The sequence below is a fragment of the Salmo salar genome, chromosome ssa02 (genome assembly GCF_905237065.1).
Source record: "Salmo salar chromosome ssa02, Ssal_v3.1, whole genome shotgun sequence".
NCBI classification, from domain to species: domain Eukaryota; kingdom Metazoa; phylum Chordata; class Actinopteri; order Salmoniformes; family Salmonidae; genus Salmo; species Salmo salar.
The window spans coordinates 52652960-52941317 of NC_059443.1; the positions used below are offsets into that span (position 1 = coordinate 52652960).

Genomic DNA, 288358 nt, shown 5'->3' on the forward strand with positions numbered 1-288358 from the left:
AGAGCACCAGCTTTCCTGGACGACTGCGTGATCACACTCTCCATAGTGGATGTGAGTAAGACCTTAAGAGGTTAACATTCACAAGGCCAGACGGATTGCCATGACGCGTACATTTTCAACCTCTCCCTGACTGTCTAATACCAAGTAGACCACCATAGTCCCTGTGCCCAAGAACGCCAAGGTAACCTGTCTAAATGACTATCGCCCCATAGCAGTCTCATCTGTAGCCATGAAATGCTTTGAAAGGCTGGTCATGGTCCACACACACCAACACAGTCGTGAAGAGGGCATGACAACACCTCTTCCCCCTCAGGAGGCTGAAAAGATTTGGCATGAGCCCTCAGATCCTCAAAACGTTATACAGCTGCACCATTGAGAACATCTTGACTGGCTGCATAACTGCTTGGCATCCGACCGCAAGGCGCTACAGAGGGTAGCGCGTACAGCCAAGTACATCACTGGGGACGAGCTCCCTGCCATCCAGGACCTCTATATCAGGCAGTGTCAGAAGGCTCTAAAAACTGTCAAAGACTCGAGCCACCCAAAGACTGTTCTCTCTGCTACCGCAAGGCAAGTCTGGAACCAACAGGACCCTGAACAGCTTCTACCTCCAAGCAGCAAGACTGCTAAATAGTCCGGATAATTATTTGGTTAACTATCTGCATTGACCCTTTTTGAACTAACTTTGTCTCATCACATCTGCTGATGCTACTGTTCATCTGTCACTTTATTCCAAGTTCTATGTACATATCTACCTGAATTACCTCGTGCCCCAGTACATATAGCCAAGTTGTTACTCGTGTGTATTTATTATTACTTGTTTTACTATTTTCTTTCTCTTCATTGTTGGGAAGGGCCCATGAGCATTTCACTGTTAGTCTACACCGGTTGTTTACGATCATGTGACAAATAAAATTGACATACACTCACGAAGAAGCCACTCGCATTCTTGTTCTCTGCAGCCTTCATTCTAAATATGACCACATAGTTACACAGCATACCCATGCATCCGTACACGTGAATGTAGCAACTCATTCTTTTGAGGCAAATCATCTGCCTTCTAATTCGGTCTTATTTAGGATCACTGCCGACAACGACGATAATGTCACAAGTATTTATGGCGACCACTTGGTACATCTCAAACACAGAGCACCACCAGGTATTTATAAATCACTTTGCTTTATTTAAAAATCAGCGGTAGGCAGTTATGCTATGAACCAAAAAACAAAAAAAAATACAATAACTGCACTTGGCACTGGATGACTGTTTGGATAAAAAAGAAAATTATACACATTGTGTAAGTGCCTCCAATATACATATGAAAACCAAAAAAGGAAAACCTTAAATACCAGCTTTTATGTGGTCTCCATGTCTACTGACACCCAAATTCTTAATATTACAAATGTTCAACACCCCCAACAAATCCCCACCCCTGACCTCAAAAAGAATGAATCTTCACTGGAGCGGAGACTAGGGAGAGTTCCTACTGGTCTCAGAATGACTGCCTCTCTAAATAGGTTACGGTTCAGTATGCCCTTAACAACTGGTCCTAGGTCTGATGCATTGTTTAGCTCACAATGGTTAAGGATAGGCCTGGGATAGAGATCCTAGACCTGCTGTTGAGGGCAAAATGTAACCCAGACCTTAAAAACCCGAATGACTCGTGTGTCCAACAGCCATGATGAGGACGACACACCCTCACTCTTTACGAAAATACACGGGAGTAATGCACTGCAAAAAAATACAAAGACATGTTATTTGTCCGTCTGACAAAAACGAAAGGCAAAACCTCTTCTCCAAAAGGAAAGCGCATCAGCAAAATGAATGTGAACACAAAATATGACTTCAAAGAAAAGTCTGAGCAGTCCTCATTGGAATTGAATACATGGCAAATATTTAGCCATCAGTGGAATGAAATGCCTTTTTTATCGTGAGGGAAGGCCAACCGTTTCTTTTTGTCATCATCACATCCCCCTTTCGACACAGTGGCAACAGACTACATATGGGATTCAGACAAGTGGGCAGGTGGACCCTGTGAGAAGGAGAAACATGCCCCAAAAACCACCTGCACTCTAATCCACCATCACCCCCTGACCTCCCCCCAACGTTAACACAACCTCCTCAAGAGGAGCAAGAAATCACCTGCTGATTAAGACTGGACAAAAGACAAAAGGCAGGCAGAAGGGTGGATTTAAAAAGGGCAGCTCGCCTTTGATGGAGGCCCCTTGTGTACCCTGTGCCCACAACACAGGAGAATCCGACACCCCCTCTATAAATGAATCCCTAATAATAATTGACTTCATCTTGATGATCATTGGGCTCGTGTTTTGACCAAATAAGTTGGGCAACATGATTGAAACTATTCCCAGGAGACGCGTTGTCAGCACCTCATCCATCTCCTCCCACCTCCCCAACCCCATCCGTCCGTCCCAACATGCCCTTGGAGAGCGTGAGCGAGCGACTCTGGGACAGGGGTGGTAAAAACAGATGATCGCATCGAGAAGAAGTGAGCGGTAGATGGATATCAAGTGGAGGACGTGGCAGAGAAGGAGGGCGGGAGACAAGACCAAGGCTACATCCCAAATGGCACCCTACTCCCTAGATAGTGCACTACCCTATGGGGTCTGGTCAAAAGTAGTGCACTGAGGGAGAGGGTGCCATTTCAGACTTAGCCCAGACATGTGCATCTTGGGGGGGGGTTTATCTGACGGTGACCCCCAGCTTCTCCAGGACACGCATCCCCTTCTCCTGGTACTCCTCCCTCGTCAGCCAGAAGTTGTCCTTGTCCTTCATGATGTCGGCCAGCACGGCCCCGCCCAGGAACACCATGTGCTTGCGCCGAGGGGGGTCCTCGATCCGGATCTTGAATTTCTGCACACAAGCAGGAAAGAAGGAGCCAGAATAGAAGATAAGGAGGAGAAGGGAAAAGTATGAGAAGGGAAAGCAAAAGCATAATAAGAGGGGGAAGAGGAGAAATAGAAGAAATAAGGAAAGGGGCAGAGAGAGAAGAAGAGTGGGAGGAAAAATGTCTCTTAACAACCTTAACTAAAAATAGGTGTGAAGTCGTCTAATAGTTACATTAACTGAACCAGCAGGCCTGGCATTGAAAATGCTGAAATGGATAGTTGCCAAATTGAGCAATCAGTGTGTAAAGGAATGAGTGAGGAACAATGAAACATTATATTTTAATTTAGTTGTGAGCGCATGATTTAAACATGGTCCCATGACAAAGATAGTTTACTCCGTGTTGAAGAAGCACATTGCTTGTGTTGTGTACACTAATTCAATTTAGGGCAACACCGCCTCCTGGTGGCTGATCAAATGACTGCAGTGAGAAAATGGATCGTTAAATGTCTGTTGCCCTAAAAGTCAAACATTGGACAGTAAAACCTGCACTAAAAACATCAACAATAAAATATGACATGTAATTAAAGCATGCTACTTCGAAGATATAAATGGCATTCTGTGTGCGCCCTCACCGAGAGCTTATCCACATCTCCTTTCAGCACGCGCTCCAGGTAGAGCTGCTTGAGCTCACGCTCCAGTCGAGAGGGAAGGCCAGGGTACATGGTGGAGCCCCCTGACAGCACTATGTGTTTGTAGAACTCAGACCTGTGTGGAGAAGGAGAAGACGTTTAGGGACAAGAAGAGACCTGGACGAAGGAAGAGGATGGAGAGAAATAACTTCAGGTGAATAAGAATGGCGACATGGAGAGAGGAAAAGAGAACATTTTGCCACAATGTGTTTGTAAAATTCAGCCCTGAGGAGAGAAGGTGAGGATGTTTACGGAAGAGAAAAAGGGATCTATAGAATATTAGACAAAAAATACAATATGGAGAAACATTTTGATAATCTAGGACTGACCCCATTTAGGCGACTGGTCGATTGTTTGGTCGATAGGCAGTTGGTCAACTGAGATTTCTTTAGTTGAGCAGTAGCAAGAAAACAGTCCAAGACATGCATTACTGAAATTGTATATTACATAAGAACAATGGTGCAACACTAATAAAAATATTATTTTGTAACAAATGCGCTCTCGTTGGATAGTGGTCGCTGTCCGCGGTTGTGAAACATCAGTGCGCTGTTGAATTGGCGCCTTTTCCTAGACCATGTTTCTATGTGCATAATAGCAAAGTTAACCAGCATATTGGTGTTGAGAACAATGTGGCGGAGGCAGCAGCGGAGTTTGGAGACGAGAAAATAATCCTTGCCTTAATTGTCTAAGAAAAGTGAGGAGAGAGGAAACCAACTTAATTTAAGTCTTTAATCAATAGCCTAACTGTTAAAATGTGTCTGGCTTTATACATCATCCATATACAGTACCACTCAAAAGTTAGGACAAAACCTACTCATTCAAGGATTTTTCTTTTTTTAAACTATTTTCTACATTCTAGAATAATAGCGAAGACATCAAAACTATGAAATAACACATGGAATCATGTAGTAACCAAAACAAATAGTCAAAATAAAGAGTAGGTGTGGAATGAATAGGTGTGTCCAAACTTTTGACCGGTAGTGTATATCTACAGAAAGACAGATTCTACTTCTGTTGCCTGTTTGAGTGTTTGTTTAATAGCCTACTGATTCTGTGAGTACCAAGCCTCACGCAACCACATCGATAAACAATCACAAATGTTTTAATCTTTGCTATGCTGTAATAAAGGCTTTACATTTTATTTAGTGTTGTTTACACCTTTCCAAATTGTCAGAAAGTAGTAGATTTAATATAACAACCCTCCTTTTTCCCCTTCTTATTGTTAATTACTATTATGATCATCATTATTATAATAAGTAATGTCGTTATCATAAGTAGGCTTAGTATAGCAGCCTTGTATAACCATCATCGAGCTGTAGGCCAAAGAGCACATCCTGTTTTGTTTTAATACCGTAACTTAAATAGGCCTATATTTATATAGGCTACCGTATCAAGCAATCATTTATTAGTTCATGTCATCACACAGCATACAAGTCATTCATGATTTGAAAAGCAATCAAGCATTTTAGTTAAAATACAATAAAGCGACTATTGAATAATTAGCATAAAGATAAATAGGCCTAAATCGTTCCATTAACGCTATTGTTTAGTCTTTGCTGTAATAAAGGCTTTGCAATTAAAACATTACAACAGCCTGTCTGGTAAACTTATTTTGTGTTGTTTATATTGTTCCAAACGGTTAGAACAATCATTATAATCTAATAGCACCTGTTTGGCACACATAATATGCTCCCAGCACTTCCTCAAATTATTTTTCTTGATCTCCAGTATTTTCCACAACTAGTCAAATTTGTTCCACACATCTGACTTCCCCTTTACCTCCTGAGCAACCAGCAAACATTCCACCGTTTCGAGTTTGGATGCAGAGGACGTGACATTTTGCTGTCACGTTTCAGAGTTTGTTACAATCAATTTATTGATGCGATTATGATATGCTATAGGGCAGGCCTTATTGGTCACGTGCATGAGACGCATACATGTGTCACGTAACGACAGCAAGGTTTGAGGGAATAGGGAATTAAATTAGGGATTTCGGTAACATAACTTCTCAGTCAGAAATGGCTGTAATTATGTTGCAGCTTCAGCAACACGGACAGCACAATACACACTGTTGATGTTCTGTGGTGATCGCGGCAGCAGGGAGGAGAGAATGGGTGCTAGTCACTCGCTGTCTTTTTTTTTTTTTTACTTCTTAGGGATAGCCTCTTTTTTTACAATTTTCACCTAAATGACATACCCAAATCTAACTGCCTGTAGCTCAGGCCCTGAAGCAAGGATATGCATATTCTTGGTACCATTTGAAAGGAAACACTGAAGTTTGTGGAAATGTGAAATGAATGTAGGAGAATATAACAATAGATCTGGTATAAGAAAATACTAAAAGAAAAAAAAAAAAAAAAACGGGTCTTTTTCTACCACCATCTTTGAAATGCAAGAGAAAGGTCATAGTTCTAGCCATCACTGGTTGTAATTCTGATAGTGTCCACAAGATGGCAGTGTATGTGCAAAGTTTCAGATGGATAATTTGAAGAATGACTGACCTACAAGACTTTTAGTGTGAAGTCCCGAGGTACATTTGTGCAAATCGTGAAGGAGACATTTGCATTCATACTCTATTTTTCTGCAAGAATATCGTCAAATCTGTATACTTGGACTTTGATTTAGCTTACCAAGTATTAGTAGCCAGATTATAAGTTCAACATTTGCAAAACAACCAGTTTTCATAACTCTGAATATCCTTAAAATTTTGGTCCAAAATGAAAAGGCATGCTGTCGTACAAAGTTAGTAGCTACATTTTACGACATATACATGGTATCCGGATACTCCCGTAAAGCCCAGCTCATTGGTTTTCTAGCTATGTTTGACCCCGATTGGTGCTTATTTGACAAAGATAGTTGCCCGCGTCCTCGGCATGCCATGAAGGCGTCACTCTCTGACCAAATATGCTGTCCTATAGGATATACTACACCCCTGATGAAATAGTGAAGTTTTGTTACCTTCTAGGATGTATGAGGAATAGATACGAACACAGATTCCGTTCTTTGCACATTGAACGAGTGGAAATACAAAATCGATTGTGCATGCTGTATGAACCTTTTTAGGATTTTATCTAACAAAACTTCATGTTGTCTCTGGGACCCTTTGGATGATACATTCTGAAATCTTGCTCTGATTTAAGTACACATTTCATCTTCAGAGGTGCATTTATCAAACCTATCGTGGTGAAAAAAAGTGTTGTTGTTAGGAGCTCTCAAACAATAGCATGGCATTTTCGCAGTAATAGCTACTGTAAATTGGACAGTGCAGTTATTTTAACAAGAAATTAGGCTTTCAGCCAATGTAAGACACTTATACGTACCGACATTTGTTGTTTCTCTCAAGTCATTGAGTGGATTTAAATGTTAACTAATGAAATGGCAAAGAAGTGAAAGAGGATGGGAAATCACTAGGTCACTAGTAAGTAGGGGGAGTCTGTCATGGAGATACCTGGTGTCGATGTCTGCTGCATTGATGGTGTTGAAGAGGAGCTCTGCCACCCCGACTCCCTCCACGTTGATGAGGTGGGGCTGGAACAGAGCCTCAGGGGCTTCGAACCGCTCCCCTCCCACCTTGATCATCCTGCCGTCGGGGAGCTGGGGACACAGAAAGGGGATCAACATTCACACATCGGAAAGCATTTAATTGACATCAAGACAGGACTGATGGCTTTCTTCTGCTAGAACACCGCTAGGGAAATCTGAAGGCAACGCTAGGCTAGAAATGGACAATAGACAATGTTTGGAACTGGCAACGTTAAGTAAGAGTCTCTCTCCCTCTGGTCAGATGGAGCCGGCTGACATACAGTAGGCCTTTTACAGAGCGTGGCGGAACACTATGTGGGAGGGAGCATAAAGGGCCCATTGACGCTCCAGTCTGGAGTCCAGAGTAGGAAACAGACACCAGGTCAGCACGTGGCGTGGGAGTCTGGGTCGTACAGGAAATGATGTCATGCCCATGGATGGGGAGGGGTCGTTTCTTCAACGATACAGTAGTGCTTTTGTTCCATCCTCTGTCCTCCGCCTCTCCTTCTCTCTCCAGGATTTGGGCAGGGAAACAAGGAGGTGCGCCGCCGCCCACCACACATATGAAAAATTCCATCCACTCCCTCTTTACATCACAGGGACTCGCGGTTCACCGCCAACCCCTACCGGCCATCGAACCCGGGTTGCTCACGGGATTTGGGCACGTGGTTGACTTGACTAAGTAACCTGGGGGCAGAGCTTGGTTCAAGAGCTCCTCCCACACTAAATATGGCTTCTAATGCTCTAAAATTATAACCTGATCATCTGCATGATACATTATGTCCACAAGGGGGCAGTGTTACCATATAGCCAGGCCGAAAAATACAGATGAATCAATAAGAACTGAAAGTGTAGTACTCAACCAGGATGATGACCGTGTGGGACTATGTTACTGACCGTGTAGGACTCAACCAGCACGGTGGTCTCCAGCGCCAGCTTCTGCTCCTGTTCGATGTTGTAGCCCACGTAGCACAGCTTCTCCTTCATCATGCGCACCGTCTCAAAGTCCGCCGAGTGGTTGAAGGCGTAGCCCCTCAGCAACAGCAGCTGGATGATGGATAAAGGTCAGAGGTAAGGTTTGCAGAGATCTCATCGTTGAGAAGGACTGCAAAACTAATTGAAAAAGACTACAATACTTTTTAAAATAGTCACCTTTCCTAATCACAAGTCTTAACATGAAATAATGAACAGGTGTGGTTTACAGTCGACTGCTTTCCACTAGCAAGTCATCAGACATACTCATGAAAGAAATAAGGTTATCCAAGAACCTGTCCAGGAATCAACCACTAGTTAGTTCCCCCTAGGCTCTTGAGTAGATTTCATAGAATTAGGATATATATATATATATGAGCAAGGTGCAATATCCATCATAATGCCTTATTCAGTCTTCTCACATCTACACATGCCTAGGGGCTAGGAGTTGTTTCTGGACAGGACATTCTAAGACAGCCTGAGTCACGCGTGGGGAACGAGGGTGCACCTTGATGAGGTAGCGCGTGATGTCCCGTCCTGCAATGTCCAGGCGTCGGGTCAGGTGGGGCAGGGAGAAGCCTTCGTACACGGGGCAGATGTGGGTGACGCCGTCACCAGAGTCCACCACCACGCCAGTCAGGAGACCTAAAAAAGAAAGACAGCAGTGCCAACAGAATAGGGCCAGTGAGAAAACACCCCCACCGTTTCCAAAGCCCATATCGAGATTATAGACCAAAGCATTTTATTAATTGTTGTTACCTATTTCTTGGTGTCAAGAGTTTTCCGTCAGAATACATTGGTTCAATATTTTAAAAAAAAGCATGGGTCAATGAAAGGCCTATGTCCTACAAATGAAAGTCTAGTATAGAACAAGTAGTATACAGCTACGTATTCAACTACGCGCTACTGCATATTCAACTCTCGTCCTGCTACTGAAAGGGTCACACATTAGCACAGCCTGTGTTTCATCCCTCATTCCACAGCTGTGTTTATTTTTTCCAGAGAAAGACCGATGTTACAAACAGCACATCACAAATGGAAGCACTTTATTTTATGATACTAGGTATTTACTACTGTAGAAAAGGATGTGGTATCAATGGGTAGTTTCTGGTACCATATCAATTGTTTTAATTTGTTTCTCAAAGAAACAAACAAGTAACTCATAGGTTATTATTGTGTAACTACTAACTAATAACAACTTTAAAATATAAAGAAAATATCTGGTACTGTACCAGAAAATAAAGTTTAAGCCCCAAATAATTGTTGCTACCATGGTAGAAACGCAGCAAAAGCTAATTACCGGGTATAATCGTCTACATTCCTCCATGTGTTCTGAAAGGCACTAACTTGCAATTCATTGGAGTGAAATCTCAGGTACCCAGTGCTCTTCACTGGTTTTGGGTGTCCTACCTTCCTTCTAGTTGCCTCATTTTGCTTTAAAAAGAACCTACCTTGAGCATAGAGCGTGAGCACAGCTTGGATGGCTATGTAAACCCCAGAGAACTGGTACGTCTCAAACATCACCTAGGAAAGAGGTAGGGAGGGCGAGAGTATGTCACTGGAATATGTAGTCACTGCAAAAAGTTCACCAGCAACTTAGCATCTTGCTAATACAAATGACCTTTGTTTTTGCATTTTGCACTGCTAGGAAAACCACAACAAATCTAACCTCAACTTCCACTCACAAGGAATAGACCTCCATGTTCATAAACCTGAAGTTGAAATGGGTGAAAAGGGGGATAACGACTTAGCCATGACTGGCCACCCCACAGAGGACAGCCTGACTCAATAACAGTGGCTCTGACAGACTCCCACTGAGGAGCTGTCGCCAGGCAGCAGACCTAGGTTCAAATACCATTTCAAATCTTTCAGATACTTTAGCTGTGGTTGATTGACCTTGCCTGGCACAATGGATTAGTACCAAAAGTGCAACGTCGACCCATGTGAAACTCCAGACAGGCTCAAACTATAAAGTGTTTGAAAGTGTTCAAATACTTGCTGCCTTAGTCACAACGACTGGCAAGTTGCAACTCCAAGACGAACCTCCTTAGCGAGAGCGCTAGTGCCGGCTCAGCACAGAGCATCACTGTTATGACTGATGAATCATTTAAGATCTACAATGGAACCTTATAAAAGGCCTTACAGGAAATCTCCTCCAGCCGTTCCCCGGGTACACTCCAGAATACACACTTTCAAAACTAAAGCATGTTAATGAAATTGTCCTCTGACAACGGATTTAAGTCGCTGGTTAACAAAAATAAAACACTTTTTTTTTTTTATGTATACGTACCTCAATGATCTTCTCACGGTTCTTGGTTGGGTTCATGGGCGGCTCGGTGAGCAGGATCTTGCAGTTGCGCGAGTCGATGTTGAGCTTCTCGGGACCAAAGGTGTAGTCCCACAGGTGCTTCATGTCGTCCCAGTTCCTCACGATGCCGTTCTCCATGGGGTAGTTCACCTCCAGCATGGAGCGCAGCTCGCTCGCCTCGTCCCCCACCATCAGGTCCTAGGAAGGGAGGGGATAAAGATCAGAGTTTCAGACGAGAGCTAAAACCAGGGCGTGACTTTTTAAAAATGAACCCGCCGTTTTGGAGGAATCCCAATAGTGCAGTAGCAACTGAATATTACTGCATAGAAACGATGCAGTGACCTCACACATAGCTCTGGGTACGAAAGTAACAATGTCACAAAAGGACATCCACCATCGTAAAACACTCAATGCCAAACAACTGACAGATAAAAAGAAAAAAAGGACCATTCTTGTCGGAGAGATGCCAAGCGCAGCCATTTCACTGTCCGAGCAGATTGCAGGGACCCATGAAACACACACACACACACACACACTTCTGTTATTCTACCTCAACAGGAGAGGTGGGAGTAAAAAATAAAGAGGACAGAGGAGCCAAGGTCAGAGGTGAATCAGTGCGTGTCCTACGCCCGCCCATCCCCTTATAACGCTGCAATGTTATCAAGAGGAATTGTTCATGTGTAACGCCCTGATAGCAAGACTAGGTGCGACATCTAGGCCAAATCAACAAATCATGGCCAGCGTCCCAAATGACACCCTATTCCCTATGCAGTGCACCACTTTTGATCAGGGCCCGTAGGGTTAAAAGTAGTGCACTATGTAGGGAATAGGGTGCCATTTGGGACTCATCCAGCCATGGTATATATCAGGGGCCAGTGTGTTGGATATGTTGGATTTCCAGAGGACACTCAATGGAGGAAATCATTTTTTTTAAACTCTCAAATACTGTGAGAAACTAAACTCAAAAGGGCTGTTTTCCCCAAACACAGATTAAAGGCTAGTCCTGGGCTAAAGCATGGTCAATTAAGAATCGCCATTGAAATAGCTTCCTTGTCCAGGTTATGTGTCAGGAAAATTGCTCCAACAGGTTCACAGTGGAGGGAATAAGCAAAATGTAATCTAACATCAAGAAATATGCACCATTCTCCAGGCAGTTCTACATGTTCTGAAAAACTTAGAACCATGGTCTGCTCCACAAGTCATTGCAGCCATTTCAGAACTTCCCCAAATCTCCACAAAAAAGAAATATGTGAGGGCTATAAAGTAGTTAGCCTAGCGGTTAAGAGTGTTGGGCCAGTAACCAAAAGGTCGCTGGTTCGAATCCCTGAGGTGTAAAAAAATAAAACCGCAGTTCGGCCCTTGAGCAAGGCAGTTAACCTCACCGATGACGTCGATTAAGGCAGCCCCCACACCTCTTCAATTGTGCAACTGACTAGGTATCCCCTTTCCCCAGATGATAGGTACAATTTTGTATTTTTTTAAATTTTTATTTCACCTTTATTTAACCAGGTAGGCTAGTTGAGAACAAGTTCTCATTTGCAACTGCGACCTGGCCAAGATAAAGCAAAGCAGTTCGACACATACAACAGAGTTACACATGGAATAAACAAACATACAATCAACAATACAGTAGAAAAGTCTATATACAGCATGTGCAAATGAGGTAGGGTAAGGGAGGTAAGGCAATAAATAGGCCATGGTGGTGAAGTAATTACAATATAGCAATTAAACACGAATGGTAGAATGTGCAGAAGATGAATGTGCAAGTAGAGATACTGGGGTGCAAAGGAGCAAGACAAATAAATAAATACACTATTGGGATGAGGTAGATTGTATGGGCTATTTACAGATGGGCTATGTACAGGTGCAGTGATCTGTGAGCTGCTCTGACAGCTGGTGCTTAAAGCTAGTGAGGGAGGTAAGTCTCCAGCTTCAGAGATTTTTGCAGTTCGTTCCAGTCATTGGCAGCAGAGAACTGGAAGGAGAGGCGGCCAAAGGAAGAATTGGCTTTGGGGGTGACTAGTGAGATATACCTGCTGGAGCGTGTGCTACGGGTGGGTGCTGTTATGGTGACCAGTGAGCTGAGATAAGGCGGGGCTTTACCTAGCAGAGACTTGTAGATGACCTGGAGCCAGTGGGTTTGGCGACGATTATGAAGCTAGGGCCAACCAATGAGAGCATACAGGTCGCAGTGGTGGGTGGTATATGGGGCTTTGGTGACAAAACGGATGGCACTTTGATAGACTGCATCCAATTTGTTGAGTAGAGTGTTGGAGGCTATTTTGTAAATGACATCGTCGAAGTCAAGGATCGGTAGGATGGTCAGTTTTACGAGGGTATGTTTGGCAGCATGAGTGAAGGATGCTTTGTTGCGAAATAGGAAGCCGATTCTAGATTTAATTTTGGATTGGAGATGTTTAATGCGAGTCTGGAAGGAGAGTTTACAGTCTAACCAGACACCTAGGTATTTGTAGTTGTCCACATATTCTAAGTCAGAATCGTTCAGAGTGATGCTGGACGGGCGGGCAGGTGCGGGCAACGATCGGTTGAAGAGCATGCATTTAGTTTTACATGCATTTAAGAGCAGTTGGAGGCCACAGAAGGAGAGTTGTATGGCATTGAAGCTCGTCTGGAGGTTAGTTAACAGTGTCCAAAGAAGGGCCAGAGGTATACAGAATGGTGTCGTCTGCGTAGAGGTGGATCAAGGAATCACCAGCAGCAAGAGCGACATCATTGATGTATACAGAGAAGAGAGTCGGCTGCACAGTAATGTCTCTTATCGATGGCGGTTATGATATCGTTTAGGACCTTGAGAGTGGCTGAGGTGCACTCATGACCAGCTCTGAAACCAGATTGCATAGCGGAGAAGGTACGGTGGGATTTGAAATGGTCGGTAATCTGTTTGTTAACTTGGCTTTCAAAGACCTTAGAAAGGCAGAGTAGAATAGATATAGGTCTGTAGAAGTTCGGGTCTAGAGTGTCTCGGCAGCTTCCCAATCTGTGGGAATCTCAGACGATACGAAAGCGGTTGAACATGCTAGTAATAGGGGTTGCAACAATTTTGGCAGATAAGAGAGGGTCCAGATTGCCTAGCCCGGCTGATTTGTAGGGGTCCAGATTTTGCAGCTCTTTCAGAACATCAGCTATCTGGATTTGGGTGAAGGAGAAGTGGGGAGGCTTGGGCGAGTTGCTGTGGGGGGTGGAGGGCTGTTGATCGGAGTAGGGGTAGCCAGATGCAAACCATGGCCAGCCGTAGAAAAATGCTTATTGAAATTCTCAATTATAGTGGATTTATCGGTGACTGAGACAAAACAGCACCCATTTTACAATGTATTCTGTATTACACGCAACACACATTCTAATACCTATTTCAGACAGAATTCCCAGTATGTTACCTGTTAAAAAAAATAATGCAATGTTTATATGACCCCCTTCAAAAACAGGTTATTACCACTTTCTTGAGGAAATACTAAAGAACACATTTTTGTCTAGATATCATAGGGTTTTAAACACTTCTGTGAAGTAAACGAGTGAGGTTACCTTGATCTCAATGTTTCCCACTTTAGCTGTGGAGCGAATGATTGGCCGGCCAACCAACGCAGGGAAAATGTGCTCTGGGAAGTTGGAGCCTGCATAGCCGCACTTCACAAACTAGGTTTAAAGGGAGAGACAGAGGCAGGGTCAGTGACAAACATTTTTTGCAAGTTGGTAAATAACATAGGACATAAATACATTTTCATAGCACACAGAATGACAAAAAATGAATAGAGATTAATAATAAGCCTATAGCCAAATACTAGAAATCAGATCAAAGCATTTAGCACAGACTACATTAAAATAAAACCTTTTAGTCCAATAACTCTGACATAACCTAGCCTGATCGATAATTCAGTACACTTGTCTTGTTCATTAACCAGAAGTTTGAGCCTTCTCTACTTTCTCGGAGTCACATGGTGCTGTTTGAGTTCACCTAGGTACAGATTTAGGATCAGCTTGCCCTCCCCAAATCCTAACCATTAGTGAGGGAAACGCAAAACTGACAAAAGACCAGCACCAGCAACTCCACCCTACTTTGTTTGTGAACACTCTTAGAGGGGTTACAGAGGAAGTTACAGCATTGGTCGTGTTATCATCCCACAATCACTACCTGACCTGCAGCATGCTTAGGAAATTATGTAGAGAACCAACGCAGGGAATTTCATTCAAACCTGTTAGGTTGTACTAGGCGTTTGCTTCAAGGAATAGCCTAACGCGTGAATCAATACAAGCGCTTTTCCATGCATGTTTAAAAATCCATTTGGCTTTCTTTAGGCCTACATAATGATTAAATGACATAATCCTCCTCCTTTCACCCACGTTACATTACATAAATGACCTTCTCATTCTCAACCTTCCGGGAAGAAGAATAAAAGAAGTGTATGACATCACCTCGGAGAGGAAGGGGTAACTAAAAGGCAAGAATTGAAGACAGAAGGTAGGGTACAGTGTACAGCGTGTCCCATTTACACTCCGAGTTATGAATCGCTAGCAGGCTCTTTTATTCGCAGTGTGAACAAAGGCTGTAAGCAGCAGTTTCATTGTGGTTGGTAGCTGGGGAGAGACAAGTCAGCTAACCACTGAATGGAACACGGCCAAAAAAAAGAGAGAGACGAAAGAATAGTCTGGCTAAATACTAAGGTAAAATGGTGGAGATGAAAACAGCGTATATTGTAATTTATTTGTCAATTTCATCCAGATGACTTATGTTCACAAACATATTTTACATGAGAGTTGCAATTGATCTGATAACTCCTTACATGGAAGAATGGTTTCTGACTTCCTCACTGTACAAGAATGAGGCATGCGCATTATCTACCGCTCGAGACAAGTTAAGTTGGTTAACTTTCCTTGTTCAACAGTTGGTAGCAGTACTTTAATTGTGATATTTGTTTGTTGGTGCCTGGTTTAGTAAAACTATATGCGCAAATCCTCATCCAATTACGCAACAATGTGGCAGTGTAAAATACTTGCTACAAGTTCAAAAGAGGTTTCGGTGAGGGCTGGGCTACAGATGCTGGATCATCATTCTTTGTGAACAACACCAAACAATATCTAAAAATGTGGAGTTACTGAATAAAACGCAATAGATCACGTCTTTTCCTTGCCCAATTCGTTGCAATTAACAATGACGCTGGCAAGTTCTTACAGAGAGCGTTCGTTAGTTTGAGTTAACAATCAAATTGAAACAAGGGGTGGAAATGTAGGGTAATGATGTCTGATGAATACCTATTTGATATAGCTAAATGTGGCAGAACACGAGATTTAAGTGATCTCTGGAGCATGCTATAAAACTGCGATTTGTAAATTTGAATGTTAGCTATTGAGCTTGCTGGCCAGCAACCTAACTAGCTCGAGACGATTCGAGTTCGCAATGTCAGCTCGAGCAGCCGGCAGCTGCGATACCAATATTTATGGCTACTCCAACTGATTCACGAATTCTAGTAAACAATCGATACTCTAAACATTCCACCGACCGGTGTGAACCTTGCCACCTCTAATTGACAGATGCACCAACCTCAATGAATGCATAACTAATTGACAAGCTGACAGACCGTGGCTACACAAGCTAGCAATGAAGCGAGCTACTTCCTGTTCCTCCCCATCTCATCTGTCAAATTGCACAGCACAAAAGCCGGAACCCTCATAATTTGACGATAGAAGACGGTCTGTTAGTAAACTTACCCCGGTCCCATTGTCGCAAACCACCACTTTCCTTCCCTGGCTGTCCATTTTCTCTGAATACAGAAACCAACAACCCTCCTTGGCACAACTTTTTTCGGCAAAGCGGAAAACACCACCCCGGCTATAGCAAAGGGCTTTTTCCGGAATGTATGACACATGCCCATATTACACACACACCTATCAGGGTAGAGATAGCTAAGAAATTCAGCCAATTACGTATGGCAACGCCTTTCCATAGACGTTTCTATTCGACAATCCCTGTGATTGACGGTGTTGTGTCAATCAGAATTTCGAAATATCCATAATGCAAGATTTATCAATGCATTTAGGTGGTGGCCTGATGGGCCAACACCGAAAACAGTGAAGTTGATCGATCTACGTCGAGGGAAGAGCATCTGGGTTTTTTTATATGACAATGAAATATTCAAATGATTACTGTAAAATTTGTTGGCAGCTTCAATTCTTGCACATTTTCTCAGAATAAGTATATTTCAACCATAGAAAATTATAGAGGCCTCTAGTGGCCAACTTCATTAGCTGATCCCTCCTGGTGACACTGTTGGAGTCATGTCCAACCGGGTCATGAGGGATCCGAGAATGGCGCTGCAATGGATAGCTGCCGTTTTATGGGCTCTTGACCAATTCTGCTATTTAGTGGGTTTTTTTTCCACTGATCATAATGTTTCCGCCATCGTTTCTTATGACTGAAAAGAGCTTCTGGAAATCAGAACAACAATCACTAACCTCGATTTGGATGAAGATTTCTACTTCAACAGGTCAGAGACGCAGGACATACTGCTCAACCGAACCAGGCACTAATCCCCAAGACTTGTAAAAGAAAAAAACGGAGCAAAAGAGACCAACGGGCAGGCACCCTGACAAAACTCTGTCAGCGAGTACATAAACCACCTCTACCCTCCATTCTATTGGCGAACGTACAATCACTGGAGAACAAACTGGACGAGCTCCGTTCGAGACTAACCTATCAATGGGACATGAAGAACTGTAATATCCTATGTTTCTCGGGGGTCGTGGCAAAACAAGGACAATATACATCTTGCTGGTTTTTCTACGCATCAGCAGGACAGAACGGTAGCGTCTGGTAAGCCCAAGGGGGAGGTGTGTGTCTCTTTGTTAACTACAGCTGGTGTGTAATCTCTTATATTAAAGAGTTAGAATACCTCATGATAAGCTGTAGACCATACTATTTACAAAGAGAGTTTATCCATATTTTTCATGGCTGTCTATTTACCACCACAACCCGATGCTGGCACTAAGACTGCACTGAACGAGCTGTATAGGGCAATAAGCAAACAAGAAAATGCCCATCCAGAGGCGGGCGCCCCTAGTGGCAGATGATTTGAATGCAGGAAAACTGAAATCCGTTTTTACCCAATTTCACCATGTCACCTGTGCAGCTAGAGGCGAAAAAACTCTAGATCACCTTTACTCCACACAGAAATGCATACAAAGCTCTCTCTCGCCCTCCATTTGCCCAATCTGACCATAACTCTATCCTCCTGAAACAGAAAGTACCAGTGACTTGCTCAATATGGAAGGGTTCTGATGAAGCGTATGCTATGGAACAGGACTGTTTTGCTAGCACAGCCTGGAATGTTCTGGAATTCATCCGATGGCATTGAGGAGTTTACCACATCGGTCACCGGCTTCATCAATAAGTGCATCAACCAACGTCATCCCCACAATGACAATACGACGTACATATCCAAACCAGGAGCCATGGATTACAGGCAACATTTGGACTGAGCTAAAGGCTAGAGCTGCTGCTTTCAAGGAGCTGGACACTAATCCGGACGCTTATTTGCATACCGCCTTGACAGATCCACAGATGACGCAATCTCTATTGCACTCCACATTACCCTCTCCGACCTGGACAAGTGGAACACCTATGTGAGAATGCTGTTCATTGACTACAGCTCAGCGTTCAACACCATAGTGCCCTCCAAGCTCATCACTAAGCTAAGGACTCTGGGACTGAACACGTCCCTCTGCAACTGGATCCTGGACTTTCTGAAGGGCCGCCCCCAGGTGGCTAGGATAGTCAACAACACATCCACCGTTCTGACCCTCAACACGGGGACCCCTCAGGGGTTGGTGCTTAGTCCCATCCTGTACTCCACGTTCACCCACGATTGCGTGGCTGCGCACGACTCCAACACCATCATTAAGTTTGCTGACGACACGACGCTAGTGGGCCTGATCACCAATGACGATGATACAGTCTATAGGGAGGAGGTCGGAGACCTGGCAATGTGGTGCCAGACAAAGGAGCTGATCGTGGACCGCAGGAAACAGAGGGCCGAGCACGCCCCCATTCACCGACGGGCTGTAGTGGAGCGGGTCGAGAGCTTCATGTTCCTCTGTGTCCACATCACTAAGGATCTATCATGGTCCACACACCAACACAGTCAAACTTCCTATAGATTTATTTTATTTTTGTCTGTTTTTCCATGTATGAGCAGGCCAAATTCAATGTTTCGTGAAATAATATATATATATATATATATATATATATATATATATATATATATATGGATAAACTCTCTTTGTAAATAGTATGGTCTACAGCTTATCATGAGGTATTCTAACTCTTTAATATAAGAGATTACACACCAGCTGTAGTTAACAAAGAGACACACACCTCCCCCTTGGGCTTACCAGACGCTACCGTTCTGTCCTGCTGATGCGTAGAAAAACCAGCCAGATGTATATTGTCCTTGTTTTGCCACGACCCCCGAGAAACATAGGATATTACAGTTCTTCATGTCCCATTGATAGGTTAGTCTCGAACGGAGCTCGTCCAGTTTGTTCTCCAGTGATTGTACGTTCGCCAATAGAATGGAGGGTAGAGGTGGTTTATGTACTCGCTGACAGAGTTCATAGAATTAGGAGATATATATATATATATATTTTATCCCCCCATCTTAAACTCTAGCTAGTGTGTTAAGAATAACTAAAGACTGAAATAAGATAAATATCGGTTTTCGAGTTCACTTGAAATATGCAGCATGCAATACAAATGGTCTTGTTCATATGAAGAGGTAACTCCGTTGACCATTTAGCCAATTTATTGAAAGCTAACCAAAGTTACAGTTGAGTAGCCTAGCCAGCATAGAGGAAAGGGCGGAGTTGGGACATCCGGCTTTCACTGCTTTATCCGCTTATTGCTCTCGCATAAACATCTCCCAGACACAAAATAGTAGCTAGCAAGAGGTTATTTTTAAATACTGCATTTCGCAATTGGCTAGGTTGCATCAATTACCTTCAATAAAAACACTGCAAAGGTTTTGCCTGCAAACATTCTATGTCTACCTCATGATTTGTTGGGAGAGTTGTCTGTCTGAAGAGGACCCTCCCCTGAACATTATTTTTTTTCATTTTCAAAATTACCAATATAATCTGTCATTAATCCCAGATCTAGTGCTGTTGCTGCCCTAGGTCTATGATTTCCGTGACTAATGGCTAATCAATTCCTCAGATCCATCAATAGCACACATAAGAGAGGAAGTTAAACTGATGTAGCAACCACATAGAAAATGCATGTTAGACAATTCCTTTACAGAATGCACCCAGCCACACAATAGGCTAAATAAAAGTTATAATTCTACCTGGGTGGTAATCTGAAGCTATCCCTGTGTTTACTTTTCCTAGCACTACTGGCTGTGCTTTGAAGCATGGGAATTAAACCATCACTGATGCACTGTACAGATGCTCTTTATCCTTGACCTTAGACCTTACAGCAATCAAGAAGAAACTGGCTGAGCCAATAAGGTACCACCAGCGTGAAGAGCAAAATGCATGGTACAGTACATCAGGTGAGGCTGCCAGGGGAGGACGGCTCATTATAATGGCTGGAACGGAGTGAATGGAATGGCAGCGAACCATGTATTTGATACCATTCCACCAATTCCGCTCCAGCCATTACCACAAGCCCGTCCTCCCCAATTAAGGTTCCACCAACCTCCTGTGCAATACAGCCATCTGTCAGTGAGTTCCCTCAACTGTATATTCCTCTCATGATCCAGTATTGTTTATTTTTATTTCAACTTTATTTAACCAGGTAGGCTAGTTGAGAACAAGTTCTCATTTACAACTGCGACCTGGCCAAGATAAATCAAAGCAGTGCGACACAAACAGCACAGAGTTACACATGGAATAAACAAACGTACAGTCAATAACACAATAGAAAAAGTCTATATACAGTGTGTGCAAATGGTGTGAGGAGGTAAGGCAAGAAATAGGCCATAGTAGCGAAGTAATTACAATTTAGCAAATTAACAATTTGTAAGTCGCTCTGGATAAGAGCGTCTGCTAAATGACTTAAATGTAAATGTAACACTGGAGTGATAGATGTGCAGATGATGATGTGCAAGTAGTAATACTGGTGTGCAAAGGAGCAAAAAAGTAAATAAAAACAATATGGGAATGAGGTAGGTAGTTGGATGGGCTATTTACAGATGGGATGTGTACAGCTGCAACGATCGGTAAGCTGCTCAGATAGCTGATGCTTAAAGTTAGTGAGGGAGATAATAGTCTCCAACTTCAGCGATTTTTGCAATTCGTTCCAGTCATTGGTATATCTCACTGGTCATCCCCAAAGTAGCGCGTGCTACGGGTGGGTGTTGTTATGATGACCAGTGAGCTGAGATAAGGTGGAGCTTTACCTAGCAAAGACTTATAGATGACCTGGAGCCAGTGGGTCTGGTGACGAATATGTAGCGAGGACCAGACGATAAGAGCATACAGGTCGCAGTGGTGGGTGGTATATGGGGCTTTGGTGACAAAACGGATGGCACTTTGATAGACTGCATCCAATTTGCTGAGTAGAGTGTTGGAGGCTATTTTGTAAATGACATCGTGAGGTCGAGGATCGGTAGGATAGTCAGTTTTACGAGGGTATGTTTGGCAGCATGAGTGAAGGAGGCTCTGTTGCGAAATAGGAAGCCGATTCTAGATTTAATTTTGGATTGGAGATGTTTAATGTGAGTCTGGAAGGAGAGTTTACAGTCTAACCAGACACCTAGGTATTTGTAGTTGTCCACATATTCTAAGTCAGAGCCGTTGAGAGTAGTGATGCTAGTCGGGCGGGCGGGTGCGGGCAGCGATCGGTTGAAAAGCATGCATTTAGTTTTACTAGCATTTAAGAGCAGTTGGAGGCCACGGAAGGAGTGTTGTATGGCATTGAAGCTTGTTTGGAGGTTTTTTAACACAGTGTCCAAAGAAGGGCCAGATGTATACAGAATGGTGTCGTCTGCGTAGAGGTGGATCAAGGAATCACCCTCAGCAAAAGCGACATCATTGATATATACAGAGAAAAGAGTTGACCTGAGAATTGAACCCTGTGGTACCCCCATAGAGACTGCCAGAGGTCCGGACAACAGGCCCTCCGATTTGACACACTGAACTCTATCAGAGAAGTAGTTGGTGAACCAGGCGAGACAGTCATTTGAGAAACTAAGGCTGTTGAGTCTGCTAATAAGAATACGGGCCCTGTGTTGGGCTACCTCTCTTCTGCATCCCTTAACAATCGGACAGATGTGTGGACCTCTCTTTATCCCATGATAATGCATGGAGTGGAAATAATGAATAAATAAATGATGAATGATAAATAATGTAGGCCTAATACGATTTGACTACAACTTCCAGTAGCCCCATAGGTTTGGTTGGCATTTCCTGGTCAGGAGTGCAGCCATATTTGATTCGATTATCTCGGCTCCGAGTAGTTAGCCAGTTGCAGTTGTTCTGAAAAAAATTGTTGCTGGATTATATTACACACATTTTCCACGACAAAGGATAGCAATCTTTTAAAGAATAACTGCTTAACGTTACCGTGCTTAGTCAACGATGAATCCCGAATAGTAAGTAACACTGTTGGTTAATGATGACAGCCTGTTTTTTTTATGTTAGCTAACGTTCGCCCGCTACCTGTTAGCTAGTTTAAGATACTTGTTTTGTCTTCTATACAAATATGAAATCGATGACATAAGGTATGTTCTGTATCAAGTCCACTCTAGATATGTTTTATATTGACTATTAATAGGCGTGTTAGGGCCTGTTTTTATCTTCCTAGTTACGTTAAAACGCCAGCTAGCATGAATGCTAGCTAACTACCCATACATAGGCTAGCTAATATCAGCTGGTAGTTAATTCAGCTAGCTACTATCACAGCTGGCTAGTTAGGTAACGTCGTTAGTTACATTAGCTAGTTAAAACGTTAACTACTTTGACTTTTTCAAATTTGAACATGTGTAAAAAGTCAGCTGACCAATTTAACCATAATTGCCCAATAATATAGTTATATCTAGTTAGTTATGTGTTGAATTCTATTCAAGGCTACTTTGATTGTTGTGTGATACAGATGCATTTATTGATTGACTGGCTTTTGTCACTAAATTAGCCAGAACTAGCTACTATGTGACAATTTGTTGCCTTGTTGTTTTTGACTTTCAACAAATAATGAATAGTATATAGTAATATCTCCATGACAAATGGAATTAATTGACATATATTTAACCTGTGACATGTCTACTCTCCTTTCAGTGATTATTTATTCAAGCTGCTTCTGATTGGCGACTCTGGCGTTGGAAAGTCTTGCCTCCTCCTCCGATTTGCAGTAAGTAACTTTCCTCTGTCTAGGTTTGTATTTGCCACGTTGATATTTTGAGAGATAATAGTTTGATGTCCCAGGAACTTTACTGTACTTTGAACACCCATAGGGATTTTCTGTTTTTCTTATTTTCTCTTCAGGACGACACATACACAGAGAGCTATATTAGCACTATTGGAGTGGACTTCAAAATTAGGACCATAGAATTAGATGGAAAGACCATAAAACTTCAGATTGTAAGTACCTATGGCTGACATGACTTGATTGAGTCACAAGAATGGCAGAAGTGGAACATTGTGATTTGTATATGATGATAGGTCTGACTTTGCTCTCATTTGGCCCCCAGTGGGACACAGCTGGACAGGAACGGTTCCGGACAATTACATCCAGTTACTACAGAGGAGCACATGGCATTATTGTAGTGTACGACGTCACAGACCAGGTAAATCCATCCCTCATTTGCTTTTTCAATTTTTTCACTTTCTATTTTTCACTCTCTTTTTATAACAAGTTTACGTAGCAGATAGCCTTGTTCTCAAGCCTGTATAAGTTAAACAAAGTTTCAGTGTATCTGGTTATGCTGTCTATTGTATCGGTTGTTGAGTTATCAACAGTTGTCTCCTCTCCTGTCACACCCCAGGAATCCTTCAATAACGTGAAACAGTGGCTACAGGAGATTGACCGTTACGCCAGTGAAAACGTGAACAAGCTGTTAGTCGGCAACAAATGTGACCTGACGACAAAGAAACTGGTGGACTACACAACGGCCAAGGTAACGCTCTACCTGGTTACAGAATGGGGGAGGAAATTGTTATATTTTTAAGTTTAATCTTCTCTCTCTCCCGTTCTGTGTCCCACTCTTTTCTCGTCTCTTTGCCTCTTTGTGTGTATATGCCTCTCCCCTACTCCCACCTTACTGTTGCCTCTCACTCTCATGTCCCCTGTCTCTTTTTCTCTTCCTCCCTCAGGAATTTGCTGACAATTTAGGGATCCCCTTCTTGGAAGCCAGCGCCAAGAGTGCCACCAACGTGGAGCAGGCCTTCATGACCATGGCAGCTGAGATCAAGAAGAGAATGGGCCCAGGGGCCACAGCCGGAGGTTCGGAGAAGTCCAACGTCAAGATCCAGAGCACGCCAGTCAAGACCTCCTCTGGAGGCTGCTGCTGAGGCCCCTCAGCCACCCCAAACGCCATCCACCCAGACCCCTACCTACCTACCAATCTCAAAAGTTACCATGCTCCACAGGGATAGATAAAGGAGAGAAAGAAAGAGAAACGAGGGTGAGAGTGACAGAGAGGGAAGACTGAGTGGCCTGGATTGTGTGTGCAGTTGCAATACCAGAAATATGTCCCCCCCCACCCCTGACAAGGTCTGCAATAGGATGGTAAGGACACCCACAGAAACACACTAACATAATGTGGGATATTTTTACGTATTACCAAAACATACCTGTACAAAATAAGATGTGGCAACTTATCCAGACATTTTTAAACAAGGTGCAAGGTGATAATTATGAATGAGAGGAATATGAATAAACCTTGCCCAACTCTTTACTCCAGGTCTGCTAGTTAATAATACATTTTTTCTACGATGGTTGTGTTCTCCTTATTTTACTGTGGATATCAGCATGACTTTGGCCTGATCTCCTCAGAAATGATTTAGGATGCACTCCCAATGAAACACATGTTTTAAAGAGCATTATACATGTTGGCAGAACTGATTACTTTAACCACAATGCATCTGGAATGCACTCATCATGACTTAGCACGTCTGCTCACTGTAATCGACCCAAATTATTTAGAGGAAATATCATTCAGTGTCACGTGGTCCATCTTCATAATGTTTCCCCAAATAATGTGCCAGTGCCTTTATGGCAGGATGTATATATGATATGCCTTTGGCACACTGCGTGGTTGGCATGTCCTTCCAGCCCTAGAGACGTTTTGTATGCCCATAATGGTTGTATGCCCAAGCTCTTATCTCTTATTTGGGTTTAGTCTAATGAATTTTGTATAATACTAGCATTAGTTAACATTCCTGTACAGAGAGTAATTGTTCTGCTGACATGCATAATGCCACATGGACACATGCTACATTGAAAGTGTCATTGTTTTTCCTCCGCCAGTGTCTCTCAACCAACAGCACAACAAAGTTTCACCAAAGGCTGAAATAATTCTACCAACTGTATATATTTATACATATATGTAAGAACCGATTAGCTAAACCTGTAGAGAAGCAAGTGCAATATATATGACATCATGAAAAGTAGCTGAACATTTTAATTTCGGCATGTGATTTGTGGCTGAGGACTTGACATTTTTTTGGCACAATGTCTACTATTAAACAATGAAGGAGATCTTTAATAAACATTTGTCTTATTGGAATTATTTCCTGATAGTTACACCTGTTCAGCATGTACATTTCACACTGAAATAGGCTTAGTCTCTGAAATGCGATACATTTTTTTGTTTTGTTTTTGTGCTCTTGTTTCATAAGCTGAACGGTATCATCTTTGGCCCAGCTTCCATTGTCTCCAGTAAAGGGTGCTGTTGTGCTGAACTTGAGACGTCCATACCCTAACCCCTACCATAACCCTTACCTAAACTTCACCTTTAAAATTCGACTTCAATGGGGTGACGTCAGTTGGACAACCCAAGGATCACGTTTAGAGTTTTCTTCTCTTTTACCCAGCTCAACCACCTTTTTTTGTGCACGCCGGGGCCAAAACGCTATTTTTTACTTCTTACTTTTGAGTCTGTCCAGCAACAAGTGTACATTACAGTTAATGGGATTCTCTGGTACTTTTATATACTTTTTAGCCAGTAGTTTTGAAAGTAGCGCTCACAGGCCGAAAGTGTTCCTTTAAGATTGTGTACTACGAAACATATGTGCAGATCTGTGCACCACGTTGTTACTCTCGCTCTGCTGTGTGTTCATGTGTCTCTCGCTAGCTGTCACTCAAATGGTGAGGGGTTGAAGCTCATTGGTTGAATGCGAATGCTAGGGGGCTGGCCCACGTGGGGGAAAATGGTGCAACACAGCTTCCAGAAAAACAAACTAGGGATTTCATGGCTAATTGAGTTAAGACAGTAATCCTGTTCGTAGATGCATAGGGACCCAGTAAGACAACTGAAACACTGAATCTGGTACAGGTCTGTACCAGTGGAGGGCAGCATTAGGTGGCTTAGTTCATCTCTGCAGCTGTACTGTCTGTCTCCCAGTAGTTGGGACTTCTTAATCTGAGTTAAGGGCAATTTCAAATCAATGACTTTGAATGGGCCCTCATTTGAATAGTAATTAGATTACACATCCCCAACAGCTGTGGTGAATTACATTGGCTTTTCCATGGCGTTCTATTATGTTGAACGGTTATCTGAGTTCATGTGACGTTGACGTCCATGACCGTGACAAAGGCATTGTTTTGTGGCTGTGATGGATACCCTTAATCTATACTTTCACACCAACCTTGTCATAGAATTAGTGTCATACCCAAAGTAGAGCACCCACCAGATCATCCCGTGATTGGTACCCATTGTGTGCCCGCTTGATTAACATCTGACCCTCTCATCAGCGTTGCGGTGGCATGGTGCCTGCCGCTGTAAATGTGCCACGGCCGGCCTCTCACACACAGGCCCCAGGCAGAAGAAAGGGCACACTCTTAACTGCTTGGCATGCTCCCTTCCCCCCTCCTCCCCTCTAGCGGACCCCTGTAATTATGTAAAAGGCAGTGTGAAGCCAGCCTCTTGTTTAGCTGTTGAACTGAAGTCTTCTATTTTTCCTAGGCATAACCCCAATTTGCTTTTAAGTGAAAACAAAACCTACATTCAGCCGGTCAGCGTGGACAAAGGGCTAGATGTTTTGCTGTGAGGTTCAGAGGGAGTGAGTGGGAGTTGGGATGGGGAGCAGCAGCAACGGCGCTGAGGGGTTTAGAGTTGATGGCGCAAGAGGGAGGGGGGGTGGGCTGTTTGCCGGCTTTATTTGTTCTTGGTTGCCGGGCAATGGAAGGGGGAAAGCATCTGTGACAGCTGTAGAGGGGCCGCAGCCTTTCCCCCGATCTACAGAAGAAGCCCTGTAGGTAAAATACAGAGAGAGGGAGAGAAGGGGGATGGGGGAGGATAGGGAGGGAGCTAGTTAGCCCATGTGTGAAGTTCACTCAAGACAATACCCACAGCAAAAAGGTGGGAGCTGGATTTGTGGATGCGAGATGGAGAATCAAGCCTCCATTATATCAATCTTGGTTCTATCACTCATGCCTAGACGGCAGGTGTGCACTTGAGACAGGCTTTGGCCATACTTTTTGTAGTGTAACATCATCAAATGGAGTGAGAGGTGTTGTGGACTGTTTGTCATCTTGCCAGTTAGCACTGAACAGCATGCTGCCCTACTGGCCAGACGAGTCCCATTTGTATGCCTGACGCCCTCCTGAACAATGGCTAAGTGTGCAGCAGAGCACAGAGTTGATTCTCTTCGGATGAATCAGAATTAGCAGTAGCCTGAAACGACTGACATATAATACAAGTCTGCATGGACAGCTCAGTGAATTAGACTACTGGTAGTGACTGTTTCTGTCTGTTAAAATTGTAACTAAGAAAGGTGTTTTTTACATTCTATTCTCAAGCGGTTGACTTTTGGTCTTTGCTATGGTACTGTGAGTAAACAGTACAACTACTTGCATTTAGGATTTTTCCTCTAACACTCATTATTTTATAGCTACTCAGCCTCCTTGTATTCACTGTAGACTAAATGTAAGTGGTGCGTGTTTATTTTACAAGGCAGCCTATTTTAAACTTCATTGACAGAATTTTTGGGGGGAGCCAGGGCAAGATGAGCGAGCAAAAGATACTCGGTTTCTAGTCACCGGCTATAGGATTAACAAAAATCCTGTTGACTTGAGTTTTTACATAACCTACATATGTATACACTCCCCTTGAGTATTTACACAGCCCATAAGCGAAGATGACTCATTCCTGACTATTCAAGCGACACTCTGACGTAACCGTACATGTATCTTTTCATGGAGTTTAAAGCTGCTTTGGTTAGAAGCCTATTTCCAGTAAGTGAGTTGCCACAAGGGCATCTTGCAATTTGCAGCAGTGATGAAATGAGTGACTATGACTTGAGCTGCCTATTAGCTTTAGTTACAGTATGTCAGTGCCCGGCCCTCTTGTTCATGCATGTACAATGCGCTCCAGTGAAAGCATTTTGGGGGTGTGATTCATCAAATATGTCAACTATCTCACCATTTAATTTACCTCACAGTGAGTGCTAAATAATCGAATACATGTCTCTCTTTTCCCCCTCAGCATCTACACGCTCATTCCAGCCAGGCCACACTTTAAATTGAAGGCCTCCGTTACACTAGACTTTCTTTTGGCTTTTAATCCTTTCATGCGAGACCTACCCCCTCTCTCTTTTTTAGCTACTCTCAATCAAGCCAATGGCAATACTGTATCATTCTGAAGTAGCTCCGAGTAGTTCCTTGCCAGGCAAGACAAAAAAACAGAAAGAAAAATACAGTGATGGATGGATGCCCGCGGCGGAGGAGCCAACCTTAAAAAAAAAAACTGCAATCGTTCATTTCCTGATCCCAGCCTGACGGCCCTCCCTCAGTGTTCTCTCTCAGAGCAGGAGGAGGAAGAGATGGGTGGGGATGGGGTTTCGGGAGCTAATTGGCAACCTTGGCGGTTCGTTATGGAGGGGGGGTCTGTTTCAAAATAGTGCCCGGGTGCCAGTCGTACGCTTTTCTATGTGGCGGAACCGGCTCCAGAGAGTCTATGTTGTAAGTAAGAGGCCCAAAAGAACTGACCCAGGATCTGCCAAACGTTGACGCAAAACTAAATCTGGAGGATGTATGCAGAAAATAGGAGCCTTAATTGACACCACCTTTTTTCTCTGGCAGTTCCATGAAATATGGGTGTCTTGTTTGTCAGATGTAGCAACTTCTCAACCCTCTTCCGTTCTCTAACCTGTCCTAAAATTGCTTCAAGTTGCTTACAAGAAACATAATTCTCAGAGTAGAGGTCTGTCTCTCGCCATGCCTCTCCACTCTGCTCCAGTACCATCATGGTTGTTGTGATTAGACCACTGCTACTCTATTGGCGTGTCAAAAGGTAGGCATCCCTCAGGGCTGCATCTTTCATTCAGCTTCATTTTGTTTCAATGTGTAATTACGAGTGATGTGTAACGAGATGCTAATTTCCTGCATGGGCTCTGATTGGGGTTGAAGTCATAAGGCAGTTCTCTGTACAGTCTCAGGTCCGTCTGTCTGTGGGTGGACGGTCGGTCGGGTGAAACATGAGAGGGGAGAGAAACCATGATGACCGCAGGAGCCCTGCAGCCCTGTCTCAACTGGTGCCAGGCCCAAAATAGGAGAGCAGCGCTCGTTCCGCTCACAACTGGCAACCCAGGCCCCCCTCTCTTGCCCCTAGTAGGGACAGAAATACCCCTAGCCCGGACTACTGCTGCCCTTCTGTCACGACTGTTTACCAGCTGTGGCATTGCCATCGCTTTCAGGGCCCTAATGGCCATTATCATTTTCTTTATTTAAATTGTACTACATTCACTTGACTTCCCTTAGTTAGTACTCATGTACTGTGTTTCTGGCCTTAACTTTTAACCTTGGCTTTTGTGCTGATTTACACTGAGGTGTTAAACTTAACTTTGAACCAGTCCAAAGTTCATAACGGGTTCCACTGGTCACAGATGGGAATGCCATATCTTCAGCTCCTGCATTAATTTGAAGGGAATCAGCTGCTTGTGTTGGAGAGTCCTCCGGTTTTTATTCTTGCCATCTGGTTGCAATTATGTCACGCTCTGCCTAACTCGAGGATAACCACCACATTATTGAACAGATGCCAGAGAATGGAGTAGTATGGCGCTCACATCATTCTTTCCTAAATGAGCGTCTGCACACACACATACACAGGTGTGCGCATAGCCGCATAACGACCCACGTTTGATAAATCCCTTGATAAAAAATATTATTTCTGCAGATTGCTTATGCTCTATTATGTGACTAAGTGTTTTGGACGTGTGGCCATGGGTTTGTCTTTGAAGCTCTCTGCTGCAGCATAGTTGTAACCTGTTTGACTAGTTGAAATTTGTCTCCAGTTGTCAATGGAGAAGCTGTTGCCAGAGTGACAGGTGGCAATTGGCTAAAAACAATTTTGAGAGTTTCAGAAAAAGTTGCTGGTTAGATTTCTAAGCATTATAATGGCACAAATAACACTTTGACGTAAAAGTAATACACTTTAATGTACATTAGATCTACGTTGTACGAGTGATCATTGTCAAAACATTTAATTTCCCCAGCAAACTAAAAAATTTGCATTACAATATTGCACTGGCTAATACCAAGATGTCTAACGTTGAATAGCTTGGATGCCTTACATAGTTGTGGTTGCTCACTCACAGCAAGACTCCTTGACAAGAGAATGCTCCCAAGAATAAGCTTTGACTATTTCTCTCAATTACATGTTATCATTATTATTCTGCCTGAAAGCTGCCACCACACAAAATGGGTTTTGTTCTATATGCTAGCTTAGGATATTTAGCGCAGCAAATTCCAACATCCATAGATTTTTTTTGTTTTATTTTAGACAATTATGTATGTCTGGTCTGTGCATAGGGGTAGCCTGGGCAGACACTAGTTGGAGCTATGGATCTCCACTATAGTCTGGGCTTAATGTGCCAAGCCGGGAATTCACTCGTGTCCCCTGGCGACCGATTCGTACTAAAAACATTCTCCATTCTGGCTGCAAAGGCTTCGATTTCCTCCTTAACTCGATTTAATGGCTAGAAGGCGTGACATTTTTTCAATGTGCATACTTTCTTCATGAAACACAATTTTCCACAACCATACAAGAGTGGCTAAATGCCAATGTTGCCAACTTAGCGACTTTGTCGCTATATTTAGCGGGTATTCAGGCCCCTCTAGCGCCACTTTTTCAAAAAAGCGACTAGCGACAAATCTAGTGACTTTTTCTGGTGTCATTGAGACTGACGTGAAAGCACGTATCGTTCTTACTCTTCTCAACGAGCAGCGGGTGCTGCCGAGGGCCACACCCCTGTCCCAAAGCACTCACAGGCGGCCCAGTCCTTGTGCAGCAGTCCCTCCCAGCTGCAGTCAGAACAGGAGATGTTCACCCCTCCGTGTCCAGACTGCAAATGAATCGCGCACGCGGGAAGCCCTGGCTGATCCCGCCCTGACTTACATTAAAAAAAATGTTTTTACCTGAATTAGGGCCAGACTAGTTACCATAATTTTCTCACATTGCCATTGACAGTTTTTTCTATTGTCTCTTTTTGGTCCATTTAGATTGTTCATGTAGATTGTATACAAAAAAATGTTAAACGTTATGGTTAAAAATATTCATGTTTTACTGTGACTTGTTGTAGGCTCCTAAGTGGACCATAAGGTTAAAAACCAAAACAAATTAAGAAAAAATAAATAAATAAATCTAAGTGACTCCGCCGGAGTGTCTCTTTTGGGTCACTTTTGCCAGTCCCAAGCCCGGATAAAGGAGGAGGGTTGGAATTGCGACAAAAAAAAACAAGAATCGACAGAAGAAATGTAATTTGTAGTTCTAAACATATTTAGGGTGTTTTTTACTCCCTTTTTGTCTCTCCCACGACATTATTCCTCTCTACTACAGCGTCCATCACAATTACATGCACATGGTCAATTATGCAAATTAGGCCATGACGTCATTTAGCGACTTTTAGGACAGCCAATAGCTACTTTCCTTACTGAGGAGTTTGGCAACACTGCTAAATGCTAGTCCCAGATGTTGCATATCGCATTCAGCTAATCAGGTTGCAGCAATCTGTTTTCTTACACCTACCTAACCTAACTAATGTACCTAGCAAGCTAACGTAGCTAGCTAGCTAGAGGTACCCATAGCTAGCTAGTTTTATAGTTTGGTCATTCATTCCAATAAATTCCCCAAAATATATTTATGGAGTTTTATTGGGTCCTCACTACAAGAATAAGCCAATTTTCAAACGCTAAAATCAGTGTCATCTATATATATTTTTTTTTGAAAGCTAATTTAATAATTTTGTCTGACATGCCGAAAATGCAGTCGTGTGGATTACATTTGACACTTCGCGGCCACTGGAGTGTGACTACAGTTTGCGTTGAATTGTGGTTCATATCAACCTCACAAGTGATCAAAGTACTTCACTTGCTACGTCGAGCTAAATCGATGGCCGAGTGGGCAACGTCGTTAGTGAATTAGACCTGCATCCGGTTTCGACGTGGATTCCCCAAGGGAAAGTGGCTACCCAGATGCCTGAGGAGGTAAAAATATAGTGTTTGGAATGCAGCCCTGGTCTGATAGTTTCGAAATAAAAGTTGTACACACAGAACATAGTTTTAAATTACATGTATTGGATTTCTTGGCATGAACTCGTTTACAGAACATTGTTCACAGTTTTAATACAACATGTTAAACATTTGTGAAGTGAAATTATAAAGTTAAAACGAGATTTAGAGTAGAATACATGTTTTACCACCGATGCAATATGCAATTTAGTTAGGTATGTGGGTGTGGTGGTAAGTGTCATAGTAGTCAGCAGCACGACCCGGTGGGCTTGAGACAGGCAAAGCCAGGAGGAATCATCAGGCCAGGGTGTCCTCAGGCATAGAGAAAGAGAGAAATAGGGTGATTAGTAAGAGCATTCGGATCTAATTTGTTATTTTATCATTATTAATTACACCTTTCAGATTGCACACATGAACATATAATTTAATAAACCTGTAAACGAAACTATCATTACGTTAATTGCATATTGCATCTGTGTACAAAAATACATTCTACTCAATCAAATTGTAACTTTATAATTTCACTTCATAGACGGAATAATGTTCAGTGAACGATTTAATGCCAACAAATCCAATACGTCATTTAAAACTATGTTCAGTTAGCACAACTTTTATTTTGAAACTATCCTTGTTTCTTTTACGCTGCTATGTTAGGGGTGGAAAAAACAGACTGCTTCAACCTGATTGGCTGAATGTGATACGCTACATAGCCACTTTAGCATGGCGGTGGGAAATGGTGTTTCAAAAAGAAAGTACGCATATTTTCCCCGTTTTTGTAGCCTTGACATTGAATCGTGTTAAGGAGGATATCGCAGCCTCTGCAGCCTGGATAGAGAATGTTTTAAGCACAGACCGTTTTCACCGGGGGACACTATAGTGTATTACCGGCTGGGCACATTAAGCCCAGACGATAGTGGAGATCCATAGCGCCCACTAGTGGCTTCCCAAGCTACATGGGGGCGAGGCGTGTGCCACCGTACCAGTCAACACTGTCAGTTCAGAGCGTAATTTCACTTTACGTCATTCCTAGCCAGTGTAGTTGTAGGTCTATCGGCGGAGAAAAAAATAGCTCCGGCAGTGCCTGTCCTGCTGTTCAGTGAACGGTAGTTGTCTGTGACTAGACTCATCGGTCTCCTCGACAGCTCGCCATTGTGTAGAGCTCCACGGCTATTTTGGAGAACCGCGGCGCGGAAATGAAAGTATAGACGGCGAGGAGTTCGATGTCTGGTGTTCCTCGTTGTAGATCCTCTGTTCTTGGCGTCAATTTGACCCCGATGCAGGATTTGAAACCCTTGCTGGAACTACATGTGGTAAGTTTGACTGCGTTGCATTCACCAATGTTAGGATTATTTAAACACGCTTCAACATGGAATAATTATGCTTTGATTTACGTATAAATGAATTATTGGCCGTTATTTACCTGTTTGCCATTCTCTTTTTAAAAAAAAAAAGCATTTTTGTCGCATTTTGTTGCTGTGTCTTGAGTCTGGAGAGAGAAAGCACCTCGGTCTGAGTGGCTTTTTTTTGTTACATTTAGCTACTTGTCTGTTATAGTGTTGCATGTGGAAGGAGGCCCTAATGCTCGAAACGGGAACGTAATATTGTTTTTAAGTCTCCAGTTCAGTGAAGAGCCGACTGAGTACTTTGTGGCAGGTGGCGGTGAGCAGGCTATGGCGCCCCCATCACAGCCATAGGGGCTATCTGTGGCGTATGCCTTTGGAGGTCAAGGGCAGCTGTTGTGACAGCTACAGTAATACGTCAGTGACAGTTCATACAGTGAATTGATCCAACACGCGTTTTGTCATGACAGAGAACCCAAAACCATTCAATTTAGATGTATCAATAAATACAATCGTTGTTAGGTTAGTCACCCATACGATTTCCCGCAGTCTTAGTGCTCCGGTAGTGGGAATGTCTGAATAATGTTTTTCTGACATTTTGAAAGAGCAAGTGACACCCACGCGTGACTTAGTTTCGTTTCAAATGCTAGAGCCATGTCATTACCAACAGTGATCATAGGGCCTTGGCTACAAAACAACTTTTTGGTGGCATGTAGGGAGTGGGAGGAGGGACTTCACACCAATATAACTTTGTTCACTGAAAACGTTGTCGTTCATGTGGGTCCCAGTACAATTGCTACTTTGTAAGTACAGGAGCGTTATGTAACGTTGCATATTTTTATTTTACATTTGAGACTTGCCGGTAGCTTTGTTGTGACTCTTCAGATATTGATTTGGTCATCACATTGTAGTTGTTGTTTGAGTGACTCATTGTCACCTTTTGACAGGAATGTGATGAGCGATAGTTTCTGGAAGCTAAACCAGTAGTTTAGAAAATAGAAGCCATACATGCCTTTTCAAACTGTTTAGGCTAAAAGTTAATGAGTACGCCATACTTACAGACTTGACTGGGGGAATGGGGCCTCTGAATTAATCTGATACAGCCCTCTGGCTTTGTTTTACTGTTTTTTTGTTTTTTTTAAAGCTTTTAACTACTGCTGTGAAGACTTCCAAATAGTTTAGCACTGGTTCAGAGATGTGGGAGGCAAAAAGGGCTAGTTCTGGCTGCTGCCTTGTAGGAACCTAACAGTGCAAAGTGTTATTTGCATTTCGTCTGTAGGGCCGAGTGACAGGGAAATATGGATGTTTTTGTTGTTGTAGAGTTCCGTTGCATGCATTGGAAACGATTGTCGTCTCAGAGGCCTAATGCAACAATTTGATTTAATAATGACAAAGATTTTAACGTGTGCATGAATTGCCCATAAAAACACCAACGAATTGGAGTGAGGCATTAATAAAATATGAAAAAGAATAGTAAGAAATCCACCAAAGGGCTACCAACATGCAACGATCAACCACAAGGAATCTGCACAGATTTGCAAGTAGGCACACAGTCCACACTACTAGACTCAGCATTCCATCTCCGTGACTAAAGTCCACCTTTGCTTCCTTGACTCTGTCTGCTCTGGTTTCCAGTAAACACTATTCGTTCCTCTTTTTCTTTTTCTTCTACTATGCGAGCAGGAGGGCTGAAGTTCACCTAAATATTTCAGCAAATTGGCTCTGAAATCCCCCTCTTGGTGATCAATCAAAATAACTCTCCGTAACTCTGCATCTCTTCCAAACAAGCTTAGGTCTGTCCAAAATGGCACCCTATTCCCTGTATAGTCAGATTATTTTGACCAAGGCCCTAGTCTAAAGTAGTGCACTATATAGAGTGCCGTTTCAGACGCAGTTGGAGTCTCTTCCGAACAAGCCCATTAAATCAGTGCTACAAGAATCCACTTGCCTGCTGGAGAAACCAAGGCAAACAATCCTAATGCCAGGCCAGCCCGGCTTCTGAGTGTGGTTTCTCGCATGACCAGAGCCCAACAGTGAACCTTGTCTTTCAACCTGGCATAAAATTATTATCTTCCAGGAACCTTTTGGGCAAAATTGAGGCCGCGAATGCTTGCATTACAAATATGAATGTTTAACTTCTACTGCAATCTTGAAGGACTTGGAAGTCTGACAGAACTTTTTAAAGAAATAGTGTGGGAAATAGAATGATTAGGCTTGTTGATGAATGAGGGTTGCAATCTCCGGTGCAGGCTGCACTGTGCCATTGAGAAAGGTGCAGGATCTGGAATTGCTCTTCCAGCCTAAGTGTGCACGGCAGAGTTTGTATTAGAAATCGGTGTACAACCGAGACCTTCCGCAAGATGACGATGCCTGCTGAGTATGTAAGGCATGCAGCTGCCTGCTACCACCCCCCCCAAAAAAAGGTAATAATCCAATGACATTTTGACCTTGTCCCAGATGGGGCTCTACAAATCCCTGGCACTTCATGGAAGCACACACTGAAATAACATTACTGAATAATTATCAATAACATGTGGACGGATTCTGGGTCCTATTCACTAGGAAGCAAACGGGGAGGGATTGCTTGAGCTTGTCCAATAAGAAAGTCCTGTTTTAGTAATTTTTTCTCCAGTTAAAGCACGTTGTGCTACGGTGTGCGCTAATGAATACGACCCTGGTGTATCGGAACACAGAGCTCTTGGGAGAACCAAGAAGTTCATGTTGGGACATGAGTTTGAAGTGGTCATGTGCTCAAGGGGTGGACATTGGGACGAGGCAATCTGAGTGTAATCTGAGTGCCATCGCTGTAAGCCTGCTGTGAGTATGGAGTGAAAGAAAGCCTTCTGTGTGGCTGGAATGCTGTTGTAATCAGACACTTTTGTGTTGTTTTTGTTAAAGGAAGGTGTGTTCCTATATTGCTGCTGCTCTTTTTTTCCTCTTCTCTCTCTCAACTCTCCCTTTTACCTTCCTTTCCTCTGTCTTTCTCTTTGTCACCCCTGTCTTTCCCTCTCTGCCAAAATCCCCTATCAGTCTTCTCTATTCTGTCTCTCTCTCTCTCTGCATCTCTCAACCGTCTTCAGACAGTGTCAGCAGATGGCAGCGTCGAAGGGCCCCACGTGTGAAAGGAATAAGTGAACGGAATAGGGGGCGGATGAATCATTTTATTGAGTGGGGGAGGTATGTGGAGGCATAGTATTTGCAGCGAGGGAACTACTACAAAATGTAGCCTAGCTACATCAAAGTAGTGCACTAGTGAATAAGGGGCCATTTTGGATGCACTCCATGTGTGCACTGCGTGCACACACACACACACACACACACACACACACACACACACACACACACACACACCAAGTTGCTCTCTCACCTCCACTTCCATATCCAAGCACCAGCTGCAATAGTGATGGCAGCCTGAGTGGAGAAACATGTTGGTTCTTTCTTTCCTCCCTTGCTTGTCCCTCCTCCCTACCTCATCCATACCTCCTCCCTCTCTCTCCCTGGATTCCCAGCTGACTGTATTCGTCATGGTAACAGGCGAGTGTGGAGCTATCCCCAGCCACGCGCATGCACTTCCCTCACACACGCCCTGGGGGGGTTTGGTGTGTTCAGAGTCCAAGTTGGCGTGTGTGGCTCTAAGCAAAGCTGACACACTAAATCCCTCTCTCTTTCTCACACACAAACCCTCTCTCTTTCTCACACACAAACTCACTCTCTCTCTCACTCACTCACTCACTCACTCACTCACTCACTCACTCACTCACTCACTCACTCACTCACTCACTCACTCACTCACTCACTCACTCACACACACAGCAATGATCTCTACAAGAACCCGGTTTGGAAATGGGATAGTGAATCTCTTTCCCTCTGGCTTTCATCAAGGTAGCACACGTTACACAACGGACTGAAAGGGGCGAGTCTCTCGCAGGCTGTGTGCAGTAGTTTATGTAGCAGGGTAGAGTTACACGTACCAGTGAGACAATGCACTGCAGGAGAGGTGTGCTCTGTGCTCCATCTTAGGTGACAGTTTGGGAGGCATTCTCGTGTGGGCAGTTCCCAAACTAGGTCCCTGATATGAAAATGGGGCCGTGGGAGAACTTCCCAAATCCTGAAAAAAAAAAAAATCAGAATTAAAAAAATATGTGTGTGTGTGTGTGTGTGTGTGTTGTCTTTATCTCGATCATTGTAATGTAGTTTACCTTTAAAAACCTAAATGAAAAAATTATTCAAATCCAAAAGATAAAATTCAACCAGATAGCGTTGCACTTGAATCATTCCATGGTGAATGGCTAGGCACGCCACTCTATGAAACCACACACTACTGCAGACTTTGATATTACCGGCCGCAATTGAAATGGTGAAAAGAGTGTGTGAGGGCTGAGATGACCATGCATTGACTTTTTCTGTTCGCTGTACATGTAGTGGGATGTCATTCATAAGGACATATTGTTCTGTCTCATGATTCCCGAGCATGAAACGTCACAGGGCGTGTTAAGTGTGCTGCGTGGCTATATTGACGAAAAACAGGTTCCATGGGATTGAATGATGGACTTTTGCATAGATGGGGGCGCCATCTATGGAGGGCAGGCCTCTGTACTCTAGTGCCGAGGCCTGCCCTCTGCCGTATAGACGCATTGTATGATACACCGAGAGCAACTGGCGGCAAAAGAGCTGAGCACAGAAATCAGAGATGTACTGCAGCAGGTTGATTATAAAATACATCAAACCACATTCACTGCGCACACGCCTGTTCACTTAACTGTGGCGATATGAGATCAGAGCATGACAACGTTCTATTTCACATTGAGGCTTGGCTATTGAGGGGGAGTGTTGGAAAGATTTTTTTCGCATTGAGAGAGGAACTGTTGTCATTCACAGTGGATGTAAAAGAAAACAGACTTGGTTGACTTTCTGTGTAATGAAATGAGTGTCTCCTTGTCGTAACAGACTTATTTGGGAAACTGAACACAAGCATGCAGGGGAAATACAAAAACATTCTACATATCAGTGGATTCAGAGAGAACTATTATTATTGGAGAGCGAGGGGGAACAAAAAAAATGTGTGGAAACTGTATTTGAACGGTCATCCGTCTCAGAATACCAGCTCGGGAACACGGGGCCTCTTTCTAGAGCTCCGACTGTCTGACCTGAAGATCACTGACGTCATGATTTTGCCTCCATATTTCTCAGAGTTCCCAGTTGTCTTGAAAGCACCATCAGCGCTCTCGACTGGATTAAAATCAAATGTCGGTCCAGGTTGGCTGTGACAGCAGCGATGAGGTGGTGTTGAGAAGATTCATTATGTCAGACAAATGATCAATTGACTGACATGGCCCCAAATAAAAAGTTAACATTGGATATGAATTACAACAACAAACAATTCCCATGGTTGAGGTCCTCAAAATGGGGCCATGGGCCAAAAAAGTTTGGTAACCCCTGGCCTAGTGTGTATGATACAGAGGTACTATCTTTCCCTCGTTGGTTTCTGACCTCATTCTGTTTCTCATCTCAGAAAGACAAGCTGACGATATATAAGGGAGGTGAGTGAATGAGTTGGAATGGATATGAGGACAGAAACTACACCGCGATGATAATTATCTATACATTTTACTCCTTTCCTACATAGTTTGCAATAGGTAGGACAGGGGGCCCAGTTGTGTTGTGCTGTGTGTCTGAAAATGTCTAATGAAATTAGACAATCCCACAGGTGAAGAAGCCGGATGTGGAGGTCCTGGGCTAGCGTGGTTACACGTGATCGTGAAGCCAGTTGGACGTACTGATTATCTTGGCAAAGGAGAAATGGTCACTAACAGGGATGTAAACAAATTTGAGCGAAATAAGCTTTTTTTTGCGTATGGAAAATTTCGGGGATATTTTATTTTCGCTCATGAAACATGGGACCGAGACTTTTTACATGTTGCGTTTTTATATTTTTGTTATGTATGTAAGAGGGAGAGATATCTATCTATCTCTTACATACATACTGAACAAAAATATAAAACGCAACATGTAAAGTCTTGGTCCCATGTTTCATGAGCGGAAATAAAATATCCCTGACCATTTCTCCTTTGCCAAGATAATCTGTGTGTGTGTATATACAGTTGAAGTCGGAAGTTTACATACACTTAGGTTGAAGTCATTAAAAACTAGTTTTTCAACCACTCCACAAATTTCTTGTCAAAGGCCTACCTTCAAACTCAGTGCCTCTTTGCTTGACATCATGGGAAAATCAAAAGAAATCAGCCAAGATTGTACTTTTTGGTGAAATGTCCTCTGGTCTGATGAAACAAAAATAGAACTGTTTGGTCATAATGACCATGGTTATGTTTGGAGGAAAAATGGGGAGGCTTGCAAGCCGAAGAACACCATCCCAACCGTGAAGCACGGGGGTGGCAGCATCATGTTGTGGGGATGCTTTGCTGCAGGAGGGACTGGTGCACTTCACAAAATAGATGGCATCATGAGGGAGGAAAATGATGTGGATATATTGAAGCAACATCTAAAGACATCAGTCAGGAAGTTAAAGCTTGGTCGCAAATGGGTCTTCCAAATGGACAATGACCCCAAGCATACTTCCAAAGTTGTGGCAAAATGGCTTAAGGACAACAAAGGCAAGGTATTGGAGTGGCCATCACAAAGCCCTGACTGCAATCCTATACAAAATTTGTGGGCAGAACTGAAAAAGCGTGTGTGAGCAAGGAGGCCTACAAACCTGACTGTTACACCAGCTCGGTCAGGAGGAATGGGCCAAAATTCACAAAACTTATTGTGGGAAGGTTGTGGAAGGCTACCCGAAACGTTTAAAGGCAATGCTACCAAATATGAATTGAGTGTATGTAAACTTCTCACGCACTGGGAATGTGATGAAAGAAATCAAAGCTGAAATAAATCATTCTCTACTATTATTCAACCAGTAAACTTCCGACTTCAAGTATGTATGTATGTATGTATGTATAGTATGTATGTATGTATGTATGTATGTAAAAAAAAAAAAAAAAAAAAAAAGCCCACGTGACCATTTTGAGCGTAAATCGATAAAACAGCAGGGCCATTTCTGCCTGTTTTCTATGCTGTGTCCGGGCAGGAAGTCAGTTTCCTGTGCTGACACGTCTGTTAGCGCCGTATTCTGATTGAGTCAGGTGGTTCAGTTGGGAACTTGCTTGTGTCCCAAATGGCACCCTATTCCCTATTTATAGTGTAGTACTTTTGACTAGGGCCCATAGAGCTCTGGTCAAAAGTAGTGCACTACATAAGGAATGGGGTGCCATTTGGGACTCTTACCCTTTGTCAGAGCTTGCTGCCACCCACCTAGTCAGCTGACGCCGCCTCACATGCTAGCTGGTCAGCTGACACCAAAACCCCCTCCTGCCCCCCCACCCCATACACTGACGCTGAGCGTGTGTTCGCTGCTTGCTCGTTTCATTTCTTGTCACTGTTTGCGAGGAAGCCCCCCTGCTTCCAGGAAGCTCGTGTTGTAGTTTGAGTGAGAAGTGGATTTTTTCCACTTGTTATATTGCTGATAAAACTATGAACGAGGGCTTTTCCTCTCACAGATGTTTGTTCATTTTAAACACTCATATCACATACACATACAAGTGTAACTGTGATCTCTGACTTCGTTTTGATGTGGTGTGTCTCCCAGCAGTCTCTTTCACACAGCTGTCTCTCACTGACTACTACTCACTCTTTCACATATGAAGTAAAAGCAACCATATATATTTTTCTCCTGACACCTTGTTTCTGGTCTCTCCCACAGATATATGTTGGGTAACGGCGTGAAGCGCAAACTGGATGAGGACGGCCTGGAGGAGGGCAAGGCGCTCCTCACATCAGCGGCCGGCGCAGCAGGCAGCCACTCAAGGGTTAACTACACGCTGCAGCGCCAGACGGTGCTAAACATCTCCTTGATGAAGCTGTATGGGCCGCCGCGGACGCCCGCCACCGAGCCAGCCCTTCAGCGCCGCGTGCTCATCAACAACGTCATCCGCCGCATCCACCACGAGTTCAAAGAGGAAGGCGGTGCGGGGCTGCGCGCACACTTCTTCGCCGTCCCGCCGCCGGCGCCGAACATCACCGAGGACGAGAGCTACCACGAAGCTCCGACATCTGCGTTCGGCGGCGTCCTCTCCCCGCCCCTCTCGCCACTGTCGTCGCTGGACTCTGGTTTGACCCCGGCCTCGCTCCTGGACGATGACCCGCCACTGTTCTTCGCCTTGCCGCCGTCCTCACCCCACCCCTTGGGTCACCACCCTGTCTCGCTGAGACCGTCAGAGCCTGTCTCGCCTCCTGCCAAGGACAGCTTCTCCTCAGCTTTGGAGGAGATCGAGGAGCTGTGCCCCATCGCGGTGACAACCTCTACTACCTCCTCCCTACCTTTGTCTCCTCCACCTTCACCCCAGCCCCCACCCTCTCTACCAGCAGGGATGGACATGAAAGAGGAAGGGAGGACATACAGCCCGAAGGACAAGGAGTCGCTCTTGCTGGACGAAAGCCAGGCTGCAAAAAATGTGTTGGCAGACCCTCCCGGCACCCCCGCAGACATATCGCCCTCCTCCGGGGGCTTCCTCACTGACTTTGCCCTGGACGACATTCTATTCACGGACATCGACACCTCCATGTATGACTTTAACCTCCCCTGCGGCGCCTCTTCAATACCGCCGAACTTGGGGGTGTCCAAAACGACCCCCATGGTCACTGCGGACGACCTGGTCAAGACTCTGTCCAGTTACAGTGGGGGAGGGGCGGGCTCTCCCCCTCTGGCCCAAAACCAGCCCTTCAAAATGGACCTGGCTGAGCTCGACCACATTATGGAAGTCCTGGTGGGGTCTTGACTGACATCGGGGTCGTGTTCAATAGGCACAAAAAGGAAGAAAACTGAATGAAACGGCAAGTCGCTTGTCCAATAAGAAATGCTCATTTACATTTTCCGTTTTGCTACGGTGTGCCCTTAATGAACACAACAAACCGGATAAAAAGTGCCGTAGGCGGCGAAATATTAAACTTATTTTTTCTTTTTTTTCAATGTCCGGAAATTGTAAGAGAGACTTCACCAGAGACGTTTTAACTACACTGTGCATGCGTTGTGCTCGCCTTTCCAAAATGGAAACAAAATGTTGAATATACTGTATGGAATGCATTGATTTGATTGCAATTTGAGTGCCTTTTGTCTGTACTATTACCCTGTTCCTTGATTTCTATTGCTTTTTTTGTCTTTTTTTTTGTCAACACAGCCATACATTTTTTTTTCTCTACTCCAAATGCAAAGATATATCTTTTTGCATACAGCACCATGGGTATACACTGATGCGTCCAAATTGAGGGTACTTTAAAAATATTTTGTATATGGACAGCTTATCAATGTTATTGAATTTTTCATAGGCCTCATTCAAGTTTTTTTGTCTACTATATTTTAATGTATTATTCATAATTTGTTAGTTGAATATCATACTGCTGTGTATGAGCTTTCAACTCTATTTGTAGACGGACTATGTTTCCTTTTCCTGTATGGCATGTTTTGAATTTGCTCAATTGATCTGACTCAAAAGGATATCAAGTGAAATACAAGGGTAACCTTGCAAGGTCTTTTAGTTCAGTTCAAACACAATTGCAGACATCAAGAAATATTTTGAAAATAATTTGAACTAAGTGATTATGAAGTTATTTATTATTATTTTCAGGTGTACACATATTTATTCTAACATGACACTAACATTTGGGTTGTACAGAACATGCAGTCAAATTCTGCCAAGAAATGCTGTGTAATATATTTGACCCTTGTTTTGTTTTTCAGGGAAGTGAATGGCGGTAGTGTGTTGGGCTATGTCTCTGGTGTTTGGCAATCGATCAGTCGGGAAACAGTTAGCCAACAACTTTGTCAGTGATGACTTTATTAATCCAAAGCCTTTAAAACAAAGCATTTCTCATCAGTCAGTGGCAAAAAAATGTATGCTGCTTACTATTCTTTGCATTATTGTTTATTATTCTTATTAAAAAAAAATGGAAGCAAATGTGGTCATTTCCAGTCATCTCGCCGATTTTTAAGTTGACCTGTTTTCAAGAACGGCTGTATTTTAACACTGACCTTGAATCTGTGCCTTGTTCTATGCAATATGTATTAATTGGTCTGAAATATCTGATTTATTTTTATGTATAAATGTGCATACGATTTCAATGCAGTTATACTTTTGTAGATTTATTTTATACAATAAATGAAACGTCAACAATTCTCAGCCTGTTCATATGTCCCATTTGAATTAATACTCACTCTGTAACCCTCAAACTCAACTCTGGACCTCATATCCAGTTCCACTGCTTTTTTTTTCATTGTTCCCCTCTAATTAGGGAGTGACTTAGATCTGGGACACCAGATGTGTGTAATTAATGATCAGGTAGAACAGAACCAGCAGGCTCTGGACCTCGTAAGATAAGAGTTGAATACCTTTGCTCTAAAATGTGCCCATGACTACTAGTGGCCTGTGCTGATATGCCACAGTCTGGCTACCCTCCATTGTCAGGTTATACTATCAAAGGTACTCTGAGGTAATTTCCTGTTTGGAGTTGATAAAGGGCCTGGCTAGTCTGCACTCTTTGGTTCAAGACTTCTGGATGCCATGGGAGAATCTCAATTGCATTTCCTTAGGGTTTTCTCATTTGGGCAAAAGTCTGTCCTCTGTAACCCGGAAACCGATGTGGTGGTGTGGTTCGAGTGTGTGATATCAATGTATCCCACAACAGAAGCGTTATCTGCCACAACCACTTTGAATCAGCTGTTGATTGTCGGAGTAGAAAATCATGCACGTTTAAAAACTATGCTATTGTTTTATCAATAAAATGACACGCGAGTTAAGGACCATCTAATTTCAAACAAGCACATTTCTGTCGACGCTACCTCATTACTTTTGAAAATGTCAAAAGGAGGTGAGAAGACACAGGAATTGAGCAAAGGCCCTTGACTCCTGTCCTTTTCGAAACCCCTTTGAGGAGGTGAGGGGGTTGGACCTGGTTGTTTGTTCTGCTCCTCCACATCAAACCGGATTGAACCGATGTGGGACCCAAGTCGCTTTGACGGACCTTTTTGATTTCTTTAATATACTTGCCATCACCCCAGGTGGTCAGCATTGCCGGTCAAAGTTCAGAAACTAAGCTGCCTGCCTCAAGGTACATACCTAATCACCTGTCTATGCTTACTCTTACTTGCATGTCTTCTGTACACAGGTTATGGACTATTTTGGGCAGTCCTTGGACCCCTAGACATTCCAAGCATTGGATTTTCAGTAGTCTGGCTAACTACGTCTAAAACAAGCTGGCTGGAGTCCTGGCCCCAAGTCCAGTGTGTCGTGTTCTCTTCGTAAGACCACACTGCTACCCATACTTTCCCTTTCAGATCTGTGACCAAGCCCAATGGCTATGAATTAAAACCGTATATGAAAATGGTTTCTCTAGGCCTGGTTTTAAATGAGGCCCACTTAATGGAGAAGAGTTTTAGGGAATTAATAAATATAAAATGCACAAGAGAAGTTTGTATGAATTCATTGTTCATTCATTCCTTGTGGAGAAATAATGAAGCATGAAGGACCACTGAGCACTTTCTCTTAAATTATTTTAATTTCTTGTGTACACTAAAAGTAAATTTACACACTTAAAGTCTGAAAAGAACCCGGACATGCATGTTAACCTTTTCACAGGCTCTTCAAGTCATTCATTTTTTCCATAGGAATTTTCCCCATACATTTTACAGTCCATAGTACACAGTCTAAAGCCACAGTGAACTATGATTACATCCATTTTATCTTTACAATGTGCAAAATCCTCCTGGGAACAGGTTGACAGTGGTATAACAAAAGAAAATTGGTAAATGTCAGCAAAACAAACAAAAAAAACTTCATAAGTGTATAACCAGACACATGGAAGCAGAAATTGGTCCCTTATTCCCTTGTAATGTAGGCTGACCTTCACTCAGACCAGCTATACTGATATAACGATTGAAATTATATGAATGACTATCTGTCAGTGGTTTAAACCATGATTCCCCTCTTTTTACCACCCGTCCACAAAACAGAATAAAGCTCCAAGAATAGAATTCAACACAAAACGCAGTCGTCTGTGACATAGCGCCATTTTCATGGCTGTTGGACTACACCAATGGGAGACATAATAAAAACTGGCTACAGTTAAATCGCTTAACGAATGAGCATACATTAACAGCGCAGTTTTAGCCATGGGTTAAGAATCAAATCTAGGCCTTGTGTAAAAGGACAAAAAAAAAAGGACATTAACACAAGGGGGAAAAAAAACATTCAGCTGGATTTCGCAGGCAGTGTGGTTTCAAGTCACACACACGTGTGTGTGTGTGTGTGTGTGTGTGTGTGTGTATATATATATATATACATACATACACACACACACACTAAGTGTACAAAACATTAGGACTACCTGCTCTTTCCATGACAGACTGACCAGGTGAATACAAGTGAAAGCTATGATCCCTTATTGATGTCACTTGTTAAATCCACTTCCATCAGTGTAGATGAAATGTTAAAGAAGGATTTTTAAGCCTGGAGACAATTGAGACATGGATTGTGTATATGGGTGCCAGTCAACTTGACAACTGTGGGATGCATTGGGCCAGCATCCCTGTGGAACGCTTTCGACACCTTGTAGAGTCCATAACCCGATGAATTGAGGCTGTTCTGAGGGCAAAAGGAGGTGCAACTCAATATTAGGAAAGTGTTCCTAATGGTTTCTACACTCAGTGTATATCCCACTTCACTTTATTCAAGCCTCGCTTTGAAGAGGTTCAACCAGTGTTTCATTTCCTCACAAAGACAAACATTGACACACGCCCACCACAATGAGAAACGTAAAAGCCACCTTCGAAAACCAACACAATTCGTCCCTGATTATGTACACATTGATTCTCCTATCATAAACAAGCGGCCTCTCTCTAGGACCTTGATCTAGAAGTTAAACTGCTTTAATATGTTCTCTTGCTCTGCTATTGACAAAGCTTCGCTTTACAGGCTTAGCCTAGTCCAGGTCTGACTAAACATTCTCCATTCACAAGGACAAGTCGGTAAATGCTTCACTTAATTAAAAAGATTAAAACTGAAAAGAACAAATAAAAAGGGAGAAAATGACAAAAGGATGATGGCATGGAAGCAAAAAAGGATAACTTCATGATATAGTGATAGAATGACAGACAGTGATGAGGAGGAGAAGAGGAGGGCATTGATGGTGTTCGGGCGGATCAGTCGAGTGTGGGGTCAGGGTCAGAGGAGCAGCCCAGGGGGGTCAGCGTGGTGGGGAACATCAGCACCTTGGCCTGCATGAAGGACAGGTCTGGTAGCCCTGCAATCACCTTCAACGTCTCCTCACTTAGGTTCTCCTCTTTCCGGGGCTTTCTGCAGAGTCAGAGAGGAGAGGGACACCATTTTTATTGGAGAACACACACACACACAATGTATCCCAAATAGCACCATATTCCCTTTGTGGTGCATTACTTTTGACCAAGGTGCAAATGGAATAGGAACACATTCCTTCATCCGTCCCCCTTCACTAAATGAATGAGCCACAGTCAGATTCTAATGGTCTTCGCCTCTTTCTCATGTGTCTTTCCTCACCTTCTCAAGACGCATTGGAGAAGGTCAGAGGGGAGAAAAAGGGAACACGAGGAATCAAGGAAAGAGAATTGAGAAAGCCAAGATGTAGCAAGCTCTCTATGGCTGCTACTACAGATGTGTTTGTCTAGCCCTCATATGCATCATGTCTGCATACTTATGCACGCACCCCAGTGGCCTAATGGATAAGGCACTGGCCTCCTATGCCAGGGATTGTGGGTTCGAGTCCCATCTGGGGTGGACTATTTTTAGCGCTCCTGAGTGGCGCAGCGGTCTAAGGCACTGCATCTCAGTACAAGAGGCATCATTACAGTCCCTGGTTCGAATCCAGGCTGTATCACATCCGGCCTTGATTGGGAGTCCCATAGGGCGGCGCACAATAGGCCCAGTGTCGCCCGGGTTTTGGCTGACATTGTAAATAAGAATTTGTTCTTAACTGACTTGCCTAGTTCAATAAAGGGTAAATTAAAAATGAAATTAAAACAAATTAAATGTAAGGGCTTCCGACAGTGACGTTAGAAAATCTGTCTCCATCTAGTAGACCAACTGTTTCAAAGGGTCCCCACTAGATGGTTCAATTAAAGCCATTCCAGCCATGCATGTCTATAAATACCAGGGTTGTGTCTGTTCACCATTTAACTAACTTTTGACTTAAAAGTATTAGCTCTAACTAATGGCAAATATATTAATGTTATCCTCTTTATAGCATCATTGCTTACCCAATTACTGCACACTGATCTGGTACTCCCTGTATATATCTCCATTCTATTCCTTGTGTTACTACTTTCTTTTTTAAACTCTGCATTGTTGGGAATGGCACGTAAGCAAGCATTTCACTGTAAAGTCTACACCAGTTGTATTCGGCGCATGTGACAAATAAAACTTGATTTAATGTTTGGGAGTGAGATGATGGTTGTGTTAGATTTGTATTGTTTTGCTATTCTCATCTCCAAGGGGGTGCAATTGACTCTGGTCACATCCCAAATGGCACCCTATTCCCTTTATAGTGCACTACTTTTGGTGAAAGGTAGTGCACTATAAAGGGAATAGGGTGCCATTTATAATATATGCCATTTAGCAGACGTTTTGATCCAAAGCGACTTAGTCATGCATACAGGCATGTGCTCAGATAGCGGTCTACCTGTGCCTGATCACCTGCCCCCCCTTTTCCCTCCCACTCGCCAATTGCCCTTTTATTTCGTTTTTGAACCCACCGCACCAAGTCGTCAAGTTCGCCACCCCGTTTTAGGACTATAATTTCCTCCTCATATTGTACAAATGTATCTCCATTCACCTAGTCCTAAGCTATTGATGGATTCAAGACAAGGTCATTTTTATTGATCTCTGATGCTCAGTTTAGTAGCCTGTCAATTTAATAATTTGTGCGATATGTAAAAAAGACTGCCACCAGCCATCTAAAATTATGTAGAATTGCATGAAATGTGTTTATAAAAAAGGCACATCATCTCTCAGACCCTAGTCTACTAAAAATGGTCCCCATGTGTGCAACTTCTGTAAGCGCCTCTACTGCTCTATGCCACTACGTAAATACAATGATACGCAGGCAATACTTTATCATAAAAAAGGCTACAAAATATATATAATGCGCTCTGGTACCTCAGAGGTCCCAGGTCACCCCCCGCACTCACTTTTTGTTCCGGCACCTCCTAATTTACAAATTAAGCACTGAACACACAGGTAGTCTAGATTCTAACTAAACACCATATACTAAAATATCCACACAAGCCACTAGCCAGCCAGCCATTTATCATGAGTTAGAAGATTATGAATATTAGGCTATATTATGAAGTTATTAAGAGTATTGAAGTTAAATCACAATGAGTAAAATAATAATTGAGCTACCTAACTAGCAGATTTACACCAGTCATCAACGTTCAGCTGATAGCCCATACTCTTTTCCCTATGTCAATCATGTCTTTAGGAGGCACTGTAAGTAGCTTGCGTAAAAATGTGTGCTACAGAGGCAGTTAGTATGTTATGAATTTCAAGATATGATTTATGAAAGTAGATTTTTTTTTTAAGGGGGGGGGGTTCATTTCAAGCACCTTCCCCCCGAATTTTTTTTGAGGTGCAGAAATAGACCAACCTGGTAGAGGTGCTGGTCTTCTCCATAGTAGACATAAGGCGGGCAAAGGCGTCAGCCACACGGGTCCCAGAGCCACTGGAGTCCAGTTTAGCGGTGGTTAGCTCATACAGCTCCGGGTCCACACCTAACCACACAAACACATTATATTGGATATGTCCCAAATGGCAGCCTATCCCCTATATAGTGCACTACTTTGGTCAAAAGTTGTACACTATATAGGGAATAGGGAGCTACACGGTCTACTATTCCACTCAGTACAAGGGAGGGGGGTGCACTTTATTAAACTTCAGTGTAGCCAATTCCCAAATATTTTGGTAGATATTCTGATTCAGGGTTTGATTCAATTGGTAATATTAACACACAGACAAAATAAAACCTTGATTTAGTGAGGTCAGTATCTTAGCAAAGACCAGAAGAAATCTAAAACAAATAGTAGAAGAGAAAACTGAGTACGGCAGAGGCTCTTTCATAATCATCATTCCTCGCATCATCCTTCAGTCCTCGCCTCTTTCCCAAAACTCATTGGGGAAGATCCAAGCTTCCTCCTCTCTGACCTCCCCCAGTGCATTTTGACAGAGGTAAGAGGACACAAGGAATCGGGGAAAGGCCTTATCCCAAATGGACTCCTAGACCTCTACACCCTGTGTACCTGTGAAGATCCCTGAGGATTCAATCGGTGTAAGCCATATATGATAGTAGGTCAACCTTGCCTTATGATTAGATAGGTGGAATTAACACTGTATTGTTTTTCCCCTATCCAATCCTCTCCGGTCTCTGCATAGGGTGTAGAGGCAAACGGTCAATTTGGGATTCAGACAAGTTTATGAAAAAAGAATCTGGCAGTCAGGGGGTTGGAGTTTCCTGTGCTGACCTGGGATGGAGGTGGAGCTGCTAGGGCCAGAGTCCTCCACGGGCCCAAAGAAATCGAGGTTGAGCAGAGACGAGCCTCCGCTCGCTTGACATTCAACATAGCGGACAGGCAGACCGAGGCGGCAGTGGGTTATAACACAGAGAAGAAGTCAGGAAAGAGACGCACTTAAAAAGACATGCAGCTGAGCTGGTCATTATTATTAGTTACAAAGAAAGCACAGGGGTCGTGTTCAGTAGGCGCGAAAGGTTTGAAAACATTTTGCAACTGAAAAATATGAAACTCCAGGAGTTTCTTAAATTCAGGTAGTCCCCCCGTTTTATTCCATTTGATGCCTAATGAACATGACCCAGGGCAAGCTAACTGACGTAGCTGTGTTAATGAGAAAATGCTGTGAGATTCTATCTAGAGGTTAATGAAAAATCTGCATTGACATTTTGAAGCATGAATGGCCATCATGGCTTTGTAGCATGAACCGTGCAGAACAAATTATTTTGCAATTTACCTAAATGATTTGTTGCTAACAACAAAAGGCATAAGGAGAAGATTTGATGAGATAAATATATTTTATGCATGTGGATATGACAACTGAAATCAGAAATGGTCCAATATGGCAATGAAATACACAAAAACTTGGAGCATGTGGATAAGAATTGGCTGTAATCTTATACTATAGTCTTTAAAACAAAATTCACGTAACTCTGTGTAAAACTATAACATGTAATGACCAATGGTTGATGAAGTAAACATAAAATGATGTTGTCCAATGGAAGTTAATGGAAGACATCAGGCAAAAAGAGGTCTAGGCTGCTTGTGTGTTTGGACAAAACAGATGGAGTGGTGGAAAAAAGGAATAGGCTAGCTCTAGATAGAGCCAATGGGGACAATGGTTCATTATCTCAGCAGGTGGTTTGGGGGAGGGACCTACCGTCCAGGGGGTTAGTAAGGCCACTGCTGCTCCAGTCAAACTGGACGGGCGGGAGCACTTCCTGGTGAGGAGGAACAAACAAGCTCAGAAGAGGGTGGTGACACTCAGTAAAAGTGAACAGCTTTGTCAACAGGTGATTTGCCTATGCAGGTGGTCAGGAAGCCTGCTAATGGTCTGCTTCTACCACAGGAGGTTAGTGGCAACTTAATTAGGGAGGACGGGCTCGAGGAATCAGTGGAACGGTATCAAATACATCAAACACTTGGTACATCAAACACTTGGCCTTCCATTCACTCTGTTCCAGTCATTAATATGAGCCATCCTTCCCTCAGCAGCCTCCACTTGCTTCTACCCTTATAACAACTCAGCAGTCTAAGGTTGAGTTCCTACCAGACTACATTGCGGACCAATGCCATATCTTACAACGCCTGGATAGGTATTTAACAAATCAGCTTACCAATTCATGGGCACGTTTCTCTGCCAAGGCGTTGCTGACGCTTGCCAAATATTACAATGCCTGGATAGGTATTTTATGTATCAGCTAACCAACATCATATGTTATAGCAATCTGTCAGTCGATGACACAGTCGAAGATGTGGCACCCAACCATTGGATGATGCATGTAACGTCCCAGCAGGGGAACGCAACCCATGACAGAGCCATCTGATGCCCGGCTGCACAGTCGATGACGTGGCACGCTACCATTGGTTGATGCAATGCCTGTGCATCTTGTGAGGCAGGAACTCAACCTTAGTATTCTCTAGCCCAGTGGTTCCCAAACTTTTTATAGTCCCGTACCCCTTCAAAACATTCAACCTCCAGCTGCGTACCCCCTCTAGCACCAGGGTCAGCGCACTCTCAAATGTTTTTTTTTGCCATCATTGTAAGCCTGCAACACACACTATATGATACATTTATTAAACATAAGAATGAGTGTTTTTGTGTCACAACCCGGCTTGTGGGAAGTGACAAAGAGCTCTTCTAGAACCAGGGCACAAATAATAATAATCAATAATTTTGCTCTTTATTTAGCCATCTTACATAAAACTTGTTTGTTCATCATAAATGGTGAATAACTCACCACAGGTTAAAAAGAAAGGGTGTGCTTGAAAGGATGCACATAACGCTGCAATGCTGTATTGGAGAGAGTCAGTCTTAAATCATTTTCCACACACAGTCTGTGCCTGTATTTAGAATCCACTCTCACATAGATACGTGGTTGCAAGGGACATCACTGTCTTAACAGCGCGATTTTCCAAGGCCGGATACTCTGAGCGCAGCCCTATCCAGAAATCTGGCAGTGGCTTCTGATTCAATTACATGCAACCGCTTGTTGCAATTTCGATGAAGCTCTCTTGTTCAGATATCGGTAAGTGTACTGGAGGCAGGGCATGAACAGGATAACGAATCCAGTTGTTTGTGTTGTCCGTTTCGGGAAAATACCTGCGTAATTGCGCACTCAGCTCACTCAGGTAAACTATTTCACATTTGACATTGTCCGTAAGCTTGAGTTCATTTGCACACAAACAATCATGGAAGGACCTGTGTGATGTCCTTGTTAATGCAGACAGAAAAGAGCTCCAACTTCTTAATCATAGCCTCAATTATGTCCCGCACATTGAATATAGTTGCGGAAGATCCCTGTAATCCTAGATTCAGATCATTCAGGTGAGAAAAAACATCACCCAGATAGGCCAGTCGTGTGGGAAACTCGTCATCATGCAAGCGGTCAGACAAGTGAAAATTATGGTCAGTAAAGAAAACTTTAAGCTCATCTCTCAATTCAAAAAACATGTCTATACTTTGCCCCTTGATAACCAGCGCACTTCTGTACATTGTAAAAGCGTTACATGGTCGCTGCCCATATCACTGCATAATGTAGAAAATACACAAGTTCAGGGGCCTTGTTTTAACAAAGTTAACCATTTTCACTGTACTGTCCAAAACGTCTTTCAAGCTGTCAGGCATTCCCTTGGCAGCAAGAGCCTCTCGGTGGATGCTGCAGTGTACCCAAGTGGCGTCGGGAGCAACTGCTTGCACGCGCATTACCACTCCACTATGTCTCCCTGTCATGGCTTTTGTGCCATCAGTACAGATACCAACACATCTTGACCACCAAAGTCCATTTGATGTCACAAAGCTGTCCAGTACTTAAAAAATATCCTCTCATATTGTCTTGGTTTGCAGAAGAGGATGTCTTCCTTAATTGACCCCCCATAAACGTAACGGATATATACCAGGAGCTGTGCCAGGCCCATCACGTCTTTTGACACATCCAGCTGTAACGCATATAATTCACTGGCTTGTATGCGAAGCAGTAATTGTTTCAAAACATCCCCTGCCATGTCACTGATGTGTCGTGAAACAGTGTTATTTGAAGGAATTGTCTGTGAAGTTTTTTTGGCCTATTGTCCCAGCCATATCCACGGCAGCAGGAAGAATGAAGTCCTCCACAATAGTATGGGGCTTGCCTGTCCTAGCCACTCGGTAGCACACCATATAAGACGCTTCTAGCCCCTTCTTATTAATGTTATCTGTTGCTTTTATACATGTCTTACTACTCGAAAGTCGTCTTTATTCTCACTCAAAAAAATCCCGTGGCTTATTTTTCAAATTGTCATGTTTAGTTTCTAAATGTCTGTGCAAGAGTGAAGGTTTCTCGTGAGAGAGTAACAGAATGTGATTGGTTGTTAATTATTTGACTAGGCTACCTGTATTTGACATTGTGTTGTTATTTCGCTGAACACTAGATGGTTTAATTTTATTTGTGGCAGTGAAACGAGGCTACTCAGACGGAGAAAAAGAAATAAATAAATCACTCAAATGTATAGCCCCGTTGGAAAATATAAATGTACTGTTTGAAAATGTGAAGAATAAAAAAAAAAAAAAGTTGCACATTTTTATTTGGCGTAGCCCCGACGGCATTGCACGTACCCAAGTTTGGGAATACCTGCCCTAGCATAATAATTTATCCAACTTGTTTGAAAAGCACCTCAGGTTGTACATTAAACCAATTACTGTAGAACACATAAAAACACACACTCTACATTCATTGTATACAGTTGTGACAATTGGCCTTACAGCCAATACAGCAGCGGAGGCTGGTGGGAGGAGCTATAGGAGGACGGGCTCATTGTAAAGGCTGAAATGGAATAAGGGAACAGAGTCAAACATGTGGATCCATATGTTTGACACGGTTCCATTTATGCCATTCCAGTCATTACAATGAGCCCGTTCTCATATAGCTCCTCCCACCAGCCTCCTCTGCAATACAGTATATACCACCAGGGGTCTCCAACCCTGTTCCTGGAGAGCAACCCTCCTCTAGGTTTTCGCTCCAACCCCAGTTGTAACTAACCTGGTTCTGCTGATCAACCAACTAATTATTAGAATCAGGTGTGCTAGATTAGGGTTGAAAAGCTACAGGATGGTAGCTCTCCAGGATCAGGGTTGGAGAGCCCTGGTATATACTCATATGACTACTGATGAGAAGAAATGCATCTAAAAAGGCCTGAAAAATCACAAAACATAAAAGATCTAAATTCCAAACATTGTGCCCCAAAAGGACCATAGTGATTCAATGTAGGAGTCCAACCTGGGCTGTGTCTGGTAGACTAGTGCTTATGATCTCTGCTGGGGCCACTGGAGGTACTTGTTGTGCTATGGACGTGATCATCTCTGCCGCTGATATGGGTTTTACTGGCTCTTTGGTGGGTTCCAGCATGCCCTAGGTAACAGAGAGGCAGGGTTACATCCTAAACGTACTAAATAATGGTATGTGTATAGGGTTGAACAATTCTGGTTAAAACCTGGGAATTTTGGGAAGGTTCCCAGAATGTTGCAACCATACATTTGTAGGACGTGTCAGTAAAAAACATTTTGCAACCAGTTGACAAAAATGTCACCAGAAAATGTTTTATTTTATAATCCCTGAGTTCATTTGTCTCTTGGTCCGTTTCCTCGAGAAGGGCAAAAACAATTGAGGGAGCGAGTGGGTGGTTTGAAGGGGGAGATGAATACATCCTTGCAGCGTATAGTTAACTCACCAGGCTGGCAGCATACATGGGAACTATCACTGGCTGCTTCTTCTGACCTGTGAACAGCTATGGGGAAACACAGAACACATTTCACAATCATTCCTCCTCTCTCTGCTGCAAATAGTCTTACAAACAGCCTTTTTCCATTTGACAGACGAAAAGTCAAAACATTCTCGCAATACATCTGAAATACAATCACAGTTAGTGTTTTTTTTCACAGAGCCATTAATAAAAAAAGACAAGGTCACAGAAAGGGGGAGAATGGCATGTCCCAAATGGCACCCTATGTGCTCTGGTCAAAAGTAGTGCACTATATAGGGAATAGGGTGGCATTTGGGATACAGTCAATGTGATGACTTCTGACTGGCCGCAGAACTCACAATGTTTCTAATGTCGATGCCCAGGGAGCAGAGTAGTGTCTTGTTGCTGTGCGAGCCGCCCCACTGGTGCCGCAGGCCAAATGCCTCGTGGATGTCCAGCAGTTGCCTCCACAACACGTCCCCCCCGGCCCTGTAGCAACGGACACCGATGACAAAGCAGGAACGTTAAAAGAAAATGCGTCACAGTAGTACGCAAATATTCTTGACTGCATAGTATACAGACACAGTAACAGTATATTTCTGTTGTATAAAAAAGAGAGCAAACCAGTCTTTCTGTGTATTGATGAGATTGTGTGTAGTTATGGGATATTAGGGTTGAGACAAAACTAGCATCCCGATACTCGTTAGTATCATGGCAAGGAAACAAAACACGAAGCGGTTTAATTGCTTTAGGAAAACAGCCCTAATGTTGGAAACAAACGTCATTATGTTGTCATCCAGTCACATTTGTTTATTTTCCAAGCCATAGTACACAATATTTTCCATACAATACTGATATCGTCCCACCCCTAATTAAAAAGGGAGGTATTTCTCTCACCCATTGTCTGGCACACCACTCATAATTTCATGCTCTTCCTGCTGTAACCTCGCAGGAGGCTCCAGCAGGGTTTTGAGGGGGACCACCTCCACCCTCACCTGCGGAGCAGGTGCGTCGGGGAAAATTTCCAGAAAAAGCTTCTCCAGCCGACTGCACAGCACCGCCTGGTATAACAAACACATGATAACGACCAACATTGTTGAATAAGACTGGTTCAGTGATATAACAAACACGTAATAACAATCAATATTGTTGAATAAGATACAGGTTGAATAAGTCTTCTGTTACCACGTGTGGCAGCTGGCAGTTAGCCTGCATTGCTGGACAGGGGATGCACAATACAATAGACAGCTCAAATATTAATTTCTGTTTCGATAGACAATAAAGCTGTATTCTATTATGTCCAACAATGACTGACACTGATGTGATTCAATCAACACATTTCAAATCTTTAATAAATTGTAGCGCTTGACTCCAATAGCAAGGACAAGGCATTGTTAAATGGTATGTACTTGAAAAGGTGGAATTCCCTGCCTGGTCACATTCCTAAGGGAGGGCAGGTGTACGGCTCTCTACTACTCTAGTGATAAACGTCATGAGAGCGTCAGAATTTCCCTAAAAGTGTCATTGAGCATACTTTTCCTGGATAGTGCAATACAACAACATTCAATAGGGCACCTTCGATTACTGAAAGAGGGGTTTTTAAAACACCACTACTTTCCTGTCAAGTATGCTACATTTCTGAATGCTACAGAGGTGGTTCAGAAACACACTTGCGTGAGGAGTTCTCTTGCCTTTAGCTCAGAGGCGTAATATGTTATTGTGGTGCGCAGGAGAACCGAGTTCAAACCCTGGGTGGTCAAACTCGCACAGAAAAACTTACAGACTGACTGTCTCTTCTACTGATCTGATGGCTGCTGGATGGACGGGCTGCTACAGGTTCACTCTCCTGCCACTCGTCTTCACCCGTTTCCAAAGGAGCATTGGTGGTTGGCTCCTCTCCAAATGCAGCCCAGGAATCGCCTTCCCCTTGACCCTGTTCAGGCTCATCAAAGGCATTCCAACCAGCATCTGCATCAGGGTCCGCACCAACAGGAGCTGAGCTAAAGTCGGCAAAACTGTTGCTGCCGGGAAAATCCGCAAACTTCCCCCCATCTTCATTCTCAATTTCCTTCCCACCACCAATGTGGCTGTTGGGGGCGTCAAATTCACCAAAGTCTTTGTCGTCGTCCACTAGTTCCTGTGTGGGACGTGCAGGTTGTTCCTCTAGTTGCAACTCTGGCTGGTCAAAGTCAGCAAAGCCCTGTCCGCTAAAAGAGCCCACATCCCCGAAGTCTCCAAAGTCACCAAAGTCTTCACCGTCATCGTCCTCCAGCAGTTGGCTGTGGTCGGCAGGTGTGGCCGTCTCCTCTTGGAGCAGCGGCGAGGGCACAGAGCCCGTTGTGCTGATGTCGCCGTACTCCTCAAGGGCATCCGTGGACAGCGGTCGGCCGAAAGACGTTTCAGTCTCCGTTTCTGTTTCGTTTCCGGACCCAGGCTTCTCGTCTGCTTGCTCGCCATTCCCATCTTCATCGTCTGTATCGGGCAAACCCCTGTTTTCACTGACATCTGCCTTCTCTTCTTCCGCCTCCTCTTCCGACTGCTCCAAATCCACACCGTTCTGGGCAACCGGTTCGTCAACATAAAGTGCCTTGGAGACAGAGTCTTCGCCACAAACCACCTCTTGGGTAGAATCCTCACTAACAATCACCTCAGTAGCAGAGTGCTTGTGTGCAAAGTCCGGCTCTACGTTCCTTTGCTCAGAGTTAGCAGTGTCTCTTTGAAAGCCCCCGTCCCCGTTGCTCAAGCCTTCGTCAGTGTATCGAGCCTCAGCAAGGTGCGATAGAGAATCAGAGCCAGCGATGTCGTTGGATCCAGTTGTAATGGGAGTGTCCCTGACGACGTCCCCTGACCTGATTCCCTGCTCTACATTAGAGTGCTCCTGCTGCCTCTGTTGCTGGCAGGCGTCCTCTGCCAGCCGTTCGTCCCGGTTGTGATTGTCCAAGTTCTCGCTGGTGCGGTTTGTCACCTCGCTGGAGTGTCCTTGAACGTCTGCATTAGAAAAAGCAGAGAAATCCGCAAAGTCGTCCTCAGGGCTGCTGGGAGGGCAGTCATCTATACACTCTGTGGTGGTTCCTTTCTTTTTAGAGCGGATCGAATTCTGCAAAGATGTGATTCCCTTTATTTCAAAAGTAGCAAAGCCGTTGGTCAGAACTTCCGGGACCCCACCATTGCAATCGACAGGCTTGTCTACGTTGTCAGTCTGACCCCTCCCAGATATGTCCAGGGAGGTAGAATGATTATTGGCTCGAGTGTGGTCGGCAAGCTTTTTTAACTCCTCCACATTCACAGTTCTCTCTAAAGGACTATCGTACTGGCAGCCTCCCGGCACAATACCATTTGACTTGGAGTTGGAGCGCTTGACCACGGGACCCCTTCCCACGGGACCTGAACTGAGGTTTGACAACCCAACCACCCCTCCATTGTTGAGGAGTTCAGGTGGTGAAGTGGCAGCCAAGGCTGGGGTCTGGTTGAAGGTCGCTGGGGTGTCAAACTCATTGAAGCTGGTGCTGGTCGGAACTCCAGAGAAGCCCCCAAAGTCCCCAAACTCATCATCCTCTTCCTCAGCTCCGTCCTCCATTGGGGGTGGGGAGGAGGAGTACATGCGGATCACGTCCGGCTCCATGGTCCTAAAGCAGTCACAGTACGCCTTGAGGTTACACCTAGAAGGTAAAGACACTAGTCAGTGTGACCAAACAATGAAGGGCATATAAATGCAAGAAATTACACTATTTCCCTCTTAAAAACACATTTCTGAAGGCTAAAAGGTCAGAATTTACAAAACGACAATGTGTTAGCCTAAAGACCTAGAAGCCGTCTCTGGGGGAGTCTAGGATCTAGGCTGTTTTCTTTGTCTGGTGTGTTGCTTCAGCCTTAAACCCAAATTAAATTACCAAGGCTCTCCAGGCTAAGAGTGGACAGATTGTTTTCAAATTGACAGTAATTAAGTGATAATGGCGAAGTGGTGTTGTGATGTAGAAAAGGCCCGAAAGACAATGTTGAGCACTCATTTCTTATGACCTACCTAAATAGTAGCAAATGAGAACTGAAAATGAGCTACCATTTATTTTATCAGTACAAATATTTGTTGTGTTTATCTAAACTGGCCTAATTACTTCAACCAATGAACTTTGTACCCAATTTGTGTTTGCATTGACCTAAGGGTTGTGTGTGTGTGTGTGTGTGTGTGTGTGTAGTATTTGTATATTGACATAGGCCCGTCAAGATATGTAGAATGCCTCCTTTTGAAATATTAGATTTAGAGCATAGGCCTAGGCGTTTTGTGCCTGATCCATTTCTTTGTCCAGCTGTGATCCATTTCCTTGACAATTTTGAATTCATCACTAAACCAGACATAGGGCATAGAAATATTGATGTTCTTTTTGGATGCTCAAGGCTGAACTTGCACAATGCACTCTTAAGCCTACATTGTGCTTTACTCGCATACAGACTAGAGCGCTGAAAGTACAGTTTTGAGTCAAAACATTCATGCAACATGAATCTGTTTATAATAGAACATTGTTAACTAATTGACACATCAGAAACAGGTGTCCTCCAACCCCATGTCTTGTCCAGCTAGTTATTCATTCACCAAATTAGACTCAACAAGCCTAAAACTGACAGGTGATGACAGACCACTATCTAGAAACCTCTGGGAAAGCAAAACAAAGAGAACACGCAACCCTCCCTATGATAATTTGTTGCCGACTACACACAACCTAGCTATTTCACAAAATTTTAGCCGAGCAAAGACAGGTTAGGTAGCTAGCTAGAAACTGAAAGCAAGTTAGTTGCTAGCCAAATAGCTTACGTTAACCAGATAGTTAACTAGCTAGCTGAATAAATCATTTTCATTATACTAACAGTTAAATTACCATACGTGCCATCCAGGCTTAGGCTAGAACGGAAAACAGGCCATGGCTGGCATACACCGTACTCTCCATCAGCTGGGGAGTGCAGGGGGATAGCTAGCTAGCTGGCTGTTAGCCTAGATACGTAGCCTGTGTAGTTAGCTACCACTAGCCAGCACAAATGGCGTAGCTAGCAAGCTAATATCAACAACCTGGTAGCCTATGCGAATGGATAGCTAACTAGCAATAAGCTAAATTATGAAAATATTTGTTCTACATTGATTCGATATGAGGACAGAAGTGACAAAGTAACTAACTAGCTAGGTAGTTATGACGCTAGCTATCTTGCTAATACACTGACATTTGTAGCTAACGTTAACTGTTAGCTATCTATCTATCAAGTTCTTCTCCCGTCTCTCGCTAGCTTGCTTTAGCTAGTCTCATCGTATCCGGGTTGGTTGGCAGTGTACCAATAAACATTTCGGCATACCTTAAGATCTTGACCATTCATTCCCATGGTTCAGATGAAGTGGACACTTGTCAGACTTAAAACAAGACAGCAAAGTGTTTTCGCTCTGACTGAAAAAACTAGGTTGAGTCAGCCGGTTATGATGATCCTACTTTGGCCCCTTCTCTCTCCGAATATTACCCAGCATGCAACAAGAGCTTTTGGTTTTTCCACTGCTTGGGAAGCAGAGCATACCAGAGTACATGTACAAGCGGAGAATAGTCTGCATCCAAATCCATCTGCACTGGCTGTAGTAATACTGAGTAGTCGTAAATGGTGGAAAAAGAACCCAATTGCCATACTCGAGTAAACGTAAAGATACCTTAATAGAAAGTGACTCAAGTAAATTGGGGGCTTCTTTTAGGTCAGTTAGAAGAGTGAGCCATCACTTGGTCTCCCATTCAAGCAGCTGGTCAACTGAGCAACGAAAAGATACTGTACTGCATACTTCTCTTTAGGTCTATAATAATCCTCAATCATTTTAATTTGAAACAATCCACAATCCAAATTTCCCAAATTAACTGATTAATCTATGACACGTGGCTCTTGATTCAAATATTTTAATTGAAAATGTATAGCCACTGAAAGAGCTTCTCAACATACACAGACATTGTCAAGCATCAAGGCGAGGGAATAGAAAATCACCATTCTACTCTTTAATAATAACCTGTGCCCCTGCAATATAATCTACTGGCATAGTTCATTAATTTATTGTAATATGCCATGATTCAAAAGAAACGTAATTTAATTATTGCAGAACTGAAAGGTCACCGTGTAAACATAATACTCCACATAGTTATTAACTATTTCATAACCATTCAATTATTAATTTCCAATCACACTTAAATATTATATCATAATGAAATATGTGGGATGCATACCAGCAAAGCCACTACACAACACAACACCACACTAAACAATACATTAATTGCACTATAACGGTGACAAACAGTGCCCACAAACTGTTAGGCCCTACATAAAGCTGTCCCAACACATTACCAATGCTACACCTGGCTTTCAGTGGAGCCTTGTCTGGCAGCGAAACAGTTCATTCAGCCTCATTTGCTGCCTTTAAAAAAAAACATACATTGGCTTGCAAAAGTATTCACCCCCCTTGCAATTTTTCCTATTTTGCTGCCATACAACCTAGAATTAAAATACACTGCTCAAAAAAATAAAGGGAACACTAAAATAACACATCCTAGATCTGAATGAATGAAATAATCTTATTAAATACTTTTTTCTTTACATAGTTGAATGTGCTGTCAACAAAATCACACAAAAATAATCAATGGAAATCCAATTTATCAACCCATGGAGGTCTGGATTTGGAGTCACACTCAAAATTAAAGTGGAAAACCACACTACAGGCTGATCCAACTTTGATGTAATGTCCTTAAAACAAGTCAAAATGAGGCTCAGTAGTGTGTGTGGCCTCCACGTGCCTGTATGACCTCCCTACAACGCCTGGGCATGCTCCTGATGAGGTGGCGGATGGTCTCCTGAGGGATCTCCTCCCAGACCTGGACTAAAGCATCCGCCAACTCCTGGACAGTCTGTGGTGCAACGTGGCATTGGTGGATGGAGCGAGACATGATGTCCCATATGTGCTCAATTGGATTCAGGTCTGGGGAACGGGCGGGCCAGTCCATAGCATCAATGCCTTCCTATTGCAGGAAATGCTGACACACTCCAGCCACATGAGGTTTAGCATTGTCTTGCATTAGGAGGAACCCAGGGCCAACCGCACCAGCATATGGTCTCACAAGGGGTCTGAGGATCTCATCTCGGTACCTAATGGCAGTCAGGCTACCTCTGGCGAGCACATGGAGGGCTGTGCGGCCCCCCAAAGAAATGCCACCCCACACCATGACTGACCCACTGCCAAACCGGTCATGCTGGAGGATGTTGCAGGCAGCAGAACGTTCTCCACGGCGTCTCCAGACTCTGTCACGTCTGTCACATGTGCTCAGTGTGAACCTGCTTTCATCTGTGAAGAGCACAGGGCGCAAGTGGCGAATTTGCCAATCTTGGTGTTCTCTGGCAAATGCCAAACGTCCTGCACGGTGTTGGGCTGTAAGCACAACCCCCACCTGTGGACGTCGGGCCCTCATACCACCCTCATAGAGTCTGTTTCTGACCGTTTGAGCAGACACATGCACATTTGTGGCCTGCTAGAGGTCATTTTGCAGGGCTCTGGCAGTGCTCCTCCTGCTCCTCCTTGCACAAAGGGGGAGGTAGCGGTCCTGCTGCTGGGTTGTTGCCCTCCTACGGCCTCCTCCACGTCTCCTGATGTACTGGCCTGTCTCCTGGTAGCACCTCCATGCTCTGGACACTACGCTGACAGACACAGCAAACCTTCTTGCCACAGCTCGCATTGATGTGCCATCCTGGATGAGCTGCACTACCTGAGCCACTTGTGTGGGTTGTAGACTCCGTCTCATGCTACCACTAGAGTGAAAGCACCGCCAGCATTCAAAAGTGACCAAAACATCAGCCAGGAAGCATAGGAACTGAGAAGTGGTCTGTGGTCACCACCTGCAGAACCACTCCTTTATTGGGGGTGTCTTGCTAATTGCCTATAATTTCCACCTGTTGTCTATTCCATTTGCACAACAGCATGTGAAATTTATTGTCAATCAGTGTTGCTTCCTAAGTGGACAGTTTGATTTCACAGAAGTGTGATTGACTTGGAGTTACATTGTGTTGTTTAAGTGTTCCCTTTATTTTTTTGAGCAGTGTAGATTTTTTTGGGGGTTTGTATCATTTCATTTACACAACATGCCTACCACTTTGAAGATGCAAAATAATTTTTATTGTGAAACAAACAAGAAGACAAAAAAACAGAACTTGTCCGTGCATAACTGTTCACCCCCCCCCCCCCAAAGTCAATACTTTGTGGAGCCACCTTTTGCAGCAATTACAGCTGCAAGTCTCTTGGGGTATGTCTCCATAAGCTTGACATCCAGCCACTGGGATTTTTGCCCATTCTTCAAGGCAAAACTGCTCCAGCTCCTTCAAGTTGGATGGGTTCCGTCGGTGTACAGCAATCCTTAAGTCATACCACAGATTCTCAATTGGATTGAGGTCTGGGCTTTGACTAGGCCATTCCAAGACATTTAAAATGTTTCCCCTTAAACCACTCGAGTGTTGCTTTAGCAGTATGCTTAGAGTCATTGTCCTGCTGGAAGGTGAATCTCTGTCCCAGTATCAAATCTCTGGAAGACTGAAACAGGTTTCCCTCAAGAATTTCCCTGTATTTTGCACCATCCATCATTCCTTAAATGCTGACCAGTTTACCAGTCCCTGCCGATGAAAAACATCCCCACAGCATGATGCTGCCACCACCATGCTGGGGATGGTGTTCTCGGGGTGATGAGAGGTGTTGGGTTTGCGCCAGACATAGCGTTTTCCTCAATGGCCAAAAAGCTCAATTTGAGTCTCATCTGACCTGAGTACCTTCTTCCATATGTTTGGGGAGTCTCCCACATGCCTTTTGGTGAACACCAAATGTATTTGCTTATTTTTTTCTTTAAACAATGGCTTTTTTTCTGGCCACTCTTCCGTAAAGCCTAGCTCTGTGGAGTGTACGGCTTAAAGTGATCCTATGGACAGATACTCCAATCTCCGGTGTGGCGGATGGCAGCTCCTTCAGGGTTATCTTTGGTCTCTTTGTTGCCTCTCTGATTAATGCCCTCCTTGCTTGGTCCGTGAGTTTTGGTGGGCGGCCCTCTCTTGGCAGGTTTGTTGTGGTGCCATATTCTTTCCAATTTTTAATAATAGATTTAATGGTGCTCTGTGGGATGTTCAAAGTTTCAGATATTTTTTTATAACCCAATCCTGATCTGTACTTCTCCACAACTTCATCCCTGACCTGTTTGGAGAGCTTCTTGGTCTTCATGGTGCCGCTTGCTTGGTGGTGCCCCTTGCTTAGTGGTGTTGCAGTCTCTGGGGCCTTTCAGAACAGGTGTATATATACTGAGATCATGTGACAGATCTTGTGACACTCAGATTGCACACAGGTGGACATTATTTAACTAATTAGGTGACTTCTGAAGGTAATTGGTTGCACCAGATCTTATTTAGGGGCTTCATAGCAAAGGGGGTAAATACATATGCACGCACCACTTTTCCATTTTGAATTCTTTTGAATTTTTTGAAACAAGTATTTTTTTCATTTCATTTCACCAATTTGGACTATTTTCTGTATGTTCATTACATGAAATTCAAATTCAAATCCATTTAAATTACAGTTTGTAATGCAACAAAATAGGAAAAACGTCAAGAGGGATAAATACTTTTGCAAGGCACTGTAGCTGATATGGCTGACTTGCTTAAACAAATGTGGTTTCTACTGACAATTGAGATGTACAAACTATGAAATAAAAGAAAGACAAGCGGAAAAGAGGCAATCCGTAATTTCGATTAAGACATTAATTAGCGAGCGACGACGGACCTAGTCAATATAACTATTTGTTCAGCACTTTCAAATGTACAGTGACAGAATTCAGAACATGGGCTGTTCTTACAGTGTACTCCCTGTACAACAAGTCAGAACCATAGAATAAATAAAGGGGGCATATAAACAGACAATGAAAGCTCTTACAATATTCGATGATTACATTTCTCTAAAACAGGTTATGGGCAACATGTGCACCACCAAGTTAGAACAGTAGGTGAAAATAAGAGGTGAAAATAGACAAAATTATTAGGGTGAGACACATTGAATGCCGTTTGGGTCTTTGCGTGTCAAAAAAGATACACGTCAAATAACACTATTTGACACGTTAAATAACACAATTCTATTATAGAATGTTGTGTGTGCTTAATTTGCATGTGCAAGCCAAGCACCACCACTACTATCAGTAGCACTGTCAAAGCTGTACAAAAAAAGTTGTCAAACAAGCACACACCAGGCCACGAACAATGTGTTTACAATACCTGTTTGGTGAAAATAGACCAAATTATTAAGGTGAGGCACATGGGCTACTAACAGCTTACTACACAACATACACTTAGTATTACTTTCTTAGCTACAGTATACATGTCTCCCTTGCATATTACATCATTAATGCAGCAGCATACAATACATTTTTGGACTCACCTTGTGAAGGTGGCAAAGCGGTCCTTTGTGGGCAAATGTTGTCATCAAAGTCTGGCATTCTCTGGATTCATGGTAGGAACTCTGGAGAGAGAAAAAAAACACACAGCCACTCCATTGAATAGCAGGCTAACGTTAGTAGTTGCTTTGCAATGCTTGCAGTTAGCCACTGATTCCTTCCAAACGACTCATTGTTAAATTTTGCGATTTCCAACTTGTTGTGTAATCTATATGTCCAATGGCCGATGAGCACCGATACGTTTGATCCATAATTTCTCTTCATATGACAAGGATTAAAAAAGATTTGCCAGTAGGTTGTCGACTTGATTCATGATGATGACTGCTAGCTAAGACTTTGAAAGTAAGATATTGACATGATCAGCTACTGTACATATAATGTGATTTGACGTAATTTTATCTGTGGCCAATGACCTTAAGCCTTCTTGGAAGGGCATTTGTAATATAACTCTATGGCAGGACCCAAAGGGCTGAAATTTTGGATGTTTACCCTTACTAAGCACTCAAACTTGGCGATGAAGTACTGTCCCCATGAGTGACAGAACACTGAGCCAATCATGGTGCAATACTCCTATTTTCTGCTGGCTCGCCCCACCACCACAGAAATCACTGAGCTAGGCTGAAACACCTGCATTTTGGAGCTCAAGAAAACAAAAAAAGAGACCATGTGTCACAGCTTTCTGAAGGATCGGACCAAAACGCAGCGTGTTTGTAGTTCCACATCTTTTTATTTCTCGTGAAACTAAATGCAAGACACCAACCACTTTAAATAAAGAAACAACAAAAGCCGTAACGCAGAGCAGGCAAACACTACTCAAAAATTAACAACCCACAAAATACAAAAGGAAAACCCCCTACATAAATATGATCTCCAATTAAAGACAACTAGAACTGGCTGCCTCTAATTGGAGATCATCCCAAAATAGAAATAGTAATCTAGAAAATCCACATAGAAACAGAAAGCAAGAAAACCACACCCCCTGTCACGCTCTGACCACTCTACTATAGAAAATGACCCCTTACAAGGGTCAGGACGTGACACCCTGTGTGTATGCAGATTTACTACCTGAATTATGTATATATTTTTTTCCATTGCTTGCAAACTGATATGTGACACGTATTAATACCAAAATAACATGCAAAACAGGCAAGCCCGAAAAGAATAATATATATATTTATTTATTTTTTTGCTAAAACTGTGGGGCTCAAAACAGGTGGGGCAGAGCTGAACGACGGGTCGCCACTGCTGATAAAGCATAGTCATGCTCAACCTCCCAAATGAAACCTTTTCCCTTTAAAGTGCACACCTTTTGACCTGGGCTCTGATCAAAAGTAGTGCACTGTATAGGGAAAAAAGTGTTATTTGGTATGCAGACATGATGTGGGTGTGTCCAATGTACATGTCAGGCTCAGGATTCACTATCCCCATTACAATCATCTTCTTTCCAGGCCTCATCCCACCTCTGATACGACCACTGAATGGACTGACTGAGAATAAAGTACCATACATTTTCTTCACACATCCAGAAGTCATGTTGAAGTCATGTCCTCAAATTACTAACATTTTCTTCAGAATAGGGTTCATATTGGTAAGTTAATCAAAATAATATAAAGCTTACCAGTATTCGCACAACCTCTTGCTCAAGGGAGATTGGACTGTATTTATTTCAGATTTGTAAGGATGGTCACCATTATCCACAGTTTTCTTTAGAAAGGGAAGCACACAAAATACATGTTTTAGATGTTTTTCAACAGTAGTCTGCATGCTTCAAGCAAACAGAGAACACTGCTCAGTTTTCAAGAAAATTGCACTTTACATGAAAATTATAGATCATAGCCTTGTTGAAATTAAGAAATAGCACAGAGCACATTGAGGGCGCCATAATAAATTGATGCTGCTGCATGACGTTGACAAGACCGACATCTGTGTGTGCGTAAATTGAGTTAAACTCGAATCTACATTCCAATGTGAATTAGTGATAAAGTAGCCTATTACTCGCACTTGAGCGACTTTTAGTCCAGTCATCGTAGCCTACCTTGTTGAGGAATTTAGATATTCTATTATATTTAAAATAATCTATTCCATTTTCCCAAAGGTCTGTATCTAGTAGGCTGCACAATTTTGTGAATAAATTCAAATATATATCTCATATTCACTTACCAGTTCCGCCATCTTGACCAGTTGAGCTGAAAGGTGCTCTGTCCGTCGCACCAACGTGATACGCGCAGCAGAAGTGAACTGACAGGTAGACTAGAGCGGCAACGGTGATGTTGGAATTTGCTCAAAAATTTATGCCTGTGGTTATTACGAATGACGACGAGCTATCTTCCGTCTTGCTTAGTTTCTGGGTGAACGGGCCTTCTCCATGTCGCTTCACATGCTGGAGGCTCTCCTCTGCTCCGGGTGAAGGAGGCATCTGCCACGGGAAGTAAGGCCAGGACGTCTCTGCTGAGTATGCCTGTGTAACAGAGTTAGAAATGCATCCTTTGGTTTATTGTGAGTTTCACCAAAATTGAGAAACCAGGTAATCTATTGTATATGGTTATTTGGAGACAACTGGTGAGCGTCATACCTGTATCTCATTGAAGGACATCCATGGTTTCTGGGGGTAGTAGGGTTGAGGCTTCCAAGAGTCAACAGGATCAATGATCAGGTCATCTCTGAAACTATCCGTGGACAAGGTAGACATTCACACCCTCAGGTTGATCAGTCCAAAGAGGTTGTGCGTTGGTCCATCGCCAAAAGAGCTGTAGTCTGATTTGGCTTCTTTAGTCTGACTGAAATAGCTGATATTCTCAAAATCTTTGACATGGTCAGGCTTTCTGTTGGTGGTTTTCTTTCTTTTGCTTTAAATGTGGGTAGAATCCAAAATGTCTATGGAGCTACTACATAAAACAATTGTATAAAAACCACCAATCTGTGCTCGTACCTTTCCGCTTCATGATCAAATTTTGATATGAGTTTCTTGTATTCGGAAAATTTGAATTTGAATTATGTTTCCTGGGAAACATTGCTTTATGACATCTTCGGAACTCCAGCGATGTCATATGTTTTTGAGATAAAGTAAAATTATACTGTCCTAAATTCAGTGGTGTAAACATTTACATTACATTACATTACATTTAAGTCATTTAGCAGACGCTCTTATCCAGAGCGACTTACAAAATGGTGCATTCACCTTATGATATCCAGTGGAACAACCACTTTACAATAGTGCATCTAAATCTTTTAAGGGGGGGGGTTAGAAGGATTACTTTATCCTATCCTAGGTATTCCTTAAAGAGGTGGGGTTTCAGGTGTCTCCGGAAGGTGGTGATTGACTCCGCTGTCCTGGCGTCGTGAGGGAGCTTGTTCCACCATTGGGGTGCCAGAGCAGCGAACAGTTTTGACTGGGCTGAGCGGGAACTGTGCTTCCTCAGAGGTAGGGGGGCCAGCAGGCCAGTGGTGGATGAACGCAGTGCCCTTGTTTGGGTGTAGGGCCTGATCAGAGCCTGAAGGTATGGAGGTGCCGTTCCCTTCACAGCTCCGTAGGCAATCACCATGGTCTTGTAGCGGATGCGAGCTTCAACTGGAAGCCAGTGGAGAGAGCGGAGGAGCGGGGTGACGTGAGAGAACTTGGGAAGGTTGAACACCAGACGGGCTGCGGCGTTCTGGATGAGTTGTAGGGGTTTAATGGCACAGGCAGGGAGCCCAGCCAACAGCGAGTTGCAGTAATCCAGACGGGAGATGACAAGTGCCTGGATTAGGACCTGCGCCGCTTCCTGTGTGAGGCAGGGTCGTACTCTGCGAATGTTGTAGAGCATGAACCTACAGGATCGGGTCACCGCCTTGATGTTAGTGGAGAACGACAGGGTGTTGTCCAGGATCACGCCAAGGTTCTTAGCACTCTGGGAGGAGGACACAAGGGAGTTGTCAACCGTGATGGCGAGATCATGGAACGGGCAGTCCTTCCCCGGGAGGAAGAGCAGCTCCGTCTTGCCGAGGTTCAGCTTGAGCTGGTGATCCGTCATCCACACTGATATGTCTGACAGACATGCAGAGATGCGATTCGCCGCCTGGTTATCAGAAGGGGGAAAGGAGAAGATTAATTGTGTGTCGTCTGCATAGCAATGATAGGAGAGACCATGTGAGGATATGACAGAGCCAAGTGACTTGGTGTATAGCGAGAATAGGAGAGGGCCTAGAACAGAGCCCTGGGGGACACCAGTGGTGAGAGCGCATGGTGCGGAGACAGATTCTCGCCACGCCACCTGGTAGGAGCGACCTGTCAGGTAGGACGCAATCCAAGCGTGGGCCGCGCCGGAGATGCCCAACTCGGAGAGGGTGGAGAGGAGGATCTGATGGTTCACAGTATCAAAGGCAGCAGATAGGTCTAGAAGGATGAGAGCAGAGGAGAGAGAGTTAGCTTTAGCAGTGCGGAGAGCCTCCGTGACACAGAGAAGAGCAGTCTCAGTTGAATGCCCAGTCTTGAAACCTGACTGATTAGGATCAAGAAGGTCATTCTGAGAGAGATAGCAGGAGAGCTGGCCAAGGACGGCACGTTCAAGAGTTTTGGAGAGAAAAGAAAGAAGGGATACTGGTCTGTAGTTGTTGACATCGGAGGGATCGAGTGTAGGTTTTTTCAGAAGTAAAGTACTTACATTTACATTTTAGTCATTTAGCAGACGCTCTTATCCAGAGCGACTTACAGTAGTGAATGCATACATTTCATACATTTTTTAAAATATTTTTTTTGTACTGGCCCCCCGTGGGAATCAAACCCACAACCCTGGCGTTGCACACACCATGCTGGCGTTGCAAACACCATGCTCGACCAACTGAGCCACAGGGAAGGCCTCCTTGTTTACCCGTGTGCTGACGCTGTTCCTCTCTTGTTCTATGTCTGTTCCCGATTAAATGTTTGACTCCCTGTACCTGCTTCTCATCTCCGGCGTCAGTCCTTACAGAGTCAGAGATAGTCAGAAATGTTCTAAGAGTAATCAAGCCAGGTATTTTCAGGGACATGTTGACAAACAGAGGGTCTTACTGTAGCGCAGCTGAAACGTCTTTAGGTCTCATCTCAGAGATAAAAGTAGCACAGAGCTCTTTCAGGAGCCGAGTTACGCTATACAGCAGGACAGGGAAATGCCTCAGCAGTTTGCATACAAGTTAATTTTTAATGGGGTTCAAAAAGCAGGTACTGTTCGCATCACAGCAGAGTGGTGATGAGTTTGACTATAACAAGAAGCTGGTACTGGGCCTGAGAGGGCATAGGCCCACCCACTTGGCAGCCAGGCCCACCCACTGGGGAGTCAGGCCCAGCCAATCAGAATGAGTTTTTCCCCACAAAAGAGCTTTATTACAGACATAAATATTCCTCCGCAACCCTTCCCCCCTCAGACAATCCCGCAGGTGAAGAAGCCGGATGTGGTGGTCCTGGGCTGGCGTGATTACGCATGATCTGCAATTGTGAGGCCGGTTAGACATATTGCCAAAAACGACGTTCGAGGCGGCTTATGGTAGAGAAATTAACATTACATTCCCTGGCAACAGCTCTAGTGGACATTACTGCAGTCATCATGCCAATTACACACTCCCTCAAAACTTAAGACATCTGTGGCATTGTGTTGTGTGACAAAACTGCACATTTTAGAGTGGCCTTTTATTGTCCCCAGCACAAGGTGCACCTGTGTAATGATCATGCTGTTTAATCAGCTTCTTGATATGCTGTCTGTCAGGTGGATGGATTATCTTGGCAAAACAGAAATGCTCACTAACACGTATGTAAACAAATTTGTGCACAGAATTTGAGAGAAATAAGCTTTTGTGCGAATGGATATTTCTGGGATCTTTTATTTCAGCTCATGAAACATGGGACCAACACTTTATATGTTGCGTTTATATTTTTGTTCAGTATACTGTATATTTAAAACCAAATAATTTTGGGCTGTTACACAAGTAATATTTTACTGCGTGACTCACTTTTACTTGACTCATTTTCTATTAACATATCTTTACTTTTAGTAAAAAGTATGACAATTGGGTACTTTTTCCACCACTGCCTAAATTAAAATGCTCAATGGACATTTCACATTTTAAAAGTTTCCTCTATGACAGAACCTCAAAAAGTACAGTACCATAGCCTATTACTGTCTACAATAATATTCTAATATAAAAATACAAGGACTGTCTTTTGTTTCTTGGTATGATGCATCTTTATCTGAGTAATTTATAGGCACAATCTGTTTCAAACGTCATCATGTACTCTATACACTGATTGTACAAAACATTAGGAACACCTTCCTAATATTGAGTTCCAACCTCGTTCAACAAGGATGCTGGCCCATATTGACCCCAATGCTTCCCACAGTTGTGTCAAGTTGTCTAGATGTCCTTTGGGTGGTGGACCATTCTTGATACACACGGGAAACTGATGAGCTTGGAAAACCTGACACACTCAAACCCGTGCACCTGGCACCTACTACCATACCCTGTTCAAAGGCACTTAAATCTTTTGTTTTTCCTGTTCACCCTCTGAATGGCACACACACACAATCCATGTCTCAATTGTTTCAAGGTTTAAAAATCCTTCTTTAACCTGTCTCCTCACCTTCATCTACACTGATTGAAGTGGATTTAAAAAGTGACATCAATAAGGGATCATAGCTTTCACCTGGATTCACCATGTCAGTTTATGTCATGGAAAGAGCAAGTGTTCCTAATATTTTGTGCCCTCAGTGTATATACCCAACGTATGTCCATGTATTTACAAAATGAACACTAGATGGCACAACTTGCTCAGTGTGGGTCTGCCATCTGGGTTCACACATGGAGCCCATGAATCATGTACTTACTGTATGTGTATTTCTTTGCATTTCAATAGATCCTGTTCAGTCCAGGAAATGCGACCACGCGTGTGACAAAACGTTTGGGTTTAAGAGTTGGTCTCTAATGAAAAAGCACACCAATCAGGCATTGCACAGACATATGGACACAAGACAGATAGACAAACCGCCAAATCTCTAATCTGCACTCTCCACTATTTGCTCTTGTAGGGATCTTATTTGACACACTACCACTACAACTGTTACAGTACCCGCACCCACCCTTTTTCTCCTCACATCACATTGTCCATGGCCTCTGGTCCCACAGTGACCTTGAACCAGCCATGTCATCGTTACCACGCTCGGAGAATGTATCCGATTACACTAGCACCTGGCTGGTAGAGAGAGAGAGATGGAAAGATAAGGAGAAAGAGGAGGGATGTAGAAGAGAACAAGATCAAAAAAAGAATAAGAGAGGTGTGAGAAAACATCTGGATGAAAAGTGATGTTATTGAGATATTCCCAGCATTTTACCTTATTTGGTCAATATAGCCCTTTGGTTCTTTGTTAAATAAAATGGAATGAATTTTCTGAGAAATTCTGTAAACACTATCATTGTACATGTAGTGATGATATTACTGTTATAGGTTGTGATATTTTTACTGTTATTGCTAGGTAATAGGAATACAGTGTATTGTATTTACTACACTGTTTGACACATTTCTTAAGGCAAATGCCTACAGACTGCCTTGTTCTTGTCTGGTAAAATGGAGTATTGGGAACATTATTGGAACCTCCCTACCCAACAATGAAATGAGTGTTAGAGGAAAAACAAAAGGTATTGGACATCCGGAACAGATAATGAAACCTAAGTGTCATTCAGTTCAAGTACGATACAGAGACTTATTCACACACCACAGCCAACCATGATTCAGCTATCATCACCTACTTATTAAAGCTCCAACCAACACACACACCCTGATGAAGAGGTTATTGAGAGGGCAGGCATTGATTCATTGGCAATGACAATGCAGAAACCGACGCTCGCGCTTATGTAGTGGCTCAGCTTGTCATCTCCCACCCCTATTCACTCAACTGTTTTATTTTAGAATGGATTCACTTATTTCACCTCATTTTACATATGCTGTTATTATATACATGTACTGCTATTACCTATGTGCTCAAGCACAATGATAATGTATTTATCCTGGTTTCGCTCTCTTCCTTTCTCTTTCTCTCTCAAATGCACTCACGCACACGCACACACACACACACACACACACACACACACACACACACACACACACACACACACACACACACACACACACACACACACACACACACACACACACACACACACACACACACAAACACACACACACAGCATGGTATTACTATACTTGTGAAGACTTTTTGGGGACCGACCAACAATTGATTTCCATTCAAAATTCTACTTTTCTTTACTCTTTACCTTAACCCTAACTCCTTACCCTAAACCTAACCCCTAACACTAAACCTAATTTTTACCCTAATTCTAACCCTAAACCTAACCCCTAAGCCTAAAATAGCCTTTTTCCTTGTGAGTATTGGCCAAATGTCCTGACTTGCCAAATGCCCCCCCCCTCCCCCCATACACACACACACACACACACACACACACACACACACACACACACACACACACACACACACACACACACACACACACACACACACACACACACACACAAATGCACCCTCCCCCGCCATACACACACATAAGAATCCAGAGAAGAAGAACTTCTGCGTCTTCCAAGTTTGTGGTATTTAAAACTCTACGTAAACATATCAGTGTTCATGGTTACAGTCTCCATGACTGCATAACAACAGCTTACAGGTCAGCCGTACAAACGTTTAGTGGTTTGGAAACTTAATATTTGCTAGTATTAGCACAGCATTCGCTGCACCCTATGCTCCTACTGAGCTCTCAAGAACCAAATGCAGCGCTGTTGCTATGTTGATGTGTGTTTCATTGCTGGAGGGAAAAAATGGCCCTCAGGTTTTCGGCAGTATGGTGTGAAGAGCTCTTTGAAAGTGTGGGACAAATGCCAGATATTGAAGCAGGAATACATGAATTATGTCTGTGCAAAGACAAGCAAGCAAGAGTGAAGAAGACCATTTTTTCCAATCAAATGCAGAGGCAAACCAATAAATTGTGAACTAAGAGGTTATTCAAAAGTCACTGTATTGAGGAGTCCTGTCTGGCAGAAGTGTGATTATTTTAGTGTTTCTCACCCTCTCTCTCACACACACACATTGACAGACAAACATTTGACCAACTGGGGACATTTTGTTGGTCCCCACAAGGTTAAATGTTATCTCTCGTGGGTTTAGGGTTAAGGTTAGAATTAGTATTACCGTTAGAATTAGGTTTAGGGTTAGGAGCTATGGTTAGTGTCAGGGATAGGGTTAGGTTTTCGGGTTAAGGTTAGGGTGGTGTTGGAGGGCCAGTAGGAGGCACTCTTTCCTCTGGTCTAAAAAAAATGTATCCCACTGCCCCAGGGCACTGCCCTGTGTAGGGTGCCGTCTTTCGGATGGGACGTTAAACGGGTGTCCTGACTCTCTGAGGTCATTAAAGATCCCATGGCACTTATCGTAAGAGTAGAGGTGTTAACCCCAGTGTCCTGGCTAAATTCCCAAGCTGTCCCTCATGCCATCACGGTCACCTAATCATCCCCAGCTTACAATTGGCTCATTCATCCCCCTCCTCTCCCCTGTAACTATTCCCCAGGTCGTTGCTGTAAATGAGAACGTGTTCTCAGTCAACTTACCTGGTAAAATAACGGTAAAATAAAAATTTTAAAAACGAGTTAGCGTTAGGCGTGTGTGTGTGCGTGCGTGCGTGCGTGTGTGTGTGTGTGTGGTAGTTCCAGTAGACCAGGCTACAACTACAAGGCCCATGGTACGTTTCGACGCGTCTCATGACGTAACTTCATGTGAGCACGAGCAGACCGGAGCAAAGACCCGATTGTACAGATTACTCACTCTAGTATTGTCCTACACTGAGTCCGTTTGCTAGTACATTAGAGCGAAAATAGTTGGACAGCATATAACAACGTTATAAACATATCTTAGCAGGTGAATGTAAAAAAAAAAAGAACTCGACAATTCGGTGTTTAGGTCAGCACGGACAGAATTGCTTTCCTTTCAATCTTCGGTGTGCGTTTTTCTCAGCTGGAGCATTCAAATTGGATTTCGAGCGAATATCGGGAAAGTCCAGATGACGCTGTCGGATTGTCATTAGGTAAGGCGAGTTCGAAACACATGCAATGTGCTTTATTTTATGTAGCTAAAGTGTTATTTTACTGCAATTTGCTTGGCTACCAAGGGGAAAGTTATTGTCATGATCAGTAAAATATAAAATTGTAGCCTAATTGTTGCACACCTTTACACTTTTTTTTGTCGACTATTACCTACAGTAGGCCTAGCCTACAATGTATGACTTTTCACTTTCAAGTTAGTCTATTCATGGCACAGAAACCAAACAGTGACAACATTTTCCAGCAGTGAAAAATACCTCAACTGAGGTTGGTTTTATTGCCCATTGTCATCATTCACACATTGAAACCAAGTAGCCTACCTACCTATTTAACTATTAAGAGAGAGGTAAGTATGTGGACTTGAAATGTGCCTATGGCACTTTTGAAGTATATATATATGACGTTACTGGTTGTGCACAATGAAGGGTCTTTCTTTCCCTTGTGTGGTTGACAAGCTGGTTTGGCCCGCACGGAGAAAGCCCAGCTGGGGGCTATTGTTCCCACAACATAAACTGATTTGCATGCATCATCTCGCTTGAGCATCTGGCCTCGTGAGTCCCTCTTTTGTTCCCCCAAATTCGGCTCATCTGCTCAACTGTCCAGTCGTATTCATTGCTGTCCCTATCATAGTAGAGCTGTGTTTGTGTGTAGCATATGCTGTCTTTACTTTGAAATACCCTTTGACCCTTCTCTATGTAGGGTTAGGCCTATTTGAAGAGAAACTGGCTTCGTATCAAACTGTTGTCTGAGTATGGTGGGCTGTTAGTAGCCTACTGTCAATACTTTGCTCCGCTAGTCTATTATAAGCACCGTTGATTCATGATTGTGCTGTCATAGAAAACTGGCTAGGTATCATCATACTGTCATCTGACTATACTCCTCAGTAGTGGACTACATCATCTGTGGATGCTTGGGAGAGTTTAAAAATAACACCATCATATCACTCTCACCAGAGTTTCCATTCCTGAAATGGGCTGGGTCTGTTTCCTTTATTTAATCAGGCCGGTCTCCCTACTCGACTCCAACCTCCCGGATAAGATGCTCTTACCCCTGGTATGTCAACGGGTTGTGCGGGGATCAGTTATGCAAGTCCATTTGTTTTGGGGCGAAAAGCCCTAAGGATGGGTGTCTGTTTCATGCCTTGATTAGGGAATTAAAACAAACGTGGGGTCACCGAAGGTTGCTGAGGCTGAACACGAATGGAGCTTTACAGAGGCTGCCATTTGTGAGGATCACGTTAGGATTCTGTGGCTCGGGGCAAAAAGGGTAGCAAACTCAATTAGTTAACATCAACCCTGTGGCACATACTGAAAACGTGTAGCCTATGGTGTATTACACATAGCCTACTACAAGTTACTAAGTCATTCATAGGCTATATCATGTTAACAACAGCAACATTGGGTGTGCCATGATGACCCACATTTAGGCCTATGTTTGTGTAGTGTTGTGCATGCATCGCTTATAACTGTATTTTAGCCTACATTCCCTGTCAAGGGCCTTTACATGCTCACCATTCTCATGACTTTGGTTCATGTTTAGGTTATAACTTGTGTGGCACATACATCTCTTTTGAACAGAGTGAATGAGCAGACAAAACATTCATTAAACGACCTTTTTCTGTTCAACTTGATAAATCAGCTGTCTGTGATAGCTCTGTGTCAGCGAATCCGTCTAACTTGGAGATCTGCTTCTGTGGTAAAGTCAATTAATGAAAGTCATTCCTGGAAAGATGCCTTTTTTCCCTTTTTCCCAACTGGACAGAAAGATACAACGGCTATTTTAATTGATCCACTCCACTCCTCTCCTCTCCACGTTCCTTCCTCTGCTTACCCCACTCCTTCTTTTCTCTCATGTTATCAAGGTCGACTTGATGTGTTGGAAAGGTCCATTCATGGGCACCTACAAGCCTCTTATCTCTCTCAGGTTACGTCCGAAATGGCACCCTATTCCCTATGTAGTGCACTACTTTTGACCGGGGCACATAGGGTTCAGATCAAAAGTAGTAACCTATATAGTGAATAGGATGCAACCTAATTTTGTTGTTCTCCATCAACTTGGAAAATGGAGAGGTTGTCTACCTGGCCGATTTCGATTCAACGCTATAGGGAAAACACATTCGCTTGGGAACTTTGTTTTGCCCGTGGTTACCTCCCAACTTTTCACCATTCTTCTGACTGATGATTGGAGAATGTGGAAAAATAAATAAAAGTGGTATCTTTCTGTCCTGAATTTGTATGATAGTATAATGAGATGTGTTCTCTGTGACATTGCTGCTCATAAGCAAATGGACGTTATCCTTACCTATAGCTAAATTGGTGCCTTGTATGAGGATGACACCAGTAGTTGACAGATATAACCAATCTTTTTTAGTTTTCATTTCAGAAGACCATCTTCACTCTCTGAGGAAGATTCATAATTTAAAAAAAAAGAAGTATTTTACCTTTGTTTAACTAGGCAAGTCATTTAAGAACAAATTCTTATTTATGACGGCCTTCCCCGGCCAAACGCTAACCCGGACGACGCTGGGCCAATTGTGCGCCGCCCTGTGGGACTCCTAATCACAGCCGGTTGTGATACAGCCTGGAATTGAACCATGGTCTGTAGTGACACCTCTAGCACTGAGATGCAGTGCCCTAAACCGCTGCGCCACTAGGCAGAACATAGCTAACTTTTTTTCTAAAAACTATTATTTATTTGCATTTCAGGGTAGTCTGTGTTCTACCTCAATGAATAATTCAAAGGGATTGAAATGTAAACTGCCACCCTCCATCTGCTACCTCAAAAGTCAGACTGCTGAGGTTATGTCACCGTTGGACTCCATTTTAAACTGACATGATGACATCTCCCCTACCCCCCATTGTTACTGACGTTAATAAAGAAGAATAAACTTTGACTGTATTAAATTATCTGGAAAGTCAGTATCTCTCTCTCTGTCTTTCTCTCTCTCAAAGCCAGCCATAAGCTTATTAGCCTGCAGTCTAACCCTTTTTATGAGGTGTCGTGTTTGGATCAGACTTTGTCCCTCCCCTGATAATCTCTTTATAGAGACGCGTGCCTATGAAATGGCCACCTACAGCCAATAGCAACCCTCTTTATTGGCACCTATGACCTCTGTGAACAGGATTACGGTAAAAGTCCTAAGAGCCTTGTTTGGCTTACACAGTATGTACTGGGTATTTTGTAATTAACCATCATAACAATGACAAAAATAGTACAAAAATGCATTAAATGTAATAATGCATCTTTGGAAATTAGCTACGACATACCTAATAAATACAACACAGCTTTGGTGACAGCCCGGTCTCAAAAACGAATGGTTTTCACCACGTGGAAGTGAAGTTTCTCCTCCTGACCGTGCTGTTCTGCTCGTAAAATGATTACCAACTTTGCCCACGTCATGTAAAAGAAAATGCTATTGGGTAAACTATATCTACTTTAATATAAAGTTGAATCGCCCTTCTCCTAAAATGAATGCGTTAAGACGGTTATGACGATTATTTTTAGTTCACTGTTACTGTCCATAATTGTTGGTTACACGATTACACAATAATTGTGCCAGCTCTAACGTTAGCTGGGTTTTGAACTCCTGTCTTTACTCCTTTAATCTCCCAGCTTCTCCTTGGTGAAAAGCACAATACAGTACTGATTACATAATTTCTCAAAGCTAATCAAGGTTTCGCAGAGTTAGCTACAGTACTTGTTGATGTGCAGTTAGTATTCTATATTGCCATGACATGTCCTACCGGACCACGCATAATGTCTCTCTCTCTGTACTACCACCAAGCACAGAAGCTGTTTCGTGTTTTCTCTGTGTGATGCTAGTCTGACACCAAACCCCCCCCCCCACGACTCCCTGTCGTGCGGTTAAAAACGATTTACCGCCCAGTCAAGACCGGAGGCTGTTACGTTTGTCACGAGTGGAACGAAAGGGGTGCAACAACAGTGTCCTTGTTGCTGCAGAGGAGTGAAGTCCCTTTAAAAGTCGTCCTCCTTGTCTTGGGAGAGGGTGGGTCTCTGTGCTATAGCTGCAAAGCTCCTCCATTATCCAGTTACAGGCCAGTGAATGGGCCCCTGTCCTCTGCAGTTAACTGTCTTTATTCATGGACAGGGAATATAGAAATGTGACTGAATTGCAGGGTGTTTTTCTTTTCAAGAAGACTTGGCCTCTGCTCTATTTTATCTGCTAACCTGTTGGGACCTTAAAAAATACATGTTGTCAGAGATGTGTGTGTTCTCTGTCTTTCGAAATGATGTTTAAAAGCCTACTCTAAGGGAGTCTTTGTAGGGTGCAAAGGTGTATGATTGTTCCCAGTTCCGGCTGACTAAGAGTAGTATGGTCGCTGCAACACACAATTTGTAGGCTGATGTAATCTACTTACAGAGCCAGCTGAGCTATGGCTCATTGCCTTGGTGGTAGGTACAGTATATCGAATTCATTTGAATGTATGTTTTTGCAGGATATTTAAAATGCCTTTACGCTAGAATCAAGGTTTTGTAATATTTGTTTATTTTATGAGTGTTCATGTCCGCTTGTTCTCATGTATTTTTGGTCTCGACTCCTTTGCTCCTCTGTGCTGTGTGCACCTTCCCATTTACACCAGAGATCTGTATATAATGACGAGATGCACGTCTCCGCCCTAAAAATGGGAGTTGTTGGCCCAAAGGCAAGCTTATGGCCTTATTTTGGACAGATTTTAGCGAGAGTGAAACCTCTTGCTTCGCCTCTTCCTCTATGGTTTACGCACACACCGAGCCCCTCCCCCTGCCTCTCACGACAACAAAGTTGAGAGATCACATCTTCTTCTCTGACAAGCGGTTTCAACTCGCTATTTGCATTTGAGGTTTGGTCCAACAGAATCGGTCATATTGACTCCAAAAACACATTGAGACATTATTTTACCGTAATAGAGGAGAAGTTAACTTTTCTAGCGATATTGTCACGTGTGCTCCCTCTCCGGCTTCTAGGTCACCAGACTGCTTGTTATGGCGCACACCTGTCACCAGCGTTACGCGTCATCAGACTCACCTGGACTCCATCACTTCCCTGATTACCTTCCCTATATATGTCACTCCCTTTGGTTCCTTCCCCAGGCGTCATTGTTTCTGTTTCTGTGTCATGTCTGTGCGTTGTTCGTGTTTCTTGTTTTGTATTATGTTACGTTTATTTATTAAAACACTCACTCCCTGAACTTGCTTCCCGACTCTCAGCGCACTCATTACAGAATAACGCCTCACCTAAGGGAAGCATCAGGGAGTTTATTTTTTGTTGTTTCGGTGGGAATGACGTCAGTTCCGGGAGCCGCTACAGGCTCCCCTGCCTCCTCCGGCTCGTCGGGCTTTCATGCATATGCCGGATCGCCAGGCTCCGTCACGTTTGCTCTAGGTCACCATGCTCCCGCGTCTCAGCCGGACTGACATGTTTCCCGCGCCTCGGCAGAGGTGACCGGTCCACTCCTGATCCCCGGGATCGTCATTTTGGTCAGCGTCCTGCAGCTGGTGCCGCACGTCGGGGAGGGGGTACTGTCACGTGTGCTCCCTCTCCGGCCTCTAGGTCACCAGGCTGCTCATTAGGGCGCCAACCTGTCACCAGCGTTACGCGTCATCAGACTCACCTGGACTCCGTCACTTCCCTGATTACCTTCCCTATTTATGTCATTCCCTTTGGTTCCTTCCCCAGGCGTCATTGTTTCTGTTCCAGTGTCATGTCTGTGCGTTGTTTGTGTTTCTTGTTTTGTATTTAGTTGCGTTTATTTATTAAAACACTCACTCCCTGAACTTGCTTCCCAACTCTCAGCGCACTCATTACAGAGACCCATTTTATGTCTCAACTACTCAAATTGCACGCAGAGCAGACAATACTAAAACAAGAGTATCAATGAACATTGATTCTGGAAAATGAATGCTCTGTTTGTCCCGCATGGCATTGGGGTACCACGTTCTGCTAGCAGCATTTTAGCCAAAGACTGTTATACTAGCTGTCTAGTCTGTGTTTAATATATGTGCAATAAGCATAAAACACAATTATATAAGGGATTGGCAACACGTTCTACTTCTGAGAAATAAGGTAGGCCACTTGATTTCAACATCTGAACAAAGTGGACAGGCCAACATGCTTTTCAAACAGTTGAAGAAAGACAGATGGGTGTGTTCATAACAATTAAACTGTTCAACCTTGTTAGCTAACAGATAGATCCAAGTTGGCTAAACTTGAAATATAAAGATTAGCTGGCTAATCACTAGCACGTGGACCAGAGAGATTGTCGATGAGACCTGTGTTCATTTTCTATAGCCTGATGCCTGCTGCAAGAAGTTAGTCATTATTAGTGAATGTGCATTATGCATGGTTGTAGGTAAATTTGTAACATAAAATGGCATTTTCATAGACAGACTTGAAAGCCAGATCAGAGACGATTGCAAAAAACAGCAGTTTAAACTATTTTGATAAAATAATTAAATTATTTGTGGGGCTTATGGTTGTGGAAGGCTTATATTTAGCCTAGGTATAACTCCACAATGGGAACAGCCGACACCTCAAAGGGCCAGAGAATACCACCATTGTTGTGGGGGTGCCATGTCCACAGCTCCACCCCTTTCATTGCCAGTGCCAGAATCACACTGGCAGTGAGTGGAGATAATATAAACATGTCAAGGCGAGGTTCTGAGAAGAGAAGAAGAGTGGGAATGACATACATCTCCATATTTGGTTATTTTATTTAGACAACAACCGAGGACCACCAGAACAACAGAGTACACAGGTACAGTACCATCAGAAAGTTTTCATACCCCTTCACTTACTCCACATTTTGTTTTGTCACAGCCTGAATTCAAATTGAATTAAATAATAATTTTTCTCACCCATCTACACACAATACCCCAAAATGACAAAGTGAAAACATGTTTTTAGAATTTTTAGCACTTTTATTGAAAATTAAATACAGAAATGTCACATTTACATAAGTATTTACACACTTGAGTCAATACATGTTGGAATCATCTTTGGCAGCGATTACAGCTGTGAGTCTTTCTGGTGAAGTCTAAGAGTTTCGTACACCTGGATTGTACAAAGTGTGCACATTATTCTTAAAAAAAAAATGTCAAGCTCTGTCAAGTTGTCAAGCTCTGACAGCCATTTTCAAGTCTTGCCATAGATTTTCAAGCCGATTTAAGTCAAAACTGTAACTAGGCCTCTCAGGATCATTCAATGTTGTCTTGGTAAGCAGCTCCAGTGTATATTTGGCCTTGTGTTTTAGGCAATTGTCCTGCTGAAAGGTAAATCTGTCTCCCATTTGCCTCAACTATAAGGCTTTGTATTCAGGACATAAAGTTAATTTCTTAGCCAAAGTTTTTCAGTTTTCCTTTAGTGCCTTTACAGGATGCATGTTTTGGAATATTTTTATTCTCTTCAGGTTTCCTTCTTTTCACTGTAATTTATGTTAGTTGTGTGGAGTAACTCCAATGTTGTTGATCCATCCTTAGTTATCTCCTATCACAGCCAGTAAACTCTAACAGTTTTAAAGTCACCATTGGCCTCATGATGAAATCCCTCAGCGGCCTCTCCGGCAACTGAGTTAGGATGGATGCCTGTATCTTTGTAGTGACTGGGTGTATTGATACTGTCACATGGCCTGATGCTGGAGAGACGAAGCAGGTACGGGGAGTAAAACATTTAATAAATAACGGACATGGAACAAGACAGGAACAGCGTCAGCAAACAGGTAACACAAACAAAAGACAATTAATACAGCCGCGGGAACAGAGCAAGGGAACTGACAAATAAAGCGGAGGAAATAAACAGATGAGTGAGTCTAGGTGAGTCCAATATCGCTGATGTGCGTGACGAGGGAAGGCAGGCGTGCGTAATGGATGGAAGGAGTGTGTGATGCAGGGCAGCCTGGCACCCTCAAGCGCCAGGGGGGGAGAGCGGGAGCAGACGTGACAGATACACCATCCAACGTGTAATGAATAACTTCACCATGCTCAAAGGGATATGCAATATCTGCTTTTTTTTACCCATCTACCAATAAGTGCCCTTCTTTGCGAGGCATTGGAAAACATCCGTGGACTTTCTGGTTGAATCTGTGTTAGAAATTCACTGCACATCTGAGGGACCTTACCGATAATTGTATGTGTGAGGTACGGAGATGAGGTAGTCATTCCAAAATCACACAGAGTGAGTCCATGCAACTTATGTGACTTGTTAAGCAAATTTTACTCATTAACTCATTTAGGCATGCTCTAACAAAGGGGTTATATCGTAATTGACTCAAGACATTTCAGGTTTTCATTTGTAAAAAGTTATTTGACATTATGGTGTATTGTTTGTATAGGCCAGTGACACAAAATCTAAATGTAATGCATTTGAAATTTGGGCTGTAACACAACAAACTGTGGAGGAAGTCAAGGGGTATGAAAACTTTCTGATGGTACTGTACCTGTGTACTCTGTTGTTCTGGTGGTCCTCTGTTGTTGTCTAAATAAAATAACAAAATATGTTGATGTATGTCATTTCCACTCTTCTTCTCTTCTCAGAACCTCGCCTTGACATGTTTATATTATCTCCACTCACTGCCAGTGTGATTCTGGCACTGGCAATGAAAGGGGTGGAGCTGTGGACATGGCACCCCCACAACAATGGGGGTATTATCTGGCCCTTTGAGGTGTCGGCTGTCCCCATTGGCACAAGGAGTGGCATTCAGCGGGTGCCAGCTCTGTGCCAGCTCTGCCCGGCAGCCACGGGCGGGCACTGCATTATCAGACTCTCATTATTTATTGATCTAATGGCCAACTTAGCGGGAGAGCGACATGGAAAGGCCAATTATATTGGCCTCTCCAATCCTGGCCAGGGTCAGACAGAGAAGACCAGGGGAGAAGTTAGTGGCCCATGTTTAAATACCTGGGTTTCCTTTGTCAATGATGACTGGGTGGGTCACTTGTTTTGGGCTTGAAATAAGTAAAAGTGAAACTGAATGAGTTGTTGTGACCTGGGACATGTCTACTGTAGGTATGTTTGGTTTATTGTGTTCCTTTCTGCACACAGTGGAGTACAGGTACAGATGTAGGATCTTAATTTGAGCCAGTTTACTACAGAAGGAAAATAATCCTGCAGCAACAGGAAATGTGAAATATTATGTGGATGATAATTATTTGACATTTTTGTAGGGGTTGATAACATTTTTGTTAGGGCAAATCAAGTCTGAAATTTCTGCATGGAAATTAAACTTTAGAAGCCTCTTTAACCCATTGACGCTACAATCCCGTATTTGTGATCATTGTTGAGTGGTCCCTGCAGCGTACGATCTCAAATATGTGATTGGAACAGTAGCAACAGAACGTATGATGCAACAAACACATCAAAACACCATTGTTGTCTGAACAGCATCTAAATATTTTTTTTGTACTGATGGAAAATAAAGGTCTTAAACTTTATTCCTCAATTTCACCTTCTTTTGTAAAAGATAAATGCGAACATCATCCAAGCATCACACGGAACACATCCACAGCCAAACTCACATCCACAGCCAGATTCCATAAACCAGTCTAAATAACAGGTTGCGCTGACAAAAAACAAAACATAAGTTAGCGACCTAACAGCTAGACTAGTTTACAATGTATCACATCACTGGTGAGCACAAGAGAATAATGTAATGCTGTTTAGAAAATAAATGTATGTCAGCTAAGCTACCAGCAGCTAAATTGTTTATGATGGCAGCCATGTTTGTTTACGACTTCAACTGTAGCCAGCAAATAGCTTAGCATTAGCTCATCATAATCAGTACAACATTCAAGTATTTTACACACATCATATGTGTCCATTACAATCTATGCAAGATTCGGATTTGTCACCAGTACTTGAAAACATGTTAATAAAGCAGTAAATACATTATGATCCATAAATACAGTTGAAGTCAGAAGTTTACATACACTTAGGTTGGAGTCATTAAAACTCATTTTTCAACCACTCCACAAATTTCTTGTTAACAAACTCTAGTTTTGGCAAGTCGGTTAGGACATCTACTTTGTGCATGACACAAGTCATTTTTCCAACAATTGTTTACAGACAGAATATTTCACTTATAATTCACTGTATCACAATTCCAGTGGGTCAGAAGTTTACATACGCTAAGTTGACTGTGCCTTTAAACAGCTTGGAAAATTCCAGAAAACGATGTCATGGCTTTAGAAGCTTCTGATAGGCTAATTGACACCATTTGAGTCAATTGGAGGTGTACCTGTGGATGTATTTCAACGCCTACCTTCAAAGTCAGTGCCTCTTTGCTTGACATCATGGGAAAATCAAAAGAAATCAGCCAAGACCTCAGAAAATAAATTGCAGACCTCCACAAGTCTGGAAATAAATCATTCTCTACTATTTTTCTGACATTTCACATTCTTAAAATAAAGTGGTGATCCTAACAGATCCTAAAACAGGGAATTTTTACTAGGATTAAATGTCAGGAATTGTGAAAAACTGAGTTTAAATGTATTTGGCTAAGGTGTATGTAAACTTCCGACTTCAACTGTACATACGGTGTGCTACAGCAGAAACGACAACACGATATACAGAAAATAAGCCACTTACTTTGATAGGAATGCATACATGCCCAATTTCAAAGACAAACAACCAAGAAGGCAATGCGGGCGCCAGCCAGAAAATGTTTTGGGGGAAAACGTTTGTGCAAGGCCTGTTCTGACTAGAGATGTGCAATGTCTTCATCCTTGAGTGGGGGAAACACTCAGGAAGTACATGGGCTCACGTTGAAGTTGAAGAGAGAAGTTTGTCCGCTCAGTAAAGCCTCATACATAAATTATCCACAAGAGTGAAATGGGCTACTTCTTATGCAAATTAACGAGGAGGCGGAACACACCTCAATTCAAACTGTTGTTAGAAAATAAAACTTGTTAGAAAATAATTAGAAATTGACAAGTTGAAATATAGCCTATTGATAATTAGCAGGCAGCGTTCCTTGGTTTGAGGGCAGTGCGGGTAACTGTCCTGTTGCGTAACAATCACATTTTAGAACAGGGAGAGCATTCTGACATCACGAGCATGAAAAAACTCGCAGGGGCAACGGTTAGAGATATTTGGAACTCACGCGTGAAAAGGTTAAATCTCAAATACACTACAAATACACTCAGCAACAAAAGAGTGATAAAATTAAGATCCAGTCAGTGGAATCAGAAGATCAATCGTTGCACTGGTCATTAATAGTGGAGCTCTCAAACAGATAGTCAATAAATATTGAATTGGTTAGAATATTGAACACTTTTGAGATGTCAATCCTGTCCATTGCAGAGTCCACAGAAGGCCATTGCATTGAACATTCTAATTTAGAACAGTATGATTTCATTGCATCATAACAATGAATGATATTACTGGCATTCCAAATATGTCATTAAACATTGTTGTGGTCAGTTGCCCAGGCAACACAATTCAAATTCCTGGATTCTGAAGACAAGAACCTCATTTAAAACATTTTATCATGAAGAGAAAAGGTGTGAGCAATGGTTTGTGGTGGTTCTTCAGCGTTTTCATGTGTGGTGGCTCTACAGACATTGTGGATTCTACCCACCTTTACAGCAGAAGAAAGAAGACCACCCACCCAAAACCAGACCATGTCCAACATTTTGACAATGTCAGCTATGTGAGACAGACTAAAGAAGAAGCCAAATCAGGTTACAAATCTTTTGGCGATGGACCAACGCACAACCTCCTTGGACTGGCGAACCTGAGGGTGTCAATGTCCACCTTGTTCATGAATAGTTGCAAAGATGACCTGACCACTGATCCTGTTGACTCTTGGAATTCTCAACCCTACTACCCCAAGAAACCATGGATGTCCATCGATGAGATACAGGCGTACTCAGCAGACACATCCTGGCCTTACTTCCCGTGGCAGATCGTGCCTCCTTCACCCTGTGTGCAGAGGAGAGCCTCCAGCATGTGGAGAGATATGGAGATGGCCCGTTCATCTAGCCCTGACCTGCAGACTCCCACCCCAGAGGAGAGAAGCAGCTTCCTCCAGGAGAGCCGTTTATGTAAATATATGTCTTTGTCCTCCACATCCTCCATGAGCCAGAACACTGTCTCTCCCTGTGGGGGACTATGAGATGGAAGAGAAGTAGATCAGTTGCCAGAAGAGCCAGGCTAAGGGCCAGGATGTGGGCCACCTTACTGATGCCAACCAGCAGTGACGTGCAGAAAAAATTACTGTAACAGGCATGCCACAATAAACAGGCAGGCCACAATAAATAAGTATACATTTTATCAATAATAATTATGTCATCTTCATGTTTTTTCTTTATGATAAAATCGATTTCTGAACTAATTCTTCCCAAATTTGCTGTGATCTGGTACAGCTCGCTCCTGCCTATGGACGTCACACGTCATCTGTTGCCTTTTGGCGGTTACGTTCGTTTTACTGCTAGTTAAAGTAAGCTGATCAGGACTGACGTGCTCTTCCGTGTTCTGCAGAAGAAAGTGATGGATATGGGTGTCTACCGTACCTGTATCAGCGACACAATGAAAGCACTGGAACGGCAGCAACAAGACTTAGTGGTAGTTGATTTGATTTAGTTTCTATGAGCGATTTGAGCAGAAATGCAATGAACTGGGCCTGGCAGAAAGCGAAACTCATAGTAGCCCAAACAGCCGATCAGAATAGAGAGGGGGCAAATCTACTACAACATACTGGACAATATAAATGTTCAGATTTGACCACTTTGGTGAACTTCATTTCTTTGGCTTAGTGGACTTAAAAAAATGTAAAACAATATCACAAAACTTCAACACCAGAAACGAGAGCCTGTCAAAATATTTTAAGTCATTTGATTTCGTTAGACTTAAGGCTGATCTTGTCCAATTGTACAGTTCACAAATGGTATGAGACAAATCACCTGGAAAGCTCCTCAGCTTTTTGTTCCAGCATGACCTGACACAGACTGTCCCCAAGACGACAAAGTTACTGCAGCTGGTCCTCACTATACCAGCCACATCAGCATCCGTTGAGAGGGCATTTTCTGCACTGAAACAGATAAAGACAAACAGTAGAAACCGGACCAATCAAGGACAACTCTCATCCCTTGCCATCATCTCCATCGCATCGAGACAGAGAGACTTTTAAAACTGTGGGCCAACAGGGAGGAGTTTTACAGTTCAGTCTCTGATGTCTTTACCCAGAAGGATAGACGCATGGACTTCGTTTACAAGTAAAAGTACAGTAAATGCAAGTGTTTATTTACAGTAGTGCCGTCTACTATTATTATATTACATGTCTATTGTGTAAGTATACTGTACACTCACTGGCCAATTGATTTGGTACACCACCCCGTTCACGAAAATTGATTGCTCCTACAGACAGTGAGTCACCTGGCTTTTGCTTGCTATATATATCAGGCATCGAGGCATCCAGTTACTGTTCGATTGAAAGTTAGAATGAGCAAAATGAGTGACCTAAACGACTTTGCGTGTGGTATGATTGTCGGTGCCAGGTGTGCCGGATTCAGTATCTCAGAAACAGGCGCCCTCCAGGGCTTTTCACGCATGACATTGTCTAGGGTTTACCAAGAATGGTGCGACAAACAAAAAACATACAGTCAGCTGCAGTCCTGTGTGCGAAAACAGAGAGGTCGAAAGAGAATGGCAAGAATCGTGCACGCTGACAGGCAGGCCACAAACAGACAAATAACGGTGTAGTACAACAGTGGTGTGCCGAACAGCATCTCAGAATGCACAACTTGTTGATCCTTGTCATGGATGGGCTATTTCAGCAGACGACCACACCGGGTTCCACTCCTATCAGCTAAATACAAGAAACGGTTCCAGTGGGCATGCAATCAACAACACTGAACAAAGGAGTGGAAAAACATTGCTTGGAACATGACAGCGAGTTCAGTTTACTTGAGTGGCCTGCACAGTCCCCAGACCTCAACCCAATACAGCAACCCAATACAGCATGAGATGGAGCGGGCTGTTTGCAGCATGAATGTACCACCTTCCAATCTGCAGCAACAGCATGATGCCAAAAAAGTGCATAGTCAACAGGCATGGGCGCTATACCGTATATACCGTATATACCGTATACCGGGGTATTTGTAAAAAGCCACAGGATGGTTTTTCAATACCGTCAATACAATGTCTTTTAAGTTGTTTTAATACATTTGAATATTTGTAGCTACTTTTTAAGTACACTGAACAAAAATATAAACGCAACATGTAACATGTGTTGGTCCCAAGTTTCATGAGCTGATATAAAAGATCCCAGAAATGTTCCATACGCAAGAAAACCTACGTATTTATATCAAATTTTGTGCACAAATTTGTATTTCATCCCTGTTAGTGAGCATTTCTCCTTTGCCAAGATTATCCATCCACCTCACAGGTGTGGCATATCAAGAATTAAACAGCATGATCATTACACAGGTGCACCTTGTGCTCAGGACAATTAAAGGCCACTCTAAAATGTGCAATTTTGTCACACAACACAATGCCACAGATGTCTCAAGTTTTGAGGGATCGTCCAATTGGCATGCTGAGTGCAGGAATGTCTAACAGAGCTGCTGCCAGAGAATTAAATGTTCATTTCTGCCATAAGCCGCCTCCAACGTTGTTTTAGAGAATTTGGCAGTATGTCCAACCAGCCTTACAACCACAGATCACGAGTATGGCGTCGTGTGGGCGAGCAGTTTTCTGTGGTCAACGTTGTGAACAGAATGCCCTATGGTAGCGTGGGGTTATGGTATGGTTAGGCATAAGCTACGGACAATGAAACAATTTAATTTTATCGATGACAATTTGAATGCACAGAGATACCGTGACGAGATCCTGAGGCCGATTGTCATGTCATTCGTCCACCGCCGTTAACTCAATTCATTTGAAATGTTTCTAAAAACTCCTATGGGAAAAATATTGGAACCATTTCCGTGTTTGACTTGCTAGGTTTTATGGGTATTATGACATGTCTACTGTGGGGCTCAATAGTCAGCCTCAGACCTCACTGCACATCACTGCCATCCAGGGTCAGCTATTTAATTGTGGCCCTAGACTGATTTCTAAATCAAGCGCTATTACCGTTATGAAGTATGTAAGAAAGTACTGTGAGTTTTTCCGTTCTCACACTAGTAAGGGACAGAAAAAGTATGTTACCTTTCCTTGGATGAGATCTGAGTGCTTCTGTAGCCACCAGATGGTAGTTACTGATTAAATCTAACAGACAGACAGACCTTTAAAGAGTGATCTGTGAGAACGGAATGATGAGAAAATGTTTTGATGAAATTGAGAGATAGCTAATTGTGGGCACAGGATAGGTGGTTTATGACTTATAATTGGGACGGGTTAGGTTTTTTGAATCTTGTGCTCATCTTTTTCTCTGTTCTTGTTGTTTCCCCATTGATGCTTAAATCATTCATCAGATTTCTTTTTATTTATTTTATTTTAATTTTATTATTATTATTTTATTTCTTTTTCTTTTTCTTTATTTATTTTTACTTTTTATTTGCTATCTCTCTCAGAATGACCTTCTTGATCCTAATCAGTCAGGTTTCAAGACTGGGCATTCAACTGAGACTGCTCTTCTCTGTGTCACGGAGGCTCTCCGCACTGCTAAAGCTAACTCTCTCTCCTCTGCTCTCATCCTTCTAGACCTATCTACTGCCTTTGATACTGTGAACCATCAGATCCTCCTCTCCACCCTCTCCGAGTTGGGCATCTCCGGCGCGGCCCACGCTTGGATTGCGTCCTACCTGACAGGTCGCTCCTACCAGGTGGCGTGGCGAGAATCTGTCTCCGCACCATGCGCTCTCACCACTGGTGTCCCCCAGGGCTCTGTTCTAGGCCCTCTCCTATTCTCGCTATACACCAAGTCACTTGGCTCTGTCATATCCTCACATGGTCTCTCCTATCATTGCTATGCAGACGACACACAATTAATCTTCTCCTTTCCCCCTTCTGATAACCAGGCGGCGAATCGCATCTCTGCATGTCTGTCAGACATATCAGTGTGGATGACGGATCACCAGCTCAAGCTGAACCTCGGCAAGACGGAGCTGCTCTTCCTCCCGGGGAAGGACTGCCCGTTCCATGATCTCGCCATCACGGTTGACAACTCCCTTGTGTCCTCCTCCCAGAGTGCTAAGAACCTTGGCGTGATCCTGGACAACACCCTGTCGTTCTCCACTAACATCAAGGCGGTGACCCGATCCTGTAGGTTCATGCTCTACAACATTCGCAGAGTACGACCCTGCCTCACACAGGAAGCGGCGCAGGTCCTAATCCAGGCACTTGTCATCTCCCGTCTGGATTACTGCAACTCGCTGTTGGCTGGGCTCCCTGCCTGTGCCATTAAACCCCTACAACTCATCCAGAACGCCGCAGCCCGTCTGGTGTTCAACCTTCCCAAGTTCTCTCACGTCACCCCGCTCCTCCGCTCTCTCCACTGGCTTCCAATTGAAGCTCGCATCCGCTACAAGACCATGGTGATTGCCTACGGAGCTGTGAAGGGAACGGCACCTCCATACCTTCAGGCTCTGATCAGGCCCTACACCCAAACAAGGGCACTGCGTTCATCCACCACTGGCCTGCTGGCCCCCCTACCTCTGAGGAAGCACAGTTCCCGCTCAGCCCAGTCAAAACTGTTCGCTGCTCTGGCACCCCAATGGTGGAACAAGCTCCCTCACGACGCCAGGACAGCGGAGTCAATCACCACCTTCCGGAGACACCTGAAACCCCACCTCTTTAAGGAATACCTAGGATAGGATAAAGTAATCCTTCTAACCCCCCCCTTAAAAGATTTAGATGCACTATTGTAAAGTGGTTGTTCCACTGGATATCATAAGGTGAATGCACCATTTTGTAAGTCGCTCTGGATAAGAGCGTCTGCTAAATGACTTAAATGTAATGTAAATGTAAATTTCACTGCTGTTCAAAGAACATACTCTGTGTTTGCCCCGGGTGTTGGGTCTTCAAACACTTAATACTTTACAGGTTTTTTTCTGGATCTAAAGGGTTTAGGTAGTGGGTGTGGCAAGGGGAGTGGCACCGGGTACGGTTGGCCAGTCGGCGCGGCTGCATTTTACAACGAAATCTATACCTCTAAATTAATTGTTTGGAAATGTTGAATTCTCCCTGATAAACAAGAAACCACTCACCCGGAGGCAGCGTTTCTGGTGGTCGAAGACTAACTCGGGAGAGCGACCAGGGGCGCAAAACCGCTAGACCACTTTTGTTCTACCCACAGAAATGCACACAAGGCCCTCCCTCGTCCTCCCTTCGGCAAATCTGACCATGACTCAATTCACCTGCTTCCTGTTTACTAACAGAAGCTCAAACAAGAAGTACCAGTGATGTGCTCAATACGGAAGTGGTCAGATGAAGCAGACAAGAGGCTACAGACTGTTTTGCTAGTACAGACTGGGATATGTTCTGGGATTCCTCCGATAGCATTGAGGAGTTTACCACAACAGTCACAGGCTTCATCAATAAGTGCAAGGACGATGTTGTCTCCACAGTGACTATAAGAACGTATCCAAACCAAAAACCACAGATTACAAGCCAAAATCCGCACTGTGCTAAAGGCTAGAGCTTCTGCTTACAAGGAACGGGACATGGACATGGACGCACGCATACAAGAAAGCCCACTACGACCTCCGACAAGACATCAAACATGCAAAAGGACAATATAGGAGGAAGTTGGAGTCCTATTACATTGGTGCCGATGTTCATTGTATGTGGCAGGGGTTGCAGGTGATAACGGATTACAAAGGGAAACCCAGCCATGAATTGCCCAGCGATGCAGAACTCCCAAACGTGTTAAATGCCTTTTATATCCAATTCGCATACCGCCCCAACAGATCTTCAGATGACGCAATCTTAAGTGCACTTCACACTGCCTTCTCCCACCTGGACAAGAGGGGAAATAACTGTGAGAATTCTGTTCATGGACTACAGCTCAGTGTTCAACACCATAGTCCCCTCCAAGCTCATCACCAAGCTAGGGACCCTGGGACTAAACCCCTACCTCTGCAACTGGATCCTGGACTTCCCGACGCGCCGGCCCCAGATGGTGAGGGTATGCAACAACACCTCCGCCACACTGACCCTTAATACGGGGGCCCCTCTGAGGTGTGTACTTAGTCCCCTCCTGTACTCCCTTTTCACCCACGACTGCGTGGCCATGCATGACTCCAACAACATCATCAAGTTTGCTGACGACACGAAGTTGGTAGGCATGATCACCGACGTTGATGAGCCAAGTTCCTTGACTTCAAGTTCCTTGATGCCCACATCACTAAGGACCTAACATGGTCCTCACACACCCGCACAGTTGTGAAGAGGGCATGGCATTGCCTCTTCCCCATCAGCTGGCTGAAAAGATTTGGCATGGGCCCTCGGATCCTCAAAAAGTTCTACAGCTGCACCATCAGCTGCACCGAAGCATCGGCTCTCGGACCAACAGGCTCCGAGATAGCTTCTACCCGCAAGCCATAAGACTGCTAAATAGCCAGACTGCTAAATAGTAAATTATTAAGGGTACCCAAACTACCTGCACTGACTCTATCTTGCACTGACCCTACTAGACGCACTAGACTATATATATACGTATACATACACACTCACACACACTACATTGACACTCCCACACAAAACCAACACACATTCACATACTGTACACTACATATACACACACACACACACACACACACACACACACACACACACACACACACACACACACACACACACACACACGCAGACCGCCACAACCCAAACACACATACATACACATTACACACACACACACACTCACACACACAATTTTACACATAATTTGCTGCTGCTCTGTTCTTTATTTGACTTGTATTATTATCTATCCTGATGCCTAGTCACTTTACCCTGCCTTCTTGCACATACAGTGTCTACCTCAAATTCCTCGTACAGTGGTTTCTCAACTAAAAGTTTTGCGATTATGCTGCGCGACTTACCGAGGTAATTTGTGGTTTAGGACTGTATCCTGCGTCACAGCTTCATTGCTCCAGACCAGCGCAAGCGGGAGTTAGAGCACTGATTATGCTTTTGGGTCCCATGGGGCTAATGTGTCTCTAACTGACAATGAATGGGCAACATAAACCAAATAGAAACTGATAATTGTGCACGACTTCAAAATTGAAATTCAATGAAATGAATGATGAGGGTGAAGAAGGTGATTGAATTTATAACAATAGTGTAAGAATTGCTATTCCTCTGTCCTGCACGCACACCCTGAAAAATACACTTATTTTTTTGTTTTTACTCGTCAGTATTACTTTCTAAAACTGTTGTTACACTAAGATTTTTATTCTAAGAGAAACTAAAATGTTAAATTATATTCCATGATATTCTTCAGCAGACATCAGCAAGTAATGTCTGCTAAATAATCAAGTTGATGGCGCAGTCATTTAGCCTCGGCACCTACATAATGCTGAGTGACTCAGTCATTTAGCCTCGGCACCTACATAACGCTGAGTGACTCAGTCATTTAGCCTCGGCACCTACATAACGCTGAGTGACTCAGTCATTTAGCCTCGGCACATACATAACGCTGAGTGACTCAGTCATTTAGCCTCGGCACCTACATAACGCTGAGTGACTCAGTCATTTAGCCTCGGCACCTACATAACGCTGAGTGACTCAGTCATTTAGCCTCGGCACCTACATAACGCTGAGTGACTCACTCATTCATGGCTTTGGATCAATATAAATAAGTACCAACATTCTTTCTGATAGTCTTTAATAAATAAATGTTTTGGTTATCCTGACCTAGATACCATGTATATTAATAGCCAGTTATGGGCTATTAGCAGGACAATAGAATCTTGCCAACACCTCTCTGTATTTTGATACTTTGTGCAAGGCAATTGAACAGCATTAAAAACTTTGTGGATGGGGCCTCCCGAGTGGCGCAGCAGTCTAAGACACTGCTACGCAGTTCAAACTGCGTTGCTACAGATGCTGGTTCGATACCCGTGCTGGCCGCGACTGGGAGGCCTATGAGGCGACGTTGGGCTTTTGGTTTCTCTCCCTCTAAAAACAGAAATAAATAATTCTAAATAACACACTGGCTTTATTTATAAATTAGTAAGAATATCTCACCCCATGTTCAAGAATGGCCTTTTTCTCACTCACTTTAGGTTATTTGAAAACAAAATCTCCAAAATATCGTAATTTTTTAAAACAAAGCGATTATTATTAATATTAATTCATTTAGAATTATATAAAAACCTCATAGATATTTTCACAGATCCTAACGAAAAATGCCCCTTAGTTATTAATTTAGAATCCTCCAACCCTCTAAATCGAATTATTGGCGGAGAGTGATGTCATAGAATATATATTTTTCCGATATACTGTAGGCCTATCGTAGGCGACATGAGTCTCACTATTGTTGAGTAATGTGCTGTTAAAGGTGGTGTAGGTCTTATTTATTTAAAAAGCATATTGAAGTTAGAAGCAGTAGGATTTGAAGCAATAGCCTACCCGCTGTGGTCAACTATTTCAGCACCGTTTCGCACTGCTCTCATGGGGACTGGTCTTGATAAATCAATGAGATTTTTATTTTCACTGAATCTCCGTTTGGGTATTGGTTAGACTACAATTAGGGTGTGGAAATGTTATGCTCTTAGTACTGTAGCCTACTCCTGACTGTCACGTTATACAGCTCCATATTTTCCTAATGGAAAGCCTGAAGGTTTCGTTTTTCTTGGAATAGAAACACTATAATATTAATCAAATTAATTAAGCAACATTTCTTAAAATCAATCCCATACACTATGTTCTTACAATTTTTTTTATTTTTATTCTGTACTACAGCCAATATTGAAGGTTATCAAATGCTTCTCAAAGATGCCCTCTGGTGGTCAAACTAGCACTAACTAGCATTAATGGTAACAATGGCTGACAATTTACCCTTTCACACGTACCATCACAAGGGTGTGATCGTTCTACAGTGGTCCCTGAAGCGTACGATCCCACCCTTGTGATTAGAACGCTTATTTAGAACGGCCAGTTTCGAATGACGCAACAGTCAGCATTTGAGCTGGCCACACTTTTTCAGAAACTATTTACACAAACACAGTCCTCTCAAAGTTATGTCCAGAATGTGAGCAGTTTAATTTTGGATGCAATGTTCAGATATTCACAGAAGTATCTATAGCATAACACAATCATCCAAACCGGAAAAATGTAGGCTACATTTGTCCTAGCGCTAACTGAGGAGAGATTGACGCAAAACAAGCGGTCATATTTTCTAACTCTCAGCTGACATAAACAACAATATTAGTTAGCTAATAGCAATTACTATTTATATTTAATCACATCATGGGTGAGCTCACCATTGATCGAAATAATTAAGTAAAACACTTTCTAGAAATCGAAAGTAATCCGACGATGATTAGTTTCAGCTCACAGCCATACTTTTTTTCCTCACAGAAACCAAAGATAATAAGAGAAGACAAGATGAGTTTGGTCTGTTTATAGTATGCATGTTGAAGGGGTGTGTCTTCTACCATCATTCACATCCCACCATTCACTTCCTGAAGTTCTCAAAAAACGAGTGAACCCTTACTCACCTCATTTTGTTATAGCATTTTTGGTCCGACAGACGATTACGTGAAACGCAGAATGCACTGTATGTCAACAAACATGGCGCAGTCATTTAGCCTCGGCACCTACATAATGCTGAGTGACTCAGTCATTTAGCCTCGGCACCTACATAACGCTGAGTGACTCAGTCATTTAGCCTCGGCACCTACATAACGCTGAGTGACTCAGTCATTTAGCCTCGGCACATACATAACGCTGAGTGACTCAGTCATTTAGCCTCGGCACCTACATAACGCTGAGTGACTCAGTCATTTAGCCTCGGCACCTACATAACGCTGAGTGACTCAGTCATTTAGCCTCGGCACCTACATAACGCTGAGTGACTCACTCATTCATGGCTTTGGATCAATATAAATAAGTACCAACATTCTTTCTGATAGTCTTTAATAAATAAATGTTTTGGTTATCCTGACCTAGATACCATGTATATTAATAGCCAGTTATGGGCTATTAGCAGGACAATAGAATCTTGCCAACACCTCTCTGTATTTTGATACTTTGTGCAAGGCAATTGAACAGCATTAAAAACTTTGTGGATGGGGCCTCCCGAGTGGCGCAGCAGTCTAAGACACTGCTACGCAGTTCAAACTGCGTTGCTACAGATGCTGGTTCGATACCCGTGCTGGCCGCGACTGGGAGGCCTATGAGGCGACGTTGGGCTTTTGGTTTCTCTCCCTCTAAAAACAGAAATAAATAATTCTAAATAACACACTGGCTTTATTTATAAATTAGTAAGAATATCTCACCCCATGTTCAAGAATGGCCTTTTTCTCACTCACTTTAGGTTATTTGAAAACAAAATCTCCAAAATATCGTAATTTTTTAAAACAAAGCGATTATTATTAATATTAATTCATTTAGAATTATATAAAAACCTCATAGATATTTTCACAGATCCTAACGAAAAATGCCCCTTAGTTATTAATTTAGAATCCTCCAACCCTCTAAATCGAATTATTGGCGGAGAGTGATGTCATAGAATATATATTTTTCCGATATACTGTAGGCCTATCGTAGGCGACATGAGTCTCACTATTGTTGAGTAATGTGCTGTTAAAGGTGGTGTAGGTCTTATTTATTTAAAAAGCATATTGAACTTAGAAGCAGTAGGATTTGAAGCAATAGCCTACCCGCTGTGGTCAACTATTTCAGCACCGTTTCGCACTGCTCTCATGGGGACTGGTCTTGATAAATCAATGAGATTTTTATTTTCACTGAATCTCCGTTTGGGTATTGGTTAGACTACAATTAGGGTGTGGAAATGTTATGCTCTTAGTACTGTAGCCTACTCCTGACTGTCACGTTATACAGCTCCATATTTTCCTAATGGAAAGCCTGAAGGTTTCGTTTTTCTTGGAATAGAAACACTATAATATTAATCAAATTAATTAAGCAACATTTCTTAAAATCAATCCCATACACTATGTTCTTACAATTTTTTTTATTTTTATTCTGTACTACAGCCAATATTGAAGGTTATCAAATGCTTCTCAAAGATGCCCTCTGGTGGTCAAACTAGCACTAACTAGCATTAATGGTAACAATGGCTGACAATTTACCCTTTCACACGTACCATCACAAGGGTGTGATCGTTCTACAGTGGTCCCTGAAGCGTACGATCCCACCCTTGTGATTAGAACGCTTATTTAGAACGGCCAGTTTCGAATGACGCAACAGTCAGCATTTGAGCTGGCCACACTTTTTTCAGAAACTATTTACACAAACACAGTCCTCTCAAAGTTATGTCCAGAATGTGAGCAGTTTAATTTTGGATGCAATGTTCAGATATTCACAGAAGTATCTATAGCATAACACAATCATCCAAACCGGAAAAATGTAGGCTACATTTGTCCTAGCGCTAACTGAGGAGAGATTGACGCAAAACAAGCGGTCATATTTTCTAACTCTCAGCTGACATAAACAACAATATTAGTTAGCTAATAGCAATTACTATTTATATTTAATCACATCATGGGTGAGCTCACCATTGATCGAAATAATTAAGTAAAACACTTTCTAGAAATCGAAAGTAATCCGACGATGATTAGTTTCAGCTCACAGCCATACTTTTTTCCTCACAGAAACCAAAGATAATAAGAGAAGACAAGATGAGTTTGGTCTGTTTATAGTATGCATGTTGAAGGGGTGTGTCTTCTACCATCATTCACATCCCACCATTCACTTCCTGAAGTTCTCAAAAAACGAGTGAACCCTTACTCACCTCATTTTGTTATAGCATTTTTGGTCCGACAGACGATTACGTGAAACGCAGAATGCACTGTATGTCAACAAACATGGCGCAGTCATTTAGCCTCGGCACCTACATAATGCTGAGTGACTCAGTCATTTAGCCTCGGCACCTACATAACGCTGAGTGACTCAGTCATTTAGCCTCGGCACCTACATAACGCTGAGTGACTCAGTCATTTAGCCTCGGCACATACATAACGCTGAGTGACTCAGTCATTTAGCCTCGGCACCTACATAACGCTGAGTGACTCAGTCATTTAGCCTCGGCACCTACATAACGCTGAGTGACTCAGTCATTTAGCCTCGGCACCTACATAACGCTGAGTGACTCACTCATTTATATTGGATCAATATAAATAAGTACCAACATTCTTTCTGATAGTCTTTAATAAATAAATGTTTTGGTTATCCTGACCTAGATACCATGTATATTAATAGCCAGTTATGGGCTATTAGCAGGACAATAGAATCTTGCCAACACCTCTCTGTATTTTGATACTTTGTGCAAGGCAATTGAACAGCATTAAAAACTTTGTGGATGGGGCCTCCCGAGTGGCGCAGCAGTCTAAGACACTGCTACGCAGTTCAAACTGCGTTGCTACAGATGCTGGTTCGATACCCGTGCTGGCCGCGACTGGGAGGCCTATGAGGCGACGTTGGGCTTTTGGTTTCTCTCCCTCTAAAAACAGAAATAAATAATTCTAAATAACACACTGGCTTTATTTATAAATTAGTAAGAATATCTCACCCCATGTTCAAGAATGGCCTTTTTCTCACTCACTTTAGGTTATTTGAAAACAAAATCTCCAAAATATCGTAATTTTTTAAAACAAAGCGATTATTATTAATATTAATTCATTTAGAATTATATAAAAACCTCATAGATATTTTCACAGATCCTAACGAAAAATGCCCCTTAGTTATTAATTTAGAATCCTCCAACCCTCTAAATCGAATTATTGGCGGAGAGTGATGTCATAGAATATATATTTTTCCGATATACTGTAGGCCTATCGTAGGCGACATGAGTCTCACTATTGTTGAGTAATGTGCTGTTAAAGGTGGTGTAGGTCTTATTTATTTAAAAAGCATATTGAAGTTAGAAGCAGTAGGATTTGAAGCAATAGCCTACCCGCTGTGGTCAACTATTTCAGCACCGTTTCGCACTGCTCTCATGGGGACTGGTCTTGATAAATCAATGAGATTTTTATTTTCACTGAATCTCCGTTTGGGTATTGGTTAGACTACAATTAGGGTGTGGAAATGTTATGCTCTTAGTACTGTAGCCTACTCCTGACTGTCACGTTATACAGCTCCATATTTTCCTAATGGAAAGCCTGAAGGTTTCGTTTTTCTTGGAATAGAAACACTATAATATTAATCAAATTAATTAAGCAACATTTCTTAAAATCAATCCCATATACTATGTTCTTACAATTTTTTTATTTTTATTCTCTACTACAGCCAATATTGAAGGTTATCAAATGCTTCTCAAAGATGCCCTCTGGTGGTCAAACTAGCACTAACTAGCATTAATAGTAACAATGGCTGACAATTTACCCTTTCACACGTACCATCACAAGGGTGTGATCGTTCTACAGTGGTCCCTGAAGCGTACGATCCCACCCTTGTGATTAGAACGCTTATTTAGAACGGCCAGTTTCGAATGACGCAACAGTCAGCATTTGAGCTGGCCACACTTTTTTCAGAAACTATTTACACAAACACAGTCCTCTCAAAGTTATGTCCAGAATGTGAGCAGTTTAATTTTGGATGCAATGTTCAGATATTCACAGAAGTATCTATAGCATAACACAATCATCCAAACCGGAAAAATGTAGGCTACATTTGTCCTAGCGCTAACTGAGGAGAGATTGACGCAAAACAAGCGGTCATATTTTCTAACTCTCAGCTGACATAAACAACAATATTAGTTAGCTAATAGCAATTACTATTTATATTTAATCACATCATGGGTGAGCTCACCATTGATCGAAATAATTAAGTAAAACACTTTCTAGAAATCGAAAGTAATCCGACGATGATTAGTTTCAGCTCACAGCCATACTTTTTTTCCTCACAGAAACCAAAGATAATAAGAGAAGACAAGATGAGTTTGGTCTGTTTATAGTATGCATGTTGAAGGGGTGTGTCTTCTACCATCATTCACATCCCACCATTCACTTCCTGAAGTTCTCAAAAAACGAGTGAACCCTTACTCACCTCATTTTGTTATAGCATTTTTGGTCCGACAGACGATTACGTGAAACGCAGAATGCACTGTATGTCAACAAACATGGCTCCAGTCATAGCTGGAATTAGCTTAGCTCATCATAATCAGTACAACCTTCAAAAAAGTATTTTACACACATACTATGTGCCCATTACAATCTATGCAAGAATCGGAATGCATGATTTATGACCGGTACTTGAAAAACATGTGAATAGAACAGTAAATATATCAATAATTACCACACAAAATATTTTCTGATAGTGATTTATTGATACAAATGGCGTGTGCAGGCAGTCAATTACGTAACCCACTCTCACTCCCACTCTGAGCCATTCAGTGTTGTTGTTTATGTATGTAGCTAGTGAGCTAAGCTGTAGCATTGGCAATGTCTTTCAACAGGAGACAACTCACAAATGCGAAAATTCTGGATATTGTTTAAAATTCTGACAATGATCATGAAAGTCAGGAATCAGATTCTGACAGTGACAGTGAGGAGCTGTCCCCCAGCCATTGAGAACCCTGATTCTGAGGACCCCTTGTCCACTGACAAAGTCCCAGTTCCCTTTGAAGATGCTGGTGGTGATGGAGGCAGACCGACAGTGGATGAAGTACAGGAGTTCTGTGGTAGCTGGAAGGCTGCCAGCCATTTCACCCCTTCTGGCCCTGCTGTTTGCTTTGATGAGTCCCAGTCTGGAGTGCAACGCCCCTTGCCATTTCCATCTGAGGCAGAGTGCTTCAAGTTGTTTCTGACAGAGGAGCTGGTGGGAGACATAGCAGAGACCAATCACAATGCCTTGGAGCTACAGGAGAAGAGAGAGCCAGGAGTGGGGGGGACAATCACAATTAGTGAAATGTAAACCTTCCTGGTGACAGTCCTAACCATGGGGATAGCAAAGAAGAACTCCCTAAGAGAATACTGAAACACAGATCCTATGTTTGCAACTCCCTTCTTTGTCACCCTCTTTTCCCAAGACTGCTTCCTAGTTCTGCTTCGATGACTGAATTTCATCAACAATGCTACTGCCATCCTAAATGATCCGTTATACAAAATAAGAAATGTCAACAGCTGGCAGTAAAGTGGCATGACAAACGAGACATCCATGTCCTCTCCACTGTCCATACAGCAACCATGTCGGCTACAGGGAATGTGGACCACCTGACGGGAGAGAGAAAAATCAAACCAGACTGTGAGCTTGACTATAACCTCAAAATGGGGCAGTGGATAAGGTGGACATGATAAACAGCTTTGTGGAATGCACTCAGAAAACGACCAAGTGGTATAAGAAGATATTTTTCAATATTTCCAGGGTAGCTTCAAAATACAACAAGCCAATACTTCTCTGACGCAATTAGCATTGTTTTACAGAGCTAATAGAAGAATGTAACTAGCTACATAAGCACGATTGAATATAACACCATAAAGGTTATGACATGAGTAACGTCCGCGGTTATAAGGAATATACACAAATATATTATGCTCCATACACAAGATGAGCTACAGTAGAAACGGTATAACACAACATACAGAAACTATTAGAACGTAATAAGGTACTTACTTTGCTAGAAATGCAGTGTGGATTTGAACCTGGGTGTCTGTAGTGATGCCTCTAGCACTGAGACGCTGTGCCTTAGACAGCTGCGCTACTTGGGAGTCATAAGGCCAGGGTAGCTTCAAAATACAACACATGCTAATACTTCTCTGACGCAATTTGCATTGTTTTCCAGAGCTGATAGAAGAATGTAGCTAGCTACCTAAGCATTGAGTATAATACCATAAAGGTTATGAAATGAGTAACGTTACCTCGCGTGTCCGCGGTTATAAGGAATAAACACTAAAATATTATGCTACAGTAGAAATGACATAACAGACATGTAGAAACTATTATAACGTAATAAGGCACTTACTTTGATAGAAACGCACACATCTCGAAAGTTATTATTGGTAACGAAAACAACTATGACTGCGATGCAGGCAACAGATGGAAAATGTGAACACGTATGTGCAGGACGGGAGATGAGCAAATGTCTGCAGACTTGAACTGCACAAACAATTGGGAAGTGTTTGGGGAATTTTGTCTGGGTCAGAAATGTCAAAAAAAGTAATTGGACCGCAAAAGTAAAAATGACTTATTTTATGTGAATGAATGAGGCGGAACACACCTCAATTCAAACTGTTCTTAGAAAATAAAAAACTTGTTAGAAAATTATTTGAAATTGATAAGTTGAAAACAGCCTATAAATAATAACAGGCTGCATGCCTTGGTTTGAGGGCAGTGCGGATTAAATGTACTGTTGCGTAACAATCACATTCTGGAATGGAGAGAACGTTCTAACATCACGTGCATAAAAAAACTCACGCTGGGGCGACCGTTAGAGATATTTGGAACTCAAGCATGAAAGCGTTATCTGACTTGCCTAGTTAAATGAAGGTTAAAGAAATATATATACTCAGCAAAAAAAGAAATGTCCTCACTGTCAACTGTGTTTATTTTCAGCAAACTTAACATGTATAAATATTTGTAGGAACGTAACAAGATTTAACAACTGAGACATAAACTGAACAAGTTCCACAGACATGTGACTAACAGAAATGGAATAATGTGTCCCTGAACAATGGGGAGGGTCAAAATAAAAAAAAAGTAACAGTCAGTATCTGGTGTGGCCACCAGCTGCATTAAGTACTGCAGTGCGTCTCCTCATGGACTGCACCAGATTTGCCAGTTCTTGCTGTGAGATGGTACCCCACCTGCAAGTTCCCGGACATTTCTGGGGGGAATGGCCCTAGCCCTCACCCTCCGATCCAACAGGTCCTAGACGTGCTCAATGGGATTGAGATCCGGGCTCTTCGCTGGCCATGGCAGAACACTGACATTCCTGTCTTGCAGGAAATCACACACAGAACGAGCAGTATGGCTGGTGGCATTGTCATGCTGGAGGGTCATGTCAGGATGAGCCTGCAGGAAGGGTACCACATGAGGGAGGAGGATGTCTTCCCTGTAACGCACAGCGTTGAGATTGCCTGCAATGACAACAAGCTCAGTTCGATGATGCTGTGACACACCGGCCCAGACCATGACGGACCCTCCACCTCCAAATCGATCCCGCTCCAGAGTACAGGCCTCAGTGTAACGCTCATTCCTTCAACGATAAACGTGAATCCGACCATCACCCTTGGTGACAAAACCGCGACTCGTCAGTGAAGAGCACTTTTTGCCAGTCCTGTCAGTTCCAGCGACGGTGGGTTTGTGCCCATAGGCAACGTTGTTTCCGGTGATGTCTGGTGAGGACCTGCCTTACAACAGGCCTACAAGCCCTCAGTCCAGCCTCTCTCAGCCTATTGCGGACAGTCTGAGCACTAATGGAGGGATTGTGAGTTCCTGGTGTAACTCGGGCAGCTGTTGTTGCCTTCCTGTACCTGTCCCGCAGGTGTGATGTTCGGATGTACCGATCCTGTGCAGGTGTTGTTACACGTGGTCTGCCACTGCGAGGACGATCAGCTGTCCGTCCTGTTTCCCTGTAGCGCTGTCTTAGGCGTCTCACAGTACGGACATTGCAATTTATTGCCCTGCCACATCTGCAGTCCTCATGCCTCCTTGCAGCATGTCTAAGGCACGTTCACGCAGATGAGCAGGGACCCTGGGAATCTTTCTTTTGGTATTTTTCAGAGTCAGTAGAAAGGCCTCTTTAGTGTCCTAAGTTTTCATAACTGTGACCTTAATTTCCTACCGTCTGTAAGCTGTTTGTATCCTAACGAGAGTTCCACAGGTGCATGTTCAATACTTGTTTATGGTTCATTGAACAAGCATGGGAAACAGTGTTTAAACCCTTTACAATGAAGATCTGTGAAGTTATTTGGATTTTAGCGAATTATCTTTGCAAGACAGGGTCCTGAAAAAGGGACGTTTCCTTTTTTGCTGAGTTTATATCTCTATTTCCCAAACACAATTCAACACAATCACAGTCACTTTTTGGTCTTTTAACACTTTTTGCTTTTTTAAACACTTTTTTTAACATAGGCCAGGCCCTATTGTTACCTCATTTCTCAGCGATAATGCATTGCATTATGCCCGAGAAGAAAACACTTCAATTTGCTCAACTTTCCATTGGCTCAACCATTGACTCAGCTTACCCCGTGGCCATTGGCTCAAACATTTTGACTATATTAGGCCCCACAGCTACAGGGATGCTCTTTCATGCTAGGTTCAGGACCTCATATTGAAGCTTATAGAGACCCCAACAGATGCATAGAACAATCTTAAAAGTATCTACTTTGGTTTAGATACAAGCATCATGAAACCTCTAACACAAATTAATTTGACTTGGTGAAAATCCGTTTTTTGGACCTAACTTGCTTACCACTTTTTCCATGTAATTTCTTTCTTCACAGACCATGAAATGATGAGCTCTTCCTAAATATTTGGTCAAATTATTAATTTTGTGTATGGTTTCCTAGAAACAAGTGTGGCTCAACTTACCTCTTTAGCTTACCGTAATTTCCGGACTATTAAGCGCACCTGAATATAAGCCGCACCCACTGAATTAAAAAATATATATTATTTTGAACATAAATAAGCCGCACATGTCTATAAGCCGCAGGTGCCTACCGGTACATTGAAACGAATTAACTTTACACAGGCTTTAATGAAACAACAAAAATAAATAGGCTTTAACGAAACACGGCTTGTAATAAAAAATTAGCAGTAAGCTTTAGTTATCTTTTTTGCACTGAGTCACTTCCTCACGCTGCTGTTTCCAACGTCTTATCTACGACTCATTAAGACCAAGCTCCCGTGCAGCAGCTCTATTTCCTTTTCCAACAGCCAGATCAATCGCCTTCAACTTGAAAGCTGCATCATATGCATTTCTCCATGTCTTTGCCATGATGAGGGTGACAAAATGACTACCGTAATCAGAATGATGGGAAGTTTGAGAGCGCTCGATTTAATCTAAACCGTAAACAAAAGTTGTTTGACCTTAACCCGTTTGGCAATTTCATTGGTCTAATGAAAGCTTCATGCCGCCAAAAAACTGAGCACGTCACAGAATGTGTTTGTTTGGAGAAAAAAAAATGTGAAACCGGGAAAAATCCATATATTAGCCACGTCATTGTTTAAGCCGCGATGTTCAAAGCGTGGGAAAAAAGTTGCGGCTTATAGTCCGGAATTTACGGTAATTTATGCCACTCTCCCCTAATATTGGGCAAATTAATGAATTTTCAAATAAGTTCAATACATTTTAGAATATTGTTGAATTCCGTTTTAATGTCTGGATTCTGTGACTCCGTATGTGTTTTCCGCAACGCGGATTCTATTGGGCCCTACTGTCCTAAAAACTCCTCTAATTCCTTTCTCATCTCTCTCACTCAGTAGCATTATCAACCACACAGCGCTACTAAGTGTATCTCTCCCCTCTATCATAGACAGTTCCAATCATGCATCGAAATACTTGTCAAATCAGACAAACACACCAAATGTGTTTTTTGTGCGCTAAGCCAGCCCCAGGCTCTATTGTAGTAATGAGTACTAGTGTGTTTAAGCTGTGGAGTGATTATGTGTGTTTGTGTGGGTATCTGTCCCTGTGGTGCACCACTATTGAGAGCTGAGTGGACTTGGGGGCTGTGGGAGTGTATTTACATTTTACATTTTAGTCATTTAGCAGACGCTCTTATCCAGAGCGACTTACAGTAGTGAATGCATACATTTCTTTATTCGTACTGGCCCCCAGTGGGAATCGAACCCACAACCCTGGCGTTGCAAACACCATGCTGGCGTTGCAAACAGCATGCTCTACCAACTGAGCCACAGGGAAGGTCAGGTCAGCATGTGGAGTAAGGGTCAGAAGACTAGCTGGGGGACCCGTCAAGCTCAGATCAGTCCCTGGAGCTGACACTCACCCACCCTCTATCCACACACCCCTCCTCCTGTAGGGTGGAAGCACACAGCCTCATGTACAAAAGGTTACCAAAGGTTGAGATCATCAACTAACATAAGTGAGGGCAGGGACATTTCCCAGTTTACAGTCAACTCTGATAACTGATAAATGCAATGGCTTGGGACAGTTGTGACAGTTTGCACTTAACCGGAACACGCAGTTAGTTATCAGAGGCAATTAAAAATTAAGTAATTGAATTGGGACGAGGAGCTATATTGTACTTTTTGAACCGTTTATCTAAAGTGCACTTATCAGGAGTCGACTGTAGTGCAAGATGACACCATTGAATTTTCCATTTAGAATATGTGAGTTCATTTTCAGCTAGAGTTCTTGGATTTGTTGGCCGTCAGACGAACAAACAAATTGTGTGACTCCATTCTTGCTTATAAGACGCTTATAAAATAAGCTCAGGCTATGCCATGCACACAGCATAAAGAGAGCCAGCCAAGGTCAACATTGATAACTATGGCCCGCGGTAGTCGACGGAAAATGGAAGGGTGTGACATGTGTCTGGTCTAATTAGCTTTGTTTGCGCCCCACTAAGTCCCCTGTCGTTGCGATGCTAAGAGCCTGCTCTCTGAACTCTCCCTGCAGTAGCAGCAAAGCTGAAGATTAGTGCCGAGCCTGTCTAGCTGTGGAGAGTTGAGCTTTTTACTCTTCGCCTGACGGATTTGTGTGACCGGTCACTTTAGCGTCCTGCTGCACTATGTAACCGAAGCTAACATGCGTTCTACAGTATTACTATTATTGTATTAGTCTTGTTTCTTCAGTTGCAAGTCTTAAGAAAGTTACAGTGTATGACTGGCAAGCAAAGCCAGGATAGCAGCTTTCGCGCTCGATAGGCACCACAGGTCACAGAGTGAGTAATCAATGTGGTTTGTCATGTGCTCTTTGGAGACCCATCAATCTTGGTTGTTGTGTCTGTTTGTTTGTTTAGTCTATCTCTCTCTCTTACTGACTATTATCCACCTATGGTACCTGTAGCACGCTGTTCGATAATCTCAACGTGAGTGTGAGTAATCGATGTGTTGTATCATGTGCTTTGGAGACACAGCAATCTCAGTTGTTGTGTCTGTTGTTTTTTAAGTCTCGCTTACAGTCTCTTATTGACTAATATAACGGTTCTAGACGCACCTGTTAGGTCTGTTGTGTCTGCTCTGCATGGCTGTTTGACCCTGACAAAAGTTCTCCTCTGCTGTTTTTCTGTTTTGTCTGCAGGTTGAGTGTGGTGTTGTGAGCGACAGGATGACCAGTCTCTGAGGAAAAAGGAGCAGACTCTGAGGAAAAAGGAGACAGAGGAGTGAGTGTTCACCGTGGGAGAGCTCTTCATCACTCTACCCCCCTGACAGCTGCACCAATGTTCTCCCCCGACCAGGAAAACATCTCCACCACCCCAGCCTCCACCAAAGTGCCAGTCAAATACGGAGAGCTCATTGTTCTGGGGTAAGAGGGGGTTTAATTGCATTTTGTTGCTTATGTACAGTACATAGGCCAGGGTTATCCCAATCTGATATTAGTGAGGGTGTGGGCGGGCAAGAGCAAGTGTTGGTTCAGGAATGTATTTATACTTTTAAATTGGGGGGGGGGGGGGGGGGATTATTTAAGATACTCTTTGAATAGGTAGGATTTCAGGTGCTTTCGGAAGATGTGCAGGGACTCTGCTGTCCTAGCTTCAGGGGGATGCTAGTTCCACCATTGGGGTGCCAGGACAGAATAGAGCCTGGACTGGGCCAAGAGACCAAAGGTGGCAGAACGGAGTGCTCGGTTGGGGTGTAGCATAGCCTGAAGGTAGGGAGGGGCAGTTCCTCTTGCTGCTCCGTAGGCAAGTACCATGGTGAGGAGGGGGATTATTTAAGATACTCTTTGAATAGGTAGGATTTCAGGTGCGTTCGGAAGATGTGCAGGGACTCTGCTGTCCTAGCTTCAGGGGGATGCTAGTTCCACCATTGGGGTGCCAGGACAGAATAGAGCCTGGACTGGGCCAAGAGACCAAAGGTGGCAGAACGGAGTGCTCGGTTGGGGTGTAGCATAGCCTGAAGGTAGGGAGGGGCAGTTCCTCTTGCTGCTCTTGCTGCTCCGTAGGCAAGTACCATGGTTTTATATCGCAAGCACAGTGAAGTACTAATACCTACAAAACTATGCAAAACAATACGCACATTCCAAAAGTAAAAAATTAAGAAATATCAGAACGAGCAACGTCTGAGTCCGGAATATAAATATATCAGTGGAGGCTGGTGGGAGGAGCTATAGGAGGACGGGGTCATTGTAATGCCTTTAATGGAATGAATGGAACGGAGTGAAACGTGGTTTCCATATGTGTGATGTGTTTGATACCATTCCATTGATTCCATCCCAGCCATTACAATGAGCCCGTACTCCTATATCTCCGCCGACCAGCCTATATATATATATATATACACAGTGCATTCGGAAAGTATTCAGACCCCTTCCCTTTTTCACATTTTGTTACATTACAGGCTTATTATAAAATAGATTAAATATAATTTTTTTCTCATCAATCGACACACATAAATACCTTATTTACATAAGTATTCAGACCCTTTGCTATTAGAGCTCAGGTGCATCCAGTTTCCATTGATCATCCCTGAAATGTTTCTACAACTTGATTGGAGTCCACCTGTGGTAAATTCAGTTGTTTGGAAATGATTCAGAAAGGCTGTCTACTTAAGGTCCCACAGTTGACAGTGCATGTCAGCGCAAAAACCAAGCCATGAGGTCGAAGGAATTGTCTGTAGAACTCCGAGACAGGATTGTGTCGAGGCACAGATCTGGGGAAGGGTAACAAAAAACGTCTGCAGCATTGATGGTACCCAAGAACACAGTGGCCTCCGTCATAAATGGAAGAAGTTTGGAACCACCGAGACTCTTCCTAGAGCTGGCTGCCCGGCCAAACTGAGCAATCGGGGGAGAAGGGCCTTGGTCAGGGAGGTGACCAAGAACCCGATGGTCACTCTGACAGAGCTCCAGAGTTCCTCTGTGGCGATGAGAGAATTGTCCAGAGAGACAACCATCTCTGCAGCACTGCACCAATCAGGCCTTTATGGTAGTGGGCAGACGGAAGCCACTCCTCAGTAAAAGGCACTTGGCAGCCCGTTTGGAGTTCGCCAAAAGGCACCTAAAGGACTCTCAGACCATGAGAAGCAAGATTCTCTGGTCTGATGAAACCACAATTGAACTCTTTGGCCTGAATGCCAAGCGTCACGTCTGTAGGAAACCTGGCACCATCCCTACGGTGAAGCATGGTGGTGGCAGCATCATGCTGTGGGGATGTTTTTCAGTGTAGATAGTGTTAAACAAATCAGAATACATTTTAGATTCCCTTTGCCTTGATGACAACTTTGTACACTCTTGGCCTTCTCTCAACCACCTTCATGAGGAATACTTTTCCAACAGTCTTGAAAGAGTTCCCACATATGTGACTAGTTTCAGGAAACTTGGTGTATGTCGCAAGTCACGACTTCACAGGAGACCTATTTGAACGTTTATTTATATTTTTTATCAAAATGAATTTTTTGGCAAAAATGCCTTCTGGACATTTGATCTTTCATGTGCCTTAATAACAAACTTGTATGCCATCTATAAATACGAGCCTAGTTGGTTTAGCAGAAAGTCAGGAACCTTCCCACTAGCCATGATTGGCTGAGATAATGAATGGGCTGTACATGCCGAGAGATGAGTTTCGGATTGGTCTGCCGTGTAGAATCTTCTGTCTATAAAATGAGCTGCTCGTTATGTGTAGATAATCCTTTCTACTGCAGTTTTTTTTCGAAAGATATAACATTAGCCATGGAGAACTGCAAATGTGTTGCTAATGCTCTCAATAACATTGCCGCCTTGAATTTATCAGGCGCTATCGACAAAGGCAGTGGGAAAAAGTTGTGATGGACTACTTTCAGGAGGGCGATAGTACCATGCTGACTCTCTCTGACTCTGAAAATGAATCAGACGTTGAGGATATCCCTGATTTAGGTAAAAACATTTTCATTGAAATAGACATTGTAGAGTCTTCTGATGACAGTGATGGGGAAGAAACGGCGATCAACATTGTTGTTGTCACGGAAGAAGTTGACCGAGTTTTGAAATCAGTGGAATGTCTGGTAGAAGCAGAGTATGATAAGGAGATGAATACAATTCTGTCGTTTGATTGCAAATGCAGAGGGAGTCGAAAAGAGAAGACAGGTGGATGTTGTATAAAACACCTGCCTCCGGATGACATCTTCAAACTAAGGGCAACCATGGCATCCGTGACAGAGAGGGAGAAAGATCTGATGATTCTTATGGCATTGCACATGGTCAGTGTGAACCAGAGTGACTTGACACAACGGGCCAAGCAAGCTGTACAAACAAAACGGAAACGACACAGGACGTCTTATTTAATGAAAGGGGTTGCAGTCTGGCGTGAAGCGTTCATCCATGCATACAGGTAAGATTCCAGCTACAGTTTCAGATATTATACGTTTTGAATTTTGTCAGAAAGTTGTTTTCATTGCAATTCAAAGCTTACTGTTAGCTAGTGTATGATCTGTGTAGTAATATTATCTCAGAAAGCCATTTGCATTGCTAATTATAGCCTAATGTTAGCTAGCTAACATTGAACCTATTTGGTTGACTTGTGCTAGCTATGATAATCCGTTTGTATTGTTAGTACTCTATGCATTGGGATTATGGTTCATTGTTTAGCTAGCTACATGTCTAAACAAAAGACCCCAAGTTAAAGCGTACTGTTAGCTAGCTAGCTAGCTGATGTTAGATGGCTGGCTCGCTAGCTAACATTACGTGTATGATCTGTGTAGTAATATTATCTCAGCAAGCCATTTGCATTGCTAGTTATAGCCTAATGTTAGCTAGCTAACTAGCTAACATTGAACCTATTTGGTTACCTTTAGTTAGCTATGACAATCGGTTTGTATTGCTAGTACTCTATGGATTGGGATTATGGTTAATTGTTTAGCTAGCTAGCTAAGTATCCACTTCGCCAGATGATTACATGATCCATCAAGTTAGCCAGGTTTGTCTGATGGTGATTACGGCTACCTACTGTATAATAATGCTAACATATTTGAGTCTGGAATTTGTCTTTCAGCATCAGTAGAACACGTCTGACTCTCCTCCACCAGTCATACAAGGAGAATGCCTCCCATCAAAAAGAGAGCTGGCCCAAGCAAGAACAGCTTACACCTGAATCATGAGGACTTGCAGCGAGATGTGAACGTCATCAACAACTACGCAGAGGATAATGCAATAGCATTACCAGGACTCCACCCAGTACACAAATACTTTGGTGGAAAGCTGCTGCCATCTCAAGAACAGAGTGAACACTTTGTCTGAGATTGCTGGTGTTGTGAAGGACAGTACTGTGACAGTGGTCAACATCCCACAGCTGGTTGGACTGGAGGATGGTATGGTGCTGGTGGAAAGCTATGGCTGGCAACAACACCTGGCTCTGTACTTCAGGCCGCTGCCACAGATCAAGCAGTACCAGCACTTCAGATGAATATCATTTTCATTGCATTGTATGAGGTTATTCTTCTTATCTAAACTTGGGAGGTGAATTGATGTTATGCAAGGTTGTAATGTCTTCCCATTTTTTTTGTTGTTATTTCCTGTTTTACATCTTCGATGCTCTGAAGCCTGGTGTTGTTGTCGGCAAGGAGCGTTTGGACTCAGTCGGGACCAGGTTTCAGCTGCTGCACAACACTGACATCCTCCCTCCCATAGATGGTCTGCCTGTACAAGCACCACCTGGACTGGACACAGCTAGACCAACTCATCTTTCTGAGAAGATCAGGGAGTTTTGTGACCAAGGGGCTATGTACATCACATGCCCTGCACCAAAGGCAAGGGCAGGACAGCAACGGCTGTCCGAATATAGATTCCTTTGTTCATTCATGGTTCGGACGGACCAGTTCATCACTGGGTGAGAGTTCCCAGTCATCAGCGCTATCTGCAGTGCCTCTATAGACATTCGCATCACTTTGTCCTATAACACACACGCCATATGTTGCTGCTACTATTTATTTTTTTATCCTGCTGCTCAGCCACTTTACCCCTCACTGTATGCATATAACTACCTCATCTATCACCAGTATCACTGATATTGTTATTAATATTGTTCTTGTATATACTGTATATTATTTTGTTCCTTCTCTACTGGCATTGACACTTGTTATTTTTTCTTTATATTGACACTATCTATTTTTGCAAGTAACCATTTGGCTGTACTGTTTACACCTTCTGTAGATACCCATCCACTTAGCAAGATGTGGCTGGGGGTTATAGCATTTCTTTCACAAGACCCATCAATTTAGACAAGTGTGTCTGGGTAAGCGTCAACTAATATTGATAAAATATTTTTATCTGGACACGTTCTGTTTACCTGGAATACTACTTCTACCACTTTTAGTCTTAATCTTTATCACACAACATGACCTTTAGCACATGACTGTCACAAACCTCTTCGTCAGAAGATATGTTGAAATCGCTGTCGGACAAAGTGGACCAATATGCAGCAGATTGCATGCTCATCATCATTTATTTTAAATGTGACCACGAGGAAAAAACAACAAACAACACTCACGACAGTACCAGTGTCGCAGGCTAAACAAAAGCAGTGCTAACATACAACTACCCACAAGTGACAAACAAAACACACACCTACTTATAGGACTCCCAATCAGAGGCAACTAGAAACACCTGCCTCCAATTGAGAGTCCAGCAACCAAATCTGCACATAGAAAACTTAACCTAGAACCTACTCATACTAAAACATACACCACAAAACCCCGGAACACCTAAATAACACACCCCTCTAAGCTATACACAAAAAAAAACACCATACAAAACAAACATACCTCTGCCACGCCCTGACCAAATAATACAAATAATCCTCTATACTGGTCAGGACGTGACAATGACCTCACATGTGAATCCTTAAAGAGATGGGTGGGGCTAAGGCTTAAGAGGATGTGAACAATGCTGAATGGGTGTAGACAAAAGAGCTGTCCAGTAGGTGAACCAAAAATATTCTAGGGCCATTTTCTTAAAAAGTGGAGTTACAAGTTTATCAATTTTCAAAGCAGAATGACTTTCCCATTGTTCCTCAAATGCAGTGTATGATATACCATTTTCTAGCTCTGAGTCTCTACTTTTATCAAATGTAAAAATACAATTTGCTACAGAAGATAGAATCAAGGCTGAATCATATGCTGAGCACATGTTGGCTGCTTTTCTATCACTCTGTGGTTCAACTCATCCCAAACCAACTCAATTGGTTTGAGGTTGGGTGATTGTAGACGCCAGGTCATCTGATGCAGCACTCCATCACTCTCCTTGGTCAAATAGCCCTTACACAGCCTGGAGGTGTGTTTTGGGTCATTGTCCTGTTGAAAACCAAATGATAGTCCCACTAAGCGCAAACCAGATGGGATGGCGTATCACTGCAGAATGCCGTGGTAGCCATGCTGGTTAAGTGTGCCTTGAGTTCTAAATAAATCACAGACAGTGTCACCAGCAAAGCACCCCAAACCATCACACCTCCTCCTCCATACTTATTGGTGGGAACCACACATGCAGAGATCATCCGTTCACCTACTCTGCGTCTCACAAAGACAGTGGTTGGAACCAAAAATCTCAAATTTGGACTCATCAGACCAAAGGACAGATTTCCACAGGTCTAATGTCCATTGCTTGTGTTTCTTGGCCCAAGCAAGTCTCTTATTATTATTGGTGTCCTTTAGTAGTGGTTTATTTTCAGCAATACGACCATGAAGGCCTGATTCACGTAGTCTCCTCTGAACAGCTGATGTTGAGATGTGTCTGTTACTTGAACTCTACGAAGCATTTATTTGGGCTGCAATCTGAGGTTCAGTTAACTCTAATGAACTTATCTCTGCAGCAGAGCTAACTCTGGGTCTTCCTTTCCTGTGGCGGTCTTCATGAGAGCCAGTTTCATCATTGATGGTTTTTGCGACTGCACTTGAAGAAACTTTCAGATTTCTTCTTCATGTCTTAAAGTAATGATGGACTGTCATTTCTCTTTGCTTATTTGAGCTGTTCTTGCCATAATATGGACTTAGTATTTTACCAAATAGGGCTATCTTCTGTATAATACCCATACCTTGTCACAACACAACTGATTGGCTCAAACTCATTAAGAAGGAAAGAAATTCCACAAATGAACTTTTAACAAGGCACACCTGTTAATTGAAATGCATTCCAGGTGACTACCTCATGAAGCTGGTTGAGAGAATGCCAAGAGTGTGCAAAGCTGTCATCAAGGCAAAGGGTGACTACTTTGAATAATCACAAATATAACATGCATTTGATTTGTTTAACACTTTTAGCTACCTCATGATTCCATATGTGTTATTTCATAGTTTTTATGTTTTCACTATTATTCTACAATGTAGAAAATTGCAAAAAACCCTTGAATGAGTAGGTGTGTTCAAACTTTTGACTGGTACTACTATATATATATATATATATATATATATATATATATATATATATATATATATATATATATATATATATATATATATATAATATATAAACAGTATGGGTAGTGTATGAATACAAAAGGTGTGTACAGCAGTAGTTATATAGGAAGCAGGTACTCTTCCTGGGGTCCACACAAAACATGAAACATTACATAATAGACAATATGAATAGACAAGAACAGCTCAAGGACAGAACTACATAAATTTAAAACATCACACATAGTCTACATTTCAGTACATACACACAAAATATCTAGGTCAAGTAGGGGAGAGGCATTGTGCCGTGATGTGTTGCCTTTTCTGTTTTTTTAAACCAGGTTTGCTGTTCATTTGAGTAATCTGATATGGAAGGGAGTTCCATGCAATCATGGCTCTATATAATACTGTACTTTTTCTTGAATATGTTCTGGATTTGGGGACTGTGAAAAGACCCCTGGTAACATGTCTGGTGGGGTAAGTGTGTGTGTCAGAGCTGTGTGTAAGTTGACTATGCAAACCATCTGGAAATGTCTTATGAAAAGAAGAAGTAATGCAGTCAGTCTCTCCTCTACTTTTAGCTAAGAGAAACTGGCATGCATAGTATTGATATTAGCCCTCTGATTATAGTGAAGAGCAAGACGTGCTGCTCTATGGGCCAGCTGTAGTTTTCTAGGTCCTTCTTTGCAGCACCTGACCATATGACTGGGCAATAATCAAGATAAGATAAAACTAGACTCTGCAGGAGTTTGGTGTCAAAAAAGCAGAGCATCTCTTTATCACTGACAGACCATGTAAACATTATTAAAGTAACCAGTGTTCAATGACTCTACGTACATAGGGCAAAGTAGTCTCTAAGGTACAGGGTAGAGTACCTGGTGGTAGCTTGCTAGTAACAGTGACTAAGGTTCAAGGCAGGGTACTGGGAGGAGGCCGGCTAGTTTAACATTCTGATGGCCTGGAGATAGAAGCTGTTTAATTAACAGTGTCTCGGTCCCAGCTTTGATGCACCTGTACTGTTTCCACCTTCTAGACGGTAGCAGGGTGAACGGGCCATGGCTTGGGTGGCTGAGATCCTTGATGATCATCTTGGCCTTCCTGTGACACCGGGTGCTGTAGACATCCTGGATGGCAGGCAATGTGCCCCCGATGATGCGTTGGGCCGACCACACCACCCTCTGGAGAGCATCAGTGCAATTGCTGTACCAGACGGTGATACAGCAATGGTGCATCTGTAGAAGTTTGTGAGGATCCTAGGGGCCAAGCCGAATCTCTTCCGCCTCCTGAGGTTGAAGAAGCGCTGTAGCGCCCTTTTCACCACACTGCCTGTGTGAAGGGACCATTTCAGGTTGTCAGTGATGTGCACGCCAAGGAATTTGAAGCTTTTGGCCTTCTTGCCTGCGGCCCTGTCGATGTGGATGGGGGCGTGCTCTCTCTGCTGTCTCCTGTAGTCCACGATTAGCTCTTTTGTTTTGTTGACATTGAGGGAGAGGTTATTCTCCTGGCACCACTCCGCCAGGGCTCTCACCTCCTTCCTGTAGGCTGTCTCGTTATTGTTGGTTATCAGGCCGACCACTGTTGTGTCGTCAGCAAACTTGATGATTTAGTTGGAGACTTGCGTAGCCACGCATGGATGAACAGAGAGTACATGAGAGGGCTGAGCACACACCACTGTGGTGTTGTTGCTTACCTTCACTGCTTGGGGTCAGCCAGTCTGGAGTTGCACAGGGCAGGGTTTAGACCCAGGGCCTTGAGCTTAGTGATGAGCTTGGAGGGCACTATGGTGTTGAAGGCTGAGCTGTTGTCGATAAACAGCATTCTCACGTCAGTATTTCTCTTGTGTGTCTCTTGATAGGGCAGTGTGCAGTACAATGGTGAATGCTTCGTCCGTGGATCTGTTGGGGCGGTATGTAAATTGTATGGGGTCTAGGTTGTCGGGTAAGGTGGAGGTGATATGGCCCTTAACTAGCCTTTCAAAGCACTTCATGATGAAAGAAGTGAGTGCTAGGGGGAAATGGTCATTTAGTTCAGTTACATTCACTTTCTTGGGTACAGGAACAATGGTGGATCTTGAAGCAGTCTGGACACGATTAAAGAAATTGGGTGTGTTACTCAGGGCTGGAATGAAAGCACCCAAGTAAATCTCCAGGACCATTACCTGGATTGAACAGCCATAGTCATGTGGTGCAATCATTTTTTTGAGGTTTGAAACAGTCCTGTTCAATACATAGCAACATGCAGTGCCTTCCCAAAGTATTCACACCCCTTATTCCACATTTTTTTGTGTTACAAAGTGGGATTAAAATGTATTTAATATGCATTTTTTGTCAACGATCTACACAAAATACTTTGTAAAGTCAAAGTGGAAGAAAAATCTAAAATGTGTCAAAAATTCATTAAAAATAAAACACTAATATATCTTGATTAGATAAGTATTCAACCGCCTGAGCCAATACATGTTAGAATCACCTTTGGCAGCGATTACAGCTGTGAGTCTTTCTGGGTAAGTCTCTAAGAGCTTTCCACACCTGGATTGTGCAATGTTTGCCCATTATTCTTTTCAAGTTCTGTTAAATTGGTTGTTGATCATTGCTAGACAACCATTTTCAGGTCTTTCCATAGATTTTCAAGCAGATTTAAGTCAAAACTGTAACTCGGCTACTCAGGAACATTCACTGTCTTCTTGGTAAGTAACTCCAGTGTAGATTAGGCCTTGTGTTTTAGGTTATTGTCCTGCTGAAAGGTGAATTCATCTCCCAGTGTCTGATGGAAAGCAGATTAAACCAGGCTTTCCTCTAAGATGTTGCCTGTGCTTAGCTCAATTCCGCTTCTTTTTTATCCTGAAAAACTCCCCAGTCCTTAACGATTACAAGTATACCCATAACATTATGCAGTCACCACTATTCTTGAAAACATGGAGAGTGGTTCTCAGTAATGTGTTGTATTGGATTTGCCCCAAACGTAACACTTTGTATTCAGGACAAAAGGTGAATTGCTTTGTCACATTTTTTACAGTGCCTTGTTGTCACGACTCCTACCGAAGGTAGCTCCCCCTCCTGCTCGGGTGGCGCTCGGCGGTCGTCGTCACCGGGCCACTAGCTGCCACTGATTCCCTTTTTTCCCCCTTTCCGTTTATTGTTTGCACCTGTTTTTGTATTGGGCTGATTAGCTGGGCTATTTTAGCCAGTAGGCCCGCCTGCTCTGTGTGTGGGATTATATTCTGTGTGTTGCTTATGTACACGCTCATTGTGTTTATGGTGCTAGTGCGTGTTTTGCGCCGACTATTTTCTGTCCCCTGTGTTTGGGGCACTTTGGTTTTGTGTGCGCTCTGGATCGCTGTTGGGGTGGCTTGTGTTCGCCGTTGTGTTCATTAAAAAACACTACCCAGTATTCTCTGCTTCCTGCGCCTGCCTCCTCACCCACTACACCCAAGCCTTACACTTGTTAGTTCTTAGTTACTTAGTGCCTTGTTGCAAACAGGATGCATGTTTTGGAATAATTTTTATTCTGTACAGGCTTCCTTCTTTCCACTCTGTCATTTAGGTTAGTTGTGGAGTAACTACAATGTTTTCTCCTATCACAACCATTAAACTCTGTTACTGTTTGGCCTCATGGTGAAATCCCTACCAATAGGTGCCCTTCTTTGCGAGGCATTGGAAAACCTGTGTGTGTTTGATATTCACAGCTTGACTGATGGGCCTTACAGATAATTATATGTGTGTACAGATATGAGGTAGTCATTCAAAAATCATGTTAAACACTATTTTTGCACACAGAGTTATGTGACTTGTTAACCTATTTTTTTTACTTCTGAATTTATTTAGGCTTGCCATATAAAAAAAAGAGGTTAAGTAGTTATTGACACAAGACATTTCAGCTTTTCATTTTTTTAAATTAATTTGTAGAACAATTCCACTTTCACATTATGGGGTATTGTGTTTACACCAGTAATAAAAAAATTCAGGATGTAACACAAACAAATGTGGAAAAAGTCAAGGGATTTGAATACTTTCTGAAGGCACTGTACATGTTAAATTATTGCCAACTGTGGTATGCTTCAACTGTGCTACGTGGAGGTTCTTTGAAATAAATGCCAGTCAGCCCTTATGCTCTAAATGTGAACCACATTGTTCCAACTTCCAACAGACACAATTGTACATGTTCATTTACGACATTTGAACTGGGCAGTTTTGTTTCTTCTAAAAAAGGGGGAGCAGGGTGGTTCAATCTAAATCCAGTTAAATGCACACTGCAACTCAGCCACAGTGAGGGTAAACAAAGAACGCTGCTGGCTTCCTGTGTAGGACGTTTTTTTCGGACATAGGAGAATGTAGCCTATGTGGCGCAGAGTGAGGGAGGATGTGAGCTGAGTTGTTGGAAGGTTGTTATGGCTTCAAAAGTATTATGTCACGTTCACATTGTATTCAGCAATAGAATTAAACTGAAAAGAAAACAACGTTCAACTGACAATTAAGAGTTCATAGACTACTTTATTTTTTCAGATCCAAATAGTTAACAAATGCATTGGTTGTCTCAGTTAGCACTGGATTTAATGCTACTAATTAAGACATGAAATTAGTGTATGCACTCTTTATTCTCCAGCTTGTCCAGGAAAAGTAGGTAGCTGCTTATGTTTGATGAAGTAACAGGAAAGCCCTCATTTCCCAATGAAATCTTTGCACTCGTACGGTCTGAAAGTTGAATGTTTACACAGCAGATGCTAGCAGGGGTAAGCGACCAAAAGATAACCTCGTAGCTTAGCTCCTCTGATTGGACGAAAGAGGATTGTTTTAATGGAGATCTGACTGCAACAAACCCAAAGCTGACGGCGAGTGTGACCCTATTCCACCAAGGAGTTACAGTATAGTAGAGGTCCCCTCTCAATTGTCACTTTCTTTTAGAAGTGGATCGAATGACTTCATTACATTTACATTTAGTCATTTAGCAGACACTTTTATCCAGAGCGACTTACAGGAGCAATTAGGGTTAAGTGCCTTGCTCAAGGGCACATCAACAGTTCTCATTCATTTCCCTTTTAAATGGGTTTACAGTGGTTCAACTATTTGTTTTAGTTGTGTTAAGAGTCTTAGTTAGCATAGTCTTATTTTGCATAGTCTTATTTTCACATATAAAAAAGAATTCTAAATAAAAATGTACACTGTGGCCAAAAGGATGTGGACACCTGCTCCATCTCGTTGCAAAATCATGGGCATTAATGTGGAGTTGGTCCCCCGTTTGCTGCAATAACAGCATCCACTCTGATGGAAAGGCTTTCCACTAGATGTTGGAACATTGCTGCGGGGACATGCTTCCATTCAGCCACAAGAGCATTAGTGAGGTCGGGGACTGATGTTGGGCGATTAGGCCTGGTTCGCAGTTGGCATTCCAATTCATCCCAAAGGTGTCCAGCTATTTTCAGGTCTCTCCAGAGATGTTTGATCGTGTTAAAGTCCGGGGTCTGGCTGGGCCACTCAAGAACATTCAGAGACTAGAGTCGTTGTCCTGTTGGAAGGTGAACCTTCGCCCCAGTCTTGAGGTCCTGAGTGCTCTGCAGCAGGTTTTCATCAAGGATCTCTCTGTACTTTGCTCCGTTCATCTTTCCCTCAATCCTGACTAGTCTCCCAGTACCTGCCACTGAAAAGCATCCCCACCGCATGATGCTGCCACCATCACGCTTCACTGTAGGGATGGTGCCAGGTTTCCTCCAGCCACACATGACACTTGGCATTCAGGGCAAAGAGTTCAATATTGGTTTCATCAGACCAGAGAATCTTGTTTCTCATTGTCTGAGAGACTTTCGGTGCCTTTTGGCAAACTCCAAGAGGGCTGTCATGTGCCTTTTTTTCATCTGGCCACTCTACCATAAAGGCTTGATTGGTGGAGTGCTGCAGAGACGGGTTTCCTTCTGGACGATTCTCCCATCTCCACAGAGGAACACAGAGTGACAATCGGTTTCTTGGTCACCTCCCTGACCAAGGCCCTTCTCCCTCGATTGCTCAGTTTGGCCGGGTGGCCAGCTCCAGGAAGAGTCTTGGTGGTTCCAAGGAGCCACTGTGTTCTTGGGGACCTTCAATACTGCAGACATTTTTTGTTACCCTTCCCCAGATCTGTGCTTCGACACAATCCTGTCTTCGAGCTCTACGGACAGTTCCTTTGACCTCATGGCTTAGTTTTTGCTTTGACATGCACTGTCAACTGTGGGACCTTATATAGACAGATGTGTACCTTTCCAAATCATGTCCAATCAAGTGAATTTTCCACAGGTGGACTCCAATCAAGTTGTAGAAACATGTAGAAACAGGATGATCAATGGTAACAAGATGCACCTGAGCTCGATTTTGAGTCTGATTTTAAAGGGTCTGAATACTTATGTAAATAAGGTGTTTGGTCAAATAAAAATAAGAAATGTTTTTTAGAATAAGGCTGTAATGTAACAAAATGTGGAAAAAGTCAAGGGGTGTGAATACATTCCGAATGCACTGTCTATATCCTATATGATGAAACAAACAATCAACAGCTTATTTTGTGCTGTAACTTTTGATGGTTCCCCCTAGCCTGGTCTCATACTGGTATGACACCAAATGAATACGGAGAGGAGTTTGCTAAAGCACGAAACAGACTGGAACACCAGTCTAGGATCCCACTGCCAGGATGTCTTGATTAAAATGGTTAATTTATATGGGGTGTGTTCTTGTCTACACAGGTACAATGGCTCCCTACCCAACGGAGACAGGGGGAGGCGGAAAAGCCGCTTTGCACTGTGCCGGAGACCCAAGGCCAGCGGGGTGAAACCCAGCACAGTGCACGTGGCGTGTACACCTCAGGCAGCCAAGGTAGGAGCTAGGAAACAGTCATACTGTATGCTGGAATTTAAGACTTCTTTCTGTAATAGTAGAAACGCTCTTATATAATGTAATGTATGCTTGATAAAAACACAAGCTTCTCTCTATAAGAGGCATTATATCTCCACTCAGAACGAGGGCGCCTGAAGTAAATGTAATTGGTAATGACATCATCCGGCTACTCCTAACATCAAACTTTTCCCCCACCACCTGCAGGCCATCAGCAACAAGGACCAGCACAGTATCTCCTACACTCTGTCCCGGGCCCAGACGGTGGTGGTGGAGTACACTCATGACAGCAATACAGACATGTTCCAGGTGAGTGTGTCCTCAGCCTGTCCTCACTGCTCAAGTCAAGCCTGGTCCCAGATCTGTTGTGCTGTCTTGCCAACTCATGGTCGACTGTGTGATCACGCTCTCCGTAGCCGATGTGAGTAAGACCTTATATAACTCTAACTAATAAATGGCATGAAAACGATAGAAGACTTGGCTAACAGGGAACAGTCTTAGTGAAAGCACTAAAGGTTGAGAGACCACATAAAAAGGAGACAAGGAAAGGAAGCCATTTGAGTACTGAGACATAGAATACATATCTGGGATTCCTAAAGCTAATCTAAATAAAGAACTGAATCAGTTTATTTACTATATATGCCTCTCCAAAAGTGTTTTTGCAAGAACATTACTAAAGCTAAAAGGAGTATACACTGATAATTCATATACCTCTTCCCTTCGATCCCAGATTGGGCGTTCCACAGAGAGCCCCATAGACTTTGTGGTGACGGACACGGTGCCTGGCAGCCAGCAGAGCCACGGGGGGGAGGGCCAGACCCAGACCCAGTCTATCCAGAGCACCATCTCGCGCTTTGCCTGCCGCATCATCTGCCAGCGGAGCCCGCCGTACACCGCTCACATCTACGCCGCCGGCTTCGACTCCTCCAAGAACATCTTCCTGGGGGTGAGTTGGTGATTGTGATGAAAACAAAATAGCTGCCATATAATTAGGATAGAAAGACTACTAATATGATATACTGTTTCTCTGTAAGCATTTGCAATTAGCATGCATGATGCAATGATGTTTAGAAGTCATAATATCACCTAGAAATAACTATGAACTATTAGAACTAAAAGTATTGCACGCATATTTCTGAAACTCTCCTTTTCTACTTTCTATCCCTTCTTTCCCCCCAGGAGAAGGCAGCCAAGTGGAGGACACAGGAAGGACAGATGGACGGGCTGACCACTAATGGCGTGCTGGTGATGCACCCTCGCCACGGCTTCACGCAGGACTCCAAGCCGGGCGTGTGGAGAGAGATCTCTGTCTGTGGCAATGTCTTCACCCTCAGAGAGACCCGCTCTGCCCAGCAACGGGGCAAGATGGTGGGTAGCTAGTAGATACATACACAGACACAAGCATGCACACAAGCACACGTACAGACACAGATGCGTGCGCACACATGAAGTAACGAGCACTAACATGTGTAGATGTTCACACACACACTCCTGTGCAGTCGCATTGAGTGATTCTCCTCCCTGTCAGCCGTGCTTTGCCATTATTTTGCAGGGACATTGTTTTAAGAAGCTGTTTCTGAAGCCTTAATACTGCACTAACTGAATGGAAGCCACCAGCTAATATCCCCAATTCTCACACTAACTTGGAAAAATGTATCTCTGGAACAATTTTTCAGAACATAGACTCTACCGTCCTCCAAAATGTTATTTTTGTGTAACTTCATTAAGCCATTGAACAACAGCTCTGTGATATGAGCAGATGGGACATCTTAACAAATGAATTAGTTATCTCAGTTGTACAGAATAGTCTGGTTGGATGGGCTCTAGCTTTTTGAGGTCTGTTTCTCAAGCACAGAAATCGGCCTCTGATTATGTCACCGGAAATAACCTCCCCTGGAAAACCCTGACTCTAGACTTTTAAGTTCCATCCCTTCCTCCCAGAGACCACACAGTCAGTTTGGAAGATTTCAGTGTGTCAGAGGAATTCTCCTAGGAATACCCCTCTCCCCTTCCTCACTGTCATTTTGGGAGGAATGACTGAGAGTCTGAGACATGCTGTTATTATGATGTGGTTTGGCCTTTAGACTTTAAAACTGAGGCACGAGAATGGCCAGGAAGGGGGGGGGGGATCCAGAGAGCTGATGAGAGGAAGGGATGCTGGTTCAATGGGTTTAGTCACAGCAGGTCTGCACTCTGTCGGAAACAAAACCAAGATTTCTTCTTTCTGCTCTATTATTGAGGTACATACTGAAGGCCAATAATACAGGACAATGCTCAATATAATATATACTGCTCAAAAAAATAAAGGGAACACTAAAATAACACATCCTAGATCTGAATGAATGAAATAATCTTATTAAATACTTTTTTCTTTACATAGTTGAATGTGCTGACAACAAAATCACACAAAAATAATCAATGGAAATCCAATTTATCAACCCATGGAGGTCTGGATTTGGAGTCACACTCAAAATTAAAGTGGAAAACCACACTACAGGCTGATCCAACTTTGATGTAATGTCCTTAAAACAAGTCAAAATGAGGCTCAGTAGTGTGTGTGGCCTCCACGTGCCTGTATGACCTCCCTACAACGCCTGGGCATGCTCCTGATGAGGTGGCGGATGGTCTCCTGAGGGATCTCCTCCCAGACCTGGACTAAAGCATCCGCCAACTCCTGGACAGTCTGTGGTGCAACGTGGCGTTGGTGGACGGAGCGAGACATGATGTCCCAGATGTGCTGAATTGGATTCAGGTCTGGGGAACGGGCGGGCCAGTCCATAGCATCAATGCCTTCCTCTTGCAGGAACTGCTGACGCACTCCAGCCGCATGAGGTCTAGCATTGTCTTGCATTAGGAGGAACCTAGGGCCAACCACACCAGCATATGGTCTCACAAGGGGTCTGAGGATCTCATCTCGGTACCTAATGGCAGTCAGGCTACCTCTGGCGAGCACATGGAGGGCTGTGCGGCACCCCAAAGAAATACCACCCCACACCATGACTGACCCACCGCCAAACCGGTCATGCTGGAGGATGTTGCAGGCAGCAGAACGTTCTCCACGGCGTCTCCAGACTCTGTCACGTCTGTCACATGTGCTCAGTGTCAACCTGCTTTCATCTGTGAAGAGCACAGGGCGCGAGTGGCGAATTTGCCAATCTTGGTGTTCTCTGGCAAATGCCAAACGTCCTGCACGGTGTTGGGCTGTAAGCACAACCCCCACCTGTGGACGTCGGGCCCTCATACCACCCTCATGGAGTCTGTTTCTGACCATTTGAGCAGACACATGCACATTTGTGGCCTGCTGGAGGTCGTTTTGCAGGGCTCTGGCAGTGCTCCTCCTGCTCCTCCTTGCACAAAGGCGGAGGTAGCGGTCCTGCTGCTGGGTTGTTGCCCTCCTACGGCCTCCTCCATGTCTCCTGATGTACTGGCCTGTCTCCTGGTAGCGCCTCCATGCTCTGGACACTACACTGACAGACACAGCAAACCTTCTTGCCACAGCTCGCATTGACGTGCCATCCTGGATGAGCTGCACTACCTGAGCCACTTGTGTGGGTTGTAGACTCCGTCTCATGCTACCACTAGAGTGAAAGCACCGCCAGCATTCAAAAGTGACCAAAACATCAGCCAGGAAGCATAGGAACTGAGAAGTGGTCTGTGGTCACCACCTGCAGAACCACTCCTTTATTGGGGGTGTCTTGCTAATTGCCTATAATTTCCACCTGTTGTCTATTCCATTTGCACAACAGCATGTGAAATGTATTGTCAATCAGTGTTGCTTCCTAAGTGGACAGTTTGATTTCACAGAAATGTGATTGACTTGGAGTTACATTGTGTTGTTTAAGTGTTCCCTTTATTTTTTTGAGCAGTGTACTTACAGTATCTCTCCTCACTCCAAACAAATGAAAACCACTACCTTAATGGAAAACCCAGGATCCCACCTTCACCCTACAGCTATTAAATGTGGCAACCGTAGGTTGCCGTCTGCTGGACCGTTGACACATTTAATCAAGGCAGACTGCAGAGCAACTCCATGTGGAGCATGTTTGTGTATTGTGTCTGTTAATATCTTCCCATCTCTTTGCTAATATTTCTGTGTCTCTTGTCCTCACCTCTCTCCCATTGCAGGTGGAGAGCGAGAGCCAGGAACTGGTGGATGGCTCGCTGATCGACCTGTGCGGCGCCACCCTCCTGTGGCGCACGGCCGAGGGCCTCTCGCGCACTCCCACCGTGAAGCACCTGGAGGCCCTGAGGCAGGAGCTGAATGCCGGGCGGCCCCAGTGCCCCGTAGGTTTCAACACCTTGGCCTTCCCCAGCCTCCGCCGCAAGGAGATCCTGGATGAGAAACAGCCCTGGGCCTACCTCCGATGCGGCCATGTGCACGGCTACCACGCCTGGGGAGGCCAAGGACGGGAGCCCGAGGATGAGGTGGTGGAGGTGGGCCGTGAGAGGGAGTGCCCCATGTGCCGAACCAGGGGGCCGTATGTACCGTTATGGCTGGGGTGTGAGGCGGGGTTTTACTTGGACGCGGCACCGCCCACACACGCCTTTAGTCCATGCGGTCATGTGTGCTCGGAGAAGACGGCGGCGTTCTGGAGCCAGATCCCGCTGCCACACGGCACGCACACTTTCCACGCCGCGTGTCCGTTCTGCGTGCAGCAGCTGGCCGGCGAGAGCGGCTACCTCAGACTCATCTTCCAAGGGCCCCTGGACTAGATAATGGACAGCGGTCTCCTCCCAAACCCCAACTGACGCTTCACAACTACCAGGGTTGTGATCATTAGGGCACACAACCGAAAACATCTTAAAACGTTTTGCAACAGAAAATGAAAATTGTAGTTTCTTATTGGACAAATCCAGGTAGTCCCTCACTGTTTCAGACAGTTTTCTTCTGTTTGGTGGCTAATGAACATGACCCAAGGGCCATTCAATAACCAAGTGAATGGTGGAAAAACAGCTTAAAGGACTGTTAAGCATTTCTTAACTTAAATATTTTGGAGAGCTACAGAATACTTTTTTGCTTTTTTTCCAAGTGACCTTTTTTCTAGCAGTGCTGTTTTCGATACTATAATTCTATTTTTATGTTAACAATAAAAAAGCGCTACAGTATATGCTAACACAGAAAACTCTTCCACAGGTGCAGATTTGTAATGTTCTGATGCAAAATCCATTGTGAGGCTGTGTGTGTGTGGCTTGACCTTTATAGTCATTTCTTTTTCTATCTGAAACTTATGAGGCAATTGTAGCAGAAACAAGCATACTTTGTAATGCTAGCTACTGTTTTGGAATGACCTCCTTTTTCTTAGACATGAAGACCCATGTTGTTAAACTAGGCCTATTAAATCAATATTTGGCGATTGCATAAAAAAAGTGTTTATGGCCTTGTACCTTTTTTTACCATGAATCCCAACATGTACCCTATCTTAATGTTATCAATCACCACATCAACACATAAGGTGGTATTAGAAGGGGAAGAATTACATAATACAAAATAATATCACTTTTCAATCTGTGTACCCTTCTGCCCTTCTGAACAAGGACTGGAGAAACAGATCTATGAATTGACTGATGGAAACTTGTTGACAATGACACATATCTGAATGTCCAGAATGTATTCAAGCAAGCATCATTTTTTTTTCAATTGAAGTGTGGCCCTAAACACATTGACTTTTCAGATGGTATGAAAGTTTTCCCCTCTCATCTTCCATATGTACCTGCATTCATTGTGTATATAATATTTATGTTTATGTTTGTGTGTATGTTAATTTACCCAGTGATTTGTACCCCAATTTAAGTAATGTGTGAGAGCTTATTTTCTTTACCGTTCAACCAACTTACATTCATGTTTTACCAGTTTGTTCTGCTTTATATCCTCTTGATCGCATGATGCCTTTATACAGGATGTTGAGTATTATTTCTGCAAAGAGGGTTGCTGTTGCAGACAACACATTTTTTTTTTACCAACTGGAAACAATAAAAGTTAAACGCTTTTAAATTGTTCACATTTGTGTGAGTGCTCTCTCTTTTTCCAGTCCACTGTTGGAATCCAAGATCATCAAATCCACACTGGACAGAACTTATGTATACTAGATATTTGGTTTATTTAGCAAAAATAAATAAGATATGCAATAACATTCACCCTATTATACACAGAATTCATTTGGATTGACAGTACTAGCTAGTTCACATTAAAATTACTTTTGCCACTTATGATAATGTGAAAATTGTCAGTTGTAAGCAGTAGGTAGGAGATGAGCAACTATATTTGTATTTTTTTTTTAGGAACTCAGTCGGGGTCTCAACTTACTTAATAATAGAATACACAAGGTGCAATTTCAAAATTTGGTTGTGCATCAGCAGTCACTCAAATAGCCCAAGTCAGCTAAACGTTTTTTGATTGTTAAGTTAGTCTAGCGGCCAGCTATCTAAACTTGTAATAAGCATGGTCAAATTACCAACCGGTGTGGGGCCCATTGATCATCAGTTATCATATTAAAAACTGCAAACATTTGCCTTCATCCTATGGCAAAATGACAACAGTGGCAGGCCTGATCACTGACAATGACGAGACAGCCTATAGGGAGGAGGTCAGAGACCTGGCGGTGTGGTGCCAGGACAACAACCTCTCCCTCAATGTGAGCAAGATAAAGGAGCTGATCGTGGACTACAGGAAAAGGTGGGCCGAACAGGCCCCCATTAACATCAACAGGGAGCGGGTCGGGAGTTTCAACTATCATGGTCCAAACACACCAAGACAGTCGTGAAGAGGGCATGACAACACCTTTTCCCCCTCAGGAGACTGAAAAGATTTGGCATGGGTCCCCAGATCCTCAAAAAGTTCTACAGCTGCACCATCGAGAGCATCCTGACCAGTTGCATCAACGCCAGGTATAGTAACTGCTCGGCATCTGACCATAAGGCGCTACAGAGGGTAGTGCTTACGGCCCAGTACATCACTGAGACCAAGCCTCCTACCATCCAGGACCTATATACTAGATGGTGTCAGAGGAAAGCCCAAAAAATTGTCAAAGACTCCAATCACCAAAGTCATAGACTTTCTCTTCTACCGCACGGCAAGCGGTACCGGAGCACTCTTTCTTGAACTGCACTGTTGGTTAAGGGCTTGTAAGTAAGCATTTCACGGTAAGTCCTACACATGTTGTATTCAGCGCATGTGGGGGTGGCAGGTAGCCTAGTGGTTAGAGCCAGTACCCGAGAGGTTACTAGTGGGGCGACAGGTATCCTAGTGGTTAGCCTAGTGGTTAACCGAGAGGTTGCTAGATTGCTAGATCGAAACCACGAGCTGACAAGGTAAACACCTGTCATTCTGCTCCTGAACAAGGCAGTTAACCCACTGTCATTGTAAATAAGAAATTGTTCTTAACTGACTTGCCTAGTTAAATAAAAAATGTGACAAATAAAGTTTAAAATGTGTAGAACTGCAGCAAACTTGCTTTAAAACTGCAACATTTTCTCTACACCCCATAGCAAAATGTGTAAAATTGCAGGAAATTAACTTGCCATTTTTGTATCTATTCACTCACATGTGGGGGGCCACTAAAATGTTTTGCTCACAAGGTGGGGAGGGGGTGTATGGATGTGGGTACGCAGAGCCACTATGGCCCCCCCACGCCCTTCCCTGCAGTAAACTATGTTGAAGCGGTGTGCTGTGACTGCATCGTTAAGCACGAAAGAACGCGAAGCTTGTTCGCGCAGTGCATTATGGTTACGGTACCGGCGGCGGTGGTTTACTTGATGTTTTCTCCTGGTTCGTCGAATGTTAACGTGATGGTGGAAAGAAGAATCAAGAACGAATGTGTTTCTAACAACAGGTACCAGACATGACGCACCTTCTTTTTTGTCTGCTCTTCAACAACAACAAAAAAGCTCAGCGGTCATGTATTTGTGTGGACTGCTTCCGTCTCTGTTTGGCTAGCATTCTGCTAGCTTCGATTATCAGTCTACGTGTAACCAGCTGGTCTCTTCAGGCCGCTGCAGTCGTGGGGAGCTACTCGAATATCGATGCTCGAAGAGTTCATCGTATCTTGTCTGTAAAGAGTAATTAGAAAATGGTCAATGACGGTTAATGTTGCCGCATGACGGGGAAATGTGAATGTGGACGGCGGTGTTTCATATTTAGCTATAGTAGCTAACTGGCTAACGTTACCTACTACTATCTTGTTCCCCACCTGAGATAGTTAAGGCGCTGCAGTTGTCTAGCAGTGTGGTGAGGCAAACACCTCTCTACTCAATTATCTAGCTATTCAAAAAGTGAAATAGCTAACGTTAAGTAGCTAACTAGATTAATGTAAGTAAAAACTGTCATCTGATCAGATAAGTTACCCAGCTAACGTCAGTTAATTGACCACATCGTCATCCCTGATGGAGTTGGAACATTATCTGAATCGCAGAAATAGCTGTTTATATTTTCTTGACATTTTGCATAGTAGAGTTTTGATCCATATAGCCCTAAGCTAGCGAATTTAGGCTGACTAGCTGTCCATTTAGTTAGTTAGCAAGCTACATGCATTAACATTTGACGTTGTTGATATAGGCAGCGACGACGTCATTGCCCAATGACGTGTGCAGTGTCTCGTGATGCACGTGGCGTTGGTGTAAATCAGTCATATGACAGACGTAATATATGTCTCTGGTGTAAATCATTTTGTTTTCTCATTTCACCCTGCATTCGATAATGTCAGTAACAGACAACACATCCATATTGACAGGAGCTGATTGTAGCCACCTTTCACCCTAATCTTTTCAACAGACTGATTAGACAACAAAGGATCTTCGCTCCTGTAGGCAGTTTATCATGGTCTCAGTTGCTTACACAACACTGTCTTCTAGTCTGATCATATTGGTTAACATAGGCCCTGTTCTAGGCACCCACTACCTTAACCACCAATGATGAATTACTTTGAATTTGATCATTCAGTTTAGTTAGACTGGGCAAGTTATGCAGACAAAGCAATAACTGAATCAATACACAGAGGAAGTGAGTCAAGGCATTGCTTTCCTCACTGTTCAGATTATAGCCTAACATCTGCACCTCTGAGCCAGAATTGTCTGAGCATCAATACATCAGCACTTTCACTTCTGCTTCACACTAGTGACTTGTGACAATAACTGAAAGTCATTGCCGTGCACAGAAAAATGGGCTGACTATTGAATGGATTGACTACTGACACACGTTTTCTCTGGCCCTATTTTCAATGCCATTGGACTAACAACTCTGCAGATGGTCTGGTTTAGTGTTTTGTTATTTTGTTACCGCAAACATGAATGTTTAGGCTACGTCTTCGTTTTGTATTGATACTCTCTGACTCAGTGCTATGTTTGCTAACTCAGCTAGCCTCCTTGGAGAGGTGCACCGATGCCATGGCCTCCCACAGCTCCTCCCCAGTGCCTCATCCCAGCAGTGGTGGCAGCGAGGGGATCTTCCGGAAGGACAGGGACCCTTCCTCACGACAATACAGGCCCGTCCACTCCCTGCCCGACGTCTGCCCCAAGGAGCCCACGGGTAAAGAACTAGCCTACAGTTGGCCAGCAGTCTTACAAGATGAATATATATAAAACTTCATCCTGTTTCATTGTTGATCAATCATATTCCTACTTGCAGTCTTATTTTCTACCCCTTCCCAAAGTTTGCACTTGTACACTCTCCCTCATGGACTTAAAATAAATTGATTGTTGTAAGGCACTCCGTCCAGCCATTCTTGCACCAATCCAAAGCTTTTAAATGCATTAGCGGAAGTGAAATAGTGCACACTTCTTGGTGAAGGGTAGTAGAGAATTGGTAGCCTCGGTAAGAGCGCATCGGTGAGGATGGTGGGTCAGGCTAGAGAATTGGAGCGCAACCATGGAATGCATCTCAAGATGCATTAAATGTTTTATTACTGCTGAAGGTTTCTACTGACTACATTTCCCACGTGCCCTTGCAGGCGAGGCAACCCGGGGGCTATGCGAGGGCCCGTCGGTGGTGGCCGACCAGCACAGGTGGACGGTGTACAACTCCAAGGTGAACCTCCCAGCCGCGCTGAACGACCCACGGCTGGCCAAGAGGGAGTCTGACTTCTTCACCAAATCCTGGGGCCTGGACTTTGCCGAGACAGAAGTCATGCCCTCCTTCTACCTCCCCAACATCACAAAGGAACACTTTGGCCCCTACCTGCAGGAAACAGCTCAGGTAACGAACACACCCTGCTGCCCCTGTCATTCAGTTTGAATTATTCAGTAGATTGGACAGAAGTAGAGGCCACTGTCTGGCCTGGGTTGTGTTTGTTAGGGCATGCAACAGAAAACATTTAAAAACATGTTGCAATGGAAAAGAAAACATTGCATTTCTTATTGGGCAAGTCCAGATAGTCCCTTCCAGTTTGTCTGTTTGGTGCCTGATGAACACAGTCCAGGTGTCAAATCCTCTTTCTATTGTTTGAATGTAATGAACATGGCCTTTTAAGCTATTTCTAAGACTTCCCTCTTCCCTTTACTCATGGTCGAAATAGCACTAAGAAAATGTATCCACTATAATTAAACTGTATAAGCTATTAGGCCTAAACTAAATTGTGTCTGTGTTTCTCTGTAGAGGGAGAAAATCCATGAGCGATGCAAGAATATCTGTCCCAACAAGGATGAGCTGGATACTGTATCCAGCATCACAAACAACCACGGTATGCAATATTAAACAGCTCTGCACCATAATGACTGGGGCCTACAGTATCTATTCTGGACCATACGGACAAATCAATCTTATTTTGTTTTGTCAAATATCAAATTTCCTTTCAGTGTTGAAGTGAGTTGATTCAACTAATGTGCTCTTTCACTTTCTCTTCTTCGTAGACAAATCAAGAACAGAATTGGAGCAGGTGCCCAAGGTAATTACTTCCTCTTGTTTTGTTGTAACCATGTGAGTTGTGGGGATTTCTAGAGCCCTATTGAACCGTTTTGTCCCCTTGATTTGACTGTATGCTTTCATGATCCTCAAACAATACCGTAAACTTTTTTATATAATACATTTTTAATCGTATTACTATCTCCCATGTCTAGACAGAGCAGCACACATAATATTGCATTCTGGATTCCAAAATTAATATCTGCCTAATGTCTGGCTTAAACAGATCTTCATGAAGCCTGACTTTGCACTAGACGACCCAGCGACCTTTAACGCGGTCCTACCATGGTCCCACTTCAACAGCGCTGGGCGGAAGAGCAGCAGGGACATGGCATCGTCACGGTTACTACAGGAAAAGGTGAGCCGGCGAAAATTTGAACAGTTGTCATGTCCTGCATTGTTTCATTGCTTCACAGTCATGTTTCCTGTTGTTGGCTTCTCCCTCTCTCCATCAGCTGAGTCACTACCTCGACGTGGTGGAGGTGAGCATCGCGCGCCAGATCTCCCTGCGCTCCGAGGCTTTCTTCCACGCCATGTCCTCCCAGCACGAGCTCCAGGACCACCTCACCGAAACCGCCCGCGCCGTGGCTGTCCTCCGGGGCCGCACGGCCGCCATCGAACGCATCATGTGCGAAGGCCCGCTGCGGGCACTGCGGCAGGCGTTGACGCGCTCCAACTGCGCGCGGCTGCACAACAAGCTGAAGCTGATGGCGGCGGTGCATCAGAGCCAGCCCACTGTGCAGCTGCTGCTCTCCACCTCGGAGTTCGTTGGGGCCCTGGAGCTCATCGCCACCACCAAGGAGGTGCTGCAGCAGGAGCTGCAGGGGATACACAGCTTCAGGTGGGGGGTGGGGGGGGGGGGTGTGTGTAGCATGTTTGTGTTACATAGATCTATCGACGCACACGGTGGTGACACTTGTCTGATTAAATGCGCTGACACTCATGAGACAAACAACATCAAATCATAGTAAGCAGCACTCCACACCAACTATTTATTGTGAGTAAGCTTGAAGCACATACAGCGTGGTTGCAGAACTGTATCATGCTGTAAGTTTAAAATACACACCACTTCTAGTCAGAATACTTTTCACAGAGTTTCATGTCAATATAAGTCATTTTAAATACGAGTCCCATAGTGAAATACTCTGTGTATTCTGAGTGTGGCCTTTGGACCCTGTGACGTCTCCTGTCCCCCCCCCACCTGCAGACACCTGGGCTCGCAGCTGTGTGAGATGGAGAAGCTGATAGACAAGATGATGGTGGAGGACTTTAGCATGTACTCCAGGAGTGACCTCAGCAGGAGTCTGGAGGACGACGGACAGGTCATGGAGAAGGTCTGTACCATTGAGATAAAAATATAAACAATGTTTACATTTTAATTCTGTGGTCGTTATATTTAACTCATAGATTCTCAAATGACTTACCTGGCTACACAAAGGTTTAAATGTACTAAATCCACTGTCAGAAGACAGCGAAAAATAAGTTATGGTTTGAACTCTATAGGTTGAGTTTAACCATAAATGGAAAATGTTGAGAATGTGTAGATGTAGTTGGAGCATCAAACTGAGGTTGTGTTTTGTCACAGTGGTCACTGTTCTCACAGATGCAATACAAACGTTCAGTCTCAATAAAGGTGGGTCTGACTCTTCCGAACAAGTTTGCTACTTGGAATCAAGTGGATAAAAATGGCACATTTTGGGTACTCTTGTATAGATTGTTCAGATCAGAGGAAAACATCAATGTGTTGATCTCTTCAATCATCAACCTAATTTACATTTCAGTAGCACAATTGGCAATTGCCTTTTTGTTATTATGGGTAAGGGTAACTTTGAATGACTCTGAAGGGGATTTTAATTATCCCCATTATGCGTAAATCGTTGTCTTAATTGGTTTGAAATATGAATCTCTTTGTTTATCAGTTTATTGTAATTTAATTGATGAATTGGTGTGTAATCATAATTGATCTCTTGAAGTGAAGAATTACTCTGATTGGAGTTATTGGGTTTTATAGTATTGCTCAATCTCTGTGTGTGTGGGGGGAGACAGGACAGGCTGGAGTCTCTGGTGTTTGGCTTGCTCAGGCAGCGGAAGCTGGATTTTCTGGACATCTACAGCGACGAGATGATCCTAGCAGCCAAGAGCATCGTCACACAGGTAAAAGACCAGACATAAAAAGCATCGGAGAACAGTCTTATACTTCATGATCATAAACATTTATGGTGAAATTAGGAAAAGGGTTTTGACATGTTAAGAGTATTTCCCAAACCTCTCCTCCAGCACCCCCTCTGAGTTCCACTTTTTTGGTCTATTCCTGAACTAGCACACCTGTATCAAACGAGAAATACATTTTGAGTTGGTAAAACAGATATGGAAAGTAACATACTCTTATCCCACAGTCTGTTGTCGACTCGGTGTCGCAGATTGAAGAAATCGACACTGACATCGTCACAAAGTGAGTAGTACAGCTAGCTATACATTGAATGCGTTTGTATTTGCTTGAGCACATTGAGCTGCTGGTAATATCTACCGAATGCACTGGAGGTGTTGTCAAAATATGGCCTGGTGTTCTGAGAATCCTTCCTCAACAAAGGAAAGGAAGCTAAACCATTTGGTTATGGTCGTCTTAACAACAACAATGAGAGTTAGACTGCGTTCATCTGTCATCCTGCCATTGAAAGGAGCGCTTGGAATATGACGCGAGGGCTGTGAAACCAATCTGGGTGTGGAAATCTAATTATGAGGGCGTAACGTTAGATTATCAGATAAACGTATTGTTTAGAACAGGGCTCTTCAACAGTCGGCCCGCTGGCCAAATTCTGCCTTCAGATCATTTGATTTGGCCCCGTAAGTTTTCTTTTTTTGTTATTGAATTTTCATTGTTGCATAAATAGAGACAGACAGTGCCTTCGGAAAGTATTCAGACCCCTTGACTTTTTCCACATTTTGTTACGTTACAGCCTTATTCAAAAATGTATTCAATAAATACAAATCCTCAGCAATCTACACACAATACCCCATAATGACAAAGCAAAAACAGGTTTTTAGACATTTTTGCTAATGTAATAACTTATTTACATAAGTTATCAGACCCTTTGTTATAAGACTCGAAATTGTGCTCAGGTGCATCCTGTTTCCATTGATCATCCTTGATGTTTTTACAACTTGATTGGAGTCCACCTGTGGTAAATTCAATAGAGTGGACATGATTTGGAAAGGCACACACCTGTCAATATAAAGGTCCTATATTTGACAGTGCATGTCAGAGCACAAACCAAGCCATGAGGTCAAAGGAATTGTCCGTAGAGCTCTGAGACAGGGTTGTCAAGGCACAGATCTGGGGAAGGGTACCAAAAAATGTCTGCAGCATTGAAGGTCCCCAAGAACACAGTGGCCTCCATCATTCGTAAATGGAAGAAGTTTGGAACCACCAAGACTCTTCCTGGAGCTGGTCGCCCGGCCAAACTGAGCAATCGGGGGAGAAGAGCCTTGGTCAGGGAGGTGACCAAGAACCTGATGGTCACTCTGACAGCTCTAGAGTTCCTCTGTGGAGATGGGAGAACCTTTCAGAAGGACAACCATCTTGCAGCACTCCACCAATCAAGGGCTTTATGGAGTGGGCAGACGGAAGCCTCTCCTCAGTAAAAGGCACATGACAGCCCGCTTGGAGTTTGCCAAAGGCACCTAAAGACTCCGACCATGAGAAACAAGATTATCTGGTCTGATGAAATCAAGATTCAACTCTTTGGCCTGAATGCCAAAATTCTCTGGTCTGATGAAACCAAGATTCACGCCTGAATGCCAAGCGTCACGCCTGGAGGAAACCTGGCACCATCCCTACGGTGAAGCATGGTGGTGGCAGCATCATGCTGTGGGGATGTTTTTCAGGGACTGGGAGACTAGTCAGGATCAAGGGAAAGATAAAAGGAGCAAAGTACAGAGAGATCCTGGATGAAAACCTGCTCCAGAGCGTGCAGGACCTCAGAATGGGGCGAAGGTTCACCTTCTAACAGGACAACAACCTTAAGCACACAGCCTGAAAATAGCTGTGCAGCAATGCTCCCTAACCAACCTGTCGGTGCTTGAGAGGATCTGCAGAAAATTTGAGAATCTCCCCAAATACAGGTGTGCCAAGCTTGTAGTATCATACCCAAGAAGACTTGAGGCTGTAATCGCTGCCAAAGCTGCTTCAACAAACTACTGAGTAAAGGGTCTGAATACTTATGTAAATGTGTTATTTCAGTTTATTTTTAATACATTTGCAAAAATGTCTAAACTAGTTTTTGCTTGATCATTATGGGGTATTGTGTGTAAATTGAGGGGGGGGAAACAATTTTATTCAATTTTAGAGTAAGGCTGTAACGTAAAACAAAACGTGGAAAAAGTCGAGGTTTGAATATTTTCCAAATGCACTTGATCGTATCCCAATTTAATCAAGGTTTGAAATTAAGTCTTGGAATTTGGTCAGTTTGTATATTTGTACTTTTCTATCTGCTATGTTCTTAAAGTTTGTCATCACAATACCCCTGGGTCGTATTCGCTAGACACCAACTGGAAGAACCTGAATATGTCCAATAACCGATTAACCCTATTCTCAGCCTGCTGGTAGAGTATTTTTTTGACAATGGATTTAAAAGTGGATATGAACAAAACATTTAAATTAAACTTGATTGTTCAACTCCCAGCCCTCCTCCATTATTTAAAGCCAAACATTGGATTTTCCTGTGTGTGCATGCATGCGTACGTACATACATATACAGTTGCAAGAAACAGTTTGAACCCTTTGGAATTACCTGGATTTCTGCATTGATTACTCATAATGTGGTCTGATCATCTAAGTCACAATAATAGACACAATCTGACTAAACTAATAACACACAAACAGTTGTACTTTTACATTTTTTATTGAAGACATTGTGTGTGTGTGTGTGTGTGTGTGTGTGTGTGTGTGTAGGCATGTAGCCTACACACACACACACACACAGGCAACTATTTTCAGCTGGCAGGCTGACCCTGGAATATGTTTCTGATTCACAGTGAGGGCTTTATGTAGGCACTTCGGACTAAGAATAGGGTACCTTTCTTTTTTAAATAAAAAAATACTTATTTTGGTGAAAAATATTATTTCAATTGACAACACTACTGGGCAACATAAATTGGTTAAACCACATTTCATGACCCATGGGTTCAATTCATCAATATTCAGACTTAAAAGTTGTGTATATAATAATAATAATAATAATAATAATAAAAAAACTGCACGTTGTCATATTTTCTCAATGTAGTCTAAACATGTGGAAAAACCTGGATCATTTAGAAATGTAAGAATCATTTTGAGGGACATACACCACTTGAAAACACATTAATTTGAATGTAATTGAATGTTAATATTTTGGACATACACAATTACCATAATTTGACATCAGTCCTCATAAAACAATGCTTTACCTACCTATGAAAGCCATTGAAGCAGACCTGAAGTAAAAAATATATATATTGTTCACATGAGTAAAAATGCTATGCAAATTACCATTCTGGTATGACCCTCCTGGTAGAGCTCTGTTATTTCCAAAATAAACATCAAGCTGGCAAAGAAAAAGAAGAAAAAAAACATTCTTGTTTGTTGTTAGTAATAGGAATTTAAGGTGACATTTTTTTCTTGATGTTTTTCAAGAGACCATTTTTAAAGGATGAAGAACCTCTTTCTGATAATTGAAAAAAAACATGCTTATTTTATTTCATAATATACATAATTTAAAACGGCCAAGTTCTATTCACAATGGTATTCAGTTGGTAAGAGACAGACATTCAGTAAATACTAGGAATAGATTGTCCACCATCTGTGTTATCCAGACAGAAAAGAGAAATAGGCAAAAGAACATTTCAATTTAGAGCAATAAAGAAATGGAATAAATTAACTGAGCAAACCAGAAACCTTTCAATATATACATTTAAACATTTATTTTAAAACGATTTACATATAATACATAGAAATGTTGTGGGACTATAGTAGATGAAGAATCAATATTTTTTTAGATTGAGTATTTATTTGGTCATTATGTTTGTAATAGTGCGTTATATGTGAAAATGCGTTCGTATTATAAAATGTATTTTAATGTTTAAGGACTCTTGGAAGATTAGTCCAAATGGGGACTAAAAGAGATCCAAATCAAATCTGTTGCAAAACGTTTTGATATGGTTTGCATTAATGAATACGACCCTTCTCTCTGCTTCTGGTTGGTCAGGCTGGCAGACCAGATGCGTCTGATGACCTTCCCCCAGTGGTTTGAGCTGCTGAAGTCCGTCTTTGAGAACTTCATTCTCTTCCTGAAGAGGATCAAGGTGAGGATCATACTTTATTAAAATACAATCCCGGTCGGTTAGATTTAATCAAAATGGGATTTATGGAATTGTCCTCTTGCGGAATAGAATACTTGAAGAAAGTTTTAAGAGGTAAAGAAAATGAAAGGTAGTTAGATGTCTTGCTATATAAATTGGCATAAAAGAATAGAATAACACTTTAGCATTTGTTATTTTGGCGGTGTCTACACATTTTTCTTTGGTTGACATGCAAACCAGCTGTTTAAAGTGCATTACTTTACTGGCCCGTTGTAGGACTCGAAGTTGATGATCTGTGCCTTTTAATTTATCTGGTGTAGTTAGCAAGGTTGGGGTCAATTCCATTTAAATTCAAGAAGTACACTGAAATACCAATTCTCTTCAAGGCTTTTCAATAAGGGACATTTCTAGTTGGAATTGTTTACTTTCTGAATTGACTGGAATTTAAATGGAAGTGACCCCACCCTGGTAGTTGGTTCCTCTGTCCTATACGTTGACCATATGTCCTCATCCAGGCAACGCTCAGTGTGGTGAGGAATGTGGTGCTGGAGGCGCTGGACAGCAACCAGAAGAGCCGTCTGCTAGAGCGGGCTGCAGCAGGGGGCCTGGCTGAGGCCCCAGGGACCCCTCTCAATCAGGGGGAAGCAGAACTGGCCTACCTCACCCATGAGGGCCTGTTCATCAGCGATGCTCTAAATGATGCCCAGCTGCACCTGGGGGCAGGCGGTGGCCAGGAGCAGAGCTCCACGGTGGGGCCCAGGCAGGCCCTGTCACGTTTGGATGGTTGTGGTAGTGACTCCGCCTCAGGGACCACCGAGTCGTCCTCCAGCAGGGAACACGCTTTCCAGCCAGGAGGGTCCGCCGGCATCTCGTGAGTCACTCACCACCTTCACCAACCACAAACACACACTGTTAACACTACTGAGTCAGGTTATACTGTGCTGGCCTGGTTATTTTTGCCACCAAAGTAAAGTTTGGGTTGGCAAGGCAGTGTGAAAAAGATTCAGTACATGCTGCACAGCTGTATACACTCAGGAAATCAAAGTAACTGTCCAGTGTTTCCAGATTTCTATCAAATATGGCCTATAATTAATTACAATATAAGTGAGTTTTTCTTCCTATATGTTTTAAGGAAGTATGTTAAAAAGCAGCTTTTCTGTGTTTGAATGGTGTGAGCATATCCCAACCAGAGAATACAGGGTTATTCAAAAAGGGGCTTAGGTGGTGGGCGTGGCAGTGGGCACAGTTGGTCTGTTGGCGAGGCAACATTTTTGGCCCCCATTTTGGTGGTGCAAAGACATTTAAGTTAAGCCAATTTCCTGAAATTCTACACATTTCTCAATTGACTTTGTGGTTTTTATAGCTAATTTCCTGCAATTCTACATATTCTCCCATGGAGCTGAGAGAACATTTAGCCGTTTTAAAGCAAGTTTCCGTCAATTCTATGCATTTTGCCATGGTTAACCCTAGAGTCTATGTCCGCTCCCCTTTGGAAATCAAGTTGACGTAATAAAAAAATCCCCCAGTTTAAGCTAGAGATATCCACCGCACCCTCTGATGTCAGCCTTCTGCTTCTGAAGGCGGAAGCTGGCTGAGCTACAGCAGTGTTTGTTAGACCAGGAGACATCCCGAAAATCGGTTCCTCACAAACGTCTGTAGCGTCCAAACAGGTTGGCCTACAGAACTATAATGACCCCTTTTTTATATAAAGACTCACAAGCTCCATTTTTCCCTACGACCCCCACAAGCGTCACGGGACTCGTCTACAGTCGGTACTGCCGATATGCCAACCTCTGTCTGTAGCATCCGAACAGTTTGGGCTACACAATAATATGACCCCTCTGTGGAAAGGTGAGACTCTATGACGCCTCACAAGACTCGTCTCAAGGTAGCCCAGTATGAGTTCAAACAAATTCTGGAAGTATACACTTGTTGGACAGTTTTTTGTTTTTAGGTACACCACCTCATACACGAAACTGGACCTACAGACAGTGAGTCACGTGGCCGTGGCTTGCTATATAAAGCAGGCAGACATGCATCGTGGCATTCTGTTAGGGTTCCATTGAACGTTATAATGGGCAAAACGAGTGACCTAAGCGACTTTGAGCGGCAGTCCTGTGTGCGAAAAACAAGCCCGTTGATGAGAGAGGTCTAAAGAGAATGGCAAGAATCGTGCAAGCTAACAGGCGGGCCACGAAGACAAATAACGGCACAGTACAACAGTGGTGTGCAGAACGGCAACTAGTCGATCCTTGTCACGGATGGGCTATTGCAGCAGACGACCACACCGGGTTCCACTCCTATCAGCTAAATATAAGAAGCGGCTCCAGCGGGCACACGATGACCAACACTGGACAATTGTGGAGTGGAATAACATTGCGTGCTCCAACGAATCCCGGTTCCTGTTGTGTCATGCTGATGACAGTCAAGATTTGGTTTAAGCCAGGATGGATCCATCCTGTCTGGTGTCAACGGTATAGGCATTAAATGTAATGGTGTGGGGCACACGTTAAGTCCCTTGATACCAATTGAGCAACATTTCCATGCCCTGAAGAATTCAGGCTGGGGAAGGGGGGGGGTGACCTGGTACTAGATGGCTGTACCGAATAAACTGCCCAATGAGTGTATACATGTTTGAGGGTTGGGACCAGCTGGGACCTTTTTATACTCTGTAGTAGACAATAAAAAAATGGAGTGTCCCTTCCTCAGTGCCATCTGTATTCTGTACAAAAGAAATAGAATGTAAAAAAAAAAAAAGTGTCTTTCTAGTAATTGTATTTCTATGTCTGTCCGGCTGCAGGTCCAGTGAGGACATGATGCCCAGTGACCTGGAGCTGGGCCGCGTGGCCAATAACATCCAGGAGCTGCTCTACACCGCCTCAGACGTCAGCCACGACCGCTGTGTCAAAGTCCTCATGGCCAGAGCCAAGGTAGCTAGCTAGCTTAACGCATGCCATGACAGGATAAACACACTAATGGCTAATGTGTGACTGTACAGGCAGGGTTTGAATTTCCATTGATGTTCTGAATTGACAATGTAAAATTGGAATAACTCCAACCCTGCTGGTAGTAGTTTGTAACCTTGAATAATCACTTTCTCTCTCCGCCAGGATGGCTCCCTGGAGCGTCTGAGCTCGGCTGAGTTTGTGTTTCTGTCCCAGGCGGTGGAAGGCTTTGTGAGGGACACGGAGGAGCTGTGCTGCAGACGCAGCGTGTCCCTAAGGGGGGCGCTACAGAGCCAGGCCAACCGCTTTGTCCACCGCTTCCACGAGGAGCGCAAGACCAAGCTCAGGTATTAGACTGTAGAGTATACACACACACACCTTAGTAGGGAATAGATGTGCAATACTTCAGGAACTTGAATACTGTCTATCTTAACTGTGTGTGTGGGTTCTCTCCAGTCTGCTGCTGGACAATGAGCGGTGGAAACAGGCAGAGGTTCCTGCAGAATTCCAGGACCTGGTTAACTCCATAGCAGATGGCAGGATCACACTACCCGAACGCAAACCCCAAGGTAATATACCATTTGAGCTTAAAATTAACACCCGCCAGCCAGATTAGAATGTCTATTTCACCAGCCATGTTGGCGGGTGGTCAATTTGCAGGGCTCTACAGTGCGAGCTTTACATTCGCGAATAAAAATTGTCAAAAGTCAAGTATGAGCACAGTTAGGGTTTGAAAAATGCTGCGATATCTGTTTATGAAGTATTTCTGCTGTTCTGTTTCATAGCTGCTAATCGCTCAAATATATAGGAATCCTATATCCCAACTCTCGCTGTAACACTGCCTGGCAGGTGAGCTGTGCACACTGAATTAAGTGCTGATAGATTCATTTTTGGAGGCGCTGTGCACAGGTATGAAAGTTGGTCTAATTTACTCAAGTTTACAAAGTGAAACTTTGTCCTCGTGTTTTTTGGTTATTTACATTGCGCCGTTGTTTTTCAACGTTAGTTTGAGTCTGCTGCTTCGACTGATAGCAAAGAGAGAGATCCCAAATCTCAGAGACACTTAAAGGGGCAGCTGAACATTTTGTCTATGATATTTTGGACTCGGGTCACAAAAAAATGAAATGAAATTCAGCAATATACCACATTACTTCGTACTAATACATTTCTGGTTTTTAGAAACATTACAAAGCGTTAAAAAAAAAAATGTTTTATGTAATTATGGCAAAAATATTTTGGCTGGTAAAAGACCTGAGTGGCTGGTGGATCACAAAGTGAATTTTAGGCTATGTATACCATGCTTACCATAGTCTGTCACTGACCCACGCTCTGCACAACTGTCAGTCCAGGTTCCCGATGGTCAGCCCCCCAAAAATATTTGGCTGTCCCTAGACTGACTGAGTTTATTTTCTGTCTTCTCAACACCAGGCACAGAAGAAAGGAAACCAAGTGATTATTTACACATTGATGGCCAGAAATATGCTGTTGTCGGGTGAGTTTTGATTTACTAACTACGATAAATGCGCCTTTCCACTCCCACATTCAAAACAGAATGCATGTAGGGAAAAATGATATGACCCATATTGACTGGTGACCTCTGTGTCCTCCTCATCAGCACGGTGTTACTACTGATCCGGATCTTCCTGGAGTACTGTCAGTGTGTCAACGACATCCCTTCCATCTCCACAGACATGCTCACCCGCCTCTCAGACCTACTCAAGGTAACAACACACCACCCCCTGTGTGGCAACAGTCTAGAAGGATGGTCTGAGAGTTGGCTACATTTACCTGGCAAGCATCCCACTAACAAACTGCCATGTTGTATTGAATGGTCCCTGACTCTCTCTCTGACAGCACTTCAACTCGCGGAGCTGCCAGCTGGTCCTGGGGGCAGGAGCACTACAAGTGGTGGGACTCAAGACCATCACCACTAAAAACCTGGGTATGTACCAGAGTATGTGAGCGGCGCTGGAGCGAGGAGTGGAGCGTGCGATTCCCAAAGGCCGGAGCGTCGGTAGCGCTCACGTCACGAGCTCAGGGCATGCCCGGCCCAGCATGCATTTGTATTCTACTTGTGCGACGCTATCTAGAGCCCCTTGCTTTAATTCGGTAAATATTTTAATAAAGAAACTGAGAACACAGATGCTGAATCAAGGTGACTTACAAAGAGCAAGCGAGGGAGTGTGGTGATGTAGTGTCCACAACTAAAGAATCATTGTTGAATCTGAAAAGATACGTATCCCTAAAGCATGATGGTAGACTTACTACATGCACATGCTTTGCCCCACTACAGGGTTACCTCTACATTAGTATAGCTGTTTGTTCCTGTCTGTGTTGTCCGTGTAGAAATAACCATAGTGTGCCTCTTTCCTCAGCCCTGGCCTCTCGCTGTCTTCAGCTGGTGGTTCACTACATTCCCGTCATCAGGGCCCACTTTGAGACCAAGCTGACGCCCAAGCAGTACAGCGTCCTCAGGCACTTTGACCACATCACTAAGGTGAGCACTGACCTGCACAGACCTCCGCGCACGAGGACAGTACTCTAGTTCGGAGATTCACTTGTAAGCCGTGAGTGACATGACGTGTAGGCCTTTTTTGAGTTTTAAGAATCTTTTTTCCTTTTTTGCCAGGACTACAGCGATCACATAGCAGAGATCTCTGCTAAACTGGTGTCGATCATGGACAGCATGTTTGAGAAGGTGCTGTCTAAGGTGAGTTCTACAGGTCCAAACCACTAACGCTCCCCGTCTAACCTACAATACCACTTTATAAGATCGCTGTAGCCAATGTCAATCAACATATCTACTTCGTCTCCCGCCAGTATGAAGTCAAGGCCCCCATGCCGTCGGCCTGCTTTCGCAACGTCTGTAAACAAATGGCCAAAATGCATGAAGCCCTCTACGAGCTGCTACCTGAGGAACAAGCACAGGTAATATGCCAATAATACCACAGAGATCCTATTCAATGACTTCTAATTATTCAAATGTGTAATAATGAACTACGCTATAGTTACTTCTACCGCTATTCTCATGCGCTTTTACAACATACTGGGCACGGTCCAGGTTGTCTTCATTGCATTCGCAGCTGACTAGATATGTAGAGTTTTTGAGGGTAACGTTGTCTGTTTGTTTTCTCTGGGCCTAGATGTTGTTCCTGAGGATCAATGCCAGCCTTAAAATTCACCTTAAAAGGCAGCTGGCCCGTCTCGGGGTGCACCACGACGGTGGACCTCAACACGGGTGAGTGTTTCTCAAGTCGGATTCTGTGGGGGTTGAGAGAGAGCATTTCTGTAATATTGCCCCAAAAATTTGTCCTGCAGTTCTCTGCTTGACCATACCAAAAATAGAGTAATAAACAGGTATTTACACGACACAGATTTAACCTACTCCTGGACTAAAAAGCATGCTCAATGGAGAATCTCTAATGAAAGTCATTTTTCCAGAACTAGGCTTAATGTGTCTGATAAAACAGCTTCTTGTCACTAAAGCTAAAGGACAATTTCAATGGACTTGTTGATGACTTGAAAGCACTTCTGATTCTCTCCCCCCCATCCCCCATAATGACTCTCACCCCGCTCCAGGCTGGTGACGGTGGATGTCGCGTTTTACACTGAGAACGTTCAATCACTGAGGACACTTGAAAAGCTAGACTTGAACATGGCTGAGATCTGGGAGCAGAAGAGGTGATGGGGGTAGTAACGCCATGTTAACCCACCCTGGAGGGAGGGGAGAAACTAACTCTAATCAGATTCTTGTTGTAAAGAGACTGCACCTCCAGCAGCCAGCCTGCCCAGGGATCTCACTGAAGCCCACACTGTCTGGGTACAGAAAGAGAGTGGCGGAGGTCTGGTAGTGGTGCTTCCTCAAGGGAGAAACTGTCCCAGTCAGCAACGGTGTGGTACCAAACACTGAAGCGGCCATTGTGTAGGACAGGCTACATAACATGGCACCCTATTCCCTATACAGTGTACCACTAGTGCATGATATAGGGAATAGGGTGCCATTTCAGACACTGACATGGGCTTTTTTTTTTAAAGAGCAGCTCTCTGGGGTGGGGGGCTACAAGAGACTTTTAGGATGCAACTGCTGCCCGTTACCTCATCACACTGTAATTCAACTATAGATGATTTATTAAAAACAGATGAATAAATGGACTGAAATGCTGACATGGTTCAGAACATGTCACTTACTGGAGAAACAGATTTTTTCAGGTTGAAAGCATGGTTTTTCTTGCGTCGGTCAACGAAGTAAGAAATAACAAGGCCACTTCGACGGATTCAGACCTATGTTTAAGCTAAATGGCATTTAAGTTGACTAAAACATTGTTCTTTAAAGAGAGCTTCAGATGGAGCATAATTTGCATACAAATTCCTTCCAATCCTCAATTGTTATAGCGTTCCCTTCCATGGCCCTAAATTAAACCTTTACTGTACAATGCGACTATATGCACAGTTGTTCCCTAATGCCCGAGCTAAGTCATTCTATTTAAAGCATGAACGAACATTAGCCTCTTTTTTAAAGTAGTCAAGCTCCAACCAAAAGTCTTGTTTCCTAGTTCTATTCACTGCCTGTCTACACTGTGAGCATTACACCTTATGCAAGAGGATCTAATGGTGTATATAACAAAAAGCACCATCCAGTAAAAAGTGGTCTACTTCAAAAGTGCCTACTTTTGATAAATATCAAAGACAGACTTCTTTACAATAGTATACTGTTTGAGTGCCTGTGTATGTTTGTCTGTGAGTGTATGACTGTTGGGCACTCATTGCTGCTCTGGTTAAGATGGGTAAGGAAGTGTGGCAAACTGGAATTCTGACCTCATGCCTGAGTGTTTGTCTTGAATCCCAGGAAACTGAATAAAACATGGGACAATATGGAAGAATTTCTACTTTGGTCTTTTCTCTCTGTCCATCTGCTGCCCATGATCGAGATGGAATCATCCAGACAAGAACCATTACACCAGCGCTCTCCAACCCTGTTCCTGGAGAGCTACCCTCCTGTAGGTTTCCGATTCAGTTTATCAACCAGGTGCGCTAGTTGAGGGTTGGAGCAAAAACCTACAGGAACAGGGTTGGAGAGCCCTACATTGGAGTGTTGAGATGGGCACTTCAGAGGCCGCACCTTTATATGATTGTGATTTGCCACTAAACTAGAATAGTTTTAAAATCAAGACAGGTCTGACACGTTGAATCAATATTGCACTTTATTCAGGTCAAAGTTGGCTCAGAATTTGCAACACAGGCAGCCCAATTCTGATCTTTTTCCACTAATATGCCTTGTCACCAATTAGCTCAGCTCTTTTGTCAGAATTGGGCTGCTTGTGTAAACACAGCCTTAGAACCCTGTAACAGCTTTCGGCTTCCAACAGAAGCCTTGTGTTTGCACGGTGTGCTGAACCACAACGCTCATTAGGAGGACCATCCCACTCATTTTAATCTGATTAAAATTACCCTGATTGTGGTCAAGTCTTTCTTTGTAAGCTGCAGATAAATGATCGATCACAGTGATAAAAACCTTTCTTGCTCTAAAACAGTCCTAGGTATAGTTTGTCCTTGAGTCTCTTGTCTGTGCAACCGGCTTGTGTCCTGAAGGCCTTAGTGGTCGAGGATGCGCAGGTTGCCAGATACAATCTTGTTTTCCAGCACTGCTCCGGCAGGAATATCAATCCTATCTCCGTGATTGGCAATAATGATGACAGTTCCCTGTGGAATGGATAGTGAGGCGGGGACGTAGACAAATGTAACCCAAAACATCGACAGTTGGAGAGAGATGTCAAGCAAAAGTAGCCCAAAATCAATTTTCTCTATTCCAAGTAGATACTATGCAATAGGAATGAGGTACCATTTTGGGTATGAAGCCTTTACCTTGAGAGAGACATTCTTTCCAAAGGTGACGTCTCCTGACACTGTGAGGTGATCCAGTTCTAGCATGTCTGGGATGCTCTCAAACCTCGTCAGGAAGTCATGGACCTGCAACCATAACAGGTCACTTATATACTGTCAAGAACCTATAACAATTCAAACCATAAAATATGAATGACTACCTCCTTCAATAAAAGACCCACAAATGTATAGAAAATCAAAATGTCTGCCATAATGACTCAAAATGCATTAATCTAAATTTTGGTTCCATTACCTTGGTGAAAGAGCTGCCCAGCTTGACGTGTGGCGTGGAGGGGAACTCCCTCTTCTTGCTCATGGTGAGCGAGCCGGCGTCCAGGCTGTAGAGATTGGACATGACCAGCAGCAGGTCCGACGAGGTCTTGACGGGCAGGAAGCGGCTACGGGGCACGTTGACGCCCAGGGCGTTGTCGAAGGCCTTGATAGCAGCGCCCACCGCTGTTTCCAGCTGGATCACGTTCAGACCACCGTCCAGCGTCTGGGGAGGAGGTAGTTGAGGGGTAATTAACGCTAATGTTCAGTGAGCTTGTGGCGGCTATTTCAACATTATGCAAATCTAATCGTAGTTGAGTTGCCATGGGTGACAACCATCCGAAAAATATGAATTCATATGGGATGGTTAAGAGTAAAAACAAAGGAAACCCTAAAACACAAGGCTACGAACTAAACCCACTCTAGATACAGATACCAGTTTTCATTTAAAGACTCGCCTTTCCCCTGTCCTCTCACCTTCGGGTTGACAATGATCTCCATGTCCATGGTGTTCTGCTCGTGCAGCCTCTTAATGGCGGCCAGGGAGATCCAAAGGTTGTTGGTGTTGAAGATCTTGAACTTGGTGACCGACTTGAACTCGTCCACGTGGGCTTTGGGCACCTGGGCAATCTCCAGCAGACGCAGCTTGTCGTCGTACTGGATCAGCGTGCCACCCTGCGGAGAGATTGAGAGGCGTGGCAGAACCATGAGCAGTCAGGAAATTTAAAAAAATGGTAGGCTGTATGCCATTTTACATTGAGGTATAATACTTCGCAAAATGGTTCATACAATTGTAGGAAATTTCCTTTCATCACGATCAATTTATCCTCTACCATTGTCGCTTTATCACTCTTTTTAACGGTCTTACATCTTTAGCCCCAAGGTCCCCAAATACTGCCGAGGTGGGTGGACTCTGACCATCAGCGACATTAACAATTTAATGAACCACCAGGGAGAAAGGAAAACCAGCAGTCCTCTGGGCTGCAGTGCCCCTTGCCTGCTTCTAGCTAGCACACAAACCTCTGCTCACCTTGACGTCTGCACGGGTCTTGTCCGTGACCTCCATGATGAACTCGCAGCGCTTGTCTTTGGGCTGTGTCATCAGGTGGTTGAGGATGAACAGGTCCACGGTGGCGCCCAGGTTGTCTATGTTGGACACGAAGATGTACTCCTTGCCCGCGGCGATCAGCTGGTCCAGCAGGCCGGAGTTGTAGAAACTGGCGTAGATGTCTCCGTGGCCGGGCGGGTACCAGGCGTCGGCGTGGTCGCCGTGCATTCCCAGGTCCTTTGCCACGGGCAGCAGGGACTCCTTGTTGATCCTTGGGTATCTAGAGGGGCAGGAGGAGAGTTTTAATAACGTTATTTACCTTTATCTACACAGGTAAGTCAATGAGAACTGATTCTTATTTACAATGACAACCTGTCAAGTGAGGTAGAGGTGAGAAGAGCGAAATGGAGAGTGGAGGAGAGATGGATGAGTGTAAAAAGAGGGAGAGGATGTTCAGGAAAGAGTTAAGGAGGATCGTAATAGAACAGGATCATGTCCAGTACAGAGAAAATGTTTCGAAACAGGAATGTACCTGAACTTGTCCAAGAGCAATGCTCATTAGGATTTTACATTGCAAAACGCTTTAAAACAGTGTGCCCTGCTGGACACAACCCAGGTGTATATTTCTGTAGGGGCGGACGTCTGTGTGCGTGTGTTACCTGCTCTGGTTGAAAGTGTGGATGTGCACCCGGTGGTGTGTGTACTTCTGCAGGATTTTCTTGGTGTCCTCGTCGGTGTTGAAGGAGTTCATGAGAACAAGAGGCACATCCACGTTGAATGTCTTGTTTAAGTGCTGAGAGGGAAGGCATTTGTTTTTTGTATTATTTTTAACCCCTTTTTCTTCCCAATTTTGTCATATCCAAATAGTAGTTAGTCTTGTCCCATCGCTGCAACTCCCGTACGGACTCGGGAGAGGCGAAGGTCGAGACCCGTGCATCCTCCGAAACACAACCCCGCCAAGCCACACTGCTTCTTGACACACTGCACACTTAACCCGGAAGCCACCCGCACCAATGTGTCGGAAGAAGTCGCTAGAGCACGATGGGACAAGGACATCCCGGCCGGCCAAACCCTCCCCTAACCCGGACGACCCTGGGCCAATTGTGCGTTGCCTCATGGGTCTTCCCGGTCGCAGCCAGCTGTGACACAGCCTGGTATCGAACCAGGATCTGTAGTAACGCAGCTAGCATTGCAGTGCTTTAGACCGCTGCACCACTCAGGAGGCATTTTTATGACTGGAGTTTGGCTCCCAAATAGTTTCTTATCATACTGTCATTTCATTCTAAATTATGTTGAATGTAGAAATGAATATCTAGTACTACAATAACTAGCTCTAGTTAACATTGTCTCATACTGAATATTTGTATATTTTTGTTTTGAATGTTATGTTCTCTACGTTATCCTGTTATCCTACAGTACAATATAATATCGTATCCTCTACCTCTATCTGATGGACGGTGAGGTCCAGGAAGGTGTTCTCATTGCGGACACTGATGACACTCTTGGGGCCTTTGCAGCCCATGCTGGTGCCCAGGCCTCCGTTGAGCTTGACCACCACCAGCTTGTTGAGGCTGGCCGCCACGCTGTCCGGCAGCCCCTGGGCCTTGATCTTGTCATAGGGGTGGATCTGCAACAGGGAGGGAAAGAGGTGCGGGTCAGATACTGTGAGTAGCCTGAATAGTATGGTCACTTGCCCAAAAATGTATAGATGTTTACACAGACTGGCAATGTTACAACGCTTCAGTGCAGGCCCTCCATTAACAAAGTAGTAAGTAAGTTACACAGAAATTATAAATTGACCGATTTTCTATTAAACAATTGGGAGGATCAAGAAATCTCAGTTTAGGCTACAACAATGCTTTGCAGTTTGGTCATTTTCAATAAAATAATTCACCTGTCCAATGGGGTGACCACAGAGAAGACTCAACTTGCCGACTGCTCAGTTTACTTGCCCGGGCAATAGAGCCACCTTCTATATCAATCCCTGTGAAAGTTGGATCTTCAGTTCAGCATGTGACAACTGGGGGGCAGTATTGGGGTTGCTCAACGTAGGTTGAGGGGGGGTTGTGTGCTCTGTTTTGGAGCGTAGGAGGGGTGGAGAGGGGAGAGCTGGCATCACTCCAGACTCCTATTACGTAACAGTGCTGTTCAGTGAAGCCATGGCGACAGCTGTCAAAACCCAGAGCAGTGGAGATAAAGTACATCCTCACTGAGGGAGAACAAAACACCCCTACAGAAAATGCCCCCCCCCGACAAAGGAGGGACAGCCACAAAGGCTGTAACAAAGTGTTATCACTGGTAAAGGATGACGCTGGTGTTAACTATGTATCTGGTCAGCGTTTTATTTGTGTATCAATATGACATATGGTATCTTCATGCCAAATTAAAAACAGAGCCTCTTGAAGGGTCCAGAAAAAGCCATTGCTGTGGACCAACTATCAATAGGCATATGTCAAGGTAGAGAGCTTATTTATTCAAGCATTCGTTGGCTTCGCAATGCGTGGCTTGTGTCCATGCTCCCACTTGTCCTATAAATGCAACAAACCCACAAAACGTTTAGGCCTACAACAGACAGAATACATTTTCAAATACAATTTTGTCACCTACAGGTAAAATTGGCTAGCTGAGCTTTATTAACACCACACGGGGGTGAAATTCAAAGCAACGACTTGTTAAAGAAAAGCAGAGAAAATGCATTTCTTGCCAAGTTTTAGTGTGTTACCACACTGGGTGAACTTCCACATGCAGTAACTGAAAGCCTGGAGTAACTATAGACATACATTTGTCCAATAGGAAAAAACAATAGGCCTACTATATTTAATTATTGTAGGCCTACATCAAGGTACAGCAGTAGCCTACATAATAGAAAAAGGCAAACTGTTAATATGGTATGTTTTACTGTGAACTGAATACAGTAAGCTAGATGTGGTATAGTCAGTATAGTCAGACTGTGGGTATTATTCACTTCCATTTCCTTTCCTGTACTTCCAGCCATTTAGAATAATTCCCAGGGAGAAGGAACATGCCCTCTGGCCTTTACTGGCCCTGCTGTTGGCAAATGGAAAGATGACAGATGTACAACAGAAGAGGACAAAAAAGGACAGGGAGTAATTATAGACTGTGTGGTGTCACACTCAAGACCTTAACTTTTACACAATCCGTTACACTCTGCCTTCAACTCTCAACTTACATACACCCCAAACTTTACCTCCCATCATCCTCAAATGCATAGACAGACGCAGGAGAGTATGATGGGAGTGTATGATGACACCTCCTGCACTACCTTTCCACACACACACTTCCTTCACCGTCGGAGGGAGGCTACAGTTTCAGAGTTGGCATGGTAACAGGCAGCCAGGCCTCTTCCTTACCGCTCACACCTTCATGAGACAAGCCATCGAGATGAGAGAGCGACCATGAAGGAACTCAAACTGCCTCGCAATATCTTGACAATGTCTTCCCACAGATAGGCCATTTCAAATCTACCTTATAAATGTGATTTCCCAATGCTATGGGCAGTGTTCTCCAGGACCAGACATATTAGGAGAATTCCTAGTCCTGCACTAAAAAAACATGTTCAATTGAGACTCTCCATTGAAAGTGGTGGGCTACTTCTTACTAGTCACTCCTGAGTGGCGCAGCGGTCTAAGGCACTGCATCTCAGTGCTAGAGCGTCCCTACTGACCCTGGTTCAATTCCAGGCTGTATCACAACCGGTCGTGATTGGGAGTCCCATAGGGCGGCGCACAATTGGCTCAGCGTCGGCCGTCATTGTAAATAATAATTTGTTCTTAACGGCCTAGTTAAATAAAATAAATAGTCTATGACTAGGCCTACTGTCTGGGAAAACGGCTCTATAGGCTACAGAGGCAGACTGTACGCACTCTCCCAACAAACCCAATTTATTGTTTGACAGTGTGTACTGTATTCAGTGTGTATGGACTATTGGAAAATACACGAAGCAACGTGTATTTTATTTTATTATTAGACTGACTATCACCACAAACATAGCCCCCTTTTAAATGAATAGGAGTCTGGAGAGCCGTATCATTCTACAATTATACTTCCCTCAAGACATACAGGCTATAATAATCTTCAATAAGGATTTAACAAACAACATTTAGGCTAAATCTTCATGTTGGTCCCCATTCGACATTACCAAAGACTGGCCCAAGCTCTACAATATCCAAGACCTCACGATTAGGGCCGGTCCAATCATTAGCGGCGTAAAATCACTAGGGAAGCCAAACCAGAAAATAAATGCCACATTACATGTTTTCTGATAATTGCCTTGTTTGCTCTATAACCTGATCGTTCATACGCCTTGCGACGTGATACACACAAAAGTACGTGGACACCCCTTCAAATGAGTGGATTCGGCTATTTCAGCCACACCCGTTGCTGACAGGTGTATAAAAATCGAGCACAGGGGCACAATGTATGAATTTATGGTTCGATCAGAATTAGCGTTATAATCATTGGCCAGTACGAAGAATTAATTAAAACCACAAGTCCAAATCCTTCTCCATCCATGGCTAATTTACACTGAACAAAAATATAAATGGAACATGTAAAGTGTTGGTTTCATGAGCTGAAATAAAACCTTCCAGACATTTTCCATATGCACAAAAAGCTTTTCTCTTAAATGTTGGACAAATGTGTTTACATTCCTGTTAGTGAGAATTTCTCCTTTGCCAAGATAATCCATCCACCTGACAGGTGTGTCATATCAAGAGGCTGATTAAACAGCATGATCATTACACCGTGCACCTTTTGCTAGGCCACTCTAAAACGTGCAGTTTTGTCACACAACAATGCCACAGATGTCTCAAGTTGAGGGAGTGTGAAATTGGCATGCTGGCTGCAGGCATGTCCACCAGAGCTGTTGCCAGGGAATTTAATGTTCATTTCTCTACCATAAGCCACCTCCAACATCATTTTAGAGAATTTGGCATTACTTCCAACCGGCCTCACAACTGCAGACCACATTAAGCATGTCAGCCCCGGACCTCACGCAGGTGAAGAAGTCGAATGATTGTCTGAGACCAGCCATCTGATGAAACTGAGGAGTATTTGTGCCCCTGCCCAGTCATGTGAAATCCATAGATTAGGGCCTAATGAAATTATTTCAACTGACTGATTTCCTTATATGAACTGTAACTCAGTAAAATTGTCACATGTTGCATTTATATTTTTGTTCAGTATAGGAAAGGGTCAATTTTAGCTAGCTAGCCACTGGATGACAACACAAGATTAAACAAATCAAGTTTCTGTCAATTATGTATTGCTATTGATGTGATTGGAGTGAAGCCAAATCCAAATAGACTTCCCTTGACACTTTTTTTGGTGTGCCAGGACCATTCATAGTTCAGTTCGCTGATTAAAATAGCCATACTTTTTTCTTTTTTGATCAAGGGAGGCCAAATGCTCGCTGGCTTCCCTTGCATTCAATGCTACGGGTGGCAACAATGTCATACTCTTTTTGACCAGACAGCATCAGATAGATGGTCTACACATTGAGACAGAGGGGCACTGTTTCACTCGCTCGTATGCTTTCTCTGGTGAGATACATTCAGCCTCTTGCGAATTGATGGAAATGTTGGTACATTTTTGGGGTAAGCCTGACTTCCCTTGGCATCATGAAGCCTGGATTCCCTTGGCACCATGAATACACGCCACTGGGGATGATACCAGCATTGGGATATTTTTCCATGGCAAACATGAAAACACAAAGCCGAACAAAAACTTTGGTCCTTTAAAACCTGCTGTATGTAAAATGTTGTGTGCCATGGCTTGAAAAATAAATAAACGTGACTCTGGATGACACCATAATGATGTTTGGGTATAACATTAAGGCTGTTTTCCTAAATCATTTAAATACGCTTCGTGTTTTGTTTCCTTGCCATGATCACAATGAACATTTTGCTCTCGAAGACATACCAAATGTTTCTTACCTTATGGGGATCCTTCCCAACACACAACAGTCTCATGGCTGTGTTGGAGCCAAGACCACAGCGTTTGAAGGTGTGGGTTCTCCATTGTCAGTCATAACACAGCGCAATAAGATGCGTTTACCCAAGTCTGGGCTATTGAGGTGAGGTGCCATTACTCTCGATGAAACAGGTTACTTTCATTGTGAGCTATGTAGTTCTCTTTACAAAAGGCAAAACCACCCATTATTAGGAAACAGAATTTTTGAAAATTTGATTTGGCTTCCTGCGCGATCATACAAGACAATTTCAGTCGCTCAAAGTCATAAGGGTTCAGATAATCCATGGTTTTCTTGGGATCTAACCGAGTTAATTCATGGAAGAAATGTGGTTTGGGCCAAAGTAAGACAGTCCAAGCTGGACTAGATTTAGAGAAGGGGAAACACATCTCACTTATTCATTAGTTAGAGTTTTACTAGAGTAAAACAGCAAAGAACCTGAATAATCCCTTTAGAATGTGGAAAACGATCAAATAAAAATGTGTACAGGTTGATTGTACAATGTCTGAAATGCTTCCAATAAATACTGTAGTGCCCCAAGGTTCCATTCTTGGGCCGGTATTATTCACTAGGCGACTCAAAATGTAGGGTTCTTTCCATGCACTTAGCTAGCTGATGGAGCATTAGAACTACTAAATATTGTGACTGCAAACTCGAGGTGCGCATTACCAGCCATGGACTTCAACCATTCAAACAGTCAATCTCTGCAGAACAAGCAATATTGACCTATGAGCAATTACATAACTGGGAGGGAATGGGGAATCTGTGGGAATCTGGTAGAGAAGTAGACAGTATCCGTCGAATAATAGAAAGCCACTTTATTTTACATGGACTGTTTGTGAGATTCACTCAATTAGGTACATTAACTCACAAGTCAATATTATGCAGATTTATTGCATAAGACTGACATTACTGTTATATAAGATAAATGATTAACCCTTTCAGAGCCATACAGCTTCTGTCGATAAGAAATACAACATGAGATTTAACTCATAAGAACTAGAACTAGTTGTTTGAACTTAACCTCAAGGTCTCCAAGGTGACCTGTCTGTGTCACAAGTGCGGAACGAGTCCAGATACGGTTTCAAATTCCCTCCTTATGGTCGTGACCATGAACCACGTCCCAAAACAAGACTGTCCAAAGACAGTCCTACAGTGAGGTTGCTAGAGCAGATTGGCCTACACACCCACCCATGCACATGGGTAGAAAGAGTGTGAACTTGGGCTTGGGGCAGGGTAAGCCAAATATCACCCAGGCCAGAATCCTGCTCCCTCAAGGCTGCGCTTTGAAATGCTGGAAAGGTCAGGCTATTTATAGGTAACCTATGAGCTAGAGGTTATTTTGGGAAGGGGGGGGGGGTCAGGCTCTGAGATACTAAAATGTCACCCAGGTGATAAATAGCTGGCTTGCTTTGGCCCATAGCTACACACAGTGTTCTTGGATCTGGTTACCTCGTTTCAGTTCTGTTGGTGTGGGGTGCTTGTTTCCATCCTTTACTACGTACTCATTAAGATCTGTGGGCTTCACGCGCTTGGGAATGTATCGACTCACAAACAAGTGTGTGCAACTATATACCAACTGGATGTAGCCTTTCTGCATGTGGCTTAAGTGTTCCATGGGTCAGTGGTTCCAGCCCAGGTCTCCCTGAAACTCTCCCCTCCTTCCTTTAAACGGAGTCTACCTCCTGTCACCATAGGTGCAGTCTCTTGTCCAGCACTACTCAAAACCGCTAAGTTCTTAGACGTTTAGACTTGGGAAAAGCCCACACCCCAGTGACCCTTCAGATCTCACACTCCCTCTCTGACTGGAGCCTCACATGTTCCAGTCAGCTGGGAGAGGATGGGGGCGGTGTACTGGCGCTTGGCTGGGCTTTCTGTCCCAGACTCTCCCCTGGTCTGCTGCAGGACGACAGGACCATAGCATTCTGCCCCCATAGAGCCAGTGTCACTTGACAGCCACTGTAACTCCACAGCTCTCATGTTCAGTTGAATGGAGCCACGTTGGCATCTATCTGCTCAGATGGGGGTGTGGATGTTCATTGTAGAAGAGGGCTTTGGCCTAGAGATCCAATCTCATCCAACATACACAGAGAGATGCTACACTCAACAGTGTTTCTGAGACCTTAGTTTGTGGACTAGCACTAAACATGCAACAAAGTTGATTTAAAAACAAAAGAAACTACAGGTCAGATAATCCCTTGTACAAGAGGGGCAACATGAAAATAGGTCTGCACCTGCAGAAACAATGGATTTCCAATGGTAAGGAAGGGAACCATTTTTCGACATAGGCTGATCTGTATGACAATATCTTGTAATTTCTTATGCAAATAACAAATGCCTGAGCTTTCAGCTTGTGGCGTGTAGACAACCAGGGTTAAAACCGAACTACTCACCAGATCCTCTGGGGGCTTGTGGATCTTGTCCCATTTCACAGAGGGTCCTTTTACCTGGAGGAATCTGTGGAAGAGGTTCTTAAAACCCTCAAAGTCCTTTTTGGAAATCTGAAACAGAAAGTGCCAAGGATCAGACTCTGAATGGAAGCAAATGATCAACATCCTCATCATTTATTCATAATGGCATCCAATCCTCTCACAAAACATAGCCTGATAAAAGACATCCTATTGAAATCAGAACATTACTAAAGCCTAAAACAGTGTCTCCCAAACCTCTAGTAACTTCAGCCATCTCCATTTATTTGATGTATTCCAGAATCAGCACACCTGATTCAACTAATTCAATACAAATCCATGAGCATACAAAATATTAATGGATATGAGCAACATTTATTTATATATATATTTTTTACAAAAATCTAAATCAATAACGTCCTGTGGTCCCAAAGAGAATAATTAACCAATGAGCAGAAATATAGGATTGGTAAACTAGACTTTGGTATAGTCAGTTTGTTTTGGCTGCAGGTGTTCCTGCCTGTGACTGTGATTCAGTCAGGGATTAACCAGACTCTGAATTGAGATTTTTTTAGGAGGCTGACAGCGAAAGACAAAGGGTTTCCTGTTGATCTTGTTTACCATAGTAGCAACCTGCTCGCCCCATTGTAAGTCTTTCTGTACCATTACCCCTAAAATCTTCACACACTTGGAGCTCCTGGCCCTCAATCAGGAGAGGGCACGGAACCAGATTTAGATCTTCAACAAATTTCCACCTACTGTCGACATCCCGGCCTGCGCTGTCAATGACTGAAAGGGAGATGAGGGCCTAGAAGAGTTCCCTGAGCCACACCTCCAGTCGTCTCCAAAAAGTCTGATGATTAGTAAAACATTTGAATCAGGTGTGTTTATACTGGAATATAGTACCACAGTATGAGCCATAAAACCTAGTGGTCAAACAGGGAAATGGTTTTGATAACCATGTAAAACATCTAAGACAAGGTGACTTATCAATATATTCCCCTGTATTTACACCCCCAAATGAAACGCTAATTAGCTGCCAATGTGGCTGTCATAAAGAACTACAAATGACATGATCTGGACGAGACCGCTGAATTGAGGCAAAGGTAAGAAAATGTGGATTAGTTATCTAAATGTAGTAATTAATAAATTGGCTACATTTCTTTAAATGGACAATTCTGTGAACCATCTTGTGCAAGTTTTAAAATTGACACAATACCGGTTAATTACAAAGGTGTCAGCTAGCGATGACGTGCAGGAGCTTCCAGGGATTTGTAGTTTTGCATGATGTCTACTTTGATGCTAATTAGCATTTTCGAATTTGAGAGTAAATCCAGCCGAATTTATTGAGAAGTCACCAAGTCCAAGAGAGATTTACATTGGTATCAAAGCGTCACACCAGTGTAAGACTATATGAAACATCCCTTATTTTAAGTGCTTCTAAAATCCCCTATGGGAAAAATGAATAGAAAAACAATTGGAACCATTTCCCTGGTTTTATGGGTATTATGACACCTAGACCAAATCAAATGGAGCTGGCGGAGGTTATTCGAGAAAACGCTGGCCTGACCAAACCTATAGCAGCATACACAGTTGTGGATGTGCATCTGAACTAGAGGTCGACCGACTATGATTTTTCAATGCCGATACCGATTATTGGAGGACCTCAAAAAAAAAGCCGATACCAATTAACCGGCCGATTTTTTTGCATTTATTTGTAATAATGACAATTACAACAATACTGAATGAACACTTATTTTAACTTAATACATCAATAAAATCAATTTAGCCTCAAATAAATAATGAAACATGTTCAATTTGGTTAAAATAATGCAAAAACTAAGTGTTGGAGAAGAAATGAAAAGTTCAATATGTGTCATGTAAAAAAGCTAACATTTAAGTTCCTTGCTCAGAACATGAGAACATATGAAAGCTGGTGGTTCCTTTTAACATGAGTCTTCAATATTCCCAGGTAAGAAGTTTTAGGTTGTAGTTATTATAGGAATTATAGGACTATTTCTCTCTATACGATTTGAATTTCATATACCTTTGACTATTGGATGTTCTTATAGGCACTTTAGTATAGGCACTTTAGTATTGCCAGTGTAACAGTATAGCTTCCGTCCCTCTCCTCGCTCCTACCTGGGCTCGAACCAGGAACACATCGACAACAGCCACCCTCGAAGCAGCGTTACCCATGTAGAGCAAGGGGAACAACCACTCCCAAGTCTCAGGGCGAGTGACGTTTGAAACGCTATTAGCGCGCAACCCACTAACTAGCTAGCCATTTCACATCGGTTACACCAGCCTAATCTTGGGAGTTGATAGGCTTGAAGTCATAAACGGCACAATGCTTGAAGCACAGCTGGCAAAACGCACAAAAGTGCTGTTTGAATGAATGCTTACGAGCGTGCTGCTGCCTACCACCGCTCAGTCAGACTGCTCTATCAGATCATAGACTTAATTATAAAACACACGGAAATACGAGCCTTAGGTCATTAATATGGACGAATCCGGAAACTATCATCTCGAAAACAAAACGTTTTTCCTTTCAGTGAAATACAGAACTGTTACGTATTTTATCTAACCGGTGGCATCCCTAAGTCTAAATATTCCTGTTACATTGCACAACCTTCAATGTTATGTCATAATTACGTAGAATTCTGGCAAATTAGTTCGCAACGAGCCAGGTGGCCCAAACTGTTGCATATACCCTGACTCTGGTGCAATGAACGCAAGAGAAGTGACACAATTTCACCTGGTTAATATTGCCTGCTGGATTTCTTTTAGCTAAATATGCAGGTTTAAAAATATACACTTCTGTGTATTGATTTTAAGAAAGGCATTGATGTTTATGGTTAGGTACAGTTGTGCAACGATTGTGCTTTTTTCGCAAATGCGCTTTTGTTAAATCATCCCCCGTTTGGTGAAGTCGGCTGTCTTTGTTAGGAAGAAATAGTCTTCACAGTTCGCAACGAGCCAGGCGGCCCAAACTGCTGCATATACTCTGTTGCAAGAGAAGTGACACATTTTCTCTAGTTAAAATAAATTCATGTTAGCAGGCAATATTAACTAAATATGCAGGTTTGAAAATATATACTTGTGTATTGATTTTTAAGGCATTGATGTTTAGGTACGTATTGGAGCAACGTGTACCTAAGCGATTATATGCAACGCAGGACAGGTTAGATAAACTAGTAATATCATCAACCATGTGTAGTTAACTAGTGATTATGATTGATTGATTGTTTTTTTATAAGATAAGTTTAATGCTAGCTAGAAACTTACCTTGGCTTCTTACTGCATTCGCGTAACAGGCAGGCTCCTCGTGGAGTGCAATGTAAAGCAGGTGGTTAGAGCGTTGGACTAGCTAACCGTAAGGTTGCAAGATTGAATCCCCGAGCTGACAAGGTAAAAATCTGTCGTTCTGCCCCTGAACAAGGCAGTTAACCCACCGTTCCTAGGCCGTCATTGAAAATAAGAATGTGTTCTTAACTGACTTGCCTAGTTAAATAAAGGTGTAAAAAAAAAAAAACACGCCCAAATCGGCATCCAAAAATACCGATTTCGAAAACTTGAAATCGACCCTAATTAAATCGGCCATTCCGATGAATCGGTCGACCTCTAATCTGAACTCAATATTTCTATTCCAAATTATATGCATCATTATTTATCTAGTCTGTTGATGAAGTCTGTTTGGTGAAGCGTAGACTTTCATCCTCTCCTGCCCACTTCCTATAATCAAAGCATTCTGCCCGCAACCCTCCTTTCTGACCTTTGCTTAATGGCTTTCATGTACATTTCGGTTCAGTGTGTTCTAAATGCCCCCATTGGGAAAATCATTAGATCTCCCACCTAGCCCTCTCACTGTTCGTTCCTCAACCCTCCGGGCTCCTTAGTGGGTTTTAATTGCGTTTCTCCCCCCTCCGCAATCTAACTTTAATGTGTTGTGTTTGAAGTGAAACCAGGAGTGTAAAAAAGGAACCACTTACTCTAAAGAGTGAGAATTATTATCTTGTAAGCTTTTGCCATCATGCCAATGCTGTAGTTAGCAGTAGCAATGCTAACTGCATACAAACTGTTTGCTAAGCAGGGAGGAGAATTATCTTTCCAGTTTCTGGTCAAATTGATTGTTTTGATGGGTTGTGCGCTGTGCTTGTTGGATGGCATGGTAATAGCTGATGCTTTGTAAGGTGAGGGCTCAGTGGTGAGGAAAAGTGACAATGATTTATGTGGGAATGTATGGCCTACATCATATATAGAAAGGGTTTAACATCAAGCCTGCTGGGGATTAAAGTAAACAGCGGGGCAAAGAGTGGGGAGGTGAACAAAATGGGGAGAGGAGCAGAAAGAGGTAGAAAGAGTGAATCCATGTTGTGAAATCGTGAAGTGTGTGCATCTGTGTTTGACCCATCGAGAGACACACAGGTCATTCACCATCCTGTTACCCTCTCAGAACTCAGTCCAGCATGCCAAGAAATTTCCTCACTCCTCCAAAACAACCACCCTGGATCCACAAACATGCACCAGGTACTCTCGCTCCAAACCCCAGGCCCACCTCCTGCTCAGCCCCCTTGGCTGTGGTCAGCAGCTTCTCCAGCTCTTTGTGCATGGAGGTCTCATGCTGCAGCCGCAGCTTCTCCTGAAACTCTGCCATCCCGGCTTTGCTGATATCTCCCGGGAGAAAGGAGAAAAAGAAAGCGACAGAGGTATTTCATCATTCAGTCCGCTTGAACCATTCGAAACAATCAAAGAGTATGAGACCAAAGGAGAGAATGAAAGGGAGAGGGCTAGTTCGTTCATTCTGCTGGAACCATTCAAAACTATCAGACAGAGGATAAGGTCAGTTTAAAGACGTTCAGTCATAAAGCCTTCTTGAAACCACTGCATGCCTGTGTTCTAATGAGCGAGGCAGCTTGTAGTCATTAATAAGCAAGCACCACATTATTTTACAATAGGTGAAATGGAACATCGTTACATATGATGCCATGTAAATGTCTACCCACATGTTGGCTTATTGATCCATTTTAATGGACATATAGAATTTTCTTCCTATATCCATTATGCCATGACCAAGTCAAGCCTATTGGGTCAATATTATTATATATATTTTTTAAGTCATTTAGCAGATGTACTGTCCAGAGCGACTTATAGGAGCAATTAGGGTTAAGTGTCTTGCCTAAGGGCACAGAGATTTCTTCACCTAGTCGGCTCGGAGATTCGAACCAGCGACCTTTTGGTAACAGCTAGGCTACCTGCCCCTCCATTATTGAACCAGTCAATTGTGATTTGTTCACCCTGTGTTCTATACAGGATTTATTATGTTAAGAAAATATAAATATAGCTGCAACCAAGCTCCGGGTACAATTGACATGCAAATCACTCAAGATGAAAATATCCCCCACTAAGAGATTGGTAGCCTAATTTTTCAATTCCCAGTATTGTATAATACCGATGTGGTGAAATCTACATTCTCAGTAGCCTAAATTCAAGACATCAGAAATATAGATAAGTAAAAAGAATGCACTGCGTTCTAAAAAGTTGAAATCATTACAAACTAAAAAGAAGTCAAGAAGTGACTTATAGTCATGGAAAAGATAACTGTCAAGACCAATCAATAGCAATGGGAAAGTAGCGATCCGACTCATTACAGACAGGTACAGAAAACTTACCATCCAAAACAGACATCTTTGGACGTGTGACAAAATATGTGCCAAGAAAATTTCTCCAAATAAGATCCCAAAAGCCTAACCTATAGTCTTCGATAGTCTTCTGTAATTTGCCAACAAATATTAGACACGGTTCAATAAAAGATAAACATCAATGGCTTGACACCAGACAGCCACTCGCGCTTGAGAAAATGAACTACAGTCCCAAGAAACAATGTATCAATCCATCAGTAAACCCGACACCACCCATTCTGTTCTCCCACCTCTTTTGGGTTTCCACTAGATAGCACAGCCACACAAACCCAAATACTACATCGTCAAAATTCCTGAAAAAAAAGTAGCTTTTTTTGTCTTCATTTAAGGTTAGCAGTGTGGTTAAGGTTAGGTTTAAAATCCTAATTTAAGAAGAACAATTGTAGAAATAGGCGGGGTTTAAGACTTCGTGGATGTGGTGGCGAGTAACGACCGCTCTTTAGCAGGAAACAATATAGCAAAATATCTCACCAACGGAACTACTAGGGAAGTCAGTTAAGAACAAATTCTTATTTACAATGACGGCCTACCCCGGCCAAACCCGGACGACGCTGGGGCAATTGTGCGCCAAACCCGGACTCACAATCGCGGCCGGTTGTGATACAGCCTGGATTCGAACCAGGGTCTGTAGTGACACCTCTAGCACTGAGATGCATTGCATTAGACCGCCTGACGTTATTTGATAAGTCCGATGTTTTTATATGTAGGCTACAGTACCTACACGTAGACCTATAGCACAGGAGGCAGCCGAGAGAGCTAGGAATTAAATAGAATATGGAGTTCATTTATTATGGAACACGCATATACTCGTGGCCAAATATGTTACGTTAGAGGCAAATACATGATTTGTCCACATTTCCCCATAACGCAGTTTCTTGAATAGCATGGTTGGACCTACCCCGCCGTTAACAGGCGGCTGTTTGGCACGCTGGAGTATGGTTCATACATTATTTGTATTGATTAATTTGACCCTGGATTGACTTTAGCCACACGATTCGCTATCTTGACTACATGCCCCGGTAAACTTGGGAGACGAAGTGGCAAGGGCAAGCTAAAGCTAGCCATTATGCAGCAGTGGTAGCAACTAAGATATCCATGCCAGCAGCCAATGTTTTTGTTTAAAAGGCTCTAGTAGTGCATTTTACATCACAAGCACCACGTTTTCAAGCATAATGTTTCAAACGTCATTCATTGCGTTGGCTACCCACCTGATGATAATTATTTTGATATCAATCCACCAAAGAACTCCAAGGTGCTTGGCTACTTTAGCGAGCTGGGTTTAGTCCTGTGAAAAAATTAACACTTTAAAATGTACATTGTCACCGTCCTGAGGAGAATATTTATTTTTGACAGGTTTCTTTCACCACGCGATGCCAAATTAAAACCGGAAATGTCGAAGTTGACTTCTTGACAGGCCAGTTAATGAGGGCAAACGATTGGTGAGTCAGTGGCCAATCAAAGCATGCGAAAATCCACTTACCCCAATCAGAATCTTGTTCACGAGGGTGGACCTGAGCGCTTCCGACTTTCTAGCTGACTGTGCATATTTGTCTCTACAGTTTATGAATCTATTAAAAATATTTTTCTAACAAAGGCTCTCCATCAAAATAAAAAGCATTACTCTTAAATGAAATGATTGACAAATTACCTAATCAAATCAAACTTTATTTGTCACATGCTCCGAATAGACCTTACGGTGAAATGCTTACTTACAAGCCCTTAACCAGTTCAAGAAGAGTTAAGAAAATATTTACCAAATAAACCAAAGTAAAAAATAATAAAAAGTAACACAATAAAATAACAATAACAATGCTATATATAGGGGGTACCAGTACCGAGTCAGTGTGCTGGGGTACAGGTTAGTTGAGGTAATTTGTACATAGGTAGGGGTGATGTGACTATGCATAGATAATAAACAGCGAGTAGCAGCAGTGTATAAAACAAATGGAGGGGAAGTGGGGGTGTCAATGTAAATAGTCCAGTGGCCATTTGATTAATTGTTCAGCTTGGGGGTAGAAGCTGTTAAGGAGCCTTTTGGTCCTAGACTTGGCGCTCCGGTACTGCTTGCCGTGCGGTAGCAGAGAAAACAGTATATGACTTGGGTGACTGGAGTCTGACAATTTTATGGGCTTTTGTCTGACACCGCCTATTATATAGGTTCTGGATGGCAGGAAGCTTGGCCCCAGTGATGAACTGGGCCGTACGCACTATCCTCTGTAGCGCCTTACGGTTAGATGCCGAGCAGTTGACATACCAAGCGGTGATTCAACCAGTCGGGATGCTCTCGATGGTGCAGCTATCAAACTTTTTGAGGATCTGGGGACCCATGCCAAATCTTTTCAGTCTCCTGAGGGGGAATAGTGTGTCTTGGTGTGTTTGGACCATGATAGTTCATTGGTGATGTGGACACCAAGGAACTTGAAACTCCCGACCCACTCCACTACAGCCCCGTCGATGTTGAATGGGAGCCTGTTCGGCCCATCTTTTCCTGTAGTCCACGATCAGCCCCTTTGTCTTGCTCATGTTGAGGAAGAGGTTGTTGTCCTGGCACCACACTGCCAGTTCTCTGACCTCCTCCTTATAGGCTGTCTCATTGTTGTCGGTGATCAGGCCTGCCACTGTTGTCATCAGCAAACTTAATGGTGTTGGAGTCGTGTTTGGCCACACAGTCGAGGGTGAACAGGGAGTACAGGTGGGGACTAAGTACACATCCCTGAGGGGCCCCAGAGTGGAGGATCAGTGTGGCAGATGTGTTGTTGCCTACCTTTACCACCTGGGGGTGGCCTGTCAGGAAGTCCAGGATCCAGTTGCAGAGGGAGGTGTTTAGTCCCAGGGTCCTTAGCTTAGTGATGAGCTTCGTGGGCACTATGGTGTTGAACGCTGAGCTGTAGTCAATGAACAGCATTCTCACATAGGTGTTCCTTTTGTCCAGGTGGGAAAGGGCAGTGTGGAGTGCGATTGAGATTGCGTCATCTGTGGATATGTTGGGGCGGTATGCGAATTGGAGTGGGTCTCGGGTGTCCGGGAGGATGGTGTTGATGTGAGCCATGACCAGGCTTTCAAAGCACTTCATGGCTACCGACGTAAGTGCTACGGGGCTGTAATCATTTAGGCCGGTTACGTTCGCTTCCTTGGGCACAGGGACTATGGTGGTCTGCCTTTCAGATGGCAACTCTGCTGACTAATCTGAGTATTAGTCAAGAATGACTTTGTTCAGTAGATTGCCTAAATCATTTTCTTCTCAGATAGTCTTTTTCCCTTTAATAGCCTTTCTTCCCAAACATCTTTGAGGCTTAATCCACCCCTCCAAATAATCCCCAAATACACCCCAAACCTCAGTGGAGGCCTTCTGTTTTTGGGCCCAGTACCATGCCTTTTTGGCCCACCAGACTCCCTGGTTCTGGTGGTCAGCTGATGAGGGATGAGGGACCAAAAGCCTGAAAATACATTCCAGAAATTGATCAAATACTATAAACTAAGATCTCTATGTGATCTCTTCAAATAGTTCCAAAAAGCCTAGCCTATATAGTCTTTGATCGCTTTCTGAAATTTGATTGCAAATATTGGACATTCAATGAAAGATGGACATCAATGACTTGAGAGAGACCTGACACCAGTGACAGCCGCTGTGTTGGTAAAGGAACACTTTCATTCCAGCAATTGAGAAAATATTATAAAATGTTTAAAACAATTCATATGTAATTTAATTGGATCCCTCTTCTCTGGAGTGGGGTGTATGGGTCTTCCGGACCACCCTCTGCCTGCATAGCACAGCTCACCAAACAGTAGACAAAGTTCAGCCCCTGGCCACTGTGCAGTTTGTCAGGCACTGCAAAAGGGGCAGAGTGCCTTCCACTGGGCAGTCCAGGATGGTTGATTAAATGACGAGGTTCTCGGATGGTTGTAAAAAATAACTTTACATGCAACGGCTATTTTTGAAACATTGATAACTCCTGGTAAGAAATTATTGGGTAACAGGGAAATTAAAATCCCCTTCAAATCTTAGGCTTTTCACTACTTGAATCTTGTTAATATGGTTAAACTACCATTTGATCGATTTGAAAGGGTCACCGAGTAGTAAAACGCTGTCAACACTGCCACCATGTGGTCAAACGTTTCATTGCAAAGGGCAATGAACCTCACCATCCTTCACATCACCAACATCCTACATTTAGTGATTGTCTGTCTTTTTTCTGACTGACAAGATATTTAACTTCAGAAATACCCTCTTTGATCACAATACTTTGAGTTCAACATGTTTGAAGGCTCAACGGAAAGAGGGGGTAGAAAAATTATTACTCAACATTTCCCTAGTCGTGATATAACTTCCATACACATATATATAAATACAACTTTCATATTTTTATTAACTGGAAAAATAACAGAAAACCCTAGCTTTAAAGATATTTATTCAAATAACCAACCACAATCCACAGTATGGGTTTTCAGTTGTATCTGTTTTTATTGTTAGATAACATGTACAAGTACAGTAGAACTATTGTGCGTTACCATCTACCCAAAGGACAATCCTCCAGTGTCTTCTGACAAAGGCCAACGTTTAGATAGCATTTTTTTATTACAGGTTTATTATTAAAATAACCTTTACCTTAAACACACATACATACAGAGAGGTACACACACACGCCAATTGTGCAGGGGACTCGAGTGGGGGTATTGGTCACAGACGTGAGTCAGGAGGGTTCTGGGGGTCTTCTAAGTGCTGCTGTTGTGGCGGTGTGCCTGTAGGTGGCACTGCGAGTCACTGGCTCAGGAAGGACAGGGCCGTGTCTCGCTCCTCCACCAGCTCGGCGGCTGTGGCGTCCATCTTGGCGCGGGAGAAGTCGTTGATAGGCAGACCGTCATGGATATTCCACGACTTGTTCTGTGGGGAGAATATGGATGAGGATCAAACGGGGGCTCTTTAGCACATCTCATCTAGTCCAGGATCACAACTACAGTACATGACTACAGTACCCATAATGCTCTGCGTAACACAGTTGTGTCACGATTTTCCAATTGCAAATGAATGCGGCAAAAGTCTGTGTAAACTGCTGGCTTGCAACAGTAGGCCTATGTTGGTATAACCTATACTCTGAAAAGCGGGTGTTGGGTAACAATGACTTTCAATAACCACCCATCGGTGAATGATATATAAACTCAGCAAAAAAAGAAAACATCCTCTCACTGTCAACTGCGTTTATTTTCAGCAAACTTAACATGTGTAAGTATTTTTATGAACATCACAAGATTCAACAACTGAGACATAAACTGAACCAGTTCCACAGAAATGTAACTAACAGAAATGGAATAATGTGTCCCTGAGGGGGGTCAAAATCAAAAGTAACAGTCAGTATCTGGTGTGGCCACCAGCTGCATTAAGTACTGTTAGTGCATCTCCTCCTCATGGACTGAACCAGATTTGCCAGTTCTTGCTGTGAGATGTTACCCCACTCTTCCACCAAGGCACCTGCAAGTTCACGGACATTTCTGGGGGGAATGGCCCTAGCCCTCACCCTCCGATCCAACAGCTCCCAGACGCGCTCAATGGGATTGAGATCCGGGCTCTTCGCTGGCCATGGCAGAACACTGACATTCCTGTCTTGCAGGAAATCACGCACAGAACGAGCAGTATGGCTGGTGGCATGTCATGATGGAGGGTCATGTCAGGATGAGCCTGCAGGAAGGGTACCACATGAGGGAGGAGGATGTCTTCCTTGTAAACGCACAGCGTTGAGATTGCCTGCAATGACAACAAGCTCAGTCCGATGATGCTGTGGCACACCACTCCAGACCACAACGGACAATCCACCTCAAAAACGATCCCGCTCCAGAGTACAGGCCTTGGTATAACGCTCATTCCTTCAACGATAAACGCAAATCTGACCATCACCCCTGGTGAGACAAAACCGCGACTTGTCATTGAAGAGCACTTTTTGCCAGTCCTGTCTGGTCTAGTGACGGTGGGTTTGTGCCCATAGGAGAGGTTGTTGTCGGTGATGTTTGGTGAGGACCTGTCTTACAACAGGCCTACAAGCCCTCAGTCCAGCCTCTCTCAGCCTATTGCGGACAGTCTGAGCACTGATGGAGGAATTGTGCATTCCTGGTGTAACACGGGCAGTTGTTGTTGCCATCCTGTACCTGTCCCGCAGGTGTGATGTTCGGATGTACCGATCCTGTGCAGGTGTTGTTACACGTGGTCTGCCACTGCGAGGACGATCAGTCCGTCCTGTCTCTCTCTAGCGCTGTCTTAGGCGTCTCACAGTACGGACATAGCAATTTATTGCCCTGGCCACATCTGCAGTCCTCATGCTTCCTTGCAGCATGCCTAAGGCACGTTCACGCAGATGAGCAGGGACCCTTTCTTTTGATGTTTTTCCAGATTCAGTAGAAAGGCCTCTGTGTCCTAAGTTTCCATAACTGTGACCTTAATTGCCTACCGTCTGTAAGCCGTTAGTGTCTTAACGACTGTTCCACAGGTGCATGTTCATTAATTGTTTGTGGTTAGTTGAAAAAGCATGGGAAACAGTGTTTCAACCCTTTACAATGAAGATCTGTGAAGTTATTTGGATTTTTGTGAATTATCTTTGAAAGACAGGGTCCTGAAAAGGGGAAGTTTCTTTTTTTGCTGAGTTTATATGTTATATTAATACACCTTGCCAGGGTTGATTAGTTATGTCCATAGAGATGCTAGACAACCCATCTCCTATGTATACAATGGCCTCTTCTGTGACAGAACGAGCAGTGCCATTGAGGGCTATGAGTGACAAGTTTTGGCAATTCATAAATAAACTGTGGCACAAGAGCCCTCAAACCATCTCTATGGTTATGCCTTACCTTGATATGAACAGGGAATGAGTAAATTAGGTCTTCGGGGATTCCGTAGGAGTTTCCACCAGCGTACACACCCATAGACATGAACTCACCCTGAAAATAACAACAGGACAAAACAGTCAGGCCAGGGACTCAGCTTCACAAAACACAACATTTTGGTAACTTCCCCCCCAAATTCCCAGAAATCCTAGGAAAGTTAGCAGAATTATGCAACCCCATGATATTAGATTCCCACTTAAGAGTACTGCCAATTAAAATGAATTTGTCTGAGACATCCAAACAAAACGCTTTGCATGTTTGTGGATTCTTCCAGATTGAAAATAAAAGAGTCACAGTGCTCTGTTCCAAGATATCACTTTTCAAAATATAAACATTTGGACAATGTTAGTTGTTTAGCATTAAATGTTAGTGTTTTATGGTGTTTGGGGGGGAAAAAAAGGGTTCGCTGCAGACCCTTGACGTCATTCCACCCCACCTCCCAAACACACGGCTTACATCGAGAGTGCCGAACCACCAGTCCCTCATGTGGTCACAGATGGCCTTGGCGGCAGACATGGCACTGGAGAGCTTCCTGGCCTTGATGACGGCGGCACCACGCAGCTGCACCGTCTGCAGGAGACAGAGAGGAGAGGAAGAGAGAGCGGGGGGGAAGAGAGGGATTTAGGACTGCTTCATTACAACTAAAGGAACAACACTGGACTAAAGAGACTAATAGATTCAGTGAAAATGCTTGGTATTCAGATAAGATATTATTGAAAGATGAGATATGGGGTCCAGATGACACCCACAACCTACAGTCGCTTTTCCATGAATAGGGATTCAGTCAGGTAAGGATCGCACATTTATAATACCTATGAGCTATGCATACGCAACATAGGTGCAAATAGCTGATCATTAATATGTATAACTACATTCATAAAGCATTATTATTTATTTTTTTACTTATCTATTTTTTTACTTAAGACTTATTTTTCTTAAAACCGCATTGTTGGTTAAGGGCTAGTAAGTAAGCATTTCACTGTAAGGTCTACACCTGTTGTATTCGGAGCATGTGACTAATGAAATTTGATTTGATTGTGAGCAGTAGTCCAAGTTATGTGTGCAGATTTGGGTGTCGAATTGTTTACTTTTTCGTAAAAGCATGAAACTTGGTACATTTGTACAGTTTGAGGCCATGAACATTTTCATAAATGAAGCCATAAAATTATATTTTTTTTAAATGGCAGAATAATGGGTTTTGAAGCAAATTGTTAGAATGCCCTATAGTACATGTTTTATGGGAAATGATGTCAAAATGGGTTAGGTCAGAAGAGCCAAAACTACAGTTCACTTACAGAGATGAAGTCTCCTTTGAGCCAGCTGTCGTCCTTCACGGCGTTGTACGCCTCCACCTCTTTGCCATGCACGTTGACCATGGCGTGGTGCACGTCGGGGTACTGGGTAGATGAGTGGTTGCCCCAGATGATGACGTTCTTGACTGCGTCGGCGGGCACGCCACAACGCATCGCCACCTAGAGGCCGACACAGGCTGTGATGCAATTCATGGGATTTTTGACCATATTGGTATACTCATTCAATTGTTTCAGATCTAATTCCAAATTGACTTACAGCCCCTACACCTTATGCACTTGTAGAGATAAGACAATTGACTAGGTTTAGGCAATATGGTAAAATTTCCAACTAGCCAATCATATTGGTCATACTTAATCCTCTCAGATATCCAGAAGTACATAGGGTATCATAGGGTACATAGGGGATCCATTTGGGATTGGACATTACATCAAGTGCCTAGAGGCTAGGAACTAGTGTCTTTTTCAGGACGGAGCCTTTTGGCTTTGGCCTACCTGGGAACGGGCCCTGTTGTGGTCTAGACGGGTCAGGCAGGAGAAGTTCTCCTTGGGGATGGAGGGGGCGGACTTGGAGGCAATCAGACAGTTGGTGTTAGCAGGGTTTCCCACCACCAAGACCTGAGAGAAAGAGAGAGAGCGAGAGGTTAGAAACATCAAAGAGTCATCACTCACCCAAACTACAGATTCAAGAACAGCTCCATTTCAGAGTAGGAAACAAGAATAGGATAAGTCCTATTTTAAGTCCTCCTCTTCATTTGTGCCATTGTATGTGACTATTTATACATCTAAAAGAATACACATGGTTTATGCAAGCAGAGATGGCACATCCTCAGAAAGAGTAGCAGAGACCTCCCGAGTGGGGATTGGACGGCCGGGATGTCCTTGTCCCGTCGCACTCTAGCGACTTCTGTGGCGCTGACACGGTCGCCAGTTGTACGGTGTTTCCTCTGACACATTGGTGCGGCTGGCTTCTGGGTTAAGCGAGCAGTGTGTCAAGAAGCAGCAAGACTGGGTTGTGTTTCGCCTCCCCCGAGTCCGTACGGGAGTTGCAGCGATGGGACAAGACTAACTACCAATTGGATATCACAAAATTAATATATATTTAAAAATGCAAATATATATTAAAAAAAAAAGAGTAGCAGTGCAACTGAGAAACATGAGTCACGACTAAGGGAAATGCTGACACTTTCTAAATGGCCTATAAATCAATATAAGACAGATGTCACGCACAGAATACATCCCCTTTAAATGAAGGTCAAGGATTAGCTCGATTTAAAGGGATTGTTGTGTGTACATGAGTGTTATGGCTGCCAGCGCCAATCCTAGAAAGATAACATCTCCCGCCATTATGACCCTGAGCAAGGCACTCAACCCCTAAACTACTCACCGTGCCGCTGTACTGTTTCTGGCTAATGTGGGTACTTGGGTGTGCGTATATAGGAGGGATTGGGTAAAGTAGAATCCACATTTCCGTCTGGTATGGATCAATAAAGTATTCTTCTTCTAAAAAACACACTTACTTTAGAGGACGGGCATTCAGTTCTTGTGTAGCTATGTAGATAATATAGAAACCTGCCCATTCATATTCACACACATTCCTGGATCAGAAGTGTTCGACCTTGGCCATAGAAGAGGTGAGGCTTTGTTCGTCACACTGACGTCTAGTTGTTGCTGCAAACCCGCAGTGGCCAAAGGGCCCCTTGTGACACCAGTGACTGCAGTGTGTACACACACACACAACACAGCGTGGAGTAGTTTTCCTCCCTGGCTTTGGAACCCAGCCCATTCCACACAGGATTAATAGCCTGTAAGATGTGAACTTGTGCCTATACCATAGAAGTATAAGGCTGTCCAAAACAAACGGACCCGTTTTAAATGTGAAAAGGTCAAACTATAGTCTGATTTGTCAAAAAGGTTTGTATGACTTTAAAGGAAGGAAAGTTGTAAAATCTGGTTCATGTCAAATGTCCTAGAGGTATTGCATCAAGTCTTTAACATGAATCAAAAATGTATCTCACTAAAATGTTACATCTGTAAAAGCAAATGAACCTTTCCCCAAAACACCCTTTAACATCATTCAACACCCCACAACCAGTACTGTTGTGCCTTTATGTCCCTTGATTATCGTTAGCAATGAGAGCTATCTGTTTGGTGCGGGGTGTGTGTGTGTGTGTGTGTGTGTGTGTGTGTGTGTGTGTCTCTCCCTCTCTCTAGCCAGGCTGCTGCTGCTCTGTGGCAGTGGCCTGAAACATGCCGAGTCATAGACACGCAGAGGGACAGTTACCCTGACGGATTTCTTGGCGTACTTCTCCAGGGCAGCCCCCTGGGTCTTAAAGATGGCCACGTTGGCCTTCAGGAGGTCCTTCCTCTCCATGCCCTCCTTCCTGGGCATAGAGCCCACCAAGATGGCTGCGTCCAGATCCTTGAAGCCCAGCTCCACCTTGTCGGTGGGGATGACCTCTGTGGATGAAGATGGGGGTGGGGTGACGGTTAGTTACGATGGATATTGTGTTGGATAGAGTGGATGTGGTTGTCAACGTTGTGTTACTGCCCCATTTGTAGAGAGATGCATGTTTGTATTGGATTCAGCAATGAACATAAAATTCAGATTTTACATAAAAGCAATACAATTATGATTTTAAGATGCGTTAAAAACACAATTTCTATAAGACAAATTAAGCAAAGAATGTCTGCTAAAGTTAGTAAAATAGTAAATCCGCTCTCTCCACTGGCTTCCAGTTGAAGCTCGCATCCGCTACAAGACCATGGTGATTGCCTACGGAGCTGTGAAGGGAACGGCACCTCCATACCTTCAGGCTCTGATCAGGCCCTACACCCAAACAAGGGCACTGCGTTCATCCACCACTGGCCTGCTGGCCCCCCTACCTCTGAGGAAGCACAGTTCCCGCTCAGCCCAGTCAAAACTGTTCGCTGCTCTGGCACCCCAATGGTGGAACAAGCTCCCTCACGACGCCAGGACAGCGGAGTCAATCACCACCTTCCGGAGACACCTGAAACCCCACCTCTTTAAGGAATACCTAGGATAGGATAAAGTAATCCTTCTAACCCCCCTTAAAAGATTTAGATGCACTATTGTAAAGTGGTTATTCCACTGGATATCATAAGGTGAATGCACCATTTTGTAAGTCGCTCTGGATAAGAGCGTCTGCTAAATGACTTAAATGTAAATGTAAATGTAGTAGGTGTGGTGACAGTTTCTGTTTGTGGTGGTAGCTAAACCATTTATTTACCTTTTTAAATTGACAGTATTTATAATTTCAGGCTCATCTGGGTGTACATGAATTCAAGATAAGGGAAGGACAAACAGTCTCTGTGTGGAAAATGCCCTTAGGTAGTTGTGCACACACACACACCAGGTTATTTCCAAACAGATAGTCTAGCACTCAGTGGCTCCACCTTGCTGATAAATTCTCTCCTTTCTTGAAACCCTGCCAAATGTGCTGATTTTGTAGATAATGTTTGCTCTGTGGCCACGAATGAAAAACTCTTTCCCTGTTTTATCAGGATGAACTTCAGTCAGGGCTCATTGGTGTAGGAGATGTCTTGTACCGACCCTCCCCTATTGTTGCCCCACCACTCCCAGGATTGGTTGGAATTTCCTACAGGCCCTTGGGAACCGACTAATAGGAGGCCTACTTTCTGACACTCCTTCCCACAGCGGTCTGTTGTGGACCATTCCTGCTGCTGTGAAGTTAGTGCTATTGGAAAAGTACCACAGCTACAGGGAGGCACAAATACAGTTCACACTGGGAGGACACAATGTAAATCATGCCAAAAAGCATACCTATGTATTAAAAGTGCATATGTTCTCACCACCAGCCCAGGCAGAATAGAAAAGCATTGCTCACCCCTCAGGAGTGGGAGAGCACAGTCCTGCAGCTCCATCACAACCCCATCCAGAACCGGCAACATGGGAGGGATGTCCAACAGGACCAAGATGATGGGCTAGAACAGAAACGAATGCAAAGAGGGATTTTTCTTTCTTTCTTCAAGCCACTCGGCCCCTCCCGACCTGTGCCAAACAATGCACATCCCATGTATAATTCACACGCGTAACGACATGTTACAATATCCATCTGCCTCCTGTGCTCGAGGACAAAGCTGATTTGAAAGAGAGAGCGTGCGGATAGAAGTAGGCCTTGGCCGTGTTACCTGGTCCTTGCCGAAGACATCTCCCTTGGCGATGCTGTACAGCAGAGAGTAGGCGATCTGTCCAGCAGCGCCAGTCACCAGCACACGGATTGGGTCGGCCTGCAAAACAACACACACCATACTCATTCTGTGCAATCTTCCAACACAGCAGTAATGACCTACATAGCAGGGATAAGCAAATGAAGCGGCAGTGATCGCGTCTGACTGCTATGTTGATTAAAATGACAAAACTCAAGTGTCGACAGATGGAAACGCACTTTGCATTTGCGGGCAGAGGACCTGAATGAAAGAAAGACGATGATGCCATTTTCTACTAAATGCCACGCGCGAAAGTCTTTACATGCTGACCACACCGCGGCTACATTGTTGCTAGCGTGAAAAAGCGGAAACAATTTCCTAATCAGGCACTTTACGTTATCTTCTTCATTTCGGAATTGTAGTCTAGAGACTATAAAAAAAATCCAGCATCCTCATTTCTTAAAATCAAATCAAACGTTTTGTCACATGCGCCGAATACAACCTTAGTGAAATGCTTAATTACAAGCCCTTAACCAGAAATGCAGTTAAGAAAAAATACCTACAAAACAATACCTAAAAGAAAATAAGAACTAAAAGTTACAACTAATTAAAGAGCGGCAGTAAAATAACAATAGCGAGGCTTTAATACAGGGGTTACCGCACAAGATGGCTGGTTGGCCATCTTTCTGACTAACGTTATGAATGAATTCAGAAATAGATGGTGAACGTTAGCCAGAAATCTTTGCTGAAACAACAGACTAATCTTTGATCAAACATAAGATTAACCGCTGATGCTAGCTCCCGGCTTCAATGACAAGTGGACCCAAAACCCCAAGTTGCTCATCAACAATGACAAGCATCTGTTTTCCTACCTAGCAAACACTTTCGATGCATCATTCATATAACTAACAGTTAGCCATAACTGACAGCAACTAAATAAACATACACCTTACCATATTCACTTGAGATAGAGGATCTAGTTAAGCCTGCAGACACTGTTTCTCCCGCTAGGACTAGACAGAAGGGTCACCTCTGCGCTTGTATTGAAATGTATGACGGTGGCGCACTGGATTCCTGTCCTGGGATCTGTAGTTGAATATTCACTGATGCTGGTCTTTTTACCCGCTCAAGTCACGAAAAGGAACACATTCCCCATGACAAACCGCTGCAGCGCCAGCTCCTTCTTATCGTAGGCCAGGCCCATATGACCTTACATGGACCATAGATCTAAATAAAAAAATCTGTGTGGGCAGCGTTCATATTTCTCCTTTTACAAATACCTTGCTTCTTGCGTCTTTCAGCCGCACATTTTTTTTTAATACCTTTTTAAAAATAAATTAACAGACATTCATCACTCCTCTAGAAGGACTGGATAGACAGTATCCTAGGGATTTTCTGTACACAGTCATTCTTACTGTAGCCTAATCAATGAATGAAGGAGGATAGCATAGTATTAACACTTGGCCAAGCTTTTTTTTAAATCTATTTTTAAGAAAACACAACATTTTAATCTATATACACTTCATTAATCAGAGATATACATTAGAGTTGTGTTGGGATGTTATTAGTGGATTTTTGGTAGCCTGTGCCAAGTTGAATTCAGCCAATGAATTCAACCCCTTGCCTATACCCTGACATCAATCTATGTCTACTTTTACAAATGCATCACACCTACATTACACCACACAACATTGTCCTATAAAGATTGAGCCTGCCGACAGGATAAATGTTTAGCAAATCAAAAACATGCTTTATAAATGATCTATTAATGGCTTATAATTAAAGTTAATAAGACTAAGACATGATAAGACATTACCAACAATATTTCAAGCAATGATTAATTCAACCACCCAACAAAAGCCTGATTAGACGGAGTCAAAGGTTGGTTCTGTGACTTACTACTAAGCAAATATTAATGGCCATTGTCTGTAAGATGGATACACTTCTCTTTCATTGCCTCATTGCTTCATGACCACTGATAAGTGAAAGTGCTGGACAAGATTTGTCCATATTGGTTTAACTTGAATACCACTGTCCTCTCCCAGCCTTACTACCTGCATCTTTATTTAGTAGGTGGGTAAAATCAAATAGGTAGTAGGCCAACTGGTAGCCTAATTCAAACAGAAAATACGATTCATCCTCAAGTAGTAAATCTAATGTCCACCTAACTTTTTCTAACAGGACACTATTGGAACAAGATGTCTGTCTGTAGCCTCCACTGGGGCACGAGTGTGGTCATTTGAAGTCAAGTGCAGTGATGTGGCTCTGGTAGACTAGTCACGAGCTGCTTGGCAATAGAACAGACTAAAGTGGCATTATCTTCACAACTGATGAGCAGGCATATGAGCTTTTTATTCTAGGGCGGGGGTAAGAACAAGGTTAGGTTTAGTGAATCCAATTTAGTTTGGATGCACCATAATTCCATCGTTTCTGGCATGTCCCTCTGTGGATGCATTCAGAGTTTTCAAAATTACTCGTTTCAAGAACTAAGCCTGTTGACTTTTATCTATAATTCATGTCCACTCTATTACATCAAGCAACCAGGACCTAACACAGACATGCAGCCGAGTATTTGCCACAGCAGATTTAACATGTCACTTAGTTATTATTTACCATTACTTAAGTTGTATTAGTCGTATATACAGGATATACACGGTATACACCATCTAACAAAACGCTACATGGCTACAAATGTGATTATTGTTATGCAAACAGATATAAAAACGAATCATAAACTGGGTGGTTCGAGCCCTGAATGCTGATTGGCTGACAGCCGTGATATATCAGACCTATACCACGGGTATGACAAAACATGTATTTTTACTGCTCTAATTACGTTGGTAACCAGTTTATAATAGCAATAAGGCACCTCGGGGGTTTGTGGTAAATGACCAATATACCACGGCTAAAGGCTGTATCCAGGCACTCCGCGTTGCATCGTCCTTGCATTAGAACAGCCGTTAGCCGTGGTATATGGCCATATAGCACACCCCTCGTGCTTTATTGCTTAATTAGATCCATTTCATTAGGATTGTGGGAAGTGGGGCATTAATGTTACATAATCGCCAGGTGAAAATAGTTGGCTTCCCTATGGAGGCAGCGCCTGTCTGTCGCACCGGGTGGCAAGGAGCTATCCATGCTGTAATCTGCAATGAACACCCGCTCGCGTTCTTTACCAAAGCTGCCGAGGGGAGGCAGTCAGTGAATTAATGATGATGTGGTCACACAGACAGTACTGTCCAGCCACAGACACTTTGTTCAAGTCTGTAGGCTATTATGAATGAGTAGGCCTCACAGTAGTGTACTCAATTCCAATGTCTTGTTGACTGAGGATAGATACCCCCAAATAGTAGCCTATGGGCCTATCATTTTCTAGTCGACAGTGTCTACTACCCAGAAAGAATAGATGAAGCTTCGGCAAAAACTATCGGGGACCCGAATAAACCAATATTTCACTAGGCTACCCTATAGGATTAGGTTTGTAAGAGCTTATCGTGGTAATTCAACAAGACATAGGCTATAGGGAGGAGAGTCAATGTCAAATTGGCAACTGTAGTTTATTCAAAGGTAGCCTTAATATGTCGTTTGCGAGCCCCTCTGGTATGCTGGTGGCTGGTGCGGTCAAGGACAAGTAAGTGTCTTACCTCCGACGATGCCGCGCGCACCACTATGTACATCGCTGTCAACAAAGTCAACATGGTGAACCCGGATCCGTCCCCCTCGCTACAGTATGTCAGCCCGTCTGTCTTTGCGAGTCCAGCCGAAAAGAGTTTAGGGCGAGATAGTCGGGGAGAGAAGGACCTAGAGAGTGGTGCAACAACCTCAGGGAAACGCGAGCCCCGAGGAGAGAAACGCGCTCCGCTATGCAGTTATACTCGGATCCGCTATCTATCAGTCTCACCCAGGAGTCACCTCCACTCTCTCTCGCACTACAGTCTAGTCCGCTAATAAGCTTTAGTAGACTAAAATAGATTGACTGCGCCGTAATCTTTTGCCCATTAATGAGCACTGTTGCATAAAGTGTAGCCTATCCTAATGATCAAGTCTGGGTTGAGACGGGGGTTTGGTTGATGACATCACTAGTTTACAATTGAGAACCGCAGAGGTGTGGTATGTTTTGAGGGGATCACATAAGGACACCATAATGTACAGTACCAGTCAAAGGTTTGGACACACCTACTCATTCAAGGGTTTTCTTTATGTTTGACTATTTTCTACATTGTAGAATAATAATGAAGACATCAAAACTAAGAAATAACACATGGAATGATATATTAACCAAAAAAAGGTGTTAAACAAATCAAAATCTATTTTATATTTGAGATTATTCAAAGTAACCACCCTTTGCCTTGACAACAGCTTTGCACACTCTTGGCATTCTCTCAACCAGCTTCATCTGGAATGCTTTTCCAACAGTCTTGAAGGAGTTCCCACATATGCTGAGCACTTGTTGGCTGCTTTTATTTCACTCTGCGGTCCGACTCATCCCAAACCATCATAATTAGGTTGAGGTCAGGTGATTGTGGAGGCCAGGTCATCTGACGCAGCACTCCATCACTCTCCTTCTTGGTCAAATAGCTCTTACACAGCCTGGAGGTGTGTTGGGTCATTGTCCTGTTGAAAACAAATGATAGTCCCACTAAGTGCAAACCAGATGGGATGGCGTATCGCTGCAGAATGCTGTGGTAGCCATGCTGGTTAAGTGTGCCTTGAATTCTAAATAAATCACTGACAGTGTCACCAGCAAAGCAACCCCACACCATCACACCTCCTCCTCCATGCTTCATGGTGGGAACCACACATGTGGAGATCATCCGTTCACCTACTCTGCGTCTCACCAAGACACGACGGTTGGAATCAAAAATCTCAAATTTGGACTCATCAGACCAAAGGACAGATTTCCACCAGTCTAATGTCCATTGCTCATGTTTCTTGGCCCAAGTCTCTTCTTCTTATTGGTGTCCTTAAGTAGTGGTTTCTTTGCAGCAATTAGACCATGAAGGCCTGATTCACGCAGACTCCTCTGAACAGTTGATGTTGAGATGTGTCTGTTACTTGAACTCTGTGAAGCATTTATTTGGGCTGCAATCTAAGGTGCAGTTAACTCTACTGAACTTATTCTCTGCAGCAGAGGTCACTCTGGGTCTTCCTTTCCTGTGGCGGTTCTCATGAGAGCCGGTTTCATCATAGCGCTTGATGGTTTTTGCAACTGCACTTGAAGAAACGTTCAAAGTTCTTGACATTTTCCGGATTGACTGACTTTCATGTCTTAAAATAATAATGGACTCTCACTTCTCTTTTCTTATTTGAGTAGTTCTTGCCATAATATGGACTTGGTCTTTTACCAAATAGGGCTATCTTCTGTATACCACCCCTACCTTGTCACAACACAACTGATTGGCTCAAACGCATTAAGAAAGAAAGAAATTCCACAACTTAACAAGGCACACCTATTAATTGAAATGCATTCCAGGTGATTACCTCATGAAGCTGGTTGAGAGAATGCCAAGAGTGTGCAACGCTGTCATCAAGCGTAAGGGTGGCTACTTTGAAGAATTTCAAATATAAATATATTTTGATTTGTTTAACACTTTTTTTGTTTAATACATGATTCCAAATGTGTTATATCATAGCTTTGATGTCTTCAATATTATTCTACAATGTAGGAAATAGTACAAATAAAGAAAATCCCTGAAATGAGTAGATGTGTCCGAAACCTTTGACTGGTACTGTACAGTGAGGGAAAAAAGTATTTGATCCCCTGCTGATTTTGTACGTTTGCCCACTTACAAAGAAATGGTCAGTCTATAATTTTAATGGTAGGTTTATTTGAACAGTGAGAGACAGAATAATAACAAAAAAATGCAGAAAAATGCATGTCAAAAATGTTATAAAATGATTTGCATTTTAATGAGGGAAATAAGTATTTGACCCCTCTGCAAAACACGGCTTAGTACTTGGAGGCAAAACCCTTGTTGGCAATCGCAGAGGTCAGACGTTTCTTGTAGTTGGCCACCAGGTTTGCACACATCTCAGGAGGGATTTTGTCCCACTCCTCTTTGCAGATCTTCTCCAAGTCATTAAGGTTTCAAGGCTGACGTTTGGCAACTCGAACCTTCAGCTCCCTCCACAGATTTTCTATGGGATTAAGGTCTGGAGACTGGCTAGGCCACTCCAGGACCTTAATGTGCTTCTTCTTGAGCCACTCCTTTGTTGCCTTGGCCGTGTGTTTTGGGTCATTGTCATGCTGGAATACCCATCCACGACCCATTTTCAATGCCCTGGCTGAGGGAAGGAGGTTCTCACCCAGGATTTGACAGTACATGGTCCCGTCAAATGATGCGGTGAAGTTGTCCTGTCCCCTTAGCAGAAAAATACCCCCAAAGCATAATGTTTCCACCTCCATGTTTGACGGTGGAGACGGTGTTCTTGGGGTCATAGGCAGCATTCCTCCACCTCCAAACACGGCGAGTTGAGTTGATGTCAAAGAGCTCCATTTTGGTCTCATCTGACCACAACACCTTCACCAGTTGTCCTCTGAATCATTCAGATGTTCATTGGCGAACTTCAGACGGGCATGTATATATATTCTTGAGCAGGGGGACCTTGCGGGCGCTGCAGGATTTCAGTCCTTCACGGCGTAGTGTGTTACCAATTGTTTTCTTGGTGACTATGGTCCCAGCTGCCTTGAGATCATTGACAAGATCCTCCCGTGTAGTTCTGGGCTGATTCCTCACCGTTCTCATGATCATTGTAACCCCACGAGGTGAGATCTTGCATGGAGCCCCAGGCCGAGGGATATTGACAGTTCTTTTGTGTTTCTTCCATTTGTGAATAATCGCACCAAATGTTGTCACCTTCTCACCAAGCTGCTTGGCGATGGTCTTGTAGCCCATTCCAGCCTTGTGTAGGTCTACAATCTTGTCCCTGACATCCTTGGAGAGCTCTTTGGTCTTGGCCATGGTGGAGAGTTTGGAATCTAATTGATTGATTGCTTCTGTGGACAGGTGTCTTTTTTATAGGTAACAAGCTGCGGTTAGGAGCACTCCCTTTAAGAGTGTGCTCCTAATCTCAACTCGTTACCTGTATAAAAGACACCTGGGAGCCAGAAATCTTTCTGATTGAGAGGGGGTCAAATACTTATTTCCCTCATTAAAATGCAAATCAATTTATAACATTTTTGACATGCGTTTTTCTGGATATTTTTGTTGTTATTCTGTCTCTCACTGTTCAAATAAACCTACCAATAAAATTATAGACTGATCCTTTTTTTATCAGTGGGCAAATGTATAAAATCAGCAGGGGATCAAATAATTTTTTCCCCCACTGTATATAGTTGGAAGTTTACATACACCTTAGACAAATACATTTAAACTCAGTTTTTCACAATTCCTGACATTTAATCCTAGTAATAAGGATTCCCTTTCTCAGGTCAGGTAGGATCACCATTATATTTTAAGAATTTGAAATGTCAGAATAATAGTAGAGAGAATGATTTATTTCAGCTTTATTTCTTTCATCACATTCCCAGTGGGTCAGAAGTTTACATACACTCAATTAGTATTTGGTAGCATTGCCTTTAAATTGTTTAACTTGGGCCAAATGTTTCAGGTAGTAGCCTTCCACAAGCTTCCCACAATAAGTAGGGTGAATTTTGGCCCATTCCTCCTGACAGAGCTGGTGTAACTGAGTCGGGTTTGTAGGCCTCCTTGCTCGCACACGCTTTTTCAGTTCTTCCCACAAATTTTCTATAGGATTGAGGTCAGGGCTTTGTGATGGCCACTCCAATACCTTGACTTTGTTGTCCTTAAGCCATTTGGCCACAACTTTGGAAGTATGCTTGGGGTCATTGTCCATTTGGAAGACCCATTTGCGACCAAGCTTTAACTTCCTGACTGATGTCTTGAGATGTTGCTTCAATATATCCACATAATTTTACCCCTCATGGTGCCATCTATTTTGTGAAGTGCACCAGTCCCTCCTGCAGCAAAGCACCCCCACAACATGATGCTGCCACCCCCGTGCTTCACGGTTGGGATGGTGTTCTTCGGCTTGCAAGCCTCCGCCTTTTCCTATTATGGGGGCTGAGTCACTGGCTTGCTGGTGCTCTTCCATGTCGTCCCTGGGAGGGGTGCGTCACTTGAGTGGGTTGAGTCACTGACGTGGTCTTCCTGTCTGGGTTGGCGCCCCCCCTTGGGCTGTGCCGTGGCGGAGATCTTTGTGGGCTATACTCGGCCTACTCAGCCTCCAGTATTTATGCTGCAGTAGTTTATGTGTCGGGGGGCTAGGGTCAGTCTGTCACATCTGGAGTATTTCTCTTGTCTTTTCCGGTGTCCTGTGTGAATTTAAATATGCTCTCTCTAATTCTCTCTCTCTCTCGGAGGACCTGAGCCCTAGGACCATGCCTCAGGACTACCTGGCTTGATGACTCCTTGCTGTCCCCAGTTCACCTGGCCGTGCTGCAGCTCCAGTTCCAACTGTTCTGCTTGCAGCTATGGAACCCTGACCTGTTCACCGGACGTGCTACCTGTCCCAGACCTGCTGTCCCAGACCTGCTGGAACCCTGACCTATTCACCGGACGTGCGACCTGTCCCAGACCTGTTGTTTTCAACTCTCTAGAGACAGCAGGAGTGGTAGAAATACTCTCAAAGATCGGCTATGAAAAAGCCAACTGACACTTACTCTTGTGTTACTGACTTGTTGCACCCTCGACAACTACTAAGATTATTATTATTTGACCATGCTGGTCATTTATGAACATTTGAACATCTAGGCCATGTGCTGTTATAATCTCCATCCGGCACAGCCAGAAGAGGACTGGCCACCCCTCATAGCCTGGTTCCTCTCTTGGTTTCTTCCTAGGTTTTGGCCTTTCTAGGGAGTTTTTCCTAGCCACCGTGCTTCTACACCTGCATTGCTTGCTGTTTGGGGTTTTAGGCTGGGTTTCTGTACAGCACTTTGAGATATCAGCTGATGTAAGAATGGCTATATAAATAAATTTGATTTGGTTTTCCTCCAAACATAACAATGGTCATTATGGCCAAACAGTTCTGTTTTTGTTTCATCAGACCAAAGGACATTTCTCCAAAAAGTACGATCTTTGTCCCCGTGTGCAGTTGCAAACCGTGGTCTGGCTTTTTTATGGCGGTTTTGGAGCAGTGACTTCTTCCTTGTTGAGCGGCCTTTCAGGTTATGTCGATATAGGACTTGTTTTACTGTGGATATAGACACTTTTGTACCGGTTTCCTCCAGCATCTTCACAAGGTCCTTTGCTGTTGTTCTGGGATTGATTTGCGCTTTTCGCACCAAAGTACGTTCATCTCTAGGAGACAGAATGCATCTCCTTCCTGAGCGGTATGATGGCTGCGTGGTCCCATGGTGTTTATACTTGCGTACTATTGTTTGTACAGATGAACATGGTACCTTCAGGCGTTTGGAAATTGCTCCCAAGGATGAACCAGACTTGTGGTCTACAAATCTTTTTTTGAGGTCTTGGCTGATTTCTTTTGATTTTCCCATGATGTCAAGCAAAGAGGCACGGCGTTTGAAGGTAGACCTTGAAATACATCCACAGGTACACCTCCAATTGGCTCAAATGTGTGAATGATAAGTGAAATAATCTGTCTGTAAACAATTGTTGGAAAAATTACTCATGTCATGTAGAAAGTAGATGTTCTACCCGATTTGCCAAACTATAGTTTGTTAGCAAGACATTTGTGGAGTGGTTGAAAAACAAGTTTTAATGACTCCAACCGTATACAGCAGGAGTATGCATTTTTTGCTGCTGCTATGCCGTATATGCTAGCCTATGCATCTACTGGCCTGTAGGCTATATTGCATGTATGATGCATGAATTGTCACGTGTGTTTCAGTTATAACAATTCATGTTACTGCATGAAATAATAATGCAGAGCCCCACCTGTTTTGAGCCCCACTTTCTTAGCCAAAAATGGGGCTTGCCTGTTTTGGTATTTCCTGAAATTCCCCCAAGCAGTTGATTGGTCGGCCCATTGCTAATTGGACCTGACACCGCCCTCTCGTCAGAAACAGCTGTCTTCAATTACAGACTCCTGACGCAATATAAATTGTTACGTACGCGTCTAGGAAGAGGGAACGCAACACCCTGCTACAACTCAACTCCCCGTGGAGCGAAAGAGGTATGGGACTATAGGTGCGAGTAAGGATGACAAAGGCAGAGAATTTACCGTTTACAGGGAATTTATTCCATCACACGGTAATTTTGGGGAAGAGGGGCTGGACGGAACCAAATCAAAGAAAGTAAATATCGAAGCCCCATCTCCTACTTTACCTGCCTACCCACTACTTACCTAATTTAGCACCACCTGGTGCGCTAACCAAAATACAGGGGATGGTGCGCCCAGGTCTTACCTAGTGTGCATAGACAGTATATACACTACGGGTATATGTATGCACACAGGCCTCTTGCCTAAGCACTCCCAAGGTGCCTTCCCCTTCCCCCTGGGAACAAATTAAACAGAATAATCCAAAACATAATTAAACAATTTCAAGAATCAAAAACACAGTTCTATTGGCACACACATACCTCAAATCAGCGGCTATAAAAATACTTAACAAAAGCTGTCTCTCAGCCACAACCAAGACAGGACACACTCATCATCTCTCTCTCAGCAACACTAACCAAAATACAGGACATAACCATCAGCTCTATCTGAGAAAAACCCAACATAGGATTATAACCCTGCGCTCTCTTATCTCAGCAACAACCAACACGGGACACCACCCTCAGCTCTCTTTCTTACAAAGGAACACTGGCTTATATAGCTGGAGAAGGAGTCTTTAATGTGATACAGCTGTATCCTGACGAGGTGGCGGGGTCAGCTCTCCAATTAGCAATGGGCCGACCAATCAGCTGCTTGGGGGAATTTCAGGAAGCCATCCTGAAACACACACATACAAATACACAAACCACAACACAGAAACTGGGGAACGTAACAAATATGTGTCACATATCAGTTTGCAAACAATGTACATTTAAAAAAATATAATTGATTTAATAAAGCCGCATACAAACATGGTCTTTTTTGTTTTCTTGAGTAAGTGAGCTCCAAAATGCAGGTTTTTCAGCCTAGCTCAGTGCTTTCTGTGGTGGTGAGGCAAGCCAGCAGAAAATACAGTGCGTTGCGCCGTGATTGGCTCAGTGTTCTGTCACTCATAGGGACACTACATCACCGCCAAGTCTAAGGGTAGAGCTCGAAAATTCAAGCCATTTGGGTGCTGCAATAGAGTTACCTAGTTAGCTTAGATATATAAAGGTTAAATTAAAAAAATACAAATAAAAATTACATTAGAAGTGCCCATCCAAGAAGGCTCAAGATCATTGGCCACAGATAAAATGACGTCAAATCACATTATATCAACAGTAGCTTTGATTGGACTGATCATGTCAACATCATACTTTCAGAATCTTAGCTAGCAGTCATCATCATGAATCAAGTCAACAATCTACTGGCAAATGCTTTTTAATCCTTGTCATATGAAGAGAAATAATGAATCGAAATGATAGATAAAACGTATTGGTGCTCATCGGCCAAAAACATTACACAACAAGTTGGAAATCGTAAATTCAACAATGAGCGGTTTGGAAGGAATCAGTGGATAACTGCAAGCATTGCAAAGCACTCATTAGCCTGCTATTTAGTGGAGTGTCTGTGTGGTCCCAAGTCTAAGATTAAGGGTCTCTTTTCCTAGTTTAAAATTATAAACATTGGCCATACTGTCAATGATGCATGATTTGTGACGCGCTCCAAACAACTGTTAACTCGGAACTGCAAAATCTGACTTTAGTGCTTTCAAGACAACTGGGAACTTGGGTCAGGCCTCTTTCTAGAGCTACGACCTGAAGATCACTGAAGTCATCATGATTCAACCTTTTTTTTTTCTTCGAGTTCCCAATTGTCTTGAAAGCACCATAAATCCAGAGAAGGCCAGACTTTGATGACAAAGTTTGATGACAAACTTCCTGTTCAAGTGAGCACAGCACAACAAGGTGAGTCCAAAAATGTGTTGTATGCTGCTGCATAAATTATGTAATATGCCAGGGAGATATGTATTCTGTAGCTAAGAAAGTAATACTAAGTGTATGGTGTGAATTAAGCTGTTAGTAGCCCATGTGCCTCACCCTAATAATTTGGTCTATTTTCACCACTTAATTTCACCCACTGTTCTGACTTGGTGGTGCACATGTAGCCTATAACCTGTTTTTGAGAAATGTAATCATTGAATATTGTAAGAGCTTTCATTGTCTGCTTATATGTCCCTTTTATTTATCTTACGGTTCTGACTTGGTATACAGGGAGAATACTGTAACAACGGCCCATGTTCTGAATTCTGGAACTAGAAACAGACAGTAGCAAGGGGAAAACCGCTAGTAGGCTTGACAAACAAAATTAGAGTTAAAGTGTTGGGACTGCTGTTGGGACTCTGCTGTTGGGACAGGCCCTAACAGTTTGTGGGCACCGTTTGTCACCGTTATAGTGCAATTTATCTATTGTTTAGTGTTGTGTTGTGTAGTGGATTTGCTGGCATGCATCCCACTTTCTTTTTCGCCTTATCAAGATTTACATGCTAAAATCACCACTGATTGTTTACATTCTCGATTAACATAAAGGTGTCTGTTTATTTTGTCATTAACTACCTGCACAATATAGTGAGCGACATACTCATCTTCAACATTAAAATACAGGCTGGGGCCCAGATAACAGCACATGAAGAGGAAAACAGTAGTCTAGTCTAGACAAGTCTATATTGTTTGATGGTTACACAGTGGAGGCTGCTGAGGGGAGGACGGCTCATGATAATGGCTGGAACGGAGCAAATGGAATGGCACCAAACACATGGAAACTATGTGTTTGATGTATTTGATACCATTCCACTAATTCCGCTCCAGCCATTACCATGAGCACGTCCTCCCTAATTAAGGCGCCACCAACCTCCTGTGGTTACAGATGAAATGATGTTTCATGAAGCCAGTGGTCTATTCAGGAAGGTGCAAGGTAAACAAAATGTTGAGAGTGTTGGTTTCAAGAAAGCTAAACAAGTTGATGTTTGGTTCTTATACCAGCAGAGGTCGCCACTTGCATGAGAAAAACGATAGGCTGTAGCAGTGTGGAAAGTGCTGCTATTCCCACTATTTCTTCTTTCACAACAACCTTACCATTGGTAAATATAGAAAAGTTTAAGTCCTATCCTACGTACTTAAGTGTAAATGCCTTGACACTGGGCAGAAGCGCATTGGAGTCAGAAGTGGGATGTGTATAATTCACATTTCAATTTTTCATCCATATGTGAACGATCCTGACCGAACACAGATTCCTTGACACTTATGACTTTTAAAGACAAACTAGGCATGATATTGATGGTCATACAGAGAAGAGGAGCTGTAGTCGTCGTGACCTCGTCAACTTGTCTTTACATGTAGGGTCTGAGTGAATCCACTAGGCCTCACTGACTGTGACTCTTTAGACAGGGAGGTGAACTTTTTCATTCCTCTCCAAAGTCATCATCTACAACAGACTATGCATGATTAGGCAGCCTTGAGTAGTTTGCTCAGCAGGTTTCAGCCTGCCATGCTTCAGTCAGTCTCTGTATGTGTGTGTATATGTGTGTGTAATATGTTACACATTCCGGATTGAAACAGGCACACACACACATACACATAAACACACAATCACGCGCAGACACACATGCGTGCATACACACATGCACAAACACAGATGCATGCACACACACAGTCACGCACAGACACATGCGTGCATACACACATGCACAAACACATTATGCACTGGCACACACACAGGGGCACACACACTTCTCCAATCACTCAGCAACGACATGGAAATATTAATCACAAATAGTATTTAATAAGACGTTATTTCCTCTCAGGCCCCCTTCTCAAGTGTTGACGTGCTAACAAAGCGTCATTCCCGATGACTGACACCTAATGCCTGGCTGTGTAGCCACGATAGAGGCATGGCCTAGCTTGTTTACCACATCTCTCATGACCACACAATGTCTACCATCCCAAACATGGCTTCCCTTGTCAGTCACAGAGACAAGCCTGAGGAGGGGGATGACTGACCGACCACGGCTGCGTCTCCGCACACTTCAACGGAGAGAGAGAAAAAGTAGTTTGCGAATAACAATTTCCTGTTGCCTTCCATCCACAGTAATTACGGCACTAGTGAAAAAGTCTCTCAGCGCCGAGCTTAAGCTGACAGAACAGGGAGAGGAATGTACGGAATGCCGTTTTCTGACCAACCAGTGAGCTTGGATATTAGCCTAGCTTTCATCGCTCGCCAGTTGAACTTATATGGACTCAACATTGTCGTTTTCAAGTCAATCCAAACAATGACTGTTTTTAGGGCACTACTGGCATTAAGTGCGGTCTTTCGACGGTTGTTTGTTATGTCTTGTGTGTCTGCTATGTGGGGATTATAAATATTTTCAGGCCTCAAAACGCCACAACAATACAAGAAAAGATTTGAAAGACAACAAAAGAGGGGGGCGATTGGATCTGAGTTCCATATTTGTGTGGACTGTGAAAACAGAGGGCGTTGTGGGAGTTTCACCTGACATGCAGTTGAACCCAGAGTCGGTGATCTCACCTGCTATGGCCGGGTTATCTCCATCCCATCCCCCATCCCCCATCCCTGAGTGATTGAAAGAAAGTAGGCCGGCAAAAAGGACAGGTTAGCCAGTGTCTACTGCTGCCTCTTCTTTGCCCCTTATGAACCCAACAGTGATCTGCCATTTCAGTGCCTCCCCTGATAGTCGCGCCACGCCTGCAGTATCTTTCATGCAACATGGAGGCCGGATTTGTTTTGTTTTGAAACTGATTCCATGAGGTGACTGCAGTCAATGACCAATCGTCGATCGCTCTAACAGTCGATCCATATCTCGGTGAGAGTGACATGCAGAACAGAAACATTCCGAGAAGGATTTAAGGGATTGGAGCGGGAAACTAATCTAAACCAAGGATTAAAAGTGTGGGGCCATTCAGATCGGACTGATAGGGAAGCCTCACAACCAAACAGATACGTTTGGCATCGGTCGGGTCTGGGACGGGTGTTGTTGCTCAACTGCTGTTTTGTACTGCATGTGATGATGACTGACGACTGTGGGGAGATCCATTGGTGCGTGCTTGATGGCGCATAGGTCCCCACCCGATGCTCCAAAAACATTAGTCACTTGCTGTTTGTCATTCGAAACCCAAAGAACGCACCTATTGGCTCTTCTCCCACAGAGCTGTCACTCGATTTCTGAACCTGTCACCGTGCCAACGCTTGGCAACCATATCGGATAATTAAGAGCAGTCACGCCCCACAACCCCCCACCCCAATCCTCGCCTCCTTGGCAACAGTATTCTCTCAGTCAGTCGCCTCGTCTTCCTCTTCCCCTCTCTGCCAATCACACTCATTTCCCCATCTGCCTGGAACGCTGCTGATAGAAAGTGCCCTTAAGTGCTGGTTCCCAGCCAATGTGGTTGTTGTCTATAGCGTATGATGGCTATAAGGTTTGGGGATTGGTGTAAGGGATTGGAGAAAGGCATATTCCAGCTTCTAAACCAAGGCTTTTCTCTCCAGAGAGCATCTTTGACAGACAAGTCATGTTCCCTGAGATGAATTGAACAATGTGAAGAATTTGGGCTCTGTCCGCCCTGATCAGTTCGCCGTGCTAGCTGGGGCGTGAGGATCGTTGGATAAATCTGTGAGTCAGTTAAGGTCACTGCTTAACCCTTGAGAATGGATTCAATGGCCACATGATGGAACACAGAATCATCAATGGAAAATTACTTTTGAAATAGTCAACAAATCAGAAACTGGAACAACAAATGAGTCCTATCAATTCATTGTAGTGAAGCATTGCTATGCATGTACACACAGTGCCTTCAGAAAGTATTCATACCCCTTGACTTATTCCACATTTTGTTGTGTTACAGCCTGAATTCAAAATGGATTACATAGATTTTATTGTCTCACCCATCTACACAAATTACCCCATAATGACAAAGTGAAAACTTATTTTTTTTAAAATGTTTGCACATTTATTGAAAATGAAATACATAAATATCTAATTTACATAAGTATTCACACCCCTGAGTCAATACTGAGTCTTTCTGGGTAAATCTCTAAAAGCTTTGCACACTTGGATTGTACACTGAACCAAAATATAAACGCAACATGCAACAATTTCAAAGATTTTACTGAGTTACAGTTCATATGTCAAGACTTTGGGTAACTGGTGAAAAGGAGTCAGGCGCAGGAGAGTTGAGATGTGTGGACAAGGTATTTAATACACGAAAAAACACCAGTATAGAAACAATACAACGGTGCGTGAAATATACCGGTACCACGAATAAACGGGCGTAAATACAAAACCCGGCAACAAAATACCAGCCGTCAGATACAGCCATCAACATAGAACAAACAAGCACACAAACATGGGGGAAACCAGAGGGTTAAATAATGAACATGTAATGGGGGAATTGAAACCAGGTGTGTAAAAACCAAAGACAAAACAAATGGAAAATAAAAAGTGGATCGGTGATGGCTAGAAGGCCGGTGACGTCGACCGCCGAATGCCGCTCGAACAAGGAGAGGGACCGACTCCGGCGCAAGTCGTGACAACATATAAGGAAATCAGTCAATTGAAATAAATTAATTAACATGACTGGGAATACAGATATGCACCTGTTGGTCACAGATACCTGAAAAAAAGGTAGGGGCGTGTATCAGAGAACCAGTCAGTATCTGGTGTGACCACCATTTGCCTCATGCAGCGCGACCCATCTCCTTCCCATAGAGTTGATCAGGCTGTTGATTGTGGCCTGTGAAATGTTGTCCCACTCCTCTTCAATGGCCGATCTAGAGCATCCCAAACATGCTCAATGGGTGACATGTCTGGTGAGTATGCAGGCCATGCAAGAAGTGGGTCATTTTCAGCTTCCAAGAATTGTGTAAAGATCCTTGCGACATGGGGACATGCATTATCCTGCTGAAACACGACAATGGGCCTCAGGATCTCATCATGGTATCTCTGTGCATTAAAATGGACATCGATAAAATGCAATTGTGTTCGTTGTCCGTAGCTTATGCCTGCCCAAACCATAAGCCCACCGCCACCATGGGGCACTCTGTTCACAACGTTGACATCAGCAAACTGCTCGCCCACACAACACCATATGCACTGTATGCCATCTGACCGGTACAGTTGAAACTGGGATTAATCCGTGAAGAGTACGCTTCTCCAGCATGCCAGTGGCAATCAAAGTTGGGCATTTGCCCACTGAAGTCGGTTATGCTGAACTGCAGTCATGTCAAGACCATGGTGAGGACGACGAGTTTGCAGATGAGCTTCCCTGAGACGGTTTCTGACAGTTTGTGCAGAAATTCTTCAGTTGTGCAAATCCACAGTTTCATCAGCTGTCTGGGTGGCTGGTCTCAGATGATCCCGCAGGTGAAGAAGCCAGATGTGGAGGTCCTGGGCTGGGGTGGTTGTTGGTTACACGTGGTCTGCGGTTGTGAGGCTGGTTGGACGTACTGCCAAATTCTCTAAAACGACGTTGGAGGCAACTTATGGTAGAGGAATTAACATTAAACTCTCTGGCAACAGCTCTGGTGAACATTCCTGCAGTCAGCATGCCAATTGCACGCTCCCTCAAAACTTAAAACATCTGTGGCATTGTGTCGTGTGACAAAACTGCACATTTTTGAGTAGCCTTTTTATTGTCCCCAGCACAAGGTGCACCTGTGTAATCATCCTGTTTAATCAGCTTCTTGATATGCCACACCTGTCAGGTGTATGGATTATCTTGGCAAAGGAGAAATGCTCACTAACAGGGATGTAAACAAATTTGTGCACAAAATTTTAGAATTTTAGCTCATGAAACATGGGACCAACACTTTACATGTTGCGTTTGTATTTTTGTTCAGTGGCGTTTATATTAAGTTCAGTACACAATATTTGCACAATATTCCTTAAAAAATATTCAAGCTCTGTCAAGTTGGTTGTTGATAATTGCTAGACAGCCAAGTCTTGCCATTGATTTTCAAGCCGATAGGTGAATTTATCTCCCACTGTCTGTTGTTGAAAACCAGGTTTTCCTCTAGGATTTTGCCTGCACTTAGCTCTATTCCGTTTCTTTTTATCCTGAAAAACTCCCTAGTCCTTGCTGATGAGAAGCATACCCATAACATACCCATAAGAGTGGTACTCAGTGATGTGTTGTGTTCGATTTGCCCTAAACATAACGCTTTGTACTCAGGAAATAAAGTTAATTTCTTATGCAAATTTTTGCAGTTTTACTTTAGTGCCTTATTGCAGACAGGATGCATGTTTTGGGATAGTTTTATTCTGTACAGGCTTCCTTCTTTTTACTGTCATTTATGTTTTTGTGGTTTAATCTGTTTTTGAAATTCACTGCTCGACTGAGGGACCTTACAGATAATTGTATGACTCAAGACATCAATCATCAATCAAATGTATTAATAAAGCACTTTTTACATCAGCAGATGTCAAAAAGTGCTATACAGAAACATTGCAGCTTTTCATTTTTTCAGCTTTTCATTTTTTATTAATTTGTAAGCATTTCTAAAAACCTAATTCCACTTTAATATTATAGGGTATTGTGTGTAGGCCAGTGTCTGTTAGCACGCCAAATTGCTCTTTGCTAAGAAGCTATTTTAATTTAAAACAATCACAGTAAGGTACTTAAATGTTACCAAGAAATGACTTGATTGAGATTGAATTGAGATAAAACGGCTGCATTTGGCCTTTAATGACCCTCAACCCACACTCCACGTCCGATTACTTTGGTTCACAAATTATAATAAGCTTCACACAAAAAACATAGAACATCTTAAGTTACTCTGTAGACACTTATCCTAGGGCAGGGTTTTGTGCTCGTCTTGGTTTTTTCTCGGTCACCTGGTCTCACTAATCCTCTCCTGTGTCACCTTCTCATATTTGCATGACTGGCTTCCTCACCTTTCTCCCTGGGTGAACTTTTCAACTCTGGACCTGTCCTAAGGGACAACAGCAATCAGATGGGGTGGAGGATTGGTCCTCAGTGACCTTTTAAGATGGCTGTCGGTCTCTCACGCCTATGCCATCATGTCACCTCATGCCTATCTGTTGAAGAGCCCTGCAGCCATGCTGGAAGTAGACTGGGGTCCGACTGCGTGAGTGACGGACAGACTGACACACGTGCACACACTCTCACGCACCAACACCAATCAACCTCACTCACCTCCTGACCTGTGGTTTATGCTAGTTTCTGTTGTATTCAATGTGATGAATCTGAGGACATATCACAGACGTGCAGGAATGCATGCACGCATGTGCACAGTAATGTATTACTTTTAGCTCACCTTAGTTTGTGATCTTTAATCTAACACACACACACTTTCTCTTTCTAGCTCTCTTTGTCGCTCTCTCTCTTTTGCCATGTGTGATTATGAACGTGTCCGCCCCGAGCCCTGGCGCCACTCTGTCCCTGTCCCCTCCTCAAAGGGAGCGTGTGACTGTCTCCTCTGGAGAGCATTGTGTCCCCTCTGCTCCTCCTCAGCCTTTACTTTCTCTCCTTTATGTCGCCTTTCTTCTCCTCTCTCAATGAGCGGCTACCCTTAGGGCTCCGACAAAAAGGGAGGGAAGAGAAGGTAGAGAGAGAGAGAGAGAGAGAGAGAGAGAGAGAGGACAAGAAAGTATGACAGAGAGAATGCAAGATAGTATGAAAACTTGGAATTAGTGTGACGCAAATTGGGGTTAGATGCCAGTTTTCTTCTCTGCACTGTTAGAAAAAAGGTGTTATCTGGAATCTAAAAGTGCTCTTCGGCTGTCCCCATGGGTAACGAACCTTTGACAAACCTTTTTTAGCTCCAGGTAGAACCCTTTTGGGTTTAATGTAGAACCGTTTCCCCAAAGGGTTCTACATGGAACCAAAAAGGGCTCTCCTATGGGGACAGCCTAATAACCCTTTTTTTGAAGAGTTTTCCATTTAAATTTTATTTATTTCACCTTTATTTAACCAGGTAGGCAAGTTGAGAACGAGTTCTCATTTACAACTGCGACCTGGCCAAGATAAAGCAAAGCAGTTCGACACATATAACAACACAGAGTTACACATGAAGTAAAACAAACATACAGTCAATAATACAGTAGAAAAATAAGTCTATATACAATGTGAGCAAATGAGGTGAGATAAGGGAGGTAAAGGCAATAAATAGGCCATGGTGGCGAAGTAAATACAATATAGCAATTAAAACACTGGAATGGTAGATTTGACAGTAGATGAGTGTGCAAAGTAGAAATACTGGGGTGCAAAGGAGCGAAATAAGTAAATACAGTAGGGGAAGAGGTAGTTATTTGGGCTATTTATAGATGGGCTATGTACAGGTGCAGTGATCTGTGAGCTGCTCTGACAGCTGGTGCTTAAAGCTAGTGAGGGAGATAAGTGTTTCCAGTTTCAGAGATTTGTGTAGTTCGTTCCAATCATTGGCAGCAGAGAACTGGAAGGAGAGGCGGCCAAAGGAGGAATTGGCTTTGGGGGTGACAAGTGAGATATACCTGCTGGAACGCGTGCTACGGGTGGGTGCAGCTACGGTGACCAGCGAGCAGAGATAAGGCGGGACTTTACCTAGCAGGGTCTTGTAGATGACCTGGAGCCAGTGGGTTTGGCGACGAGTATGAAGCGAGGGCCAGCCAACGAGAGCATACATGTCGCAGTGGTGGGTAGTATATGGGGCTTTGGTGACAAAACAAATGGCACTGTGATAGACTGCATCCAATTTGTTGAGCAGGGTGTTGGAGGCTATTTTGTAAATGACATTGCCAAAGTCGAGGATCGGTAAGGTGGTCAGTTTTACGACGGTATGTTTGGCAGCATGAGTGAAGGATGCTTTGTTGCGAAATAGGAAGCCAATTCTAGATTTAACTTTGGATTGGAGATGTTTTATGTGAGTCTGGAAGGAGAGTTTACAGTCTAACCAGACACCTAGGTATTTGTAGTTGTCCACATATTCTAAGTCAGAACCGTCCAGAGTAGTGATGCTGGACGGGCGGGCAGGTGCAGGCAGCATTCGGTTGAAGAGCATGCATTTAGTTTTACTTGTATTTAAGAGCAGTTGTAGGCCACAGAAGGAGAGTTGTATGGCATTGAAGCTCGTCTGGAGCGTTGTTAACACAGTGTCCAAAGACGGGCCAGAAGTATACAGAAGGGTGTCGTCTGCGTAGAGGTGGATCAGAGACTCACCAGCAGCAAGAGCGACATCATTGATATATACAGAGAAGAGAGTCTTTAATTTAAATGATCATATAAGTTATTTCAAGTCAATCAACACCTATGTTGATGAAAGTACAGGCACGCATTAGACTCTAAGGAACACAGTGATACAGCGATCTACCTATCCACCTGGGCTAGGTGTGAAGGCCAACTAGACCAAAGGGCACATAAACAGACACTCGTACACGTCAACATTTTGAATTGAATGAGTTTTGTCACCTGTCGACTGCTCTGCACGACATATTTGTTTGCTGTGTTCTTGGATAGAATACTCTGCTTGGGGCTGTATGGAGACAAGTAATTAAAATGGAGATGTGAAGAGACTGGCAGTTTGGTACAATGTGCCTCTTGAAGACCTGGGAAGAAAATAGTTGCATTTTGCAGTTTATTTGAAAATAAGAACTTTTCAAATACTGAAGGTAGTCGAATATAGTTTATATAGAGTCTCAACTGAAAGGCAACTACACTATATAGTTGTAGTGGGAAGTTTACATACACTTAGGTTGGAATCATTAAAACAAATTTTTCAACCACTCCACAGATTTCTTGTTAACAAACTATAGTTTTGGCAAGTCGGTTAGGACATCTACTTTGTGCATGACACAAGTAATTTTTCCAACAATTGTTTACAGACAGATTATTTCACTTATAATTCACTGTATCACAATTCCAGTGGCTCAGAAGTTTACATACACTAAGTTGACTGTGCCTCTAAACAGCTTGGAAAATTCCAGAAAACGATGTCATGGCTTTAGAAGCTTCTGATAGGCTAATTGACATAATTTGAGTCAATTGGAGGTGTACCTGTGGATGTATTTCATGGCCGACCTTCAAACTCAGTGCCTCTTTGCTTGACATCATGGGAAAATCAAATCAGCCAAGACCTCAGAAAAAAAATTGCAGACCTCCACAAGTCTGGTTCATCCTTGGGAGCAATTTCCAAATGCCTGAAGGTACCACGTTCATGTGTAAAAACAATAGTGTAACCGATGTGAGATGGCTAGCTAGTTAGCAGGGTGCGCGCTAATAGTGTTTCAAATCAGTGACGTCACTCGCTCTGTGACCTTGAAGTAGTTGTTTCCCTTGCTCTGCAAGGGCAGTGACTTTTGTGGAGCGATGGGTAACGATGCTTCGTGGGAGGCAGTTGTTGATGTGTGCAGAGGGTGCCTGGTTCGAGCCCAGATAGGGGTGAAGAAAGGGACGGAAACTATACTGTTACAATAGTATGCAAGTATAAACACCATGGGACCACGCAGCCGTCATACCGCTCAGGAAGGAGACGCATTCTGTCTCCTAGAGATGAACGTACTTTGGTGTGAAAAGTGCAAATCAATCCCAGAACAAAAGCAAAGGACCTTGTGAAGATGCTGGAGGAAACAGGTACAAAAGTATCTATATCCACAGTAAAACGAGTCCTATATCGACATAACCTGAAAGGCCGCTCAGCAAGGAAGAAGCCACTGCTCCAAAATCGCCATAAAAAAGCCAGACTATGGTTTGCAATTGCACATGGGGACAAAGATCGTACTTTTTGGAGAAATGTCCTCTGGTCTGATGAAACAAAAATAGAACTGTTTGGCCATAATGACCATCGTTATGTTTGGAGGAAAAAGGCGGAGGCTTGCAAGCTGAAGAACACCATCCCAACCGTGAAGCACGGGGGTGGCAGCATCATGTTGTGGGGGTGCTTTGCTGCAGGAGGGACTGGTGCACTTTACAAAATAGATGGCATCATGAGGGAGGACAATTATGTGGATATATTGAAGCAACATCTCAAGACATCAGTCAGGAAGTTAAAGCTTGGTCGCAAATGGGTCTTCCAAATGGACAATGACCCCAAGCATACTTCCAAAGTTGTGGCCAAATGGCTTAAGGACAACAAAGTCAAGGTATTGGAGTGGCCATCACAAAGCCCTGACCTCAATCATATAGAACATTAGTGGGAAGAACTGAAAAAGCGTGTGCGAGCAAGGAGGCCTACAAACCCGACTCAGTTACATCAGCTCTGTCAGGAGGAATGGGCCAAAATTCATGCAACTTATTGTGGGAAGCTTGTGGAAGGCTACCCGAAACGTTTGACCCAAGTTAAACAATTTAAAGGCAATGCTACCAAATACTAATTGAGTGTATGTAAACTTCTGTCCCACTGGGAATGTGATGAAAGAAATAAAAGCTGAAATAAATCATTCTTTCTACTATTGTTCGGACATTTCACATTCTTAAAATAAAGTGGTGATACTAACTGACCTAAGACTGGGAATTTTTACTAGGATTAAATGTCAGGAATTGTGAAAAACTGAGTTTAAATGTAATTGGCTAAGGTGTATGTAAACTTCCGACTTCGACTGTATATACAAATGTATGTGGTACCCCTTCAAATGAGTGGATTCGTCTATTTCAGCCACACCCGTTGCTTACAGGTGTATAAAATAGAACACACAGCCATGCAATCTCCATAGACAAACATTGGCAGTAGAATGGCCTTACTGAAGAGCTCAGTGACTTTCAATGTGGCACCGTCATAGGATACCGCCTTTCCAACAAGTCAGTTCATCAAATTTCTGATAGAACTGCCACGGTAAACTGTAAGTGTTGTTATTGTGAAGTGGAAACGTCTAAGAGCAACAACGGCTCAGCCGCAAAATGGTAGGCCACACAAACTCACAGAACGGGACCGTCGAGTGCTGAAGGGCGTAGCACATAAACATTGTCTGTCCTTGGTTGCAACACTCACTACCAAGTTCCAAACTGCCTCTGGAAGCAACGTCAGCACAATAACTTTTCTTCGGTAGCTTCATGAAATGAGTTTCCATGGACGAGCAGCCGCACACATGCCTAGATCTTAGTGCGCAATGCCAAGCGTTGGCTGGAGCGGTGTAAAGCTCGCCGCCATTGGACTCTGGAGCAATGGAAACGTGTTCTCTGGAGTGATGAATCACGCTTCACCATCTGGCAGTCCGACAGATGAATCTGGGTTTGGCGGATGCCAGGAGAACGCTACCTGCCCGAATGCATAGTTGTCACGTCCTGACCAGTATAAGGTGTTATTTGTTATTGCAGTTTGGTCAGGACGTGGCAGGGGGTGTTTGTTTTATGTTGTTCGGGGTTTGTTGGGCTATGTTCCTATGTAAGAGGGGTGTTTGTTTAGAGTGTTTCGGGGTTTGTTGGGCTATGTTCTTGTTAGTTTATTTCTATGTTAGTTCTAGTCTTTCTATTTCTATGTTTAGTTAATGGGGTTGACCTTCAATTGGAAGCAGCTGCTCCTCGTTGCTTCTAATTGAAGGTCTTATTTAAGAGGGGTGTTTTTCCTATGGGATTTGTGGGTAGTTGTCTCCTGTTTTGTGTCTGTGCACCTGACAGTACTGTTTAGTGTCGTTAGTTGTTTTGTATACGTGATTTGTTTGTTTTTCCTTCTTTTGATTTAATAAAGAAGATGAGTATACACGTTCCCGCTGGACCTTGGTCTAATCCTTACGACGCCCGTTACAATAGTGCCAACTGTAAAGTCTGGCGGAGGAGAAATAATGGTCTGGGGCTGTTTTTCATGGCTAGGCCCCTTAGTTCCAATGAAGAAAAATCTTAATGCTACAGCATACAATGACATTTTAGACGATTCTGTGCTTCCAACTTTGTGGCAACAGTTTGGGGAAAGACCTTTCCTGTTCCAGCATGACAATGCCCCCACTCACAAAGCGAGGTCCATACAGAAATTGTTTGTCGAGATGGGTGTGGAAGAACTTGACTGGCCTGCACAGAGCCCTGACCTCAACCCCATCGAACACCTTTGGGATGAGTTGGAACGCCGACTGCGAACGAGGTCTAATCGCCCAACATCAGTGCCCAACCACACTAATGCTCTTGTGGCTGAATGAAAGCAAGTCCCCGCCACAATGTTCCAACATCTCGTGGAAAGTCTTCCCAGAAGAGTGGAGGCTGTTATAGCAGCAGAGGGGGGACCAACTCCACATTAAAGCCCATCATTTTGGAATTGTCACGAAGTCTACCGACGATGGCTCCTCTTAGTTTTCTACATTATTTTTTGTAGAAGACGTTTGTTTCGTTGCTGGACTGCGCTCCAACTATTTTGAGGTGGACATTGTTATTTTTGTCTGGTACGTTTTTCCTTATTTGTAACTAGGATAATAAACACCCTAATCCGTATATGTGGTCTCCTGCGCCTGACTTCACCCCCATCACTCTAGTGAGCCGTGACAGAATCCCGCACCAAAGATATATGGAGTCAGCAGGAGCAGACGCGCCACACCCTTCGATGGAGGAGTGTGTCACGCAACACACCACTATACTACATCGTCTGGGATCGGCAATGGACCAGGTGTTGGCTAGAATGGAGAGTTGGGAGAGAAGCGCTTTCCCTACACCATCAGCTGCTCTCCAACCTGCGCCACCACCATCACCGACGGCGTCCAGCACCAGCGTGATTAAACTCTCTCTCCCGAGGGAATACGATGGGTCGGCTGCCGGGTGTAAGGGGTTCCTGCTCCAGTTAGAACTTTACCTGGCGACTGTTCACCCGACTCCCTCGGGAGAGGAGAGAGTCAGCGTCCTCGTCTCCTGTCTTACTGGGAGAGCCCTGGAATGGGCCAAAGCAGTCTGGGAAGGTCCAGATTCGGCTAGGGACCACTACCCAGAGTTCACTCGTCGCTTTCGGGCTGTGTTCGATCATCCACCGGAGAGCAGAGCGGCGGGTGAGCGGCTGTTCTATCTGAGACAGGAAACGAGGAGTGCGCCGGACTTCGCGCTGGAGTTCCGGACCTTGGCCGCTGGCTCGGGGTGGAATGAGAGGGCCCTGATGGACCATTATAGGTGTAGCCTGAGAGAGGACGTCCACAGGGAGCTGGCATGTAGGGACTCCACTCTGACTCTGGACCAACTCATTGACATGTCCATAAGATTGGACAACTTGTTGGCTGCTCGCGGGTGTCGCGATCAGGCCCTCTTCGTTCCACCTCCCAGCACTCCTGCTCCAACGCCCATGGAGATAGGGGGTGCTGCTGCTAGGAAGACAGGAGGGGAAGTCTTCTCCTGCACCAACTGTGGTCGGAGAGGGCACACTGCTGACCGGTGCTGGAGGAGCTCAACCGGGAGTCGAGATGGCAGGCAGAGCACTACTCAGACACCTCAGGTGAGTCAGCACAAGGCTCACCCAGAGCCCCCTGTCGGCCATATGCATGTATTGGTTTCTTTCCCTGAGTTTTCCCCTCATTCCCAGAATAAGGCGCTAGTCGATTCAGGCGCAGCTGGGAGTTTATGGACCGTGGGGTCGCGAGTAAGTTAGGAATTCCTTTGGTTCAGTTGGACCAACCCTTCCCCGTGCACGCCTTAGATAGTCAACCACTTGGGTCAGGGCTGGTCAGGGAGTCCACAGTTCCACTGGTCATGGTAACGCGGGGGGGTCATGAGGAGCGGATTAGCCTTTTCCTCATTGATTCCCCTGTGTTTCCGGTGGTGCTGGGGATTCCCTGGTTAGCTGATCACAATCCTAATATTTCATGGAGAGAGGGGGCTCTTAAGGGGTGGTCAGAGGAGTGCTCGGGTAGACGTGTGGGAGTTTCCATCGGTGCGACTACGGTGGAAAGTCCGGACCAAGTCTCTACTGTGCGCATTCCCTCAGAATATGCCGATTTGGCTATCGCCTTCAGTAAATCGAAGGCGACTCAATTACCACCTCATCGATGAGGAGATTGTGCGATAGACCTCCAGGTAAACGCTGCACTTCCCAAGAGTCACATGTATTCCCTGTCACAGGAGGAAACAGTGGCTATGGAGACATATGTCACTGAATCGCTGAGGCAGGGATACATTAGGCCCTCCATGTCACCCATCTCCTCTAGCTTCTTTTTTGTGAAGAAGAAGGATGAAGGTTTGCGTCCGTGCATTGACTATAGAGGTCTAAATTCTATCACAGTGGGTTTTAGTTACCCGCTACCTCTCATTGCCATGGCGGTGGAGTCATTTCACGGGGCTCGCTTCTTCACAAAACTGGATCTCGAGGAGTGCGTATAATGTGGTGCATATCCGAGAGGGAGACGAGTGGAAAACTCTGTTTAGTACCACATCTGGCCATTATGAGTACCTCGTCATGCCGTATGGGTTGAAGAATGCTCCAGCCGTTTTCCAATTTTTGTAGATAAGATTCTACGGGACCTGCACGGGCAGGGTGTGGTGGTGTACATCGATGACATTCTGATCTACTCCGCCACACGCCACGCGCCGCGCATGTGTCTTTAGTTCATAATGTGCTTGGGCGCCTGTTGGAGCATGACCTGTACGTCAAGGCAGAGAAATGTGTGTTCTCCAAACAAGCTGTCTCTTTTCTGGGGTATTGCATTTCCACGTCTGGGGTGGTGATGGAGTGTGATCGCATTTCGGCCGTGCGTAATTGGTCGACTCCGACCACGGTAAAGGAGGTGCAGTGGTTTTTAGGGTTTTTACCAATTATTACCGGAGGTTTATCCGGGGCTTTGGGCAGGTGGCGGCTCCCATTACCTCACTGTTGAAGGAGGGGCCGGTGCGTTTGCGGTGGTCGGCGGAGGCGGACAGAGCTTTCGGGCGTTTGAAGACTCTGTTTACTGATGCTCCGGTGCTGGCGCATCCTTTGCCCGGTCTTCCTACGGCCCTACAGACCGCGGAGGCCCTGTTTACTCACGTCTTCCGGCACTACGGGGTGCCTGAGAACATAGTATCTGATCGGGGTCCCCAGTTTACTTCCCGGGTATGGAGGGCGTTTATGGAGCGTCTGGGGGTTTCGGTTAGTTTGACCTCGGGGTTTCACCCAGAAAGTAATGGGCAGGTTGAGAGAATTAATCAGGATGTGGGCAGGTTTCTGCGGTCCTATTGCCAGGACCGGCCCAGAGAGTGGGCAAGGTTCGTGCCATGGGCCGAGATGGCTCAGAATTCTCTCCGCCACTCTTCTACTAACCTGTCGCCATTTCAGTGCGTGTTGGGTTACCAGCCAGTCCTGGTACCCTGGCATCAGAGCCAGACTGAGGCTCCTGCGGTAGAGGACTGGATGCAGCGCTCAAAGGAGACCTGGAGAGCCGTCCAGGAATCTCTCAAACGGGCTGGTGGACGGCAGAAGGAGAGCGCTGACCGCCACCGCAGTGAGGCCCCCATGTTCACGCCGGGGGATTGGGTCTGGCTCTCGACTCGGAACCTGCCCCTCCGCCTGCCCTGCCGGAAGTTGGGTCTGCGGTTTGTGGGGCCATTTAAAGTCCTGAGGAGAATAAACGAGGTGTGTTATAGGTTACAGCTTCCCTCTTACTACTGTATTAACCCCTCGTTTCATGTGTCTCTCCTCAGGCTGGTGGTAGCTGGTCCACTTCAGGACGTTGAGGTGCGGGAGGTCCCTCCGCCCCCCCTGGACATCGGGGGGGGACCCGGCGTACACAGTCCGTTCCATCTTGGACTTCAGGCGTCGGGTGGGGGGCCTGCAGTACCTCGTGGATTGGGAGGGGTACGGTCCGGAGGAGAGGTGCTGGGTACCGGTGGAGGACATCCTGGATCCATCACTGTTGCGTGAGTTCCACAGACTCCATCCGGATCACCCTGCGCCTCACCCTCCGGGTCGTCCTCAAGGTCGGCGTCAGCGCGCTGCGGGAGCCGTGCGTCAGGGGGGCGGTACTGTCACGAAGTCTACCGAAGGTGGCTACTCTCCCCGTTCGGGTGGCGCTCGGCGTCGCCGGCCTACTAGCTGCCACCGATCCTCTTTTCCTTTTCGTTTGGTTTTGTCTGGTTTTGTGTTACACCTGTTTTTAGTTAGGTAATTAGTGGGGTATTTAGTCTTGTTGTCTGGGTTTAGGTTTTTGTGCGGGATTGTTCGTTTGTTGCCTGTCCTTCGGGTTTATTGTGGGGTGTTTAAGTTTTCTACATTATTTTTTGTAGAAGACGTTTGTTTCGTTGCTGGACTGCGCTCCAACTATTTTGAGGTGGACATTGTTATTTTTGTCTGGTACGTTTTTCCTTGTTCATTTTCCTATTGGATTTATTTGGAACTAGGATAATAAACACCCTACTCCGTATGTGGTCTCCTGCGCCTGACTTCACCCCCCATCACTCTAGTGAGCCATGACAGGAATGAGATGTTCGATGAGCAGGTGTCCATATACTTTTGGTCAGGTAGTGTATTTTCTTTGATATTCAAATACAGGTCTCAGCAACAACAACAAAAAAAGATTGTATTTTGAATACCTCTCAGAAAACCAAATAATATTTTTACGTATTTCAATATATGCAAGTTATTTGAAAACCCCATAATATGTATTTGATGGCTGCCAAATATTTGATGAAGAACCAAAAACTACAACAGTTAGTTGAATTAGTCTAAATATATGATCATAAGCACATGGTTTGGACGGCTCTTAGATATGAATCTTAATGTAGCCTATAGCCTAGAATTAAATACGAGGGACATGGAATCATCTCAACATTAGAGTAGACCACTTTTGAAGCTTGAAAATGACTAACAAATATATTTTCATAGTGAGTGAGACATAAGGTAATACAGTAACACTTGACACCAAGTTCTTATACATGTGTAGTAACTTTGTGATTATTACAATAGTAACATTTTTGTTACATAGGACTTTGGAAATTGCTTTCTAATTGCATAATAATGATATTATTATGCTGCCACTATTCCTCTTGTGTACAGTAGTTACAAAAAGTCTCATCTCATTGCTATGCAATGTAAAATGTAATTACCAGTATTATGTAACAACATGCTAACAAAATGTAGCTCCAAAAGTCATTACAGTTTTATTACACAGGCATAAGAACAGTTTAATGTTATGTCTTACTGAGAATGCTAACAGTTACAAAATATGGCTATTAAGAGTTGAAAGGAAACTAAATATCCAACTACAGTCAAGGTAGGTGAAAAATCATGTTAGTTTGTATTCTGGGTAAACTATCCCTTTAAACATGGTACGGTGTGTGTTTGAAACAAAAACCCTCAAATGGACAAATAGGTTGGAAGTTGTTTTTGCATCCAACTTGTCTTTGAACTACTCTGCAGTATTTTCAGCTGTCATAATAGAAGCAATGTAGCACACCTACACTGTCTTCCTCACTCCCATATTCACCAGTCTATGTCCCAGTGGGTTCCACCTTACTGTCCTCTCAGGAGGCTTGCCTGTGTAAAAGGGGAGTCACACAGTTGGTTCCTAACCCAGGACAGCAGTCATTTCACCAAAAGATCTCAGGACACTTTCATTGCGACGTAATTTATCCTGCCAAGTGACATACGCAGTACTGAGCTATTATTACACAGCAACAGCAGGAATGACATCATGTTGAATACATGCTTGATACAGGCTGAATATGAATATTACTGCAACCCTCATTAAGGCAATATGTTATGCAATCATTTGTATACCCCCTTAAGAAATCTTCACCAAAGAGGAGCTGAATGACGAGAGACGACATTGGAGCAAGGGTTCCAATATCATTTGGGTCCGGGTAATTGTCCCATGACGTACGGCCATTGATTCATTACATGGAGGAGTAGTGACTAGAAGAAGGCTCCCGAGTTGCGCAGCGGTCTAAAGCACTGCATCTCAGTGCAAGAGGCATCACTGCAGTCCCTGGTTTGAATCCAGGTTTTGCCGGACAGGTCAAAGAAGTAAAATAAGATCAAATAAAGCAGGACAGAAGTGTTGTGATTCATAGCTACCACTAGAGGGATTTCCTGGCACTCACAATGTCTCTCAACACCAGTGGATCCCACAGTCCAGAACAGGTGCCCCATCAGTCACAATGACCCTCTATTTCGCCTAGCATCACATGCTTATATGGTACATGAATAGTATGTGTGAACTATACTATGCTATACGTAGCCTACACAATGCTATATTATGTCAACAAGAGAACATGCACACACAACATTACACACGGTCACGTAAGTGAGGAGATTGGGCAATGGTGATGACTCATACACACCACACCTCACCCATTTACAACACAGAGGTCTCTATTGTCCTTGTTGCCCTCCAGTCTCAGGGTAATCTCAGTCATACCCCACGGTCCAACACCATTTCTCAACCTGGCTGTGCCAGACTACCAGTCTGCCTTGCTGTGATAATATCCTTATGAGCATACGACTTAGCAACAAGGCAACGGATTGGGCATGCGCACTAACTGGTATGCTAGCATGGACATTGGAACGAGGCTTACATGTACTTCCATTCACTGACTTGAAGGGCTTCAAGCGCATCAACCACGTCAAACTTCACAAGTGAGTGACCGTGGTTACTGGAGGAAGCTCAGTTCTGCAGCCGAACAATGATGCTATTGAATGTAGGCTGTAAGTGGTGTAGCTACATAGGCCTAGTTGCTTAAAGACTCCAGGCTCCAACCATCCCACCTCATTCACAGAGGAAGCAGTACTTAAGTATATACAACACTATATTATATGCTTCTCTATATGGGAAGCAGTGACAATGTCTGCTATTCCACACATCCAGGGTTATGGGGGCCAGATAGGCAGAGCCTCCCCTCTCTCCTCTACTCTATACATCCACTCAGCAGTGTTACGATGACAGACGGAGAGATGGAGCGCAGGTGAAGGGCGGGGTCAAGCCTGTCTCATGAAGCTTATAGAGGTGAAGGACACTCTCCTTCGTCAGACTGTGGTATATAGGTCACATCACATATACGGATCATGTACATCCATATACCCAGGCTCGACCTGGGCCATTCAAGAGAAAATGAGCGAAGATGACTAAAGTAACCCTGTTTAATAGTCAAACCGATAGATATCTAAATACACAGGCTTGACCTGGACTTGGGCTGTTCCCATTTAAAAGAGAGAGATATGAAGAAATTAACCCCTTCTAATCAGTCCACATATATTCATATAACTAGGCAAGTCAGTTAAGAACAAAGTCTTATTTTCAATGACAGCCTAGGAACAGTGGGTTAACTGCCTTGTTCAGGGGTCGAACGACAGATTTTTACCTTGTCAGCTCGGGGATTTGATCTTGCGACCTTTTCGTTACAAGTCCGACGCTCTAACCACTAAGCTACCTGCCGCCCCATATACAGTGTCTTGCAAAATAATTCAGACCCCTTGTATTTTTTCACATTGTATTGTATTACAAAGTGGGATTAAAATGGATTTAATTGTGAAGAATTTACACACAATACTCTGTAATGTCAGTGGAAGAAAAATGCGATTATTTTTTAAAAGATTGATACAACATTTAATAACAAAAATATTGTTGTTGCATAAGTATTCAGCCCCTTTGGTTAGACAAGCCTAAATTAGTTCACGAGTATAATCTGGTTTAGCAAATCACATAAAAAGTTACAGCATTTTTAAATGACTAACCTTTCATCAATCTCCCATACATACAACATCTGTAAGGTCCCTCAGTCAAGTATTGAATTTCAAGCACAGATTCAACTAGCCTTCCCTGTAGCTCAGTTGGTAGAGCATGGTGTTTGCAACGCCAGGGTTGTGGGTTCGATTCCCACGGGGGGCCAGCACAGAAAAAAAAAAAAAAATGTATGAAATGTATGCATTCACTACTGTAAGTCGCTCTGGATAAGAGCGTCTGCTAAATGACTAAAATGTAAATCTAACTACAAAGACCAGGGAGCTTTTCAAAAGTCTCATATGAAAGGACAGTGATTGGTAGATGGGTAACAATAACAAATCAGACATTGAATGTCTATTTAAGCATAGTCAAGTTAACAATTATGCTGTGGATGATGTATTAAACCAACCAGATACAACAAAGATACAGTTGTCCTTATGAACTGAGCTGCAGGACAGGAATGAAACTGCTCAGGGATGTTACCATGAAGCCACTGTGTGATTTTAAAACAGCTAGAGTTCAATGGCTTTGATGGGACCTAAATGACAGAGTGAAAAGAAGAATACAAATATACAAAATCTAAATATTACAAAACATGCATCTTGTATGCAACAAGCCACTAAAGTGATACTGCAAAAAAAACATGGCAAAGAAATACACTTTTTGGCCTAAATGCAAAGCCTTATGTTTGGGGAAAATCTATTCTTGACATCGGAAAATACTGGGGAGTTTTTCAGGATAAAAAGAAATGGGATAGGGCTAGCCACAGGCAAAATCCTACTGGAAAACCTGGTTTAGTCTGCTTTACACCAGACACTTGGAGAGGAATTGACCTTTCAGTAGGACAATAACCTAAAACACAAAGCCAAATCTACACTGAAGTCGCTTACTAAGAAGATGGTGAATGTTTCTAAGTGGCCAAGATACACTTTTGACTTTAATTTACATTTACATTACTTAAATACTATGGCAAGACTTGAAAATTGCTGTCTAGCCATGATCCCCAAAATCTTGACAGCTTGAAGAATTTTGAAAAGAATAATAGGCAAATGTTGCACAATCCAGTTGTGGAAAGCTCTTAGAGACTTACCCAGAAACACTCACAGCTTTAATCACTGCCAACGGTGATTCTAACATGTATTGACTCAGGGAGCTGAATACTTATGTAACAACTATTTTTTGTTTAGTTCGTTTTTTATTAATCTTTTACAAAATGTTACCATTTTTCTTCCACTTTGACATTAGACTATTTTGTGTAAATTGTTGCCCAAAAAATTACAATGAAATCCATTTTAATCCCACATTGCAACACAATAAAATGTGAAGAAATCCAAGCGGTTTGAATACTTTTGCAAGGCACTGTACATAGACTCGACCTGGGCAGTTCCCAATGAACAGAAGAAGCAAAGAAGCCAAGATGAAGAAATTAACCCTGTTTAATAGAAGGGGTGGTGGGGGGTGATCTCATAGACTCATCGACTCATCCTACTGATGAATACATAAAGGCATAAAGGCGGCGTAGGGGCGAGCGGATCCTTAACGTCCCATCAGACGTTGTGGAAGTATTGCTGGGTGCCGTCAGGCCTTTGTTGTTCCACCAGACGGAGGGAATATGAAAGCAATCTGTCCTGTAGCGAAGCTGGCTCCAGAAGCCGGGCCCTGATAAGGGGACCCCCTGGCCTCTCGCTAGTGTTTGGTCCAGCGGGCTAAGCTCAGCCCCTTCTCTAATCCCCTAAAGAAAAAGTGCTTTGATTATTTGCTGACCAATAAATCCAAACTGGGTTAGAGGTGTTGGGAGTTGGGCGATTCGGCAGTCAGAATAAGAAAGGGAGTCTTGATTGGCTCGTTTATTGGGAAGTTTATCATTTTTTGCGATCAGGTCCGCGTGGCGGCTAATGTGAGTAGAATCTGGGTTTGAGGTGTACGTCCATTGTGCTTTTCATTCTTTATTTCCATTCTTTGCTCTCGACTCAGTCTCGCTTTCTTTATGTCCTTTTTATCGGCGTAAAACAATTACTTTGGAATGGAAACACTTTGAAAGGGGCTAATCTTTGATTGCGGAGAGGTGGGGTTCTAAAGGGGCTGAAAATGTCACTCAGGTTCTAGTGGGAGCATTGCATAAACCTGACAGGTACACACACAAACTGATAGAGGCCATACATACCCATTTCCCCAAATCTCATACCCACTAATTACGGGTCACCCCAAAAAAAAACGCACAATGCAAATTACCACATAGGCTTGGGCGAGATATCACTGTGCCTTTAAATCTATGCAAAAATATGCACAGCCCAAGCCGAGGAGGAGAAAGAGGAAAAATAATAAGATGTGAAAAGTGGGGTAGAGCAAAAGAAGAAGAATGAATATATTTTGGCAGCATGCTGGCTGTATATTTAGCCTGTCTGGAGTACGCTGATGATTTATTACAGTCTATCACCTTCTTCGTTCACTTCAGGAACATTAAAGTCCCCGTCCCCGCATCTCGCTCCTAATTAAAGTGTTTGTTGTCACACTCAGATCCGACGGTGTGAAATCAAGTTAGCAGTTTATGTAAGAGCCATGGAGAAATATCAAACACTTTGTTCATCAGAAAGACAGGGACTTCAATCACTCCTGAGCTCCATATATATGTTCCTATTGTTGAGTTTGCTATCTGCATGCTAAGCCAATTTTCTACTTAAGTCTCCCGGCTTTTAAAAAATGTTATTTAGTTTCCCTATGTGGTCTTAATTCTTACCCCTCACTGATAAGCAGCAGAACCATGGCAGACAGTGAAAATATAGGCCCAATTATAGAGGAATTTAAATTCCAAATCATTCTTGGGTGGAAGAAATAATAATGTTAATAAAAAATAACCGGGGAAGTGTATTTTGGGGTCCGATGGTCCTTAGCGCCAAGGCCCAAACCCACTCCCACGAGACCAGATGGGTTTAATACTCAAACTCAAGAACTAGGAGACAAAGAAAATGAAAAATGAGAAAAAATTAAATGCATCAATTTAGTCATGATTAAATGTGGGGATTTTTGATAAATTCAGGACCATTTGGTCAATACATACATATTCATGGGATCCCTTTAATGCTATTGTGCCTGCATGAAACAACCAGGCAGGCACACGTAAGTTGCTACCAGCAAAATAGATTATATTTGGCTTAATATAGGCTATTGATATCACTGAGTACTGATATGAAGATCATTGTCCAACTGGGTCCAGTGGCCTGAGTGTATGAAAACCAGTTGGCGCATCCTGTGAAGATGAATAGCCACCACCACCGAAGTGCAAGACCCAGGCATCCAGACGGAGGGCCCAGGCCAGCTGCAGCTGGCAACCCCGAGACGGAGCAGCGTTTCTGGGGCAGGTGTGTCTCGACGTGGGCCCTGGGCCTCCAGTCAGTGTCAGGGGCCAAGAGGGTAGGAGACCTGGCAGAGGTCTGGCTCTCTGTGGGTCTCTGTCAGCACCCTGCCACCTGGCCCCATAACCCCCCCTTCAACCCCTCCCAGGGGCAACAGGATCTGGTCCAGGGGGATAACAGAACAGAGACAGAGAGGAGAAAGAGAATCCAATTCCTTATCCAGTCTGGCAACTGACTTAATTCCATTTTTGGCAGCCCTGCAACTGGCTGGCTGCTTTGCCTAGCCTACATTGCCTGAAGCAGCCAAGAAGCAGCCGATAAATGCCTGGTTTCAGGAGAAACAGGCTCATTTAGGAGAGAATGGAATTCCCATTTAGAAATCTTCTGCAAAGTTGTAGTTATAACTTACTTACAATTTGTATAGCTTCGAGGTTACAGACATAACTTGCAACTTGTACAGCTTTGAGGACTTCAAGGCACGTTTTGGGGCCCTCATGACTATCCACATTTCCGATCACATTGTGTGCTACCCCATCCAACCCCACCTCACCCCCCCCCCATCCCACCACCACATCACAGAACATCACAGAGATAGCAACAGTTCTAGTCCACTCCCCCTCCAAGGGCCACTGCAGAGCAGGCCAAATTGAAAAGGTGGGGCTAGGGGCTCTGGACCATGAAAGAGGATAGAATAGGAGAGAAGAGAAAGAGAGAATAGAACAGAAAGACAGAGGACAGGGAGGAGGGAGGCCTTAAAAGGACCCCATCCTGATCACTTAAGAGACATGAGAGGAGAGGGAGAGTGACCGAGAGAGGGGGAAAAAAGAACAGAGTTACAAATTATTAACACTCCCTCGGCCACTTTTAAGACAACAAAGGGGGCGGCGACATGGGCAAGGGGGGGGACGAGGGGGTTGGGGGGGGGGCATTGACGTTTCACCCAGAGGACCGCCCCCCTCGTTTAATTAGCCACTGAGGGTAAATAAACCGACCTGGAGGGGGACAGAGGGAAAGGTACAGGGGGCGACATCATTCCTGTTCTGTCAGATCTATCCCCCCACCACCACCCATCCAATATCGTGCAGGGTCGGGTAGGTAAACCCAAAGAGTTGGCCCCCCATGCAATTCCATTGTTTTCCCAGGAACAATGGGACCAATCCAAAGAAGTGTTTATTTTTGTTCAAGTCAAGAGAAACTGTGTTTCTAGGGTGAGAGAGGTAGGGGGGGTAGAAGAGAGGGGATGGTGTGGGAAGGAGGAAGGTTGCTTGTTCGTTTGAGATATTTTGAATAACGATGATGACATTCCATTGTCCTAATGGCTTTTTGAGGATGGCTGGCAGACAGTGTGTTCAATTAGTGGCTTGGTCATAGAAGAGCCAACGGTGGGATGTGAAATGTAATGACATGTGGTTTTTATGCTTAATGGAGAGTTGTGCCTCAGGTCATCTTTTAACCACCTTCAGAATGATGGTCAAATAGAAATCAGTGTGAAGGTGCAAGAATAGTATAGTGTATTGCTGAGTCAAGGGCATTGTTCCATGGTTAGGAGTGTGTGTGTGTGTGTGTGTGTGTGTGTGTGTGTGTGTGTGTGTGTGTGTGTGTGTGTGTGTGTGTGTGTGTGTGTGTGTGTGCGTGCGTGCGTGCGTGCGTGCGTGCGTGTGCGCATGCGTGCGTGCGTGTCCGTGCGTCTGTCTCTCTGTGCATTAACATCTCCCGCGGTGAAGTCCATATGTCGGTGCACTTTTCAAAATTGATTCTATTTAACCGAGATCTCATCTAGATTGGGCTCCCAGACTTAATTCTTTGTTTTATAATTTGCTCTAAATCGGCCTTCCCTCTAAACTAATGATAAGAGCAGATTTCTCCTGAGGCTAAAGCCCTCATTGTGAGCCTTTAAAGCTCTTAAATAAATAAGATTAGTGCATATCCCGTGTTACATTTGTGAATAAGAGCAGTCATATCTGATCCTCTCGTGAGCGGCATTATTGTTCGTTATCCACTCTACACGGTCAGAATCTAAATCTAAACGGTCTCCTCTCCTTCCTCTGTTCCCATTTCTCCGTCTCTGTCTGTCTCTGTTCCCATATCTCTGTCTCTGTCTGTCTCTGTTCCCATATCTCCATCTCTGTCGGTCTCTGTTCCCATATCTCCGTCTCTGTCGGTCTCTGTTCCCATATCTCTGTCTCTGTCGGTCTCTGTTCCCATTTCTCCGTCTCTGTCGGTCTCTGTTCCCATATCTCCGTCTCTGTCGGTCTCTGTTCCCATTTCTCCGTCTCTGTCTGTCTCTGTTCCCATTTCTCCGTCTCTGTCTGTCTCTGTTCCCATATCTCTGTCTCTGTCTGTCTCTGTTCCCACATCTCCGTCTCTGTCGGTCTCTGTTCCCATATCTCTGTCTCTGTCTGTCTCTGTTCCCATATCTCCGTCTCTGTCTGTCTCTGTTCCCATATCTCCGTCTCTGTCGGTCTCTGTTCCCATATCTCTGTCTCTGTCGGTCTCTGTTCCCATTTCTCCGTCTCTGTCTGTCTCTGTTCCCATTTCTCCGTCTGTCTGTCTCTGTTCCCATATCTCCGTCTCTGTCTGTCTCTGTTCCCATATCTCCGTCTCTGTCGGTCTCTGTTCCCATATCTCCATCTCTGTCTGTCTCTGTTCCCATATCTCTGTCTCTGTCGGTCTCTGTTCCCATTTCTCCGTCTCTGTCTGTCTCTGTTCCCATTTCTCCATCTCTGTCGGTCTCTGTTCCCATATCTCCGTCTCTGTCGGTCTCTGTTCCCATATCTCTGTCTCTGTCGGTCTCTGTTCCCATTTCTCCGTCTCTGTCTGTCTCTGTTCCCATTTCTCCGTCTCTGTCGGTCTCTGTCTCTGTCTCTCATATCTACATATCGGCAATGACATCATCTCGGTACAAGGAGAGGTTATGGTTTAATCGCAAATAAATCTTATCCTAATCTGCAGCTTTTGAAGGTAAATCCATGACTTAAAAAACACTAAAGACCAAACACTAAAGACCATCCTCAAAAAGTAACTTAAGGGAATGGTTGACATTAGCGACACTGATTTTCAAGTCGAAAGTAGACCACTAAAACAAAGTAACTCAAATATCCATTGGAAAACAACAGAAAGCAACTGATAATGCCAAATGAGAATGCATTGTTCGAATCGTACGTCAACTCTTGGCGATGCCCTCAAAATAGTGGATGCCACTACCACTGGTTCTAGGGGCACCCATGGAAACATTTTAAACATTTATGGGGGTGACCTGACATGAACTCTACACCTCCGGGCAAAGCAGTAATTCAAACCCCAATGAGTTATAATGGCTTTACCGAAAAAGAGTGAAGAAAAGTACCAGTGCCACATGAAGGTAGTCAAATGTCTCTTGGACATGTTGGTTGCTGCCTTTGGGCCCCTAAAATAGCGATGTTTGTTTATGCTTGGTCAACCTTAATCCCAGGTTTCTAGTGTTGCGCTGGCCTGTCAATCAAATGGTGACAGCACCACCGAAGGGCTCTTCAGATCCGTACACACTCACACGTGAAGACACGCCACCAAACACCTAAACAACGTCAAACACAAACAAATACTGATTTGTCTCTTTGCCATGCCACAATTAGTAGAGTACCTTAAAAGCGATGTTACGCCATGTAGGACTAACACATCGAGATACTGAGTTAGAAACTGAGGGGGGAACGGATACAATTCATTGTAATCATTAAATAACTGGTTAAAAACAGTGTCAATTATGGCAAGTCGTAACATAGTTGTAAATTGATCCATTAGAAGTCTGTGTAACCACAAAGCAAATCACAAAGCTAGGCTTCCTCTTACACCTGGGCCGGAAGACTGTGTGATATAACATGCCTCAAGAAGGCCTAACTGTTACTTCCTTTCAAAGATCTCACTCATGTCCTCCTTTTTGCCACAAAAACTGAAATGATTAATTTGTGTGAAAGATGGGAGCGTTCTTTCTCTCTCATTTGTGTAAGTGTAAGACAATTGTGTAAGGCCCACTCAAACGCACACTGTACATACAGCACATTGATATTCCAGGAAGGAAAATTAGTCACTTAGTGAAAATCAAATCAACGCAAAGTCTGGTGAGCAAACTTGAGGTACTGCCACTGGTTAATGTACTCCATGTGTAATGGTTCTGAGAAAAATACACTTGTTCAAACAATTAAGACTCACATTTTATCAGGAGCTTCAATGGGGTGTAATGTCAACACTCTGAGCCCAAGTCATTGAAACCCGGTTAAAGGGAGTCCAGAAAATGTCAAAAATAAAATGTTCTGTAAGTACATTTGTATGAGGTGGCAGAAGGGATTTAAAAAAAAGAAAAAAAAAGTTAAACATGGTCAGAAATTTGATAAGGGGAATTATGTTTTCTTTGGGGCTATTTGGTTACCAAGTTTAAATGATTGAGGCCCCAAGTACAACACCAGTAAAGAGCTATTTTTTGGGTGTAGTGTAATGAATTAGTCCCTTTAAACCTGACTTCAATCAAAGCTCAGCAAAATGTCCAGCTCTCGCATTCCTCCCGGCACTCCAAGACTGAAGTTAATGGGGGTTGCCTTTAAGGTCCTAGTATTGAAAACGTTATTTTTTTTTTTTATCCTTGGGAAACTTCCACCCGTATGGGTTTGTTTGAACCGAGCCACTGGCTATCCCACTAAGTACAGCCCCCAGTCATCTGAATCATTAGATTAGGCTTAGGCATGGCCTGACAAAGGTTCCCCATCACCGTTTGTTTCAAGGAGAGGCCCTGCTTTAGCTCATAGATACTCAGCTGGAAGAGGCACTTGGAAGTAGTGCTTCCATGTCAGGGTATCCTTCATGATACACACTGTGTTTTTGTTCTGATACATTGAACTCTTGTTCTATATATTGAAATGCACTGTATTTGAACTGAAATACAGCGGTATGTATGAAGGATGTTTACGTGAAAACCATAGCATCTCATACATACTACATTTGAGTGTACTAAACTTGTACTTCCATATCAAAAACGTTACTACAAGTGAGGAATTGTTTCAATCGTGGACTGTCCTCAACTCCTCGTGATAGAATAACGAGTGCGGGAATATTCATGACGGGAAGGCCCCAGATTTGCTTTTTAAGTAGCGGAGGAAGGAGCCATTTTGTGTGAGAAGAAGGAGTCCCGTCCCGGACATGTCAGGGGCTGTTGACAGTCTGCGCTTGGGATTAGCGAGACAGCGGCGCACGGCGATCCTTAATCCCCCACTATATCGTAATCTATTTACCCGCCCTGCTAAGGGGATTTTCATATGAAAATATACACAAGGAGGCTATATGATGGAAGTGGCAAAGTGCACAATATCAGAAGCCATGATTTGGCTTTTTTTCCCCTCTGTGGTGTTTCGTTCATGCAGAAGCACTGCTGTTGTGTTGTTTTGTTTGTTGGTGTTTCACAGGGTTGTGACTGAGGAAAATGTGGCGGATGGAAAGGAGCCCTCCATTTTGTATTTTCTCTTAGATAAACATATTAAGAGTGTGTTGAGGATCTTTTAGAGGTTCGTCAGCCTTAGGGTATGATGGAGGTTTGACAAGGTGGTTGAGAGAAAGCAAATTAAATGGTTAAATACCATTTGCGTGGTGTGTACATTACACGACGGACCTCATCACTTAAATATAATTCTCTGAAGACAATTCAATGCATTTCAAATCTTAGCAATTCAACTCCCACAAAACTCCTTCTGAACCTTCTCCTACCTAGTTACATCATAATTTCAATAACACGCTGCCAATTGTCTGTAGCCAAGGGAGGAGCAAGTCAAATCAGATTGGAAAACATTGAGGTATAGCTGTTTAGTCTATCAGACAGAGATTCACTGATATATTTGATTCATATACTCATTCGTAGATTTGATTATGGCTTTGAGTATAGCTGTTGTTTAGAGGCCCATAATCAGATGGCATGAATGGAGTCTCCTGTACTGCGCCTGACGGTAATTACAACAGCATGTATCAGACATGGGTTCAAATCACTCAAATACTTGAGCTGTGCTTGCTTGAGCTTGTCTGGCACAAAGGAACCAATGGAATATTCCAAAACCTCAAACCTCGCCCATCTGGGACTCCAGGCAGGTTCAAGTAAACACTCAAAGTATTTGGAAGATGTTGAAAGATTTCAAATACTATTTGATCCCTGGACGGGCCTGTATCCAGCCATCTATCTGAGGATCTCCCTTCCTTCAAACTCAGCCAGCCCTCCACATGCAAACTTTAGACGACTGTCGCGGTTCAGCTGGCGGACAGACGCCTCGTCTACGAGCACCCAGGTCACCCGCAGGTTCCAAGGCAATCAAGGATGTAGCGCCGTTCGCTGTTGGCTGCCACATCCTCTGTGAATTATTTAGGCCGAGGTTGACTAAGGCCGCCAAGGTCAGAGTGTCACCTGGTTCTAGTTGAGATAGGACGCAAGAGTGTCTACTTGAGGGCTTACTGAGGGTAAGGACGGGGTGAGGATGAGGATATCCCCTTTAAAGCAATGTCAACTAAATTGATCCAAGTTTATAACCGCTTTCTGTACTTACAGTGGGTTCCAAAAATACTGGCAACCCTGGCTGGCAATGCAAAAACAATACTTAAAAAAATATAAACAATATAATTATAGAGATAAACTCAAAATACCAACATGTGAGAAATACTATACTTTATTAATGTTTCAATGGAACCCACCAATCATTTATTGATTTAAATAAAAATAAATGTCCTCCAAATCAAGGTTTCATAATTAATGGCATGCTTAAAGATTATTGCAAATAACATCTACCAAAATTAAACCAGGAATTAAATTTAAGGAACTATATTGAGCCATTACATCACTTCCTGTTTCACTGGGGTATAAAAATGAGGTAACACGCATGCAATACCCTTTGTCATCCAACACCATGAAGAAAACAAAAGAACTGGCAGTTGAAAAGAGACAGATGGTCGTAGACCTTCATAAATCTGGTAATGGCTACAAGAAGATCCACAAACGATTGAATATACCACTGAGCAATGTCAGGGCAATTATTAAAAAATTCTAACGATATGGAACAGTTAAAAACCTCACAGGTAGAGGACGCAAATGCATTTTGCGCCCCAGGATAGGGAGGAGGATGGTGAGAGAAGCAACAAAATCCCCAAGAATCACTGTGAAAGAATTGCAGGCCTTGGTGGTGTCTTGGGATCACCAGGTTTTAAAAAGCACCATCAGACTTTAATTCCAGAGGTCCAGGGGTACTGGTTAAGATTGATGGCATAATAAATTCCACCAAGTATCAGGCAAATTTGGCTGACAATCTGGTTGCCTCTGCCAGAAGGCTGGGATTTGGCCGTCGGTGGACTTTCCAACAAGACAACGACCCAAAACATACCTCAAGATCCACACAGAAATGGTTCTGTGACAACAAAATCAATGTTCTGCCATGGCCATCTCAGTCGCCGGACCTCAATCCAATCGAAAACCTGTGGGCTGAGTGGAAGAGGGCAGTTGATAAGCGCAAACCCAAGAATGTGAAGGATCTTGAAAGGATCTGCATAGAGGAATGGTCCAAAATCCCTCCAAATGTGTTCCTTAACCTTGTCAACCATTACAGGAAGAGACTCCATGCTGTTATCCTTGCCAGAGGTGGTTGCACTAAGTACTAAATGAGGAGTGGCAATAATTATGAAACCTTGATTTTGGTGAAACTTATTTTGTATAAAATAATTGTATGATTTTGTTTGGTTCCATTGAAACATTAATAAAGTACAGTATTTCTCACATGTTGGTATTTTGAGTTTATCTCTATAATTATATTGTTTATATATTTTTTAAAGTATTGTTTGTGCATTGCCAGTCAGGGGTGACAGTAATTTTGGAGTCCACTGTGGTTGTTTTTGTTTGTGTGAAAGGATAGGCCACTTGATATGTATTAAAAATGTAGATTGATTGTAGATCTATCTACATATGGATCTATATCCATCTATAGATTTCCCAAGTCATGACGGTCAGCATAGTCAGAGATTATATGGTGACTTCAATTCTAGTCATAAGCAGTTAAGTATTATAAAAGTTTTACTTTTTAGTATACCATCAAAGAAAATGATGCTGTTTATCAAACTGTGATAATCTAACAGGACAACGTGATTCTAGTAGGACAATGCCATTTGTCAATAACGACAATACAGCACACTGTCCCCACACTGTTGTCAAAGTTTCCACATCTGAACAATACTGCCTACATCCATAGGAGCAGTTGGCTGCTGTAGTGATGGGACATGAGAACAGGTGTTTGGGATAGGGACGGCTCAGCAAAATGAGCTGCCATGATTCCTTCAACATGGCCTGGAGATTAGTTCTTCCTTGTTGGATGCAAATGTAGTAAATTCAGGCCTGTTTGCATGGGGGGGATTGGTGGCGGCATACTGGCACTGCCCAGCGGGAGACAGCCAGGCAAACACACGTCATGTCGGCTACTTCTCCTGGGCGCCATGTTTGCCCAAACCTGTTTGTCCAGCTGGTCGACTGTGGTGTGGAACACCGCAAGAGCAGGGATTTCTGTTAATTAAAATCGTGATTTGTCCTCTTTTTGTGTCTTGGATCAACAACATTATATATTACTGTCAACATGCAAAGAAAAATGCTCAGCATGCAGGGATACATGTTTGCTAATCTGAATTTGTTTTGATTGAACCTCTGTGAAGTTTATTCATTGAGCTGGTAGCCACTGGAGGGATTGTGGTAGTGGAAATGCAAATACGCTTGTGATTTCTAGGTATTGGAATATTACAATTTGCACCACATAGTTTCACATATATACACATTCATAGTTTTGTCGTCCCCCCCCCCTACACACACACACTTGTTTTACTATCCTTGTGGGGACCAAACAATTGATTCCCATTCAAAATCCTATTTTCCTTATTTACCTAACCTATTTACCTAACCCTAACCTTAACCCTAACCCCAAACCTTTAACCCCTAAACCAATTTTTTTTAATGTCCCCACTTGTCTGAATTTTCCTTGTTTTACTATCCTTGTGAGGACTTCTGGTCCACACAAGGATAGTAAAACCAAAAACACACACATTTGACAGCCCCTCAAATTAAATCAGAGAGCCCAAAATAAACATGAACATCATTTTGGGTGTTAACATCAAATACATCTGAGAACGCATAATGGAGTTGGCATCTTAGTGTGGATTATAATCTCTTGGGAAATACACCAAATTTACACTCCCCAAAACAAATAAACGCAAAACCTGAAAGTTATTATGCATTTTGTGACGAAGGATCACTACAAATATGTAACTTTATGTAACACAAATGATAGGAACCGATAGCCTATTGCAATTGTCATTCTTAGGCCCATTTCATTCCCATTTGAGGCCGCAACTTCAATTTAAAAAGACAAACTTGTTAATGAATACCCTATATCAATGCAGTAGGCCTATTATAAAATGGGATAATCTAAGGACATGATTTTTGCTGTTTTATTTTGTTTCCACCGAATTTTCAGTCAAAATAACAGACCCGTCTGTCTTCGATTTGACATGAATAGAGACGGGTTGAACAGGAGGTAAAAATGCGTGTGTTCATAATAAAAGGTGCTGTGCTATTTTGTCTCATCAACATTCATATAAAAATGACAACTTCTCTCAAAGGGATAATGAAAATAAATCATAATTAGGGCCCTGTGTTTTGCGTAATCATGTGACATAGCAAGATGTTATCCTTTATTTTAAGCTTTATGCAGAAATTAGAAATGCACCCAAAATGAAAGCAATTGTCTAAGGATGGTGCTGAAATATCTGACAATATCTGACATGAAAAAGTTTTAAATACATGTTCAAATCCAGGCATGTCACATGATTGCGCAAAACACAGAGCCCTAATCATAATGGCAGTAAAGTGGCACATGGATAAAGAAATAAAACCATCTTTAGGCCAAGTCCATTATTAGCCTTTGAATTAAAAATTAAAAATTCAATTGGTTTACAATATGCTACTTTTAAAATATGTTTATTCTTTGGTTATACAGTTCTGAGGCCCGTCTAAGTATTTCAATGAATGTAATCTAAACCTGCCAAAAAAGCCCCACTAGGCACCACTACATTCAGATAAGAACACTCTTTGCATTGGAAAAACCAACCATGTTTTAAACGAATCTTTATTATAAAGACACGAATGTACATTTTTTTATTTCATTGGAATACTGACATTGCGTGTCTAATTCACATTTTCTTCGTAAAGAACAATAGCAAAATCTTTTACCTTATAAACAAGTGCCGCAATTAAACTTCCAAAATACAACACTACAGTCCGGACAATGAACAATATTCAAGTTGGAATTAACATAAATTTGAATATCAGCAAACTGAAACAATAGCAGCATCTTAATTTCTCAATTGAAATGGTCTCTAATGGGTAGGCCTATATCAAATACATGGGCATAAAATATCATTTTTTTCCATAAAACAAATTTTGTGACAAAGGTTCGCCCTCAATTGGTCGTTCTTGGGAATATTTATGGAAAATCCATAACACAGAGCTCTTGCTCCATCCTGAAAAACAATTCTAACTCAAAGGGATAAACTACATACTTTAAACTTGTTGGAGGGCAATTTTCAGAGTTCATGTGTAGAAAAATATTCCTTGATGTTCCAAAGTATGGGTGAGTGGATCCAATTCAAGCTTGTTCTAAAGTTGATTCATAAAATGGTCAAAGAAGATAACACCCTTACAGGCCTTTTCATCTGTGCGTTACTTGAATTTTCCAAACATTAACTTAAAAAAGGCTTGATAATTGTCTCTACTATTAGTTAACTTCTTAATGCTTTGAAGAAAAAAGCTCTTCAATAAAAAAATGAAACAAAAATACTTATTTGAAAGGAGGAAAAAAAGTCACAAGACTTGGAACCGCCAGGAGGAGGCCTGGTCTTTGTAGTCCAAGCAGTCGGTGGTGTTGAAGTTGAGTTTCCATGAAGAGGCTGCGGCCGCGGCCGTTTGTTCTTTGTAATCCAGACAGTCTGAGGAGTTGAAGGCCAGGCCGGCCCCGCTGTAGGCCTGGTGGTGGTGGGGGTGGTGATGGTGGTGGTGCCCTGAGGTCTGCCCTATGTGGTGGTGTGGATGGCCAGACATGGAGGAGCCCGTCATGGGGCTGAGCTGGTGCGGATGGTGGGGGTGGTGGTGAGAGTGCATGGGGGCCAGGTATGAGCTGCATTCCACCCCTCCGAAGTAGGAACCCGTTGACGCCGGGGCGGGGTAGCCCTGCCCATAGGCCGCCGCTGTCTGGCTGTAGGACACCGGGTAGGAGGACGTGCCTCCAGTACCTGATACAGACCTCTGCATGCAGGAGGCACTGGTGGGGGGAGTGGGGTCGGGGACAGGGGGTGGTGCGGGGGCCGGGGAGATGGGCGCAGGGCTCCAGATGGAGGACACTGGGGCGGTGACGGAGGTAGAAGTGCTGCTCAGGCCTTGGCCTCCATGGCCGGAGGGATGAGAGCCACCGGACGAGGAAGAGGAAGAGGAGCCGGTGCTGGTCACTGCCGGAGGGGTGAACTGACCACTGCTCTCTGAGCCTGTGCTCTCCCTGGTTGGAGAGGACTTCTTCTTGGCAGGCCGGACTTTAGCATTGTTTCCACTCTGGGCCTGCTGACGACACTTGGCTCTCCTGTTCTTGAACCATACCTGCACAACAAGAGGCAAAGGGTCAACTTTAAAATGCTGTATGACATCCGCCCAAACAAATTTGCAAAACATTGATTGATTGCAACAAACTGAATATCTATTTCCATTTGAGAATATTGAATGCTTTGTAATTTGCACAATTAGTGGCATACATAATACTTCATCGTAAAGGCATAACTAATATCAACTTTATCAACCAATCGTTAATATCTTCTTATAGGTCAACAAAACACCATGATTCTTTATTCACTGACTCTCCTATTCCATTTTAGGCATGACAAACACTTGGAAATGACATGAAGCTGTTGTGCAGTCAGTGTTCGATTTGCAGGCTACCTCTGTACAGGCTTGGCTGCCTACCCTGCATACTGTGCACATTTCTCAGCTAAATCTGTGAAACTCTAGAGGAAGCTGCCATAATTGCAGTAAGCCTGTGAGAGGGGTACAAAAGCTGGTTACATAAAGGCTGTCACGCCTATTTCAAAAGGGGGCTCATAAGTTCTAAAGATGGCCCTTATGTGAGAGCTGAACATAAATTATATTTTAAAACATGGAATTGTATGTATTTGTTGAACTATCAGAACCAGTTATGATAACAGATTATGCATATTGTTTATTCCTGTAGTATGCAATTGCAGCTAAATGCTGAATTGCAGTGTAGGCTACATAACATTTAGCCCAAATAAATACTTAACTGTGTTGAAGCTCATTCAAATCCAAAATAAAAGGTAAAGTATTGATTAGAAATGTGCAGTAATAGGCCATGTCGCTGCAGTTTTGCACTGGAAGTTCAGCAAGCTCCCACAAATGGCAAACAAGTTCACACAAACAATAGTAGGCTACAGTACAGTAGTAACTATATAATTGCAATTCTGTACAAACCTGGACTCTAGACTCAGGCAAATTGATTTTCAGTGCGACTTCTTCCCGCATGAAAATGTCTGGGTAGCGCGTCTTGCCGAAAAGGGACTCCAGTATGTCCAGCTGAGTGCGAGTAAAAGTTGTCCTCTCTCTCCGCTGTTTCCTCGGATGCGCTGAAATGGAATAGAAACCTGTCAAATGGAAACTCTTCGAAGCCATTTCGATCTGATAATAAAACGAAATGAAAAAACATTGTTCATCAAAACAAACGAGGTTCAATATAAGTATTTAAAGCTTCCATCTCAAAATGTTCATATATTTCTGAAATAGCTAGCTTCAAAATCAAAGTCAAGTGTTTCTTCAAAACGAAAATAACTTAAGAGTGAGATATATATATTTAACAGTTATAAATCACAGAATCTTCTGCACTACTATAGGCCTTCACCGTAATCACACTAGGTCTAAAGTTACTTAGTCACGTAACATGTGGAAACGGAAAATAGTTTTGTTATTAAATCATACCATCCTATAGATTGACAATAACTTGTGCTTAATTATGCGTTTCCGTGCATTTGTTAGTGTCATTCTCCAGATGCACATGGAATGTATTGCGGGAGAGCAGTGTGTGTTAACTGGTGCTATATTTTTTCATAATGAGCAACAGATAACTATCCAATATAACGTCACAGGTGATTCGGATTTGGCACAGTTAGTGTGAAGTGTTTGGGGGGCGTTTTACCTGGATACCCCACTGATGGGTGCAGTAGGTCCATGGCCGTACCGCTGAGCCCCATTCCGTTCATGCCGTACGGGGCCTGTTTGAGGTATGACATCATGCTAGAAACGGACACGGGGAAACCAAAGTCCGTGCGGAAATGTTCGATTCCCCCGATGTTGCAGTCCCTTGATGAAATCCTGCAATGGAAAACTCATTGTGAATAGAATGTGAAAATATGTATTTATGTTGGTTACTCATTTATATTTAGTAGCCTACAAAGAGCAATTCAGCAAACTACATTTGATTATAATAATTGAAACGGCCTTATATTCAAATGATGGTTAATTCAATTGGAAATAGCCTGAAACAATATCAAAGCCAACTTATATTTCCAATTTCAAAACGTTGCTAAATCCCAGTTGCCTTTAGGACTTTTTGATTGAGACTTCCAACTTTTACGCGAGTCGTATCAAAAGTGAATCAAAAAGACGATTCCCTCTCCAAAAAATCCAAAGATTAGCGGTTTACAAAGGTTTCCAACAAAGTATGACATGGCGCGTTAACGTGGCTAAACGATATCCAATTATAAACTCAGGTTGCAGTCATCCATCACTACAGTAAAGAAATAATTACGGATGAAATCTGTCGCCAGTCGTGTATTAATTCCTTTTGACGCATGACTTCTTATGGGCAACCTCTAAGCCCTTGTTTTGATCAATGCATCCACCGTTAAAAACAGTACATTCGCCATTACGCACATTTTCGGTGCATGGAGAGGCCTGCAAGATAAGATGAATGACTTTGATCAATAAAATAAAGCATGCATTTGGATCCAGATAATTGGGCATACAAATATGTAAAGTGTCCTAACAGCCTGCATAAAATACAAATACATGCACAAGTTACACATAAACAGCCTTATAATCCATTTCACTGTTAATGTAGGCCATTTTATGGCATAATCAGCACAATTTATTAGACTATTTCATACGTAGTTTGTCTAGGCCTATGGGCTATACAGGGCCGGCGTGCTACGCCTGCGTAAAATAACAAATGGACCAAAGTTTAATGTTGAAACGAAAATGGAGTTGGCTGCTTGTGAAAATATTGCATGACATTATATTTTACAAATAAATATTCTAGGCCTATATAATATCCACATCTTCTGGAGTGTATTCTACACGATTGCCTTTAATGCAACATTCTCTTTCAGCAGAGACTAGATGTGACACATTATCAAATGGTTTGTTTTTTTACCTTAGATTATTTTTTAAATAGAAAAAATAACACTAATTATGCATTTTAATAGTTGTTTTCATTGTTATTACATGGTTATATCCTGATAATAAAAATATCTATCCGATTGAAATATGCTCCAAGCGTATCAAGTTAGAAAAATATTCAAATACAAATTTGAAATCAAACCAACAGTCCTGTTGGCATATATAATGTCATATGTAGATGCATTTCAGTAATTGGACGGGGTGCCTTAATGTAAAGGTTGAAACAAATAGGTTTGTTTTTTTACTTCATTGACTGGCTACAATGTATTTGGCCCCTAAATAGACCTACTTGGGTCCATGCTGTGGACACGGACCAGCTAATGGATTTGTATTGAGGCGTAAATACTTCACTGTATTTCCATAACCGCAGGAAGGAGTTTAAGAAAATGTAAATGTCGAAAAACTCTGTGCAAATTAACTCCATTGCGATTCAGATGAGAGCTCCAGGGATACCATTATGAGAAAAGGTCTTATCAGCAAAATAAATTAACAACACCTCAAAGATATACATTCCATTTGTCTTGTCAGGCCTCAGAGTTTTTCCATTCAGATAATAAGTGCACAACCAAACCAGAAGTAGCATTTAGGATATTAATTGACCATAAAAACTACATTTCCAATGGGGAGTTTACTGTCAGGTAATTATTGATAGCTTCCCCTGACGAGCGTGATTGTTTACAAGGACCATTTACAATGACCGTTTTCAATGAGCTCACAACGGTTTCCAACGCAAATTGCACCTAAATACAAACTTCGTAGTCTTATCAAATACATATATATAGTTTTCGAAGAATGTGAATAGCTTACAGTAGGCTCAATTGTATAAATAAGTCCATCAAAATGACGAATAACACAGAAGGAAGTAGCCTAAAAGGACTACATAGGCCTATATAAGACAACAAAAACTTTGCATTTACCACTCACCTTCGTTTGGGATCCTGTTTTCTTATTTGCTTTATTTGTAGTCAAGCCAAGAAGATCTCGTACATCAAAAATATCCACATGGAGAAAATGTTCTTGAAAGCGAGACAACGGTAAGAAGGTGCGCACACAATTGGATGAGAAATACGCAAACTGCAAATAAGGAGTTTACATCAACCAACGCAGTTTTTCCAATCCGAACCCCAGTGGTGCGTCAGAGGAAAATTTCACAATTGGAAAAAATATTATAAAAATCAAATCAATCGCATTATCTTGTGCGTCTTGTACTGTGGTAAGGTGATTGCCAATGTTGACGGATGGAGATTGATCCCCTTCTGTCTACCCTGCCTTTCTATGAACGAAAGACACATGCAGAACCGCCCACTTCGTCCAATCCAAGCGTCCGTGCGGCCTTACAGGCAACAGCGGTAACCAGTCAATTGCGAGGGTTGCGAGAAAACCCCTCCCCTTCAAATTGTTAAATAAATCTATACCACGTGAGAGCCCACAATTGGAAAAAGTTATACTTAATAAAAAACGACATTACATTGAATGCTCTACTTAGATGTAGGCTTACGTGGTTCTTAATTTCATTTGCATCTAGTATATTTTGCGTTTGCATAAAAACAAAGTGTAGGCTACCGTAAAAGGGAAATTTAAAACAGGTCTCAGTGTTTATTTCTTTCATGAAAAAAACAAACCTAAGAGAGAATCTATAAGCGCGTGAATGAACAATTTTCCCATCAAAAGGGATGATGTAAAGTGAGTTGGGAACAAGGCCTACATGAAAAAATGCGAACTAAGAAAATAAATTAGATGACCTAAAACAAAATGTAATATCTTAAAACTGAATATAGCTTTAGTGTAGCCTATGTGATTGGTTAAAATAACATGAAAACTGCCTGCCCTCGGCAGTAATGCATTTTGGACCCTGTGTGCGTCTTCAGAGAAAATCACCTTTCAACATTCTCGTTTTGGCTGTAATTGTTTGTGAACAACACCATCGTTTATAACAAATTGGAGCATTTTTTTTCCATAGCAGCGGAATACTTTCCAAAAGTGGTAAAGAGGCTCTGATTTAACCGTGTAATATATTTTCATGAATATTAATGAATGAGATAATCCTCACTTGGATTTTCCATTTCAGAATAATAGTGCTGTTCAGCCAAACGAGGGTCTCCTCTCAAATAAAGTTTTATATGAATTAAACTGGAGGTGGAATCGACCAATCTATATGCTATAACCTAAAATAAAAACATAAACAAACATTTTTCAATAGATAAATGTGCATAAAGAACGGAAAATACAAATTATATTTATATTCGGGATTAATTGTTGAGACCGTCAAGAGGCGTCTGTCTCTACTTCAACAGCCTCGGCTGGTTCTTTGTTGAACTCTTACTAAAATAAACTCTAATTGTAGCCGGAGCTGCAATAATAAATCACGAGCAAATAATCAAAAGACTGTCAAGAACATAAGTGAACTAAATGTGATATCAAACGAAGGCATTTTAACATCCTCTTTTGATCTTTAGAATGGCGTGATCGAAACAAGGATGTAACAGCGCTTAAATAAAAACTGTTGACGGTTGGAGGATAAATCAAAGAGCGTTTCGAATGACAACAGGTTTGCACTTTACATTTATTCACACAAAATCATAGGTGCCATTTTATATGGTAGGCTTTGGCTATGAACGAAATAAGGCTAATATTTTTTAATTCAAGGTAAATTCCAATACGTTTTTGTCAGGGCCACACAGGCCCAATGCATATTACAATGGCCAGAGAAAAATACAAAAGCGATATTTCTCGGCTAAATCTCACACGTTTCCTCCAACTATTGTATGACTCAAGCGCCCAACATATAGGCCTAGACCTGTCAAAGCCAATGTGATCGATCGCACACAAGTATCAAGATATCAAATAGCAAAATGCCATTGTTAAAAGAGTATTGGACCTAATCCCAAATTGCAGTAGAATTTTCTTAATGCTAAGCCCGTAAAACCAGGGATCAGGGCAACTCAAGGGGGGGGGGGTGTAGGTTTGTGTCTTTAGCTGGCAGGATTGGAGAAGGTCGTGTATGTTGTCGGTGCTTATTAAAACGATGATGCATAAAATCCCCCCAAGTTGTCAGAAAGCATGAGCACACGGAGTAGGTATTCTCTCCCTCTGCCTTTTGTAAAAAAAAAAAAAACCAGTGGCTGTGGACGAGGCTTTGCAAAATTCACCCATGATCAACACCTGCATGCGCGGTAATAGCGACAGACTTCAAAGCTTGCACATCTGCAATACCCAAGGAGGCAATCCGTTCTCCCCAGAAAGATACCTATGGCATGTATGCTACAGCTATAGCACTACGCAAGAAGACCAGCACCTCATTTTGAACAAACAAAACACTTTATGGGTTTATAGTCGGTGTCAAGGATTGAGTGGCTTTTTTTTCTTTTTTTGGATACACGCGTAAAAGTGAAGCATTACGCAATGGTGGAAATACACAGAGGTAAGGTGCGCACCTTAATGCGGAACTCTGGATGGAGACAGTAATCAAATGATCATGGTTTGTCATGCACATATGTGGAATTTTAGTTTTCAGGCTCGATATTGTATTTTAAAGATTTCCATAACAGCAGGTTTAACTGCAAATGTCAAAATAATGGTGATAATTGTTTTCAATAAATAGCATATGCCATTCATAACGAAATAGCCTATAGGCAAGTTATAAATAGGCTATATTTTTTCTAAAGTATTTCAAACATTCTTTCACCGAGGTGTAGCCTATAGGCTACTAGTGTAAAAACGTTCAATTGAGAGATTTCCACTACATTAGTCAATGGAGTATAGGTCTACTACAATGAAAACTCCCATGCAGATTAAATGACTATACTGTTGATGTACGTGGAGCCGTGCCATATCTTTGACGGAGCTGAAACTGAATGAGATCCGACCACAGAAGTCAAAACGTCTATTCGAATAACAATATGCACATGAGAATACGTATGAGTAAGACTGGTGCTATGCATTCCGTTCCATCCGCACATTATTGTAGATGAAATTGTGTTGTGAAATAGTAACCCATGTGAATAATCTTCTGATTAAAACCATAACATTCTAATCATGAAATTCAAATCTCGGCTCTATTTAAGGAATTAGTGGAAATAAATCCAGGCTATGTAAACACCTAAACCATTTGATGCAAAAAGAATCATAGGAAAATTAATCCGTGTTGGAATCCTAATCATGCATAAAACAATCCCATATCAGTTTAGCTTCAAATGCATATCAATATCAAACTAAACTGTATGATTTTTTAAAATATAAAAATGATGAATGCATTGTTTATTAAGATGTTAGGCATTTTGTTTTAGAGTAGCCTAGTCTAATCCTCTAAATTGTAGGCCTATACCATAAGTGAAAGTAGGTCATTAAATCCCATACTTATTACTATCGCAATAACATGCCTAATTATTAAACCACATGAAATAAACAAAACTAAATCTTGTTTACAGTAAAGTCAATTGCTATGTCATATTTACAGCAAGGACTATAAAATCATTATTAAAGGTACTCAGGAGACTTCAAAACATATTTGTGATGCATTTCTGTGAAGTTTTAATCTCTCTGCTCATCAACTGACTTTTTTGACTAATAGATAATTGTTGCATCCTTTCCATGAACCATTTTACATGATTTATTATCAATCATAAGAAACAGGCCTATTGGGCTATGCAATAGCTCTACAAGTGCTTAGAGATCACATGACCAATAGGGTGAGTGAGTGTGGTGTGTTGTGATACTCCGCTGCTTGATACTGTGCTGTAATGTAAACACGTGGAATAGGGATGTACTGTACCGTTTCATATAGAGCTAGTTTTCCAGTCTGAAATATCACCTGGTGTCCTCCTCACAATGGAGGCACGAGCATCATGTACTCCTAGGCACGCCAGCCTTTAACAGGGCACTGGGAGGTCAGATGGGTTGACAGGTAGCTAGCCTACTCACTGCCCCTGCAAATAACTGCTAGCCTACAACCGAAGGTAACAGTAGCCTATCATATGCGTTCCAAATTTGTCACCGAGGGTGAAAATGGTGATCATTTGGCTTCAAACTGACAAGTAAAGGCATAATCCCATGAGAATAATTGATGAGATGCAGAGGTTTTAAAGGCAGTCGAAGTCCAGTTTTCCCATACAGTAGGCGGTTGATAAAAAAACCCAGAATGGTTCTCATGTAATGTGATCTGAATAACACAGTCAGAAGGATATCAATTTTGAGGACCATGCACTTATCACGCAAGGCTTGCCTACTGCCCTGGCACTCAGCTTCTCTTTGTCCCACACTGGCACTTAATGGGGGAGTCAAGGGTATAGTCACTTAGCCAGGGTGCCCAGCACTTTCTGCATTCAACAACACTGTATCATTACCTAGCCTAGAGAATGACCAAAACAGACTGGCACTCAGGATAGCAGTTAGTAGCGGTGCCATAGACTAAAACACGAGACAGAGGCTCCATACACCTAATATTATTTAAGAGACGGACAAATGTGATATTTTTGAGTGAAAGAAACAATATCTTCAATTTTTTTCTGCCCACAAATGGATAAATGGGCATGACGTCCCTGATATGAGATACAGAACTTACATTTAAACGTAAGTCTTGAAGACACCATTACTAAAGTTGGTGTTGGTGAAACAGTAGTGCTTCAATAAATAATTTTACAAGACCCAAATACTGAGAGTGCAACGTGTCAAACCTATTTTTAACACCTCTTAAATTGCGTATATTGAACATTACGCAATTTATCATCTTCAAAAATGTGCGTTCACTTCATTTTCATAGGCCCTACTTGTAGTATTGGCATGACGTCAATTTCCGAAGTGAGTGCAAATACTAGGCTACATTGCAACTGACATTTTTTGACAGCTCACATGAATAAACAGGACAAGAAAGAAAGTCATAATTCAAGATGTGTCATGAACATAGCAGTGAAAAATATTCATACATGTACAATGAGAGAGACAGAAAAGGAAGAGAGAGAGAGAGAGAGAGAGGGGAGCAGAGGGAGAGAGAGCAAAGAGAGATAGCAGAGATACAGAGAGTGAGCAGAGCTAGAGAGAGGTAGAGAGCAGAGAGAGAGAGAGAGAGAGAGAGAGAGAGAGAGAGAGAGAGAGAGAGAGAGAGAGAGAGGGAGAGAGCAGAGGGGAGCATGTAGCTGTCTGTCACAGGGCCGGTCCTTCCCGCCCCTCTCATTAGGAAGGTAAACAATGAGGAGGAATGATGAGAGACACGGCAGAACAAATGAGGAGCAGGAGGGAGAAATCAGACACCGGCTTAAAGATCCTACAGCCCACAGTCACCCAACCAACCCAAACCACTATACATACACCCCCATCGCAATCCCCCAAAAAACAGAGTGAGTGGGGGTGAGGGGGGGGGGGACCCTGAGCAAAGAGTAAGGCAACTTTCAATCCTTTTAGGATTAGGCTCTCCCCCCTTCCCCCCTCTGTAACCCTCACTCTGTTCCTCCTCTCTTTCACTCTACTGCCCCCGGGCAATCACGTTAAAACTTGCATGGCCAGTGCTCATTCAGATATCCCTAACAATGCGCACCAGTGGTAACCATGTGAGCGTTGGCAAGCCACACAAGAATGCACAGGTTCAGTTCCCTGTGACCCTCCCTATGCACAGAAAAAAAGAGGAGGAAAATATACTGAAGGCGACGCTGCATTTCTCAGCAGCTTTAGGGAAGAGAGACTTGGGGTGCTTTTTTACCAAACCTAAAATTACACATTTCACACCAATCATGATGTTTTTTCGAATCAAACTCGTAATTCAGTGCTTTTACTTTTCGCCGGAGAGCCTACATAATTTGGGAAACAGGATAATCAATTTATGACACCACACTGGCGAGCGAGGAGTTAACCATGGTAACCAATTACCTGTAGAGGTCTTACCAGCCCAGTCTATTTATAATGTTTTCTGGTCATTCAAATACCGTTAGAATGGCCTACTTTTTAGATGAAGTGGATTTGCCTCATCGATGTACAATGAGCTGCTGAAAAGGATTCACTTTTAACCTCAGGGTTACCTGGTTAACAAAGGACTGGCAAGATCAGAGATTTGTGCATATTTGTGAGGGTTAAAGTGCTTTGACAGTAGGCAAAGGAGAGATGCGCTATGCAACACAAGATTATTTCCAAATACTCAAAATAGCTACAAAAGTGCAATTGGAGCACAGGAGCAAATAACAACTTCCTACTTACAATATATACTAACACTATTATTTTCCTTTTTCTCTACCCAGAGTGCAGCAGGAGGGAAGGGAATTGCCATCCAGCCTTATCTCCAGTTCCAGTCAACTAGAGGCCCTGAAAGAGTGTGCACCATCATCAGAGCTGGCCATTTGATAGGATTCTGGCACTGCACCTAATCAATCTGTGGCATAGAGCTGCCAGAAGACCTGTAACAAAGCTCAAAGAGCCTCACAAATGGCCTAGTGCAGGGGATAAGCCCCTGCACAGGATTACATATTGATTTTGAATGTATAAAAAAAAAAAAATACTTATCATACAAAACCCGAGACGGACTACAAAAGTAGGCAGTAGTCTGTGCATGAATCCCCCCTTTAAGAGCAGGAACGTCAACTTTCAAATATGGAGACCCCGAGCATGAACCAAAACCTAAAAAAAAATGGCAAGAGAAATCAAAGGCCAGGGTTGAGGTGTGGTAGCAGTGCATTGTTGCAGGGAATCACTACAGCTCCACTTTGCTTTTTGAGGCGAAGGGTCAATATGGTTGCTACACATATTACTCAAATGAAAACGTGCATACTTGCTACGTCTCAGCCGCTCCATCTGGATGTAGTGTACGATACTCGACAGACAGTTGCCCCCCTTGAAGCAGGGCAGTGTAAACACTATTGTCTTGTTGAGCCTACAGTATGAATGGTACTAGCAGAGCAATTTTTTTTGAAACGGCTGAAATGTACAAGCATTTTCATAATATATTTAGACTAGTTTTATTGAGTTTTTACCTGAAATTGCAGTAATAGCCTGTTACATTCGGAAATTGTTGCAGTAGCTGCTGGCTGCACTGAGCCACGTAAAACTATGGAAGCCCATCCCCACCACCAAAAACACGTCAAATGCAGAGATCATACAAATATATATATTTTTTTCTTCATTTGTAACATTGTGTGATGATTTCAGAGGTGGCACCACAAGTCCCAGAGTGGTTGGGGGGGTTGGGGGGGGGATTGCTTTCCTGGGGCTCAGAGTTTTTCCTAATCTGGTAGTAGGCTAGCCTAACCAACTCCGGACCCTAGTTGTTGCGTATGACACTGTAATAAATCAGCAGTAAAAAAAAAAACATTTTTTAATGGGTTTTATACAGGCTATGATGGGACCAGATAACTTTTCTAATCATATGGTTTAAAAATATATAATACTAATCCTGGGAAAACTCCTGCTCCTAGGGAGGATGAAAACATTAAAACCCTTCACACAGACAAAAGAGAACAACTGCAATTGGCCCAAAACGAACAAAAAACGAACAGGGCTGAGTTCGCTGTATGCAGGGTTGCATGGTATAGACCTTTGCATCTGTAATTAAAAAGATACTCATACATTATGTCATCACTATTTGGTTGATTGATTAATTCCAGTCAATGATTTTGGATTAAAAAGGCCAAGGCAGCCTAGCCCCCTGAAGTGTGAATATAAAAAACGACATTTGATCACATTTACATTTGCTCAGAACACAAATAAATGGGACTATTTTAGGCTCTAAGTAAATAGCTTAAGCTATTAAAAACATGACGCTATGTTTCCCCTGGCCCAGATGGGATCAGAGCGCATAGGCTTCTCTTGGCTACCTGCAGCTGTGGTTGTTATCAGTAGGCTACAGTTGATCAGACTGAAGCACAGACTAATTGTGCACGTTGACAAATCATAAGGGAAATTGTATTACATTTTTGGGGTGGCGGTCATGGGCTTCCATATAAAACAGCTTGTTGGGGTGAATTCACATATACCCACGTTTTCAGTCGCAATTTGCTTTTACCACATGTAATGATTTGCATGATATTGATCAAAATGAAGCCTGGCTTGTTGTAATATTGTAAGGCAGGCCTACTGTCCTTTTATATTTGTATGAGAGGGTTCATCGTCAATTCTTGATAGGCTAACGTTACTTGATGAAGACATGCTGTTATAGCAACTGTGCTATTGTCTTGAAACTAAAATGTAACGAGTGGAGCCTACAGATATGAAAATAAACCCTTTAATTGTCTGCACATACATGCTAGTGAATTGTTGCATTATTCAATAGTGTAATGTTTTAGAAGAAAAGTTTGTCATTTTTGAATAGTTTGTGTTTACTGGCTATGGCTACTGTGATGTTTACAGTCAATTTGAGCTGCGGACCAAGAATGTCGGGTTGCCAGCCACAACGAAAGGTAAGGCAAGGATGTAATGTGAATTGAAAAGTAGAATTCTCTTTCGCCACCCTGCCACTCAGACTCTCCTTCATATCTCGTTTTGAGAATAGTAGCCTTAGTAGTACGTTAATTACTTTATTTGGCAAACTTTCGACACCTCAATGTTTGTTTGCTGTCACCTTGCAGAGTCAGTCTCACCTTCACCTCCCTTTGACTACGCTAACGTTTGTCAGACTGACAGCTAGCCGTCAGTCCCAACAAGGGGGTCTCACACACACACAGGGCACACACACACACACACACACACACACACACACACACACACACACACACACACACACACACACACACACACACACACACACACACACACACACACACACACACACACACACAATGTGGTTCTGACAGGAGCAGCACTGAGTAACCAAGCAAAGTTATTCAGAGGATAGATAGATCTAGAACCTCGTGTCCTTGATAGGAGTGCAGAACAAAATACAGCTGTTCCCCCTTCCATCAATAATCCTCACTTAATAATCAGGAGATTAACTGATATCAGGTGTGCAGATGACTGGCGGCAGAATAATAAACAAGTACGCCGAAAGACGGCAGAAAGAGAAAAAAACAAGAGAGAGCGCAGAGTCCCCTAAGCCAAGTCGTCCCCCCCCTCAAACTAATTACAATTGATTTCTTATGGATCGGGTACCTTATCAGGTGCGAGAGGGAATTACCATGGCGAGCCAAAGGGTTGTTGCGGGTCGCCGTCGAATGGCAAAATCAATCTGCGTGGAGTGACTGACTGTACCCGTCTCCCTATTGCAGGGAGGGCAGACATTGTCACTGGTATAAAATGTACATAAGAGACGTTGATTCAACGTAACAGGGATATAACACAAATCGGAAGACGTTATAAGAAGATGCAGAAAATCCTAAATAACTTTCTTACAAATAGATAAATATGTAGTCTAAGAGCTACACATTATCCACAAAGACTGGAGTCTAACCCAGATGCTACATTTACTACTGGATGATGACATTATTCAAAGTCAGCAATAATGATATTACAGGCACAAGCATTATTTAAGAAATCCCCCAGAAACTAAACTACTGTGCGAATCCAGAGTACTAAACATTGACTCTCCACCTCAGTGTTGAAACTGGCTTCAGTTCAGCCTCTCCACTACAAGCTCTTTTCTCCCTGGGCAACTTGGGAAAAGTTCATCAATATGTTAATTACTTAATCTTTAAACACTTAAAGAAACCATTAATAAACATTGATTTGAACACTTGCCACCAGTGACTCGCATTAATCCACTGCAAATAGCTGATACACAAACTGCAATGGAGGGCAATTTGGGTAGGGATTACCAATAGTAATAGACAAGAGGAGAAATTGATCACACTTTCTCTTAACAGGGAAGAGAAGAAAGCTAGTTTAACCACTTTGCGTGATGACTTTGCGTTTTTTTTGTTGTGGAACTGGAATGAACTTCAATTGATTTTCTAACTGCTTTTCTATTCCCAAAATACAGTGCCTTCAGAAAATATTCATACCCCTTGACTTATTCCACATTTTGTTGTGTTACAGCCTGAATTCAAAATGGATTAAATATATTTTTTCTACACACAATACCCTATAATGAGAGAGTGAAAACATGTTATTAGATTTTTTAGCAAATTTAATGAAAATGAAATATCTCATTAGCATAAGTATTCACACCCCTGAGTCAATCTGTTAACTTAGATGGGGAGCGGTGGTGAACAGCAATCTTCAAGTCTTTACATAGATTTTCAATGGGATTTAAGTCTGGGCTTTGGCTGGGCTATTCAACGACTTTCACATTCTCGTTCTGAAGTCATTCCAGTGTTGCTTTGGATGTATGCTTGGGGTCATTGTCCTGTTGGAAAGTAAATCTTTGCCCCAGTCTAAGGTCTTTTGCACTTTGAAGCAGGTTCGCATCAAGGATTTACCTGTATTTGGCCCCATTCATTGTTCCCTCTATCCTTACCAGTCTCCCAGACCCTGCTGCTGAAAAGCATCCCCAAAGCATGATGCTGCCACCCCCATGCTTCACGATAGGGATGGTGTTAAATGGCAGATGAGCTGTGTCTTGTTTTCTCCAGACATAGCGCTTTGCATTCTGGCCAAAGAGTTACATTTTTGTCTCATCAGACCACCATCAGTCCTTTGCCTTATGATCTCAGTCTTTCACATGCCTTTTTGCAAACTCCAGGATTGCTGTCATTTTCCTTTTCCTCAGGAGTGGCTTCCGTCTGGCCACTCTGCCATAATACCCAGATTGGTAAAGTCAAATCAAATCAAACTTTGTCACATGCGCCGAATACAACAAGTGTAGACCTTACTGTGAAATGCTTACTTACAAGCCCTTAACCAACAGTGCAGTTCAAGAAGAGTTAATAAAATATTTACCAAATAAACTGAAAGTAAAAAATAATGAAAAGTAACACAATAAAATAACAATAACGAGGCTATATACAGGGGGTACCGGTACCGAGTCAGTGTGAGGGGGTACAGGTTAGTTGAGGTCATTTGTACATGTAGGTAGGGGTGAAGTGACCATGCACAAATAAGAAACAGGGAGTAGCAGCAGTCTACAAAACAATTGGGAGGGGGTTCAATATAAATAGTCCGGTGGCCATTTGATACATTTTTCAGCAATCTTATGGCTTGGGGGTAGAAGTTGTTAAGGAGCCTTCTGGTCCTAGACTTGGCGTTCCGGTACTGCTTGCTGTGCGGTAGCAGAGAAAACAGTCTATGACTTGGGTGACTGGAGTTTATGGGCTTTCCTCCGATACTGCCTATTATTTAGGTCTAGGAAGGCAGGAAGCTTGACCCCAGTGATGTACTGGGCCATACGCACTACTCTGTGTAGCACATTAAAGTCAGATGCCGAGCAGTTACCATACCAGGTGGTGATGCAACCTGTCTGGAAGCTCTCGATGGTGCAGCTGTATAACTTTTTGAGGATCTGGGGATACATGCCAAATCTTTTCAGTCTCCTGAGGGGGAAAAGGTTTTGTCGTGTCCTCTTCATGACTGTCTTGGTGTGTTTGGACCATGATAGTTCGTTGATGATGTGGACAACAAGGAACTCGACAAACTCCACTACACTAAAGTGCTGTAGAGATGGTTATCCTTCTGGAAGCTTTTTCCTTCTCAGCCAAGGAACTCTGTAGTTCTGTCAGAGTGGTGATTGGGTTATTGGTCCCCTCTCTGATCAAGGTCCTTATTGCACTGTTGCTCAGTTTGGATGGATTGCCAGCTTTAGGATGAGTTTGGGAAATTACATATTCTTTCAATTTCCCAATGGTGGTGACTACCAGGTTCTTGGAAACTTTCAACACTCTAGACATTTTTTTATACCCTTCCCCAGATATATGCCTCATGAAAATATCTATCTAGATCTAGGGACAGTTCCTTGGACTTCATGGTATAGTTTCTGCACTGTCAACTGTGGGACCTTATATAGACAGGTGTGTTTCTCTCTAAATCATCCAAACAATTTAATTGGCCATAGGTGGATTCCAATCAAGTTGTAGTGACATCTTGTCACGTCCTGACCAGTAAAAGGGGTTATTTGTTATTGTAGTTTGGTCAGGGCGTGGCAGGGGGGGTTTGTTTTGTGTGGTTCGGTGGTTTTGGCTTATGTTCTATATTTTCTATTTCTATGTTAGTTTTGGCAATGACCTCCAATTAGAGGCAGCTGGTTGTTGTTGTCTCTAATTGGAGGCCATATTTAGTTGTGTTTGTTTTCACTTGTGTTTGTGGGTGGTTGTTTCCAGTATAGTCTGTGCACCTTACTGGACTGTTTTCGTTGTCTGTTTATTTTGTGATTAAGTGTTTTCTTTAATAAATAAGAAGATGAGCACTTTACCCGCTGCGTTTTGGTCCACTCCTTACGACGCATGTGACAGAACCACCCACCAAACAAGGACCAAGCAGTGGGGATTGGAGCACCAAAGAAGGAACAAGCAGCGTGCCCAGGAGGAGCAAGGATCCTGGGCCAGGGAAAGAAAGGAGTTGAGGACCTCCTGGACATGGGAAGAGGTAATGGCAGGAAGACCCTGCCATGGAAACAGGTGGAGACAGCGAGGGAGGAACGGCGACAGTACGAGGAGCTAGCCCAACGACGGAAGCACGAGAGGCATCCCGCAAGAAAATATTTTGGGGGTCACACGGGTAGTTTGGCTGGGCCAGGGGTGAGCCCTGAGCCAACTCCCCGTGCTTACCGTGGGGAGCGGGTGACGTGGAGAGCACCATACGCTGTGCCCATACGCACGCACAGTCCGGTGCGGTCAGTACGGGCTCAGCAGCGTTGCCGGGCGAGAGTTGGCCGGCAGCCAGGGAGAAGTGCGCCGGCGCAGCGCATCTGGCCACCAGTGCGGCTCCTCGGTCCAGCTTACCCTGCGTCTGTTCTACGCACGGCAGCCCTCACTCTCCAGCACAGCCCAGTTCGCCCTGTGCCAGCGCTTCGCCCGTGTCGGGCTACAGTGACAACTCAGCCAGGACGGGTTGTGCAGGCCGTGGGCTCCAGACCTCCAGTGTGTCTCCAGGACCCTGTGTATCCTGTTCCTGCTCCTCGCACTAGCCCTGAGGTGCGTGTCAATAGTCTGGAGCCTCCAAAGCCAGCCCCACGCATCAGGCCTCCAGTGCGCCTGCCCAGCCCAGTACGTCCTGTTCCTGCTCCTCGCACTAGCCCTATGGTGCGGGTTACTAGTCTGGCACCTCCTAAGCCAGCCCCACGCATCAGGCCTTCAGTGCGCATTCGCAGTCCAGAGCTTCCGGCGACAGTTCCCCGTCCAGATCTTCCGGTGACAGTTCCCCGTCCAGAGCTTCCGGCGACAGTTCCCCGTCCAGAGCTTCCGGTGACAGTTCCCCGTCCAGAGCTTCCGGCGACAGTTCCCCGTCCAGTGCTTCCGGCGACGTCCTACAGTCCGGAACTGACAGAGACGGCCTACAGTCCGGAACCGACAGACGGCCTACAGTCCGGAACCGACAGAGACGGCCTTCAGCCCGGAACCGACAGAGACGGCCTACAGTCCGGAACCGACAGACGGCCTACAGTCCGGAACCGACAGAGACGGCCTTCAGCCCGGAACCGACAGAGACGGCCTACAGTCCGGAACCGCCAGAGACGGCCTACAGTCCGGAACCGCCAGAGACGGCCTGCAGTCTGGAGCCTGCAGAGACGGCCTGCAGTCCAGAGCCTGCAGAGACGGCCTGCAGTCCGGAGCCTGCAGAGATGGCCTACAGTCTGGAGCCTGCAGAGATGCTCCTCAGCCCTGAGTCTCCAGCGACTATCCTCAGACCTGAGTCTCCAGCGACGCTCCTCAGCCCTGAGTCTCCAGCGACGCTCCTCAGCCCTGAGTCTCCAGCGACGCACCTCAGCCCAGAGCCTTCAGCAGTGGTCTACAGCCCTGAGCCTTCAGCGGGGGTGGGCAGGTTAGAATGGGGACTAAGCCCGGAGCCAGAGCCACCTCCGTAGGATTGGGGGGGGTGTAGCACGCGAGCCGTCGGTTAATTTTTGTGGGGTTTTTGTTTTGAGGTGCATTCGAGGTCTGCACCTTTGGGGGGGTACTGTCACGTCCTGACCAGTAAAAGGGGTTATTTGTTATTGTAGTTTGGTCAGGGTGTGGCAGGGGGTGTTTGTTTTGTGTGGTTCTGTGTTTTTGGTTTATGTTCTATATTTTCTATTTCTATGTGTTTATCTAGCTTTTCTATTTCTATGTTAGTTTTGGCAATGACCTCCAATTAGAGGCAGCTGGTTGTTGTTGTCTCTAATTGGAGGCCATATTTAGTTGTGTTTGTTTTCACTTGTGTTTGTGGGTGGTTGTTTCCAGTATAGTCTGTGCACCTTACTGGACTGTTTTCGTCGCTGTTTATTTAGTGATTAAGTGTTTTCTTTAATAAATAAGAAGATGAGCACTTTACCCGCTCCGTTTTGGTCCACTCCTTACGACGCATGTGAGACATCTCAAGGATGATCAAAGAAATTAGTTGCACCTGAGCTCAATTTAGAGTGTTATAGCATGAATACTTTCTGAAGGCACTGTAGCTAATTACTCCAACTAGAGACAACACAGTATACAGTGCCTTGCAAAAGTATTCATCCCCCTTGGCGGTTTTCCGATTTTGTTGCATTACAACCTGTAATTGAAATTTATTTGGAATTGGATTTCATGTAATGGACATAAACAAAATAATCCAAATTCGTGAAGTGAAATGAAAAAAATAGCTTGTTTAAAAAAAAAAAAAATGGAAAAGTGGTGCGAGCATATATATTCACCCCCTTTGCTATGAAGCCCCTAAATAAAATCTGGTGCAACCAATTACCTTCAGAAGTCACCTAATTAGTTAAATAAAGTCCACCTGTGTGCAATCTAAGTATCACATGATCTGTCACATGATCTCAGTATATATACACCTGTTCTGAATGGCCCCAGAGACTGCAACACCACTAAGCAAGGTGCACAACCAAGCAAGCGGCACCATGAAGACCATGGAGCTCTCCAAACAGGTTAGGGACAAAGTTGTGGAGAAGTACAGATCAGGGTTGGGTTATACATTTTTTTTAAAACTTTGAACATCCCATGGAGCACCATTGAATCCATTATTAAAAAATGGAAAGAATATGGCACCACAACAAACCTGCCAAGAGAGGGCCGCCCACCAAAACTCAGGTCTTTGAAGGGCACCACACACTGCGGCCCCAGCTTCCGGCAGGGCAAGCGGAGGGGTAGGTTTCGGGTCGAGAGCCAGACCCTGTCCCCCGGTACAAACACGGGGGCCTCACTGCGGTGACGGTCAGAACTCCTCTTCTGCCGTCCACGGCTTGCTTGAGGGATTCCTGGACGGCTCTCCAGGTCTCCTTGGAGCGCTGCACCCACTCCTCCACCGCAGGAGCCTCGGTCTGACTCTGGTGCCATGGTGCCAGGACCGGCTGGTAGCCCAAGACACACTGAAATGGTGATAGGTTCATAGAGGAGTGACGGAGTGAGTTCTGGGCCAACTCCGCCCATGGAATGTACCTAGACCACTCCCCTGGCCGGTCCTGGCAATACGACCGCAGAAACCTACCCACCTCCTCGTTCACTCTCTTTGCCTGCCCATTACTCTCGGGGTGATAACCAGAGGTCAAGCTGACCAAAACCCCCAGACGCTCCATAAACGCCCTCCATACCCTGGACGTGAACTGGGGACCTTGATCAGAGACGATGTCCTCCGGCACCCCGTAGTGCCGGAAGACGTAGGTAAATAGCGCCTCAGCAGTCTGTAGGGCCGTAGGGAGACCGGGCAACGGGAGGAGACGGCAGGACTTAGAAAACCGATCGACAACAACCAGGACAATAGTGTTCCCCTGAGACGGGGGGAGATCGGTCAGGAAGTCCACTGACAGGTGAGACCATGGCCATTGTGGAACGGGGAGGGGCTGTAGCTTCCATCTAGGAAGGTGCATAGGAGCCTTACTCTGGGCGCATACCGAACAGGAAGAGACGTAGAACCTAACATCCCTAGCCAAGGTGGGCCACCAGTACTTCCCCCTGAGACCCCGCACTGTCCTCGCCACACCAGGATGACCCGAAGAGGGTAGTGTGTGAGCCCACCGAATCAATTGATCATGAACACCAAGCGGCACGTACTTGCGACCCGTGGGACACTGTGGAAGCGCAGGTTCCACCCGTAACGCCCGCTCGATGTCCGAGCCCATCTCCCATACCACCGGTGCCACCAGCCTAGAGGCTGGAATGATGGGAGTAGGATTGATGGGCCGGTCCACCGTGTCATAGAGACGGGACAGCGCATCGGCCTTCGTGTTCAGGGAGCCTGGTCTATAAGAAATGGTGAACCTGAATCGGGTGAAGAACAATGCCCACCTTGCCTGACGCGGATTCAGTCTCCTAGCTGCCCGGATATACTCCAGATTCTGGTGGTCGGTCCAGATGAGAAAAGGGTGCCTAGCCCCCTCAAGTCAGTGTCTCCACACCTTCAGGGCCTTTAGCACCGCTAACAACTCCCGGTCCCCCACATCATAGTTACGCTCCGCCGGACCGAGCTTCTTCGAAAAGAAAGTGCAGGGGCGGAGTTTCAGTGGCGTACCCGAGCGCTGTGATAGCACGGCACCCACCCCAGCCTCGGACGCGTCCACCTCCACTATGAATGCTAGAGAGGGGTCCGGGTGCGCCAACACGGGTGCATCGGTGAACAGCGCCTTCAACCTATTGAAGGCTCTGTCAGCCTCTGTCGACCACTGCAAATGCACCGGTCACCCCTTCAGCAGTGAGGTAATGGGGGCCGCTACCTGGCCAAAACCCCGGATAAACCTCCGGTAGTAACTGGCAAACCCTAAGAACCGCTGCACTTCCTTCACCGTGGTTGGAGTTGGCCAATTACGCACGGCCTTAACTTGTTATGGATAGGGGGCAGTATTTTCACGGCCGGATAAAAAACGTACCTGATTTAATATAATTATTACTCCTGCCCAGAAACTAGAATATGCATATAATTATTAGCTTTGGATAGAAAACACTCCAAAGTTTCTAAAACTGTTTGAATGGTGTCTGTGAGTATAACATAACTCATTTGGCAGGCCAAAACCTGAGAAGATTCCAAACAGGAAGCGCCCTCTCTGACTATTTCTTGGCCTTCTTGATCATCTCTATCCAAAACAGGGGATCTCTGCTGTAACGTGACATTTTCTAACGCTCCCATAGGCTCTCAGAAGGCGCCAAAACGTTGAATGATGACTTTGCAGGCCATGGCTGAAAAACAGTAGCGCATTTGGATAGTGGTCGATCTGAGAACAATGAGACTGGGGGCGCGTGCACGAGACGACTCCATGTTTTTATTTTTTCATCTTTGAACGAAAACAGGGTTTCCCGGTCGGAATATTATCGCTTTTTTTTACGAGAAAAATCGCAGAAAAATTTATTTTAAACAGCGTTTGACATGCTTCGAAGTACGGTAATGGAATATTTTGAATTTTTTTTGTCACGAAACACGCCGGGCACGTCACCCTTCTTTACCCTTCGGATAGTGTCTTGAACGCACTAACAAAACGCCGCTATTTGGAAATAACTATGGATTATTTGAAACCAAACCAACATTTGTTATTGAAGTAGAAGTCCTGGGAGTGCATTCTGACGAAGAACAGCAAAGGTAATCCAATTTTTCTTATAGTAAATCTGAGTTTGGTGAGTACCAAACTTGGTGGGTGTCAAAATAGCTAGCCATGATGGCCGGGCTATCTACTCAGAATATTGCGAAATGTGCTTTCACCGAAAAGCTATTTTAAAATTGGACACCGCGATTGCATAAAGGAGATCTGTATCTATAATTCTTAAAATAATTGTTATGTTTTTTGTGAACGTTTATCGTGAGTAATTTAGTAAATTCAACGGAAGTGTTCGGTGGGAATGCTAGTTCTGAACGTCACATGCTAATGTAAAAAGCTGGTTTTTGATATAAATATGAACTTGATTGAACAAAACATGCATGTATTGTATAACATAATGTCCTAGGAGTGTCATCTGATGAAGATCATCAAAGGTTAGTGTTGCATTTAGCTGTGGTTTTGTTTTTTTGTGACATTATATGCTAGCTTGAAAAATGGGTGTCTGGCTATTTCTGGCTGGGTACTCTGCTGACATAATCTAATGTTTTGCTTTCGCTGTAAAGCCTTTTTGAAATCGGACAGTGTGGTTAGATAAAGGAGAGTCTTGTCTTTAAAATGGTGTAAAATAGTCATATGTTTGAAAAATGGAAGTTTTGGGATTTTTGAGGAATTTGTAATTCGCGCCACGCCTAACATTGGATATTGGAGCAGGTGTTCCGCTAGCGGAACGTCTAGATGTAAGAGGTGTTAACGCGGTCACACTCCATCACCACCCCCGAGGTGGAAATGCGATAACCCAGGAAGGAGACGGCTCGTTTGGAGAACACACACCTCTCAGCCTTGACGCATAGGTCATGCTCCAGCAGTCTACCAAGCACCTTGCGCACCAGAGACACATGCGCGGCACCGGTGGCGGAATATATCAGAATATCATCGTTATAGACAACCACGCCCTGCCCGTGCAGGTCCCTGAGAATCTCGTCTACAAAGGATTGAAAGACGGCTGGAGGATTCTTTAACCCATACGGCATGACAAGGTACTCATAATGACCCGATGTGGTACTAAACGTGGTTTTCCACTCGTCTCCATCTCGAATACGCACCAGATTATACGCTCTCCTGAGGGCCAGTTTTGTGAAAAACCTTGCTCCGTGAAATGATTCCACCGCCGTAGCGATGAGAGGTAGCGGGTAACTAAACCCCACCGTGATGGCATTTAGGCCTCTATAATCAATGCACGGACGCAGACCTCCCTCCTTTTTTTCACAAAAAAGAAACTCGAGGAGACGGGTGAAATGGAGGGCCGAATGTACCCCTGTCCCAGAGATTCCGTGACATATGTCTCCATAGCCAACGTCTCCTCCTGTGACAATGGGTACATGTGACTCTTGGGAAGCGCAGCGTTTACCTGGAGATTTATCGCACAATCCCCCTGTCGATGAGGTGGTAATTTAGTCGCCCTCTTCTTACAGTAAGCGATAGCCAAATCGGCATATTCAGGGGGAATGGGCACAGTGGAAACCTGGTCTGGACTCTCCACCGACGTGGCACCGATGGAAACTCCCATACACCTCCCTGAACACTCCTCTGACCACCCCTGGAGAACCCCCTGTCTCCACGAAATCCTGGGATTGTGACTAGCCAGCCAAGGGAACCCCCAGCACCACTGGAAACGCAGGTGAATCGATAAGGAAGAGACTAATCCGTTCCTTATGATTCCCCTGCGTTACCATGTCCAGTGGAACCGTGGCTTCCCTGACCAACCCTGACCCTAATGGCCGGCTATCTAAGGAGTGCACGGGGAAGGGGGGATCTATCAGCACTAGCGGAATTCCCAGCTTGATGGCGAGTCCGCGATCCATAAGGTTCCCAGCTGCGCCTGAATCGACTAGTGCCTTATGCTGGGAAGAGGGAGAAAAGTCACGAAAACAAATAAATACAAACATGTGACCAACAGGGGGTTCTGGGTGAGTTTGGTGCTGACTCACCTGGGGTGACCGAGAAGTGTTCTGCCTGCCCTCTCGACTCCCAAACTGGCTCCTCCAGCACCGGTCGGCCGTGTGTCCTCTCCGACCACAGCTGGTGCAGGAGGAGCCTCCTCCTCCGGTACCCCTCGGCACGGTCCCCCTAACTCCATAGGAATAGGGGCGGGAGTGCTAGGAGGTGGAACAGACAGGACCCTTTCCGAACGCCCGCGGGCAGCCAGCAGATTGTCCAGCCGGAGAGACATGTCTATCAGTTCGTCGAGGGAGAGAGCGGTGTCCCGACACGCTAGCTCCCTGCGGACGTCCTCCCGGAGACTACACCGGTAATGGTCTATCAGGGCCCTGTCGTTCCACCCAGTCCCAGCGGCCGAGGTCCGGAACTCCAACGCGAAGTCCTGCGCGCTCCTCGTCTCCTGCCTAAGATGGAATAGTCGTTCACCCGCCGGCGGGTGAACTCTGGATAATGATCCCTCGCCGAGTCTGGGCCATTCCAGACCGCGTTGGCCCACTCCAGAGCTCGACCCGTCAGGCAGGAGACGAGGACACTCACACTCTCCTCCCCCGAGGGAGTAGGTCTCACGGTAGCCAGGTAGAGCTCGAGCTGGAGCAGAAACCCCCTGGCACCCAGCCGCCGCTCCATCGTACTCTCTCGGGAGTGCAAGACGAAGTGCGCCGGAGCCGGACGCAGGAGGAGGAGGAGGTGGACTCGTCGGAGGAACCGGAGGTGGAGAGAGGAGACCACTCCTCTCCCATCGGTCCATTCTCTCCATCATCTGATCCGCCAATCCTATCCGATGGAGAACGGTGGTATGATGGAGGACGCGTTCCTCCATCGAGGGAAGGGGGGTGGCAGCTGCTCCTGCTGACTCCATTCAGAAGGTGCGGGATTCTGTAAGGCTCTGGGTGTAGTGGGTGCGAAGTCAGGCGCAGGAAGCAGAGAGTACAGGGTAGTGCTTTATTAGCACACATGGCGAACATAAGCCACCCCACGAAAATACAGGGCACACACAAAACAAATGCCCCAAACACTGGGGACTGAAACAGTCCGGAGAAAACCCACGACCGAAAACACGTCAGACACAAGCGTGCACAGTAGCAACACACAATCAATCCCGCACACAGAGCAGGCGGGCCTACTGGCTAAAATAATCCGACTAATCAGCCTAACACAAAACAGGTGAAACCAATAAACAGAAAGGGGAAAAAAGGGAATCAGTGTCTGGTGGAAAGCAGACTGAACCAGGTTTTTCTCTAGGAATTTGCCTGTGCTTAGCTCCATTCCGTTTATTTTATATCCTGAAAAACTCCCCAGTTCATAACGATTACAAGCATACCCATAACATGATGCAGCCACCACAATGCTTGAAAATATGGAGAGTGGTACTCAGTAATGTGTTGTATTGGATTTGCCCCAAACATAACACTTTATTTTCAGGACCAAAAGTTACATTTATTTTCTTTAGTGCCTTGTTACAAACAGGATGCATGTTTTGGAATATTTGTATTGTGTACAGGCTTCCTTCTTTTCACTCTGTCAATTAGGTTAGTATTGTGGAATAACTACAATGTTGATCCATCCTCAGTTTTCTCCTAGCACAGCCATTAAACTCTGTAACTCTTTTAAAGTCACTATTGGCCTCATGGTGAAATCCCTGAGCAGTTTCCTTCCTCTCCTGCAACTGAGTTAGGAAGGACGCCTGTATCTTTGTAGTGACTGGGTGTATTGATACACCATCCAAACTTTATAACAAAGGGGACATTTAAGCTTTTTATTTTTATTAATTTGTACACATTTCAAAAAACATAATTCCAATTTGACATTGAGGTATTGTGTGTAGACCAGTGACAAAAAAAATCTAAATGAAATCAATTTTAAATTCAGGCTGTAACACAACAAAATGTGGAAAAAGTCAAGGGGTGTGAATACTTTCTTAAGGCACTGTAGCAAACAAACCCAATCCAATTTTAATAGCACTGGTACAGACTTGTAAAAACAGGCAGACACACACACCCTGATAAAGAGGACTTTTATTTGTGATCCAGAGGACTTTGTTTGAACACCTGTGATTGACAGCGCACCACAGGACGTGTGCTAAATGTGTATTAAATAGACAAACATGAGACACTTAGGACGATGCCCATGTCAATAGACAAACTGGTATTTCTTTGTTGGGCAAACAGCTTAGATTACTGCACTTGCAAGAGCAGGTGTGTGACTTTGCTTGGCACAAGCGTGTAGTAGCATCACCAGAGAAGGCATTTGCACACACACACACACACACACACACACACACACACACACACACACACACACACACACACACACACACACACACACACACACACACACACACACACACACACACACACACACACACACACACACACACAAGTGAGCACATACACATACAACATGCTCAGATAGCAGAACTCAAATACCATTAGATGTCATTGTACTATACAGTATGAATGTGGGTGAGTGGGAGGGTGATGTGATGTTTCTGTTTCCTGGGAAGAGAAGCATCTCTTAACTGCAGATGCACAGAATGGCATTTTCATATTCAGGTGTGAAGTGTATGAAAAAGAGATGAGACCAAATAACGATGAAAAGGCAGAAATATGAAAGAGTTAAAACAATGCTTCAGGACGTTTCCTCTTGTCCCACTCCAGATTCTTGGAAAAAACGTTCACTGTTTGAACAATGTCATGTGAAATATTATATAAAAATAAAACACTACATCAGGGCCTGTACTCAAAGTGTCTCTGAGTAGGAGTGCTGATCTAGGATCAGGTCCACCCACCCCGTCAACGTAATCGTATCCATTACTATCTAAAAAGGTAAAATTGATCCTCGATCAGTACTCCTACTCTGAGCTGCTTTCCGAATACTCAATACTGGCCTGGAAACAGCTTGGACTGATATACGTGACATCAGATTCTGGGATGGCGGTAGACCTCGGCGGTCTGGTTCTCCAGAGGAGATCTTTGAGGAGGGTGGCCTACTACTCCCAGGCAGTCCCCCTGCTCCTCAGCTCAACCCCTTGAGCCCCTTGAACTACGACCTTGTGGAATAGATTGAGCTGCTGTTGCAGGGATTGAGGCAGCAGTTTGTGGGGACTGGGCTATGTCCCCAAAGGCCTTCGAAAACCAACCAGTGAGACCCGAGCAGAGCCTCAATAACCAAATAAGATTAAGATTACCATCTTAGCCGCCGCTACATTAAAAAGATAAAGCTAATGAGAGTGGCCCAGTGTCTCAATTCTATTACTTTGGATCTTCGGCTGATTAAAAATGAGGGCCTTTTGTGAATACGCTCATAGAATTAGGCTTGATTCTCCTTTGTTGTTTCTGGTTTATCAGGATTACTAGTGTTCCTTTTCTAATGTTTCAATATGTTCAGTATTATATGGCTCAACTAATTTTTTAATGAATGTGTGTCTGTTTGGGAAATTATATTATTTATTTTCATTGATTCATTGAGACATGAGGTGCACAATTTCAACATTTTAAGGATGGACTATCAAGGCTTTGCATCGTACACATATGCATACACGCATCCAAAATATCCTACGGGGGTTTGTTTCCTTATTCAAATAAATATATCTTTGGGATAACACCTTCCTCTAAACCTCAAATCTCACAAAAGACCAACAGAAATGGACTTAAAGCTCTTGTCGCGTTGTTATAGTACAATTTTTCCTGTTTGCTTTAGATAACAAATCTTCAGTTGACCCGGAGGGTTAAGGGAGCATTACAAATTAATCCCGGGTTTTAATAAGTCTGTCTTAAGCCAAGGGGTCTTTACTCCAAAAGAAAAGAAATAAAAGGGGAGGGAGAAGAAAGGGATCGGAGAGGAAAATAAATATATTAAACCCTGTGATCACAGCCAGCTTTTCTTGTTTGTTATCCCTCCGTTTTCCGTTTAATCCAATACTCACTAATCCAATTTGTCTATCGGGCTTCGACCCTAACTTCTCCTCATGTTTTTTTCCAACATAGCTGTTTGAAGTGACCACTCCTCGTTTTGCCGTCTAACGACTCACTGAAACAAACTGCAGACTAAGAGGTAGATGGATAGATTTCCAAAAAGAGAAGGAAAAGAAGAAAAAAAGGAGAAGAAAAAATGGCAAACATGATCAGCTCATGACACAAACATAAAAGTAAGAGCTCGTTATGGACGAAGTCGAGCGGTCTTCACCCTGAATATGCATGAAGAGTCATAATCAGATGTGGGACAGTCACCCACTGAAGGAGAATATTGGAGAAGCACAAAGGGATTGATTTAATTACTTGAAGTGGGTCTGTGTTTGGAGCATTCTTGTTAAGTGAGTGAAAAGGCTGGCGGTATCCTTGCAGTATTTCTGTGAAGGGGTTGGAGTTGGGGGCAGATGGTGGGATATACCAGAGTAGTCTAGCTCCTTAAGTCACCAAAACTAATCTCGAGGTATAAAGCACTTGCGATTGAAAGGGTCTTCATTGATTGCGAAATGGACATAGAGTGTTCTCTGTTTAACGTCAACCTGGATAACCGCTATGCAAGTTCTGCGCAATTATTTCGCCTTTATCCAGATCATTGTGTAATCACTTAAAAATGAGCAAAAGCTACATATGGTATTTTGACAGAGAATGTACAGTACCTTCAGAAAGTATTCACACCCCTTGACTTTTTCCACATTTTGTTGTGTTACAGCCCGGATTCAAAATGGATTAAACTGAGATTTTGTGTCACTGGTCTACACACAATACCCCATAATGTCAAAGTTGGATCATGTGTTTAAACATTTTTACAAATTAATTACAAATGAAAAGCTGAATAGTTTAGTCAATAAGTATTCAACATATTTGTTATGGCAAGCCTAAATAAGTTCTTGAGTAAAAATGTGGTTAAAATTGTTACATAATAAATTGCATGGACTCACACTGTGTTCAATAATAGTGTTTAACATGATTTGTAATGACTACCTCATCTCTGTACCCCACACATACAGATAATTGTAAGGTCCCTCATTCGAGCAGTGAATTTCAAACACATATTCAACCACAAAGACCAGGGAGGTTTTCCAATGTCTCGCAAAGAAGGGCACCTGTTGGTAGATGCGTAAAAACAAAAAACAGACACTTAATATCCCTTTGAGCATGGTGAAGTTATTAATTACAATCAGTTTCCGGAGAGGAAGGAAACCGCTCAGGGATTTCACCACGAGGCCAATGGTGACCTTAAAACAGTTACAGAGTTTAATGGCTGTGATAGGAGAAAACTGAGGATGGATCAACAACATTGTAGTTACTCCACAATATTAAACTAAATGACAGAGTGAAAAGAAGGAAGCCTGTACATAATACAATTATTCCAAAACATGCATCCTGTTTGCAATAAAGCACTAAAGTAAAACTGCAAAAAACTTGGCAAAGATATTATCATTATGTCCTGAATACAAAGTGTTATGTTTGGGGCAAATCCAACACAACACATCACTGAGTACCACTCTTCATATTTTTAAGCATGGTGGTGGCTGCTTCATGTTATGGGTATGCTTGTCATCAGCAAGGACTAGGGAGTTTTTAGGATAAAAAATAAATGGAATAAAGCTTATCACAGGCAAGATCCTTGAGGAGAACCTGGTTCAGTCTGCTTTCCAACAGACACAGAGCCAAATTCACCTTCCAGCAGGGCAATAACCTAAAACACAAGGCCAAATTTTCACTGGAGTTGCTTACCATACAACATTGAATGTTGAGTGGCATAGTTACTCAACTTGAAAAGACTTGAAAATGGCTGTCTAGAAATGATCAACAACCAACTTGACAGAGCTTGAAGAATTTTTAAATGAATAATGTGCAAATATTTTACAATACTAAATATTTGTCTTTAATTTACAATATGTAGAAACTATGAGAATAAAAAGGTTCAGAACTTTTGTGAAGCATCACAGCACAGTTAAAAAATATATGGCAGAAATCCAGTATGGATGGTGTGAAGAGATAGATGGGAGGAGCTGAATGGAGCTTAAGGGTGGGACTAATAACAACAAGATAACAAATGTAAAATATACTGCGTCAGTAAAATGTATATAGGTTAAGAACTTTTGTGAAAAAGCACAGTAAAAAATGTATTGCAAATAGAAATCAAACTGGATGGAAATACATGGGAGAGGTTGAGAGTAGAGGAAGGACATGACTAAAAACAAAAAATCTAACTATTGTAAAATAGATTGTGTCCGTAAAAGGTATATAGTGTGTATAAACTGGAAGTAAAAGACTAAGTGTTGTTGTTCATTCGTTTACTCCAATTAGGGGTGGTAGGGGTAGCGGCAAATAATAAAGGAAATATAATTTTAAAAGTTATGTACATATACAGTGCATACGGAAAGTATTCAGACCCCTTGACTATTTCAACATTTTGCTACGTTACAGCCTTATTCTAAAATTGATTAAATTGTTTTTTCCCCCTCATCAATCTACACAAAATACCCCATAATGACAAAGCAAAAACAGGTTTTTAGACATTATGGCAATTGTACTAAAAATAAAAAACTGAAATATCACATTTACATAAGTATTCACACTCTTTACTCAGAACTTTGTTGAAGCACCGTTCACAGTGATTACAGCCTCGAGTCTTCTTGGGTATGACACTACAAGGCTGGCACACCTGTATTTGGAGAGTTTTCAAAATTCTTCTTTGCAGATCCTCTCAAGCGCTGTCAGTTTGGATAGGGAGCATCACTGCACAGCTATTTTCAGGTCTCTCCAGAGACGTTTGATCGGGATCGAGTCAGGGGTCTGGCTGGGCCTCTCAAGGACATTCAGAGACTTGCCACTGAAGCCACTCCTGCATTGTCTTGGCTGTGTGCTTAGGGTCGTTGTCTTGTTGGAAGGTGAACCTTTGTCCCAGTCTGAGGTCCTGAGTGTTCTGGAGCAGGTTTTCATCAAGGATCTCTCTGGACTTTGCTCCTTTCATCTTTCCCTCAATCCTGACTAGTCTCCCGTTCCTGCCGCTGAAAAACATACCCACAGCATGATGCTGTGTAACAGTCAGTATCTGGTGTGGCCACCAGCTGCAATAAATACTGCAGTGTATCTCCTCCCCATGGACTGCACCAGAATTGCCAGTTCTTGCTGTGAGATGTTACCCCACTCTTCCACCAAGGCACCTGCAAGTTCCCGCAAAATTTGGGGGGGAATGGCCCTATCGCTCACCCTCCGATCCAACAGGTCCCAGACGTGCTCAATGGGATTGAGATCCGGGCTCTTCGCTGGCCATGGCAGAACACTGACATTCCTGTCTTGCAGGAAATCAAGCACAGAATGAGCAGTATGACTGGTGGCACTGTCATGCTGGAGGGTCATGTCAGGATGAGCCTGCAGGAAGGGTACCACATGAGGGAGGAGGATGTCTTCCCTTAACGCACAGCGTTGAGATTGCCTGCAATGACAACAAGCTCAGTCCGATGATGCTGTGACACAGCGCCCCAGACCATGACGGACCCTCCACCTCCAAATCGATCCCGCTCCAGAGTACAGGTCTCGGTGTAACGCTCATTCCTTCAACGATAAAAGGCGAATCTGACCATCACCCCTGGTGAGACAAAACCGTGACTTGTCAGTGAAGAGCACTTTTTGCCAGTCCTGTCTGGTCCAGCGACGGTGGGTTTGTGCCCATAGGCGACGTTGTTGCCGGTGATGTCTGGTGAGGACCTGCCTTACAACAGGCCTACAAGCCCTCAGTCCAACCTCTCTCAGCCTATTGCAGACAGTCTGAGCACTGATGGAGGGATTGTGCGTTCCTGGTGTAACTCGGACAGTTGTTGTTGCCATCCTGTACCTGTGATGTTTGGATGTTCCGATCCTGTGCAGGTGTTGTTACACATGGTCTGCCACTGCAAGGACGATCAGCTGTCCGTCCTGTCTCCCTGTAGCGCGGTCTTAGGCGTCTCACAGTACGGACTTTGCAATTTATTGCCCTGGCAACATCTGCAGTCCTCTTGCCCCCTTGCAGCATGCTTAAGGCACGTTCACACAGATGAGCAGGGACCCTGGGCATCTTTCTTTTAGTGTTTTTCAGAGAACAGTAGAAAGGCCTCTTTAGTGTCCTAAGTTTTCATAACTGTGACCTTAATTGCCTACCGTCTGTAAGCTGTTAGTGTCTTAACGATCGTTCCACAGGTGCATGTTCATTAGTTGTTTATGGTTCATTGAACAAGCATGGGAAACAGTGTTTAAACCCTTTACAATGAAGATCTGTGAAGTTATTTGGATTTTTACAAATGATCTTTGAAAGACAGGGTCCTGAAAAAGGGACGTTTCTTTTTTGCTGAGTTTATTACATACACCTTAGCCAAATACATTTAAACTCAGTTTTTCACAATTCTTGACATTTAATCCTTATCCATTTTGCCACAACTTTGGAAGAATGCTTGGGGTCATTGTTCATTTGGAAGACCCATTTGCGACCAAGCTTTATCTTCCTGACTTATGTCCTGAGATGTTGCTTGCAAGCCTCCCCTTTTTTCCTCCAAACATAACGATGGTCATTATGGCCAAACAGTTATATTTTTGTTTCATCAGACCAGAGGACATTTCTCCAAAAAGTATGATCTTTGTCCCCGTGTGCAGTTGCAAACCGTGGTCTGGCTTTTTTTATGGCGGTTTTGGAGCAGTGGCTTCTTCCTTGCTGAGCGGCATTTCAGGTTATGTCGATATAGGACTCGTTTTACTGTGGATATAGATACTTTGTACCTGTTTCTTCCAACATCTTCACAGTGTCCTTTGCTGTTGTTCTGGGATTGATTTGCACTTTTCGCACCAAAGTACGTTCATCTCTAGGAGACGGAACGCATCTCCTTCCTGAGCGGTATGATGGCTGCGTGGTCCCATCGTGTTTATACTTTATTGTTTGTACAGATGAACGAGGTACCTTTAGGCGTTTGGAAATTGCTCCCAAGAATGAACCAGACTTGTGGAGGTCTAAAAAAAAAATCTGAGGTCTTGGCTGATTTCTTTTGATTTTCCCATGATGTCAAGAAAAGAGGCACTGTTTGAAGGTAGGCCTTGAAATACATCCACAGGTACACCTCCAATTGACTCAAATGATGTCAATTAGCCTATCAGAAGCTTCTAAAGCCATGACATCATTTTCTGGAATTTTCCAAGCTGTTTAATTGTGTTTAATTGTGATACAGTGAATTATAAGTGAAATAATCTGTCTGTAAGCAATTGTTGGAAAAATGACTTGTGTCACGCACAAAGTAGATGTCCTAACTGACACACCAAACTATAGTTAACAAGAAATGTGTGGAGTGGTTGAAAAATGAGTTTTAATGACTCCAACCTAAGTGTATGTAAACTTCCGACATCAACTGTATATATTCATTAAATAGAACCCGCAAAACACCAGTCTCAACGTCAACAGTGAAGAGGTGACTCCGGGATGCTGGCTTTCTACGCAGAGTTGTGAAGAAAAGGCCGTATCTCAGACTGGCCAATGAAAAGAAAAGATTAAGATGGGAAAAAGAACACAGACACTGGACAAAGGATCTCTGCCTAGAAGGCCAGCATCCCGGAGTCGCCTCTTCACTGTTGACGTTGAGACTGGTGTTTTGCAGGTACTATTTAATGAAGCTGCCAGTTGAGGACTTGTGAGGCGTCTGTTTCTCAAACTAGACACTCTAATGTACAGTGAGGGAAAAAAACTAGACACTCTAATGTACAGTGAGGGAAAAAATATTTGATCCCCTGCTGATTTTGTACGTTTTCCCACAGACAAAGAAATGATCAGTCTATAATTTCTATAATTTATTTGAACAGCGAGAGACAGAATAACAACAAAAAAATCCAGAAAAACGCATATCAAAAATGTTATAAATTGATTTGCATTTTAATGAGGGAAATAAGTATTTGACCCCCTCTCAATCAGAAAGATTTCTGGCTCCCAGGTGTCTTTTATACAGGTAACGAGCTGAGGTTAGGAGCACACTCTTAAAGGGAGTGCTCCTAATCTCAGCTTGTTACCTGTATAAAAGACCCCTGTCCACAGAAGCAATCAATCAGATTCCAAACTCTCCACCATGGTCAAGACCAAAGAGCTCTCCAAGGATGTCAGGGACAATATTGTAGACCTACACAAGGCTGGAATGGGCTACAAGACCATCGGCAAGCAGCTTGGTGAGAAGGTGACAACAGTTGGTGCGATTATTCGCAAATGGAAGAAACACAAAAGAACTGTCAATCTCCCTCAGCCTGGGGCTCCATGCAAGATCTCACCTCGTGGAGTTGCAATGATCATGAGAACGGTGAGGAATCAACCCAGAACTACACGGGAGGATCTTGTCAATGATCTCAAGGTAGCTGGGACCATAGTCACCAAGAAAACAATTGGTAACACACTATGTCGTGAAGGACTGAAATCCTGCAGCGCCTGCAAGGTCCCCCTGCTCAAGAAAGCACATATACATGCCCGTCTGAAGCTTGCCAATGAACATCTGAATGATTCAGAGGACAACTGGGTGAAAGTGTTGCGGTCAGATGAGACCAAAATGGAGCTCTTTGGCATCAACTCAACTCGCCGTGTTTGGAGGAGGAGGAATACTGCCTATGACCCCAAGAACACCATCCCCACCGTCAAACATGGAGGTGGAAACATTATGCTTTTGGGGGGGGGGGGGGGGGGTTCTGCTAAGGGGACAGGACAACTTTACCGCATCAAAGGGACGATGGACGGGGCCATGTACTGTCAGATCTTGGGTGAGAACCTCCTTCCCTCAGCCAGGGCATTAGAAATGGGTTGTGGATGGGTATTCCAGCATGACAATGAGCCAAAACACATGGCCAAGGCAACAAAGGAGTGGCTCAAGAAGAAGCACATTAAGGTCCTGGAGTGGCCTAGCCAGTCTCCAGACCTTAATCCCATAGAAAATCTGTGGAGGGAGCTGAACGTTCGAGTTGCCAAACGTCAGTCTTGAAACCTTAATGACTTGGAGAAGATCTGCAAAGAGGAGTGGGACAAAATCCCTCCTGAGATGTGTGCAAACCTGGTGGCCAACTACAAGAAACGTCTGACCTCTGTGATTGCCAACAAGGGTTTTGCCACCAAGTACTAAGTCATGTTTCGTAGAGGGGTCAAATACTTATGTCCCTCATTAAAATGCAAATCATTTTACAACATTTTTGACATGCGTTTTCTGGATTTTTTTATTGTTATTCTGTCTCTCACTGTTCAAATAAACCTACCATTAAAATTATAGACTGATCATTTCTTTGTCAGTGGGCAAATGTACAAAATCAGCAGGGGATCAAATACTTTTTTCCCTCACTGTACTTGTCCTCTTGCTCAGTCGTGCACCGGGGCCTCCCACTCCTCTTTCTATTCTGGTTAGAGCCAGTTTGCACTGTTCTGTGAAGGGAGTAGTACACAGCGCTGTACGAGATCTTCAGTTTCTTGGCCATTTCTCGCATGGAATAGCCTTCATTTCTCAGAACAAGAATAGACTGACGAGATTCAGAAGAAAGTTCATTGTTTCTAGCCCTTTTGAGCTTGTAAATCGAACCCACAAATGCTGATGCGCTAGATACTCAACTAGTCTAAAGAAGGCCAGTTTTATTGCCTCTTTAATCATTACAACAGTTTTTTCAGCTGTGCTAACATAATTGCAAAATGGTTTTCTAATGATCAATTAGCCTTTTAAAATGATAAACTTGGATTAGCTAACACAACGTGCCATTGGAACACAGGAGTGATGGTTGCTGATAATGGGTCTCTGTTCGCCTATGTAGATATTCCATTAAAAAGAATCTGCCGTTTCCAACTACAATAGTCATTTACAACATTAACAATGTCTACACTGTATTTCTGATCAATTTGATGTCCTTTTAAATGGACAAAAAAATTGCTTTTCTTTCAAAAACAAGGACATTTCTAAGTGGCCCCAAACTTTTGAACGGCAGTGTGTGTGTATATATAGTACCAGTCAAAAGTTTGGACACACCTACTCATTCAAGGGTTTTTCTTTATTTTTAATATTTTCTACATTGTAGAATAATAGTGAAGACATCAAAACTATTACATAACACATATGGAACCATGTAGTAACCAAAAAAGTGTTAAACAAATCAAAATATATTTTATATTTGAGATTCTTCAAAGTAGCCACCCTTTGCCTTGATGACAGCTTTGCCCACTCTTGGCATTCTCTCAACCAGCTTCATGAGGTAGTCACCTGGAATGCAACTCAAATAACCGGTGTGCCTTCTTAAAAGTTAATTTTCTGGAATTTCTTTCCTTCTTAACCTGTTGGGGCTAGGGGGCAGTATTTGCACGTCCGGATAAAAAACGTACCCGATTTAATCTGGTTACTACTCCTGCCCAGTAACTAGAATATGCATATAATTATTGGCTTTGGATAGAAAACACCCTAAAGTTTCTAAAACTGTTTGAATGGTGTCTGTGAGTATAACAGAACTCATTTGGCAGGCCAAAACCTGAGAAGATTCCTTACAGGAAGTGGCCTGTCTGACCATTTCTTGCCCTCCTTGATCATCTCTAACAAATACAAGGGATCTCTGGCATGACGTGACACTTCCTACGGCTCCCATGGGCTCTCAGAAGGCGGGAAAAAGCTGAACGATGTAATTCCATCCCCAGGCTGAAACACATTAGCGCGTTTGGCAAGTGCTCTATCAGAGGGCCATTAGACTGAGGCTCGTGCATGAGAGGATAGCATGCTTTTACTTTCACTCTCTTTGTAATAAAAAACGATTTCCCGGTCGAAATATTATCGCTTTTTTACGAGAAAAATGGCATAAAAATTGATTTTAAACAGGGGTTGACATGCTTCGAAGTACGGTAATGGAATATTTAGAATTTTTTTGTCACGAAATGCGCCGTGCTCGTAACCCTTATTTACCCTTTCGGATAGTGTCTTGAACGCACGAACAAAACGGCGCTATTTGGATATAACAATGGATTATTTGGGACCAAACCAACATTTGTTATTGAAGTAGAAGTCCTGGGAGTGCATTCTGACGAAGACAGCAAAGGTAATAACATTTTTGTTATAGTAAATCTGACTTTGGTGAATGCTAAACTTGCTGGGTGTCTAAATAGCTAGCCCTGTGATGCCGGGCTATCTACTTAGAATATTGCAAAATGAGCTTTCACCGAAAAGCTATTTTATCGACATATCGAGTGCATAGAGGAGTTCTGTATCTATAATTCTTAATATAATTGTTATGTTTTTTGTGAACGTTTATCGTGAGTAATTTAGTAAATTCACCGGCAGTGTTCGGTGGGAATGCTAGTCACATGCTAGTCACATGCTAATGTAAAAATCTGGTTTTTGATATAAATATGAACTTGATTGAACAAAACATGCATGTATTGTATAACATAATGTCCTAGGGTTGTCATCTGATGAAGATCATCAAAGGTTAGTGCTGCATTTAGCTGTGGTTTGGGTTTATGTGACATTATATGCTAGCTTGAAAAATGGGTGTCTGATTATTTCTGGCTGGGTACTCTGCTGACATAATCTAATGTTTTGCTTTCGTTGTAAAGCCTTTTTGAAATCGGACAGTATGGTTAGATTAACGAAAGTCTTGTCTTTAAAATGGTGTAAAATAGTCATATGTTTGAAAAATTGAAGTTTTTGCATTTTTGAGGTATTTGAATATCGCGCCACGGGATTACACTGGCTGTTGAGGTTAATGCATTTCAGTTAATGCATTTCAGCCAATCAGATGTGTTGTGACAAGTTAGGGGTGGTATACAGAAGATAGCCCTATTTGGTAAAAGACCACGCCCATATTATGGCAAGAACAGCTCAAATAAGCAAAGAGAAATGACAGTCCATCAATACTTTAAAACATGAAGGTCAGTCAATGCGTAAATCTTAAAGAACTTTGAAAGTTTCTTCAAGTGCAGTCGCAATAACCATCAAGCGCTATGATGAAACTGGCTCTCATGAGGACGAGGACCGCCACAGGAAAGGAAGATGCAGAGTTACCTCTGCTACAGAGGATAAGTTCATTAGAGTTACCAGCCTCAGAAATTTCAGCCCATAAATGCTTCACAGAGTTCAAGTAACAGACAACTCTCAACATCAACTGTTCAGAGGAGACTACGTGAATCAGGCCTTCATGGTCAAATTGCTGCAAAGAAACCACTACTAAAGAACACCAATAAAAAGATGAGACTTGCTTGGGCCAAGAAACATGAGCAATGGACATTAGACTGGGGGAAATCTGTCCTTTGGTCTGATGAGTCCAAATTTGAGATTTTTGGTATCCTAATTAGAGATTTTTTGTTCCAACCGCCGTGTCTTTGAGACGCAGAGTAGGTGAACGGATGATCTCCGCATGTGTGGTTCCCACCGTGAAGCATGGAGGAGGTGGTGTGATGGTGTGGAGGTGCTTTGCTTGTAACACTGTTGGTGATTTATTTAGAATTCAAGGCACACTTAACCAGCATAGCTACCACAGCATTCTGCAGCGATACGCCATTCCATCTGGTTCGCGCTTAGTGGGACTACCATTTGTTTTTCAACAGGACAATGACTGAAAACACACCTCCAGGCTGTAAGGGCTATTTGACCAAGAAGGAGAGTGATGGAGTGCTGCATCAGATAACCTGGCCTCCACAATCACCCGACCTCAACCCAATTGAGATGTTTTGGGATGAAAAGCAGCCAACAAGTGCTCAGCATATGTGGGAACTCCTTCAATGTGTTATTTCATAGTTTTGATGTCTTCACTATTATTCTATAATGTAGAAAATAGTAAAAATAAAGAAAAACCCTTGAATGAGTAGGTGTGTCCAAACTTTTGACTGGTACTGTGTAAATATATATATTTACAAAAATATATATGTGGGATTGGAAGTAATGCAGACAATTACATTGATGGAAGCTACAATCTATCTGCAATATTAAAGCTGAAATACCCCCTAAAAAAAATGATGATAATAACATTGTACAATGCAAGTGTGCAAAGCTCTTACAGACTTACTCATAAAGACTCACAGTTGTAATCACTGCCAAAGGTGATTGTAAAATGTATTGACTCAGGGGTGTGAATACTTATGTAAATTAAATATTGATTTATTTTATTTTCAGTACATTTGCAAAAAAATCGAAAAACCTGTTTTCACTGTTATTATGGGGTATTGTGTGTAGATGGGTGACAGAAACAAATCTATTTAATCCATTTTGAATTCAGGCTGTAACACAACAAAATGTGGATTAAGTCAAAGGGTATGAATACTTTCTGAAGGCACTGTAAGTGACCCCTCCCCATAAATCTCACAACATGAATTGTTTTGTTGGGTAGGTGAATTAAGGCTTGTAGAAGAACACAGACACATACATTTAGGCACACTAAAACGCACCACACACAAGAGAGGGGATTTTCCTCTTTACTAAAACCTTTCACTGTTTCAAATGACCCAAAGGCAGATGTACGGCAATATAAAGCTGTTAGACCAGATTCAATTTAGTTCAACATTCTATACCTCTCTCCTTCAGTTTGTATAGCCCTACTCCACTACGAAGGAAAAGGGAAAGAGGGTAAATTAATTAATTAATTAAAACATATTTTACTTTTCTATGGCCAAGAGAGATTGCTTTATTCATCTCCCTTTTTCCTCCTGCCTCTACCTACCTTCTGTAGCTTTTGAATTTGTTGAAGATGATGACAGATTCAAGGGTCTTTAGCGGGAAACAGAGCACTTGAGGTTCTTCTGAGGGTGTAGTAGATGGGAGACCCCTGAGCAGAGCTCACCTGATAGAGCCCTGAGAGGTGTCTCATCAAAATACCCCTTTTACCACATAAACCAGACAATGAGCGCAGGGAGACGATTCTAGGGGCTTGTGCTCAACAGGCACCGGTGACAACAGAACCCTTTATAATCTCATGACAAAAGCCAAAAGGCATCATCCTATTAACCAGTGTGCCTGTGCGCTAATATGAGTTACTGCCCAGGAGCCTTCACAGGGCTCAGTGCTATTAAAGGGGGTCTAAAACAGCCAGCGGGAACCTAGGGCCCATTCACCTTTCATCTGCCATGCTGTTGTTTGGCCCACTATAGCGGAGGCCGATTCAAGATGTTAGTGATCTGATTATGGTGCTTGTGAGAAACACCCGCCAAAATTTGAGCATCTTCTCCCTTTTCTTTCTTTCTTCCTTTCTGATTTCAAATCCCAGGATTATTTTTTCTTTCTTCGTCAGTGGCTTCAGTGCCTTGTGCACCCATAAATCGATTATCGGCAAATATGTCCATTTTTCGTAGAAGTTTACTCATCCTTACCCCCTGTTGCACCTCTTTCTTATCTTTTCTTTTCATGGAGGGAATATTCAATGAGCAGTCCGAGCCTGAAAAGAAAGCCGCCGCCGAGAGTCCCGGCTCCACAATTTTTGGGGGGATTTCTCATTTAGTTGTCTTTATGCTGCTAGCGCCATGTGGTCCTTGAAGGTGTTGAAAACATGGGAAGCGCCGGAGGGATCAGAGCGGCCTCATTAGCATCGGCTCAGAATTGGAGTGGCCGGGGCTGTATGGCGAGGTCTACTCCTCCGCTGGGTCCGAGACAGCCGCCAGTGGTGCGCCTTGCCTTCGTCCCTCATTGTGCTTTTGTGTCCTTTCAAGTAATTTTTTTGTCATGTCGTCCGGGTTGTTTTCCTAAGACTCGAGGTTGCCAAAAGGATCATGGGAAAAAAAACAATAACATCATTGCCTTCCTGTACTTTGACCACGTTCTTAATGAGAAATTCCTTGGGTTTTGTTTCTAAATGATTAAAGAAGTCCCTTTCAGTGAATGCTTGTGGCTCCTCTTCACGCCATTTTGCAATAATATATGGGCCTATAGCCTGATGTGTATCATAAAGAGAAGCCAAGATCAGTCAAAATTGCCAACGGTGCAAGATGGACAAAGGTCTATTCCATTATACCATTATATTCCATTATTAGACAAAATATGAGGCAAGTTTGCAGGCAAAGCAAGAAATGTGAGAAGCCGTGTTAACATAGGCCTACACGTGCAATATACAAACCTACCTTCGAATAGCTTGACAGAACTCTTATTTATTTAACGCAGACAGCACATTTACGTCAATATTTATGAGGGAGATAGGACTATAGAGGGGTTACATTGCCAAGCATCGTTTTGTTAACCTTTTCCAGTTGTGGTGAAATGTGAAATGGATAAAGGTCTCAGTGGAAGGGTTTATCTACTAAATCCTGGTGGTTGGCCCAGCTATCTTGGACAATGACCCCAAAGAATGTCAACAGCTCATTTCCACAAGAGCTGGAGGGAGTTATAATCTGCTGCTGCTCAAAAGCCCATATCTCAAACACTGAATTAAAAAAAAAACGCCCTGGTATCGTTATGCAGGCCATCTCCATCTCCTCTCCCTTTGACAATCTGCATTTGAATGAAATGAATAAATTATTATTACAATAATGTTTCAGCAATGTTTACAGCAAATCAAATAAATAGGATTCCCAGCATCGGAACTGCTGTCCCCTGAACGCCATTACAAAACGCATGCCACAACCGCCATCAGAGAGAAAGTGCATGGAGGACGGAGGGATGAGGCAAATCCAAAAACACTTCAAAATTGTCATTAGTGTCGAGCAACATCCTTTCATTAGCGAGTTTATCAGAGCAACCAGCCATAGGAGGGAGGTTCATGCACCCTTGAGCACAAAGACTCAAGTTGTTCTACATTTACAGAATCATTTAACTTATTTTAATTATTCTTTAAATTACAATTGCAAATAAAGTCGCCGCCTGTGGTTATGCATGGCCTGGAAAAAGAGCAACATTTTTAATGATTACTTTCCTCGTTCCTAACTAATCTCCGAGGGGGAAAGAAATGAATGAAAAAGGGGCGATATTCTCTGTCTGCTACTTTAGCGGAGAGGCCATCAGTCGTCAGCTACACGGACTGCTCAGGACCAGATGTTGCAGAACTGACCAACAATTGGGCCTAAAATAGAGGGAGTGTGGGGGGGAAGGGCGGAGGCTCGAATAAATTAATTGCTAATTTCTCCGTCTTTGATGGAATTAGGCTCACTCCTTTCCCCCATGTGCTGTGTGAATGTCCATGCGTTAAACGTTTTTTCTTCTTCTTTCTCTCTCCCTCTCTCCCCCTCTGCTTTCTTGACGGTTAAGGGCCACCCAGAGGAGAGCGAGTGATGCAAAACCGAGGAGTAATCCCTCTGTTTATCTCGGCTTCGAGGCTCGGCCCCAACCCTGCCTCTATTATCCCACGGATTTAAGGCAAACTTTCATTTATTGGCTGGCCTCAGTTTTCTATCCAACTCTGTTGCCTGAGCTCGGGATCCCCCCCAGCCCCCTATTCCAATGTGAATGGATTTGCATCGAGCAACAATGCATGTTGCCGGGGCACTGATTAGTCAACGGTGGGACGGCGCTCCTCGTATGCGTGGTTTGCCCCGGCACACATGGCTATGGAAGAATGTTGGGCTCCGGGGGGGAAGAAGCAGCACCTGCGTGACATATCTAGGACCGTCCAGCCACCGGATCAGGCCTCCCTCTGCCTCAGCCAACCAGATGCAGCAGGAGTTTGGAAACATTGACTAGATTGATACCAATAGTGATGAAGTATACTTAATACTTTATACTTACTTATACTTACTGTCTATAAGCCTCTGATCACTACTGGCTAATGACTATAGACTACTTTTGTCAATATCAAGTAAACAAATACGTATTCAAAGCAATTCTACTACTCCAACAAATTTGAGTTTAGCTCACACATATTCCTCAGAAAGGTGGTTCTATTGATGCTCATCTGGCCGTTGCTTGTGAGAGGGTCCATGGGAGAGTGTATTGGTGACGGTGGCCATATGTTGTGTAGGGCCCTTGGTGTGAGACTGCAGACTATTGACTCAACAGTGCTCCAGATGAGTGCTGACAGAACGGCAGGGAACACAATGTAAAGATAGGCCTGCAGAGACCTGAATGAAAAGCCTCTTCACCTGCAGGTAAATAAGACTCAGACCACCCATCCCCACACCCAAACAAACAGACCTTATCGCTCTCCTAGCATAGGCCATACACTTCCCATCGCACTCCAGATGTACAGACAGAGAAAAAGAGAACGATGGAAACGAGTGGAGGGGAAAGAGAGAAGTGAACGAGAGGAGGAAGAAGAAGACATGAAAAGAGGAGCGCAAACAGAGGTGAAAAGACATTAAGGAAAAGAGCAGGAAAGCGAGAGGGAGAGAGAGAGAGAGAGAACGCAAGCAGAGCGGTGTAAAGAAATAGCTAGTCAGTCAGTTCTGCTACAGTCTGTTGACAGTACCAATTGCATTTGCATAATTGGCTCCGCCTCCCCCATTAGCACCGAGCTGTTTGGCTCCCCAGGGCATGTGTTAGAACAAATTTGAGCAGTGTCATATTGCACGCGTTTCAGCAGGGCCGACAGGGTTAGCCTCACATTAGCTTAATGAATTAATCTGCCGGGCTAATGGCTGCGCTAACACCATCAGTCTACGGCAAAGCATCTGGAGGAAGAATTCCAACAGGGAGTTTTTTTTCCCTCTCCATCTCCTTGAATTTTTTTTAAGATAGCTAGGGGAAGGCAAAAGCTCTTCCCAAAATACAAGAGGGCAATTTCCTTTCCTATTACCTTATCTCTTATGTAATGTTCTGGTTTAACTGGTATTAGCTGCTTGTTGTTGCACCAGCATGGGCCTGGCTCGAAAGGCAAGAACCTGGTGCAATACTTATTAACTGTGGAGGGGAAGGCAAACACCTCAAATAAATAACTTGAATGTTAACCGTTAAATTGAAGTAATAAATATAGTGTAACATTAGGCCTGCTCACCAAGTATAGATAGTTTAACATTAGGCTTGCTCACCAAGTATAGATAGTTTAACATTAGGCCTGCTCACCAAGTATAGATAGTTTAACATTAGGCCTGCTCACCAAATATAGATAGTTTAACATTAGGCCTGCTCACCAAGAATAGCCTTACTCATTCAATGACATTTGTGTGGTTGTAAAATTGCAAAACAAAAATGTGAATATGTTTACAAGAAAACAATCAATTGCATTTCCTATTAATTCCAATGTTGCTCATCAATTGAATTACAATTCCTGGCATCTGGATATCGATCAGCCAAAATACACTCTAGGCTAAAGGACATAACAACTACTTAAGGAATGGAAAGGCTAGTTTAGCAAGTCAATGAAGTGGCATCATTAGCAGGCTCCCAGTCATTGACCATTAACTGATATGAGCGTCTTGGATCAGTTCACATGTCAATGGACCACATAAATCAAATTAAATTACACTGTCAGGATATCATTTGTAAACTAAATGATGATCAATTAGGCAAAGTTACCCTGTCCTCCATCACCTAATGATTGGCTTCTTCTAGTTTAGATGTGGCAGAATTTGTAATCCTTCCCCAAAAAAACATTGAGGAAACTAATGTGGATTAAATGAATGGACTATCAAGAATAGGCAAACAGTATCGCCTTTCAATTGATTAAAATGAGGGTGCTAATGGGTTCGTCAATACACATGGATTGGTCATCAAGCACATCAATGATATTGGGGGGAAATGTTAGCCTATTTATTTTTTATTCCAACATTTTTGGGGAGAGGCATGAACAAAATGCTCTGGATTGTTATGAGCGATCCTTTGCCAAACACATTTGATAGACATTGAAAACCCTGCTATGAAATTCCTATCTATGACAATATGGTCAATTCTGAAGAAGATGCTGCAAGATTAAAAGGAGAAGAATCCTGTCACAATATTTCCATTAAGCTGATAATACAATGAGCGCCAATCACTGTCCTATTTTTGGCAATGTGCTGTTGCCATGCCAAATTTCACCAGCTTATTGCTGACATCAATATTCAGCAGCTGAAGAAAGCGTCACAGGCAATGCAAGGTCCTTATGATAAGGGTTGGCTGGCTTGCTATATCAAAATATCAATATCATTTTCCTCAGTGGGCTCTATCGCTTCTAAGCACCTCCAATATACCCACACCCCCACCACCACCTGCCCCCGTACGCTACAAATCCCTCCCAGTCCCACCCCCTCCAGCTCCCCTCCCATTCCACCAAACCAATGCTTTTTATCTGCAGATTTTCAGACAATGCCTGGAGGATCCCGTTGCCTAATCTTCTCTATCCCCCCATCCCTTTATCCCACTGTTAAAGAATGTTTGAAAAGGGTAACACCGAAACTAAAAAAAAAAGAAGAGAGAAAAAAAAAATCACATCAACATCTGTGGAAAATGGGGTGGGAGGAGGGGATGGGTGGAGAATTTGCCTAATAAACAAATAAAACGGCTTTCGTTCTAGATCATATACTTTGCGTCTTGCATTCTGTGTGAAATGGTGGCGTTCGTGGAGTTTGTGCGTCAGCCAAACAATGTTAAAAGTAATACCAAAAATAACAAACTCTACTGATCTTACTAAATGTCATTCCAGTGAACATTAAACATGCAAATGTTACAAGGAGAAATATAAAACATACTTCTTCAAACTTCTACAGTTACATTAACACATCTATATGTTCATCGCTTATGTTGTCTCTATGTATCATTTTTTTCCCTTCTAACTTTAAGAAATTCCCATTTAGATATTGGTATCTTCTAACAAAACATGATGAAATCATCAGACAAAATGAGCATCTATAAATACTCCTGTTGAGGAGTTTTTAAACATCCCAAAAAATAATTCCAAAAGAGCTCCCCAAAAATGTCAGTATTATTTTTTTTTTAAATGGTGACACAGGTAAGTTAATACAAAACAAATCAACTGAGAATCCCAGGCAGTCAAACATGTCAAATATCTAGTTAATGCCCAAATAAACAAGAAGCTATGTCAGCCCAGCACTTCACATCACAGATCTTCTCCCACTCACAACTTGGAAGGGTATTATGTTTAAAACACTTTATTCCTCCCTTACTTCGGATAGATTATACTAGTTATCCCATTAAAGTTTAGTAAAAATGCCATTCTTGTGTCTTTAAGCTCTTGCATAGGAGGTCAATAAGACTAGCCTCCGCTTACAAGACTGGCCTGGGTGTAATCTGTGCCGAACTTACATTAATTAAATGGTAAGCTTCTTTAGCAATACGTTCCTAAAGGAACTTGGCTGATAATATACTTAAAGCGGGGTGCGGGCTGTTTGTTTCAGAGCCAGCAGACATTTAGCCATGCGTCTCACGTACGGCGGCTTAAACCTTGGGCTAAAACCAGGGACTTGACAATGAGCACGCTAGCTGGCACAAGAAGTGCATTTTCAACTTATCAAAGCAAAACATATTTGTGCTCAATGTATGTATTTTTGTCTCATGTAGTTGTTATTTTACATAAAATTCACAGTTTAAATTGTGAGAATGAATGCAAAAAACCCCCCACAATTTAAATAAATAAGGATAGAAAGTAAAACCTGAGAGTCATCTAGGAAACTTTTAAGTTGAGGGCTTGAGTAAAATAAAGAGTACAAGTGTTTTTATTTGAATGCATATAGAGGTTAGAACATGTCCGTCTACAATGAAAGGATTGCTGTGTGTGTGTGTTTCAGTAGTAAAAAATACAATCCCCCAAATCTGGCATTTAGCAAATTCAACCATTGTTTTGTTATCACAATTATGAATTCCTGTAATAGTATTATTTCCCAGTGTTATTTTCCTGTAACCCCTGATGAAAGACTAACAAGTTAATTAAATATGCTGGCTGCTCTGAGCTCTCTGGTGAGCATCGTTAAGGCACTACTGTAATTAACAGTAGTTAGAGAGGGAATTCCCCAACCAACGATTAGGAAACTATTACCAATGACTATTTAATATGGGGGACAACAAAAGCAGTCACAATAACCTTAAAGGGTAATTGTGCAAAAACCTACTTAATTATGTAAAGTAGGATATTATTAAATCACTCAATTTAGCCCTGAATCAAAAACCTAATTCCTTCATCTTTTTTTATATCATATTCATGCAGGCAGAGAAACATGTTTAACTATGATACACAACTTTGTTTTAGCATAACTACGCCTGAATTGTCATGGATAGAGGAAAGACCTAAATAAAAGTCAGACTTTCTTCTATGAGGAGTCTCTGTTCTGAGCCCACTCCCCATGGCAGCACCCCCTGCCTGCTCTCTCCCCAAAGAGCCTCCACTCCCCTGCGGTCTATCAAATATCACCCCTCACAAATCAATTTTACACATGATCGCCCCCTCCCTCACTCCTCCTGCTGCCCCGCCTGTCGGCCCCTCCCCACTAATTAAGTGGCGAAATTAGCATATATATGATATCAATGGTAAACATCACTTGGCTGGTAATTCACAAACGCTCCTGGATAATGGGAGGGTTGAACACCTATTAACCCTGTGCCAACAGCACTGGGGCAGGTAGGGAAATTCCCTAACCTTGCTGTACCTCCCCGAAGAGATACTAAGGATGGCTCCTAGGATCTGGCATAGCATTGGCTGTAATGATTTAAACGATGCAGTGTGTCTTGACGAAATTGAACACTGTCATGTAAATTCGGGTAGTTGAACTGAATCAATTCCAAATTGTTCTACTGTGGTTTTTGAAAACAATAAACCGCATTAAAGCAGCTGCAATTGTTTCGTTTTAAGGATGAACATTGATCACTCTCACACAGACACACCCATGCGTTTTGATAATAAGTCACGTTGGGGATAGGGTGCGTGACTAATGAGGCGAGCTGCGGCGCGACACAGCCAGTTATCAGGCCCTGCTGCAACCTACGACATAACAACAGCCGTGACCCCCTTAGCATAGGAACAGTCCCCAATGGAGGGTGGAGGGGGGGGTTCTCCCCAAGCCCCATTCTCTTGCCTCCAGGGGCATGGGGATATCCATTCCTCCTGGGGACAGGGAAGCTGTTTATCCTCCTCCTTTAGCCCTAAAACCCCACAAAGAAACATTCAAGGCCCTAAGACTTTGCATAGAATTGGGCTGTGTATCTCGGGAGAGAGGGAACTACAGTACATATAAATAGAACTCCATCAACATGGTGACAAAAAACAGCAACAAAAACAGCTGGCAAATGAATTCTCAATTTGTCCTTATTTAGAGCACAAAGAGAGATACAGAGAGAGAGACTTCGATCTTGAGCCTGCTGGGATTTGACAGCGAAACAATATTCTACATTTAAAATCAATTAACTGGCGGCCTGTCCTGACTCCGTGCCCCACGCACAATCCTGGGGGCATCTTCAACCAAATCCTCCCTTTCCAAAAAGGTCACGGTCAACACGACCGCTCCATGAGCTGCACCAAGGAGCGGGATTAGGCCTTGTTCCTTGGCTTTGCTGCTCTTTAATCTAAAACCATAATATACACTGCAACCTTCCCTGGCAGTCAGTCGCTCATCGGCATAGGAGATAAACCTCTGGCTCAAGCGCTCGGGTGTCAGAGGCCACTCAAATAAATGGTATTTGTTTAAATTCCCACAAGCCCTCTGGAGGCCTAATGAAGCAAACACCACAGAGTAGTGCAGCAATCTGAGGGGGTTACGAACGTCCAGTGTCTACACAGGAACAGGCGTGAATCATATCACTCTGGGGTGCCTCTTGTAATGAAATGCGCAGTCTTCAATTGGAGGTATTGAATATCATTCAGAGGGGATCATGAAGACCATGCATATGATACTGATAAGGTCAGCTGTTGATTGGGTGGAAAATGGGTTGACTGGTCACAAGGGTCCAGGATTCGTGGATGATGGGAGGGAGAGTTAAAGACATCATCAGCTGGGTCTGCTGGATCTGCAGGAAGTGATGCAAACATTCCAGAACAATCAACAGAATAATCCAAGTGGCTAGTAGGTGATAATAACAGGAAAGTTGTGTCCCAATTGGTCCAATCCAAGACACTTAAAAGGATGGTAAAACTGAAATAAAGTTCTACCTTTTATTAGACTTATCTTAGGTGTTGTCCAGACAGTCAGCAATCTGGCAAATACTTTTGGCATATATGGTAACTGCAGATGTCATCCAGTTCCATAGGATTGAAGTAGTTCGTGGTCCAAAACTGGTCCAATTCAAGAGTATAAACTGGTCCAAAAGTGGCCCATAGAGCAGACTGCGCTAACAAAAAGAGCAGAGTGTGGGTGCCGGCTGTGTAGCGGCAGGCAGCTTGGCAGAGCAGTGTGTAGACGGTGATTGATGAGCGGTTAATGATGAGCATCCACCATGTTGGAGTCTGAGGTAGAATGGCCAGGGGTTACCGAGGTCACTGGTGAGGGCTCCCCAGTCAAAGAGCTCGTTCAGGACAACCAATAACGACTAATTAACAAGATGATACTGTCAGTCAATGCGTCTCTATTTCAATGGGAAGGAGGACAGAGACAACGTAAAAAATTTAGCTCTTGAGAAATCACTTTCTCTGCTTTCTCTCATTACAGCCACATGTTTGTGATGTACTGAGGGAATATTATCACGGATAGTGACAGTCAAAACAACACTAATCGCAAATACGGAACACAAGAGCGAGATGGTAAAAATAAAACATGATTGGGGAAACAGGCCAAGTCTCCAAGCTGAATGTTAAACAGGGCTGGTCATGGTTATGAAGATTGGTCGTTCTTCTGTACCACCGGTTTGGTATGGTCATGGGTGAAGTGTCGTTAATCCCTTTCTGTGTGAGTCAAGGGATTCCCACTTTGCCTTAATGTGGTAAACAAATATGGCCGACAAGAAATTCAATAAACATGCCCAGGGTGCGTTTGGGAGGAAGGAGGTCATTCATTCCACAAACCAAAAGGACTGCTGTTGAGAGAGGCACTCTTGACTTACCGTACTCTTATTAAGGTGTTCCATAAAATAGCAACTGCTGACAGAAAGTTATCTTTGTCAAACATCCCAAGAACTTCACATGAACAAAGACAACGACAATTGTATAAAGCACAGACCAATGAATGCACACTAAATACAAAACTTTAGGAACATAATACACAGGAGCATTATATTATATACGTACAACAGTAAGACCTAACATTTAGAAGTGATGTGATTAATAGCCATGCAAATACTGTATAAGAAATATGCTCACATATCTAACACTTACCGGTCATTTAAAGCTGCAATATGTAACTTTTTGGGCGATACAACCAAATTCACATAGAAATGTGTTTATAGATCTGTCATTCACATTGAAACAAGTCTAAGAAGCTTGTATAACTTTTCTATGTGCACTATTTCTAGGCTTCCCGTTCTTAATGTTTATTTTTGCTTACTTTTGGTTTTGTACACCAGCTTCAAACAGCTGAAAATACAATATTTTTGTTTATGAAAAATATTTTTCACAGTGGTTTAGATGGTACAATGATCCTCTACACTATACTTGCTTGTTTGGTCACAAACTGAAATGAGGCAAACTATTAGAATTCTGCAACCAGGAAATGGACTATGCAGAAATCGCTCCGCCACATTAAATGTTCTTAATTTTCCTTTTCTGACATGTTGCTACATTGTCCTTACAATAGTCATTGACCAGTGGGGATTGACACACACCATTCTCTTTCTCTGTGACTTTCCAGAAACCACTGCGGAGGAGGGGGGCTTTGGAACTTTGTTGAAATCCAAAGCAATTTAGCTCTATCTTTTTAGAGCTTAACAATACAAGCACAGAAAACTAATTAGGTACATTTCGTCCATTTCCATGTTAATGTTTTGTTTGTTGCCATTGTTTGGCCACACAATGGGCCCAGATGCTAATGAGGGAGTCCCAATAACAGGGGCCTAATGGGCTGGCCGCTCATGGCCATTAGCCCAGAGGCACTGGTGGTGCAACCCTCCCCTCGGGGAGTGACTGATGCATTTTAAGGCCTAGCTGGGGCTTAACGAAGGGCAGGTTACAACGCACAAAGAGAGAGAAACCCAACCGTCAACAAACCCCTCTGTCTTGTGTGGGCCTGGATGACACTAGTTCATCTTTCGCTGATCAGATAGGAAGGATTGTGCATTTGTGTGTGTGTGTGTGTGTGTGTGTGTGTGTGTGTGTGTGTGTGTGTGTGTGTGTGTGTGTGTGTGTGTGTGTGTGTGTGTGTGTGTGTGTGTGTGTGTGTGTGTGTGTGTGTGTGTGTGTGTGTGTGAGCGAGATAGAGGGTGTGTGTGTGTGAGCGTGACAGATAGTGTGGGGAGTGTGCTTGTGCATTCATTCTCACTTATCGCCACTTCCTTTCAACGCAAACATACACGTCACCTGTTCTCACCGGGTCTAAGACGAATGGCAAACAAGAGCAAAGCTTATTGCAAACAAGCGCTTTATGGACAGTAGGCCTGAAATGACACTTACCCGAGCAGTCTTCTTGTCGCTGTGTGCGACTGTGCCATCGACAACCCTGCAACAACAAAAATAAGTGCAAATTGTTATAATCGCTCTGAGATCAACACCTAAAGCATTTAGAATTTGAATTGCTAATACATGTTTCGCCTGCGGTTAAGAACAGGTAGAATGATAATAGTGCTAAAGGTTTGTGTCCGTATAGAAGTGTCACTCTATGTAAATATACGGCGCATCTTTAAAGAGAGAAAAAAAAACAGGCTATGAAAAATAGCCATCCTCTCATCCCTCTGAGCCTTTTGAAGCGCGTATTGTCATGGAGTCGAGCCGGAGTGCATGTTTCCCATTGGTAACGTAGCCCCGGCGCGGCTGTCGAGGTGTCAGCTTTAAAAAATGCGAAGCCTCCTGTGAAGCTAATAAGGTGCTAATCCCGGGCCGCCGCTCCCCCCTCCGGCCCGCGGGGGCGCGGTGAACACCGAGGGTGAGGCACGGGGAGAAGGTAGACGAGCCGCCGCTTATCGCTGCTCTCCAGACAGTGGCCCCAGATCAATGCACGTGCGGCGCGATCAATGCATCTGATAAGGAATTAAGACGGGAAAATAAACTGTACTTGTTATCGGGGAACTCGGTACACGGCCTAATTATGATGCGGCGTGTGTGTGTGCCGATGATACGGCGGCAGGACGGTGGTGGGGGTGGTGATGGTGGGGTGGGATGAGGCTGGAGGGGTTACAGGGGGGCTGGGGGTAGACTACATGGAGGCAAATGGTGGGGGGTGGTTGTGCATTCATGATGCACACTCTTCATGAGGAACAGAACAAACGTTTTACAGAGGGAAGACAATTTGTAATGTCACACGAGGGAAGACTGAGTCCCTCAATATAGAGATCTGACAAGAATGAACGGTGCTCTATGGAGTAGAGCAAATTCAGTCAACAATGTACCAAATGAGCTTTGGCCACAACCCCCAAATTAATGCAACGAGACGCAACGTGGGGAGAAATTGACGGGGTGAAGAAAAAGAAAAAACAGACGTCATCACGCTTCATCAGACGTCAACACACCAGGAGAGGTCAAAGTGAAAAACAAAAAGCGTTCCCATATTCGTCCCTGTAGTTTCCGCAGTGGTGCTCCCTGCCAGGGCTGAGGGAAACAGGAGGCGCATGTGACGGCTTGATCAACAGAGCCCGCGGTTCGGTCGAGGGAGCAGCCTCTCTCTACGACAGCAGCCTCTCCATTTTCGAGGGACCCTTTGATCTCCCATCAAGCCAATTCAGGAACATCAACTGACGGGGTGGCATGAAACACCCCGATGCCCAGGCCCCGATGAGTCCCCCGCACAAACTATGTGCTTTCATTTAGGCCAGATTCCTCAACAGAGAGGAGGGAGGGCACAAAGCCGAAACCTACCTCTAGCATGCTGAGAAAGACAAGAGTGGGTGAGAGTGACAGAATATTAGATAGTACAGCTTCTTAAAATGCACTACTTAAGGAGAGAAATTGCTTGACTGCCTTTGAGAGGGAAGAAGGATAATAGGGTCCTTGGTGTGTTTGTTTGTGCCGAGGACCGACCGGCGTGTGATGACCGGGGAGGTCTGCCGGCCCTAATTGGCCTGTTTAAATGTGAAGTTCCAGCAAGCATGACACACCAATAGAAATTAGTTGGGGTTCTCTCTCTCTCCTTTTCATCACTACCTTATTACAACCAACCGTCCCAATTAGGACTATTGAAGGGCTGGCGATAATACTGTACCAACCAAGCAGACACCTCAGGATGAACACATCATTGGAAGAGAGTTAAAAGTTCACGTAAAGTCTTGATGACCCGGGGAAAAGTTTAGGTAACCACACATGTCAAATCCCGTCCTCAAGAAGAGAATGCGATAATCCCATTGAAGTCATCTGCAACAGGTGACATTAGCAAAATACCTCGTGGTCTCAGAGGAGCAGAGGAGAAGAACCAAAGGCCAGGTGTCAATTTGTTTTCAAACGTTTCTTCCAGAAAAAGACAAGAAAATGCTGTGTTCAAAAGTAGGCAGGGCAAAGGGAGTGGGTGCCACACTTCAAAGGGTTTTTCACTACCCCCTCTCCCCATTTCCCTCTCTCTGACATCGAGGTCGCTGTCAACTTTGACAAGTCACAATTCTGCCATTAAGTTAGGGGGTGGAGTTGGTTGCATCTGAGTGTGTGTGGGGGAGGGTTGTCGTCGGTAAAAATCAAACGGAGACCCAATTAAACTAATTCTAACATGCCAGTGATCACGAGGAGGAGGCTCACCTGGACTCTCCCCTCTCTCTCCTTGCTTGCGCATGCCTTTGCCTCCCTGACTCCCAGGCCTAATTGCCCAGGCCAAAAGCCTTGGGAATCTGCCGCTCCGATGTGCTAACAGCCCTTCAGCACCGAGGGCAAATTCCCACTCGGGCCAATTCTCCATGGTGATTTCAGCCTCATCTTTAATGAGACAATTTACGAAATCAAAGGCGCTACTTGGGACCAGCGGCATGCGAAAAAAGTTCCTACTTTGTTTTCCAGCTGTGACGACCGGCGACAAGACGCAATATCTTCAAAAAAGTGCAGAGAATTGAGATAGGGTCCCCATTCGTCACTTTAAACAACGGTCTGCTAATTACCCATTTTCTCAGAGCAGGGGTCCTGACATTGCATGGGGGTCTAGACTTTGGTGTCCGTATAGATTATTGAGCCCACCTACGAGGAGCGGCTGCAGAAAAGTACAAAACAATTAACGCTATTGCGCCACTATCAAAGGCTGCTCGGAGAAACACTAGGGCCATACATGGATGGAGAGAGATGGGGGGGATGAGAAATTAGTGTAGTCACATCAAAAGAGAAAGGCACAGGAGTCCGGTTGAGGACAATGGGCCACAATTACCATGGCACATGACAAGCACATGGCAGGGGCGACCCCCTCACTGCTCCTGATTGATACACAGAGGGCCCAGGGCTCGCTCTGGAGGGAGGGGCTGACAGATGTTCTTTGTGCCGGCCGTCTCAACATCATGGACCATACCGAACATACAGTACTCTTTTTACGGAGTAACGTTGCGGTTTGACCATAGGATAGTAGACTACATGCCTACAATGCCTGCCAGCAATGATTGTCCATACCGTTGATTGAATTGAATACTGTCCTGTATGTGCTTTATTGCAGTTTGTTCAATGTAGAGAGCACTTTTTCTATGGTAATTTTGAATATTGCAGAAACCTGGGTTAACGTCATTGCAATGTCTTATTTCTGATTATAAACTGTGTGGTTCGAGCCCTGAATGCTGATTGGCTGACAACCGTGGTATATCACCGTGTAACGCCCTGGCCATAGAGAGGCTTTTTTTGTTTTGGTGAGTTTTCATATTTATTAAACATGTGGAACTCTAAGCATGCTGCTCCTTGGTCTTCTCTACAGTACGACAACCGTGACAGAAGATCCCACCAAAGAAGGACCAAGCAGCGTGCCCAGGAGGAGCAAGGATCCTGGGCCAGGGAGAGAAAGGACTGGACATGGGAGGACATCCTGGACGGCAAGGGATCCTACACTTGGGAAGAGATCCTGGTCGGAAGGGATCGCCTCCCATGGGAACAGGTAGAGGCACTCAGAAGAGCGGAGGCAGCAGGAAAGAAGGACCAACGGCGACGGTATGAGGGAACACGGCTGGCAAGGAAGCCCGAGAGGCAGCCCCAAAATATTTTTTTGGGGGGCACACGGGGAGTGTGGCAGAGTCAGGTTGGAGACCTGAGCCAACTCCCCGTGCTTACCGGAAGCGGCGTGGTACTGGTCAGGCGCCGTGTTATGCGGTGGAGCGCACGGTGTCTCCAGTGCGCGCTCATAGCCCGGTGCGCTACATCCCAGCCCCCCGCAAGTGCCATACTATAGTGGGCATCGAGCCAGGACGGGTTGTGCAGGCCATGCGCTCTAGACCTCCAGTGCATCTTCAGGACCCGGTCTGTCCTGTGCCTACGCCCAGAGCCAGGCCTCCTGCATGTCTCCCCAGCCGGGGGAATCCTGTGCCTGCGCCCAGAACCAGGCCTCCTGCATGTCTTCCCAGCCTGGTGAGTCCTGTGCCTGCGCCCAGAGCCAGGCCTCCTGCATGTCTCCCCAGCCGGGGGAATCCTGTGCCTGCGCCCAGAACCAGGCCTCCTGCATGTCTTCCCAGCCTGGTGAGTCCTGTGCCTGCGCCCAGAGCCAGGCCTCCTTCATATCTCCCCAGCCTGGTGAATCCCGGGCCAGAGCCGCCAGAGCCGCCAGAGCCGCCCGCCAGCCCGGAGCCGCCAGAGCCGCCAGGGTCGCCCGCCAGTCCTCCGGCGCAGCTAGGGGCGCCACCTAAGTGGCCGAAGCCAAAGGTGGAGCGGGGTCCACGTCCCGCACCAGAGCCGCCGCCGTAGGAAGGCCCACCCGGACCCTCCCCTTCAGAGTCAGGTTTTGCGGCCGGAGTCCGCACCTTTGGGGGGGGTTACTGTAACGCCCTGGCCATAGAGAGGGGTTTTTTGTTCTTTATTTTGGTTAGGCCAGGGTGTTACATGGGTGGGCATTCTATGTTCCTTTTTCTATGTTTTTGTATTTCTTTGTTTTGGGCCGAGTAGGGTTCCTAATCAGAGGCAGCTGTCTATCGTTGTCTCTGATTAGGAATCATACTTAGGCAGCCTTTTCCCACCTGTGCTTTGTGGGATCTTGTGTTTGTGTAGCTGCCTGTCAGCAGCCCAGAACGTCACGCTTCGTCTTCATCTGTATTGTTTTGGTGAGTTTTCATATTTATTAAACATGTGGAACTCTAAGCATGCTAGCGCCTTGGTCTTCTCTACAGTACAACAACCGTGACACACGGGTATGAAAAAAACTTTTATTTTTACTGCTCTAATTACGTTGATAACCAGTTTATAATAAACTCAGCAAAAAAAGAAACGTCCCTTTTTCAGGACCCTGTCTTTCAAAGATAATTTGTAAAAATCCAAATAACTTCACAGATCTTCATTGTAAAGGGTTTAAACACTGTTTCCCATGCTTATTCAATGAACCATAAACAATTAATGAACATGCACCTGTGGAATGGTCGTTAAGACACCAACAGCTTACAGATGGTAGGCAATTAAGGTCACAGTTATGAAAACTTAGGACACTAAAGTGGCCTTTCTACTGACTCTGAAAAAAAACAAAAGAAAGATGCCCAGGGTCCCTGCTCATCTGCGTGAACGTGCCTTAGGCATGCTGCAAGGAGGCATGAGGACTGCAGATGTGGCCAGGGCAATAAATTGCAATGTCCGTACTGTGAGACGCATAAGACAGCACTACAGGGAGACAGGGTGGACAGCTGATCGTCCTCGCAGTGGCAGACCACGTGTAACAACACCTGAACAGGATCGGTACATCCAAACATCACACCTGCGGGACAGGTACAGGATGGCAATAACAACTGCCAGAGTTACACCAGGAACGCACAATCCCTCCATCAGTGCTCAGACTGTCCGCAATAGGCTGAGAGAGGCTGGACTAAGGGCTTGTAGGCCTGTTGTAAGGCAGGTCCTCACCAGACATCACCGGCAACAACATCGCCTATGAGCACAAATCCACCGACCAGACAGGACTGGCAAAAAGTGCTCTTCACTGACGAGTCGCGGTTTTGTCTCACCAGGGGTGATGGTCGGATTCGTGTTTATCGTCGAAGGAATGAGTGTTACACTGAGGCCTGTACTCTGGAGCGGGATCGATTTAGAGGTGGAGGGTCCGTCATGGTCTGGGGCGGTGTGTCACAGCATCATCGGACTGAGCTTGTCATTGCAGGCAATCTCAACGCTGTGCGTTACAGGGAAGACTTCCTCCTCCCTCATGTGGTACCCTTCCTGCAGGCTCATCCTGACATGACCCTCCAGCATGACAATGCCACCTGCCATACCGCTCGTTCTGTGCGTGATTTCCTGCAAGACAGGAATGTCAGTGTTCTGCCATGGCCAACGAAGAGCCTGGATCTCAATCCCATTGAGCACGTCTGGGACCTGTTGGATCGGAAGGTGAGGGCTAGGGCCATTCCCCCCAGAAATGTCCGGGAATTTGCAGGTGCCTTGGTGGAAGAGTGGGGTAACATCTCACAGCAAGAACTGGCAAATCTGGTGCAGTCCATGAGGAGGAGATGCACTGCAGTACTTAATGCAGCTGGTGGCCACACAGATACTGACTGTTACTTTTGATTTTGACCCCCCCTTTGTTCAGGGACACATTATTCCATTTCTGTTAGTCACATGTCTGTGGAACTTGTTCAGTTTATGTCTCAGCTGTTGAATCTTGTTATGTTCATACAAATATTTATACATGTTAAGTTTGCTGGAAATAAACGCAGTTGACAGTGAGAGGACGTTTCTTTTTTTGCTGAGTTTAGCAATAAGACACCTCGGGGGTTTGTGGTATATGGCCAATATACCATGGCTAAGAGCTGTATCCAGGCACTCTGCATTGCGTCGTGCTTAAGAACAGCCCTTAGCCGTGGTAATATTGGCCATATACCACACCCCCTCGTACCTTATTGCTTAATTAAGGCACTGACATTCTAACTCCTTGAAAACATCATCACATTCATTTAACAGTAATAAACACCGAGTATTGCCCTGCAGGCATGCTTAGTCTAAAGAGCTAACACTTCAATGGAATAATGTGGCTTATGAGAACATATGGGTCCTCATAATGAGGGGGTCATACGTTCAAACCAGCACATTTCCACGGATAATGTCAAACACGCTATTAATGACATGTTGCTTTGAAGCCTTATCAAGGCTTGGATTAGAGGATGGTTGTATCTGAGATCAGCGCGTCTAAGCCTGGTGAAAGAGAGACAGACGCCGAGAGAAAAAGGCTGAGGGTGATGTGACGCTCTTTCACTGGGAGCTAGGATTCTGCAGTGTAATCTTGTTATGCCATACAAACGTCTACTACGCTCTGGCTTCCTAAAACGAAAACGTGTAGCTACGCACATGAAAATGCACACACACACACACACACATATACATGTTATAGGCCTACACACGTGCGCGCCCACATACACACACACACACACACACACACACACACACACACACACACACACAAAACACCGACATCAGCAGTAAGATACTAGTGCACATTAATAATAGAATGGGGAGGAGAGAGGTAATTGACCAAAATGCAATCTTGATCATAAATAGCAGCGAATGCTGCTCATCTCCCTCTGTCACTGATATGAGAGGCTTACATCAACAGCTTAGGGATATCAAAGCATCCATTTTAAAGCTGCTGGCTAATGCCCCCTATTGGTCACCCAAAGTCATTATTTTAGAGGTGACAAAATGTCAAGAGAGAATGTCATGAATGGAGCTGGTCCAGCAATGTTCCTGTCCAGTGACGACTCATCATTTACTGAGATGGGGCAGTGAGGGAAAGTGACTTGGGGGCCATGAGAGAAAGGTCCAATAGAACAAGTATCATACGGGGTCAGTTTCCCAGAGCCAGATTGAGCCTAGTCCTTCATTATTTAGACATTATTCTCAACGTCTGTCTTCTACCTAAATACAAGGTACTGATATGGAGCATTCCGTGGCTAAGTGGACAGGTCGCCCTTGAGGAAAATGAAACCAAACTCAATAGCAATGCTGATGGCAGACGAGGAACCCTGAACTGGGGAAAGGGGGTGCAGGAGTTTCAAGAGAAAATGCAACGTATGGTCTTTGGTATGACAGATAATATTGTTCCTCTTCCTTCGGATCCCACCCTTTTACTATGTGCATGGGAGGGGGTTGAAAGTCGACCCCTGAAGGTTACATCCTTGACAGAAAATGTATGACCTAAAGTAAAGTCACCTTTATGCTTGGGTGGGTAAGATTGACATATTTGACACAATACTTTTTAAGCTACAGATTGAGAGTCCATATTTAGGATTATTCTCTTAAAATTGTACACCAACACATTGATTTCAATGCTTTCCATGTCTTATCGTTGCACTTAAATTACGTATATGATTCATTATTGAAACCATATTTGAATTGGAAATATATTCCACTATTATTTCATTTCTGTATTTAATTAGTTAATACTCTCCACACGTAAGCTTATATAGCATGTGGCAGCCTCTGGATAAGATGACCTTATCATCGTAGTGTTTATGGATCACTGGGCCGGTGGCCTTTATATCTGCTATTGAATTATGGGAAATTCATTATTTTTATTGAAGGAGCGGCTTCCAAATCCAATAAGAGCGTCAGCACTCCTCTGCCACACGGTGATGTATGTTATTGGCCTACATTTTCCAAACGGACACAGTGTGCATAGCAGCAACACCATCCAAGTTTGATCCGTTGCTGTTCTCCAATGCCACCAATAGTTTAAAATGTGTGACAACACATATGATATCTTCAATTATACACATAGTGCTGAAATGGTTGCGTGGTGTAACGTAATGGATAAACACAGCCAAAGACGTTTCTTTAAGGAGCCTTATGTAAAGAGAGCAAAAGTTATTGTCCACTGCAATGTCATGAAGAAGAAGCTTAAAGGAAAAAGGTATAGGCCTGAAACCAACCCATTATGGAGGATACAACCAAACCAGTATAGCTGCCTTCTCCATTCACTCACAAGACAAAAAGTGATTCATGCAAGTTTAAGTTCGGTCCGGGTCTTCTTTACCAGAGAGAGAAAGAGATATCGAGAAAGAGCACTGGCTGTAATTTAATTAAAATGTGATAGTGAGCACTTCATGAGGAGGATAAAGCCTCTTGGGTTAAAGGTGCGGTGTGTAGGTTCCTCTGGATGTCTCTGGCCTGAGGAGCTGGATTGATCTTTGGTGGTGGGTTGCAGAAGAAGGCCTGCCTCCCCTGGGCTTAAGGGCCACACACCTGTGTGTGCGTCGGGGCCGGATAAGCCCAGATTAAGCTAAAGTTACCCGCTCTCTCTCCGCAATGTCATTCAAAACCTCAACGGCAACCATGCCGGGGACAAAGCGCCTTTTGGGCCGTCCTAATAAACGCCATTAGCTTTGAGACATCAAACATGAAGGATTATGGGATTTTCAGGAAGGGAAAAAAAGATGGAGGGTCCATGGGACTCCCTCACTCAAGCGTCCTTTTCTCTCGAGAGATTACAATACAATTTGTTTTCCTTTTTCCGCCATTTTGTACATCCCTCCTCTTTTGCGGATTCCAAAAAAAGCCGTACAGTAATCCCCTGCAGATGAAACTAAGGACCCACCAAAAAGGAAGATTACACAGGGCTTTGTAAAGCGTTCCTATGTGCGTGGGTATTGGGGTGATTTTTAAGCACTTAACACAAGAACTGTGTAAGTAAGCACACACACACATACACTGATACACACAGAACAGAAATCTGGCTTTCTTCTGTATCCACTTCTTACACTACTTCTGTTTACTGAAAACAGACGTTTAGAAATATGAAGACCGCAGAAATAAAACCCACGGACACTGAAGTCAAGAAGTGGATTCAGAAGGGGGATTAAGCTGAAAACTTATGTTGAATGACAAGAAGTGCCACGTCAATCTGACATGCCCTGCTTCTCTCCATTTGCACAAGGAGAGACAAAACCCACTGTGTTGAAGGGCTCTTTCATTCCCTAAGCCTGGGAATTTCTCTTTGTAGAGTAGCGGGTGGTTTAGCTGGTATAGGTCGAGGAAAAAGGAGGATTTATCTATATATTTATCATTCTTTCTTCCCACTCCTTCCTCCAAGTGGTTTGTGGAACATCATTTTCTTATCAGTCCAAGTCCAGAGAGGTGGTTTAGAGGTGAAAAGATGTCAATATCCGCCAAACTAAAAAACCCACAATTCTGTAGCCTATAGCAGTGGATACCACAACACAAAGAACTAAGAAACCACAACCACAATTCTGTAGTAGCAGTGGAACAATTCCTTTCCCATAATTAATGCTACCTCTGTGGACCAGGGGCATCTCTCAAAATTTTCCAAGATCACTTACCACAAAGACAAAAGGGGAAGAAGGGAACTGTTCAACAGTCAAGCTTCAACCCTGCGGATTACTCTCCTAATGTTGCACAGATTAGCAGCAGCACAACCTTTGACTCCACCGGGGAGGCCTGCGCTTCTGACTCGGTTTAAGGCAACGAGGACTCTGTGAAATGAATACAACAGAACAGGCTCCCAATTTATCTACTGCCATAGTGGACCCCAAAAGGTTTCTGTTGCGATTGAGATCCAGACTGATCCAAAACCAATTTTGACAAAGCTTTTAGGCATACTGCATCACGCACAGTACAAAGCAATGTGTGCCCAACAACACAAACCAACGCAATGAGAGCAGGTGTCGATTTGAGGACAATGGAGGGGAAGAATCAACATATATAAGGGGATCGGTTATCATTTGTTTGTCTGATATCAAAGATCAATATCCGCCAAATGCATTAATGCTAATGAAGACATAAGATGCAGTTCAGACTGATCAAAGGCAGGGGGGTCAATACACATCCCTCATCCTGGCTCTATTTCAACTGTGAAGAAAGGTAGGCTAAGCACAATTGCTATAATCCAGAGTGTGTGATAGGCAGATATTTTACTTAACGAAATACACCCCATGTTCGTACATCTTGTAACCTATGGATTAGATAGGAGCGGCAAATAAATCAGATAAGGATATTAGGTTGCGATGCTATCACCTCAAACGGAACGGATGAATGACTGGGGTAATAATTCAATGTATATCTTCAATAAGGGATTAGCAGCCATTTTGAAAATCAAATTTTTTTGCATCTCAAGATGACACAGGTTCAATGACTGTTTTCTTTTCCCCTATCGTTCCACTGAGAGCCGGATCTGTCTTTTTTGCACATTTAAACACACACACACACACACACACACACACACACACACACACACACACACACACACACACACACACACACACACACACACACACACACACACACACACACACACACACACACACACACACACCCCTCGTAAGCGTGGCCTTCAGGCGGCGGAGGCATCAACACTCTAGCCACGTTCAGAGGAGGTTGCATCTGCCGCTCCCCTCGCCCGACGTTGGGAAGGCTTCTTCTGCCTTAATCCTCTTTGACTTTATTCATGGAAAGGTCATCTCTGATTCTCCAAATGGAGGAGGCGATGGCTGCAGCCGCTCTCCAGACATGCCAGAGAAACCATGGTAGCGCCTGGGAGAGAGAGCGGGATGACAGGGGGACACTGCTGGTTGTGCTTTTTGGATGGGTTTGTGGTTTTAGGTTGTGCCATGAAGTGGCCAGGAATTGAAATGGGCCAATTTTGGAACGGAACAGTGTGGTATCATTAGCGATTCAGAAAGGGCCATCTTGCTGGAATGGCGTTGTCAAAATGGCTGACTATACCGTACGGAATAGGGGCAAAGCCACGCATAACCAAGGAGAGAGAGACAGAGACAGTAAACGTGCAAAAGAGGAGGGTGAAAAAGAAAAGGTAATTTCTAACCAGAGACAAAGTACTAATTAAGAGGAACCAGTCCAGTGCGTTCACATGGAGGCCATTAAAAAGCCATCATCTGTCATAAGAGACCTTGTGTCAGGACTTCAGAAGCGAAGTCAATTGTATGGAAACACTACCATCGTTCCACTTGAAGAGTTTCGACCAATCCCTCTACTGTAGGACGTGGAGAGAGAGAGAGTAGCTTCAAGGCCAATAAGACCCAAGTGCCAAAAGAGTGCTGACTGTTTGAGATGATGCAAGAAGATTTGGTTTGCTGAAATGTTACAGGTCAGGCTTTTAAAGCAATGCAGAGCAGAAACAGGTTCAGGATTGTTGGTGTATTGTCTTCTGGTGCAGCTACAGCATGATAACACTCACAGACAGAGGTGTCCATTTCCTACAATGATATCCAATCACATCTCTTTGTCAAAGAAACGGTTCCCATTTCCAACAAAACTCATTTCTCCTTCTCTTTTTTCTTCAAAGCACGCCGCTCTGTTAATCGGCAGTTGGTGTAATTTGTCCTCGCCAAGATCTTTTCATAAACACGTGGCGTTCCCTGTTTGCCCGTTTTATTTGCTTGCATTGTTGTGTTTTTGTTCTCTCCAACTCCTCGTCCCTGCCTGCCTGATTGTTTGCGGTTTAATCGCAGCTTATTCCTGGGCCTGGTTTCCTTTCCTTGTGTTTTCATTTCATCCTTCCCGTCTCTGAGGGCTTGTTTTCTGTTCGTGCCATGGCTCTTTTCATGTGTCCCTCGCCGGCAGAAATCAACGCTTAAGATACACAGCAGGGAAGAACAAAACAAATAGACAAACACAGCCACAGAACAGATGCAAAGTGACTCCGTCTCTGATATGACATTGGAACGAACCAGAGGAGGGAGAAGGAACGATGGAACGGTTGCGTCTCATGAATGTGGTACAGAGTACGAAAGAGTACGGTTCTGAATGACAGTCTACGTTGCATATACATTCATACTGTACATAAATAGGTATAGGTACATAGACAGATGGTAGACTCACTCGTAGGGTTGCAGTAGTACGTCTTTATAGTAGTATACCTCCATTACTCTATTCTATCAGTTACCAGGTTACCACCTGAACTAAACAATGTTATCGTGGCCGTTCCAGGCCCTGATGTGCAGAAGGGACACCTGAGGGGCTGCACTGCCTGACCCGGACACAGACAGACCCGCAGCGGAGCGCATGCCAGACTGTGCCATGCACCTTGCCACGCTGAACGCCAAAGCATAGATAATGAACGCTGCGCCAGAGAAACTCCATTGGAATTAGGAAAGCAGTCCTAGTTATAATCAGAGGAGGGGGAGAGGAGGCCAGGTGTGTCAGAGTGAGCTGGTGTTATCACATATTACAGAGTCCGGGCCTAACGAGGAATTTCCCCCCCCCAAGGAATAGTGACGGTGGTGATGGCGATAAAAAAAAAAGGTATTCCGGTATTCGGCCGTTGCGAAAGCACTTGACATTTCCGTTGACATTTAAGCCCCTTTGAGTCTGCTTGAAATTGCGGTGTTTCATCCCGGCGTAATGCTACACTTTAGAAAACCCATCTTATCTCTGAGATTATACAGTGGTATTATGCAGAGGTATTATGCAGCGCTAATAGTGCATGTAGATACTTCACAAATGACACAAAAAAATGCATCACATCACACATAAGGAGGATTTGGCCCGCCACTAAAGGAATACTTCCGAATATGCAAATACCCCTCGGAAGAATAAGGGCTTAACAGATTTGACTCACTCAAACAATGACATGCGCCTCTTTCCCAGGATGCAACTGTCCGTCAGAGAGCGAGATTAGGGCTCTGGGTTGTGACAATGTGT

At 43.5% G+C, this 288358-nt stretch overlaps 9 protein-coding genes, 2 long non-coding RNA genes and 1 other non-coding gene across 24 annotated transcripts; 6 read left to right on the plus strand and 6 right to left on the minus strand.

Moving 5' to 3' along the window:
* Positions 1-1160: 1160 nt before the first annotated feature.
* Positions 1161-16229, minus strand: actr2a (actin related protein 2a). The gene is made up of 9 exons (XM_014172672.2): positions 16060-16229; positions 13879-13989; positions 10321-10536; positions 9482-9554; positions 8539-8675; positions 7956-8105; positions 6985-7130; positions 3480-3612; positions 1161-2871 (listed from the first exon to the last, which is right to left on the minus strand). The coding sequence occupies exons 1-9, from the start codon at positions 16105-16107 to the stop codon at positions 2701-2703; spliced, it is 1185 nt and encodes a 394-aa protein (XP_014028147.1). The 5' UTR covers positions 16108-16229; the 3' UTR covers positions 1161-2700.
* A 5503-nt stretch (positions 16230-21732) lies between these two features.
* Positions 21733-25053, plus strand: LOC106585917 (ras-related protein ORAB-1). Its single transcript, XM_014172662.2, has 6 exons — positions 21733-21938; positions 22621-22693; positions 22828-22923; positions 23034-23129; positions 23328-23459; positions 23656-25053. Exons 1-6 carry the CDS (start codon positions 21925-21927, stop codon positions 23851-23853), a joined length of 609 nt encoding a protein of 202 aa, XP_014028137.1. The 5' UTR covers positions 21733-21924; the 3' UTR covers positions 23854-25053.
* Positions 25054-32284: 7231 nt separating this feature from the next.
* Positions 32285-43576, plus strand: LOC106585904 (SERTA domain-containing protein 2). Of its 2 annotated transcripts, none has more exons than XM_014172650.2 (2): positions 32285-33321; positions 41108-43576. In XM_014172650.2, exon 2 carries the CDS (start codon positions 41112-41114, stop codon positions 42180-42182), a length of 1071 nt encoding a protein of 356 aa, XP_014028125.1. In that variant the 5' UTR covers positions 32285-33321; positions 41108-41111; the 3' UTR covers positions 42183-43576. The 2 variants fall into 2 exon arrangements, with proteins under 2 accessions (XP_014028125.1, XP_014028119.1); XM_014172644.2 differs by lacking the exon at positions 32285-33321 and adding an exon at positions 33425-34154.
* A 1357-nt stretch (positions 43577-44933) lies between these two features.
* On the minus strand, positions 44934-60473 carry LOC106585894 (aftiphilin). 3 transcript variants are annotated; one of them, XM_014172621.2, is made up of 10 exons: positions 60266-60473; positions 56709-58587; positions 55826-55989; positions 55288-55417; positions 54917-54973; positions 54466-54597; positions 50871-50931; positions 49946-50029; positions 49075-49198; positions 44934-46751 (listed from the first exon to the last, which is right to left on the minus strand). In XM_014172621.2, the coding sequence occupies exons 1-10, from the start codon at positions 60280-60282 to the stop codon at positions 46598-46600; spliced, it is 2802 nt and encodes a 933-aa protein (XP_014028096.2). In that variant the 5' UTR covers positions 60283-60473; the 3' UTR covers positions 44934-46597. The 3 variants fall into 3 exon arrangements, with proteins under 3 accessions (XP_014028096.2, XP_045561779.1, XP_014028106.2); XM_045705823.1 differs by lacking the exon at positions 60266-60473 and adding an exon at positions 59800-60121; XM_014172631.2 differs by lacking the exon at positions 49946-50029.
* Positions 47135-47207, plus strand: trnar-ccu (transfer RNA arginine (anticodon CCU)). The gene has a single exon. It is a non-coding gene; the product is annotated as a tRNA-Arg (tRNA).
* Positions 60474-67024: 6551 nt separating the features above from the next.
* LOC123739318 (uncharacterized) lies at positions 67025-68543 on the minus strand. Its single transcript, XR_006767665.1, has 3 exons — positions 67976-68543; positions 67564-67861; positions 67025-67107 (listed from the first exon to the last, which is right to left on the minus strand). It is a non-coding gene; the product is annotated as an uncharacterized lncRNA (long non-coding RNA).
* Positions 68544-75189: 6646 nt separating this feature from the next.
* On the plus strand, positions 75190-128896 carry LOC106585880 (E3 ubiquitin-protein ligase pellino homolog 1). 3 transcript variants are annotated; one of them, XM_045705836.1, is made up of 8 exons: positions 75190-75492; positions 91146-91267; positions 108772-108996; positions 122752-122881; positions 123107-123208; positions 123630-123845; positions 124079-124267; positions 127025-128896. In XM_045705836.1, the coding sequence occupies exons 3-8, from the start codon at positions 108911-108913 to the stop codon at positions 127610-127612; spliced, it is 1311 nt and encodes a 436-aa protein (XP_045561792.1). In that variant the 5' UTR covers positions 75190-75492; positions 91146-91267; positions 108772-108910; the 3' UTR covers positions 127613-128896. The 3 variants fall into 3 exon arrangements, with proteins under 3 accessions (XP_045561792.1, XP_045561790.1, XP_014028078.1); XM_045705834.1 differs by lacking the exon at positions 91146-91267 and having other exon boundaries at positions 75190-75497; XM_014172603.2 differs by lacking the exon at positions 91146-91267 and having other exon boundaries at positions 75191-75492.
* A 1674-nt stretch (positions 128897-130570) lies between these two features.
* LOC106585841 (vacuolar protein sorting-associated protein 54) lies at positions 130571-147948 on the plus strand. Of its 4 annotated transcripts, none has more exons than XM_014172526.2 (24): positions 130571-130728; positions 132248-132419; positions 132841-133085; positions 133485-133569; positions 133739-133773; positions 134017-134148; positions 134246-134631; positions 134998-135124; positions 135376-135423; positions 135837-135944; positions 136187-136242; positions 140033-140129; positions 140642-140997; positions 142927-143056; positions 143237-143418; positions 143528-143640; positions 144500-144563; positions 144687-144792; positions 144926-145013; positions 145447-145568; positions 145701-145781; positions 145892-145999; positions 146215-146309; positions 146651-147948. In XM_014172526.2, exons 2-24 carry the CDS (start codon positions 132278-132280, stop codon positions 146754-146756), a joined length of 3012 nt encoding a protein of 1003 aa, XP_014028001.1. In that variant the 5' UTR covers positions 130571-130728; positions 132248-132277; the 3' UTR covers positions 146757-147948. The 4 variants fall into 4 exon arrangements, with proteins under 4 accessions (XP_014028001.1, XP_045561804.1, XP_014028010.1 ...); XM_045705848.1 differs by having other exon boundaries at positions 135394-135423; XM_045705845.1 differs by lacking the exon at positions 130571-130728 and adding an exon at positions 131573-131697.
* Positions 147949-148254: 306 nt separating this feature from the next.
* Positions 148255-165753, minus strand: LOC106585850 (UTP--glucose-1-phosphate uridylyltransferase). 4 transcript variants are annotated; one of them, XM_014172575.2, is made up of 10 exons: positions 165577-165753; positions 159426-159519; positions 158652-158759; positions 151711-151896; positions 150929-151062; positions 150252-150549; positions 149699-149896; positions 149205-149447; positions 148934-149038; positions 148255-148771 (listed from the first exon to the last, which is right to left on the minus strand). In XM_014172575.2, exons 2-10 carry the CDS (start codon positions 159432-159434, stop codon positions 148664-148666), a joined length of 1389 nt encoding a protein of 462 aa, XP_014028050.1. In that variant the 5' UTR covers positions 159435-159519; positions 165577-165753; the 3' UTR covers positions 148255-148663. The 4 variants fall into 4 exon arrangements, with proteins under 4 accessions (XP_014028050.1, XP_014028024.1, XP_045561815.1 ...); XM_014172549.2 differs by lacking the exons at positions 159426-159519; positions 165577-165753 and adding exons at positions 163225-163340; positions 164339-164629; XM_045705859.1 differs by lacking the exons at positions 159426-159519; positions 165577-165753 and adding exons at positions 163156-163340; positions 164339-164629.
* A 3053-nt stretch (positions 165754-168806) lies between these two features.
* Positions 168807-180771, minus strand: LOC106585868 (malate dehydrogenase, cytoplasmic). 2 transcript variants are annotated; one of them, XM_014172587.2, is made up of 9 exons: positions 180384-180771; positions 176722-176820; positions 176418-176514; positions 174833-175008; positions 173044-173166; positions 172534-172710; positions 171695-171808; positions 171203-171292; positions 168807-169250 (listed from the first exon to the last, which is right to left on the minus strand). In XM_014172587.2, the coding sequence occupies exons 1-9, from the start codon at positions 180435-180437 to the stop codon at positions 169128-169130; spliced, it is 1053 nt and encodes a 350-aa protein (XP_014028062.1). In that variant the 5' UTR covers positions 180438-180771; the 3' UTR covers positions 168807-169127. The 2 variants fall into 2 exon arrangements, with proteins under 2 accessions (XP_014028062.1, XP_014028070.1); XM_014172595.2 differs by lacking the exon at positions 180384-180771 and adding an exon at positions 177693-177988.
* Positions 180772-222887: 42116 nt separating this feature from the next.
* On the minus strand, positions 222888-228554 carry LOC106585837 (homeobox protein OTX1 B-like). The gene is made up of 4 exons (XM_014172513.2): positions 228212-228554; positions 226026-226201; positions 225308-225459; positions 222888-224425 (listed from the first exon to the last, which is right to left on the minus strand). The coding sequence occupies exons 2-4, from the start codon at positions 226120-226122 to the stop codon at positions 223640-223642; spliced, it is 1035 nt and encodes a 344-aa protein (XP_014027988.1). The 5' UTR covers positions 226123-226201; positions 228212-228554; the 3' UTR covers positions 222888-223639.
* Positions 228555-230261: 1707 nt separating this feature from the next.
* On the plus strand, positions 230262-236503 carry LOC106585830 (uncharacterized). The gene is made up of 2 exons (XR_001324085.2): positions 230262-230708; positions 234511-236503. It is a non-coding gene; the product is annotated as an uncharacterized lncRNA (long non-coding RNA).
* The last annotated feature ends 51855 nt before the right edge of the window (positions 236504-288358 follow it).

What these genes read in the sequence shown, in the direction of transcription:
- actr2a (XM_014172672.2), bottom strand. Translation starts at nt 16,107, where the DNA reads ATGGACAGCCAGGGAAGGAAAGTGGTGGTTTGCGACAATGGGACCGGG. An exon ending in TGCTGGTTGAGTCCTACACG is followed by an intron (nt 7,131 to 7,955) that starts GTCAGTAACATA and finishes CTGTGTCCCCAG; the next exon opens with CTCCCCGACGGCAGGATGAT. An exon ending in GAGATGTGGATAAGCTCTCG is followed by an intron (nt 2,872 to 3,479) that starts GTGAGGGCGCAC and finishes GCTTGTGTGCAG; the next exon opens with AAATTCAAGATCCGGATCGA.
- LOC106585917 (XM_014172662.2), top strand. An exon ending in GCCTCCTCCTCCGATTTGCA is followed by an intron (nt 22,694 to 22,827) that starts GTAAGTAACTTT and finishes TTTTCTCTTCAG; the next exon opens with GACGACACATACACAGAGAG. An exon ending in TGTACGACGTCACAGACCAG is followed by an intron (nt 23,130 to 23,327) that starts GTAAATCCATCC and finishes GTCACACCCCAG; the next exon opens with GAATCCTTCAATAACGTGAA.
- LOC106585904 (XM_014172644.2), top strand. Translation starts at nt 34,006, where the DNA reads ATGTCATTACCAACAGTGATCATAGGGCCTTGGCTACAAAACAACTTT. An exon ending in CCCAGTACAATTGCTACTTT is followed by an intron (nt 34,155 to 41,107) that starts GTAAGTACAGGA and finishes TCTCTCCCACAG; the next exon opens with ATATATGTTGGGTAACGGCG.
- LOC106585894 (XM_014172621.2), bottom strand. An exon ending in GTAGAAGAGACAGTCAGTCT is followed by an intron (nt 55,990 to 56,708) that starts GTAAGTTTTTCT and finishes TTGTTATACCAG; the next exon opens with GCGGTGCTGTGCAGTCGGCT. An exon ending in CAGCTCCACCTCCATCCCAG is followed by an intron (nt 49,199 to 49,945) that starts GTCAGCACAGGA and finishes TTGTGTGGTTAG; the next exon opens with GTGTGGACCCGGAGCTGTAT.
- LOC106585880 (XM_045705834.1), top strand. Translation starts at nt 108,911, where the DNA reads ATGTTCTCCCCCGACCAGGAAAACATCTCCACCACCCCAGCCTCCACC. An exon ending in GTACACCTCAGGCAGCCAAG is followed by an intron (nt 122,882 to 123,106) that starts GTAGGAGCTAGG and finishes CACCACCTGCAG; the next exon opens with GCCATCAGCAACAAGGACCA. An exon ending in GCAATACAGACATGTTCCAG is followed by an intron (nt 123,209 to 123,629) that starts GTGAGTGTGTCC and finishes CTTCGATCCCAG; the next exon opens with ATTGGGCGTTCCACAGAGAG.
- LOC106585841 (XM_014172526.2), top strand. Translation starts at nt 132,278, where the DNA reads ATGGCCTCCCACAGCTCCTCCCCAGTGCCTCATCCCAGCAGTGGTGGC. An exon ending in CAGCATCACAAACAACCACG is followed by an intron (nt 133,570 to 133,738) that starts GTATGCAATATT and finishes TCTTCTTCGTAG; the next exon opens with ACAAATCAAGAACAGAATTG. An exon ending in GACGGTGGACCTCAACACGG is followed by an intron (nt 146,310 to 146,650) that starts GTGAGTGTTTCT and finishes ACCCCGCTCCAG; the next exon opens with GCTGGTGACGGTGGATGTCG.
- LOC106585850 (XM_045705859.1), bottom strand. An exon ending in AGGGTGGTTGTTTTGGAGGA is followed by an intron (nt 158,760 to 163,155) that starts GTGAGGAAATTT and finishes TTTCTGTTTCAG; the next exon opens with ATTTCCAAAAAGGACTTTGA. An exon ending in TCACCGTCCATCAGATAGAG is followed by an intron (nt 151,063 to 151,710) that starts GTAGAGGATACG and finishes CTTCCCTCTCAG; the next exon opens with CACTTAAACAAGACATTCAA.
- LOC106585868 (XM_014172587.2), bottom strand. Translation starts at nt 180,437, where the DNA reads ATGTTGACTTTGTTGACAGCGATGTACATAGTGGTGCGCGCGGCATCG. An exon ending in TGCGCGCGGCATCGTCGGAG is followed by an intron (nt 176,821 to 180,383) that starts GTAAGACACTTA and finishes GTTGTTTTGCAG; the next exon opens with GCCGACCCAATCCGTGTGCT. An exon ending in TCAAAGGAGACTTCATCTCT is followed by an intron (nt 171,809 to 172,533) that starts GTAAGTGAACTG and finishes TGTCTCCTGCAG; the next exon opens with ACGGTGCAGCTGCGTGGTGC.
- LOC106585837 (XM_014172513.2), bottom strand. Translation starts at nt 226,122, where the DNA reads ATGATGTCATACCTCAAACAGGCCCCGTACGGCATGAACGGAATGGGG. An exon ending in CCCATCAGTGGGGTATCCAG is followed by an intron (nt 225,460 to 226,025) that starts GTAAAACGCCCC and finishes ATTCCATTTCAG; the next exon opens with CGCATCCGAGGAAACAGCGG. An exon ending in TGCCTGAGTCTAGAGTCCAG is followed by an intron (nt 224,426 to 225,307) that starts GTTTGTACAGAA and finishes CTTGTTGTGCAG; the next exon opens with GTATGGTTCAAGAACAGGAG.